The sequence below is a fragment of the Nerophis lumbriciformis genome, linkage group LG02 (genome assembly GCF_033978685.3).
Source record: "Nerophis lumbriciformis linkage group LG02, RoL_Nlum_v2.1, whole genome shotgun sequence".
In the NCBI taxonomy this organism is placed as follows: domain Eukaryota; kingdom Metazoa; phylum Chordata; class Actinopteri; order Syngnathiformes; family Syngnathidae; genus Nerophis; species Nerophis lumbriciformis.
This window is the reverse complement of record NC_084549.2, coordinates 53,691,092-53,915,993: the sequence shown is the minus strand read 5'-3', so window position 1 is coordinate 53,915,993 and position 224,902 is coordinate 53,691,092. Positions and strand designations below refer to the sequence as shown.

Below are 224,902 nucleotides of genomic sequence, written 5' to 3'. Positions count from 1 at the left end.
TTTTGTTGGTATTTTCCTGTTGCAGTTTCATGTCTTCCTTTGAGCGATATTCCCTGCACCAGCTTTGTTTTAGCAATCAAGACTATTTAAATTGTTGCTATCTTTTTTTGTGTGGACATTGCTGATTGTCATGTCATGTTCGGATGTACTTTGTGGACGCCGTCTTTGCTCCACAGTAAGTCTTTGCTTTCGTCCAGCATTCTGTTTTCGTTTACTTTGTAGCCAGTTCAGTTTTAGTTTTGTTCTGCATATCAACCGATATATGCAGTCGTGGAATTAACACATTATTATGCCTAATTTGGACAACCAGGTATGGTGAAGATAAGGTACTTTTTAAAAAAATTAATAAAATAAGATAAATAAATTAAAAACATTTTCTTGAATAAAAAAGAAAGCAAAACAATATAAAAACAGTTACATAGAAACTAGTAATTAATGAAAATGAGTCAAATTAACTGTTAAAAGTTAGTACTATTAGTGAACCAGCAGCACGCACAATCATGTGTGCTTACGGACTGTATCCCTTGCAGACTGTATTGATATATATTGATATATAATGTAGGAACCAGAATATTAATAACAGAAAGAAACAACCCTTTTGTGTGAATGAGTGTAAATGGGGGAGGGAGGTTGTTTGGGTTGATGCACTAATTATAAGTGTATCTTATGTTTTTTATGTTGATTTAATTAAAAAAAAGATAATAATAAAAAACCGATACTGATAATAAAAAAAACGATACCGATAATTTCCGATATTACATTTTAACGCATTTAACGCATTTTATCTCTAATATTTAGAGTATATGCAAATAACAGAACAGGAACAGACTTAATAAACTGATTAAGAGCGCTGTAAACAACGTGATCATGGTCATATTAGGTTGCTTCCTGCTCCCGACATGTGTTCGAAACAATATGTCTACTATTCAGTATCATAGTGAACTAAATGGTAAAAACATGGGCTGTCAGGGCCAGCAAGGCCTTCTCAGCTGGCCTAACATAAATTATGATCATAAATTGATAAAAGTTAATGTAATTTTTTCATTTACTTTCTCTAAGTGGGAGTGGAGCTAGACTCTCTGGTGGTGGTGTCAGAGAGGAGAAGTCTAGCAAAGCTCCTAGCCATTATGGACAACACCTCCCACCCACTATATTCGGACCTGGCGGGGAGAATGAGCACGTTCAGTGGAAGGCTCAGACTCCCAAAATGCAACACGGAACGACACAGGAAGTCCTTTATACCGACAACCATCAGACTGTATAATGCATATGTTCCTTTTTGACTGTACTTAAATGTATAATAGGCTGTATTTATATTATTCACATGTGAATAATGCTGTATAATAGACTGCATTTATATTATTCACAAGTGAATAATGCTGTATAATAGACTGCATTTATATTATTCACAAGTGAATAATGCTGTATAATAGACTGTATTTATATTATTCACATATGAATAATGCTGTATAATAGACTGTATTTATATTATTCACATGTGAATAATGCTGTATAATAGACTGTATTTATATTATTCACATGTGAATAATGCTGTATAATAGACTGTATTTATATTATTCACATGTGAATAATGATGTATAATAGACTGTATTTATATTATTCACATGTGAATAATGCTCTAATATAGAATGTACGGTATTTATATTATTCACAATGCTGTATAATAGACTGTATTTATATTATTCACATGTGAATAATGCTGTATAATAGACTGTATTTATATTATTCACATGTGAATAATGCTGTATAATAAACTGTATCTATATTATTCACATGTGAATAATGCTGTATAATAGACTGTATTTATATTATTCACATGTGAATAATGCTGTATATCCATCCATCCATCCATTTTCTACCGCTCGTCCCTTTTGGGGTCGCGGGGGGTGCTGGAGCCTATCTCAGCTGCATTCGGGCGGAAGGCGGTGTACACCGTGGACAAGTCGCCACCTCATCGCAGGGCCAACACAGATAGACAGACAACATTCACACTCACATTCACACACTAGGGCCAATTTAGTGCCGCCGATCAACCTATCCCCAGGTGCATGTTTTTGGCGGTGGGAGGAAGCCGGAGTACCCGGATGGAACTCACGCAGTCACGGGTAGAACATGCAAACTCCACACAGAAATACCCCGAGCCCGGGATTGAACTCAGGACTACTCAGGACCTTCGTATTGTGAGGCACATGCACTAACCCCTGTGCCACCGTGCTGTATATGTACATATATGCTGTATAATAGACTGCATTTATATTATTCACATGTGAATAATGCTGTATAATAGACTGTATTTATATTATTCACATGTAAAAAATACCTAAGTGTTTATTGTTTATTGTGAGCGAACTGTGGGGCTGAATTTCCCCCAGGGATCAATAAAGTACTTTCTATTATATTATATTCTATTCTATTCCATTCTAAATATCTAAAAGTATTCATCATATTCTCTTCATGTCATATTAGGCTCCAGTGTTGCTGTTTAGGTTAGAGCTTTTAGCTTGTTGCCAGCGCTGGATGAAATCTGTCTTCTGCATCAATGATGCGGCGGTCTGTTCAGCGTAGGTGAACAAGGCACACACAGTTGATAGACAGTTGCGATAGCCAATCAGATCAAGAGTTATTACCAGTAGGCCTTCCAAGGTAGTCACACGTTGAACCCTTGAACGTGACTTTCACACCTCCTGTGATTGGATACTGTTGCGTTTGGACCAGATGTTCCTCCAAGGGAATTTAAGTTACTGGTCAATCCCAAGTTCTTTTGATGACACATAAACTGAGTTTAAATTATCACCAGAACAGAATAGGTATTTTGTAATTTATTTTCAAAGCTTTGAAGATAGAGACCAGCCTAGGACAACACATTCAATTGTGCAGCTAAGTTGGTCTGAAACCCTTACGGAAGTGCTGTGTTCTTCAATATATCCCTCGCCCCCACCCTCCAGAAGTAATACACAAGTCAATTGTTCTACTCTGAGAAGAGACAAGATAAGAAAAAAGGGTATTGCTACTCCCTGCATTCCAAGCTCAAGGTAGTCCACAGTGTACCCTCGGTCATGAGATTGAGAAAAAATAGAAAGAGCACAAAGAGAAAACACTAGTTATTTCAAACCTGACTATAGAAAGAAATAACTCTTAAATATGGATATTTAAGAGTTATCTATCTATCTTCGTCAATACTCACTTGTGACTCACAAGTGAGTATCCAGTCACACGGTGTGAGCTGTGAGAGCAGGAAGTGCCGCACCGGCGCTATACCCAGCTCACAGAAAAATCCGATATCTACTCGCTTTTTTAACCCACGAGAAAGGAGAACAAAACGCTAACCTGTCTGAGCCGGGGAAATGGTTTGTCCGCCACTTCCAATCAAATCCAACAACTATGAGCAAGCACCCCTGGCTTGCAAACTGTGAGTTCAAATGTTTTATTTCTTAATTTTTCACATTTGTTATGTTTTTTTTTTACAATTATTTTAATTCTGACTGTACCACGTAGATACAGTATGTTTTAATTGCTGATGCGGGTTTATTGATTTTTAAATGAGCAGGAAAGTAGCCCGTTTTGTACAAACCCTGTTTCCATATGAGTTGGGAAATCGTGTTAGATGTAAATATAAATGGGATACAATGATTTGCAAATCATTTTCAACCCATATTCAGTTGAATATGCTACAAAGACAACATATTTGATGTTCAAACTGATAAACATTTTTTTTTTTTTTGCAAATAATCATTAACTTTAGAATTTGATGCCATCAACACGTGACAAAGAAGTTGGGAAATGTGGCAATAAATACTGATAAAGTTGAGGAATGCTCATCAAACACTTATTTGGAACATCCCACAGGTGAACAGGTGGGTGCCATGATTGAGTATAAAAGTAGATTCCATGAAATGCTCAGTCATTCACAAACAAGGATGGGGTGAGGGTCACCACTTTGTCAACAAATGTGTGAGCAAATTGTTGAACAGTTTGAGTAAAACCTTTCTCAACCAGCTATTGCAAGGAATTTAGGGATTTCACCATCTACGGTCTGTAATATCATCAAAGGGTTCAGAGAATCTGGAGAAATCACTGCACGTAAGCAGCTAAGCCTGTGACCTTCGATCCCTCAGGCTGTACTGCATCAAGCGACATCAGTGTGTAAAGGATATCACCACATGGGCTCAGGAACACTTCAGAAACCCACTGTCAGTAACTACAGTTGGTCGCTACATCTGTAAGTGCAAGTTAAAACTCTCCTATGCAAGGCAAAAACCGTTTATCAACAACACCCAGAAACGCAGTCGCCTTCGCTGGGCCTGAGCTCATCTAAGATGGACTGATACAAAGTGGAAAAGTGTTCTGTGGTCTGACGAGTCCACATTTCAAATTGTTTTTGGAAACTGTGGACGTTGTGTCCTCCGGACCAAAGAGGAAAAGAACCATCCGGATTGTTATAGGCGCAAAGTGTAAAAGCCAGCATCTGTGATGGTATGGGGGTGTATTAGTGGCCAAGACATGGGTAACTTACACATCTGTGAAGGCGCCATTAATACTGAAAGGTACATACAGGTTTTGGAGCAACATATGTTGCCATCCAAGCAACGTTACCATGGACGCCCCTGCTTATTTCAACAAGACAATGCCAAGCCACGTGTTACATCAACGTGGCTTCATAGTAAAAGAGTGCGGGTACTAGACTGGCCTGCCTGTAGTCCAGACCTGTCTCCCATTGAAAATGTGTGGCGCATTATGAAGCCTAAAATACCACAATGGAGACCCCCGTACTGTTGAACAACTTAAGCTGTACATCAAGCAAGAATGGGAAAGAATTCCACCTGAGAAGCTTAAAAAAATGTGTCTCCTCAGTTCCCAAACGTTTACTGAGTGTTGTTAAAAGGAAAGGCCATGTAACACAGTGGTGAACATGCCCTTTCCCAACTACTCTGGCACATGTTGCAGCCATGAAATTCTAAGTTAATTATTAGTTGCAAAAAAAAATAAAGTTTATGAGTTTGAACATCAAATATCTTGTCTTTGTAGTGCATTCAATTGAATATGGGTTGAAAAGGATTTGCAAATCATTGTATTCCGTTTATATTTACATCTAACACAATTTCTCAACTCTTATGGAAACGGGGTTTGTACACTGTTGAGGTGGTTCAGCGCCCAGTCGTGCACAAATGTGTTTCTGTATAGTATTTTCCCAGCCGTGGTCATGTGGTGACATAAATTATGGTATCTTGAGAGTTTTATGAAAGTCAGACTAAGTAGGACATCACTGCCCAGCAGGCACAAGACATTGATACAACGTTGATTATACATACAGGTCCTTTAAAACTGCCTTTGAAACTTTGCAAAGTAGATGTATTTCTAAATTGAGACAACGTCGATGTCCAATATTGGTGTCACGGCTGTTTACACCAAGCCGTGCCCTTTTGTTGGTCTTCTGCTGTGATTTTGGTTAGTTCCTGTCCTGCGCTTTTATTTTGCTGACTTTTCCTGTTGTGTTGGTGTTTTTTTCATGACCGCTTCACACATCTTTGACTGAGCACTGTTTCCCTTCACCTGCGGCTGATTGGCAGCCAGGCCACACCTGGTGTCCTCAAGTCACTGCTGGAGTATTGTCAGATGTTTGCTGTTCCCTGTCTCCAGTTCTCCTGTATCCTGTTTGCCTATTTCTTGGTTCCTGTTGTCCTGGTCCCTTATTCCTGGTTTCCTGCCTGATTCCTTTGAACATTAAAAGGTCATGTTTTCCTCCATCACGCCTGCCATCTCTGTATCTTGGGGTTCGTCACCACCAGCACTACCTGACAGTTGGATCCACGTTGTTGGTTGGGAAATGAACACATTTCAATGGTCAAATCAGCGTCAGAACCCGACATTGAATGAACGTTGTCAAAAAGTATGTTGTTTTAACGTTGTATTTGTGTTGTAAAATATTGGTTGCAAAATGACCACATTTCAATGGTCAAATCAACTACAGAACCCAACATTGATTAAACGTCATCAAAAAGCATGTTGTTTCAAAGTTGTATTTGAGTTGCTCAATGTCAGGACCTAATTCAACAAGTTCTCAACCTTGTTTTAATGTCTTGTGCCTGCTGGGAAATCCCCCCACTGGATCATAGTGAGTGTGAGTTGAAGTCATCATTACTTCATTTACTTCCATTTCCATTTTCCAAGATGCAGAAGCTCTGTGCTCTTACATATCCTCCTCTTGTGTTCTTGATGTGTTTTTTGCCTTTTGGTTGGGGCCCTTCGGGTCTGCGCAACAAGGGTTTGACACTTTCTGACTTCTGGCTTTTTGGTGCTTTTTTGTGAACTTTTGGATCTACCTCAGGGGAGGCTTTTGGCCATGTCTGCACCGGAGACCAGCTGGAGTCCGAGTGGAGAGATCTGCGGGGCTGGTGCTGAGCGCCAGGACGGACAAGCTTCACAGTGTCATGGCTGAATGAGCGGGTATCGGACACCCGGTCTCCTTAGATGTATCCTCGCTCATCAATGCGGACTGGACACTGGCCGAGAATTAGTGGGCGGCCGAGGGTGGAGTCGGCTCCCTTGGTTGCTTTGTTGGGTCTGCTCCCATCTCTGGCCATGCTACCCCCACCCCAGCAGACAATGGAGTGGAACACCGCAGAGGCCACCACAGTGTATATGTTGTTTATTATTTTTTAGTTTTTGTTTTTACTTTTGTAGCTGTATGTAGAAATGTCTGGTTGCATCAGCTATGCTTTTTTTAATGTCTTTAATGTCCTTTGTGTTCTTTGATGTTTGATGTTTCCCTCTTACACACATGCTTATGTGTGCTATGGCTATGAGGTTTTTTCCCCCTTGGCCTCAGTCTGGATCCCCTCTCCAGGGGCCCAGGGTTGGACTGAATCCCCCCCCCACCAGCGTTTACCTGTTTCGTACCTTTTTTGTAAGGGGCGCCAGAAGTTGGCAGACCCGTCAGCGATCCTGTTCTGTCTCCCTGTTCTGTTTGTCTGCTCTTGAATGGGATTTTGCTGAAAGTCTTAATTTTCCCTCTGGGATTAATAAAGTATTTCTGATTCTGATTCTGAGACGGGGCCCGCAGATGGACCAGTTTACGGAGCTCTGGCCAAATGAGATTGTATTGGACACTTTAATCTCCCTGGACGGATTCTCGCTCGTCCGCTTGGACTGGACATTGCTAGTGGGCAGCCTAGGACAGAGTTGGCTCTCTTGTTTGCTTTGTTGGGTCCGTTTCTGTTTCTGGCCATGCTGCCTCCCACTCCAGCAGACGATGGAGCCCTGCTGAGGCCACCGCAGTGGGTCTTGAAGTGGTGTTTTTGTTTTGTTTTGTTGTTTTTCTATGCATGGTGCAATCATATGTGTGCAATAGGTCTCATTTATTGCTAATTTTTTTGTCAGGAAGTGGTCTATGGAGTGGTTGTTTTCCCGAGATGCATGTGAACTTGGACCGGACATGGCGTGAAGGTAATGACATCTTTTATTTTAAACACTAACAGACTACAAAAAAGGAAGCAAACAAAAGGCGCGCACAATGGCGGAGAACAAACTTGACTAATAAAAACAAAACTTGCACAAAGACAGAAAATATGAACAATAAACAAAAACTTACTTTGCATGGAACTATGGAACAAGCAGCGTGAACTGAGCATGAAACCGTAAACATGGCATGAAGCAGAGTGATGTCGCCAGAAAGACAGTCTGGCAACTGGAAGCTTAAATAATAGTGACATGATTAGTGACAGCAGATGCGTGACTCAAAATGTGAAAACGTGAGACAAGTGCGTGACATGACGATGTGAACCAGGTGAAACTAATGGTTGCTATGGTGACAAAGCAAGGGAGTGAAAACAGGAACTAAAAAGTGTCCAAAAACCAAGCAAAACATAACTAAACAAAACATGATCACAGACATGATGGAGCCTCCCCCCTTACGGACAGATCCCAGATGTCCAAAAACACACAAAAAAACAATGATCTAGAGTCATGGGAGGGCGGGAGGGGGACTTGGCGGTGGGTCGCCAGACCACGTGTCCTCGAATCCACCGGGGCAGAATCAGGTGACGGCGACGCGTACACCACTGCTGTACCTGACGCGGTGGGCGACCCAGGAAGGGCCACATCCATGGCCGACAAGGAGGTCGGCGTACCTGGCGTGGCGGACGCCCATGGAATGGCCACATCCTTGGCCGACGAGGAGGTGGGGGCGTTGTCGTCGTCGTGGCAGGCGGCGAAGCTTGGCGTGATGGTCGTGGCGTGGCGAAGCTTGGCGTGGCGCGTCAGGCGGCGGACCTGGGCCTGGCGGGTCTTGGCATGGCGGGTCTTGGCATGGCGGGTCTCGGCATGGCGGGTCTTGGCATGGAGGGCCTTGGCATGGCGGGTCTTGGCATGGAGGGTCTTGGCATGGAGGGTCTTGGCATGGAAGGTCTTGGCATGGAGGGTCTTGGCGTCGTGGAGCTGCGACTGGCGGCACTTGGCGTCGTGGAGCTGCGACTGGCGGCACTTGGCGTTGTAGAGCTGCGACTGGCGACACTTGGCGTCGTGGAGCTGCGACTGGCGGCACTTGGCGTGGAGCTGCTACTGGAGGAACTTGGCGTGGTGGAGCTTGGCGTGGTGCTGCTAGGCATGTTGCTAGCCTTGGAGCAGGGCGTGGAGCTAGCCATGGCGTAGGTGCTAGCCTTGGTGCTGGTGCTAGCCTTGGCACTGGTGCTAGCCTTGGGCTGGCGGCTTTGGCTTGGCAGGCCGAAGAACTGGTGGTGGCGGCCGTGCTAGAGGCTGTTGCTTGGCATGACACTGAACAGCTCCCAGCCCTAGCCCCCCCCCCCCCCCCCCCCCCCCCCCCCCCCCCCAAGGAGCGGATACCAGACGCGCTCCCCGCGGTCTGGAACTGTCTTTTGGGGTGGGTGGAGGGAGGTCAGGAGGGGGGGCAGAATCTTCCCCTTTAAATTGTCCACAAAGTCTTTTTATTTCTACCTGCGATCGAGTGGGCAAAAAAAAAAAAAAGATTTTTGTGACGTGGGCGGGGCTTGAGTCCTCGGGGGCAGGGCATGAAATTTAGATGGCTGTGACTGACTTGCTATGATTTTTAGAAACATGTCCTGATACTGATGGATCTTGGTCTTAAAGTTTTTTCTTGGGGCCGGGTGATCGAAAGAAAAATTATTCAGAAAAAAAAAATCCTGATCTGTGATGTCATCCTTGAGCTGCGGGGCTGGCAGCAGCCTGCTTCCGCCCGGAGTGGGAGGAGCCTGCGGGAGCGCCGCGTGCTGTCCGCTCGCCTTCCCTGACGTCCTTGGTCTGGAGCGGCCCTTCCGGGACTGCGGTGACGCAGCGTCGTCCTCGGACCAAATGGAGCTAATTGGAATTAGCTTGCCATTTGGCCCCCACGTCAGGTCTCGCTTCGCCATGGTTCCTAGCGACTCCCACTTTCCTTCCTCGTCATGACCGCTACCGCCTACCCACCCCTCAACCTCGACCCCCCCGCCCCCCAACCCCGCCCACTTCAACCTCCTCATGCTCTCTCATGTCCCAAAATTCCAAGCTGCTGTTTTGAGGCATGTTAAAAAAAATAATGCACTTACCGGTACTTGAATTGATTGACCCAACCTGTTTTTTGTGCCTTTAAAAAACAGTTAGAACTTTACTTTAAAGCGCTATCTACAAAATCCAAAACCAGTGAAGTTGCCACATTGTGTAATATGTCATTAAAAAAAGAATACAATTATTTGCAAATCATTTTCAACTCATATTCAATAGAATAGACTGCAAAGACCAGATATCTAATGGTCGAACTGAGAAACTTTTTTGTTGTTGCAAATAATCATTAACTTAGAATTTAATGGCAGCAACAAGTTGCAAAAAAGTGGGCACAGGCGCATTTTTACCACTGTGTTACATGTCCTTTCCTTTTAATAACACTCAGTAAACGTTTGGAAACTGAGGAGACTAATTTTTTTAAGCTTTTCAGGTGGAATTCTTTCCCATTCTTGCTTGATGTACAGCTTAAGTTGTTCAACAGTCCGGGGGTCTCCGTTGTGGTATTTTAGGCTTCATATTGTGCCACATATTTTCAATGGGAAACAGGTCTGGACTACAGGCAGGCCAGTCTAGTACCCGCACTCTTTTACTATGAAGCCACGCTATTGTAACACGTAGCTTGGCATTGTCTTGCTGAAATAAGCAGGGGCGTCCATGATAACGTTGCTTGGATGTTGGATGACAACATATTTTGCTCCAAAAGCTGTATGTACCTTTTAGCATTAATGGCGCCTTCACAGATGTGTAAGTTACCCATGTCTTGGGCACTAATACACCCCCATACCATCACAGATGCTGGCTTTTCAACTTTGCGCCTATAACAATCGGAATGGTTCTTTTCCTCTTTGTTCCGAAGGACACGACATCCACTGTTTCCAAAAACAATTTGAAATGTGGACTCGTCAGACCACAGAACACTTTTCCACTTAGCATCAGTCCATCTTAGATGAGCTCGGGCCAAGCAGGCTGCGTTTCTGGGTGTTGTTGATAAATGGCTTTCTTTGCATAGTAGAGTTTTAACTTGCACTTACTGTTGTAGCGACAAACTGTAGTTTCTGACAGTGGTTTTCTGAAGTGTTCCTGAGCCCAAGTGGTGATATCCTTTACACACTGATGTCACTTTTTGATGCAGTACCGCCTGAGGGATCGAAGGTCCGTAATATCATCGCTTACGTGCAGTGATTTCTCCAGATTCTCTAAAACGTTTGATGAAATTACGGATGGTAGATGGCGAAATCCCTAAATTCCTTGCAATAGCTCGTTGAGAAATGTTGTTCTTAAACTGTTCAACAATTTTCTCATGCATTTGTTCACAAAGTGGTGACCCTCGCCCCATCCTTGTTTGTGAATGACTGAGCATTTCATGCAAGCTGCTTTTATACCCAATCATGGCACCCACCTGTTCCCAATTAGCCTGTTCACCTGTGGGATGTTCCAAATAAGTGTTTGATGAGCACTACTCATTTTTCTCAGTCTTTTTTGCCACTTGTGCCAGCTTTTTAAAAACATTTTGCAGGCATCAAATTCCAAATGAGCTAATATTTGAAAAAAATAACAACATTTTCCAGTTCGAACGTTAAGTATCTCGTCATTACAGTCTATTTTAATTGATTATAGGTTGAAAGGCATTTGCAAATAATTTTATTCTGTCTTTATTTACCATTTACACAACATGCCAACTTCACTGGTTTTGAGTTTTGTACCTCTAACAACCAAAAAGCTGTGAAAACTATGATGCTATTCTCCAAATTTAAACTATTTACAGAACTTGTGTGAGCTTATAACTATACACATTACTACATATATATATTTTACATTCTACTATAATTACTTTATTGAATTGTTGAATTGAGGCTGTATTGTACTGTTTTATACTGTTTTTTTTTATTTGTTTTAATTGTTCATATGTTTGTTTGTAAATGTTGAACTTTATAAATAAAGGTGTATATACCAAAAAAAAGTTACCATGTTGGGATTTTAGATGCAACATCCGGGTACTGACGGTGTACTGCGTGTGATTGTATACTTTTCAATGTGAACCCACTTATGATCGCTAATTGCTGAGTAAGTACGTAAGTGCACCAATGGAGACACGGCCAATCATTTGAACCCACACCACAATGAGTGTGTGTAATTGTCAGGCAAAATATATATTAAATGAGTCAGCATTCTTAATTTTCTTCAGTAAAATAAAAAGTACATATACTATAAAATATTGGTGTTAAATCACTCCAACGGGAAACATGATCCCCCCAATATATATTATTATTGCCTGGTAATAAAAGTGTTTTTTAAATCACACACATCACAAAAAAGCCACACAAAACCACTAAACACGTCAATTGTCCACCTTTACACAGGATAGGATGAAACTTTGTTGATACAAAAGTGGACATTGTTGCCGGGAAATGGCGGAGGATGGGCATTAATAGGTACAAAAACAAATACAATTCTTACATTAAAACTAAAAAACAACAACATTAATAACAAATAATTAGCTCTCATTCGTACGCAGAAGTATCGCGAGAGTACCAATGTGCTAAAATTGCTATTTTCTAACAGACAGCTAAGCCCGCCATTACTTTCTCAATGCGAAATAATCATGACATAAATACAACAATAAGTATAATTCTTAAATAAACTACATCACATTACATTAATTACATAAACTGTGTGACCTCCCCGGTTGGCACGCGGAAAACAACGCAAGTAGTATATACCAGAATTCTTTTTCAATTTTTTTCATTTTTATAAACCTTTATTTATAATATGCAACATTTACATACAAGCAAATAAATAATAATAAACAAAACAAGTACAGAAACAGTACAAAACAGCGCCAAGGGGTTGTAAACTCAATAAAGCAACTAAAATAGAATACAAAATATATATATATATATATATGTAACAAAGTGTAAAGCCACAGGCTCACACAATTTCCGTAAATAATCAAAATTTGGAGCACAGCATCATAGTTTTCACAGCTTTTTGGTTGTTAGAGGTGGAAAGCGTTTTAAAGTAAAGTTCTAATTCTTTTTTTAAGGCACAAAAAGCAGGTCTGGTATTGAGAAACTTACTTTTAAGAATATAAAACTTATAGCCAATAGTATGAGGTTGCAAAGGTAAAATTCCTTTTCAAATTTTCTTTTCATACTGTGTAAATCCAAATAGCACATCTTTAAAACAAAGCACACATTTGTCATGAATATTGTCCAGGATGAAACGACAGATGCCCTGTTTTTTATACCAGAAATGGGAGATCTCAAGTATTGTATTTTCGTTGGCACGCGGAAGTATCGCGAGATTTACCAATAAAAACTTCGTCTGACTGTCATGTAACAGACAGCTAAAGCCGCTAGTACTTTCTCAACGCGGAAGAATCATGACATAGACTTAGACTTAGACTTAGACTTCCTTTTTATTGTCATTCAAATTTGAACTTTACAGCACAGATAAGAACGAAATTTCGTTACATAAGCTCATGCATAGTGCAGGATAAAAAAGCAACAAGGTGCATATATAAATAAATAAATATATATAAATAATATATATATATATATATATATAAAATAAATAAATATATATAAATAAATAAATAGATTACTGTACAGATAAATGTATTGCACTTTTCCACGTTTATGGATGTATGTTTTATTGTCTTTTTTTATTCCAGCGAGTTAATCCATTTTGGGGGGAGTTGAGGGGATGATTTAATTATGATGCGTTGAGTCTAACGGCCTGAGGGAAGAAGCTGTTACAGAACCTAATAAGTATGATTCTTACATAAACTACATCACATTACATTAAGTACATGAACTGTGTGACCTCGGCATTTGACACGCGGAAAACAGCGCAATATTCATAGTTTTTAATACCACAAATGGGAGACTTCATGTCTTGTATTTTCGTTGGCACACGGAAGTATCGCGAGATTTACCAATAAACTTCGTGTGACTGTCATGTAACAGACAGCTAAGGCCGCCAGTACTTTCTCAACGCGGAAGAATCATGACATGAATACAACTATAAGTATGATTCTTACATAAACTACATCACATTACATTAATTATATAAACTGTGTGACCTCGGCATGTGACACGCGGAAAACAACGCTTTATTCATAGTTTTTTATACCACAAATGGGAGACTTAGTATTGTATTTTCGTCGGCACACCGAAGTATCGCGAGATTTACCAACAGGCTACGCTAGCTTCGTGTGACTATCATGTAACTGACAGCTAAGCCGTCAGGACGTTCTCAACGCTGTTGGTGAATAGCCGCTGCTACGCTGACGGGAAGCAGCCACAGAAGGGGTCGGCAGTGGCGGAGGAGTGACAGTGTGGAGTTAGTCCTCTAGATTTACTTCTATTGACAGTGTCAACGCTTCCTAACAAAACCAGGAAGGGACGGGGTAAAGGGGGAGAAATAGGGAAAGATGGCGGCCGCGGCCTCGCCGGGCTCCGGCTCGTCCACCCCCTCGGACTGGATTGTACGGAGAGACGGCTGCCTGCGTTGCGACGAGGAGGGCCTGCGAAGCCTCTCCTACCACCCGACCCTCAACGCTATCCTCGCCGTCACCAGCCAAGGGGGCATCAAAGTCATCGACGGCACCTCCGGGGCCATCCTCCAGGCTTCCACGCCGCACGGTAAGCAGCCGCACAAACCCGCTCGTGATCGTCAACACCGGGGCGAGAGTTGGAGCTAAGCTACCGCTAGCAGTGATTAGCACTTGAGTTTAGGCCTAATTAGATGATTTGGACACAAACGCAGGTATGGCGTGGGCTATGTTTGACACCATGTCGGAAGGTTTCGTTATGCAGTTTCCATTGTTTACAAGTCACTGTTTAGGACACATCCGCCGTGGAAGCTAACATAGAACCGAAGCTAATAGCTTCAGCTTCCCTTAGCACTCTTTTAGGTGCACAGCGCAACCTTCTACCAGCCATGTCTGCTCCCTCAGCAATAACCTATCATCTCCAGGGTTGTTCTAATGCAGGGGTTTTCAACCTTTTTTTTTTTAGTCAAGTCATATTTTTATCATTGAAAAAATCCGAAAGGCACACCACTAGCAGAAAACAAAAAAAAAAAAAAGGAAATTCGGCAGCATTGACAGTAAAAAGTCGTTCTTGCAATTGTTGTATATTAATTTAAACCATAACAAACCATGCATCACTATAGGTCTTGTCTCAAAGTAAGTGTACTGTCACGACCTGTCACATCACGCCGTGACTTATTTGGAGTTTTTTGTGTTTTTTTTATTAGTTTTTGTCTTGCGCTCTTATTTTGGTGGCTTTTCCTGTGGCAGGTTTATGTCTTCCTTTAAGTTAAAGTCCCAATGATTGTCACACACACACACTAGGTGTGGTGAAAAGTGTCCTCTGCATTTGACCCATCCCCATGTTCACCTCCTGGGAGGTGAGGAGAGAAGTGAGCATCAGCGGTGGCCGCGCTCGGGAATCATTTGGTGATTTAACCCCCAATTCCAACCTTTGATGCTGAGTGCCAAGCAGGGAGGCAATGGGTCCCATTTTTATAGTCTTTGGTATGACTCGGGGTTTGAACTCACAACCTCCCAGTCTCAGGGCGGACTCTATAACCACAAGGCCACTGAGCTGGCTATAAAGCGCTATTCCTCGCACCTGTTTTGTTTTAGCATCGACTATTTAAGTTATAACCTTCTACCAGCCATATCTGCTCCCTCAGCAATAACCTATCATCTCCAGGGTTGCTCTAATGCAGGGGTTTTCAACCTTTTTTTTTTAAAACCAAGTCACATTTTTTTCATTGAAAAAATCCGAAAGGCACACCACTAGCAGAAAACAGAAATAAAATGAAATTCGGCAGCATTGACAGTAAAAAGTCGTTCTTGCAATTGTTGTATATTAATTTAAACCATAACAAACCATGCATCATTATAGGTCTTGTCTCAAAGTAGGTGTACTGTCACGACCTGTCACATCACTTTGACTTATTTGGAGTTTTTTTAGTGTTTTCTTGTCTGTAGTGTTTTAGTTTTTGTCTGGCGCTCTTATTTTGGTAGCTTTTCCTGTGGCAGGTTCATGTCTTCCTTTATTGATTATTGATTATTAATGATTGTCACACACACACACACACACACACACACACACACTAGGTGTTGTGAAATTTGTCGTCTGCATTTGATCCATTCCCATGTTCACCCCCTGGGAGGTGAGGGGAGCAGTGATCATCAGCGGTGGCGGCGCTCGGGAATCATTTTGTGATTTAACCCCCAATTCCAACCTTTGATGCTGAGTGCCAAGCAGGGAGGCAATGGGTCCCATTTTTATAATCTTTGGTATGACTCGGCCAGGGTTTGAACTCACAACCTCCCAGTCTCAGGGCGGACACTCTAACCACAAGGCCACTGAGCTGGCTATTAAGCGCTATTCCTCACACCTGTTTTGTTTTAGCAATCACGACTATTTCAGTTATAACCTTCTACTAGCCATATCTGCTCCCTCAGCAATAACCTATCATCTCCATGGTTGCTCTAATGCAAGGGTTTTCAACTTTTTTTTTGAGCCAAGTCACATTTTTTTCATTGAAAAAATCCGAAAGGCACACCACTAGCAGAAAACATAAAAAATAAATGAAACTCGGCAGCATTGACAGTGAAAAGTCGTTCTTGCGATTGTTGTATATTAATTTAAACCATAACAAACCATGCATCACTATAGGTCTTGTCTCAAAGTAGGTGTACAGTCACGACCTGTCACATCACGCCGTGACTTATTTGGAGTTTTTTGGTGTTTTCTTGTGTGTAGTGTATTAGTTTTTGTCTTGCGCTCTTATTTTGGTGGCTTTTCCTGTGGCAGGTTCATGTCTTCCTTTAAGTTAAAATTAACTTAAAAGTCCCAACGATTGTCACACACACTAGGTGTGGTGAAATGTGTCCTCTGCATTTGACCCATCCCCATGTTCACCTCCTGGGAGGTGAGGGGAGCAGTGAGCATCAGCGGTGGCCGCGCTTGGGAATCATTTGGTGATTTAACCCCCAATTCCAACCTTTGATGCTGAGTGCCAAGCAGGGAGGCAGTGGGTCCCATTTTTATAGTCTTTGGTATGACTCGGCCGGGGTTTGAACTCACAACCTCCCAGTCTCAGGGCGGACTCTCTAACCACAAGGCCACTGAGCTGGCTATTAAGCGCTATTCCTCGCACCTGTTTTGTTTTAGCAATCACGACTATTTAAGTTATAACCTTCTACCAGCCATGTCTGCTCCCTCAGCAATAACCTATCATCTCCAGGGTTGCTCTAATGCAGGGGTTTTCAACCTTTTTTTTTTGAGCCAAGTCACATTTTTTTCATTGAAAAAATCCGAAAGGCACACCACTAGCAGAAAACATAAAAAAAAAACAAAAAAAAACTCGGCAGCATTGACAGTAAAAAGTTGTTCTTGCAATTGTTGTATATTAATTTAAACCATAGCAAACCATGCATCACTATAGGTCTTGTCTCAAAGTAGTTGTACTATCACGACCTGTCACATCACGCTGTGACTTATTTTGAGTTTTTTTGTGTTTTGTGTTTTAGTTTTTGTCTGGCGCTCTTATTTTGGTGGCTTTTCCTGTGGCAGGTTCATGTCTTCCTTTAAGTTAAAGTTCAGTTAAAGTCCCAACAATTGTCACACACTCTTGGTGTGGTGAAATGTGCCCTCTGCATTTGACCCATCCCCATGTTCACCTCTTGGGAGGTGAGGGGAGCAGGGAGCATCAGCGGTGGCCGCGCTCGGGAATCATTTGGTGATTTAACCCCCAAATTCAACCTTTGATGCTGAGTGCCAAGCAGGGAGGCAATGGGTCCCATTTTTATAGTCTCTGGTATGACTCGACCGGGTTTGAACTCACAACCTCCCAGTCTCAGGGCGGACACTCTAACCACAAGGCCACTGAGCTGGCTATTAAACGCTATTCCTCGCACCTGTTTTGTTTTAGCAATCACGACTATTTAAGTTGTTGCTATCCTTCTTTGTTGATTGTCATGTCATGTACGGATGTACTTTGTGGACGCCGTCTCAGCTCCACACACTAAGTTTTTGCTGTCGCCCAGCATTCTGATTTTATTTACTTTGCAGCCAGTTCGGTTCTAGTTTCGTTTTGCATAGCCTTCCCTAAGCTTAAATGCCTTTTCTTTTGTGGCATTCCCCTTTTGTTTCCTTTTGGTTTAAGCATTAGATACCTTTTTACCTGAACGCTGCCTCCCGCTGTCGTCTGCATATTGTGATCACGACAACAAACCATGTTCCCGACATCTACAAAACAATTAGCTACCTGCTGCCACCTACTGATATGGAAGAGTATAACATGGTTACTCTGCTGCACTCTAGACAGCGCCGACACTCAACAACGGCACAATATTTGCGGATTATGAAAAAATATTTTTAACCCAATTAGGTGAAATTACTTAATCTCAGACGGCACACCAGGCAGTGGTTGAAAAACACTGGTCTAATGTAACAGGCATGCAATAGTACAAGAATGGAGTTGCTATTGCCAGTTGTAGTTGTTGACGAAACATTGCACATAGCTTAAACAGCGTCGTGTTAATCATGTTTCACTTAGGGTGTGTTCATACTTGTAATTTGTGGTCCATTTTGCTCTGTTAGTCTGGTTTGCTTGGTCAACTGTGAAGGCATTCAGAAGAATCAAGGATCGGACCAAAACCGGCGGACTCGGACCCCCCGAAGGATGGGTCCCGGTCCACTTGCAAGTTAACTCTAGTGCAGTGGGTCCTCAAACTTTTTTCCACCAACACCTGTCTCTCCAAATACCACCATGATGACCAGCATTAAAATACAGCACCTTAGTAGTTAAAGTTAAAGTAAAGTACCACTGATAGTCACACACACACTAGGTGTGGTGAAATTACTCTCTGCATTTGACCCATCCCCTTGTTCCACCCCCTGGGAGGTGAGAGGAGCAGTGAGCAGCAGTGGTGGCCGTGCTCGGGAATCATTTTGGTGATTTAACCCCAAATTCCAACCCTTGATGCTGAGTGCCAAGCAGGGAGGTAAAGAGTCCCATTTTTATAGTCTTTGGTATGACTCGGCCGGGGTTTGAACTCACAACCTACCAATCTCAGGGCGGACACTCTAAAGATAATCATTAAAACAGGGCAAAGGTTTTATTTAACAAGTATATTTTTGGCCACTGTAACATACACACACTGCAATAACGACATCAGCAATGTTTCTCCATTACAGTACATATTTACACTTTGGCATACCACTAGATAGAGCCCATTTATCACCAGTAGCAGCGTTGTGTATAAAGAGAGTATGGCAAACTTAAGAACAGGCGCAATGACTGCTACCAAGTTCGTATGCGGCTGGCTATGCTCGGATGCATGCAATTGTTGTCGTTTTGACATTAGTTTTTCTGATGAAATAAAACAAAATAGTACAAAAATTAAATAGTCTGGAAAACACACAAGACTTTGTAACTCCACATAGAGTTGTAAACATACTCCAGCTCATTAACTTAAAATAAAACACGCCTTTATTTTGTTAAAGTGTAGTGTACTTTTGTAGTTATTTCCCCATATTTCTGCACAATAACTCCGATATGGTAACACTGGTGAGCAGTTGAGAATATGGAGTGAGTTTTTGTTCAGAACATATTTTGCTTTATTCATTATTGATGTATTTCTTGGCACTATATGTTGTATACATTATATGAAAATTCCAGTTAATTTTCTCATCTATTATCACACCCAAAATTTGGTTTATTTTACTCATTCAATGTCCGTTTATTTGTATTTGTGTTTGACTTTCTTTTCGACTGCTACCGAATTGCATTATTTTTACAGAGATTCAAAGATAGTCTGTTTTTGTCAAACCATCTCTTAAATGTATAACTTTTTTTTGTTAATATTTGTATTACCTTCTGCGTGTTCTCTCCTGAACAAAACGCAGACGCTGTGTTGTGTTTACCTGGCACAAGACACCAATGTGTGGCTCTCCAGTGTTGTTCGCAAACCTTCACTTCCCATACTTGTTTTCTTTCCAGGTTGTGGGGAAAGCAATGTAAAATATTTCCACAATTCTCGCAGGTGGAGCAGCCCCATGGTGCATAGGAGGGCATTCATACACGTAAAAAAACTAACGAGGAAGCGCCACAAACACATAGCATCAGCTCAAAGTTGATAGTACTAATGGCGCCCTGTCGTCATGTGAGTGCCTTTTGACCAGGTCATTGAGGAGATTGCCTGAAACCGAGTTGGCCATACTCTCTTTATACACAACTCTGACTATTGGTACGTGTACCACATACTTGCCAACCCTCCCGGATTTTCCGGGAGACTCCCGAAATTCAGCGCCTCTCCCGAAAACCTCCCGGGACAAATTTTCTCCCAAAAATCTCCCGAAATTCAGGCGGAGCTGGAGGCCACGCCCCCTCCAGGTTTATTGTTAGGCAGTTTCATTAACGTCCTCCCAGCGCGGCAACAACACACAACAACAGCAGTCACGTTTACGTCTACCGTAAAGCAGTTCGTCTGCCGTAAACAGCAATGTTGTGACACTCTTAAACAGGACAATACTGCCATCTAGGGCTTTTAGAGAGTGCAGTGCACAACTGCGCACACAACAAGGAGACGAAGCAGAATGCATCATCAGAGAGGGTGTTCAGCATGGTTAGAAAAATAGTGACAGAGAATAGAACAAGGATGGACAATTCAACCCTTAACTCAACAATGAGTAGATGAGTGTTATGTGTGTGTAAATAAATGAACACTGAAATTCAAGTATTTCTTTTATTTATATATATATATATATATATATATATATATATATATATATATATATATATATATATAATAAAATATATATAGCTAGAATTCACTGAAAGTCAAGTATTTCTTATATATATATATATATATATATATATATATATAAAATGTGTGTATATGTATATATATATCTATATATATATATATATATATATATAATAAAATATATATAGCTAGAATTCACTGAAAGTCAAGTATTTCTTATATATATATATATATATATATATATATATAAAATGTGTGTATATGTATATATATATCTATATATATTTATATATAATAAAATAAATAAATATATATATATATATATATATATGTATATATATCCATCCATCCATCCATTTTAGCTAGAATTCACTGAAAGTCAAGTATATATATATACATATATATATATATATAGCTAGAATTCACTGAAAGTCAAGTATTTCTTATATATATATATATATATATATATATATATATTTATATGAAATACTTGACTTGGTGAATTCTAGCTGTGAATATACTCCTCCCCTCTTAACCACGCCCCCAACCACGCCCCCGCCCCCACCCCCCACCTCCCGAAATCGGAGGTCTCAAGATTGGCAAGTATGGTGTACCACAGTTTAAGAATCCCTGCCTTATATATATATATATATATATATATATATATATATATATATATATATATATATATATATAATGTTAACTTGAATGACCACCAAGTATATATATATATATATATATATATATATATATATATATATATATATATATATATATATATATACTTGGTGGTCATTCAAGTTAACATTGACCCTTTTGTTGCTCTATCTATTTCACCCTTTTTTGTCAGCAGACTAAATAATGGCTGAATCCAAATTCTCCCCCTTGGCCCTAGTCTTACCCTTTAAAAATTACGGGGAAAAACGAAATTAATATACTTAAAGGGGAACTGCACTTTTTTTTTTTTTTTTAATTTTGCCTATTGTTCACAATCATTATGAAAGACATGATGACAATTTTTTTTTTAATGCATTCTAAATATTAAATAAACGTAAATACAATTCAGCTTACAATGGAGCCTATGTGAGCTCCACCATTCCGCCCATAAAATCTGATAAAAAAACATTCAAAAAGCGGCAAGGATACTCTATTTACATTTTGTGACTTGAATATTAACAAAGTATTAGTGATATTGGTATTATAAACGCTAACACAGACAAACTATTTAGAGCGGCTCCGTGATCACTTCCGGGTGTGCCTATCATTGGGTGGTCTGCTGTTCCCTCATTTCCTTGCTTCCTGTAAGTTTATTGTAAATAAATAAATGATAAATGGGTTATACTTGTATAGCGCTTTTCTACCTTCAAGGTACTCAAAGCGCTTTGACAGTATTTCCACATTTACCCATTCACACACACATTCACACACTGATGGCGGGAGCTGCCATGCAAGGCGCTAACCAGCAGCCATCAGGAGCAAGGGGTGAAGTGTCTTGCCCAAGGACACAACGGACGTGACTAGGATGGTAGAAGGTGGGGATTGAACCCCAGTATCCAGCAACCCTCCGATTGCTGGCACGGCCACTCTACCAACTTCGCCACTGTAGATCATAAGTCATGCCTCTCTTGAAAAGTAGATGGCTGAAGATATAATCCGACAAGTTGGGACACTTTAACAGCCATATAGGACCTGGAACTGGTGAGGACGACACAAAAAGCGCTTGTTTAAACATACATTTTTCTCATCAAAATATCACTTCCGCGTTTTTTTAATGAAATATCAAACAATAGGATCCAAACAAAATTTATTGAACACTCGCTGTTCCCCTTGCCTAAACGCCACACTGAATTGCAGGACATGGAGACAATCGGGCGCCGAAACAAGCTCACTAGTTAGCATAGTTATAAACATCGAGCTAGCTTACTAGTTGTCGCCTGCGTTCGCTCCCCGAGCCACAACGTTGACGGTTTTCTACTTTGCTGCTAATCATATTTGGATGAGTACTATTGGAACACTGTTAGTTCCGAAACAGTTTTCGTTCCAGAGTATTTGTTAGTAGCCAACAAGAAGGTATATTTTTGACGTGACAGATGCGGTTACAACACCGGAAGTATTTTACCTGGGTGGGTGTGGCTAAAGGATAGAGTTGCATGTTATTTGCATGCATGTTACGGAATTTTACATTACATTGTCAATGATAATAATGTTAGTAAATTATCTACTAAAAAAACTAAAATTATATGGCACATTACATGCAAGTGTCAAAAAGGCAGCCAAAAGAGGTTGGTGAATGAGAATACATCCATCCATCCATCCATTTTCTACCGCTTGTCCCGTTTGGGGTCGCGGGGGGTTGCTGGAGCTCTCAGCTGTAGAAATGCACCCAATTGCAGGAAATGCAGTCTCAATTTTCAAAATGTTATTTCGGGCTTGCGTGGCGGCTAGAAATGTTCCCCCTTTTTTTCGTCAGTTTTCCTCTTTTTTTTTCTTTTTTTTTCAGAGTGTGCTCACATGCTGGTTACTACTTACCATTTCATTACCATAAATAGCAGTCACCAAGCCCGCCATTAAAAGTAGATTTTTTTCAGAAAATCCATCTTTTTGTGAAGATCTGAGGTTGAAGCAGGAATAATCGTTGCACCCTCAAAGTGACTTTCTTACAGTGGAAGGCACACTGCCAAAAATCACAAAAGTTAAAAGTAAGGTACTTTTTACTTCAGATGAGGCTGAAAGTTAGTGTAGTGACTTGTCAAACAACAAAGCATTGTCCTTCATTGGGTTTCATCGTCGACATGATGTTGTAGCAAAGTAAATTGGCTGACTGAGTCATGCAAGGATGTTTGGGTAAATGTCTACCATATATGGATAACCAGCTGACGTTACACTTGAACACAATTCCAATCGGACTGTTTGGAGGAAGTCGGCAGAAAGGCAAAATTGTTTTATAAATATCTCTACAATGCCTTCGCGGTTTGATTTAAATTTTTTGGGACTTATGCAGATCCCAAATACAGATAAGCAGCACATAATTTTTTTCGTAGCAATATGAAATATCTTGAATATCACAATTTTATTATTGACCGTCAAACAAGGTACATGTATACATGTCCGTAACACGAGTGTAGGGCTGAGCGATATTGACCAAAATTCGTATCCCGATATAGTTTGGCCCAAAAACTAACCCATACATGGAAATATCCATTGACGTAACTAAATATTTCCACCATACCTTGATTTAAAATTTTGGGGATCCCAATACACAAAAACAAGTACCAACAAGAAACGTACGTTTTGCATAATGGGATCCCAACTTAAGAGGTGTTTTGAGATAAGAAAAAAGAATAAGCCTTGAAAATAATATAAGAAAAGTCAAATATAATGTCCAATCTTCTTTAAAAAAACATTTAACTTTGTTAAATTCTTCAGATAACAAAAACACAAAAGAACAAAGATAAAGTGCCCTGGTTTAAGAGGACATGTTTAAACGTCTTCAGCAACATGAAAATAATTGACCTTTAACAATGGTGTTTTTATAGGTAAACTTTATTGTGGGACATACACACAAGGATTTTAGCCAGGAACACCAACCTGTCAACTGTTTCAGGATGCTGTGTGACAGGCTGTGTTCTTAAAATTACTTTTAAAAAGTCATCAAGGATAGTTACTCGTTACTTTACCAAAAAAGTGATTTACCTACTAATGGAAATACTCTTTAATAAAGGAAATTAATTACTAGGGAAAGTAATTATTGTGTTACTTAAAAATAACTTATATCTGGCATAAAACAGTTGAAAAAATGTTCATATAAGAGCAGTGTGTATGTTTGTGCGTGTCCCTTTAAAAGATGGTGCCGGTTGCCGAGTGACGTGTGATGCCAGCCAGTTCACGCTCAGTTAGTCTCGCAGGCGTTTTAATTTGAGCTGTTTTTGTTAGCTTAGCAGGCTAGTCGCGGCAGTTTGTCGGCTCTGACAGCAGCGCTTTTGAATCTTTTGTGTTACCTCTGCTTAATAAATAAAGTTAAAGTACCACTGACAGTCACACACACACACTAGATGTGGTGAAATTACCCTCTGTATTTGACCCATCCCCTTTTTCCACCCCCTGGGAGGTGAGGGGAGCAGTGAGCAGCAGCGGTGGCCGCGCTCGGGAATCATTTTGGTGATTTAACCCCCTATTCCAACCCTTGATGCTGAGTGCCAAGCAGGGAGGTAATGGGTCCCATTTTTCTAGTCTTTGGTCTGACTCGGCCGGGGTTTGAACTCACGACCTACCGATCTCAGGTCGTACACTCTAACCACAGGGCCACTGAGCAGGTTAAATAGGGTGAATGTGCTTCCATGGCTGTATGTTCTTGTCAACAAACAGGGTATTGTTTGGGTGCCAAGTTTGTTACTTAGATTTGCTGTTCATTATTCCTTCCGACCTTTGTAGTTACTAGCGCGCAGTGCAGTTTGTGTCAAGTTTTAAGGTGGTGAAAAAAACATTGTCTTTTACTGACCAGTTCCTTCAACTAAGACCTTGTTTCTTACATGTTGGAAGACTGAGTGTGTGTGCTAGAAGGAGCGGGGTTCCCCTCTGCATGGTGCAGTGATCAGTGACACTTCCCAGTCAATCACTTATTCATTATGGTTATGGTTTAGGTTTATTTCAAACATGCTATACAGATGGTTGAACATTTTGCTGTCGTTTGATCAAATTTGGATGGAATTATTTTAAGAGCAAAATGCAATGAAAGGGTTGAAATCCCTATTCGGACACGTGTGACAGTTTTTTTTTCCAAGTCTCATGGTCTATTTTAGGCGCATTTGCGAGTAAATTTGTCGCACCATTCAGTAGTGCTGGACAAATAATCACATTTTAATTTAGATTATGGCTTCTCACAATTACAAAAACATAATCAACAAAAAAGATTAACAGGTCGCGCAACGTGCATGGTAATTCTGAAGCTTGTGATGGTGAAACAGATGGGGAGTGAATGAGTGAAAAAAATAGTTTGTCTAGAAGTTTGGAATGTCACCATGGTTGCTATTTTTTTGACACCGCCTGATCAATAATCACTAAACTTAATAAAAAATAAGGCATACTTACCGTATTTTCCGCACTATAAGGCGCACCGGATTGTAAGTCGCACCTTCAATGAATGGCATATTTCAAAACTTTGTTCATTTATAAGGCGCACCGGATTATAAGGCGCACCTATGCATCCATTAGATGGAGCTCCGCTAAAGGGAATGTCAACAAAACAGTCAGATAGGTCAGTCAAACTTTATTAATAGATTACAAACCAGCGTTCTGACAACTCTGTTCACTCCCAAAATGAATAAACAGCTGATTTACTCATGTTACGGTAAATCAAACGTTAGTGCAATCACAATATAGTAACACTCGAAATAGTGCAGAGCAATAACAATATATCAATAACTCAACGTTGCTCAAACGTTAATGTCACACAACACAACACACAAAATAAACATGTAAAGCTCACTTTATGAAGTTATTCCTCATCCACGAATCGCTCGAATTCTTCTTCTTCAGTGTCCGAATTAAACAGTTGGGCGAATACGGCATCCAACATGCCCGTCTCATCGAAGTCGTCATTAATCGAGTCAGTGTCACTGCTGTTGTCTAGCAGTTCAGTGACAATTCCTGCCTTCCTGAAAGCTCGGGCCACAGTTGAGACTGATATATCAGCCCAGGCATTTACGATCCACTGGCAGATAGTGGCGTATGTCGTCCGGCGCTGTCTCCCTGTCTTGGTGAACGTCGCCTTCTGTCATCCGTGTTCTACTGCGTGACTGATCGCTTTGAGTTTAAACTCTGCGTCGTAAGCGTGTCTCTTAATAGGAGCCATTTTGGGGTCTTTACATAAACACACAAATGGAAATAAAATGTCATATATCCCAGCATGCACCGCGCGCTTCTTCTTCTACGGGGGCGGCTGCTTACCATAGAAGAAGGTCTTCTTCTACGGGGAAAAAGAAGTTGGCGGCTGTTTACCGTAGTTGTGAGACCTAAACTTTATGAAAATGAAGTTTAGGTTTGTTGTGGCTCAATTTGGTCCATATATAAGGCGCACCGGATTATAAGGCGCACTGTCAGCTTTTGACAAAATTGGAGGGTTTTAGGTGCGCGTTACAGTGCGGAAAATACGGTAATTTCCGCGTTGACGTAACTGCGGACTGAGTCACATAATTGGCCAATAATTGGAATCAGCTGTTAAACACAGAATAGCAGGGAAAATGACATACATGTGAGTGAAATGCTGTCATAGTGAGGAGAAGAAACATTTGGTTGGGGAAATAATGTGTCCGATTCATGTGATCCATTCATCCTAGACATACTGCACCTAGTGCTGTACCAAACAATCGGTCACTATAAACAGCGACTAAACTAGGAAGCTAAAGCTAGCAAGAACAATCCATACACCCACAACACATCTCATCTACGTGTGTTGTTCTGAACAACATCATTCATGTAACATCAATTTACAAACCGTAGCCGCAACTTGAGAGGCTCTTTTTTTTAATTTTTTTTTTTATACAGCCTCAAGCCTTATTACTTGTCAAGATCAGAACAACAACAAAGCGCACTTCCCTCCTTCACAATAATAGCACAGTGCGCCATAATCGGTCTGACTGCGCTAACAAAATAAAGGTTTCAAAAAAGTACCTTACACATGCATAATGTACTTAAAGCACTTATTGATACAATTACACAATTATTATGCTTTGACCTAAAACACTGGTCAAAATTGTCCAAAGATGTATTGTACCAATAATTGTGAGGATTTTTTGCATTTAGTTAACAAACATTTTATTATGTTATTTTACACATTAAGCACACACTCTATGGTGGTAAAATACGTGTAAAAGGTAAAAAAAAACTTAATTAAAAACAATTTAAAAGGAAAAACAGAATTTTTTAAATTTTTATATTGCTATTTTATTGTTATTGTTATTATGAATATTTATTTGCTGTGGTTTATTTGTTACTCATTTATATCCAGTTTTTATTTTAACTATATTTAAAGTTCAGTTTTGGTGGTACAATAAATACTCATAATGATTTCAAATTATTGAATAATTGTGTAATTAATCATGATTATTATTTTTGCCATAATCGTCCAGCCCTACCAACATTAAATGAATGAACACGTTGTCTAATTGTTTCCACTTTCTTTAGTTTTTCTCTTACCAAAACGTTTTTGATATGTCCAAGGGCCCCTGCTCAGCTGGTCCTATTGCTGGCCTAGCTATTTGGGGAGCATCTTAATCTGCTGAAGTTTGCTCGCGTTATCACTTCATGCAGATGAGGACAAATTGTGGTGGAAGGAACGCACCGTGGTGTGGACTAAACCATTTTTTAGGAGGGGGCTAAGGGGGTTATTGAGATTGTTGAAATTAGAATATTGTATGACTTAATTGAATGAATTTGTATACATATATTTATTATAGTTCAGTCAGTGTATGTGCAATCATTTTGTCATAGAGGCTACTGGGGACTGTGTGTGGGCCCTTAGAATTGTCATCACCCCCCACTCCCTCCCATACGACGGCCCAGTGTATGTTTGAAAACAAAATCATCGTTTAATGCAGTGGTCCCCAACCACCGGGCCACGGCCCGGTACTGGTCCGCGGACCGATTGGTACCGGGCCGCACAAGAAAAAAAAAAAAAAAAAAAAAAATTTTTTTTTTAATTAAATCAACATAAAAACACAATGTATACTCTATATATCAATGTATATCATCAATACAGTCTGCAGGGATACAGTCCGTAAGCACACATGATGGCGCCGCCCTGATGGCAGCGGCTTGCAGACGCTCTTGGAAGTGTAGAGCGATTTGGCAAAAATACCCGTCAATTCTGTCTATTTCATGGCTGGCTCACAGCGTGGACACTTCGTGATCAGATACGACCGACAGACGATTCTGGATGTGGATAGATCGGGCCGTTATAGGCTGAAAGATGCGGGTACTTTCGACCTCCTCGCTAGCATGGGGATTCTTCGCTGGCTACATCCAGCGGCCTCTGAAGCAGCGGAGTTAAGTGCCAGCGGGGACCGTCAACGGAAGACACGTAAGCGGTGTGAGCGGAAGCAGAAGCGGGGATGCCGAGCGGGGCTAACAACAAAGCGAAAGGCTAATCCTCAAAGAAGCGCTAGTCCGAGTGAGAAGTTTGTTAAAATAGAACTAGCCAGCGCCAGGCTGGATAATACCTGCACACATAGCAACTATTTTAGAACAATACACAACTCAAAAAATGTTTTTTCTGTGTCAGAAGTAGACATGCACTCTACTGAGGTGGCAAGTTATGATGCGTTCGGTTTATCACAACATCAAGCAAACAATCGGAAAATTCCCGTCATATCAATTCCTAGATATGGTCGAAATTATTTAAAGTGCACTACACATAATAAACACAACATTATTAATATTGCTACTACGGATAATTTCAACAAAAACTCCTCAAAACAGCCCACTACCTATAATATGGGCTTCTTAAACATAAGATCATTATCTTCCAAAACGTTATTAGTTAATGAGGTCATTAGAGACAATAATCTTGACGTCATTGGTCTCGCCGAGACCTGGCTCAAACCAGACGATTTCTTTGCGCTGGGTGAGGCGTCTCCTCCTGGCTATGCGGGAGCGCATATTGCCCGTCCCATTAAAAGGGGTGGGGGAGTTGCACTCATACACAATAAAAACTTTAATCTTACCCCGAACCTAAATAATAAATATAACTCGTTTGAGGTGCTTACTATGAGGTTTGTCACACCGCTGCCTCTCCACCTGGCTGTTATCTACCGCCCCCCAGGACCCAATTCGGACTTCATCAGTGAATTTTCAGAGTTCGTTGCTGATTTAGTGACGCACGCCGACAATATAATCATAATGGGGGACTTTAATATCCATATGAATACCCCATCGGACCCTCAGTGCATGGCGCTCCAGACTATAATTGATAGCTGTGGTCTTACACAAATAATAAATGAACCTACGCATCGCAACGGTAATACGATAGATCTAGTGCTGGTCAGGGGTGTCACCACCTCCAAAGTTACGATACTCCCGTATACTAAAGTAATGTCCGATCATTACCTTATAAAATTTGAAGTCCTGACTCATTGTCAACAAACTAATAATAATAACTACTATAGCAGCCGCAACATTAATGCCGCCACAACGATGACTCTTGCTGGCCTACTGCCTTCGGTAATGGCACCATTCCCAAATTATGTCGGCTCCATTGATAACCTCACTAACAACTTTAACGACGCCCTGCGCGACACCATTGATAGTATAGCACCGCTAAAGCTTAAAAGAGCCCCTAAAAGGCGCACCCCATGGTTTACAGAAGAAACTAGAGCCCATAAATTATCATGTAGAAAGTTGGAACGCAAATGGCGCGCTACTAAACTTGAGGTTTTCCATCAAGCATGGAGTGATAGTTTAATAACTTATAAACACATGCTTACCCTAGCTAAAGCTAAATATTACTAAAATCTCATCCACCTCAACAAAAATGAGCCGAAATTTTTGTTTAGTACAGTAGCATCGCTAACCCAACAAGGGACTCCTCCCAGTAGCTCCACCCACTCAGCAGATGATTTTATGAATTTCTTTAATAAGAAAATTGAACTCATTAGAAAGGAGATTAAAGACAATGCATCGCAGCTACAACTGGGTTCTATTAACACAGATACGACTGTATCTACGAAGGATACCGCCCTCCAAAATAGTTTCTCTCTCTTTGAGGAAATAACATTAGAGGAATTGTTAAGATGTGTTAATGGGACAAAACAAACAACATGTTTACTTGACCCATTTCCTGGGAAACTTATTAAGGAGCTTTTTGTATTATTAGGTCCATCAGTGCTAAATATTATAAACTTATCACTTTCCTCTGGCACTGTTCCACTAGCATTCAAAAAAGCGGTTATTCATCCTTTGCTCAAAAGACCTAACCTCGATCCTGACCTCATGGTAAACTACCGGCCGGTGTCCCACCTTCCGTTTATCTCGAAAATCCTCGAAAAAATTGTCGCACAGCAGCTAAATGAACACTTAGTGTCTAACAATCTCTGTGAACCTTTTCAATCCGGTTTCAGGTCAAATCACTCTACGGAGACAGCCCTCGCAAAAATGACTAATGATCTACTGCTAACGATGGATTCTGATGCGTCATCTATGTTGCTACTTCTTGATCTTAGCGCTGCTTTCGATACCGTCGATCATAACATTTTGTTGGAGCGTATCAAAACACGTATTGGTATGTCAGACTTAGCCTTGTCGTGGTTTAACTCTTATCTTACTGACAGGATGCAGTGCGTCTCCCATAACAATGTGACCTCGGACTATGTTAAGGTAACGTGCGGAGTCCCCCAGGGTTCGGTTCTTGGCCCTGCACTCTTTAGTATTTACATGTTGCCGCTAGGCGACATCATACGCAAATACGGTGTTAGCTTTCATTGTTATGCTGATGACACCCAACTCTACATGCCCCTAAAGCTGACCAACACGCCGGATTGTAGTCAGCTGGAGGCGTGTCTTAATGAAATTAAACAATGGATGTCCGCTAACTTCTTGCAACTCAACACTAAGAAAACGGAAATGCTGATTATCGGTCCTGCTAAACACCGACATTTATTTGATAATACCACCTTAACATTTGACAACCAAACAATTACACAAAGCGACTCAGTAAAGAATCTGGGTATTATCTTCGACCCAACTCTCTCCTTCGAGTCACACATTAAGAGTGTTACTAAAACGGCCTTCTTTCATCTCCGTAATATCGCTAAAATTCGTTCCATTTTGTCCACTAGCGACGCTGAGATCATTATTCATGCGTTCGTTACGTCTCGTCTCGATTACTGTAACGTATTATTTTCGGGTCTCCCTATGTCTAGCATTAAAAGATTACAGTTGGTACAAAATGCGGCTGCTAGACTTTTGACAAGAACAAGAAAGTTTGATCATATTACGCCTATACTGGCTCACCTGCACTGGCTTCCTGTGCACTTAAGATGCGACTTTAAGGTTTTACTACTTACGTATAAAATACTACACGGTCTAGCTCCGTCCTATCTTGCCGATTGCATTGTACCATATGTCCCGGCAAGAAATCTGCGTTCAAAGAACTCCGGCTTATTAGTGATTCCCAGAGCCCAAAAAAAGTCTGCGGGCTGTAGAGCGTTTTCTATTCGGGCTCCAGTACTATGGAATGCCCTCCCGGTAACAGTTAGAGATGCTACCTCAGTAGAAACATTTAAGTCCCATCTCAAAACTCATTTGTATACTCTAGCCTTTGAATAGCCCCCTTTTTTTAGACCAGTTGATCTGCCGTTTCTTTTCTTTTTTCCTCTGCTCCCCCCTATCCCTCGTGGAAGGGGAGACACACAGATCCGGTGGCCATGGATGGGGTGCTGGCTGTCCGGGGTCGGGACCCGGGGTGGACCACTCGCCTGTGTATCGGTTGGGAACATCTCTGCGCTGCCGACCCGTCTCCGCTCGGGATGGTTTCCTGCTGACCCCACTGTGGACTGGACTCTTACTGTTATGCTGGATCCACTATGGACTGTACTCTCACAATATTATGTTAGACCCACTCGACATCCATTGCATTCGGTCTCCCTAGAGGGGGGGGGTTACCCACATATGCGGTCCTCTCCAAGGTTTCTCATAGTCATTCACATCGACGTCCCACTGGGGTGAGTTTTTCCTTGCCCTTATGTGGGCTCTGTACCGAGGATGTCGTTGTGGCTTGTGCAGCCCTTTGAGACACTTGTGATTTAGGGCTATATAAATAAACATTGATTGATTGATTGATTGATGATTGTATTTCTTTATATTAAAAACAAAACAAAAAAATCACCTCCCCGGTCCGCGGGACAAATTTTCAAGCGTTGACTGGTTTAATGGATGACATTTAGTTTTTTCATGTATTCATTCATTTGTGGCGGCCAAATCAAGTGATTATTGACTATGTAAAAAAAAAAAAAAAAAAGACTAGTGTAACAAGATTTTTTTTTTTTTAGTTTAACACGTTTTTGTTTTGTTTCTTACTAACTTTTTACAAGTTGGTATTGGCAAATTACACCAAATCGAAGCATACGTTATGTCGTACCCACCACAACATATAGATTGCAATGACATTAGTATGACATTGAGTTATGGTAAATTGGGTTGAATGTAAGGCTGAGCCAATAATCTAGAAAAGTTTGTTTTCTTTGTCTCTTGCTTTTAAAAACGTTATAAGAGGGTTGAGTTTGTGCATCGCCCTCAGCACCTGAGCGCACTATTAGCAGAATTTAGGGCTGGGTGATATGGACCAAAACTGATCCCGCGGTATTTTTAGTCCGAATGGTAGTATAAGGTATATACCGGTATTTAAAAAAAAATCCTGTGCAAAGTGCTTAAGGTTGCTGGAGTGTTTTTTTGCTAGTTAACCAGTGTTTAGCGTACTCACAATATTTTTGTTGTAGGTAGTAATGTAAGATGTTGTTTATTCTTATTAATTAATTTGTTAGCCATTACTATGGCAAAGCAGTTTCATTCATTTTGTTCATTCATGTTAGGTTTATAGCCTCACGCTTGTGCAGGGGATAGTTGGAGCTTCTACTCACCCAATGCGGTGAAGGTCGCTGGCTGTTAAGTTTAAAACGTATTTTCAGCCACTCAGCTGCTTTACTACAGTAGCTTAGTCTGTACGGGCTTCATAGAGAGGCACTTTCAAGCCGAGTAGTAACTAAACTTTGACACACTGAGCGAGCAGCAGAGAGGAGCTATCGTTAGCTTCTGTGCTAAGTCGCTAACACAAGTGAAGAACATAAACAGATGAGATTAGTGATAAAGTCGCTACAAGGAGAGATATAAGTTCTCAAGCAAACTGGTGTATGTGTAAATAAAGCTATGGTCGCATACCAATAGCCAAATTAAGTTGGAGACCAAAGCATCGCATCACTCAGGAGTCAAGAAGTCACTGCGCCGCCATATTTAAAAATAAAAAAATAAAGTTTGATGCGCTGTGTCCTTGTTGCATCAAAAGAGAAGCCTCGTAAACACGCAAGGACCGGGAATGAGCCCAAAAGAATGCCCTATGCCTCTCCCGTCAGGCACAGAGAAGAGCAAACATCCATAACATCACCATCTTTCAGTGCAGAGTGCAATTCTATGAGCCAACCCACGTTACGCATAAATCATAGAGCCTACTACCATGTCAATACACAAAGTAGAAAATCATTACATGTAATGCATTATATTGTGCCAAGCAAATATACCACCCCATATGTGCCTGATGCACATACAGTACCAGAAACCGCAATTAGCCGGGCTAATGGTAAAGCGCATTTTCTCAGCCTATCGGCATGTTGAGAACGAAAATATATTTTGCCGTGTCAGTTAGATGACACATCGACATACAGGCTAACGGGCATATATTTACCCCGTTAGCGTGTATGTCGATGTGTCATTGAGCGGGCTAACATGCTTAGCATTACACGAGGAGCTGAGCACCATCACACTAAGCATTTGTTGCACGGACATACGAGCTTTGTTAGACAAGATCATAGACTGTATTGGACAATATAGTTTGGCGTCAGATGAAAAAAATCATCTCCGCCTTCAATCGTCTCCATCTTTCAAAGGCATCCTTGTTTTGTTCCTGCCTTTGTAATGAATAAGTTAAAAATCGTAACGACACCTTTTAGATTTAATGTCTGACATGTTTAGTAACTTTACCAGTGGCACTAGCTCGACGAAGAGGGCGGTGTGTAACTGGCAACCTGGATGTGACACACTCATTGACTTTTTAATTGATCAAACGGTGGAGGGCGGGGCATCGAAATGAAAACAATAACAATATTTCGGGGCTGTAAATCAAATTTTGAAATGAGCATATCCCGGCTGAACTACCGTTATCAGTTATAAAGGTATTCGAAAGAACAGGATTTATTAATGCCTTTTGATATATCAGGGCCATTTAATGATGACTTGACATTAAATTATTACATATGGCATCCTTTAACTATAATACCAGTATACCGCCCAGCCATAGCATAATTAAATGAATGGAGTAGGGATATAATGACCTTAAAATTTCATATCATGGTGGTAGAAAATGGATGGATGGAATAAGATCTGCACTTTTTGGATTTTCGTCTATCGTTCACAGTCATGGCACACACATGATTTGTACATTATGAAGTGATTTTTTTAATGCATTCTAAGTATTAAAAAATGCAATCAAAGGTTTGCTTACCGTACAATGGAGCCTATTGGAGCCGCTCTATTCCGCCTATGAAGCCCTTAATAAACATCCAAACACCTCCATTAAGGTTTTATGTACATGATGTAAGTATATATGTAATGTAGTAAAAGGCACATTCATAATAACATTTAATATTTACGTATTTTGATCATTTTAAGCATACGCGCCGCGTTAATTTCAAAAACGCATCACGACGTACGCTTCTTTTTTTAATAAAATCACTGACTATTACTCACTGCAGACTTCATGAGAGCCAACAAACATAATAAAACATCACTTACTGTACAATGTTTGCTGTCATTAGGATGCCAACTGCTAGGATGTTCATATATTCCCATTTAGGTAAATAATACCCACAAAGAGACGGGGGTTGGAACCAAGCGTCTTTTCGTGTCGTTCTTGCCATTTCCGGGTTTAATTTGGCCGTCAAAGTGCACCAGCATGTCGGACTATGTCCTCAACCTTCTTCTTTCCAGGTGAGAGGCATGATTAATGATCTACAATATAGTTCCAGGAAGCAAGCAAGCAGCAGACCACTCGATGATGTAAACTTCAGCACACACGGTAGTGATCACGGTGCTGCTATAAATAGATCGTCTGTGTTAGCACTTATAATAACAATATCACTAATATTTGGATTTTTTTTTCGGGTTTTATGTGCCGAATAGAGGACCTCCTAGTGGCTCCACTGTTTACGTTTATTTACTAGTTAGAATGCATTAAAAAAAGATCCATCCGTTGTCATGTCTTTCATAATGATTGTGAACGATAGGCAAAATTCCCCCCAAATGCAGTTCCCCTTTAATGTCTTGACGCGGAAGTCTCTCTGCTCATTCTGTCTGCGCTGGGTGCTGTGTCCCGCCTCCCCAATGCACAGAGTAAGGCAGGGCTCACTTGACACAAACTCCAGTACGAGGATTTTGTGAAGTCCCGTTTTTTGTCGGGAAATCACATATTTTCTCTTGCCGATCCTCCTTTCCCCCCAGATTTTGCTCTAAATTAAAAAAGAATCCTCAGCAGTATTGCCAGCGATCGGGTCCGTTCAAGCCTCGGCAACACTCGTCATCACTCGGAGCAACACACGTTCATGACAGCAGTGTGGTGAGTTGCGAATAACATGATTCTATCAAATCAACTGTGCGAGACAGGTGGATGCACTTGAAACGATGAGGAAGCAATTTCTGCCAAAATACATACCTTGTGTAAATAGCTATGTTCCTAGTTCCAACGGTATGAAAAAACAGATTTAAAATACTGCCAGAAATAATGAATTTGTTAGGAGTTTCCCAGGCACTACTACTTTGCTCAAGAAGCAGTGCCACAACAAATGCAGTTTAAAAGGGAATACACAAAGGGAACGGGAATACATAATGTGATAGGGTGTTTAGCTGCAGAGGCAATATTGTCACCTGCCACACAGCATCCTGCAGTTGACAGCTTGGTGTTGCTGTCTTGCATTTTAAGGCCCCGTTTACACTAAGCTTAAGGTTAAGGTTATCCAGAGTAAGGCCATGTCTACACTAAGTCGTTTAACCCCTTGAACGAATAATTATTTAGCCTAAGCCCCGTTTCAGCCACACTAAACCCCTCCTCGGACAAATTTTTACACGGGTAAGTCAGCCGTGTATTTCTTGAATCCCCGGTACTTAGCTTTGTATGGACTCATTGATCGTTTACAAAGTGAGTTCGGGGAGGAAGTGACGCCAGAAAGACCGCCCCACACAGGAAGTGACGCTAGAAAGTCTGCGCCCCACACAGGCGCGGATATAAAAAAGATGGAGGCGGATTGTACAGACATACCCGTGTTTCTCCTTCATGTACATATACAGGCGCTTTTGGAAATCACAAATCAATACCTTAAAGGCTTACTGAAATGCGATTTTCTTATTTAAACGGGGATAGCAGGTCCATTATATGTGTCATACTTGATCATTTCGCAATATTGCCATATTTTTGCTGAAAGGATTTAGTAAAGAACATCGACGATAAAGGTCGCAACTTTTGGTCGCTGATAAAAAAGCCTTGCCTGTACCGGAAGTAGCAGACGATATGCGCGTGACGTCACAGGTTGTGGAGCTCCTCACATCTGCACATTGTTTACAATCATGGCCACCAGCAGCGAGAGCGATTCGGACCGAGAAAGCAACGATTTCCCCATTAATTTGAGCGAGGATGAAAGATTCGTGGATGAGGAAAGTGAGAGTGAAGGACTAGAGGGCAGTGGGAGCGATTCAGATAGGGAAGATACTGTGAGAGGCGGGTGGGACCTGATATTCAGCTGGGAATGACTAAAACAGTAAATAAACACAAGACATATATATACTCTATTAGCCACAACACAACCAGGCTTATATTTATTATGCCACAAATTAATCCGGCAGAACAAACACCTCCCCCCTCCCGTCCATATAACCCACCAATAAAACTCAAACACCTGCACAACACACTCAATCCCACAGCCCAAAGTACCGTTCACCTCCCCAAAGTTCATACAACACATATATTTCCCCAAAGTCCCCAAAGTTACGTACGTGACATGCACATAGCGGCACGCACGTACGGGCAAGCGTTCAAATGTTTGGAAGCCGCAGCTGCATGCGTACTCACGGTACCGCGTCTGCGTATCCAACTCAAAGTCCTCCTGGTAAGAGTCTCTGTTGTCCCAGTTCTCCACAGGCTAATGGTAAAACTTGACTGTCATCTTTCGGGAATGTAAACAATGAAACACCGGCTGTGTTATCCGGCACAACAGTCAGGGGGTGCATTCTACGGCGGGGGTGCATTATCCGGCACAACACCTGCCGCAATACACCGCTTCCCACCTACAGCTTTCTTCTTTGCTGTCTCCATTGTTCATTGAACAAATTACAAAAGATTCACCAACACAGATGTCCAGAAAACTGTGGAATTTTGCGATGAAAACAGACGACTTAATAGCTGGCCACCATGCTGTCACAAAATGTCCTCTACAATCTGTGACGTCACGCGCAGGCGTCATCACACCGAGACGTTTTCAGCAGGATATTTCGCACAAAATTTAAAATTGCACTTTAGTAAGCTAACCCGGCCGTATTGGCATGTGTTGCAATGTTAAGATTTCATCATTGATATATAAACTATCAGACTGCGTGGTCGGTAGTAGTAGGTTTCAGTAGGCCTTTAAGAGAAAGCAACGGGCGATTGCAGCTATTTCGTATACAGCACTTTTCAGACGGCAAGAGAACTTTCAAATGTACGGGTCAGCTGTGAGTCTATTTACCGAAAAACTTTGTCCCTTTCTCCCGTGGATGTGATACAGCCAGTGTGTGACTACAAATATTGCTTTATGGATGTGACTGTGTAATGGCCAGGCAATGTGCATGATGCCCGCTTCTTCGCTAACTCCGTCATTAGCGCGCAGCTGAAAGATGGAACCATCCCCTCGTGTCCCAAACTGTTTATTGCATTGTCTACTTTCTCATGTCTAATAAAGATTTTATTAATTTATGATGGCTCAGGTGTGATTCACTACAATAGGGCCCCACAGTACACTGGATTCTAGTAATTGAAATACCACAACACTGAATGTTGTTCAAAGGAGATACATTTTAATTTAAAAACTTGCACACAAAACACAGTAAAACTAATTTAAATGCACAACAAACTATTTACAATATAGCTCTTTTAAATAATTCACAGTGAAGTAAAGTAATCTACTAAAGAGCTTGGAGTAGATGGACACTTTTTTTTTTTTTTTGCTTTTATTTCACGCTTGTGTACTCCGGCGGACGGAGGAAGCGGGGGTCTTAAACGGTGGCATTGTTGTGTGTAGACACAGATAAGGTTAGGTGTGATTTACCCTGAATAACCTTATCCGGCTTAGTGTAAACGGGGCCTAAATCACACCTAACCTTATCCGTTTCCACACACAACAATGCCACCGTTCAAGACCCCGCCCTCCTCCGTCCGCCAGCGCAACACGACCTAGTACACACATGCGTGGAAAATGCGCACGTCATAGTCACATCCAGTGTTGCTTTGTGTGCAAGTTCTTAAATTTAACTTATCTGAACAATATCCAGTGTTGTGGTATTTCAATGAACTGGAATCCAGTGTGCTGTGGGGCCCTATTGTAGTGAATCACACCTGAGCCATCATAAATTAATCAAATCTTTATTGGACATGAAAGTAAACAATGTGATAAAGAACATTTTGCAACAATCAATCTAGGGATCTAGATATCTGGTCAGGACACTTCTCACTCTTTTGCCTTCACCTTCATTGTCCATTCGATTTTGGTGAGTTCGTTGAGTCCGCGACATACAGTACATGGCGGACAATAACTGATAGTCTTCTTTGCCAGTCCAAAAGCATTCGCCATTTTCCTCCCTCGTTGGCTAGGTAATACAAAGCACACGCTACCTTTTTTATCACATCCACGGGAGCTCGCATTCTTGTTGACTCTCCTTCGACAAATGGACAAAGTCTTTCGCTAAGTAGACTCACAGCTGACATTGGAAAGTTCTCTTGTCGTCTGAGAAGTGTTGTGTCCAAAATAGCTGCAATCGCTTTCTCTTAAGGTATTCATGTGTGATTTCCACAAGCGTTGTACATGTAGAAGGAGAAACACGGGCATGTCTGGATGACTCGCCTTCATATTTCCAGTGGTTACCTACGAGTTACGAAACCGCTTTGTTATGAAGCTGGCTGTGACGCGTTCTTTCTGTCATCACTTCCTGTGTGGGCGCGGACTTTCTGGCGTCACTTCCTCTCCGAACTCACTTTGTAAATGATCAATGAGTCCATACAAAGCTAAGTGCCGGAGATTCAAGAAATAGACGGCTGACTTGCCCGTGTAAAAATTTGTCCGAAGAGGGGGACCTTAAATGATGGTTTAGTGTGGCTGAAACGGGGCTTTGGCTAAATAATTATTAGTTTAAGGGGTTAAACGACTTAGTGTAGACATGACCTTAGAGGAACAATGATCTTCTAAAAATGTTTAGCTAAAAAATACTATTGTTAATGGTTAATTATTTTAAATTTGCTGCTGATATTTGATACCTCCTCTTAAACCAGGACCTTTATATCGTGTTCTTTTGTGTTTTTGTTTTGAGCTGAGGATTTGAGCATAGCTAAAGGTTTGTTTTAAAAAAGATTGAAGTATATACTTTACTATTCTTATATTATTTTCAAGGCGTTTTAATATTTTCATGTGCATCTATTAGGCCTGCAACTAACAATTATTTTGATAGTCAATTAATCAATGATTATCTTATAGTCGACAAATCAGATAATAAAGCGTACACATCTAATGGCTCTAGTTTTTCCATCGACTTCTAAATGCAGCTTAAGTTAATTTAGGCATGTGCTTGCTAACAACAAAGATGACTAATTAATTCATAAATATGTATTTTTACTGTAACGGCTGCTCATTCAGCTGTTAGAAAAATTGAAATGACTAATAAAATGTTGACCATTTAAAAGAAAGGAAAGACAAAGTGCTACAAAAAAACAATGAACCTTCTTTATATATTAAAAAAAACTGTCAAAATAGCAGCAATGAAAACAAAGAACAAAACACAAAATCTAACTTCCTCAAAAAGAAAAGCATTTTGTGATGTTTATAAAACTGCACACTGATATATAGACTATTAACTCTTGGTAGTTTTAGCACTCTAATATACTCAATGTGTAGAATTTTATCTTTGATTAATTATTAAAATGTTGGCTATTTAATAGATTGTAGGTTTAATTTTATGATACCTCCACATTGGTGACTGTCTTTCTGTCTCTCTCTCGGTGTGTGTGCGCGTGTGTTCACACGCGCGCTTTGCGTTTGTTGAAGTGCCTTTTTTGTATGTTTAATCTTGTGATACCTGCGCATTGGTGCCTGTCTGTCTTTCTCTGCGTGTGTTTGCGTGTGCGCGTGCGCGGTTTGCGTTTGTTAAAGTGCTTTTTTCTTCAACATTGCAAATTGTAGACAAAGTTTAGCTGGCTGACTTTTGCTAAAATGATAGTTATAATTATTTTACACACAACTTCGTCTCACTGTTGTTGGCTAGCTAGCAAGGTAGAAGCCAACACTTTTACCAAGGTTGAGACCGCATCCTCCCTCCAAATGTCCGACATCATGTCTCCGCTTTAAATGCTTGCGTATCACAGATGTACTGCCATAAAAACAAGGTCCGCTTTGCAAACTGAGCAAGTTATTCATGTTTTTAACAAGAATAAGAGGAAATATCCTCAAACTTTACATGTTATCACTGGTGTTGTTTTTCCAGTGACCCACTTCCGGCCGGAAAAACACGATGACATCACGACTATTCTCAACAAATATAATTGTCGGCGAGTCGACTAATTTTTTCTGTCGACAATGTTGACTAATCATTGCAGCCCTAGCATTTACCTGTCTATGCATCAAACTTAAACATTTCCACAAATTTACTCATGTTAAGTATTTGTTTCAATAAAATAACTTGACACACTTATTTGGGTTTGACTTTTTTTTAAATTAACTTTCCGTAAAAAATATTGCTATATATATCGTATTCAGGCAAAATATATTAGGATATAAGTTTTGGTCCATACCAGCCCTACTTGCTAGCAAGTGCGGCGAGTGTCCATACACCGCGTGCGGCCTCTTTTAAGTCACAAATCTTTGCCTCCATGGCAGCAAACAAATATTACTAGGAGAGGATAAGGAATAGCGAAACATACTTCACTAAGAGGATACAAGAAACCATGGTCACCGCTAAGCTAGCGCTCTTCCGTTGATCCAGGGTGAGCGGATCAATAAAAATATCGACAGTAAAGATACTAAGTATAGTATCAGTGCATGGTCGATACTACAGTGATCAGATCTATGTTTTCTACTATCAAAAACATTTTTTTGTTGTTGTTTCTGTTATTGTTTACAAACTCAGGAAATAAGTTCTGGAGACAGGAAGGCATTAAAAGAAAAAAAGGATTGATTTTAATAAGAACCAAAAGCAGTTTTTACTTTTGTTTAGTTATTTGCACTATTTCCTTTATTTTGCTTATAATGTTGTATGTAAAAAAGGGCAATAAAGAAATAATAATAAAACACATTAAACAACGTTGTTACACTGCTATCTAGCTCTAGACCTATTTTTAAATTTTGCTCGACGACAAATTGTCCCACAAATTATTTCCGGTAAACAATATTATTGCCAGCAATATTTTTAGATCAAATTTAGCTCTAATGTAATCATATTCATAATATGATAAGGTGGCAACTTGTCCAGGGTGTACCCCGCCTACCGCCCGAATGCAGCTGAGATCGACTCCAGCGGCCCCCCGCGACTCCGAAAGGGACAAGCGGTAGAAAATGGATGGATATTAAAAATAATGAAAGTATTCCTTTTAAACACAATCTTTGATTTCTCATTAGTTTTTTTTACCATTATATTTGGAAGATCAATAACTTTTAATTATCCTAAATAAGTACCGTATTTTTCGGACTATAAGTCGCACCGGAGTATAAGTCGCACCTGCCGAAAATGCATAATAAAGAAAGAAAAAAACATATGTAAGTCGCAATGGAGCCCGGCCAAACTATGAAAAAAACTGCGACTTATAGTCCGAAAAATACGGTAAACAAACAATGAAAATAAAATTTACTCTTATTACTGTTAGCAAAAATTGCTCTTCAATAAATATGGAACATTAGAGGTGGGAATCTTTGGGCACCTCACGATTTGATATGAGTCAGATACTCGGTAACTGATTTTTGCAATATTTTATTTGGTATATAAATTATAATAACACCTTTTCGTTACAGGTTACAAAAGCTCATCTTGGCTTATGACGTCCGACTTATACGAGCAGTGTCGGCCCTAAAAAATGTAATTTTAAAAAGGTATTTTTAAATTTGTATTTACAAAAATCACAGAATATTAATCAGTCCAATAAAAGAAAACAGAGCAACACCAACCCAATCCCAGATTTACAATATATAGGACAGAATATTTCAAAGCAATTGAGAAGACATACAAATACAATACCTATTAATAACTACGATGCTAAAAATAAAAGTAAAAACAAAAATTTATAAAAATTAATAGTATCCATAATAATGATATTCATAATAATAATAATTATATAAATATTGTTCATGGTCTTAATCCAAAAATTTATTATTTGAAAAAATATGTACCGTATTTTCCAGACTACAGAGCACAGCTGCACCCACAAAATTTTAGAAGTAAAAAATATATTTTTCCATATATTAGCCGCACCGGATGAGAAGCCACAGATATACGTTGTGAAATGGGCTATTTACACTGAAATATTTTGTTAATGTTTATTTACATACCTTAATTGTTTCCAAACGGTGTCTGCAGTAAAACAACAGAAGTCATCATCATGGACCCATTAGTTGCGAAATCTAAGTCTCCAATCAGCTAAACAGACTCAATGGTGTCGTTTTGATGATGAACAATACAAAAATAATGCCATATTAAGCAATAATACTAACACTGACACTCGTAAATATGTTAGCATATTAGCTAATATTAATGATGAATAGCACGTACAAATATGCATGAACACACTCATAGACATCACACATGGGATTGTTTAGTAATTAAGAACGGTTTTAGTTATACTGTACAACTTACAAACTTTACTCGGAGTGATGAATGCAGAATCTTTTCGAGTAGAAATGGACGACTCAGAAGACGGAACAGCAATTGTACTTCCAATTCAAAGATCCAAACAGAAGGGCACTGCAGCACCTGCATTGAACAAACTTGTCCAAAAGATGGCGCCATAGCACAAACAGTAACACCTGTTCAGTGTATCTGTCAGCAAAGAAAAATCCATAAATTAGCCACACCGTTTTATAAGCCTCAGGGTACAAAGCGTAAGAAAAATGTAGCGGCTTATTGTCTGGAATTTGTGGCATATATATTTATGTATTTTTTGAATAAAATCTTGAAAATTATAAATCACTTGGATGTGAATCAACTTTTTTATAGCACCTTGTCCCCTATTGAACATTTGGGAGTGCAGTTTATTCCCTTTATGGAAAAACTGTCATAAAAGGTTAGTTTTTTTTATTTGTTGCCATCGCTCCCCAACAAATTGGGTATACTGGCTCGTTCGTCCCTACTGATGGCCTAATTTTGCTCATTCGTTTGAAGCCAAAATATTACCACACCAGACATTTTGTTTTACAGTCATCTTTTTTCTTGCTAATTTTTTACCCTGCTTCTCACTAGCGAGTGCCGACAAGCGAGGCTTTCTGTTCATGCATTTTTGTAAGTTGGCAGGCCACTGAGACATAGATTGAGGATAACTGACAACAGTGTTCACGTTGTCATTTAATTCTGATTGATTTATTGATGACAGCAAAATTTTCGTGTTTATTTTCTTTAATTTTTTTGATGCATAATTAACCTAATGCCATCCCGTGTTTTTGTCTGAATGTAATGGTGATCAAAAATGTAATCATTCAATGAATTTGAAAATTAGAAGTATCAGTATCAGTATCAGCATAAGTATGGCCATTCCTACTCCTACGTGAATCAATTCCCACATTTTCTATATAGCACTATTCTATTGCAAGGCTTTTCAACTACATAATGAAGAGGGCCGCAGTTTCAAGAGTCCAAGGGCTCAGGGGCTGCACATCGAAATTTGGATGTTTCGTCAGAAAGTTCCTGCGCAGGTTATATTCTTTTGTGACTGCGTTTACTTAATTGCAAAGTAAACACATCGGCTTTTACACTGCACTGTCAATAAATTCACTGCCCTCGCTACTCGATTCCAGCAGGTGCAGTTAGACAGATAGTTAACAGCATGAAGAAATAGAAACTCCAGACGTTTTGTTGAGGATCACTGTTCCTTCTTTTGAAATCTTTGTATTTTACATAAATACAATAAAACAGTTGTTTACCTTTTTATAGGGGCGGCATGGCGTAGTGGGTAGCATGGCGTAGTGGGTAGAGCGGCCGTGCCAGAAACCTCAGGGTTGCAGGTTCGCTCCCCGCCTCTTGACATCCAAATCGCTGCCGTTGTGTCCTTGGGCAGGACACTTCACCCTTGCCCCCGGTGCCGCTCACACTGGTGAATGAATGATGAATAAATGATAGGTGGTGGTCGGAGGGGCCGTAGGCGCAAACTGGCAGCCTCGCTTCCGTCAGTCTACCCCAGGGCATCTGTGGCTACAAATGTAGCTTACCACCACCAGGTGTGAACGAATGATGGGTTCCCACTTCTCTGTGAGCGCTTTGAGTATCTAACAATAGAAAAGCGCGATATAAAATCTAATCCATTATATAGAAATTCAACAACATTAACACATCAAACATTGCACACAATGAATGTGACTCATCACAATTAAACCTAAGGTGTAGCTTTATCGCTCTCCACCTGTCAAATTACCGCTACATGTATTAAACAAGCTTTGCGCTGACAAAATAAACTGAACAACGAATACATAAGACATCACAAAGTCAGACATTTCAGTACAAAACAAACAACATATCTTTATGCACAATATCTACTTACAAAGGCTTGACAAATTTTTCCACCGTTGTTGCTGCTTGTCTGTAACAATGTGTCCGTAGCTTAAAAGGGCCGACAGGAAACAATGACTCGAGCACTTGCTCGATGCAGAAAATTCATACTTTGTCCAGTTGCTGTTAAATTGGACTTTTCACAATGTTTGATTTTCGTAACTTTTTTTTGCTATTTTCAGGGTGAAATGAGTAGTCTTCTTCTACTCACTCCACTGCTGCTTCATTGTGACTCGTTTTTGCGCCCTGCGCGGTGTCAGGAGTACCTGCATACATAAGCAACCCTTGTTTGAAAGGTTTCATCAAGCCTATTTGGGTGAATAAGGCTGTTCTATTGTGTGCAGCCCACGCTGATTGTGTTTAATGTAAAATCATTTTACAATTTTTCTTGTATTGCCTTACCCGAGTTCAGTATGTTACTCTCCAACTGTTGCCACAATTGTTAGATCTGATGTGATTGTGTTTTCTTCACAGTTAAACCCGGTGGCCGTGTCCACTGTCAGTACTTTCCTGCCGTGGATAAGGTGCTTTTTGTTGACGACTATGCAGTGGGATGCAGGAAGGACCTGAATGGCATCCTGCTGTTGGACACAGCCCTCCAACCACCAGTTGCCAAACCTGAGGATCTGGTTCAGATGGAGCTTCCTGTTACTGAGGTAGTAATATGGAGTACACTTGTGATCGAGCTTACAAACACTCATCATGGGCATCAACCATCATCATTATGAAAAGCATTTAATGATTATTATCAACATTTTTTCTTAGCTGGAATGATTATACAGTGTAAAACTTAGTATTGAGTGCACATGTTTTATTAAATGTTTGATTTTCTTTAATCCAAGATTAAAAACACCTATACATACAGACAGTACAGTCTCAAATATATACACTTTTTGTCAGTGATCATGATTGTCTACAGCATAAGGAGAGATGTGTAACCGCAGTTATTTGATTAACCAATACTAAATAAAGTGAAAGAAAATCAGCTTCAGGAACCACCGAGACTCAAGCCACTCATGAACTGCTAACTGCTGGACAACCAGTGTTTGTGTCCACACACCATGGATTGAGAGGATGCAGACGAAGGCTAAGATTATGCTCCTGTGCAGTCACTATGCCATACCCTCCAAAGCTGTCTTTTCACAGGTGTTCGTTTGGCCCCGTAATTTGCAATTCCCTGCCAAATCGCTTGAGGACAGTGGTCAAACTGTTTTCTGGTCAAACTCTTTGGCTTCCCAGCTAGTTGTGGTGATCAATGGCGACCGAAGGGACTTATCAATGTGGCACATTACTCACTTTCATTGTACATGGTGCTCGGGATCTAGAGGAGAACACCTTTGTTTCCAAAATGCTGCTTTCGCAGGCTGGAAAAACAGGAAAGCCTACTATGGCGTCAGAACCGTGCCAAAATTATTGCGCGTAAAAAAACACACCCTGGGTGCCCTCGCACTCATTTTACGCTGGCGCAGCCTTTCTATGCACGCTTGTACTGCCCCTTTTTGCACTCGTTATGCGTCTTTCTCTTTCTCTACACGCATGACGTTCCACCCTTTTGGCACTTAGGGTCAGGCATTGAATACATGGCCTACCAACTCCCCTCTTCTCTGATTGGTCACTTTAAACGCCTACTGTCTCCTGGTCAGAGCCAATCCCAGGCAAAGTAAGGCGGGTCATCATTTCTGGAGGATATGTGTGAGGAAAATGAGTCAAGTTGAGGAACAGACATACTGTATATTTCAATGTTGTCTGATGTCTGTTGCTCAACTCACTTCATTTTCCACTGAGTTGATGATGGGGATTCTCAATTTTCACATAAATCTTCCTGCCACAATGACCCGCCTTACTTCGCCTCGGATTGGCTCTGACCAGGAGACAGTAGGCGTTTAAAATGACCAATCAGAAAGGACAGGAGATTCTGGGCCGGGTATTCAATGCCTGATCAAAAGTGCCAAAAGGGTGCAACGTCGCGCATGTAGAGAAAGAGAAAGACACATCAGGAGCGTAAACGGAGTCTTTTTGTGTGAACGTGGAATAGGGTTGTATGGTATACCGGTACTAATAAAGTACCGCGGTACTAATGAAATAAAAACGGTAATACTGCTTCCGAAAAATACCAGTTTCCTTTTTTTTCTTTTTTTTACGGTCATGATGGCGCACCTTTGTCATGTCGTGAAATTGCTAGTTTTATGAGCAGAGGAGCGTGTTCGGCAATGCACACGCGCAGAGTACTTACAAGCAGACACAGTGTATAGACAGAAGAGGGAGAATGGACGCATATTGGCTTAAAACTAACCATAAAGTTGAAGCTATAAACATTGAAATGCGGCTAAAGTCCATCCGCAGTCTGCAGTGTTTTATCTACTTCTAAACCACTAATCCTCGCCTCCATGGCGACAAATAAAGTACGTTTCTTACTAGTATCATCCCTGCAGGATAAGGAATAGCTAAACATGTTTCAATAAACACCGTAGGAGGATACCATAGCTCAGTGGTTCTCAACCTTTTTTCAGTGATGTACCCCCTGTGAACCTTTTTTTAATTCAAGTACCCCTTAATCAGAGCAAAGCATTTTTGGTTGAAAAAAAGAGATAAAGAAGTAAAATACAGCACTATGTCATCAGTTTCTGATTTATTAAATTGTATAACAGTGCAAAATATTGCTCATTTGTAGTGGTCTTTCTTGAACTATTTGGAAAAAAAGATATAAAAATAACTAAAAACTTGTTGAAAAATAAACAAGTGATTCAATTATAAATGAAGATTTCTACACATAGAAGTAATCATCAACTTAAAGTGCCCTCTTTGGGGATTATAATAGAGATCCATCTGGATTCATGAACTTAATTCTAAACATTTCTTTACAAAAAAAGAAATCTTTAACATCAATATTTATGGAACATGTCCACAAAAAATCTAGCTGTCAACACTGAATATTGCATTGTTGCATTGTTGCATTGTAATTAATGGAATAGCCTACTTGATTTGATGTTCAGTTTATGAACTTACAGTCATATTTTGTTGAAGTATTATTCAATAAATATATTTATAAAGGATTTTTGAATTGTTGCTATTTTTGGAGTATTTAAAAAGAAATCTCACGTACCCCTTGGCATACCTTCAAGTACCCCCAGGGGTACGCGTACCCCCATTTGAGAACCACTGCCATAGCTCACCGCTAACAACAAGATAGCTCTCCTGAATGTAAACAAATGCCAATGGGTGGATCTACACCTGACATCCACTGTTATGATACCAAGTACAAAAGATGATTACATTGACATTTTTTTATTGTCACAAAATATTTTTTTATTTTTTTATTTATATTATGTTTATAAACTCAGGAAATAAGTCTCTGGACACATGAGGACTTTAAATATGACCCTGTAAATACTTGGTATAGGATCGATACCCAAATTTGTGTTATCTTCCAAAACTAATGTCAAGCATCCAAACAACAGAAGAATGAGTGTTCATTACATTTTAAAAGAAGTGTGTTGAAACGGAAAATAAGCAGACATTAACAGTAAATGAACAAGTAGATTAATAATCCATTTTCTACCGCTTATCATTCATAATTTTGACGAAATAATAGAATGAGAAATGACACAATATTTTACTGCATATGTCAGCAGCCAAATTAAAAGCCTTTGTTTGCTTACATACTACTAAAAGACAAGTTGTCTAGTATGTTCACTATTTTATTTAAGGCCAAAACTCTTCGAGCGCAATAAGAAACGTATGTTTAATGTTCCACAAGAGGTTTGTAGCGGCACACACACGTTCGTGCGCTTTATATAGGCACTTAAACATGCAAAAGGGTTCCTACGGTTCGTGTGTGTGCTGATTTTAGAAATAATGTACACTTCACTGTACATGTATTACATCACCATGTTGCGGATTAAACGTGTTATAATTCTATGTGTGTTGGGTTTCAGCAGCGCTTTAAACACTTTAAAAAAAAAAAGGATTCATAATGTTCCCAGAACTCTGTGTACGTGCAGGCTAATAAAGGTGTAATGCCACCAAGTCAGATGCTGCTGCTTTTTTCAGGCTTCTGATTAGACAAAATGTGCATCACAGCAAGTGTATGCGTTTGAGTGTTGACATAGACACTTTTGAAACTACACTTTTTTGGATGGAGATTGTTTAACCCCAAATATGTGTTTTTCAAACTCTCCTTGTTCGTGTGGACATGGCCTTTATTTCCGACCTTTAACTGGAACGCTTGCAAAGCGGGTGTGACGTCATTCCCAGCTCCGACTTCCAACTTCGATGTAAATTGAACGCAGCATTACTTGCATGCAAATAACTTCCTCCTCTTGCCCCTTCCAGTTGGCTCTGACTGCGTCTCTGCCCCGTTAGCCATGTAATAAAATTTGTTCATGATTAATTGTGATTAAATATGTTTGACATCCCTAATCATATCTTGATGTACATTGGATTGATTTGAGCATCCATCCATCCGCTTGTCCCTCTCAGGGTCGCGGGAGGTGCTGGATCCTATCTCAGCTGCATTCAGGCGGAAGGCGGGGTACATCCTGGACAAGTCGCCACCTCATCACAGGGCTGTATTTAAAAGAAACTTGTCCAGGGTGTACACTGCCTTCTGCTCGAGTGCGGTTGGGAAAGACTCATGATACATTATTACATCTGCTAAATGTTGACCAATAAATCTGTTTTCTCAGGCCCAACAGTTGCTGTCAGCCTGTCAGGAGAAGATAGACGTGTCCACCACAAAGGGCTACGAACTCTTTATTGTACAGCTTAAAGAGGGCCTGAAAAATACCTCACATGAGACAGCAGCCAATCACAAAGTGGCCAAGGTCAGTCCGACAGTTTTACTCCGCTTCCAGCTCTGGCATGTTAAAGATGTTTCTTCATGAGCAGTGTTTGCAGCATGTCAGTCAAAGTTTTGCCAATCCAGAGGAGTGGATCATTTATAAATTGAAGCATAGTTGTTTATTCTGTAATGCGTGCAATATGTGTTGAGCACGTTTGTCACTGATGTACAGTATTGTATCGCAGTCTCTCCTAGATGTTGCGATTGTGACATTTCACACAAATTCAACGAATCTCAGCAAATTATGCTCAGCCTGACAACTTTGTCCAAAACATCTTATTGTGTCAACATAACATGTAATGGTGGGTATTTTGTAAAAATTTTGCATAGATGATGATCTACAGACCATCTTCAATCCGCTTTCTGACTGTCTTCATATATTGCGCAGTTTCGTAGACTTTCTTATTTATGTGTTGAAATCCTCCGCGAGGCCAAGCCCCCTTAGACTGCGTCTCCACCCCTGTCAGCCATGTTGTATTTTTTAGTGCTTCTATTTCGAGTCTACTGACAGATAAAAGTTAGATTTATACACTACTTTTTTATTAGAAATGGCAGCGGTAAAAGATGTTATCATGCATATGCATGTACGAGCCAGTCTGCCCCACAACAAAAGGATTGAGGAAAATAAGAAATTTATTGACTAGAGCTTCGGACTACAACTATATAAAAATGGCAGACTCGCGTAGAGCTCTTGGGGTAAACCTCTACCCTATGTGTAGATATCCACTGACAAAACTAAGTCAAAATACATCACTCAAGAAAAAATTTCGAACAGTTTGTTTTAAGCAAGATTGTTTTATAAATATCTCTGCCATGCCTCCATTGTTTGATTTCGCATTTTCGGTAGTTACTGGGATCCCAAATACACAAAAACAGGTACCAGGGAACATGTCAGGTAAAAGGCCATGTTGTAGTAAAAGGTAAGAAAAGTTGGTTTTGCATAATACGGCCCCTTTTAAAAAGACTAAAATCCAATAATTAGAATTTTAAGCCTTAAAATGTCTTAAATTCAATTACAATCTCATTAAATGTCTTAAATATTACTGTTTTAAAATATATTATTGTTATTTTTATTCAAAACAAATACAGTTCTATCTGGCTTTCAAATGTTTCAAATTTTGAGGGTGCTATTCATAACTACAAAACGGAACTAAAGTACCTGTACAGCGTTTGTAAACATTGCCGTGAAAGTGTGTGAAATGATCATGAAAAAGATCCGGGACAACGACAAGTCTTTATTAAAAGATGCCAAACCATGACAAACAACTGTACAAGGATCGAAACCTAGCAAAGTGGCAGTATTTACATAACAAAGATGTTGAAGTGTGATAAAAGGGTTTCACCATGGTCAATATGATGTCATATTATTTTTATATCGGGGCTGATGCATATATTTTCTTTGAAATGGCTAAAAAAAATGTATTCATACATTTAAAAAAAATAAATTCGGTGTTATTAGTAATTGGTAAATATTTTTTTCCTCATCATATATGGTTTTGCTCTTTTTTTCTATTGTTTCTGCTTATTGTACAATGTAACACAGGCTGAACTTTGTTGTGAATTTTTCATGTTTCTAGAGACTTCTCCCAATATTTTGGTGACCTTTTCTTTATAAACAATGACTAGCAACAAATCTAGCATCTTTTTCTGGTGTTATTGGAACTCTCCACTTCTGTCGCTTGACGTTAGCTACGAACAGTGAGAGCTGCAACAACCGTAACAACACTTTCTTTGCGCTGCTGCTTCTCCGGCTTTACTTTCTGTCCTTAAAATAAAGCCACTGTCCTCTTAGTATTTGCACATTGCACATTTTGTAGACCGCGTGTATATCTCCAATATATTTCGTAGACATTCTGCCTCCGCGACAGACAGACAGTAAGAATATAAACACTACAGTATAAGCACATGTATTAACAAGCCATATGCAAATAACTTTAGTCTGGCAGATTCCAAGTGGGAAACAACAACATGACACATTTCTATCAAACGGCAGCATTTTTTGAAATGCGAGTTTTGCAACCGTATTAGAGCGCAGCATTTCTTTGGCGATGTAATGAACCACACTTTGTTCACCAAACGCCTCAGTGAGTGTGGACTGTCGGGACTAAGGCTCTGCATCTTCATGTGCACATCTTTTACCAGTTGGAAATACTAAGTCGGGTGGTTGTGTTTCAAGTGGGCATGCAAGTTTTTCCAATTAATTTTTTTGTTTGCACCATTCTCCCGCAGCTTTTGCAAACTGTCTTCTCAGTCTTGATAGGCTCATCTTGATCCAATCCCAAAGGTTTAAAAATTAAATATTCCCTAACTGGTGCCGTCGCATTTTGTTTTGCTACCATCTGTTTTCTCCATATTTCTACTATCGCTACTGTTGCGTTGGTCCTCACAGGCTTACTTTTTGCTCTGTGTGCATTAAAGCGACAAAGACACTGAATGACTGACAAGAGGCGTCACACCCTTCATTTCATTACGCTATAGTACAAATTAGGGCTGGGCGATATGGCTGAAAACTTTATCAGGATTAAAGTTATTTTATATCGGTTGATATTTATAGTTATTTATGTATTTATGACAAAATAAAGACCAGAAGAAAAACATATTCAGGGTTTCCCCTACATGTAGTTGATCTTGGTGCAATGCCACGGCAAGATAAATGCCGCCACACCTTCAAAATATATTTTTTTTAATTTAATTTTTTTGTTACTTAAAAACAAATTAAAGTGTTGTTATTGTATGAATGGATTTACTGTATATTGTCTGTTATTATTATTATTACTATTATTATAAGTTTGAAAAATATAATAAAAATGTTTCTCATCGCTTTATTTTTTGCGTACGTAGGTAGGTACGTACGTACTTTCCTGAGTGTGCTTATTTTTACAGTGACTTCATTGTGGAGAATATCAACAGAACAACTCGAGTTTTTTTCCCACGGACTGTTGACATTTTTGGCAAAATCAATTGCAACATTCAGAGAGGGCAAAATATAGTGTAGCCTGTGTAACCTTTTTCAATAAGCAGCAAGAATTGGATTTACATTGAACAATGAGCACAGCCTACCAAGTCAAATTCCTTGTGTGTAAAACTTATTGGCCAATAAAGCTGATTGTGATTGTGATAATATAAAAAAAGCATGTTATTATTAATATTCTTAATGGTATTAACTAATAACATTTGTTTTTGAATATACATAACACATTTGTTTAGCCTTTTTAAAGCAAATCAAAATGATCATGACATCATATATATGATGTCATATAGACCACGCCCCCACCATCACATATATATACAGGACTGTCTCAGAAAATTAGAATATTTTGATAAAGTTATTTATTTTCTGTGATGAAATTTAAAAAAAAAAAAAAAAAAAAAAAAAAGTCATACAATCTGGATTCATTACACATCAACTGAAATATTGCAAGCCTTTTATTATTTTAAAATTGCTGATTATGGCATACAGCGTAAGAAAACTCAAAAATCCCATCTCAAAAAAGTAGAATATTTCCTCAGACCAAGTAAAAAAAAATATTTATAATAGCAAAACAAAATCAAACATTTGAAAATGTCAATTAATGCACTCAGTACTTGGTTGGGAATCCTTTTGCACGGATTACTGCATCAATACGGCGTGGCATGGAGGCAATCAGCCTTTGGCATTGCTGAGGTGTTATGGATGCCCAGGATGCTTCAGTAGTGGCCCTTAGCTTATTTGCATTATTGGTTCTGGTGTCTTTCAGCTTCTTCTTCACAATACCCCACACATTCTCTATGGGGTTCAGGTCAGGGGAGTTGGCAGGCCAATCGAGGACAGTAATGCCATGGTCAGTACACCAGTTACTGGTGGTTTTGGCACTGTGGGCAGGTGCCAGATCATGCTAGAAAATGAAATCATCATCTCCATAGAGCTTTTCAACAGATGGAAGCATGTAGTGCGACATGTAGTGTAGACGAAAGCAAGTTTTGTATTTCATTTGGAAGTCAAGGCGCTAGAGTCTGGAGGAAGGCTGGAGAAGAGCAAACTCCAAGTTGCTTGAAATCCAGTGTGAAGTTCCCACAGTCAGCAATGGTTTGGGGAGCCATGTCAGCTGCTGGTGTTGGTCCACTGTGTTTCATCAAGTCCAGAGTCAATGCAGCTGTGTACCAAGAGATTTTAGAGCACTACATGCTTCCATCTGTTGAAAAGCTCTATGGAGATGATGATTTCATTTTCCAGCATGGAAAACAATCAATTTAAACAAAATTCTAAAATCACATTGAACACTTAACAATTACCACTTAAAATGAAGGTGCAAAAATAAGGAACGCTTAATAAAGTGTAACCAAATTAATGCAAAGTGTGAACATGTGAATGTAGAGAAACCGGAGAAGTATTTTCTGTCGAGGTGACTTCCTGTTTTATCGACAATTTCTTTACTCTCTGCAGCACTCATTATTAGTTTATTTTCTGACTCAAGAATCAACTGCAAAACAACAAGATGGCGCAACCAAACATGATAGTTTATACGGTTACCTGATTGGCTGTTAGCGTGTCACTCCACTGATCATTTCCTGTGTTGCTTGTTTACTAGAGTGTCAGTGCCTTTGTTCATGCAACCAACCTTCGCAACTTCCGGTTTCTTCTGACTATGAATACAAGTTAATTATTGAATACTTTTTTTATTGATAAGGATTACATGTCTATTGTGATATATATTGATATCGTTTTATTGCCCAGCTCTAGTACGAATGCCAGCAGCTGCTGAAACTGATGCAAAGAGTGACTGCTCTTGCATCCCGTAAACACGCATGCCATTGTGATTTATTGAGACTGTCAAAGTTATTGAGTTCATTCTCATTTATCGTTCGATTAATCGATTTTTCAGATATCGGCCCAGGTTTAGCAGCCCTAATCTCTCATTTAACAACAAAAATTAGCGCTTAAGATCTCTTTGAACAGTTCACAAATTCTCTTAACGTGCTGGGTTAAATGTGTTGGACAAACACTTTTCAAGTATAAAATAATCATGGAGAATGTCTGCAACTTGGCGCAACCCGAGGGTCCTCTTCCACGGCGTGGCGCAGTGGAAGAGTGGCCGTGCGCAACCCGAGGGTCCCTGGTTCAATCCCCACCTAGTACCAACCTCGTCATGTCCGTTGTGTCCTGAGCAAGACACTTCACCCTTGCTCCTGATGGGTGCTGGTTAGCGCCTTGCATGGCAGCTCCCTCCATCAGTGTGTGAATGTGTGTGTGAATGGGTAAATGTGGAAGTAGTGTCAAAGCGCTTTGAGTACCTTGAAGGTAGAAAAGCGCTATACAAGTAAAACCCATTTATCATTTATCATAACTTGAGGTATGCTCTCGAGACCAAAAGTTGCAGACACCACGAATGGTTAGTTTCTTTCATTTTAATTATTTATTGGTTAAAGCCCTGATAGAAAATTCATTACATCACAAGTTGATTTAATGTTATTGAAAAATATAAACCTCAAAACAACTTTCTCAAAGAGCATTTTAGGCTGCAATGAACAGACTGGTATTTGCTTCAGTGCTTCATAGTAAAATACCAGCAGTGGAACCATTGAACTCTGTATAAGTATTGTATATATGTCATAGCAGATGCAAGTCATTATCTGTTTGCAGTAATCTTTATGGCTGTGTCATTATTGTACACATGCCTTGAAAGGCCTCACTTTGCTGGAATTTAAATGTGAAAGACCGTCCGCTGTTACGTTTCACGCCTGTGTGTAACTTAAGATAAAATTGTGTCTTCTTTTTGCTGATACTCTTCTCAGTGGGCAACGGTAACCTTCCAACTTCCTCACCACATACTGAAGCTGGTTGCTAGTGCCATTGTCAGTGAGCTGAAGAAGATCAACCAGAACATAGCTGCATTGTCTGTGGCCTCATCCATCATGGACAGACTCTCCTACCTCTTGTCAAGCGCCCGACCTGAACTCGGCGTGGGCCCTGGGCGCTCTGTAGATAGGTGAATAATCTGCAAAATAAGTAATTATGTATTATGCACAGTTCAGGTCCAGAAGTTGACTTTCTAATATCGTAGGAATGAATGTCATGTCACTTGTGGGCCCTTAATGGTGATTTATTTGAACCACTGTTTTTCCACAGTGGAATTACTGTAAAGTATCCAATTTCAAGGACTTTCGTAAACAAATTAACAAAATGTATGCAAAAGTTAGATTTATTTTGACTAATTTACCTATGGTGTAAATGATACATTCAGGTTCAGATATATACTGTACATATACACCCTCTAATACTTCTTTCCTCCCTGTATGTTGTTCTCATTCTTTTTGTTGTATTGTTCTCTACAGATCTTTAATGTACAGTGAGGCCAACAGGAGGGAGACGTTTACATCGTGGCCACATGCTGGTTACCGGTGGGCTCAGCCTGATCCAATGGCCCAGGCAGGGTTTTACCACCAGGTACGTTCTCAGAGATCATCACTAAGGAAACAATGTAGCTGTCTGTGTTGCCGTTTGTTACTTAAAGGACTGTTTGTGTTATACAGTGTTCCCTCACTGTTTGTGTTATACAGTGTTCCCTCATTCACAGTAGGGGTTACTACCTTCACAACCAAAGCCCAACTTTCACATGAAATCAAACCCAAAGTAAGACAAACAAGAATGTTTCAGAGATTACAATTCAGTTATAACACCTCCACATAAGTACATACTTGGAGGCAAAAAACTGGGAACTCAATCGGTAATGAATCATACAATAGATGGGTAAATGATTTGTCCAGCAGAAATCTAACCCAACCAGCAAAAGATGTACTGGTTAAAGGGTTGAGCTTTGCCTTGACTAAGCAACAGGATCAAAGCCCTAATCCCCAAACCTCACCTATGAGGAGAAGAAAGCAGTAACATCACTGAGCAAGGATAAAAAGCAGACAAATAGTCTCCCAGCAGACAAAGAGAGATGCACAGTAATTCTCAACACAATTGATTACCAGAACACATTTCTTACACTTTTCAAAGACACTAATACATTTGAAATACTCAAAAGGTACCCGACCAGTGGGTACAAGAGGAAAATCATTGAGTACCTACACACGTTACAGGAGTCAGAAACTATAAGCCATGCACTTTATTACAGATAATACCCACAAAAGACCAACCATCCATGGTATTTATGGTCAGCAACATTAACTCTGTGACATACAATATTACTAAGTATGTGGCCAACATTTTAGCACCTTTGTTTGGCAAAACACCACATCATGTCCAAAACTCCATGGACTTTGTGGCAAAGGTCCGAGACTTAAATTTGGACAACAATGAAACCATGGTTTTATTCGATGTCACCTCCTTGTTAACCTGTATTGCAACCCAGGATGCAGGAGGCAACGTCTATGTGATCACACCTTACAGGATAAATCCACACGAAACCGGGAACAGATATGCCTTTTGCTGTAACATTACCTTAGTACTATGTATTTTTGCTACAATTGTGGCAAACCTTTACATGGAGGACATGGAAAAGAGAGCCCTGAGTTCTTTTAAGGGTACAGCACCAAGTCATTTATACAGATACAGTATGTGAATGACACGTGGGTAAACATCAGCAGCCAAGAAGTACAATGCTTGATCCACCACTTTACCTCAGTGGACAAGTTCTCATTTGAGTGTGTCAAAGCCTTTTTTGGACTGTGATGTCTACATTGGAAAGGACAGGGGCTTCCATGTTGGGGTGTACCGAAAACCCACATATTGATCAATACCTACTTTTTGACTCGCACTACCCACTGGAGCACAAACTGGGTGCTATCAGTACCCTACAAAATAGAACTAATAAAGTTCCCACCAGCCCACAGGCCAAAGAGAAAGAACATAAGCATTTTAGGGAAGCCCTCAAAACCTGTGGTTACCCGAGCTGGTCCTTTATGAAAAGTGCATCCAGTTATAGAAGTAACAAGGACAGAGTGGCTGAGGAAGAAAATTTGAAATATGAAATAACAATGAAATAACTGTTTACCTGCACCTCAAGGAAAACAGCAGTCCTTTTTGAGGAAAAAAATTTACAGATTCTGGACAGAGAGGACAGATGGTTCAAAAGAGGAGTGAGGGAAGCAATCTTCGTCAAGGTTGAAAAACCATCCCAGAACAGAGGAGGTAGTCTGCAACCCACCTATCTCCCATATATAGACCTTGGCCAATAACAAATTTTGCTCGACGATAAATTGACCTCCAAATTATTGCTGATAAACAATATTATTGCCATTATTTTTTTGAGACCAAATTAACCACTGATATAATGATAATACGTAATAATAATGCATGTAGTGTATTTCTCGTATATTTTAATGTTGTAATTTGAATGTAAAAGTTTATATCTTCAAGTTAAATGAAACAAATAACAATAACATATACTTTGTCTGTTAGCAAAATGTTGCCCTTGAATAAAAATCACAACCAAAAGCAATAACTTATGTTTTTGGGGTTGGGGGTGGTTAATATACACAAGCAAAACAATAAATAAAATAGCAACATTATAAGTATTAAAAATAAAGTTGCACTTTACTATTGAATATGAAGGCAGAGGTAATAATAATACATTTCAGGATAAAATCAGAATGTACACATGAAATAATTAAATAATGGGAGCAGAGTGACTGAGTTCTCACTCACTCTGCTCCCTATTGTGATGAGGTGGGTTGATGGCACAGCAAGGTGTATGGAAGAGGAGGATCTGAGGGAGCGTGCTGGAGTAACGATGTGGAGAAGGTCTGACAAATAAGGAGGGGTGAAGTTGTGGATGGCCTTAAAGGTAAAGAGAAGGATTTTGTAGTTAATTCTTTGCCTGACTGGGAGACTGTGAAGTTTTTGTTGGATGGGTGTGATGTGATAGAATGAGGGGGTTTTGGTTATGATCCGGGCAGCAGAGTTATGGACCAGTTGGAGCCTGTAGAGGGACTTCTGGGGGAGGTCAAAGAGAAGGGAGTCACAGTAATCGATGCGGGAGGTGACCAGACAGTGAACAAGGATGGAGGCAGCATGGACAGTAAGAGATGAGACCCAGACTCTTAACCTGTGGACGGGATCACAGGTGAGTTGTCGTTAGTTAGGGAGAAACTGTTGATTTTCGAAAGTGTGGATTTTGTACCGATGAGAATTATTTGGGTTTTATTATTGTTTAATTTGAGGAAGTTTTAGGTGAACTAGGATTTTATTTCAAATAAGCAGGAGGTGAGGGAGGAGGGTGGACGTGTGGCATTGGGCTTGGTGTAGAGGTAGAGCTGGGTGTCATTAGTGTAGCTTTGAAAGTGAATGTTAAATTTATGGAAGTTATGGCCAGAGGGGAGAAGGTAAGTGATGAAGATAAGTGGGCCCAAGACATAATCCTTGTTGAACACCTGTTGTGATTGCAGAAATATCAAGTTTAAAGGATTTGAGCTGTATGAACTGAGTGCGGCCTGTCAGGTATGAGTGGAACCAGTCCAGGGGGGTGTTGATGATGCCAATGGATGAGAGTCTATTGAGGAGGATTGGATGAGAGATGGTGTCAAAGGCTGCACCCAGGTCCAGGAGGATGAGAATGGAGAGAAGTCCAGAATCAACTGCAGTGAGAAGTTTGTTGGTGATTTTTAACAGGGCATTGTTTGTACTGTGACAGGGGCGACGTCCAGACTGGAATGGTTCATAGAGGGGGTGGAATTGGGATGCGACAGTTTTTTTTCAAGGTTTTTGAGATAAAAGGTAGATTGGAAATGGGACGGAGGTTCTTGCAATTGTTGGGATCTGAACCGTGTTTCTTCAAAATTTGAGAGACAGCTGCTATTTTAAAAAGTGTAACAATACCATTGGGAAGTGAAGAGTGAATAATAGCAAAGATGAGGGGAAGCAGAGAAGAGAGGCATCCTTTGACCAGGGTCGAGTGTAGGGGATCTAACTGATATGTGAAGGGCTTGGATTTATTGATTAGGTCAGAAATTTCTCATAGAGTGGGCAGTACACAAATGGAAAATGGTTGACTGTGTGGTGAAGGTTCAGGTGAGCAGAGAGGCACAGAAGTGGAGCAAAGTTGTTTGTGAATATTTATAATTTTTTCAGTACAAAAGACAATTATGGAGTTGCAGGTGTCAGCTGAGTACAGATAGGGGGTAGGGAGTCCTGAAGTTGAAAATTTTTAATAAATATTGACAAGAGCATCTTGGTGTGGCCATCGTTAGCACAGGCTGGACTAATCATGTGATTTGGGTTGGGTGATAGTCATTTTTGTGCATTTACTTGTGGATGGTGAGACCGGTCTTTTATGGATTTGCTCAAGCTTGCAACATTTAGTCTATCATTTCCGGAGCTTGGGGGTGTACCAGGGAGCAGTTGTAGTTAAGGAAAGCGACAGGGATTTTACTGGCGCAAGTGAATTTAAAATGCTACTTAATTCTTTATTGTAGTGTGTTACCAGTTCATCTGGGGAGGAGAGATGGTCCAGGGAAGGAATATTGTCAATATTGTGACGGAGGGTGTTGATGTTGATATCCTTAATACTCTGGAATTTTATCAGGCGCAAAAACGAACCAAAACATTACGTATTGAGGGGAGAATGGAAGGTGCCATGTGTCACATGACCTTGGCAAACAACCTCTTTCCCTCAATGAAATTATTGAAGTTGGGTAATGGCTCAGTTTTGCCAGCATGACACGAACCCGAAACACACAAGGAGGGCAATTGAGGAGCATCTCAAGGCCTTGAAAGTGACTTAGCCAATCTCCAAACCAGAACCCAACACAAAATGTTTGTTGGGAGCTAAAAGTCTGTGTTGCTCCACGACAGCTCCAAAACCTGAAGGATACGGAGAAGATCTGTATGGTGGAGTGGGCCAAAATCCCTGCTGCAGTGTGTGCAAACCTGGTCAACAACTATAGAAAACGCTCAATCTTTGTATTTGCAAACATTGGTTTCTTGCCAATTATTAAGTATTGTTTTTATAATGTATCAAATACTTATTTCACGCAATAAAATGAATATCAATTACTTATAAATCATACAATGTGATAATTTAGATTATTTTTTTTAGATTTTGTTTCACAATTAGTACATCTATGAAACTAATTGCATACCTCTCCATGCAAAATCGGCAGTGTATCAAATAATCGTACCTTATTTTAGCATAACATTGAGGAGATTCAGCATCTCTCAGATCATAAGCAGCTTAATCTGTGGCTTGGGTTCTGTGCTAGAAGCCTTAGAAGGCGCAGAACGTTTGGACAACATTGCAGCGATTCAATAAAATTCAATTGTTACCAGAAAAACAGTGCAACAAAGACACACAGTGACAGTACATAGAACTGAAGGAGAGAAGAGATGCAATGTAGCGGAGCCAATCAGCTGCCAAGACAGGACAAAGGGCTCTGTGATTGGTCCGCCATCAGCCAGTAGTGTGCCATGTACCATGTCACGTGGGCAAGACTTAATTGCTCCATGTGTTAGACTGCTGGTAATATCAAATGCATGTTGTAATACATGTACCGGTATATGAATATTTACAATTTAAAAGTCTGCGATACACTGAGACCATAGTAAGTGAACCACAAGGTGGTGAGGGAACACTGTACCACCTGAATAGAAAATATACTGACATCAGGTACCACTAGTATGTAAAATGCATGATTGATAGTGCAAGTGATTAGAATAATGTTCACCTTTCATCTTCTCCCATAGCCTGCCTCAACAGGGGATGACCGAGCCATGTGTTTCACTTGCAGTGTGTGTCTGGTATGTTGGGAACCTACAGATGAGCCGTGGTGAGTGAAGATGGTTTCCTAGAAAGCTTAGTTAGAAATGTCGTTTTGAAGTGTTGTTTTCGTGCACGCGTGTGTACAAATGTCATCCATATTGATTATTTCTCCACCATCCCCAAGGTCTGAACATGAGCGACATTCCCCCAACTGTCCGTTTGTAAAGGGAGAACATACACAAAATGTTCCTTTGTCAGTGACACTGGCAACTAGTCCTGCCCAGTATCCCAACAGTCCTGACTGTTCGGACAAAATAGCCTGCTACGGTTTTGGCAGCTGCCCGCAGTTTCTGGCTGTCGCAACAAAGAGGGGCAAGCTATGTATTTGGGATGTCTCGAAAATGATGAAGGTGAGATCAAACATTGGTATCACCTGACCTGTTTATCTTTTTTTAAAGCGGTAGAGTCATCAAAGTGATGGGACGTATGAATAAATTGTTATTGTGGGTTTAACAGGTACATCTGAAGTTTGATATTAACCCGTATGACCCAGCCATCCTGAGGCAGCTGATTCTGTGTGGTGGGGAGCACAGCCAGCAGACACTCGCCGAGTCTCGCCCACCAACTCTGGCCTGGCTGGAGGAAGCTTCCTCCTGCTCAGACCTGCCCAAGCTGGAAGGAGACAGGTGAGAACCACATGCTATTTATTAATAGTGAGCCTTATTCAGACAGTGGAACTTCCAAAGTCAACCCCAATCCTCTCAGACAGGCTGAATGACACTTTGTTGTTGGTGTCAAATTAGTTTTCCTGTAACAAATCTGTTTAAGTCAAACTGTTGCACCATTTTGAAGCTTAATTGACTGTGCAAGCAATTGTGTTAACATTGCATTGACGTTGCATTAAATTAACTGCAATTGTAAAAAGAAGTTTGCCGCTGTTTGATCAGACGTTGATACTGTGGGCCATTCAGCTTCCTTTCTTAATGATTTTTTTTTAATTTAAAAAGAGACCTTTAAACTTTTTTGTTTGTTTTTGCTTTCACAAAGATTCATCCGTTTTTCATAGTTAACGCATTTATTATTGAACAAGTGATTACATTTTAAGGGTGATCTGGATCACCAGCTGGATAAAGGATTTTTAAAAGTAATTTTTTACTGTTGCAGATAAGTCCTGGTGAAGGGCTGCACTTCCCGAGTGCTTTTCTAGTTATTTATGCCTGCGTTCATAATTTTTATTATTAGGCCAGCATGTCCGTTTACAAAAAGCAAGAAAAACTGCATAATTTGTAGTTCTATTACCTAATCACACATGCAAGATAACCCAATAAATGTACTGGCTGAAATACTGAGATGGTTTGCAAATTCAAAATGCTGACGTCCGTAGGAGGTTTATGTAAACGGCAAGCAGGCGTCATTATTAATTGCTGTTATTTATTAAATCGTTAAACTAAATGTTATGGAGGAAAGCAATTCATATCATAGCAAGTTTATCTTAACAATTAAATAACGGCAACTGAGATACCATCTAGTATCGTCATGCATTGTTGCAGCAAATTTTGATGTTAGTGGCCACTTTATGTAAAAAAAAAAAAAAAAAAATCATAAATAAAATACATTTAGGATGCAAAATAAGTGGCAGACAATGTTTATAACACTACTTTTCTCTGCGGGGGACGCTAACTGACTGGAGTCACTGTGTAAAGCTACAGAAGGCTCCTCTACACTGTCAGCATTTAAGACTTGTATATATAAAAAAACTAAACATATACAAACTTTTGAAATCTGTGTCAGTCACACTTTTGTATGTGTCTTGTGTCATTATTATTATGGTGTTTTCCTGACTAATGACTAATTTTCTTTTAGTGATGACCAGTTGGAGGACTCCGACAGTGATGAACATTCCCGGTCCGAGTCAATAACTGGTATGACAAACACACATAATGAGTTTATTTGATATCGTCATTTAGTGACTTCAATGGTAACATTTGTTGGCTTCAATCAGGGGCGTCAAACTTATTTTCACCGTGGGCCACATCGCATTTACGGAAGCCCCCAGAGGGCCGCTTCATGATATGTTGCAATTCACGCAAATTCAACCAATCCCCGCAAATTATGTGCAGCCTTGCAACTTGGCCCAATCCATGCGATTCCCCCTGCATGTTTTTATATTGAATTTGTTGTCCCAGCAGCACAACTGTCTAACCATTTAAATGTCACCCAGCTTCACCGGTGGTGATTATGCCACAACTTTTTGAAAATGCTGCAGCGAAATCAGGCATTTTAGGCCGCAATAATAATTAAAAAAACCAGCAAAATTCTGGAAGCACTGATTATTACACAATAGGGATGTAACAATTACCGGTGTAATGACATACCATGGTAAAATTCCTGATGGTTAGTATTACCTTTTCAAATTTTAGTTATTGTAAAATAGGTATTGAGTACAGTACCACACATAAAAAAAACTGTGTGATTCTCCTAATTTTCTAGAGAAGCATCGTCTTTGCTAGCTAGCTTAAATGATATCATAAATACAAGGTAAATAAATAAATGATGAAAAAAATGTAAATTGGTTAAAAGATTTTATTGTGTGTATGACTACTTTTTTTTAGCATATTCAACAATACAGTGATAATGATAACCATGGTATTTTGGTCACAATAACCATTTATATTGTTACGTCCCTATTACACGATTACCCCGTTATTTGGTTATTATTATTGTTCACCAACAAACTGATGGAAAATTTGCTTTGGAATCAGAAGTCAAAAGTGACAAGCAGATTTTATAGTTCGGCCAGTATAGAATTTAATTTGAAAAGGGTTTCAATGACAATAAAAGCTTTGAATAGCTTGTTGCTTAACAAATATCATGTTAAAAAAAAAGCATTTGCATGCATACATTTTTTTGTTGACAAAATTTAAATTCATTGATCAAGAAAGATTGCATTTCTTACTGAACATTATTTCCTGGCTTTTGTGGGCCACATACAATGATGTGACGGGCCAGATTTGGCCCCCAGGCCTTGAGTTTGATACCTGTGGTTTAAACGGTAAGGCGTGTTTGAACTTACGGTACTTTATGTTACCTCTGTTTCAGGCCAAGCGTCTCAGTGGGAGAGCATGGACGTGAGCCTCGGAGTGACAGCGCTCAGTGTACTTCAGCAACCAGAGGCGTTCCAGTGGGCGGTGGTGGCAAGTGTGCTGAAGGACACAGTCAAAGACTTGGAAGAACTGGGTGCCAAACCTTCAGTGAATCGAGCCAAGGCCCACAACCAGGCCAAAGCAAAGGACAAGGTCCCGGAGCACCATAACATTCCTTTCCCCTGCTTGCTGGCTGGAGGCCTGCTCACCTACCGCTCAATATCTGGCAACTCCACGACTGGCCCGAATGCCATTGTCCCGTCTTCAGCTCGCAGGGTATCAAATAGTTCCTGTCGAACTCAGGGTCCTGACCCCTTCCAACACGGGCCTCTTCAGGACCAAGGTCCCATGGAAATAGACACTTGTAATTCACAAACTGCTGCTCCGGAGCAAGGCTTCTCTAATTTGGTAGGTTCTCACCCTCCAAGTTCCTCTTCTCTGTCGCCTGTGCACCGGACTATACCTGTGCTGTTATTGTACAGTATCAGAGAGACTGATGACAAGACATCAGGGCAGGTGTTTGCTCAGATGAACAACCTGATGAGCAAGGGGCTCCATGACGAGGGCTTTACTGTGCCACAGATAATAGAGATGGAGTTTGACTCACATGAGCAGCTTCTTCTCCAAGATCCTCCGATCACGTACATTCAACAGTTTGCTGACGCAGCAACTAATCTGGCAGGTTTTGACGGTCAGATGGACAAATGGAGCACATTAGCTGCGGCAACTTCCTCTTCCCCGCCTCGACCCGGAGCGCTAGTGCAGTGCTTGAAGTTGCCCAAACAACTGGAAGAGGAGAATCTTTGCGTGGACTCGATAACGCAATGCTTGGATGGCGTCCATCTTCTCATCGTGCTGCAACCGTGCAATGCTGAATCTCTGAGTGCGACAAACCAAGTTGAAGCTCTGAACAATCTCAACCGCCTGCACTCTGCCCTCTGCAGCCAGCAGAAAGGTGAGCCCCGACATCCGGTAGCCAATGGAGTTGAAGACAACCACCAAGAGAGTACACCACCTCAATCAACACTCATCCTACCTTCAGGGGATCATCAGCAGCAGCAGCAGCAGCAAACATGCCCGAGCGGAGGAGGCTATCTTGTACTATATGAACTGAACTACTCTACCCGTATTGTAACCTTGTATGAGGAACCTGTTAAAGTGCAGCAGATAAGTCAACCCTGTGACGCAATTACCTCACTAATATTGCTTCCTCCAGATTTGCTTGATAGCCGGGAAGATGATAGTGAGGAGACTCCTGAGGAGACTCCCTCTGGTTCCAAAAATGGCACATCACAGTTTGGAACTGGCCTTACAGGCTCTGACGGTCCTTTGTCACGCAGCGCATGTGCTGCAGCTGCAAGCACTACCGTTGGCTCAGGCCTTAAAGAGTCCAAAACACCAGAGATAGATGGTGTTGGCCACATGGTGGTCACCACACAGGCTGGGAATATTATGATCCTGGACTTGTCCTCGTTGGAAGTTCTAACTAAGGTGGAACCACCAAAAAAAGAAGGTTCATTGGAAGAGGTTGACCCCTTTGTCTCTGTTACTTATTGCTCTGGGACTGACCGCCTTTGTGCCTGCACTAAAGGTTAGTTTTCACATGTGTGCATGTCCTTAAATATATGATATATGTGAGGCCCTCTACTGTGGGACTGTCCATTTGTGTTTAGAAACTATGCTTAAGCCACTCCAGTGCAAGTCAACACTCTTTCAGTTACCTACATGCAAAATAGAGGCCAAAACATTTTAAAAAATTCAATATATGTACCCAAATACTATAAACATAATATATAGGTCAATACTTGATTTCTGGGATTTAGTATTATTTGTGTTTTGGGGGAGACAGTCAAATATGTTTAGACAATATAAGCATTTTATAATCTTTTTATTTATTTAAATACCGGTTAATGCGATGTATTTTACAGTCAGGTAAAAGCAAATATGATTGGAGACAATAGACAGCTAACGTTTTTAATTTTGTTGTTTAATGTGTAATTTATTTGATTATTATTGTTATGTTGATGGGCTTCACGGTGGCAGAGGGGTTAGTGCATCTGCCTCACAATACGAAGGTCCTGAGTAGTCTTGGGTTCAATCCCGGGCTCGGGATCTTTCTGTGTGGAGTTTGCATGTCCTCCCCGTGACTGCGTGGGTTCCCTCCGGGTACTCCGGCTTCCTCCCACCTCCAAAGACATGCACCTGGGGATAAGTTGATTGGCAACACTAAATTGGCCCTAGTGTGTGGATGTGAGTGTGAATGTTGTCTGTCTATCTGCGTTGGCCCTGCGATGAGGTGGCGACTTGTCCAGGGTGTACCCCGCCTTCCGCCCGATTGTAGCTGAGATAGGCTCCAGCGCCCCCCGCGACCCCAAAAGGGAATAAGCGGTAGAAAATGGATGGATGGATGGATGTTATGTTGATTTATTTATTAATGCATCAACACCTTTTTTGAAAACTTGTTAATAGTTTTCATTTCAGTGTGACCCTAATCATCCTTGGTATTGTTTTTATGCAGGCTGTATTTAATGTTATTCTAATGCCACAATCCCAACAAAAAAAATTACTGCGGGCAACAAAATGTCCCTTGGACACCACAGCTGTATTTTGTTGTTTGTTTTAATGTGTATTACTGTTTGTCATCTCATGCAACTAACATTAGCTCATATTCATTGACTTTCTATTGAAGGGTTCAGTACTACTTAACATTTTAATGACTATGGATATGTGGAACTTTATTTTGATTTAGATTAGGGGTGCACCAATACAACTGTTTTTACTGGCGATACAGATAATGCAGCCTTGAGTATTGACTTTTTTAACTCTGCAGGTGGAGAACTTCATTTCCTTCAAATTGGAGGTGCGTGTGATGATCTCGATGATGGCGACATGTTCATTGATGGCCCCATTTCTAAAGGGGCTGAACTGTTGCTGGAGGGGACCAGGCCTTCTTCCAATCCTTCAAGCCCCGGGATAACAGGTAGAAATACTTAATGATTGTTGCTTTGTCACATACAGTGAATGAAATAAGTACTGACTCCTTTACACTTCTTTTATTCTAGGTCAAATACGAATGTAAAACTTTTGTTCGGGTATCGAATTACAGTAATTTAATCACGGTAAATGTTTTGAGGTCATTAATGTATGCACATCATGAGAAGCCACACCTATCTGTTAAAAAACTGATGAAAGCAAGAATGAATATGATGGATTTTATTACAAAAATAATTATGCTACAGTCAAAAAGTTATTTGCAGAAGCTATCATGCCAAAGCTAAATTAATGGTGAGGTGGTTAATCAGATTAATTTGAAAACTGTGATTAATCTGATTCACATTTTAAATAATTTGACAGCCCTTCTTTTTATTTAATATTTATTCTTGAGTTTTGTTGCTGTATTCTCTCTGGTAAAATAAACTTTTATAATCATGAACAGTGTTGGGTTAGTTACTGAAAACCAGTAACTAGTTACAGTTACTAGTTACTTTATTTCAAAAGTAACTCAGTTACTAACTCAGTTACTTACACCCAAAAGTAATGCGTTACTGTGAAAAGTAACGATTTAGTTACTTGTTTTTTTCTTCTTTTTTTAAAGCTCCCATTAATGCCCTTTTAGCCTTCATTTCAGTACTGTTATTGCAGTGGAGAATATTACAATCTGTTGATCAACTTGACATGAATTTGCATCACTGAACTCTGCTAAGCAATGTGGTCTACATACAACACACAAAGACAAAGATATGTTTCAAAGGGCCAAATTATTTCAGGCCAGAACAAATTGACAAAACTATTTTAAATAGCTGCAACATAACATACATAAGTAACAAACAGCATAATAGCAACATAGCTGTAAACCAAGGAAGTACTTTAACTTTAACTTTACATACACAAAGCCTAACCAGGCGTTTTTTCTCTCAAGGAATTCTGAAATAAAATCATGTCTGAAGCCCAGAACACTCTACGCATTTCCCCAGTTTTAGTTTAGAGATAACTTTATAGTCTATATATTTAGAGTGATGTGATAATCAAACACTCTAAAAGTCTAGAATGAAAGAGTATATAAGAGAATTGACAGAGTGTGTATACCTTCAGTGCTGAATGATGAGCAGAGGCAGAGTTTGGAGTGTCTTCTTTAGCTTGCTTTCCATGTTTATGTACTCACTGTCCACTGTGTCCAGGAGCTTGGAAAATGTTTTTGTGCCATTTTCTGTTTGACGCCGGTATCATGCTAATTAGCTGCCTGAAAGCGGATGACTCCACTGTATAAATAGCCTGCATGTCTTCTAGCACATACACTGCAATGGCTCTATCAATGTTGTCCTTTCTAGCAGTGCCTTGTTAAAATCCAGCCGCTGTTGCTTAGGAGGTGAAGTGTGTCTCTCTTTACTAGCTTCGTCAAAGCATGTTGCTTTTGTAGCTGTTTCAGCAGATTTGAATTGACACAACTTACATTTAACTAAAATGTTCTTTTCTTTGTGCTCGACAAAAGAAAAGTAGTCATTATATCTAGGCTGACCATATTGTGAAATCCCAAAAAGAGGAGACATATATGCGTGCCAAGGCGGGCAGCACACCAAGGCCGGGACTAGGTGAAAATTTGCCAATGATACTCGAACTTGCTTTATAAATAATATATTTATTTAAATACAGCATTTTTTCTCCTCTGTTGACAGCAGTGTTGGCGCTAGGAATTTTCAAAATGGGGTCCCAGGGACCCATCAAGTCATAAAATGGGGTACCACAGTACATTTTTGGGGCCCAACTTTTTTGGGCGTTTTGAAAAAAAAAAGATAAATGTATGCTTTATCCTGTTATATATCACATTCTATATGGTGTTTTGGAAAAAGGTTGTCATAAACGTTACTCAATTCATTAAAAAAATAATAAAAAAAGAAAACAAATTTGTGTACATATATAAATGTATTCAGTTCTAAATATTCATTCACTTTCTTCTTTCCTTCATGGATCTGAACTTTGTTTTTTCTATGTTTTTATTTAATAAGTTGTAGGTGTATTTATTTCAGTATAAAAGTGTAAAAAGTGTTTTGCTTCGGTCATGAAATGATGATAATGGTGTGCCAGGGCATACATACATTTTATATTTAACGCTTAAATCTCTGGAGTCTACATCAACTTCAGATCTATCCCTCATTTAAAAATGTTTTAGTTTTTTTTATGTTGTTTTTTTTGTTTGTTTGTTTTCCGCCCTTTTTTGTCAAACAAATTTTTAATGGCAAACACACAAAATATGCAAAATCTTCCACCAAAAATATTTTTCAAAGTGGAATATTTGATGTGAAATAATCGGAACCTTGTATAGGTCAATAATTCATAATAACATTACACTTTTGTTATGTTTTTGTTTATTTTAATAGTATTTTTAGAATGTGCCGTGGGCCTTTAAAACATTAGCTGTGGTCCGTAAATGGCCTGCGGGGCGCACTTTTGACACCCCTGCTATAGATAATTAAAAATGTAATCTGATAAATCTATCGATAAAAAGCCGAGCCTGGCGACGCATGCGCGTTTATCATAACTCTCTCGCTCTCTCTCTCCGCCCCTCCCTCATCAATGCTGCTGCGCGCACACCCCTCCCCTCCTACCTCCCCACACCCAGACACACACACACAGCGCCTCTTCCTTGTGACACAAGAGATTCAGAAGGACGACACCGCTGCGCTGCAATAAAACACACTCAGATCTTCTGTTTTTAGCCGATACTACACAAAAAATAACGTGCAGTAACGCATCATGTAGTAACGGTAACTGAGTTACTGAATAAAAAAAATAACGCGTTAGATTACTAGTTACCGCCGAAACTAACGGCGTTACAGTAACCCGTTACCGCCGAAACTAACGGCGTTACAGTAACCCGTTACTTTGTAATAAAAGTAACGCGTTAGTCCCAACACTGATCATGAACCTTTTCATGTCTGTCAGTTTAAACTTACAAAATCAGCAGAGGATCAAATAATTATGAACTAATTCATTGTTAATTTTCTTCATTATTACATCTAATGTTCCATATGTTGTGCTGGTTGTGCAGGAGTAGACCTCCTGGTGGACCAGCCGTTGACCACAGAAAGCTTGACGTCCCTGGTGGAGTTGACACGCTTTGAAACGTTGACGCCCCGCTTCTCAGCCACGGTCCCGCCATGCTGGGTGGAAGTACAGCAGGAGCAGCAGCAGCGACGCCACCCGCAGCACCTTCACCAGCAGCACCATGGAGATGCAGCCCAGCACACTCGCACCTGGAAGCTTCAGAGTGATAGGTAATAATGTTAACAAGCTATTGCCCCTGCATGGTTAATATTTGCACAGTCCAGTTGCCATCGAGTCAGTGCAATATTGGAGGAATGAGAATTTTAAGTACATTGTAGAGCACAACATAAAACGAGACTGGCACATTCAACTTAAAGTACGAGAGTGGAAAAACAAGTTTCCTCTATATTGAAGCTATTATCATATATATCTGACTTATGACACCGAAGGACTTATGAGCTCTGCGAATTAATAAATATGATCAAAATAGTATCAAATATCGGAGATTCCCGAGCCATTTTGAGAGGTAATCAGGAAGCCAATCACGTGATCGCGTGACGTAGAGGTAGGAACCACAGATCTCTTCATCACCAACAACAATGCAAATCATGCAGAGTTTGTGAGAGCCAACAAGGATTACTTTGTAAAAAATTATGACCCAGAACCTTATATTGTTGATCCTGAATATAGGGAGTTTGATATACAAGTTTTAGAAGCTCTGCTAAACAGATCAGCTTTAGTAAAACACTAAGCATCATGTAGCAGTATTGCTAAGTGCTAAACAAGGAATACAAACTACAAACATAATAAAACAATATCTTACTGTACAATGTCTGCTCTTACTTTGATGACCACTGATAGGATGTCCCTACCTTCCCGTTTTAATCATGAAAGGTTAACAAGGAAAAGTCTCCCTCCAGACACCGTCTTTGTTTGTGTGTGTTTGTCTCCATCTCCGGGTATGAATTGAATGTCACAGAAGAACAACTTCTAGATTCAAGGCTAAATCTTCCTAATATCCAGATGATAGGCATGATTTATAATCTAGAACAGTGGTCACCAACCTTTTCAAGCAAGCCCAAGATCCCTGGTCTTAGCCAATAACCAAAGCAAAATCTACCACAACATTTTATTTTATTTTTATTTTAACAAAAAATCTTACATATATATATCAGGGTTGTCCCGATACCAATATTTTGGTACCGGTACCAAAATGTATTTCGATACTTTTCTAAGTAAAGGGGACCACAAAAAATGGCATTATTGGCTTTATTTTAACCAAAAAAATCTTACGGTACATAAAACATGTTTCTTACTGCAATTTTGTCCTTAAATCAAATAGTGAACATACGAGACAACTTTTCTAAGTAAGCAAACAAAGGCTCCTAATTGAGCTGCTGACGTATGCATGAACATATTGTGTCATTTTCCGTTCTATTTTGTCAAAATTCTACAAGCGGTACAAAATGAATTATTAATCTACTTGTTCATTTACTGTTAATATCTGCTTACCTTCTCTTATAACATGTTCTATCTACACTTCTGTTAAAATGTAATAATCACTTATTCTTCTGTTGTTTGGATGCTTTACATTAGTTTTGGATGCTACCAGAAAGTTGGGTATCGATCTGATACCGAGTAGTTAAAGGATGGTCATAATTTAAGTCCTCATGTGTCCAGGGACGTATTTCCTGAGTTTATAAACATAATATAAATTTTATTTAAACGAAAAAAGATTTTGTGATGCTAAAAAAATATCGATGTAATCATAGTAGTATCGACTAGATACGCTCCTATACTTGGTATCATTACCGTGAATGTCAGGTGTAGATCCACCCATGGCGTTTGTTTACATGTCTGTAGGTGTGTAATGGGTTGTGGGTTGTACTTATATAGCGCTTTTCTACCTTCAAGGTACTCAAAGCGCTTTGACACTACTTCCACATTTACCCATTCACACACACATTCACACACTGATGGAGGGAGCTGCCATGCAAGGCGCTACCAGCACCCATCAGGAGCAAGGGTGAAGTGTCTTGCTCAGGACACAACGGACATGACGAGGTTGGTACTAGGTGGGGATTGAACCAGGGACCCTCGGGTCGCGCACGGCCACTCTTCCACTGCGCCACGCAGTGGCGCAGTGTAGTGAAGAATGTTTAGCTATTCCTCGTCCTGCAGGGATGATACTTGTAAGAAACGTACTTTATTTGATGCCAAGGACGCCAGGATTAGTGATTTAGAAGTAGCTACAACACTGCAGACTGCGGCTGGACGTTAGCTGCTAGCTAGCTAGCCATGTCTTAAAGCACCTCTTCCTGCGGGCGTTTCGGTGTTATAGCTTCAACTTTATCGTTAGTATTTAAGCCAATATGCGCCCATTCTCCCTTTTTTGTCTACACACAATGTCTGCTTGTAAGTACTCTGTGATTGTGCGTTGCCGAACATGCTCCTTTGCTCGTAAAACCAGCAATGTCACGACGTGACGACGACCCGCCGTCATGCTAGGGCTGGGCGATATGGCCTTTTATTAATATCTCGATATTTTTAGGCCATGTCACGATACACGATATATATCTCGATATTTTGCCTTAGCCTTGAATTAACAGTTGATGCATATAATCACAGCAGTATGATGATTCTATGTGTCTACATTAAAACATTATTGTTCATACTGCATTAATATATGCTCATTTTAAACTTTCTTGCAGAGAGGGAAATCACAACTAAGTCAATTTACCAAAACTGTATTTATTAAACAGTTATTAAGCAGTGGCACAAACATTCATGTCATTTCAAAACAAAAAGTGCAAGATTGTCAGAGACATTTTAAAACAAGCTATTAGTGCACTTTTGTGCATGATGTCACTAAAGTACCGATACTTTTTAGAGGCGGTATAGTACCGAATATGATTCATTAGTATTGTGGTACTATACTACTACCGGTATACCGTACAACCATAATATATATAAATGATTTTAGGACAAAGCTTTGTGTCATTGTTATTGGCTGATGTCAACATATTTGGCTTTTTATCATTGTGCTTCTTGCTGTTTTCCCAATTTTTGCTGGTGTTTTTTTTGTTTTTGTTTTTTGTAATGTGCCTAAGGCCAATGACAATTGAGCCACAGATGGCCCCCGCACTTTGGGCACCCCTTCTGTAGAAGCTAACTATTAATGGCCACTATGTTCTTAGTACCGTAGTATATTTTTTCTGGTCACATATGGGACGTGAGTCACATGGTTTTTACGTCATTGCCGGAATTAGTAAGATCGGCTGTTCACCTGGCGGGTTTTTCCTGCGTGATAAAAGAGGGGATAAAGAAGCAAGTCCTTCTTTAACTGCCACCTTGTTTTATCATATATTACTGCCTTTGCACATGTCAATATTTACTTTTGTATTCATAATAAATCAACACAAAATCCGAACTTGGGCGCAATGTTCACGGAGTCTCGTCTGCTTCCCGTTGCAGATGAGCGATGATGGTCATGGACTCGTGGTTGAGGGAAGAGTTGTTTGGTGTTGGATGCTAGACAATGTCTAATTTGTTGCAACAGTCAGACATTCAGTCATTGTTGCATAAATGTGCGCGCAGGGCTGTAACCAAGATTTGACAAATAACGAGGTAAAAAAATGGTGGTCCAAGAGAAGCTTTGAAAGGCTGAAATTGTGGGTATCACAGCCCCATTTAAATATCACCTTCAGCAAAACAATGAACAATGAACTTTTTGTAATTACTATGCTGAAGTTAGGGTGTGAGGCCTATTATAACATCATTAAAACATAAGTTGAAAAACTTTAATTTACCTCAACTGCAACCTGGGTTTGATCTTGCGACTTTTTTCTTTCTAATTCATGTCCTAGTCACGCGCGATACGAGGGACACCAGAAGTCTCAAGGAGAAATTTCTCTTAATATTCTAAATCAGTGACAGAGCATGATGTGTCCAGGAATACGTTTGGGTAAAATTTGAGTGGAAGTGCATTGTCATTCTATAATGTACATTCAACATGCGCTTCTTCACCCAAAACGCCTCCATGTTTCAATGTTAAAGGTTTGAAAAAATAATTTTGAAACGTTCAGCAGGGTGGATCGAAAAGCATAACAGGCCGTGTTTTGCACAGGTATGCTATCACCTATACACGACTGCCATTTAACGTCTTGAAATTGCAACTGCATGCACTTGCAAATGAAACTCAGAAATGTAATAAATAAACAAGATATGAAAACTGGACAACAAAGCTATCATAATCCGCTAATTGCAAAATGTTCCAAAAAATATTAGATTTTACATTTTTCACCACAAACAAAAGTACCAAAAATTGGCACTGTTGAGAACTAGTATAGATTCCTAGGTACCGGTAATTTCAGCCAATCGATACTAAACCTGTGTACAGTATCAAGCCATCTGTTTTTCATGGTAAATGTAATGTTTAATTTACGTAACTAAATGTTTTTGAATAATGATAGTGTTATCATTTTCTCTCTCTTCATTTGTGGCTATTTTTACTAATTGCCCCTTGAAAAGATGGTTTGAACGTGTCAGCATGACTTATTGTGTGTGTGTGTGTTCTCTGTGCAGTTCCAGCTGGGATGAGCATGTCTTTGAACTGGTGCTGCCCAAGGCCTGCATGGTGGGCCATGTGGACTTCAAGTTTGTCCTAAATGCCAACATTGTCAACATTCCTCAGATCCAGATCACTTTATTGAAGAATAAAGCCCCTGGCCTGGGCAAAGTTCATGGTAAAGACGTTAATTTCACATGTGTTTTTATTATCATAAGCTCTATCTCTGTCTCTCTATATGTTAAGAGTTGAATGCACAGTACCTCACTGCAATGGAAAATAAGTGCTCTTTCTAACATTAAGCTAGTGTTTACCAAAACATTAGTTTGTTCCTCCTTCAAAGATGAATCATAGCTCACTAAAACAAAATAAAACACTTCACAATGCTCTTTTTGGCCTTGTTTACACCCATCAGACTTCAACAAATGACATTTGTTTGACAGAAACAGCAGTAGACAGACAGATCACATTCCCCCTGTCCAATGTACTCCATGCCAACGGGGAGAAGAATGGTCGGCCTTCCATGCAGGACTTTGCCGAGGACATCCAATTTATGGATACTGAGGAAGCTTCAGGTCTGCAATAAATTAATGTTGTCACCTGAGCGACAATGCGATTGTTTAACTTCTGTATGAAGCTTATGTCCATCATTCTGTAGTGAGTGGTCAAAGCATTTATTTGTACTTAACAATTATAATATCTTGTTTGATTAGAGGTAACTGCAACAATGTTCAAATACATTGTAATTTCATTTCTCAACATCTATAGAGCGTGTAGACTGATTAATCTCTACCTGTGTCCTATGTCTCTCAGGATAAGTGCACTGCTGTACTGGTGTTATGTTATTAGAACTACTTTGCAAGCATATCTGAAATTAGAAGTGAACTTTGGGCCTTGTACATTTTCCAATGCGTTTTTTGTAGGCTCCATGTTGTGTCTATTTTTGGAAGAGCACAAGGAGGACATCCTGTGTGGACCAGTGTGGCTTGCCAGTGGGCTGGACCTCTCTGGTCATAGAGGCATGCTAAGCCTCACCAGCCCAAAGTTGGTCAAAGGTAGTAAAAGGCATTTTTAGCCATTAAGGAGGTGGGTCTGCGTTCCTTAGTCTTGTTTCTGCCTCTGTCTGTAGGTATGTCGGGTGGAAAGTACCGCTCCTTCCTGGTTCACATCAAGGCAGTGAGTGACAAGAACATGGAAGACAACCCCAGACCCATGGTGAGAATGCCCAGTGCCAAGCCGCAGTGCTCCAAATCTCATTCACTGTCCACTCTGCTGCAAAGGGCTCAGGCCTCCAAGGTACTGATTTGTTCATCCACATTTATATTTTTATATAGAAGCCTCCACAGTGTATATGGGTGTTAAGTAAGTGTTTTTGGTTTTATTATTTATCAATACATAGTGCAATCATTAGTGCGCATTATGTATTATTTAATACTACTTGTTTGTTTTGTGTTACTTTTGTAACTGTACATACAATTCTGCATTGTAACCATATAATTTCCCCTTTTGGCCTTTTTCCACCAAAAGTTATGGAATGTTAAGTACCTGGAACTGAAGGTTCCTGTAGAAGTGTATGGTTTGTGTTTCCACCGCATTTCACAGTTCAGGGTAGTTTATACAAATCAGGCTGATGACAGTATGGATGAGTGGTACAGTATATTTCTACACTTATACCATGTAAATAAACAGACAATAGTAGGTCATATTTATCTGACTAAAGTATATTTAAATGAAATACAAAGCAATAATATACAGAACGATATCAAAGTAGAAGATATAAGATTTAAAACAAAATGTACCTGATTTTACCTAAAAACTCAGGTCTACAATGACCAAAAGTCAGAAAGTCGTTCCCTCAGTAAATGATGAATTCATGATGTTCAGGCGAGTCTTTATGGTCCATTTCAGCTGTAAATAACATATAAAGATGAAATGTCAGTGTTTATCTCACGCCGAAAACATACCTATTCAGTATTAGCGTCAGCCTGTTAGCATTAGCATTCGCTTCACCCGGGTTGATGCTAATAACTACACAAATGTCGTTTCACTGAATACTTTTACAGCATGTAACAACGTAAATAGTAAATATTGGATTTAATTTGCCTTCACTCCACTCATCTTTCATTTCACATTTCTCTTCAACCTACGAGGTCGCAGTCCCAGTGACCAGCTTGCCTCAACGCTTTAAAGTCTGGCTGAATGCTTTTTATTCTTCTGTAAATACAACAAACATAAAATGGCACAGTTGAGTTCAAATCAGTATGAGAGTCCGTTCACTTCTCGTAGCTTTATTGAATTGAAGTTTGTGAAAATTAATAAACTATTAAACTGCATACTTGTTTAAAAAATACAGCTGTGTAAAACAATGTATCAGAGTTGTTCAGCACATAGATGCTGCACTAAAGTTCCTGCAAGTCAAAAGTTCCTTCTTTCCCTCCGTTGTCAAGTATGATGTAATAGAAACACGAGAAATAAGAAATGAACAAGTCTTCCTCACATAGTGTAATGGTGGCTGAAACCTCGATTACGAATCTCGTCTATGAAGGTTCTCATTCATCCAGGTCAGGACTGTCGTTGGCTTTTAGAGTTAGGATTGGTCGTTTGCATCAAAACAGTTGTTTTTCTCACTACGATAGGGCGAAACCATCCTTGCCCAGGCACACCTTCCTGTTTTTTTTTGGTTATAAATATTTGGGGTTTTGGCACCAGCCGCTGGACGAGATCTGACCAATCTTAGTCTATGAGCACAAACTGATGAAGCCTACTCGGATGAGCAACCAAACGTCTTCCAAAACAAACCGAGCAATCCATTTGCGATCGATTAAATGACCTGAATTGACTCAAATTCAAAGTTTTAGAAACGCCCCAACTGTGTTCAAACAATCAGCGTTCGACAGCACACCCCGCCCCTCTAAGGTTCCTGGGGTACATCGAAAGTCCCATTTCATCACTAGGAACTAAAAAATAGTTCCACTGCAACTATAAATCCACTCGGGTAGATTTTGGTTGAACAACAGGGTGGTACTTTATTTAATGGAAAGTTCCTGCAGTGGAACAAGACCTATTGTGGGATAAGTAAAGTCTATCCTGTCCTATATTTATTGTGTACAATATGTATGGATGACAGTTTTTGAAGATGAATGGCGATAACCATTGATTATGTCCACTTTTTGTTGTTTTTGCTTAGGAAAAGGCATCTGTCATTAAAGCAGAAACCCAAGCATCATCCAAAAAAGTTGAAAATCTACATGGCTGCGATCTGCTGCAGGAAGTGTCCGTCACAATCAGGAAGTTCAAGAAGACGTCTGTTCCTAAAGAGAGGTAAAATGGATTTGAGTATGGAATGACAGTTTTTGTGGAGATTTACCACCTACACCACAGTCTGTTTCAAAGTCAGCACTCAACCGGCCTGCATGACAGGCTTCTGTAAATTAGGAAGCTGCACTATCACCCAGCATTACCCACATTTTCTCATACACATGTCAGTTTTGTCACTGCTGAAACTGTCATGGATGGTCACTGCTGAAACTGTCATGGATGTATTCAAGTGTATTATGGGCTGTGTTCAGTACACAACACAGTATAACAAAAATAAGAACACATATAATGATGTGTTATGTTTAATTCAAATATTTGCTTTTACCTCTCTAAGGATATTTTTGAAACTAATTTACCTTGGGGCGATGCAGTGCAGATCAGATCAAACTGTCCAAACAATGGCTATAAACAGACATTGAACTTTTGGATTGTGGTGAGAAACCTGTTAGACTGCAATTCAAAGCAACTGGCAAATAAAAGAACACATTAGGTTAGTCACTGAGCAACAGGTGACACTTGAACAGCTGGGACATTGACTCACTCAGCACACCTGAGCCTGCTACAGACTCTTTTCATCATGTGAACACGTTGTCCCCTCAAAGTGCACTTGACTATTAGCTGGTGTACTGGAGGCCAGTAGATTGTTCACATTATCAATCGTATCAACTGATTCAGAACTGTCGGTTAGCAGCAGCTACACAGTAATGCCTGGTAAAGACAAATCTTCTTACTCGTTCACACACATTTTTTTTTCTCACACAGACACACTTCCTCATTCTTTGTCAACTATCTTTTAGGCACTGCGGGTATGTTTACAAACATGGGAGCTTGGAAAATCAGTAACACATGACCATACACATTACCACCAGCAGGTCAACACAATAGTTATTTAACAGTTTTGTTTAGTATCAGTTTTTTCTTGTCCCATGTCTCGAACAGCCGAGTAGCGTTGCAAATTCGCTTGTTGTCTGCCGTGACCTGTTAGGGGGTGGCACAGTTCAACTTCACAAACATATTTTCCACTGGTGTATGAGTTAAACATCCATTAAATGTAAAGCGCTTATTCTGAATGATTAGTTCCAGTGTCAACAAAGATGACAATGTTGTGATTGTCACCTCTTTTCACAAGAATGTAAACATCCAGTCTACGTCAGCTGCGGTTGCTCTTTCTGGAGACACTGCCCTTTATGCTTTTGGAAGATAATTGCATTTCACAAGTCAGCGCCCAAATTATGCAAACTTTACGATGATGTCATTTTCTTTGTTGCGGTCTTGTTCCCCTCGTAGAGTGGCATTTCCCCTGCTGGGCTGGATGCTTCTGTTTCAGATGCTGGAATAAGTTTGTTGTGCCGCTTCCTTTTTTAAACAAACTTTGCGGCATGCTAGTCACTTGTTTCATGCCTTTTGCCGCAAATCTTAACCACCAACAACTCTATTATTTTCTTGAGAACAATCTTCTTGCTCCGTTAAGGTATTAAGGGGGAGGGCGGAAGCTACGGAAGCTCCTGGGGAAAAAAATCTGTGGAGCTAAAGGACAAAACATAGATTTTTTGTTTTTTAAATCGACTGCAACAAAAAACATGAATTTAGCGATAAAATCGGTTGATTGCCTTGGCCTGGATCAAACCTTTTACAAAATTCCACACTCCAAAAAAAAAGTATGATTCCTGCTGATACTGGATCAATATTGTTATCGGCCAATAGTCAAGGCTCCAACATTGGTATTGCATCGCAAGTAGAAATGTTCTATTGTAACACTCCTACTGCTTATCTGTTGTAATTCCAGTAAGGACCTACAATCATGTATTAACTTGTGTTCACCTCGCTCAAAGTTTTGAACATTTTAAGAAAGTTAATTGTTGAAGCTAGTGCTAACGTAGCCCATCTTGCACTGATGTCATACATGTATGCTGTACTATATTATTTTGCTGTACATTTTATGTAAATTATTACCGATTTAGGGTGAATGAGAATGAAAGGCTATTTTTGTCAAGGAAAAAAGCACAAGTAGGCGGTTTTCTCACAAAAAAAAAAAAAAAGACAATGCTTTTCTAGAATGTAGAATTGCAAATCCAGTGATTCTGTTATACAGTTCAATCCCAATTGTAAAGTTAAACAATGCCTTTAAAGGGGTTTAACTTGTGTGAATACCTCTTGCTTTGTCTTTGATCTCGACTTTTTTCCAACTTGAAACCTGGCTTACATTTGTGTTTAAGGGTGCAGCGTTGTGCAATGCTGCAATTCCCAGACTTCCACGAGAAGCTGCTCGATGCGCTGTGTCAACGGATAGAGGGTGGCCTCTCCTCAGAACACGCTCAAGGCCTCATCCTGGACATTCTGTGCTGGCTGGCAGGTGTTTTTTCTAATGGCCCCTGCAGGTATGACCAAGCTTTTACCGCGATTATTGTGGTGGCGTTTACATGTGATGTTGTCTTCTGTTTCAGCTTACATGAAGGAAAGGAAGGGCTGCTGCTCAAAACCAGGGTGAGGCTGATGGAGATTGTTGCAGTGTGTTTCTTTGAGGCTGGGAGGAGCATAGCACACAAGTGTTCCCGCTTTCTTGCACTTTGCATCAGGTAAGAAACATGGTTGATGTTCATCTTTGCTGATTACTTACAGTATGTATTGGTGGGAAAATAATACTTTCATCTTCTTGCTGAAGCAATGGAAAAGGAGATCTGAGTCAACACGGTTTTGGCACAAGCCTTCTGAAGGCCCTGCTGGAAAATATGTGTGACTTGCCTGCTGCAGCAACGGGGGGTACGTTTCTGAGCAACAGCACATCGCACCACCTCCTCGTCTTAATTGTCATTCTCCTTTTAATGTCTTCTTCCAGGCTCGGTTTACTGGTACTTTGTGTTGCTGAACTATGTTAAGGAAGAGGACCTGGCAGCTTGCAGCACCGCCTGCGCTTCCTTACTCACGGCAGTCTCCAGACAGTTACAAGATCGACTTACACCAATGGAGGCACTGCTGCAGACCAGGTGCGTTTTAGTTCTACCTACGGATGCTAACTTGTTCTGTTAAATTCATGACTATTGGAGGTGTTGGAGTACAGGAATAATTGAAATATGGCATAGGTAAGTTATTCACCAGCTGCTATCAAAACTAATGAAAGCCTCCTGCCTGTGCACCGTGGGACATTTACATCAAATCAATGCCAGTATTTTTTTATTATAAACTTAATTTCTGTCTTTTTTCAACTCTAAATCTGATAATGCACATATTAAACCACTGTTTCTTAAAGGGGAACTGCACTTTTTTTTTTTCTTTTTTTTTCTTTCTTTTTTTTACAATTTTGCCTATTGTTCTTAATCCTTGCAAGAGACAAGAATACATATGTTTTGTCTATTTTATTTAATTCTAATTTGTAATAGTTGTCTTGGTAAAAGTATATCAAACAAACCTTTAACAAAGTGATCACTGCAAACTCATGCATTCTTCGACTCTGCTTCCTTGTACTCAATTGTGAGCTACATGCTTTTGTCGTCATTTTTTCGTAAAATCTTGCACTTTTTCGCCCTTTTGGATTACCTCTCGAGGATCTCTGATGAAACGTTGATCCTTTCCGCGATTTGAACGATCCATACAGCCGATAACAACACAAGCATAGGGCATTTTTTCTTCGATAAAGGCTAAAAGGCGCCTGGCACCCGTTGAAAACAGAGCTAGCTTGAACACCTGGACGTGACGTCAGTAAAATCCAAGCAATTGGCTGGCCACATTAACTGACACAAGAAACCATATAATCACCTTAGTTTAGACAAAAACAGTTTTAACTTATTTTTTCAAGAGACTAAATACAAAACGTAAACACAGTGCAGCAATTATTCAATCAAGAGGACAACTGAAAAGCTTTCAACCTGAAGTCTTGCACATGCTAAGAAAGAATGCCTTAAGTGCCCAACAATGCGTCTCCCTGTGGCAAAAATTTAATTTATAGTGCTCTACTGCATCACTGCATCACTGCATCGTGGATGGGCAGCTGCAGGGTGTGTTCCATACACTCCAAATGTGGTAAGCCAGCGTCTGTCATACCTTTCACCGGGTTACGGGCATGATCTCTCAGAATCACGTGCACCTTGCCTTTTGGAATATGCAATGTTTGGAACATTTTTGTAAATGCTACTGCTAAAGCTATGGCAGCAAACTCCACCGCATATAAAACAGCTTTGTGAAGTTGTAAATTTGAAGCACTCCAGCGATCTGTAACACTTTACAACGACATGAGCTCCATATATCACTCGTGAAACTTAGAGGATGAGACGCCTTTTTTAAGGAGACCTTTAATGTGAGAGTACACTGATGGTAGAGCTCTGGCAGGTCTACGTATGTAAAATATTTACATCCAGGTAGCACATATCGGGGCTTTTAGTGAGAGAGCTGTGTGCGAAACCCGGTGTCTTCCACTACTGAGAAAAGCTGGTCATCTGACCCGATGAATTCCATAATTTTCTGGGAAATTTACTTGGCCTTCTGGCTATCGTTCTCATACGAGCGTTGGCTGAGTTAGCGTTTGTTTAGCATTAGCTGCTCCCGCCGCCGCCTTGTCATTCTCTACCGTGAGCCTCGAGAACTCCCCATACACAAACAAATGTCAGGTTTTCAAATGCCCTATCATATTGGTTGTTTGTTTTTCATGAGCTCCCCACCACAAGATACTTGTTCGTGGCATGTGTTGCAGGATGCAAACTTAACATCTCTCTCACAGATGACAAAAAACTTCTAGACCACAGACATTTTTGTTTTGAATTACTACCTCCGATATGTAAAAAAAACAAAACATTTATTGCCTGATTTAAATTTAGGGATGTTCCGCATAAATAAAAATTTAAGGATGCGGGGGCAACTTTGATACAGTTTGTATTGTACATTAAAGATACTAATACCAATACAATATAGGTCAATCTATTTATGCTGACCTATCTGAACTTAACATCCATACCTTAACCTAGTGTTATTGGTAGCAAATAATATTCTATGTAATTTTGCCCTAAATAAATCATTTACAAGCATAAAAATGGCTACATAAACTAAGAAATACCAATACTACAGTAGTAGTAGCCACTAGACGAGACCAAAACTATGAGACCGCGCTGTTCAGTATTGTGGCCACTGATTGGCTTAGCCTCAGGCAGCATTACTAACATTTGCATGCTAACTTGTTAGGCCAATTTTTGCACGCAACACATCAGAGTCATATATCTGGGTACCTGACACATGCTAACCCTTAATATGCTAACGTGAATGTTCTAGCATACTAACATTAGTGTGCTAACTTTTTTTTTTGACAATTTTACGGCAAACATATCAGAGTCTTATAACTTGGTACTTTACACATGCTGACTGTTAGCATGCTAAGTGTTAGCATGCCAACGTTAGCATTTAAGTTCAGATTTCCGTGGCTTGTATATTTCAGCATTCACAAGCAATGTCTCCCAAATTTGCATATTTTCGTTTGTTTTTGTAATGTACTAATCAAGAACCGTGTTAATTTGTCTTTAGAATGTGTCACGAGCCAATAAAAAAACAAGCTGTGGCCCACGGGCTGCACTTATGCTAAAGTTTAATTTTAAGAAGTGGGCCTAGGCAACAAATGCTATTTTTAATGTGTTCAAGTTACAATTTATATTTTGTTACTTTGATTAATAAAAACAAATTGTGCACCTATACATTTTATTTTGTGAGGACACAAATAACCTTGATTCGGTGGAATGTTCCCCACATAGATATTAAAGTGTTCCTGACCAGAGATGACTTGATTTATAGACTATAGGGTAGATTGGTGACAGTTTAGTTATCATGAAAACACCTCACTCTTGAGTTGAAGTTTTGCTTCCTTATTTACTCCCTTTTGCTTCCCTTACAGGTATGGACTGTACAGCTCCCCTTTTGATCCGGTGCTCTTTGACCTTGAGGTGAGCGGTTCCTCTTGTAAGAACGCCTTCAACAGCAGCATTGGGGTCCAGTCGGATGAGATTGACCTGTCTGACATTCTCTCAGGTAAAGCCAGTCATATGCAGTAAGGGAAGTGAAAACTAACAATTGAACTCCTCTTTGTACTTCCACTTGCTGAAGGTGTGTGGAGCACCTGTTTTAAAGAGTTTGTGTCAAACTAAGAATAATGAAATGTTTTTGCTGTCTCTGGAGTAAGAATGCTATTGGTAATAATGCGCTTGCAGCTGTATGCTTTACTATGTGACTTGACCTATGCCCAAGCTCAAAGAAAAAGACATACATACCCTTCATGACATCACGTGTGGGTGGATTTTGCGCGTTGCTGTGGTAGAATCCAGGCAAATACTGTCATGCTTTTATTATGAAGCATACTTTGTTTGCACTGAACAATAAGTTTGTGTGTGCAAGTATTAATGTTGTGTAATTAGCCAGTATGTATGTTGCTGCTTAGTGATAATGATGAAGTTAACATTACTACAAAATAAGGCTGCATGATTAATCCAAATCGAATCGACATCAAGATTTTAATTGGTGTGGTAAATAACCGCAAGAGGCGAAGTTTTTTTTTTCTCCACAGTTGACCGGCATTTGAGTAACAGACATGTTCGCTAATCAAAATTGTTGAACGTCGCGCTTGTTTGTCTTTTGTATTAAGCAGGAAGAAAGACGCCTTGCTTTATGCATTGCTCTCAGCACCTGACGGCGTTTATTTAACTGTAGAGTTACCTAAACAGAGTGGCCTCTCTTTTCAGTCATTTTGTCTCGGTGGAGACTACAACTGGGCGCCGTAGCCAACACTCGCCAGAAGTGCCGCAAAGTAACACAAATTAGGAGGAAAAACATAAGATTACAAAGCCAAATGTGACAATGTGGGAATATTTCAGCTTCAAATCGGATGGACGATAAGAGCCCATCAATACGGACTAACGAGCAAATATGTCACCGTGATAGCAATAAACAAAAAGACGACTTCCGACCTAATTTTTCCAACTCGAAAAATAAATCCACCTAAAGATGTTGAATATCTAATGACGAAAAATTGTTGCTCGTAGAAAAGAGTCTATTTAATTTTTTGTTTATTTATTTAAGATAACAAAGTTATTTACATTCCAATTACAGTCCAATGATAAAGAATTGTGCAGTAATGACAGATAATTGTATATCCGTTTAAATGGTTACTTACATTATTAATATATATTATAATTACATTACATTATAATCACTGTTTAGTTTTTATCGATTATTCCTTCAGTTAAAGGGCATGATGTAGACAAAAGCTCTAAGTCCAAATATTTTTTCAAGAAGATTATTGCATGTTGTTCTAATGTGTGGCACTTTGAGACAAGAACATGTTGATTGACAGTCTAAAAGTAACATGTCTTCTTTCACTTATTAGTTTCGCATTTTTTTGCATTTTTTAGGCCTACTCAGTGGCCTTGTGGTTAGAGTGTCCGCCCTGAGATCGGTAGGTTGTGAGTTCAAACCCCGGCCGAGTCATACCAAAGACTATAAAAATGGGACCCATTACCTCCCTGCTTGGCACTCCGCATCAAGGGTTGGAATTGGGGGTTAAATCACCAAAAATGATTCCCGGGCGCGGCCACAGCTGCTGCCCACTGCTCCCCTCACCTCCCAGGGGGTGAACAAGGGGATGGGTCAAATGCAGAGGACAAATTTCACCACACCTAGTGTATGTGTGTGACAATTATTGGTACTTTAACTTTAAAATATAAAAATAGCAAATGGAATGGCAATTTTGGAGGGAAAAATCGCCATTAGTTTTTTTTTTTTTCTCTCAAAATTGTTCCGCTCTGCTATACAACATGTGAACATAGAAATGACCCAACAAAAGTGGTCCACCATGTATGTCAACCTCAACTAGGAGTGGTCCACATAGATGGGTTGTCTACATAAACAGGAGCGACTTAAGCTAGTTTCACTGCACATACATGTATGCTAAGACGGTTTAAGCAGTATAGAACTGTTTTTAATTATTTTTAAAGATCATTACAACATTCTCTAAGGTGTTTTTTTTGCGTACAACTGTGTTATTTCTGCAGGGAATGGTAAAGTAAGCAGCTGTGCGGCAGCAGAGGGAAGCTTTACAGCATTAACGGGACTCTTGGAGGTGGAGCCTTTGCACTTTACTTGTATCTCCACTAGTGATGGCACACGAGTGGAGCGCGACGATGCAAGCATGTTCACTGGTAAGCGTGATTGTCGTCATCGTGCTGCAGCCGTACAAGCTGCCGGCTCTAAACTTCCATTCTTCAACCCCCAGTGAGTACCTTCGGTGTACCCCCAGCAGTCGGCGCCCTGTCAACGGGAGCGGTTGGCGAAGCGTCAACAGCTCTCAGTTCTGCAGCCCAAGTGGCACTGCAATCTCTGTCCCACGCTATGGTGTCAGCAGAACAACAGTTGCAGGTCCTCCAGGAGAAGCAGCAACAGCTGCTTAAGCTGCAGCAACAGGTGAGGAAAACCACAAGGAATAAACAAATAACACGAAAAGATGGACACAGCCATAATTGCTACTTTTTCACTGTCCAAAGGAAAAAATACAGAACAAATATTCTATAAACACAGCTCGGTTGCAAATACAATTAATTGGGAGTCATTAATTCAACCTTCATGATTGCACATTTGAATGAGGTATGTTAAGCTGCAGGGTTACTAAACATTCCGCCACTTACTATAAGGAGTTGCAACAACAAGCTCCATTCACAGTCAGTCTCATTATTTTGTGTTTTTGAGCAAGGGTGAACGGTAGGGTTGCGCGATACAAACGATGTAAAGTATAAATGATATAAAATGATATAAATTTGTCCGACGACAGAGTTTTTAATACTATCTTTTTCTGTTGATAATGCATGTTGATGACACATTCTAGCCATGTCATGCAAACTAGGCAACAAAGTATGTTTCTTACAAGTATCGTTCCTGGAGGACGAGAAACGGCTAAACATGCTACTCTACACACCGTAGAATGTTAACCGCCAAGCTAAAGCTCTTGAAGGTTGGCAGATCGATACAACTATGGACAGTAACAATAACAAGTATATTATTATTATTGAGAATTAAATATTTTTTATTATCATAAACTCGTTACTGTCGTTTTTGTTAGTGTTTTCAAACTCAGGAAATGAGTACCTGGGCACAGGAGGACTTTAAGGGAAAAAAATCAAAGGATGTAAATGAGAGCCAATAGTAGAAAATAATTTAAATATTTAATTTATATTGTTAGACCGCAATCCTGTGTTTTTATGAGTATAATTGTGATCAAATATGGCATCATTCAATGATCTTCAAAATGTGAAGTATCAATATGACCAATAATATGACCCCTGGAACTACTTGATATTTGATCAATACCTACATTTGTAGCATGACCCAAAACTAATGTGATGTATCCAAGCAGAAGAATACGTCTTTATTACATTTGAACATAAGTGTAAATAGAACCATGTACAACAGAAATTAACCAGATATGAACAGTAAATTAAAAATTACATAAATACTTGTTTTGAAAAAATAATACAGCGCGAATGATGCTATATTTGTACATACGTCAGCAACTAAATTGGAAACTTTTTGTAGCCGATTTATGAAATTATTTTATTATCATTTATATACCAAGTCAGTGTGACGGGGTGGGTGGGTGTAAGGAACAGTGTAACTCGGCCTGTCGCCATCACCATCACGTCTCCACCTCATCGCTGCCACCACAGCCTGGGGGGGCAATAGACTACAGACTGTGGTGAAGTAGGCCGGCTTCGTCGCGTGAAGATGCCTACAATTTTTGGTTGTATTTTCCGCTCCATTTGCTGAATGGCGATATATATCGATATTTTTTACGTAAAGTAAAAACAAAACACAAAACAGTCCTACTTACCTGAGATACTAAGTTACATTATTATATAAACTGTCAGAGACAGCTTCAGGAAACTCTTCATTTAACATAACGTCGTTTTTTGCTGCTTCAACACAGAAAAAGGTAAAGTGAAATAACTTGGTTGTTACCTGTAGGTCAATAATGCTTGTCTTTCTCTCAGACAAGGCTTTGCTGTCCGTAACACACACGCACGCACCGCACAGTAAGCTAACGTTACGCTAAAAGCTAATTAGCCTTCACCTCAAGGACTGCGAGCGAGCTGAGCTGCCGCTTATGTTTCTAGAACGTCAACGGGCTCATAGTGATGTTACTAGTAGTTGACTGGGAGGTGTTTATTATAATTTGGGGGGAGTCCGCTGCCTTATGTTTACCTGCTAAACTAGGCTGACCATATTCTGAAATCCTAAAAAGAGGAGACATATATACGTGCCAAGGCGGGCAGCACGCCAAGGCCGGGACTAGGTGAACATTTGCCAATGATACTCGAACTTGCTTTATAAATAATATATTTATTTTAAAAAAGCATTTCAGCCTTCCCGGTAAGGTCTATTCAGGTGTACTGGAGAGGAGGCCACGCCGGATAGTCGAACCTAGGATTCAGGAGGAACAGTGTGGTTTTCGTCCTGGTCGTGGAACTGTGGACCAGCTCTATACTCTCGGCAGGGTCCTTGAGGGTGCATGGGAGTTTGCCCAACCAGTCTACATGTGCTTTGTGGACTTGGAGAAGGCATTCGACCGTGTACCCCGGGAAGTCCTGTGGGGAGTGCTCAGAGAGTATGGGGTAACGGACTGTCTGATTGTGGCAGTTCGCTCCCTGTATAATCAGTGCCAGAGCTTGGTCCGCATTGCCGGCAGTAAGTCGGACACGTTTCCAGTGAGGGTTGGACTCCGCCAAGGCTGCCCTTTGTCACCGATTCTGTTCATAACCTTTATGGACAGAATTTCTAGACGCAGTCAGGGCGTTGAGGGGATCTGGTTTGGTGGCTGCAGGATTAGGTCTCTGCTATTTGCAGATGATGTGGTCCTGATGGCTTCCTCTGGCCAAGATCTTCAGCTCTCGCTGGATCGGTTCGCAGCCGAGTGTGAAGCGACTGGGATGGGAATCAGCACCTCCAAGTCCGAGTCCATGGTTCTCTCCCGGAAAAGGGTGGAGTGCCATCTCCGGGTTGGGGAGGAGATCTTGCCCCAAGTGGAGGAGTTCAAGTACCTCGGAGTTTTGTTCACGAGTGAGGGAAGAGTGGATCGTGAGATCGACAGGCGGATCGGTGTGGCGTCTTCAGTAATGCGGACGCTGTATCGATCCGTTGTGGTGAAGAAGGAGCTGAGCCGGAAGGCAAAGCTCTCGATTTACCGGTCGATCTACGTTCCCATCCTCACCTATGGTCATGAGCTTTGATCACGGGTACAAGCGGCCGAAATGAGTTTCCTCCGCCGAGTGGCGGGGCTCTCCCTTAGAGATAGGGTGAGAAGCTCTGTCATTCGGGGGGAGCTCAAAGTAAAGCCGCTGCTCCTCCACATCGAGAGGAGCCAGATGAGGTGGTTCGGGCATCTGGTCAGGATGCCACCCGAACGCCTCCCTAGGAAGGTGTTTCGGGCACGTCCGACCGGTAGGAGGCCACGGGGAAGACCCAGGACACGCTGGGAAGACTATCTCTCCCGGCTGACCTGGGAACGCCTCGGGATCCCCCGGGAGGAGCTGGACGAAGTGGCTGGGGAGAGGGAAGTCTGGGCTTCCCTGCCTAAACTGCTGCCCCCGCGACCCGACCTCGGATAAGCGGAAGAAGATGGATGGATGGATGGATGGATGGATTTTTTCTTCTCTGTTGACAGCAGTCATAAAAATGGGATCCCACAGTAAATTTTTGGGGTCCCACTTTTTTGTCAGCGGTTTGAAAACAAATGATAAATGGATGCATTATCCTGTTATATGTCACATTCTATATTGTGTTTTGGAAAAAGGTTGTCATAAACCTTTTTCATCATTTTAATTTATAAAAAATTATAAAAAAAGAAAACACATTTTAAAAAGTATGTTTTTGGAGTGGAGGAGTCTGGTCGGGTGCTGGTGAGCTTGAAGCTAACAGCTAGCCTGTCTCCATCCTGGAACGATGTGGATACAGCAGGAGATAAAAGTGAAGTTTTCATGGACTCACAAAGACTAAAACAAGTCATTTACTGGAGGCTTTACTGGGACCCATTACCTCTCTGCTTGGCACTCAGCATCAAGGGTTGGAATTGGGGGTTAAATCACCATAAAAATGATTCCCGGGCGCGGCTACCGCTGCTGCTCACTGCTCCCCTCACCTCCCAGGGGGAGATCAAGGGTGATGGGTCAAATGCAGAGAATAATTTCGCCACACCTAGTGTGTGTGTGACAATCATTGGTATTTTACTTTAACATGGCACAGGATGAAGTTAAAAAGGTTGACTTTACACTCACCTTAGTGTTTACCATCAAGTCTTTCTTTTGACAGCCCCTCGCGGTAAACTTGTCCCAGTGCAAACTGAGGCAGTATTTGTCATTGATAAAACTTTGGGCAAATCAAAATTTACGACCAATAAAAACGCAATAAACAGGGACGGAAATTTGACCCGGCAAATATAAACAAAACAAAACACTGACGGAAAGCGATAATCGAGACAATAACAAAACAAGCAAACGGGGCGGTAGGTAGAAAATAAAAAATAATCTGCGTCCTTTCTGATTTCAATGCTTAAAAATACACAAAAAGTGCGTTAACGCCAACACTGGTTGACAATATAATAAAATAAGTCACACTTATATTCTGTAACATTCACAGTTTTGGAAAAAGTGCAGAGGTAGAAGAATTTAAAATAACCTCTTGTTATATAATGTAAACATAAATAATGCCTCAAAGCAGGTTAATTAAATTGAAACAACAAACAGCAGATGATCTCTCGCCCTGCACAGCTGTTTTTGTGCTATGTAGTGTTGATATGGGCTTGCAGATCTTTATTTGCCACAGATATATACTTTCCTGCTTTGCACACAGTGCATTCTGCTTCCCATGTGTCACGGACAGGACGAAAACACGGATACCTTTTCCGCAAATCATCCGTGAAGTTGCATTTAGGTTTCGGCATCTCTCTCTTGTGTCCTGTCTGTCTCTCGACTCTCTCGCTCTCTCGCTCTCAGTCTCTGCCCCTCCCTCACGAATGCTGCTGCGTGTGCTCGCCTCCACAATTTGTTTTGTTTTCAACCCGTTCTTAACACTGAACGAACATTGAAAATACACGCAACCCTACCTCAAAATGCCAGACATTTGAGGCATTTAAGAAACCCCGCCCGGACAGCCCAGCAAAAGAGGACATGTCCGGGGGAAAGAGTACATATGGTCAGTCTAGCTAAACACCTTTCTGCTCACCACACCGCAGGAGCACTGACTCCATGCGCTCTGAATACGCACTGCTGATTGGCTGTTACATGCGCTCTGAATACACACTGCTGATTGGCTGTTACCGCTCTGCGTGTAACCAATCAGATGGTTCTGTGGGTGAGACAATGCTCGGTGCTGCAGAGACGTACTGACAGAGGCAGAGGCCGAACTAAGCTGAGCAGCTTGTTAAGACTTTAGTTTAGGTGGTGGCTCTTTGTTGTTAAGGCAGGCGCCTTAACAACAAAGCGCTGCGGGAAACCCTGCAAGTAATATATTGCGATATACATCGTTATCGCAGGAGGCTGTGATATATATCGCAACATAGATTTTAGGCCATATCCCCCATCCCTAGTAAACAGAGTGGAAAACCAACCAGAGCATGACCTCAATAAATACAAATATATGAACGAATATATGAGCTTTATGTCTTTTGGAGATACCTTCAGGCAGAAGATCAACAATAGCATATCACATATGATCCAGCCGTCGTGCTCAGATGCTAATTTCAGTCAAGTCTTGAAGGTGTTTTTCTGGTTGGTGTCCTCCCAGTCCACGATGATATAAAAATTTCTTCACTGGTGTTGGAGTAGTTTTCACTTCATGGCAACATTGAGTCTTGATGGTTTCTGGGTTGTTCCTGAACTTCCTGACCCATTTTCTTTCGTCAAAAATACAAAGTGCTGACACATTTAAACTATTGTACAATTATTTGAAGTGATGTTTGAATATTAATCTATAGTTAAAAAGCTTTTCAAAAGACTGGCCCAACTGGTGTAAATTTAAAATTGTAATTCTTCCTTAGACGCTCCTATTGTTCTGAGTATTGGTCATTCCTTGACAAGTCAGGCCACAAGAGGGTGTGTATTTCATATTGTACACCATGTTATACAGGATGAATTGACTGAAAGCACGGTAACAAGTACCAGACTTTCTCATCTGTCAATTTGCCATTATGTGCATGTTTTTTTTTTTTACACATACTCACCTAATTGTCTTTACATAAACCAAACCCTAAAACTGTATGGAATGTTCCAATGTGTCATAAACCACACATAATTATTGTCGAACAAACAGCTTTTTTGTTTGTCTGTTTGCAAAGGGAATCATTATGAAGTGTCATGCAGCCTTTTTTCTTTCACTTAGAAACAATTGCAAACTACTGCCACAATAATAATACAAATAAATGTATGTTCTTTTTATTTCTCTCTCAAGGTTATTTTGTTTTTTTGCTTGTCATCACAAACATCCTGCTGTAAACAAAGTATAATTGGTGTAGTGAATACTTTTAGACATTCAAACGGTAAATTGATATTTGTATTCTTTATTACTTGGAAAGATGAGTGGCGGTGGCCCATATTGTGGAGTTTTTAAAACTCACATTTTGTGCAGTTTGAATTTGAGGTACTGTAAAATAATGTACCGGTATACCAACACATAAAACAAGTTTAATGTTTATGTCAGGAACAAAATGTTTTTTTTATCCACAAACAAAAACAACAAAATTATACAAAGCATCGTTGCTTCCCTACTGTTTACTACAGCGGTAACTTCTAACAGACTTTTCCGCCATGTTTGATCAGCGTAATCAAACTCAAAATTAATGGCGATCACGATCATATAGTCGCGTAGCCATTCGAAGACAGTCAGCTATCAGAGCAGACGTCTGGTTGGAGATGAGCAGTTCCACTTCCTGTCGTGATGCTGAGTCTTTCTTGAATACACGTCAATATTTCCCAACTGAAAAACAAATGCATCATTCCTTATGTACAACTTGTTTGGATTGCATGGAACTATTATGTTTAAGTGTTAGGAAATGTCTTTTGTGTCTTTACTGCAAGCAGAAGGCAAAGCTGGAAGCCAAGCTGCATCAGACCACATCTGCAGCTGCTGCTGCCACCTCTGGCGTGGGACCCATCCACAACTCAGTGCCTTCCAACCCGTCCTCTGCGCCGGGTTTCTTCATCCATCCTTCTGACGTCATCCCTCCAACACCTAAAACTACGCCCCTCTTCATGACCCCGCCCCTTACGCCGCCAAATGAAGCTGTATCCGCAGCCTTCAGTGCTGAGCTGGCTCACCTCTTCCCTGGCTCCATGATGGACCCTGGACCTGTTAACCTGGCAGCGCACAAAAACACCCAAAAAGCCAAACTGGTTAGTGAGAACATAATGGATGTATAGCCAATTTGAATACTAAGCAAGCATTTATGTGAGCAGGATTCATGTTGACTTTTTCCCCCAGAGCCCAATGGGCAGCGGTCTGGCTTTAGCCATTTCTCAGGCATCGCACTTCCTGCAGCCTCCCCCACATCAGTCTATCATCATCGAGAGGATGCATTCTGGTAAGTCATTTGGTCGTATCTTCAGTATTTCAGTGTAAAAGTCACATAAAAAGTTATACAGTAGGTACAGTATGACTCTTCCAACAACTCACGATTCGATTCAGGTTTTTGGGGCGACAATTCTTGATTCAACACCATTCTCGATTTAAACTGATACTTGCAATATGTTATCTTGCAGGGGTGTAATGGTATTGTGGATACCGCTGTATTGCGGTTTCAAAATCATCACAATAATGCTGTGATGTCTGACGGTATGAAACGAAAACTTAGTGAGTGTAGTTTTTTTCTGGCGCTTTTGCATAGGCTGGTAGAAAAATAAACCACATCTTCCATAATCATCTGCGCAGGACGGGACCGGGAGGTGGGGGCGTGGAATACCGTAAAGGGGTGGAAAGGAGGAAGCACGCCGGAGAAGTGTGATCGAAGTAGATGAGAGAGGAATTGTTTTTTTGTAAACATTTCCTTAACATTTGATCAGAGTCCACCCATAACATTTTGAGTTATGTTGCTAACATTCAGACAAACAAACCCTGGCGAAAATATAACCTCGTTGGCGGGGTTATGCAAACAGGGCGCGTCACAGTGCACCGCTGCGGAGGTCAAACGTCCAGTCCGACTGCACACCAAAGGAAATATGAGAGGCTCCTTGATTAAACCATCACTCTGAAAATATATTTGAAGCCAGTGAAGCGAAACATCAGTTTTTGAGGAAGTGACATTAAATTTTAAATTGTCAGATATTTGCTTAAAACAGTGGACAATTCCGCACAATTCTCTGCACTTGAAAATACACATTTGTAGAAAAAAATATGATTCGAACATTCGAGCATTATGTTTGTGGTCAATTACAGCAAATTGTGTTTATCCTAAACATTCCTGCAACCTCATTTTACACACTACAGCATTTTTACCAAGTCTTTTTTTGGGGGGGACAATGCCACAAAAATATCGTACCGTGGCCATACCGGGATAATATCGTACGATGAGATTTTAATATCGCTACGTCCCTAATTATTTGGTATAACAAATTATATAAACATTTCAAAACAGGTTACAGGTAACAAATGCTTCTCTTGGCTGCTAATGTACAGTATGTCGTGTACCGTATTTTCCGCACTATAAGGCGCACCTAAAAACCTCCAATTTCCTCAAGCTGACAGTGCGCCTTATAATCCAGTGCGCCTTATATAAATAAATGATAAATGGGTTATACTTGTATAGCGCTTTTCTACCTTCAAGGTACTCAAAGCTCTTTGACAGTATTTCCACATTCACCCATTCACACACACATTCACACACTGATGGTGGGAGCTGCCATGCAAGGCGCTAACCAGCAGCCATCAGGAGCAAGGGGTGAAGTGTCTTGCCCAAGGACACAACGGACGTGACTAGGATGGTAGAAGGTGGGGATTGAACCCCAGTAACCAGCAACCCTTCGATTGCTGGCACGGCCACTCTACCAACTTTGCCACGCCGTATATATGGACCAATATTGAGCCACAACAGGTCTCGCAACTACGATAACTACGCCGACTTCATTTTCCCCCGCGCTGCTTCTTCTACGGGGGAAAATGAAGTTGGCGGCTGCTTACCATAGTTGCGAGACATAAACTTTATGTAAAGACCCCAAAATGGCTCCTATTAAGAGACACACTTACGACGCAGAGTTTAAACTCAAGGCGATCAGTCACGCAGTAGAACACGGGAATAGAGCAGCAGCGAGAGAATTTAACATTAACGAATCAATGGTGCGGAAGTGGAGGAAGAAACATGATGACCTGCGCCAAGTAAAGAAGACTAAACAGAGTTTCCGAGGGAACAAAGCGAGATGGCTACAGTTGGAGGACAAACTCGAACAGTGGGTTGTTGAACAGAGAGAAGCAAGTAGAAGTGTCAGTACAATCACTATTTGTTTTGTTGACATTCCCTTTAGCGCAGCTCCATCTAATGGATGCATAACGTAACCCCAGCCTCTACTGTAGCGTCTATTCTATGCGCCTTATAATGCGGTGCGCCTTATATATGAACAAAGTTTTAAAATAGGCCATTCGTTGAAGGTGCGCCTTATAGTCCGGTGCGCCTTATAGTGCGGAAAATACGGTACATCCTGCAAGTAAGCGCAGAAAAGGCCTAAAAAACCTTCTTTTTAAAACATATTTCTGTATCTAATTTTTGAAAATTATGAATTGATTTTGAATCGGGATAAATTAGAATCGGGATGTGGATGTGAACCAAACATTTTTTTTAGCTACTTTAATATACAGTTCACAGTACCAAGATATGAACGGTCTATTTATTTGAACAGAAAGACACGATATAGTATGAAATTAAACAAACTAAAAAAAAATTAAATTATACATGAAATTTTTCTTGATTATGTGAAATAATAAATTATTCCCTACCTACCAGGACTGCTGGGAGTAAACTGCAGCCTAACCCAGCTGTTTGGGCAAGAGGCAGTATCTTATTTTACTCAATGAAATACTAATTATTTAGATAATAATTTCTAAAATTGGTTTTACATTCCGTATCTCTTTTTTTAATATAAAAATACCATCAAAATATTTTTATATTGGTACATTTTCTAAATAAGCAGGGAATCATGTACAGTGGTACCTTGTTTTCTGTTCATATTTAGTTCCAAGAGGTCAGACAATAGCTAAGACAAATCATAGAAAAAAATTAAGCAATTTTTTTCTATTAGAAATAATTTAAATCTATTAATTTGTTCCAGATAGCCATAAATATGAGCACATGGGGGACGGCGTGGCGAAGTTGGGAGAGTGGCCGTGCCAGCAACCTGAGGGTTCCTGGTTTGATCCCCACCTTCTTCCAACCTTGTCACGACTGTTGTGTCCTTGAGCAAGTCACTTCACCCTTGCTCCTGATGGGTCGTGGTTAGGGCCTTGCATGGCAGCTCCCGCCATCAGTGTGTGAATGTGTGTGTGAATGGGTGAATGTGGAAATAGTGTCAAAGCGCTTTGAGTACCGGTACCTTGAAGGTAGAAAAGGTACCGGTATAACCTTCAAGTATAACCCATTTATAGAGAATAATGATACTTTCAGAAAACAATGTGAAATACAAAATAAATGATCAATTAAATGTATAAATTAATATTTAACGTCACTTTTGACTTTATTGGACACTCTTGTTGGCGATGAGTGGGGAGAGAGAAGGGGAAGGGAAAGCCACACAGAAACTATATTCATACTTCAAGTTCTTTCTCGATTTCAATAGTGTTTCTCAACTTCTTTACCTTCTTTATCAATGGACTAGTAATCACGACTTTCTTTGGTCCCATGGTGAATTATTTTCCAGTCATACTCAATAGAAAAAGTATGGAGACTGAGTTACCAATGGGAGAATTCTTTGTTTGGACACTCTATCCATTGAATGATAATTCAATAATTAAGACAGTATATCAAAACTGAGGTGAACATTATATTAAAAACGGAATCCTATAAAAAGTGGGGTATATAAAACCAAAGGTACCATTGTAATATTACTGGTCACTGTATAATTAGACATGTTCTTGACATAATGTAACGAAGCTTTCCTTTGGTTGTCAAAATCAAATGAAACATTACTTTCTGTTATGTTTCTACTTGAATGAAAAGCATTATTAAATTACAATGAATTTATTAAATTACTATAAATTGTGTCATTAATGTGCTTATGGATGGGAATTTATAAGATTTTTCCAGTTCCGATTGCACTTTCGATTCTGCTTAACAATTCGGTTCCTCAACAGTTCTCTTATAGAGGTGGATTAGCATCAATTTTGTTTAGTTTAGAGGTAACATGACCTTACAAAGCCTACAGTGAGGTCTCAAAAGGCAAATACGTAGTAAAGAAGAAAAAAAAAACTTTTTTGTAAATAAAGAAAAGAAAGTAATATTCTTCTGCAGAATTTAATAATGTGCAAATTACACAAGAATGTAACAAGTGATTTTAACTTATTACATGCAAAGTGAGATAAGTCAAGCCTTTATTGTTTTTTTCATTTTGAATGACTATGGCTTACAGTTTATAAAAACTTGGAATTGAAAATCTCAGAAAATGTAAAGTTTCAAAAACTGTAAGCCATGATGATCAAAATTATAACAAATAAAGGCTTGACATATCTCACTTTGCATGTAATGAGCTAACATCACATATTAATTTCACATTTGAAGTTAAACTGCTGATATGAATGGATTTTTACACCATATTCTAATTTTATGAGTTTCACCTGTATAATATAATGACAGAGAGAAAATCTGGTTGCAGGAAAATATGCAACTTTTCTCTGACTACAATTGAACATTCACCTGCAGAAAATGAAAACTTTTGACCACAAACTGAGTCACTGCTCAGTGACATTTGTCTAGCGGCAGACGTGAACTAGCTGTCCGCCTCGGAGTCAGTCAGACTCTTTTTCCCGTCATGCTCATCTAAATGAGAAGGCATTTGTTTCAGTTTAACAAATAGCGCTAACATGATGGAAGGCATTCGTTAGTACCGTACCTGTTGTATTCAGATGACATGCTCGCATTACTGTGCTGGGATGAGATCGGAGCGGTTCAAAACGCGACTTTCATTTGTAATTATTGCATGCTGTGTGTTGAAATGTTTCAGCATATTGCCCACATTTCCTCCTCTTAATGAACTAGCAGCCTTATAATTATTACAAGCAGCACTGTTGCAATCTTTTCTTGTAAAATATAGTCAACTGAAGAGCGTTTGTTGCACCCGGGCTCTGCCATTTTGTAAACTGATGTCACTATGCCAAGCCATCCCCACCCGGAAGGATCGATAAAAGAAACATTTGAAAGAATGGCAAGCGATTCCAAGGAATTGATACACTGGGAACCAGTTCTGAACAAGAACCAGTTTTCGATTCCCATCCCTAAATGTGCTATTAATCTGCAATATGTAGTCAATAAAGTGTGTAAAGCCAATGAAGGTTTCCTTGGTCGTAATGGTTAAATTTCCTCCCAGGAGCTCGTCGCTTTGTGACGCTGGACTTTGGCCGACCCGTCCTGCTGACTGATGCGCTGATCCCAACCTGCAGCGACCTGGCCTCTCTGTCTATAGATATTTGGACGCTGGATGAGGAGGTGGATGGACGCAGACTGGTGGTGGCCACTGACATCAGCACCCACTCGCTCATTCTGCATGACCTGCTGCCTCCGCCCACCTGCAGGTTCATGAAGGTCTGCTGCTATCCTGCCCTAATAAACATACTAAGTTGAACATATGTATTTGAATGTATGCATTTATCACGTGCATCTTGCTGGCATATTAGTACACAAACTGTTGTTCAGGGGACTTTAACAGTACTTGTTAGAAAGTTCTTAGCAGGTTAAAGAATTTCAAAAACTCTAAAATGTCAACATTGTATATGCCATTGTCATTATGGAGATGCACGTGTGATCACAGACAGCAATAATTATGTTTTGGTGGGGTAGTAAAATATTTATTTATTTGACTTTTCTGTAGATCACTGTGATTGGACGCTATGGCAGTACAAATGCCCGGGCAAAGGTTCCATTGGGCTTTTACTACGGCCATACCTATATTCTACCCTGGGAGAATGAGCTTAAATTGATTCACGATCTCATACGGGGAGATCATGAATCTGCTCGTCAGCCCGATGTGGATCAGCACTTGACCATGATGATTGCATTACAGGAAGACATCCAGTGCAGGTATGACAGAAAATACATTATAACGAGCTTGTTGGCTTGTTCATGTTATGCTTTTTCAATTCAAACTAAAACACGGGTGGATGATTTGTCCTTATGGACAAGACTTGAACTACAAACACTCTTGTGAAAAGTGACGATCTCATAGTTTGTATAAACTTACGAATTGTAAAACTGCTTGTTTCACTTCTTATGAGGTCAGTTTGCAACGTGTGAAGAATGCACTACCGACCTGATAAGTCTGAAAAAGAAAGAGATTACCGGTATATAGTATTATCTGCTCACAGATGGTACCTGGTGGTTGTTTGAGCAGGACTGTATTGGAACACTTACATGTAATCCAATACGTGTGCTGATATCGGACTGGGACACCTCTACATAGCTCATCAAGGGCTTGATTTACTAAGATCCAAATACCATGCGATACACAGCTTATGCAAAAAATAAAATAGTGTGTACTATTAGTGGGTGTGTTGCGTGTGATCGACTAACAATGCGTGTGCAATTGAAAAGTAGTGCAGGCGGCCTTATTTTAATGAGGATTTTGCGTGCAGGACTTTTAACACAGAGATGATAATTTTCATCAGATTCATGTTATCATGCTCCCTCCCTGTGTGCGATGTGTTGAACCAGCAGCAGACATCTATAATCTGTAACACCTTTTCTGATTCGCAATCCTGACAACAGAAACATGTGCACACCGACACTTTTCTTTCACTTTCACATTCGGTGTGCAAGGCTATCACCAGCATTTGTGCGTCGAGTATGACTAAAATGCAAGAAAATGCATATTGAAAGACATATTTTCATTTAAGAGGTATATTAATATATTTCCTAAAAAAAACGAACATTAAAAAAAGCGCCAACAAACACCAAAACGCATCAAAAATTGTAAAATGAAATTGTTGAATAGACGATTTGTCCTATATTTGTATTTCAGAATGTTGACACACACACGTAGGATGCAGGATTCTCGTCTTTCCATCGTCTGTCTGTGCACTGCAAGCACTGATTTTGTGTGTGGATCTGTCAGTTTGCACATCCCTCTGACACATGCTAAATAAAACACCAACTAGTCCTCCTAAAACAGTGATGAGTGTGTTAAATAATATTTTCATTTTCTCTTCCCAGTATTGTTGCCGTTTGGATGACCAGAATATATTTGGCATAATAATGAAGACAGAGATGCAAAATGGATTGCATGTCTTATTCTGCTCAATTAACAGACACAATTCACTTAGCACACGTTTAGTAGATCAGCTTTGCATGTGTTATCAAGTTTGCATGTGTTTTAGTACACACACACACCTTTAATAAATCAGGCCCTAGGAGTCATATATAAAATATAATAGAATTTAAATGTATGGTTGTGCGGAGAGCCACCATATAATTATATGTTTAAAATTATAAACATTTATGATATAGTTATTTGTAGGGATGTAACCATATCAAGATCCCACGGTATAATATCGTCATGGTATTAAGGCCATAGTACGATATTGTTGTGGTATTGTTAACAACAAAAACGCTTGGTAAAAATGACATTGTGTGTGTAAAAAAAAAAAAAAGTGTCAAGAATGTTAAGGATAAACACACTTACTGTAATTGCAGACAAACATAATGCTCAAATCATATTTATCATTGAAAACAGCAATTTTTACATGCAGAGAATAGTCCTGAAACAAAGTGTTTTAAGTAACATTAGTTGAGTATATTTAAGCTGACAATGTAAACATCCAGTTTAACAAGTGTAAAACAATGTACAGTTTAGTGTTTTTAAACTTTTAACTTCCTGAGAAGCATCGTCCTCTGCAGTAGACATTTTTGTATTAGGAGAATGCTGATTCTCGGAAGGTTAACTGACAATTTAACTTTTATTTAATGTAAATACCTCACAAATTGATGTTTGGCCTCATTGGCGTCTTGGCTTCACATCAAGGATATTTTCTTGGTGATGGTTCCTCAAGTGGCTTCTCAATTGATTTGTATTCCTTGTTGTAGATGTCGTGGTGTGCAGTGTTTAATTGCATTTCTGCTGTCCCACATGAGAAGTTACTCAAAAATGAACTAACTGCTTTTCTACTTACTCATCAGACCAACGAGAGACTCCAACATCCTCTGTTGTTTTTGTGTTCATCGTAAAACCAAAATGTGTCCATACTTCTTATTTAAACTTCACAGGAGGTTCTCCACTCTGCTTGTCACGGGAGATTTAGACATGTTCCTATTTAATTGCGCCAGAAAAACACTACTTTAATGATGAGCACTTCAAGTTCTCGTTTGATACCGTCACATACCATGGCATTATTACTAGCATTTGAAACCAAAATATTGCGATATTAACAATACCGTTACACCCCTAGTCATTTGTGTACAGTTGTCCAAGGTTTTTGTCTTCTTGTTATACAGGTACAATCTGGCTTGTCATCGCTTGGAGACACTCCTGCAGAATATCGACCTGCCACCTCTCAATAGCGCCAACAACGCCCAGTACTTCTTACGCAAACCAGACAAGGTGGTAGAGGAGGACCAACGTGTTTTTTCAGCCTACCAAGATTGCACCCAACTTCAGCTGCAGCTCAACCTGGCTCACCATGCCGTCCAGCGACTGCGCGTGTCACTCGGTGCCAGTCGAAAGTCTTTCCCCACCACCAAGTCTCAGGAAGCGCCAGACCTGGTCCACAACTCCTCCACAGAGCAGCTGAGAACCATCATCCGCTACCTTCTGGACACGCTGCTTAGCCTGCTGCACTCTAACAATGGTAAGAAGGGGATTAGACATTTATTGATGCCAGGGTCACAATCTCATGATTGATATGCATACTAATTTAGCCATACGTGTGTGGATACATTATCAGGCCACTCGGTGCCGTCGGTGCTCCAGAACACCTTCCATGCGCAGGCTTGTGAGGAACTCTTCAAACACCTTTGCCTCAGTGGGACACCAAAAATCCGTCTTCATGCTGGCCTGCTGTTGGTGCAGCTGTGTGGGGGCGAACGCTGGTGGGGACAGTTCCTGTCTAATGTACTGCAGGAGCTCTACAACTCTGAACAACTGCTCATCTTCCCCCAGGACAGGTAGGACAATTTGTTTCAACTCTACAGGTACAGGTACTTTATGTCATCATCCCGTTTATTTGGACCATCAAGCCTTTTTTTCTTGTTCAGTATTTTGTTGACGTGAGATCCAAAGGAGTCTTGTCTAGAGCTGGACGATATGGAACAAAACGCATATCCCGATATATTTTGGCTGAATACAGATATATACTCCAATATTCCGTTAAATGAGTTTAGGCAAACTCAAAGCCAAATATAGGTGTCAAGTTGGTTTATTGAAACATGTACTTAACATGAGTAACTTCATTAAAATGTTTAAGTGTAAATGCACATAAAAAAATATATAAAGACAAAATCTATTTTTAAACTAAATATAATCTTGAATTTTCTTTAAAGCAAACATTTAGCTATACTTAACTCCTCAGCTAATAACAAAAACACAAAAGCATACAATATAAAATAAAGTGCTTGGTTTGGAGGATTTATTTTAAATGTTGGCAGCAACTTAAAAATAATTGACCTTTCACAGTAGTAGTTTTTTTAGGTCAACATTTCTACAAAACATATGCACGTCTTTGTTCCCTCCCAAGATTTTGGCCAGGAACACCAACATGTTAACTGCAATAGGGATGTTCTGTGGGAGGTGACAATACCGCCACTGCAGCTCAACAGTTGCAACTGGGAAGTGTAGTCAATTATAGTGTGTCAATTATTTTCCGCAGCTCTGTTTTCTTTTCTACGTTTGCAACTGGGAGCATATCTTCAGCAATGTGATGGGACACCGCTTTTATAATAGCAAACACTTTTGCTTTCTTTTGGAACACAAAAGGAAAAAGAAGCAATTAGTGGGCTCCAAATTCCAATATATATTGATATGAACTATTTTTTTTGTTTTCAATATCCGCTTAAAAGAAATACCAAGATATTGATCATATTTAGGGCTATAACGATTCCTTTTAACAATTTGAGTCGATTCAGAATTTGTTTTTGCCGATACGATTCAGGGACGATATTATTTGTTTAGAACGATACCATACGAAACAAAACAATGAGTCGAAATCGATTCAGTAACTTTTTAGCAAAATTAGTCAACCACTGTGACTTTGAAATAAATACTGGATTCTGGCTGGAAACTGCAGCTGATGTTTCCTATATTCCTGTTATTTCTTGTCACGGAATAGATTATGAAATGGAATATGAAAACAAACGAGATAGTAAACAACAAATAATGGCCAAGGCATTAACATCTTGTTTGAGTAAGTCCTATTTAAATAACCAACATTTAAGGTTGAAGGAACAAGAGGAAACACTTTCTGCTCTCATTTTCAATATAGGTAGAGTAAACCAAAATTGTAATCGGTAGATTTACCTGCTATTATTAATATCAACAATAAAGTGCAACCAACATCTCTTCAGGTTGAATCAACAGTAGGTTTACCTGCTACTTTTACTCTTGTTTTTTTGACATTGAAATAATACAAATACAAATACATCAATATAAAAAATGAAGTAGTCAACGCAGCCCTAATTGAAATCAATGTAATCGGTGCTTGTCCCCCCATCCCCAAAAAAGTCACAATTTTAACATGTAACATGTCTTTAAACACTTTTATATAAATATTGTATGAAATACAATAAAATTGTCGAAACTATTACAGCAGTCTACAGTATCTTCTTACAGCTGTTTTACCACCAAACACACCATCAGCAGCTTTAACATATTTTCATGGATAAATGTTTGCCGTTTAAATATTATTTTAACATTCTTGGCTGGCGTTATCGACTCATTCTGCTTCAGTGTGGTGCAGACGAGCAGTGCTACTCTCCAACTGCTTCACCAAGTTAGCTAGCTACACGCTTTGTCATGATTTTAATTTTGTATTTCTATAATTCACTGAATATCATCCACTTCTTCTCAGCACTGTTCTTCACACTCACTTTCTTCCTTTTTATGCTAATGCTAGTGAGTAAGACCTGATGTTTTGGTTGGATCTTACGTGACTCACCGTGATATTCGCTGGGGATGCTTGTAACTAAATGTTTTGCCCTCAACCAAAAGCACATCAATTAGCCAAGAGACAGCTCATATCCCAAAAAACTCAAAAGCTGAGGTACCACGATTTGCACAAATGTAGGAAAACCAAATATTTTATCCACCATTCTCCTTATGTTCCCGGACAAAGTCACAAGTTAATATGATAGCAATCGATTTTGGTTGTCAGTCTGCCAGTCCGAGTGGCCTCTACTGAGATTTGTTGCACTGCACATGTGCTACATAGGTTGTCGAGGTATATATATAATTAACCGAAAAAATAGGATCATATGTATGAAGAATAGTTTGTAGGGGTGTAACGATTGATCCATTTATCGACAGATACATTTTTCTCTGGCATCATCAACATAAGAATAGTTAATAACTATGGTAGCTGAGAAAGGTCACAACAAGCACAAACGTCACAAGACATTATCATAAATTAAAACACAAACATTTTCAGCTGCAGCGTGATTGCAAAAGCCACAACAAATACAAACGACACAACCCAATTAATTAAAGCAACACCACAACTTTAAGCCACAAAAGACGCGACCACCACACCAAAAGTGACAGCGCAGCAAGTTACAGCGACACACCGACTTCCGCAACACAACAACACGGCAGCCACGGAAACGTCATTTAATCAGAAACAAGGAGGCTATGGAAATTAGAAAGCGAGAGGGGCCAACAACATCAACAGGGATTAGGGGACATAGATCCTTCAGCGCACCTGGGACACTGTCCGTCATTGGCGACGCTAGGGTAGAGAACAGATACTGTATGGTTGGGGAAATGTATTAAGCAGGTAAATCTACTGTTAAAATGTTCGCAACTATACTTTTATTGAAAATTGCTTGAATGTTGAAAATGTGAGCAGAAAAGGTTTCCACTTTATGATTCAACCTAAAGTGTTGGTTGTACTTTATGCAAATAAGATGTGAATGCATTGGCCATTAGTTGTTGTTTAATTGCTTCTATGTATCCATAGTTAATTTATACATAATTCCATTACAAGAAATAACAGGAATATAGGAAACTTCACCTGCAGTGTCTAGTATCCAGTATTTATTCCACAGTCAGACTGGTTGATTTTTTTTTGCTAAAAAGTTACTGAATAGATTTTTATCTCACTGTATCGTTTCGGATCAAATCGTTCTTAAAATGAATTGTTACACCCTGAATAATATGGCGTTTGAAAATGAAAATTCTACGGTATTAATGTTGTTTTTCCATCTGTGTCTATCTCAGAGTGTTCATGCTGCTATCCTGCCTTGGCCAAAGATCACTGAGCAACAGTGGCGTGTTGGAGGGTCTCCTGAACCTCCTGGACAGTCTGTTGTCTCCGCTGCAGCAACCGCAAGCTGCTGCACTACACAGGACTGAAGGTACTTCACCAATCACAGGCAGGCTGACAAGTAGCTAGCAGTAATTCTTACATCTTCAGTTTGTAATTTTTGTGTAACTTGAATTGACTTGTATGTCTTTTGATTTTAAATGCAATTGTTATTAGTTAGTCTGATTGACTGTGTGTGCATGCGTGTGTGTGTTTGCAGGTGTTCTGGATATCCCAATGATCAGCTGGGTGGTAATGCTCGTTTCCAGACTTTTGGACTACGTGACAAGTTCAGAAGATGAAGCTTCAGGTGGGAAGAAACATCTTGGAGGCAAAGAGAGAGAAAGATCTTCTACAGGTACATGAGCATGTATAAATGTCACTATATTATTCATTTTGTTATTTGACATACAGCACACATTTCAGAGTACTTCTTTGTTGAGTCCCAAGAGCTTCCTCAGCCACTGTAGACAAATAGTTGTTTTTTTCCTCTTACCTAGGAATTCAGTGGAGCTTTATAAACAACAGCCTTCAGTCTCAGAACAGCAGCAGGGTAGCTAAAGGCAGTTGCAGCAGCCTTGACAGACTTTACTCCCGCAAGATTCGCAAGCAACTGGTCCACCACAAGCAGGTACATGTGTCTCATTCCTTTACAACTCAATCCCCCTGTGATATCCTATAGTGTACAGGACACATTTCATATACAACACGCCTACACATAAATATTTTGAATTCAAACCATCACAGAGATATTAAACAATTTAGCCGTGTTCCGAACAAGCTGTTTGTGATTTGCCAACAATTGTGACGTCGTTAATATGTTAACATCAGTGGATATCTCCGTACAAGTTTTTCGGAAGACACGTGTGAGTCGAGCATTTTTTTTTCGTGAATCATTGTAGTTCATACTAAAATATGTATTGGTTTTATTGACCAGCACAGATCACTACAGCAACCTCCAGCCTCATTTAAAGAAGTAAGAAGTGCCTATTTAACTTTGTGTATCATGACAATGTACCATTCAGAAGACCGCTCTTTTACCTCCGAGTTAAATTTGAGGGATGGTCAGTTGGCGTCTGCTATTAAAGATAGTTAGTTAACAAGGTGTGTTTATTATTCTTTCACACTTTACGCACCGCTTTTTCACGTGCGTACACAGAGACATTTAGGTGCTTGTTTGAAAGATCTTAAGAAATCGTTTAACCAGAAAAAACATCAAGTTACTAACATTACCCACTGATTTGTAATGATGTAGTAAAGACTGGACATACATTTTTGGGGGTGGCATAATGTCCATCACAGGGATTAATATTAGGACAATTACGTATATAAATGTACTCACCAGAAGCCAAAAATAGTGCAAAATGCCAGCTTGTAGTCTGTTTCCCAACCATGCTGTTACTAACATCAAGACCGGAAATATTTTAAAACTCTTTGCAAATAAAAACAAAAGATGCAAAACATGTTTAAATATTCAAATGACAACAACATGGCTGTTATGGAGCCAGAACAACATCCCTAATTACCTGAAAGGTGGTAGCACAGATTGTTATACGGTCAGTGGTCAGGTGAATGCTTGTCAGTGCAAAGATGAGTGAGGAGACTGACTGCTGTGCTCACTGGCAAAATTCCTTTCAGAATACACCCTGACTGGGCTTTAAATAAAACTAAAGCTTTGAACAAATTGATGATGTTCATTCAAGAGATATGCTGACAATAAAATTGTATTTGTGTCCAAATATTGAGTTATTTTTAAAGTTAATTTAATTTATGGAAACGAGTAATCTATGATTAATCCAAATTCAAAAGTAAGTGTGATTAATCATATTTTAGGAAGTAATTGTTTGACAGCACTAAGATATATATTTTTGACAGCAGCCCCAATTGATCTATATTAAACTGTTATACTTAGAGCTTTATACCAAATATATGTTTGGTGCGCTCTGCAGTTGAGTAAAGACACACTGTATTAGGAAGTGCAGTATATTATGCACTTTTTTGATTTTGTCCTGCAGCAGAGATATTCATGATGCCCTTTTCTCTGTAGCAGTTAAATCTATTGAAAGCCAAACAAAAAGCTTTAGTGGAGCAAATTGAGAAAGAGAAGATCCAAAGCAACAAAGGTTCCTCCTACAAACTACTTGTGGAGCAGGCAAAGCTCAAGCAAGCTACATCCAAGGTAGGAAGCTTGTTACGTTGTAATAAAACCAATGTGATCAATGAATTGAATTGTGGACCTCAGGAAGACCAGTGGGTTGTTGAGGCAACCAGCTAATGGGGATCCTTAATAAAAAATCAAAATCAAATCAAATGCTTTGAGAAAGTTCATGTATTTGACAATTGACAATCCCTTGTTTCTTAAGCACTTTAAAGACCTAATCCGTCTCCGGCGGACGGCTGAATGGCCCCGCTCTACGTTGGACACGGAGTCTGCAACAGCCAAAGAAACACCAGAGGTTGAGCCGCTGCCTTTTACATTGTCCCACGAGCGCTGCATCTCTGTGGTGCAGAAGCTAGCCCTGTTTCTCCTGTCCATGGACTTTACCTGTCACGCAGACCTTTTGCTGTTTGTCTGCAAGGTACTGTCTTACATTAATTGGTTTTCTCTGTTGGCATACAAAAAAATATGATCAATTAGTTGACTAATCCCTGAATCTTTTTATATTTTAATGCGCACACACAACAGGTCCTTGCAAGGATAGCTAACGCCACCAGACCTACAATCCACCTGTCTGAGGTGGTGTCTGAGCAGCAGTTGGAGCGCCTACTTCTCCTGCTAGTAGGAACAGACTTCAATCGGGGAGATATCTCCTGGGGGGGTGCCTGGGCTCAGTATTCCCTCACCTGCATGCTACAGGACATCCTGGCAGGTGTGTTGCTTTTCTCTTTGGTCTTATTCATTTGAAACTTGAGACATGTACTGTCTGTACACACTACATTGTAAACGTTCACATCCACAGCCAGGCTAATATTAACACGTGAGGTTACTTGCTAAATGTTTTGTTTGCAAGAACAAACCCATGATTCACCCAATAGTGTACAAGTTGGACATGTTGTATCGTCAATGTGACCCTCATGCCCACCAGTCAGTTAATGAAACAGTGCAACATGTTTATATTAACAACCTATCTATGTCCTGGTCCAGCTACCGAGTTCTTTTTTGCTAAAAAGTAAAGGTGTCCCAATACAACTTTTTCACTTTCAATACGATACTGTCTTGAGTCTTGAGTATTGGCCGATACAGATATTGATTAGATACTATATCAGCTGGAATTATAGCCTATCCCATCTGCACTCGGGCAGAAGGCAGGGTACACCCTGGACAAGTTGCCACCTCATCGCATGGCCAACACAGATAGACAGACACCATTCACACACATTATACTTCAAAGTTACAAAAAAATATTCCGAAACACTGTATGAAAACATTAATTTAATTTGACTTTTGTTTTCATTACAAACATTCCATAAGGTGGTGCCATACCCTCATGCTTTGACAGTGACATCACTATTTGGAATTTCCCCTTATCTAAAATAGTTAGTGGCACAATAAAAACTACACAGGCTCTGAATAACTTTTAAGTACATTTTTTAACAATACAGAAGCAATATTGAAATTAATAAGTATAAAATGTACATAAAAATATAACTACAATAAAAATAGGGCATATGTGTACCTACATTTGCAATGCAGCTAATTGGTTTTGTGTTTTACAGACACAAAATACAATGAGACAAATGAGCTAAAAATAGCCACTTCTTAACATCTTGTGTCATATATCATGATTGATATACAGACACAATAGTCAGTCATATATCAATTATGATATATGACACAAGATGTTAGGAAGTGGCTATTTTTAGCTCATTTGTCTCATTGTATTTTGTGTTTGTAAAACACAAAACCAATGACTGTAATTCAAAATAACACTAAGTGTTGTTTCAGGTGAACTGCTGACTCCAGGTTCTCTTGACGTTATGGATGAAGTTTCTGTTGCCGAGGAGGCCGGAGCATCGTCCTCGTCGGTCGGTGTCGATACAGATGACCCCTTGCCTCAGCCAACACAGATCCCCTTAGTGGAGAGCATTGACGAGGCCCTGGTGCCCGACATCATTGCAGGTACTTCTGGGACTGTCACAGTGTTTAAAAGTGGACACGTGCCACACACTCCCAATATTATCGTAGTTTCATAGATGTCAACGCTGTCCTAGTTAATGTTAAACACACAGGTTCAAATACAGTATATGTGTTTTTCATACTCTAGAGTGTGACGGTACTGGTATTCATATATAGATTATTTTTGGTACAGAGCCTTCAATTTGGTGAAATTCTATAATTAATATCATCATCATTAATATTATTAGGGGTATCCCGATACAACTGTTGCACTTCTGATGCGATATAGATATTGACAATTGGCCAAGTGTCTTTTGCTTTTTGTTTTGGTTTTGTAGTTAGTTGTGTGTAGAAATGGCTCCCCTGAAGTGGCAGCTGGTTGCATCAGTGCTGTGCTCCTTTAATGTCTTCTATTCCTTCGTGTTCTTTAATTTTCTCCCTCTTGTTTTCATACCAAAATGGCGGCGCGGATGGCTGCCACGTTACTGTGCTTTATCGTAGTTGTCGTGTTTTTTGCTAATATTGGATTGTTGTTAGTATTGTACTTATCTGTTTGATTTATAATGCATCTTAAATTTAGTTTTGATAATCAAATTTGGAGGTGTTTAAATGTTCTGTAAAATTGGTAATACTAATTAGGACGTACAGTATATGGCATATCTAATGTAAATTAGCATTGCGGTTGTTTTTAATGCATTTCTTTTATGTTTGAATGTCACATAGACATTATGTATCCCCTGTAAATTACAGTACATTGACATAGACTTTATATCTTTATGTTCGGTTTTACAGTGTTTATAAGTAAAACTCTTTAAAGACTTTCAAATTAAGACAACCTGTTATCTCTATGGTAAGCTAACAGGAAGAGACTTGTATTGCTGTTTTTGTATCGGATGTTTTAGATGCAGGTTGCTATAATCCAATACCTGGTTTTATTTTTGGCTGATGTCAGACTGATAGCCGATATTGGATCAGGACACCCCTAATTATTATTTACTTGCATTATTGAGCAGAAAAGACACTTTAGTGGCTGAATGTTCTGCGTGATGACCTTATGACTTCGGAATTAGAAGCCCAGGTTTAATGGGCTATAAAACAATATGAAACACACTTGTTTGCATAATTCACTGCTGTGTTAGCACAACCAATATTGAAGCTTGTTCTGTTCTTCCCAGGGCCTCCACCTCTGTCATCTTTGGAAAAAGATAAAGACATAGACTTTGACTTGCTACAAGACCTGATGGATGTTGATATTGATCCTTTAGATATTGATTTGGAAAAGGATCCACTTGCTGCTAAAGTGTTCAAGGTATGTTTTGGTTTTGTGTTTATTGTCTTAGTGGTGATGATATTCAGGCTTTTTGTCATATCGTCACAATATGTGTTCTTACAGCCTATAAGCAGCACCTGGTACGACTACTGGGGTTCTGATTATGGCACATATGGGTACACTCCATATATTGGAGGGGTTGGTATTCCAGTCTCCAAACCACCCGTTGCAGTTGAGAAGCCTGGGTCACAAAGTCTTACAGTTTCAGTTTCCCAAGGTGAGCAGATTAAAGTCTTCTTTTTTTATCTTTTTTTTTTACCTGCTTGGTGGTTATAGTGTCCGCCCTGAGATCGGTAGGTTGTGAGTTCAAACCCCGGCCGAGTCATACCAAAGACTATAAAAATGGGACCCATTACCTCCCTGCTTGGCACTCAGCATCAAGGGTTGGAATTGGGGGTTAAATCACTAAAATGATTCCCGGGCATGGCCATTGCTGCTGCTCACTGCTCCCCTCACCTCCCAGGGGGTGAACAAGGAGAGGACAAATTTCACCACACCTAATGTGTGTGTGACAATCATTGGTACTTTAACTTTAACTTAACTTTAACTTTTCTATTATTAATGTTTATATGTAAGATACCTCGGAATTTGTGTTTGACCCACTCGGTGTCCTCAGCACTGGATGCTCGTCTCGAGGTGGGCTTGGAGCAGCAGGCTGAATTGATGCTGAAAATGATGGCAACATTCCAAGCCGATTCCATCCTACAGGCGCTTACGTCAGGCTCATCCGCAGGTAACCACAGCACCAAATTACATATTAATGACAGGACACAGCTAGACAAACACACATCCACTCTCACACCAGCGCTGAGTGGGACTGAACCAACACTGCCTGAACAGAAGAAGAGGCAACAACTACAATGCTTCTCCTAGCTTTTCGATAGCAAGGAGAAGCATTCGACAGCAACACGCGCAGAACAGAGCCAGCTGTAACACAATGGCTCCTCAAAACATTACATTTCGGATACACACTTGTGTGTCTTTATTGCTAAAATGGCACAATTTTTGTCCTCACGCTTGGCTCAGATCTACTTTCGGTTACTGTCCATGGTGATAAGCCTTTTAGGTAATGTAGTATATAAACATTTAGCAACACACCATCATCCTGACTTCTTAGTTTAGTTTAATATTAATTTATTCAACATGTATTTATTCAGAGAAAGACATTTAACAGCCAAGCAACTTTTTGTGTCGTTCTCACGATTCCTGGATCTAAATTTGATGTCAAAGTGGACCAAATTGTCGGAATACGTAATTATTAGCCTTTTCCTGTCCTGGTGAGAGGCATGATTTATGATCTACAATTAACTTCCAAGGAGTAGGGAAGCGACCTCCCATATGCTATGTTGTAAGCAGGCTTTTATTTACGTTTATTTAAGAGTTATAATGCATGAAAAAAATTATCCATCCGTCGTCTTGTCTGTCATAATGATAGTGAACAATGAGCAGAATTTCCCAAAAAAGTCCAGTTCCCCTTGTTAAAATTATTTGAATCTTATAACACTGATTCTTGGGGCGACGATTCGATTCAGAATCAATTCAACACAATTCCTGATTCCAACAGATTCTCGCAATATATTATTTGGTATATAAATTATAATAAAACATTTAAAAAATGGATTACAGGTTACGAAAACTCTTCTTGGCTGCTGATGTTTACGTACAAGTAAGCTCAAAGATGACCTAAAAAACTTGTTTTAATTGATTCCTAAAAATGTTTACGTAATTTGATTTCATTTCCAAGTAGCGTGACGGTAGCGTTGCTACTTTTTGAACCAGTACTGATTGGTGTAGCTTAGCTATCTTTAGCCCCGTGTAGCGTCCATTAAAGCTACAAGCTACAATAGAGAGATTAAAGCTGCGAGTAGCGTTTGACTGGCCCTCTCTCCCATTGAACCGCGGGGTTTACACGAGTCTGCCGGTGCGCACAACACTTGGGGTCACTTACTTCCCGATGCCCTGATCCACCACCAATAATTTCAGGAAGATGGGAGCATGTGGAAGGAAATTATGACTGATGCAATTTTTCTTCACAAGGTGGCGATAATGGTGCCAAATTTAACATGTAGTTGCGTCTCATCAGTCACCCGACTCCATCCATCCATCCATTTTCTACCGCTTGTCCCATTCGGGGTCGCCGGGAGTGCTGGAGCCTATCTCAGCTGCAATCGGGCGGAAGGCGGGGTACACCCTGGACAAGTCGCCACCTCATCACAGTGCCAACACAGATTGACAGACAACATTCACACTCACATTCACTCACTAGGGACCATTTAGTGTTGCCAATCAACCTATCCCCAGGTGCATGTCTTTGGAGGTGGGAGGAAGCCGGAGTACCTGGAGGGAACCCACGCAGTCACGGGGAGAACATACAAACTCCACACAGAAATACTCATCAAAAAACTTCAGGAAGAACAAAGCATGTCCAAGAAAGTTATGACTATAATTATTTTCCACCACAAGGTGGCGATAATGGTGCCGAAGTTAACATGCAGTTGCATCCTATCAGACACCCCGACTCATCACCAAAAACTTCAGGAAGATTGGAGGATGTGGAAGGAAGTTAGGACTGTTGCAATTTTTCACTACAAGTGGGCGATATTGGCACCAATGCAGTCAAGTTGCATCCCACCCAATACTCCCACTCATCATCAAAAATTTCACAAAGATAGAAATATGTGTAAGGAACTTAGAAGTTTTCACCACAAGCTGGCGATAATGGTGCCGCAGTAGCATAGTCGTTTATAAAGACAGCATGGCCAACTAAGCAGCAGACCCCATGACTGCAACCAAGAATGTGTGCAGCGAGGCCCGGAGGATGCATGCAATTTGCTGTCGTTTTGACGTTAGTTTTTCTGATGATAAAAAGCAAAATAATACATCTCATCTTCCAACTAAACGCAAAAAAGCAAAAAAAACACGCTTTCATTTCGTGAAAGTATAATTTTGCGGCCGTATTTGACGCACTCTGCTACTACCGGTACATCCCTGCAGTGTTTCGTGACCAGTAGGAACTCTTAACACGCACCCGACGGCGCAATAAAAGTAAAAAAAATACGCAGAAAGACCAAAAAAATTACTTATTACCCTCATTTTGCAAAAAGCGTCATTAGCTGCGGATCAACTTCAAAATGTGAAAGACCAGTCCATTGAGAGGCCATTCTCTTGAACGGAGACAAGTCAGCAGCGCAGAGACGTCACCAACTGATGGACAGAGGAGTGGCCCACCCCGGGTCCCGACAGGTTGCGCCTCCCCCGGGTAGGCTGATCCGTGATCACCTGATAACCTCTCCACGCAGGAGAGGGAGGAAGAGCAGAAAAGAGAAACGGCAGATCAACTGGTCTAAAAAGGGGTCTATTTAAAGGTTTGAGTATACAAATGAGTTTTAAGATGGTACTTAAATGCTTGTAACTGATGTATCATCTCTAACTGTTACCGGTAGGGCATTCCAGAGTACCTGCAGACTTTTTTGGGCTCTGGGAATCACTAATAAGCGCAGATTGATCAGTAGCCCGTGAACTGCAGCCAAGTTCCCCCATTACGGCACGGCCCGAGTGTCAAAAAGAACGTGTTCGTGTTAATCGGCCGATAAAGAAAATTTGTGCCGTAATTGAAATTTATAGTTAACTCCTTATTATCGCGTAAATCTTGACAGCCCTAATATATAAGTATATATATATATATATATATATATATATATATATATACACACACACACACACTAAAATGCAATGTTTGATTTTTCTAGGAGTTGGTCTTTAGCAGTCATATTGCATTCTAATAATGAATCTTATGTCCTGCCTTCTTTTCTAGCCTGCCAGACCAACAATGGCACAGACGACTCTCTTTTGAGGGCTCTCCATGGCAGTGCATCTCCTCCTGGCAGCACCCTCATAGTCCAACCCTCTTCCATTCCCATGCTGAGTGCTTGCTTTAACAAACTCTTCTCCATGCTGCAAGTCCACCATGTTCAGGTTAGCACTCCGTTTTCACTCTCCAAATGCTCTTTTTAGAATATTTCAAGAAGTGCAGTTGTGATCACATCCAAACATGTCTTCCATCAGTTGGAGTCCCTCCTGCAGTTGTGGATTACGCTCAGTCTCAACACAAGCTCAAGTGGCAGTGAAGATAATGGATCTGACATCTTCTTGTTTAATTCAAGCCGAGTACCCACCATTCCACTTAACCAAGGTCAGAAATGCACACTATCATGGCCTGTGAAGTTGAGCTGCTTGTAGTGTGTGCACATGATAGTAGAGTAATCTAGTGTTTGTATGTGTGTGTGTGTCCAGCATCCATTAGCAGTTTCCTCTCTGTGCTGGCGTGGTACCCAAACACCTCTCTGAGAACATGGTGCCTGGTGCTTCATTCATTGACCCTTATGACCAACATGCCCTGCCATGGTCAGTATTGTACTCTTACTTCTTTTAGCATCTAGAATGTCGTACTCAGGGCTCAGATTGTCCCTTGGTGAAGCCTTTTCTTTTGCATGGAAATATTTGAGTCCATTATAGGGTTGTATGATAAATTTTAATTCTTTTTTTAAATTTTTAAAATCGAATAAGAATTGTGATTCATTCAAAAAACTTTTTTTTGACACCCCCACTAAACATGCTTCACTACACACTGTAGGAGGATACAATAGCTAACCGCTTACAGCAAGCTAGAGCTCCTCAATGTAAACACAGACATCAGCTATAACGATACCAAATACAAGAGCTGTATATAGTCGATGCTACAATGATTACATCGATATGTTTTAATTGTCTCAAAATCTTTTGTATGACCCTGTAACTACTTGGTATTGGAATAATACTCAAATTTGTAGTATCACCCAAAACGTATGTAAAGTATCCAAACAGACGAATAAGTGCTTATTACATTTTAACAAAAGTGTAGATAGAACATGTTAAAACAGAAAGTAAGCAGATATTAACAGTAAATTCACAAGTAGATAAACAATCAATTTTTTTACAGCTGTTCCCTGATAATTTTGACAAAATAATACATTCAGAAATGACATATGTTAATGCATACATCAGTAGCCATATTAGGGGCTTTTGTTTGCTTACTTAGTACTGAAAGAGATGTTGTCGAATATGTTCACTGTTATTTATTGACAAAAATGTTCTTTGAATGCAATAAGAAACATATGTTTATTATATCATAAGATTTTTTGTTAAAATAAATAATGACATTTTGTTTGTGGTCCCCTTTGTTTTGAAAAGTATTGAAATATATTTTGGTACCGGTACTGGTACCAACATATTTGTATCTACAAAACCCTTGTCCAATATGTTGAAATGTTGACAATTAATCACTGAGAATTATGAAAATAACTACAAACCTACATTTTTTTTACTCCTTCGCTAAAAGCCATTACGATATTTTTCGGACTATAAGGCACACTTAAACTCCTTTTATTTTCTAAAAAATCGACAGTGCGCCTTATAACTCGGTGCACTTAATGTACGGAATAATTTTGGTTGTGCTTACAGACCCCGAAGCTATTTTATTTGGTACACAGTGTGACCAGTAGTAGCAGTCACAAATAAGAGATACGTGTAGACTGTAAGATGACGTCAGTAAACACCACCAAAACTTTAAATGTTCCATTGAGACTATAGGGCATAAGACACGGCACTCAAAAATCTGTCAACATTTTTTAGTACGACCTTGGTAAGCTATGAAGCCGCACCGCTTGATGGATTGTCAGAGCACTACGGCTACCGTAGTCAGACATACGAGTATTATTATGGTGTGGTATGACCACAAAATGGCACCCATTAGCATACATATTATTTGGCGTTTTGTTTCGCAATATTATGCAATACCAACTCTTCTTACCTTTTGGTACATGTGATCTGTATTTGGGATCTGCATAAGTCCTGAAAATTTGCGCGCGTCTGCTTTTGTAGCCTGTTCCGACGGCGTAGTCGATAAGCTTTGTCTTTTTCTCTATCTTTTTGTTATTGGGCATTTATCTTCCGCTGTTGCCATTTCTAATATAAAGTAGCGTAATGTTGTAACTTATATCTGTCAGTAGACTCGCTATGAAAGCGCTAAAAACTACTGGTGTAGTGGGTTTACATAATTCATCCACGGAACTTTAGTTATTTGCGTTCCGGTCAGACGTTTTTTCACGGGACAAATGTACGTGTTGTTGCACGAGTGAGCCACGGATGAGGAGATACTGCTCCTTTATTAATTTAAGTTAAGTCTGAACGTCATTAAAACAGTTAGCTCCTAGTACTTCTTCGACTCCCGCCTTTGCACGCTACACCGGTACAACAAAGATGATAGGAAAAAAACACTGTCGAAGGTGAGCCACGTAAAAAGGGCCGCTTACAAAACGGCACATCCTCAAGCAACTGTCAAAAAGCGACTTGAAGATGATCTGTAAAACATAATCTATGCAACATTTTGACCAAAGAACCACCAATGCATGTAGACCATAAGGAAGTGTTTTAAATAAAATAAAAAAATAAAAATAGGATTTTTTTAATGCGCTTTATAATCCTGTGCACCTTTTGTATGAAAATAGACCTGAAAAAGACCCGCTCATCGGCAGTGCGCCTTATAATCCGGTGCGCCCTATGGTCTGGAAAATATGGTAATTGAAAACATTTCGAAAATAATTTGGAGTTGTCCATCGCCACATTGCACTTTAAAGTTTGCGAAGCATCTTCTTTGTATTTTTGGCTGAAATTTAGCATTTCCAAGCATTATATTGGCTAAATTAACTAAACATTTCAATACTACTTACTGTTGGCCACAGGAGGAGTCAATCCAATCAGACATTGCGCCGTTTAGTATCGTGGCCACTGATTTGCTCAGCTTCAGACAGCATACAGATCTGCATTTACGAGTGTAATGGTGAGAGCTCTAATAATAACACAAAAATGTATTTAGAAGGTTTTTTTAAGCTCTCGCTGTGAAAATGTAATTAATAAATCTCACTTCACAGGATTTAATTTACCCCGGTCATGCCCGGAATGAACTAACAGCAATAAACAAGGGATTACTGTACGATTTATTATTAAGTGTGCTTTCTTTATTGTCCGCATGCATTCTGTGTGTCCACTTGCCACAGCTGGTACATGCTAACATACTATATGCTAGCACGCATACAGCGACTTCCATGTTGCTGTAATTAGAACTTTGTGCTCCAGTCTAAAAGAAGATAAAATGTAACAGCAATATCTCTTGTCAAACCACATATTTATGAACCTTCAGCCTCCAGTAATGGGATGAGTTCACCAGAAAGCACTGCGCAACAGATGGTGTCCGATCTGACGCTGGTCCATGTCCTGGTGCGCTTCCTGTCGGGCAGCAACACCAGTGGAACTAACCAGCACAGCTCTCAGGTGGGACCCACTGCCACTCAAGCTTTGCACGAGTTTCTGAGTCGCTTGCAGGTGCACCTTTCTTCCACCTGTCCACAAATGTTCAGCGAGTTCCTCCTAAAACTTCTGCACATCCTGTCCACTGAAAGGTAAGCAGGATGCTTTGAATTGATGAATACTTGATGAATTCTGCTTGTAATTTTGAGCTAATATGACATATTGATACTTCAGGGGTCCGTTCCAGTCGGGTCAAGGTCCTCTGGATGCACAGGTAAAGCTGTTGGAGTTTACATTGGAGCAGAACTTCGAGGTGGTCTCTGTGGCCACGATCTCCTCAGTCATCGAGTCCATCACGTTCCTGGTTCACCACTACATCACTTGCGCCGACAAAGTGGTCTCACGCAGCGGCTCGGACAGCTCTGTGGGAGCTCGAGCCTGCTTTGGAGGCCTTTTTGCCAACATCATTCGACCTGGAGATGCAAAAGCCGTCTGCGGTGAAACCACACGCGATCAGCTGATGTTCGACCTCCTTAAGTTGGTCAACGTGCTGGTGCAGTTTCCTCTGTCAGGGGACAGAGAATTCAGTGGTCGGCTATCGACGGCTTGCAGCGGAGCAGCCGATAGCAGTGTGTCAGATGAAGAGAAAGTCTGTGGCAGCAAAGAAAGCGTAGCCGGAGGATCATCTTCCAGTCAGGGACCGTCTGCTGGAGTGGCTGATCTGGTCCTCGCTAATCAGCAGATAATGAGTCAGATCTTGTCTGCCCTCGGTCAATGCAACAGCAGTGCCATGGCCATGATTATAGGTAAGAACTACATGCTGACAATATGCAGCATTTCCTTTGACAATCACAGCAACAATTAGCTCATTTGCAGTCTGTACTCGTGAATTTTGACTCCTTACTGTAGATCAGGGTGTCTAAAGTGTCTTTTGTTGGCCCACGTCTTATTCTGAAAATAAAATAAAAAAGGCCCGCATCTGAAGACCACAAGAAAGGTTTAAGGTGACATGAAAAAGTCAGCATACGTGCATGTGGAATGTCCACAAAAACACGGAAAACCGTGTTTTTAAACATTAAATAACAAGCGTCAAAATATCACTTCCACATTTTTTTTTTGTGAAAGATTGTAGCGTGTAAAGACGGGAGTCGAAGGAGAAGTGTCAAAAGATGGGGCTAATTTTTTAATGACATTCAGACTTTGTTTTCTTATCAGCAATCAAGTACAGGGTATCCACGGACTCTGAAATAAGCTTGCTAGTTAGAGTATAGTTAGCATCATCTAGCTAGCTTACGTGTTGCAGCCTGCATTCGCTCTCTGAGCCACAACATTGACGGTTTTCTACTTTGCTGCTAATCATATTTGTGATGTGTGTCCAAACTTTTGGCCTGTACTGTACATCCCTAATTAATAGTGTAACAATAGCAACACAATATTTTAACTTGTTCTTTTTTCTATTGTTACATACATGCCCGGAATGAACTAACAGCAATAAACAAGGGATTACTGTACGATTTGAGCAAAACAAAGTCAGTTGTAAGCAATAACTAAACAAAATCAAGCATACATTTAAATTATTTGGTTTTTGATCTCAAAGTTCTCCTGCGTCCAAGGAATCATTTGAAACATTAACAAAAACGACAACAAAATTACTGAGAAAATAAAAATATCTAACCACTCTTATCGATTTCAATATGGATACTACCTCTGGTATCGAAACCAACAATTCATGGATCGATTTGCATTCCTCTGTCGTGTACACTGACAGTGACAATGCTGATTCACCAACAGTTGTTTTTATATCGTCTCTCTAACTCTTATTAATCTACTTTAATTTCCTGTTAATATCTGCTTACTTTCTGCTCTAACGTGGTTCCAGCTACACTTCTAAAAGTTTACTAACCACTTATTTCTGGGTGTCGTTTCAAACTATTTTAGCATTTAGCTCAACTATTAGCATGCCTGCTTCTGGCTTGCTCTCGGTGTGTAACATGTTCAGCCTCGTCCGCATACTTGATAACGTTACTAAAGAAACCAGTAAAAGCAGTATATCTGTTGTAATGGACGAAATTACTATTTCGGAGAGCGGCTCCACACTATGTATGGAAATACATAATTAGCTGCCGGGGGACCCAAAAATAAATGTCAATCAGACGGGATCAGTGTTTGTGAACGGCATTAAAAGACATAAATTGGCAATGACCGATCAATTTATACAATTAATCAACATTTACTTGTATAGCCCTTAATCACAAATGTCTCAAAGGGCTGCGCAAGCCACAACGACATCCCACATCAGAACAAGAAAAAACTCAACCCTATTGGATCAACGTGAAACCCTTGGGTGTCCAGTACAATGGATGCCGAGTGAATACGGTTAATATTGTGAGAGTCCAGTCCATAGTGGGGCTACCAGGGGATGCTCTTGCATGTAGACAAGTCGGGGCGCCGAACATGAATTTATTATGTGTGGAAAAAAGTACTATTTATTTAGTTGTTTATTTGCCACATAGATAATAACATTTTTAGTTTTCTGATTTTGTCGTTTATATGGTCTAATGAATCCTTATGAACGCTGTACATTGGATTGGTTTGTATATGCGTGTATGTGGCCATCGGTGGCAACGTTTGGACACCTCGCTTTAGATCATTATTCACAATGTATTCTGCCTTTTTAAGACCACACTCTTTGTTCTTTAGGAGCCAGTGGTCTTCACCTAACAAAACATGAAAACTTTCACGGGGGTCTGGATGCCATTTCGGTGGGTGATGGCCTCTTCACCATCCTCACTACCCTTAGCAAGAAAGCCACCTCTGTGCAAGTCATGTTGCAGCCCATCCTCACATACATGGCCTGTGGATACATGGGTCGACAGGTAGACATAACACACTTATTTGGCATACATTTAGTTTTTGAAAATGTTTTATTTTGTTTATTTCCATTCTTAAGGGGTCTCTTTCCACTTGTCAGCTGTCTGAGCCTCTTTTGTGGTTCATTCTCCGGGTGCTGGATACGAGTGAGGCTCTCAAAGCATTCCATGACATGGGTATGCATACACACTGCTACATTATGATCAATTAATACAATTGATGTCATCCTGTTGACATGTATCACTCTTTTTCTAACTAGGTGGTGTGCAGCTGATTTGTAACAACATGGTGACCAGCACTCGGGCAATTGTGAACACAGCGCGCAGCATGGTGTCCACCATCATGAAGTTCTTAGATTCTGGTCCTGGAAAGGCGTCAGACGGCAACCTCAAAGGCCGAATGATGACATCCGAGCCGGACAACGCAGAGGGACTCCACAACTTTGCCCCATTAGGTGCGTAAATGCATTTCAAAGTCTGCCAAAAACACAAATTAGCAGATAGATTAAAAATATGCACGCAGTTAACATTTTCTTACTTTCATCAAAATGAATAACTCCATTCCCATTTAAAAAATTAATACATCACTATCAATAAATCTAAATGATAATTTCATTCAATACTAGGTGTGCCACACTGATCAGATATCCACAAAACAAGTATGGATTTTATAGGCTTGCATGTAAAATATGTGCTATAATCTCCGATACAATCAGTCCTGCAGTGTGTTTATTTGTGCAAAGCTGGACAGCCAGTTAACATCTAACTGTTGTTAGGATCTGTTACATTGCAGCATGCCTTGTTTTGAGTTTGTGTGTTCTTCCTGTTTTGTTGGTGTTTGCCCTGTAACTGCTTTACGCCTGTTCCCTCAGCACTTTTCCCTGTACTTGTTTTCTGTTGGTAATTAGGACTATTTATGTTGACCCTGAAACACTATTCTTTGTTGAGACATTATTCTTTCCATGATGATGTCAAGTCCTAACGTACTTTGTGGACACCATCTGCTCCATGCACATTGTGAGTTTGTTGCTGTTATCCAGCATTCTGGTTTGGTTTACTTTGTAGTCTGTCCAGTTTAATTTTTGTCGTGCATAGCTTTCCCTATGCTTTCAGAGCACTTCCCTGTTGCTCCCGCCTTTTGTTTTAGTCATCAAATATTTTTCATCTGCACGTTGCCTCCTCGGCTGTCTGCATTAAGAAATCACAACAACCTTTGCCCTCTTACACAACGTGTTCTTGACAAATGTCGTCCAATAAGCACACAAGGTTGGTCTTTTCTTGTATTTTAGTCAAGTTATTTATAAAAGGTAAACATTGTGGGCTGTAGGCTATGAGGAGTTAGCAGTTACACAACAGCTAAGCGCACAATAGCACACATGCTAGACATATGTAATAAGTGTCCTTAATTGAAAATATTGCAGTCTAAAATGCACATTTGTCAATATAAACAAGTCGCCACGCCTTACAAATGAGGATTGTTTTTTTACGTGGAAACAAATTAAAGAAATATATTGTATGAATAGATATATATATATAGCCTATATTATTTAGGCACGATTGTCTCGTGATGCGCAGAAAATGTGGCCACTGAAAAACTTTGATCATCCGTAAGCAAGACTCATGCGAGTGTCTGGAGCCTCGGCGGTAAGACGAGGCGCCGGCCGCTTTGCCGCACTTTTGCTCTGGTGGCTTGGGCGATGGGGCGGCTCTCTAGCGGCAGGACGCACACAGCCCAGCTTTGGACTCCAGCCAGACCCATTCAGCCCTTAGTGCCAATCCTTGTCCTGTAGTTATGGGTCTGACTTGCCGACCTCTCTTACCCGCATTGTTCTGACATGTGATGCCAGATATACAGCAGTGATGGTTGCTAAATACTGCAAGGGAAGTTTAGTTTCCCCTAAAATATAAAAAAAAAGTGGTCAAATATGTCCTTTTGTGTTTGCATTTTATTGACAAATGCATTAGAATTGTTTAGAATTGTTTAGAAACAGCTACTTTGGCGACAGCTGGCGTGCCTTCTTTTCATTGATGTGGTAGCGTCACAGTGCTGAAGCCAAACTCGACGATCATTGGATAAATGCTCGACTTTGTCCCGCTCACCAACGGTGAGCCAATGAATAAGAGTAATCGAAAGGGGTTCGCCGGGCTTGCGCATGATGATTGGATGACCTGTCTGGGCTGAATCCCTTTTTGAGCGAATCGGCAATCTTGAAATCCAAAACACTGCCAAAGCATTTTTCAACTTTCATTCCGTTGTTCCTGTTCATATAGAGATATTTATAATGTTTAAAAGTTTTCTTTGTAAAATCTAGCATGTTTATTAGGGATGATGTTCGAAACTGGTTCTCCCGATTGTTCGATAAGAAAAGAACCGATTCCATGGATTCTAATCACTTTTTGAGAACCGGTTCCCGTTATCGAAGCCACTATACCGTATTTTCGCAACCATAGAGCGCACCGTATTAAAAGGCGCCGTATCAGTTACGGGTGCTATTTCTGTATTTAACGCATAAATAAGGCGCAGCGTATTTTTGGGCGCAGGCATGGTTAAACATATGCAAGCTTCAAACATACGCTATCTTAAAACATACGCTAGCATGCATGGACGCTGTTTTAAAAAGGCAGCAGGAGCAAAGCTGAGTTCGGTTGTACTTTATTGAAGTATTTATAAATGTACTCAAATTATTTTTTGATCAATCCTCATCCACAAATCCATCAAAGTCCTCATCCTCTGTGTCCGAAATGAACAGCTGGGCAAGTTCTCCATCAAAAACGCCAGATTCCCTCTCCTCATTTTCAAAGTCAGTCTCGTTGCCCATTAGCATAGCAAGCTAGCACAACAGTAAAAGCCGACTTCTCTTGCACCGTTGTGCGTATCGATTCGCTACCGTGCTGGTCCCCTTCTTCGCCACAGTGTGCTTCACCGGGATGTCGAAAGTGAGCGGCACCTCGTCCATGTTGGTGATGTGTTTGTCGGCATTTTTTTTTATTTACAACGCACATAGCACTATATGCTCACTGGGGGCGTGCCTTTAGCGTCCTCTCTCCCCTGAAACCTTCACCCTTTAACGGCCGCATGCTGTTTTCAGTCACGACCGCATGCTGTCCTCAGTCACGTCTGCATGCTGTCCTCAGTCACGTCCGCATGCTGTCCTCAGTCACGACCGCATGCTGTCCTCAGTCACGACCGCATGCTGTCCTCAGTCACGACCGCATGCTGTCCTCAGTCACGACCGCATGCTGTCCTCAGTCACGACCGCATGCTGTCCTCAGTCACGACTGCATGCTGTCTTCAGTCACGTCCGCATGCTGTCCTCAGTCACGACCGCATGCTGTCCTCAGTCACGACCGCATGCTGTCCTCAGTCACGACCGCATGCTGTCCTCAGTCACGTCCGCATGCTGTCCTCAGTCACGTCCGCATGCTGTCCTCAGTCACGTCCGCATGCTGTCCTCAGTCACGTCCGCATGCTGTCTTCAGTCACGACCGCATGCTGTCCTCAGTCACGACCGCATGCTGTCCTCAGTCACGACCGCATGCTGTCCTCAGTCACGACCGCATGCTGTCCTCAGTCACGACCGCATGCTGTCTTCAGTCACGTCCGCATGCTGTCCTCAGTCACGACCGCATGCTGTCCTCAGTCACGACCGCATGCTGTCCTCAGTCACGACCGCATGCTGTCCTCAGTCACGTCCGCATGCTGTCCTCAGTCACGTCCGCATGCTGTCCTCAGTCACGTCCGCATGCTGTCCTCAGTCACGTCCGCATGCTGTCTTCAGTCACGACCGCATGCTGTCCTCAGTCACGACCGCATGCTGTCCTCAGTCACGACCGCATGCTGTCCTCAGTCACGACCGCATGCTGTCCTCAGTCACGACCGCATGCTGTCCTCAGTCACGACCGCATGCTGTCCTCAGTCACGTCCGCATGCTGTCCTCAGTCACGTCCGCATGCTGTCCTCAGTCACGTCCGCATGCTGTCCTCAGTCACGTCCGCATGCTGTCCTCAGTCACGTCCGCATGCTGTCCTCAGTCACGACCGCATGCTGTCCTCAGTCACGTCCGCATGCTGTCCTCAGTCACGTCCGCATGCTGTCCTCAGTCACGTCCGCATGCTGTCCTCAGTCACGTCCGCTTTTCCTCCATATAAACATTTTGCCGGACCAGTCATAGGTTGGTGCACACACAACAACCTATCTGGATTCGATAAGGGACTCAAGGAATCGGTTCGATAAGAGCACTCGATAATGGCATCGAACTCGATAATTTCTTAACGAACATCATCCCTAAAGTTTATATATTTTATCTGTTATTGGAGACCTACTTAAAAGACCAGCAGTTGCCACTGGTATACAGCCTGTGTTACATTGTACAATAACAACAATTATAAAAACAGAGCAAAAGGATATAACAAAAATATGTTAATACTAATAACACAGACTTATTTTTAAATGTATGTACATTGTTTTTAGCATGAAAATATATATATATGCATCAACAATTAGGGTCAGGAAGAAACTACATGATTTCTGCCTCTTCATAGGTACAATAACATCCAGCAGCCCCACAGCTCAACCAGCAGAAGTCCTCCTTCAAGCGACGCCGCCTCACCGCCGGGCTCGTTCTGCAGCCTGGTCCTACATCTTCCTTCCAGAGGAGGCTTGGTGTGACCTCACCATTCATCTCCCTGCTGCCGTGCTGCTGAAGGAGCTACACATTCAGCCACATCTTGCTTCTCTTGCTAGTAAGTAAATAGGACATATTAGGACTATGGAAGATTCTGATGATATATTCTTTCCACCAACTAGCCTGCCCGTCCTCGGTCTCTGTTGAGATCAGCGCTGACGGAGTTAACATGTTGCCGCTCTCCACACCGGTCATCACCAGCGGCCTTACGTACATCAAGATCCAGCTGGTCAAGGCGGAAGTTGCATCAGCTGTATGTTTGAGGCTTCACCGGCCACGCGATGCCAGCACCCTTGGCCTGTCACAAATCAAACTCTTGGGTCTGACAGCATTTGGCAACACTTCTTCTGCAACAGTCAACAATCCCTTCTTGCCCTCTGAGGACCAAGTCTCTAAAACCAGGTATCAAAACCCCCTCTCTTTGAAAATGGATCCATTTTTGTCTGCTGGTCATTTTGATGCCAACCCTTTTATACTAACTGTACAGCATCGGATGGTTGCGTCTCCTTCATCATTGCCTGACCCACGTCAGTGACCTGGAGCCCATGATGGCCAGTGCAGCCGCACCTACTGCTAACCTGCTTCAGACCTGTGCCGCGCTGCTCATGTCACCTTACTGCGGCATGCACTCACCCAACATCGAAGCCGTTTTAGTCAAGATCGGCCTGCAGTCTACACGTATTGGTCTTAAACTCATCGACATTCTCTTGAGGAACTGTGCTGCCACTGGCACCGACCCTTCCAGTGAGTACACCCTTTTTTATCTACTTGTTCATGTGTCACCGTGTGTAGTTTTGTTTAGCGATGAGCCTTTGAATAATTTCCTTAATTGACTGGAAAATATAAGTGATTATTTTTAATTAATCTGTTTTACAATTTGTATTGTTTCTTTAAAATGTCACTGTACTGTTCAGTACCTACCTTGGTTTTAAAGTAATACTTAAGCTCAAAACTGCTTTGTGTGAGCAGCTAAATAATACTATTCTCAAAAAAAAAATACATACAATTGCTTGTATTCCGTCTTGTGAAGTGAAAACCAGTGGTGGTCAACCAAGCCAAAATGGCTGTTGTACAGCAGGCAGCGCGTGAACTCTCGGAGTACTAAAGAGGCTTAACTCTACAAAGCAAATATGAACAAAACATCTAACTATGCAATGGAATAGATCCCTATACTTTAAAAAAAAAAAAGATTTGTCAAGTGATATCAATAATTATACGTTGGTTGCTTTCCCAGACATATCGGGGGCGGCATGGCGTAGTGGGTAGAGCAACCGTGCCAGAAACCTGAGGGTTGCAGGTTCGCTCCCCGACTCTTACCATTCAAAAATCGCTGCCGTTGTGTCCTTGGGCGGGACACTTCACCCTTTGCCCCCGGTGCCACTCACACCGGTGAATTGAATGATGAATGATAGGTGGTGGTCGGAGGGGCCGTTGGCGCAAATTGCAGCCACGCTTCCGTCAGTCTACCCCAGGGCAGCTGTGGCTATGAAAGTAGCTTACCCCCACCAGATGTGAATGAATTATGGGTTCTACATGTAAAGAGACTTTGGGTACTTAGAAAAGCGCTATATAAATCCCAGGTATTATATCGAACTATGTGGTGCTCCAGACGCCATTCTACACAAAACAGATGAAAACTTATAAAAGACAAATATACTGTACATACAAATTCACATACATACTGACACACATACGTATGTATATTCATTCATTAATACATACATATGCGCACACTTTGGAACTTACCCACATACATACGTAGGTACATACGCTCCCACATACATGAACAAATACAGTACATACATACACATTCATGGTACATACACCCACACACACATTCACTGTGCAAACATACATTTGCATATACAAACACTTACGCATACCTACACTCATGCATATAATCACGTTTCATCAAACATATATTAATGTTGTTCCCACGAGGGGTAGACACGGCAACTGATAAAGCTTTACCTATTGCTACTATAACAATCTACAAGGTTAATATGGTCCGCTTCTCTTTCTTCCCCTCCATTTATCTGCTTTCTTTTGTCATACATGTTGTCAGTACATACATGTATTGTTGCATTGAAAACAATTGTATTGTTTATAATAGAGGTAATTATCTTTACTCATTATCAATAGTGCTATTTCGTTTGCTATTTTTATTGCTCGGCAGCACGGTGGAAGAGGGGTTAGTGCGTCTGCCTCACAATACGAAGGTCCTGAGTAGTCCTGGGTTCAATCCCGGGCTCGGGATCTTTCTGTGTGGAGTTTGCATGTTCTCCCCGTGACTGTGTGGGTTCCCTCCGGGTACTCCGGCTTCCTCCCACTTCCAAAGACATGCACCTGGGGATAAGTTGATTGGCAACACTAAATTGGCCCTAGTGTGTGAATGTGAGTGTGAATGTTGTCTGTCTATCGGTGTTGGCCCTGCGATGAGGTGGCGACTTGTCCAGGGTGTACCCCTCCTTCCGCCCGATTGTAGCTGAGATAGGCTCCAGCGGCCCCAAAGGGAATAAGCGGTAGAAAATGGATGGATGGATGGATGGATTTTTATTGCTCCATTTGAAGTGCAAAAATGTTCATTGTCATTTCTGTGTTTTTAATATTTACTTCACTAACTGCTTCTTTGCTATCACTTTTCGTATCATATTTGTAAATATCATATTTGCTGATGCTGTTCTGTTGTTGTGGTTGTGTCTCTGTCTTATCCCACATCTTATCCCTGCAATTTTCCTCCTCTGTCTTCCTTTTTTTCTCTTTCTATCCCCTCCTGCTACAGTGCGGCTGCGCCAAACATTAATTTGATTCCATTTAATAAAGTCAAATACAAATAAGGCAAATCCCACACTTTTCTTTTGTAAAGTAAATCTGCAAAGCAAATATGGGCATCTACATCAACAATATGATTTGCCTGAGTAGCTGGACAGGACAAAAAAATTATAATAATAATTTCGGGCTTGCCCCCCAGAACAGCACCATTTTAATTGTATGTAACATGCCTTTTAAAAAGCGATACAAATTTTTAGATAATGTTGTATGAAAACCAATACAATAGAATGTAGAACAAACCACTACAGTAGTTGTTTGTAATCATAATTTACCACCTTTACCTTTCAGAGTCAACTAACGGTGTCTCGTTCGGGCTTCTTTTCTGTCACTAAACAATAGGAATTGTTATTGTTCATTTTGCAGATGTCTTTGAATGACGGACTAGAGGTCAGAGTTGACCACAAGCGATATGTGTCTGTGTAGCAAGGGTAGTAATGCTCGATTGTCCAGTGTGTCAGTGCACAGAATGGACTGAAACACGTCAAGTACACCATAGGCATTTTCTCAGCGGAGGCTGGATTCTGCTTGGGCTACCTCGTTGGGTTGACAACATGGTTGGTCATGTTTTTAATGTTTTTTTCCCCTGAGTTTGGTGGATGTCGTCCGCTTCTTGTCCACTGCTCCTTTCACGCTCACTTTCTCAATTCCAGTGGTTGAGGGGCATGATTGTGTCAATCCCTGGCTGTGAACAATCACTCGTTAAAGCAGCAGCCGGGAAGCTTGTACCTCACATTTATGCTTGCCAGTTAAAGTGTAACAAAAAAAAAGAGACAGCTCAGATCTAAAAATAGTTGAGGTATCACTATCTTAGCTACGTGTTAGAGCTGACAAGTGGTTAAATATATACAAATAGATCATATTATAATTCATTGATAAAATGGCTCCCCGGCCACACTTTAAGCAGTCCTGGTTTTCGAGGTTTCTTTTTAGTAAAGTGCAAGGAAAGTTCAAGTGTAAATTTGAAGAGTGTGAATGATTGATTTTGTTTGTAGTAAAGTTTATTGTTAGTTTCAGTTTGTAGTCTTTTTCTCCATCTCTACTGAACAATGGTGACACACTGCTTTTATTTTATCCACTTTGCTAATTTCACTTGTAAGGCCAAGTGTTAAAATGAACACTTCCGGCCCCTCCCCTTTAAATCTGTACTGTGTCGGAACTAGTACACTTCTGCACTGAACCAAATGTTATTAAATATTAATACATTTACTGTGTATTTAATTTATATTCAATTCAATATTTGTGTATAGGATTACAATCGAGAAATGGGAAAGTGTATCTGATAATGTTTACGTCTTGTTTGGATGCCACAGTGGTATTAGAAATAATAATGCTGTATAGAGCAGATGTGTCATGCTGGACGTCATGTTTTTAGACCACTGTGCCTCTGCTTTTTGATATTTAATTCAATTCTTGATCAATTCCACAAAGCGGTCAGAATTCTTAAAAATGAATCAATATTATTAATCCATGATTATGCCCATCCTTAGGAAGAACTGAAGACATCTGCACATTTGATTAATCACGCATATTTTATTTTGTCGTGAGATCAATAAATACAGCGATCTTGTGCTTCTACTTCAAATTGACCACCTGCTGGGCATGTCCATTATTTGCTGATCTTTACCATCATCTTGTTTTTTTGTTTTTTTCTTAGACTTGAACAGTCCTCTGTTGTTTGGTCGACTAAATGGCCTGTCTTCAGACTCCACCATAGACATTCTGTACCAGTTGGGCACCACTCAGGACTCAGGAACCAAGGACAGGTGCATGAATCACTTGGATTGTTGAACTTTACTGTTTGTTCTTACTTGTTCAGATAATGAATGAGACCAAAACATTTTATATTAAGGTGACATTCTCAAGAGGCTTATAAGCTGATCGTAAAACATGTTTTTTATGTTATCCTTGTCATCTTTTACTATCACAATGCTGCGTTCTATGGCAGTGCTGCCAAGACCGAAGTGAAGGACAAGGAATTGGTCTGGTCGTATCGTCCAAACGTGTCATCATGTGCTCTCAATTCTACCCCTCCAGAATCCAGGCTCTCCTGCAGTGGGTCCACGACTCTTCACGGGTTGCAGCTCTGAAAATCCCGATGGGCTACTCCAGCACCAGCCGTGCTTCTTCTTCTGCTTCCTTAAGGGAGTATGGCCTCCTCATGCCCTCACCGTCCCATCTGCACTGCGTTGCAGCCATCTTGTGGCACAGCTACGAGCTGCCTGTTGACTACGACCTTCCTACGCTGCTCGACACAGAACTTTTTGAGTCAGTCATTGCTTTATATTACTTTTTTCATTAGGCACGAAGACATTTCATGTGAGGAAAAGTCCTTGCTTGCAATTAGTCTTGAACAGTTTAACTTTTATAAACAATTGTACTAATTGTACTTAAAAGATGCTAACAATTCTGTGTTGGTAACTTCTTATTGACAACAATGTTAATGTTTACCTTGCCGTTATTTAGGTGGGGGGCCTCAGTGGCACCGTCCACTCACCAATTAGGTCAAGCAATTTTATTATATGTGTAGTAGCATGAGAAATCTAAATGCCTATACATTATTTCATTTAAACAAACTGAATCTTATCTTGTTGACGTCACAGCTATGGATGCGCTAATCAATCAGCCATCGATCGGTATCAGCCAGTTTCCGTGAAAAAGTATGTGACTGGCCAATACAGATTAATACTGATCATAAAAGACGATACCCTCTGTTTGGTACTTCATTTACTTTTGTATCCTGGTTGACAGAGACAGCTAATTGCGTATGGCCTAAAAACTTATTTTAAAAAATAGATTCTTGAACATTTTAAATCAATTCAGAATTGTAATAAAAATTTATATTTGAATGTGAATATATTTTTCCCTACTAATCACTAAGCTAGCTGTTAAGATAGCCGCAAAGATAGCCTGAAACAACAGAAGAAAGAAGTGCTTAGTAAAGCTTAAGAAGTGTAGATGGAAGCGTGTTACAGCAGAAAGTAAGCAGTTATTAACAAGAAGTTATTAAGTAAATTAATAAAGAGTTGTACAGAGGATAATATAACGATGTCTGCTGCTGTGTAGCGACCAGGAGTAAAGGTAAAGGAAAGGATGATCTATATATCCATACATCGGTAGTGTCAATTCAAAGGGTAATATCGGTATATGATCGATACCAGAGTGATTAGATTGATATTGTTAGTTTCACGATAACAGTGTTTTGTTGTTTTTGTTATCATTTACACATTGAGAATAATTCCCTGGACACAGGAGGACGTTGAGGGCCAAAACCAAATAATTGAACCGTAGGAGATAGTAGTTTTAATTTTTGTTTAGTTATTGAGTACTATTGAGTTTATGATCAATTATATGTACTAAAAGACAATTAAGTAGTTTAGTACTAGTCTAGTACACTTTCTAAAACCGTAAATGACGCAATGCTTTACTGTATATGCCAAAGAAGAAGCTTTTGAAACTTTTAACCTGTTTTGAACTGTTTTAATCATAATTCATTTATATACAAAATAAGCAGGTTTAAACATTACACAAGCAGCAAAGCTGTGTGCCGGCATGCTTTCGCCACAGTTTACTAATCGGTAATTTAGTCGACTATTTGAAAAATTGGTCAAAAGATTAATCATTTGGCAGCTGTAGTCTCAACTAAATGGATTTTGTGGTGCTTTTTTAAGATAGAATAGAATACAACTTTATATTCATTGCATTTAAAAAGTAAAACAAAATGTATTTTTGTAAATGTCTTTGATTTCACAACATAAATACATGGGATCAGTATGGGGGGAGCATAACACCCTGATTGAAACATGCTTACCGTATTTTTCGGAGTATAAGTCGCACCGGAGTACAAGTCGCACCGGCCGAAAATGCACAATAAAGAAGGAAAAAACATAAATAAGTCACACTGGAGTATAAGTCGCATTTTTTGGGGAAATTTATTTGATAAAACCCAACACCAAGAATAGACATTTGAAAGGCAATTTAAAATAAATAAAGAATAGTGAACAACAGGTTGAATAAGTGTACGTTATATGACGCATAAATAACCAACTGAGAACGTGCCTGGTATGTTAACGTAACATATTATGGTAAGAGTCATTCAAATAACTATAACATTTAGAGCATGCTATACGTTTACCAAACAATCTGTCACTCCTAATCGCTAAATCCGATGAAATCTTATACGTCTAGTCTCTTACGTGAATGAGCTAAATAATGTTATTTGATATTTTACAGTAATGTGTTAATAATTTCACACATAAGTCACTCCAGAGTATAAGTCGCACCCCCGGCCAAATTATGAAAAAAAACTGCGACTTATAGTCCGAACAATACGGTAATTACAATACAGTTGGCTATACTGCACATGTCTCTGTGCATGCCAATGGTGTTATTGCCACATGCACACACACACACACACACACACACACACACACACACACACACACACACACACACACACACACACACCCTCTCACTCTGACTAATGTAACTGTAAAGGAGTGATCTCATAAGTTAGCCAAGCTGCACAAATGCATGTTGAAAGGCTTAGGGAAAGACTGAAATGATCTCCCAACAGTTTGCTTGTTTTTCTGACTGTTAACTTTGAACTTGGCCACTAGTGCATGCGACTGTAGTTGTATCCGCATTAAAGAGTAACATCATTCATGTTCTTATGATTTATTTCTCTTTTCCACCAGACTGCTGTACAACTGGTCCATGTCTTTGCCGTGCAACATTGTGCTGAAAAAGGCTGTGGATAGCCTCCTGTGTTCCATGTGTCACATCCATCCTCGCTACTTCTCCCTGCTTATGTCCTGGATGGGTATCGTATCGACACCCAGCGCCAGTCACTCTCACGTCCAGCAGCGCCGACTCGCCATGACTGATGATGGCAAAAAGCAGCACAACGCCGCCGCCACCACTAGCGGACTGACAGACGACTCGAAGCATGCGAGGCCGCCAGTTAATTTGTCCGAGTCTCAGTTGACTACATTGGCAGCGGCCTCTCAGTCTCCTGGAGCGATCGAGCAGCTGCTGGACTCGGGCTTGCCTTCGTTGCTGGTTCGCAGCCTCGCCCAGTTCTGTGTTGGCCTCCTAGCCAATGCCGACCTACCCCTTCCCACTGCTGTGTCTGATAGGCGCCATCACCAGTACCAGCCGGGCTCCTCGTCTGCTCATGGCCGCCCAGTGCTTGTCGCAGAGCTTGCAGCTCCAGTGCTGCACTTCCTCACGGAGGTGGGCAACAGTCATGCCATGAAGGACTGGCTAGGAGGACCAGAGGTCAACCCTCTATGGACGGCACTGCTCTTTCTGCTGTGCCACTCCAGTGCTAGCGGAAACTCAGGGTGTCAGCCAATGGGGTCGACCTCTGCCACATCCCCATCCCAACCCTCAGGCTCACGCTTTTCCCTAGCGTCTTCTGGTCTCACTGGAGGACTCTCCACCCAGCAAAGAACAGTTTTGGAGAACTCCACAGTGGCTTTCTTTCTTCAGTGCATCTCTTGTCACCCTAACAACCAGCGACTCATGGCACAGGCAAGTTTTTCCCCCTCGTTAGCGGAATACATTTTATTCTATGCACTTTGACAACATGAATATCGCTCAGCACAGTAGAACCTGTTAAAAGGGGAACTGCACTTTTTGGGGAATTTTGCCTATCGTTAACAATCATTATGAGAGACATGATGTATTATTGTATACATTTTTTTTTTTGCATTCTGAATATTAGATAAATACGATCAAAAGTCTGCTTACGATGGAGCCTATGGGAGCCGCGTATTCCGCCTATACAGCCCATTAAAAAAAACACCTCCATTGAGGTTTTATATACATAATGTAAATATAAATGTAATGTAGTAACGGGCACATTCATAATAACATTTAATGTTTACGTATTTTGATCATTTTTACTTTCATGTTTACTTTTTTATTTTTCTCATCACTGATTATTAATCACTGCAGACTTCATGAGAGCCAGAAAAGGTGTGGGGGTAGAGGGGATTAAGTGTCTTTTCGTGTCATCCTCGCCAGTTTTGGGTCCTAAACGGCTGTCAAAGTGTACCAACTTGTCAGAATACCTACTCAGACTTCTTCTGTCCTGGTGAGATGCATGATTTATAATCTAGAATAAATTTACAGGGTGCAAGGAAACAGCATACCACTAGATTATGTAAACATAGGGACACACGGAAGGGATCACTGTGCCCCTATAAATAGTTTGTCTACTTTAGCACTTTTAATAACAATATCACTAATACTTGGTTAATATTCAAGTCACAAAATGCAAATGGAGATATTGCTGACAGTATTTGAATGGTTATTTATTGGATGTTATGGGCAAAATAGTGGAGCGCCGATTGGCTCCGCTGTAAGCTGACTTTTATTTACGTTTATTTAATATTTAGAATGCATTAAAAAAAATCCATCCGTCATGTCTTTCATAATGATTGTGAGCGATAGGCAAAATTCCCCAAAAAGTGCAGTTCCTCTTTAAGTCGACAGATTGTTTGTCAACAACCTGTATTTGGAGATCACCCAACGTTCTGGTCCAGTCTTTCCTTCCAAGTAGTGATGGTCAAACGATACTGAGGCATTGATGCATTACGAAACTTAAGGAGATATACAGTGTCCCTCAATGCCTTGGTGTGTGTGTGTTGCTTTAAGAGAAAAAAAAACATGACCAGCTGGTGTGTTGTTGAACTGTGAAGCGACAAACTGGATTTATCACGAAGATTGACAGCTCGTACCATAAGGGGCCAAACGAACGGTGTGCTGTCTTTGACATTGCTATTAATTGCCATCATCGATCTAAATGCAACTTCAAAAAGGGAACAATTACCAAGTATGTAATCGTTTTGATTTTATAGTGCCACATAAGATAAATGTTATTTTCATGTTTACTGTTTGGCTCATTGACCAGAGTTGCACCTTTCTTATTCCTTTCTACACAGCTATTCTTTATCAAATATTATTGTCCTTTTTTCAAGTATTAACTGTATTTGCAGGTCAAAGGTTGTGGCATTTTTAATCCAGCACAGCCAATGACTGTGTGGCACACTCATAGCTGAAGCGTCATTTTCCAATCAGTATATTGGTACAAAAAAAGTGCCTGCTTAAGTTGACGTCAACATACATGGTCATGTCAACATAAAATGTGAGAGCCAAAGGGATAATTTCTATTAAAAATGGTCTATTCATGTTGACTTGTGATGTACTATTAACTTCACCAATATCACCAAACATAACTGCCGTCTAACTACAAAACATTAAAATATGTTTAGTGTGATGTATGCTTTAAAATAAAAGCATGAGAGTATTAACCTGGATTCTCCACAGCACGTAACAAAATGTACGTACTTTTTTTCCCTGAAAGCAATCTTTTTTTTAGCATTTAAGCATAATTTCTCAAAACTAACTAATTCAGTTCATCAGCTCTGTTAGATTGTAGTAGTGATGGGTAAATGAGGCTTCAGTGAGTGTGTGGCACACTCACTAGCTGTATTGGCACTGTACTGAGAGTGTTGTTATTTCATAAAAGCACCATCTGCTGATTGAAAAAGTAACATTTTCCTGCAAATAAAATTAATACTGAGCAAATATAATAAATATTTTAAATGAATAGCTTTGCAGAAAGTAAATAAAAGGTGCAACTCTGTTCAGTTAGACAAATAGTAAACAGGAAAAAAATACTATATACTTTTATTTGGTGCTGTAAGATCAACATGATCCCGCACTTTGAAATGTTTCCTTTTTTTAGTTTCTATTTAGATCCTCCGACTTCTTTCAGTATGAGCTTTTTTCACTTTTGAGCTGAAAGTATCTTCCTGATAAACACAGTGTGGTGCTTCACAGTGAACCACACAGCAGCTGTATTGATCGGGTGTTTTTCTTCTTATAGTGATACACACTTTGAGACATCGTGGTACACAGTATAACTCCTGGTATTTCATAATGCATCAATGACTCAGTATAATTTGACCCATTACCAGATAAGAGGATAAAACATTAGGTGAAAAAAATAAAATCTAAATAAAAACATACACAAAGGTGTTATCAGCTATTCTCTTTTTGTCTGTGGACAAAGTCACGAATAAATGTGACAACAACATGTTGTCACAAGATGTCGACATAAACGGGTTCCCTGTTTACTTATTTTGAAAATATTGACCCCTGTCTTTTGTTTTTGCTTCAGGTTCTTTGTGAGCTCTTCCAGTCGGCACCACAGCGAGGTAACGTTCCTATCTCTGGAAACATCTCCGGCTTCATACGAAGGTTGTTCCTGCAGCTCATGCTGGAGGATGAGAAAGTCACGGTGTTCCTGCAGTCTCCTTGCCCGGTATGAAGCTCTGTTTTAAACATTTTGTTTTAAAGCTTTGTGCAGCTTTTTATTTGTACAAGTTTGAAAACATACAACTTTAAAAAAAATCACTTATGCATTTATTAGACCACCTGAGCTAGCTTTGACAGATTTGTGGGAGCTGAACTTTTTATTGTGATCTTGTTCACTTCCATGGTGGTGATTTTCTTTTTCTATGGTCACATAATGAAGTGAACTAAAAAGCAACGTTACTGTGTTCCTCCTTGGTGTAGCTGTCAGGCTTAAAGCAGTGCAGCACACAGTACAGATGCCGATCTCACACACTAACTGTCGCGCACCTTGTAACATCATCTCCAGCAAATCATTCGTAAACAGACAAAAATTATGTTTTTCATTCATTCATAGGAGCCTGTTTATAATCACAAAATGCCATAACTAGGAACCAGAGCTTGGTAGAATAGCTAAAAGCTGTACTCAAGTAAGTACCGTTACTTTAGAGCAGGCCTTCTCAAATAGTGGGGCGGGCCCCCCTTGGCGAGTGTGACCTCGGGGAACATGTTTTTTTTGTTATTGTACCAGAATATGACGACACGTATGTAGCACTTGGCTTCACTGTAACCATGGTGGGAGACAAGGAAAGACTGGTGTGTTGTTTCTTACAATGTTAATAAACTTACAATGTTATGCTTATAGTTATAATAATATTATAAACAAATTATACTATTTATAGTCACTGGTGTGGGGGGGATATTTTCTTCTTCCTGGGGGGGCATAACAGAAAATATTTAAGAAGCTCTGCTTTAGAGTAAAATTGCATTAAAAACACTACTCTGACAAGTACAATGTATCCTAAAAGTTACATAGGTAAATGTAATCGAGTAAATGTAGCACGTTATGGAACTGCAGTGCCGCCGCCACCCCCCTCACCCCCCACTATTATGTCAAGAAACTTTATTTACTATCTCACAATCAGACAAAACACAAGGATTTAGTTGCCGGGGATTTTCATAAAAAAGAACAGTGTAAAGACACTATGCTGTAGTAGCCTGGGCGATAAGGCCTACATAATAAAATCTGTGATTTGTTTTTTCACCAAAAAATCGATTTATGATTGTTTCCATTTGTTTTCCCTACTTTTTAAAGAAACCAATTAATACAAATGACATAGATAATTGAAAACACGTTTTTCTTGTATTTGATCAAAAGTTAGTAATTTGAAATGACACTGCATCTTATTCTTTGCAAAATATTTTTTTTAATAAAGTGTTGTTTTTTTTAGGACATATAGAAATTGGATTTTGTAGAAAATAATTTTCAAAAAACTAAACTGAAACAGATTAATTTTAGCTGTTCTGGCATATTTACTGTGATGCTTTTGTTCATATGTGGATCAATATGCATTGTCCTAATCTAATAACAGTTTTCAATTTAGAGCTTACTACAGAATGCAAAACTTCTGTCTTAATACTTTCGTAAACAAAAGTGTAGCATACCATTGCGTGCAATTAGATAAACTCCAACTTTGAGATTGATAAAGTATGAGCTTAAATCTTCTGTCTTGAATAAAATACTTGTTTCAATAAAAATGTAGCATTGAAATGACTATCGTTTTAATGGTTGAATAAAAACAGGCATCATTGGAACCACATCTTTAGCTACGTGCAAAGCGACCGCTTTAGTGATCGTTTTTCACTGTTCTTCTTTCTTATCTTACATGGTACCTTGTATAAATCATTCCACCATTGTGCTGCTGTCTTTTTTAAACAAACTTTGCAGCGTGCAGTCACGTCTGTTGCTGCAAATCTAAACCACTGACAGTACTAGTCTTTTCTTTGAAACAAACGTCTCACCTTCATTTGGGTTAGCGTTAGCCATGTTTTGATAAGCGTGTGATTCCCCACTAATGAAGTAATGGGAAGGTTGGAAGCTACTGGGGGCAGAAAATGCAGAAGCAAGAGGAGAAAAACATTGATTTGTTATTTTTTTTAAATCGTCCGCAACAAAAAAAACTCAAGATTTATTGATCAAATTGATTATCGTTCAGGCTACACCATGTGTATACGTTTATAAATAAGTCCACATACAAAACATTGTCACCATTCTTGATGATTTGTGTTGTCTGAAAAATGTCAGGAGTTTGACAACTGGGTGTGTTGAAATGTATTTGTTTGTGTAAAGAGAGAAGAGAGGACTGATTTGTGATGGCAGCTGTGTTCAAGAGAGAAGCAGGGAGTTGTCAGAGGTGTAAAAAGCATCTGTGGTGGTGTGCGTGTGTTTGAAGGTTGGCAGTAGTTATTTAGGTCATAAGCCAGGCCCTTGTTGGTGCAGTGCTAGCTTGCTTGCCACGCCACAATAATGCAGCAAAACTTGTCTTTCAGCTATGTAGTAGTTTTAGCGCTTCCATATGGAGTCCACTGACCGATATAAGTTTGAACTATACGTACCTTTAATTAGAAACGGCAACAGCGAAGGATTTTATCATGCATGTGCATGTACGAGCCAGTCTGCGCTACAACAAGAGGATAGAGAAAATAAAGAATTTATTGATTTGAACTTTGGACTACAACCTCTACCATGTACTGTACATGTATGGAGATATCCGCTGACGTAACTAAGGCAAAATACGTCACTAAAGTCTCAAATTCCAAACTGCTTGTTTGGAAGAAGACAATATTGTTTTATAAATATCTCTGCCATGCCTGCATGGTTCAATGTCACATTTCCGGGACTTATGGGAATCCCAAATACAGAGGAACAGGTACCAAAAGGTAAGGAAAGTTGGCATTGCATTCATAAGACCCCTTTAACTTTGCAGAGGCTTGTTGTAGAACGTGCAGAACGTTTAAGTTTTTACACACGTCTTTGCAGAAGCTGATGTATGATGTCACATTGATCTAGATTCCTGTTTTGTATCCCTAATGGAACTGTAGAGGAGCGACCACATGACAGGCAGCTGCAATAAGTGTGTGTTTTGCTGCCCCCACCCGTCAATCATCGATATCTGGTTAGACATCATATCGGTGCACTTTCCTGTACACTTTCATGTCACCTTTCTTTTCTGTAATCTGTGATTGATTGTTTCAAATACAATGCATTATTGTTTAGTGTGACTCTTCTAGTCCAAATAATGTTAATCTCAGACCACAAGGGGGCGGTATAACAGTTTGCTGTTACTTCCAAGGATCCTACTGCTCTTATTCCAGTCATCTAATTTTGACAGAACAGCTTTGTTTAATAAAACACAGCCCAGATTTACCTGCCAAGTTGTAGTTTATAGTGAGCTCATTGTATTCAAATAAAGCATTTATTTTTTAACACCCAGAGGGAATTAGAAAATGACATTTTAAGTCAATATGTGTGTAGCTTGATCATGTTTTTGAGAGATTTGTTGTACCATGAAGTCCAAGTCCTTCCCAGACAGCCAATATACAACCACATTTCATTTCATAAACGCACATCAAAGATAATAATGTTCAAACCACGATCCAATCACCTTATCCCAAGACAGAAAATAATTTATGCTCTTGTTTCAGTTATACAAAGGACGCATCAACGCTACCAGCCACATGATCCAACATCCCATGTATGGAGCAGGCCACAAGTACCGCACGCTCCATTTACCTATCTCCACCACTCTGGCTGAAGTCCTGGACCGTGTGTCTGGTATGTTTCACGCAGGAAATAGTTTCTTTTGGCCTGAGGTGACTGACCGACAACATCATGTTCCATCACTTGACACTGTACCAAGTAAATGTAATATGAGTACTGGCTGATTGTGTGCCAGAAACGAGGGTCTTTTTGATGCTGCCTGCAGTTTACTTACACCACTTCAACCTAGCAGTAAAAGGCACTGTGATTAATTTATTTACAGTACTGTAGTTTTGATTCATGATGTCCTATCCAGACACACCCAGCATTACTGCCAAGCTGATCAGTGAACAGAAGGAGGACAAGGAGAAGAAGAATCATGAGGAGAAGGAGAAGATGAAAGCGGACAGTGGCTTCCAGGACAACTACAGTGTGGTTGTGGCCTCAGGTACTCTATTCAGTTTTATATTTCCTCCACTTAACTTCTTGATCTGAGTTAAGAATGAGACATTGTAAATATTTTCTCTCAGGTTTGAAGTCCCAGTCCAAGCGAGCTCTATCAACCCCTCCTCGACCTCCATCAAGAAGGGGTCGAGTGATGAGCGACAAGTTGACGACTTCATCGGTGGACCCATCTGCCAAAACCATCAGTGTGCCTGTTTTCCACCTCTACCACAAGCTACTTCCAGGTCGTCTATAATGAAGGCTAACATGCTGCCTGACATGTGTTGATATCTAAATTGTTTCTTTCATCCTCCTGTAGGTCAACCCCTGCCCCCTGAGATGACTCTGGCCCAGCTACTAACTCTACTGTATGACCGCAAGATGCCGCAGGGCTATCAGTCAATCAACCTCACAGTTAGACTGGGCTCCAAGCTCATTTCTGACCCTGGCCTTTCCAAAACCGACTCCTTCAAGCGCTTGCGCACAGAAAAAGGTACTAAAATGTGTCTCTAGAGAATGAACAGAGCAATTCTTCTCCATCCCAAACCTTTTCGACGGCAAAAAGTTAAAAGTAAAAGTCTGTGTTAAGGACAGACTATATAGCGAGCTTGAGCTAATAAGGACAAAGAGCCAACAGGGTGTTCCATTGTTGTAGACGACACGAAAAGACGAGCACATGAACGCCGCTGGTAGTAAGTTGCTGCATACACTTGAAAAATACGCTGTACTGCGATTACTGTATTTCAAATGCAAGATTTTTTTTTTACAAAAAGTTCATCTGTATTAAGGCTGTCAAACGATTAAAATATTTAATCATGAATAAATTAACATTTTTCATAGCTAACTCGAAAATAATTGCTAATAATCGCAAATGTAACTTGTAACAATATATATAAAAAAATGGATTAACTCGCTGGAATAAAAAAGACAATATAACATACATCCATAAACGTGGATGCATGTGAAAAAGTGCAATATATTTATCTGTACAGTAACCTATTTATTTATTTATTTATTTATATATGCACCTTATTGCTTTTTTATCCTGCACTACCATGAGCTTATGTAACGAAATTCTGTTCTTATCTGTACTGTAAAGTGCAAATTTGAATGACAATGAAAAAGGAAGTCTAAGTCTAAGTCTAATAAAGATTGAGCAGTGAAATGCAGCGCTGACAAGTAGGTACCAAGCTCAATTAAGCTTGGCACAGACGTGAGCAACCGGTGACTTCATGAAAATTGGGGATGAACAGTAAATCACAATTCAACAGATTCTCTCCTTTTTCTCCTTGTAGTTGATCATTCTGACATGCTGAACAGCTGCACAGAAGACGAGCCCATGTTACCATGTGACGAATGTCTTGATGCCTCAACTGATGAGACGCTACTCGAGACACACCCCATCCAATCACCACTTCAGGTGTTTGCCGGAATGGGCGGCCTGGCTCTGATTGCAGAGAGGCTGCCTATGCTCTATCCTGATGTCATTCAGCAGGTGAGATTTGTCACAAATTCATGACCGTGAACTGTTACTTAAATTAGACAAATATTGGTTGACAGACAATACATAGGGTCAGAGAAAGTTGTTTTATTTTATTTTTCTATGTAGCACCACACCATAAGTGTAATTTAAGAATATTTATTTTGAACATTGTAATACATTATGCCTTTATTCAACAAAGCTTATTTTATTTACGCTGAAGCTTGTCGTTCTGCTCTCTGTCACATGCAGAGGAGCAATCGCATGAATTAGAGCTGCATCTTTCTATTGCTCTATCTCTATTGCAAAATATACCAAACAGTGAACTCCCTTCTTCATTCTCTCCAATGCTTGGCCACAGGTCAGTGCCCCAGTTGTGCCACCTGCAACGCAGGAAAAGCCGAAGGACACGGATCAGTTTGAGTGGGTCACCATTGAGCAGTCTGGAGAGCTAGTGTACGAGGCGCCCGAGTCCATCGCCACTGAGCCGCCACCCATCAACAAGCAGCAGTCGCAAACTTCATCTTCATCGTCCTCCTCGGTGCAAACAATGTCACCGATCCCCGCGCATTCCTTGGCAGCGTTCGGCCTGTTTCTGCGCCTTCCAGGCTACGCCGAAGTGCTGCTGAAGGAGAGGAAACATGCTCAGTGTCTGCTACGCCTGGTACTTGGTGTCACGGATGATGGCGAGGGCAGTAAGTTGGAATCATTTGACATATACTTTGTCACTATCAATTTGTACAACCTCCATATTTTGTATCGTACAACCTTGTCTTTTTGAGATAATTTCTTTCTTATACAAGGATACCCCTTCAAGTCTACAGCCCTCGTACTGGCTGACTCATTTTGACATAAGCTGTTGTCGACATAACAAAAACTATCTATTGCTTACTCAAGTAAAGACAAAGTAAGTAAGTGATCATAAAAGTATTTTCAGCATACGTACCTCGGACATAAAAAAAAGAAAAAGACAGTTTTTTTGTTTACGAAAGGAACCCTTATGAGTATAAGCGGGATAGAGAGTGGAAGGATTTTTACAGAGTTTATAGTAGTAGAAAGGGCGATGAAAGAACGTCTACCGTGAAAGAAGAGCAGGTCCTTGGTTCAATGCCAAGCTCTGAAGACAAGTGACAGTTCCACTTATACATAACCACAAATCTGCTGTTGCAAAATATGGAGCGACGTTGAACACATGTCCTCATAAACTGACCCATTTTTTTATAGCAATCACCCATTTGGCTCTTACATTTTATGACGGCATAAGCGGTCTATGTACATTGACATAAGCGAGCACTTTTTAGTAGAGATGGGATTTATTGCTATTGGTAGGGAGTCGGTTCTTGGGAAGTCATTACTTTCACAGAGACGTTCAAAAGACTGACTCGTTTTTATATTTCTTAATTTTCATTAAGTAACTTGTTCGAAGTGAAGTGAATTATATTTATATAGCGCTTTTCTCTAGTGACTCAAAGCGCTTTACATATTGGAAACCCATTATCTAATTTGCATTTTAACCAGTGTGGGCAGCACTGGGAGCATGTATGTCAAGTACACAACGGCAGTGACTAGGATGGCACAAGCAGGGCTCGAACTTGGAACCCTCAAGTTGCTGGGATGGGCACGCTACCAACTGAGCCACGCCGCCCCTAATCAAAAAAAGCTATTGCTGGTAGCAGTTATAAGATTTGAAGCAGAATAATTTAATTTAACACCATTATATACTGGTACATACTAAATATTAATAATTTCATTTGTGTTTTATTTGTAATTAATCCATAAAGTGGTGCCATATCCCCATGCTTTGATAATTACATCACCATTTGGCATTTCCCCTCATCTAAAAAATATTGGGGAGAACAAGAGCTCAATCAATCAAAGTTTACTTATATAGCCCTAAATCACAAGTGTCTCAAAGGGCTGCACAAGCCACAACGACATCCTCGGCTCAGATCCCACATCAGGGCAAGAAAAAACTCAACCCAATGGGACACAATGAGAAAGAGCTGGTTCACAATACAGAACAAATACAGTATACAACGTATGTAATTAAATGAGAAAAAAAAATTGGGACATGATAAAAATGTGAATGCTAAATTATACTACCCCAGATGATGTGTGTACCAAACTAACGGCTCACACATGGGAATCAGCTCTCACACTTTGTTTAGAGATGCCGTTCAACAGACTTGACTTGTTTGCGAAAGTCTCATCTTTACTTTTCACTCATAACAAACATGGCGGACCAAGACTTGATGACTTGTTCTACATCTGTGATCATTAATTTTTTGATGTCTTTCCCCTCTTGTGGGACAGGAAATGTTTTCACCCCATCCAAAACACCTTCAACTTTAACCCTCCATCAACTTGGTATACCTTTGTTCCTGTGCACTTTCTCTACTAGGCAGCTTGATAGTCAGTGCCACCTCGCTGGAGACTTGTGTATCGCTCAAGCGTGAATAAAGACACATTACTTTAAGTCCATCCATGCCTCTCACATCCTTCCATGGTATTTGCCCCACTAATCGAGAAGCAGTCTGCTGGTCTTGGGGATTTGTACCGAATCTGGTACTTTTTTGGAAATGACCGAATCCCGTTACAAATTTAATGGTGCCATGTTTTAGTATCTGGGACATGGCGCACTTCGGCACTTGACGATCACTCCAGCAGTAATGTTGCAATTTTCAATGGCAACTAAGAAATTGCCTCAAAAAATGCTCAAGTTGAGTAAGGCACCACCTTTCTAAAAATGTGCTGGCTTTATGCTGATATACGTTGGCTTTCCTAATGGCATGCTACTGATTAGCATTGATCTCTGAATTTCTTTAAAACTAAAATAAAGCAATTCGGTAACAGCAAAAGAGAGACAAATAAACTAAGTAGACATTGAAAGAGTAAAACAGACTACATTTTGGGTGTAATAATTGATGATAAATCTAACTGGAAATCTCATATAAAAACATAAAATCATGAATGAAGCAAAATATGTTCTGGACCAAAAAACACTCCATATTCTCTACTGATCACCAGTGTGCCAAAATATGGGGAAATAACTACAAAAGTACATACATTCACTTACCATGTTACAAAAAAGAAAGCTCCAGAATAATACATAATGTTTTCTATCAAGAACATTTAAATAAATAAATAAATGGGTTGTACTTGTATAGCGCTTTTCTACCTTCAAGGTACTCAAAGCGCTTTGACACTACTTGAACCCATTATTTATTGAATCACAATGATAGAAATTCAATGTCCTTGTACATTTGCAAACAGTTAAAATTATATACAAAGCAAAATGAGGGTAAAAGTTTTTTGTTTTTTTAGTCATTCTGTGTATTTTTTTAAGTTTATTATGCCATCGGGTGCGTGTTAGAAAACCTGCTGGTCACTAAACACTGCATGAATGTAGCAGCAGAGTGCGTCAAATACGGCTGCAAAGTTATACTTTGACGAAATAAAAACATGTTTTATTGTAAGTTTATGAGCTGGAGTATGTTTAAAACTATATTTAGACGTATGTTTTGGTTTATTCCCTCAAGAAAACTAAGGTTAAAACGACAGCAATTGCATGGTTCCGGGCACAGTCGCACACGTCTTTGGTAGGTTGCATGGCCCCGTTTTTTTAGTTGGCCATACTCTCTTTATACATGACTCTACCATAAACTATACCATACTGCCATCTAACATCTTGGACTGGTAACTGCAATTGCAATTTAATGTCATACCTGCAAATGAGACTCCGAAATGTGATAATGAAAAAAGATGTAACAACTGAACAGCAGTTATCATAATCAGCTCATTTTTAAATGTTGCAATAAAAAAAATATTTTATCAGAAACAATAAATACTTATCAACACACACACAAAAGTACCGGTACTGAAAATTGCCACTGTTGAGTACGAAAATTGGTAATTTTGAGTACCGGTATCGATTCACAGGTACCATGAATCTGTACCGTATAGATTCAAATTTTGACTTATCAGGATGTTGACTTAGAGGGTTCCACTGTATCTTGAACATTCATTTTAAATAATGTGACTAAACTACTAGAAACCTTGAACCTTGTACTCAACCCAGACATGTACCGGTAACCCATTTAGCTGAGTACATTTAAATGCATGTTTTTATATCCTTCAGGTCATATCCTGCAATCTCCGTCAGCCAATGTGTTGCCTACGCTGCCCTTTCACGTCCTGCGAGCTCTGTTCAGCAGTACTCCTCTGACCACTGATGATGGTGTGCTGCTACGTCGCATGGCTCTGGAGATTGGTGCCATACACCTTATTTTGGCCTGCTTATCAGCTCTCAGCCACCATGCCCCCCGAAACCCCAATGCAAACAGCAATGTCTCCGAGGTACAAACTCTTTGGCTTCCACCACAGAATAACAGCAATCATTTTCAGTGTTTTCACTATCATTATTTTAGGGAGAACATTGAAAATTGTTTCGTAGTCTTTCCTATGTGTTCCATTATAAAAGTTTGCTGAATGCAACTGTGGAGGTTAGATTTTTGATCAATCACTATTAGATTTTTGATATATTCATCTGCAATGTTGGAGTTTTTTATACTCCAAGGTACAAACAATTTTAGGAAGCTGCATGCCGTTTTAGGAAGCTGCATGCCGTTGTAGCCTAGCGCTCTCACCTCTCAGTCAGCAGACTCTGGTTTGATGCCCAGTGTACATGATAAGATGGCTGAGGTAGCTGTTCTAATTAATGCCTGTTGAATTTCAGGATCTAATTTTCTTACAATTTCATGCATCTGTCTTAATAGCCACAGATGTCAAGCTGTCATGGCGGAGGGACAAGCGAGGAGCAGCAGCTGTACTGGGCTAAAGGAACTGGTTTTGGCACTGGATCCACAGCTTCAGGATGGGATGTTGAGCAGGCTCTTACCAAACAGAGGCTTGAAGAAGAGCATGTCACGTGTCTCCTACAAGTGAGTGCACAAGAAATGGCCACATGGTGATCAAGGTTTTGATAGTGCCTTGCTTGATCAAGCAGTGCTCACAATGACACCATACCTTGTTAGGATCATTTTGTTGCATTGTTGACATGTACTGTAACACCTCATCCTTTGTTTTTCTGTGCTCATTTTTGCAGCGTTTTGCTGCAGTACAGCATCAGTTCAATGGTTTCTGTTCAGTTTCCTTGCTTCTGTTTTAGACTCGGATCAACTTTATTGATCCCCAAAGGAAATTGTTTGACACAATAGCTCGTTTACAAGAGGAAAAGATAACTAAAACAATCTCAAGGGCACTAAAAAAGGAAGAAATAATAAACAAAATGTAAAAGACAGTAAAAACAATACAAAATAGATACTATATAATATTAATAGCAGCAATAGAATGGGACAAGTAAAAAATACAATAAATTATAAGTAAATGCAACTTAAATATACACTACAAACAAAGAAAGGTGTGGTAACGTTAAGCATAGTATAGTAATAAACCAGTATTATCTACGACCGTACGTAGAGTGATTGTACAACTGGATGGAGTGCAGAATGAATGCGTTCTTGCAGTGTTAGTGTTAATGGAACTAAGAAACATAACTTAAGAAAAATGTACTTCTGTGTTTTCAGCGCATCATCACCACTTGTAGTCAATACACGCAAGTCAATATTACCTCACAGACTTATCTTTCCAAGAGAGAATACTATAGAGGTGAAGTCGCCAGCGTATTGTTCAGCCTAAAGGCTGAAATATACTCTCGCATCACGTAGCTTGCATAAGTGATGCCGTCTTGCTCCTCCCCCTGTGCACCTTCCCACAGACACTGATGTGCACCCACCAAAAAGTCTAACTTCCCGTCAGTGACGTTGGGACCGCAGAGCTGTCATTGGTCAGCTTTTGTCGAGGATCCCTGAGCAAATTATTGCTAACGCAACAGTGATTAAACATTTGCATGAAAACTGATATTATGTACCCTAATATCTCGCTGCGCTCTAAAAGTAGTTAACTAATGTAGTTTTTCAGATTGTTGTGTTGTTGCGTCCAGAAGAAGCCTTACAAAGTATGACGCTCTTTTTAACTTTTATTGCCAATCTTGTGCTAACAGTTTCAATTCAGACACACATTCTTTCTTGTGCACACGCGTCTTTTTCTCTCTCAAACACTTACCGTATTTTTCGGACTATAAGTCGCAGTTTTTTTTATAGTTTGGCCGGGTGCGACTTATACTCAGGAGCGACTTATGTGTAAAATTATTAACACATCACCTTAAAATATCAAATAATATTATTTAGCTCATTCACGTAAGAGACTAGACGTATAAGATTTCATCGGATTTAGCGATTAGGAGTGACAGATTGTTTGGTAAACGTATAGCATGTTCTATATGTTATAGTTATTTGAATGACTCTTACCATAATATGCTATGTTATTTATGCCTCATATAACGTACACTTATTCAGCCTGTTGTTCACTATTCTTTATTTATTTTAAATTGCCTTTCAAATGTCTATTCTTGGTGTTGGGTTTTATCAAATACATTTCCCCCAAAAATGCGATTTATACTCCGGTGTAGGGCTCCAACTAACGATTAATTTGATAATCGATTAATCTGTCGATTATTACTTCGATTAATAATCGGATAAAAGAGACAAACTACATTTCTATCCTTTCCAGTATTTTATTGAAAAAAAACAGCATACTGGCACCATGTTCTTTCAACTTGCCAAATAAAACAAGGAAAATGTTACAAAAATGCACACTTTTGACACCCCTGCTATAGATAATAAAAAATTAAATCTGATAAATGTATCGATAAAAAGCAGAGCCCGGCGACGCATGCGCATTTATCATAACTCTCGCTCTCTCTGTCTCTCCCCCTCTATGGCGTCACATTAGTGCCAAAAATCCGAGCGCATAAAAACTGTTATCGCGCGCTGATTCTCCACTTCGTGCGCGCGCGGTGCCTTTTTGCGCGAGCGCGGTGCCTTTTTGCGCGCGCGCGGTGTCTTTCTGCGCGCGTGCGACGCCTTTCTGCGCGCGTGCGACGCCTTTCTGCGCGCTCTCTGTTTACTCCTGGCATCTCTCCTCGCGCTGTCATGTTTCTTTTTGGCATTTTGGGGGCGGGTATGCTTGGACGGCCCCTTCTTTCTGATTGGTCAGGCGAAAAATGCTCAGAGCCAATCAGAAGTATAGCAGGGCGGGTCATCGTCAATATGTATCAAGATTTACGGAGGAAGAAGTGGATAAAAAAATGTCGCGCGCTGATGAAGTTTATTTCATACCACATAAACACAATACAGGGTAATACAAAATGTGACCCAAATAAATAATAAGACAACAAACACCATAATCACATCTTTCAGCCAGAACTGGTCCACCAGCAATAACATCCAACCATAACATTATTTTATATTTTCACTTCTTCTTGAACATTTGTTTTCTAATTTATGGAATTTCTTTTGATTCAGCCATAAAATTAATGAAATAATCTTTGAATTTTGTTTTTAAAATGTTAAAAATAGCTTTTAATAATGTATTCTGAAACAGTTTAAAATAATCAGAGAACTGACTAACACTGACCCTACACAACTATGTTGCACAATTAAGTCTTTTTTTTTTTTTAAAGCGAAAGAGGTAATTTCAACAGGTACAGCATCCTATGTCATATCTACATGTAATAAGATTTGTAACAAGGCAAACCGTTTGTAAATTGGTCGAAAATCGAGCAAGTTATGGTAATTTAATTAGTACATGTACCATTGACATCAATGTAATGATTGAGGCTAGATGGCCGAGGTAAGATGGCTACAACGTTGCTACACTGGAGAATGATTGGTCATATGAAAAATGCTCAGAGCCAATCAGAAAGGAGGGGCCGTCTAAGCATACCCACCCCCAAAGTGCCAAAAAGAAACATGACAGCGCGAGGAGAGATGCCAGGAGTACACAGGGAGCGCGCAGAAAGGCGTCGCGCGCGCGCAGAAAGGCGCCGGGCGCACGCAAAAAGGCGCCGCGCGCGCGCAAAAGGGTGTCGCGCGCGCGCGCAAATGGGTGTCGAGCGCGCGCACGAAGTGGAGAATCAGCGCGCGATAACAGTTTTTATGCGCTCGGATTTTTGGCACTAATGTGACGCCATACCCCTCCCTCAGGAATGTTGCTGCACGCACAATTTGTTGTGTTTTTAACCTTCTTAACCCTGAACGTACATTGAAAATACACGCAACCCTAACTCAAAATGCCGGACATTTGAAGCATTTAAGAAACACCGCCCGACAGCCCCGCAAAAGAGGACATGTCCAGTGAAAAGGGGACGTATGGTCAGGACCTAGCCCGGTCGCTGCTAGCATGCTAGCAGCGATTGGTTTCACGTCCGGTGAAACCGATCGCTACTCGTCCTCTTTTGCTAGCATGCTAGCAGCTAACGGGCTAGGGTAGACTGACCATACGTCCTCTTTTCACCGGACATGTCCTCTTTTGCGGGGCTGTCAGGGCGGAGTTTCATAAATGCCTCGAATGTCCGGCATTTTGAGTATTGTTTACACAACGTGTAGTACGCTACTTAACATGTCCGTGTGGAAACTCGTTCAGTACACTTCCGCACCGAAACGAAACCCCCGTACCGAAACGGTTCAATACAAATACATGTACCGTTACACCCCTATTATTTTGATTATTGTTTCTCACCTGTTTGTAAATGTTGCAGTTTATAAATAAAAGTTAAAAAAAAAAAAAAAAAACGTGGATGGATCCAACGAATCGATGACTAAATTAATCGCCAATTATTTTTATAATCGAATTTAATCGATTAGTTGTTGCAGCCCTACTCCAGTGTGACTTATATATGTTTTTTTCCTTCTTTATTATGCATTTTCGGCCGGTGCGAATTGTACTCCGAAAAATGTGGTACTCCTCCGAATATGAGAATTTTGAACATCAGTAACACATGAACATAAACATTAACGCCAACAGTTTGTTACAATAGTTATTCAACAGTTTTATTTATTTTCATTTACAAAGCTCTCGCTAGTCCCATGTCATGAACAGCCGAATAGCATTGCCAATTTGCCTGTCCTCTGTCGCAATATCCTTCAGGGGTTGCACAGTTCATATTCACAAAGGTTGTCATTGCTCTCACAAATGTAAAAAACTAGTCAAAGACAGCTGCATGTGCTCCTTCTGGAGACACTGCCCCTTAGTGTTTTGGAAGAGAATTGCAAGTCACGCACCAGCCCCCACTGAAGAGCTATAAACAAATCAAGATGCAAGAGTATATTTCAGCCTTACCACCTTCGTATTGTTCAGTCTGCCTATCAGAACACATGCACATACCTACGGTAAATTTATTTTTCTACATTTATCATGTGGGAGTGTCATAACACAAGGACCGCCTGTACGAAGGGTGTGCACATTTAAACAATATTATTTCTTATTTTACGTAGCAGGATTAAAGTTTTTTTCTACTTACGTGTAAAGATATAATTTCATCTTTATACATACTATTCTATAAAACTAGGATTTATAGGGGTGTGTAGATTTTACATCATCTTGCATAGTATCTTCTCATTTTGTCTCTGGCGTCTCGTATTACATGGATGTTGTTTTGTTTTCTAGGTCTTGGCCAGCTACATTAATCCAGCAGGTTCCAGTAGCTTCCACAGTTCTGCTGCATCTTCATCAGAGAGCAGAACCCACAACAGCTCAGCACTTCCAGCAGTGCTGCAGGAGTTACTGAGCCAGTCCTGTCTTATCCCTGCTATGTCTTCCTACCTACGTAACGACTCTGGTAAGATTCTTAAAATTTATGGAAGTGTTGTCCAGTTCAATGAAATGCTACACAGTCCACTCTAGCAGCAGTTTGCTACTCGCCTAGTACAGATACTAGATGCTACTCTGTATTCTTCATTTTCACTTGGGTTAATATGGTTGTTTTTGAATTACAAGTCCATGTATTTATGTTGTCATTAGCCAAGTCCAGCTACTTTGTTTGTGGGGAGGATTCGTGGAATTTATGTACCGGTATTCATGGAAGAGAGCTCGTTGTAATGAAAAGCAGAGAGCCCTCCTCCTCCAATGATGTACAAAGAGCTGTTAGAAGGAAATAAATGGTTTTATGAAGGAATTTGAATAACTGTAAGGTTTATGATCTGTGTGCATGACTGGAGGTGAGACCAGACTATTCAGTACTACAGAAAAGGGAAAAGGAGCAAAAACAGATAGCTGAATTAAGATAAGAAATCAACATGCATTTTAGTGAGAAACAGAACAAAGCTTGATGACATAAAAAAGACAGATTCACTAGGGATGCAATGGTATTCGCTAAAATACCGGGCCATACGATCCGCCCTGCACGGGACAATACCCCTTTCTGGACCGAACATTTTGTGTGTACGCGTCACATCACTATGTAATGTCAAATCACTGTTGTGCTTCGGCCCACTCACAATGTTGTGAGCGGAGCAAAGAAGAAAACAAAAAAATATGACCAGCACTAGCAAAGACAACATTTGGAAGAATTCGCAAAATCATTCAAATGGACCTCGCTAGAGAAAAGGTCTCACTGACGGAGCTCACATTGTGTTGCTAGTAGGCCTGGGCGATTATATAATCGTAATCAGTGATCGCGATTTATATTTATCATTATATGAGTTTGATCACGGTGATCAGCTGTTAGCATAATTCCTCGGTAAAACATGGCGGAAATACCTCAGTAGAAGTGGAAGAATATACCGCAGTAGTAAACCGTAGGGAAGCAACAACGCTTCGTATAATTCTGCACGGAACAATCTGCCTTTACTGATTGTGATCCTGTGTATGTTTTATGTGTTGCTACACATTATTTTACACTACCTCAAATTCAAACTGCACTTCGATGTATTTTCATTAAATGTAAGCTACAGTATTTGAGTTAAAAAAAATTATTCAATCTGGGTCTCCACTTGCTGTTTGCAAAACCAAAGGTGAGAAGTAGGGATGTCCGATAATGGCTTTTTGCCGATATTCCGATATTGTCCAACTCTTTAATTACCGATACCGATATCAACCGATACCGATGTATACAGTCGTGGAATTAACACATTATTATGCCTAATTTGGACAACCAGGTATGGTGAAGATAAGGTACTTTTAAAAATTTTTATAAAATAAGATAAATAAATTAAAAACATTTTCTTGAATAAAAAATAAAGTAAAACAATACAAAAACTGTTACATAGAAACTAGTAATTAATGAAAATTAGTAAAATTAACTGTTAAAGGTTAGTACTATTCGTGGACCAGCAGCACGTACAATCATGTGTGCTTACGGACTGTATCCCTTTCAGACTGTATTGATATATATTGATATATAATGTAGGAACCAGAATATTAATAACAGAAAGAAACAACACTTTTGTGTGAATGAGTGTAAATGGGGGAGGGATGTTTTTTGGGTTGGTGCACTAATTGTAAGTGTATCTTGTGTTTTTTATGTTGATTTAATTAAAAAAAAAAAAAAAAAAAAAAAACGATACCGATAATAAAAAAAACCTGATACCGATAATTTCCATTATTACATTTTAACGCATTTATCGGCCGATAATATCGGCAGGCCGATATTGTCGGACATCTCTAGTGAGAAGCACTGATGTATACAATTGATCAAAGAATACGAATACAAATAATAATTTACTATTTGAAAGTGATTAGTAAATGTTAACTTAAAATACAAGTTTTGGGCCCTTTTCTCCCAATTGCTCAGTTTAGACGGAGAATCCAGGTAGTTCCAACTTCCATTTATGGATGGTTGAGGCCACTGTGCTAATAAGGACCTTCAACGAAGCCAATATTTTTTCGTACCCTTTCCCAGATTTGTGCCTCGAGACAATCCTGTCTCGGAGGTCTACAGACCATTCCTTCAACTTCATTCTTGGTTTGTGCTCAGCTTTGCACTGTCAAGTGTACACTTTTCCAAATCATGTCCAAGCAGCTAAATTCAGCACAGGTGGGATCCAATTATACTGTATAGTACATCTCAAGGATGCTTAGTTTAAACAAGATGCCCCTGAGCTCACTTTTGAGCTTAATGGCAAAGGCTGTGAATACTTACATACAGTTGATGTTTTTGTTTGTTTTTAAGAAATTTGCACAGCACGGTGAAACAGAGGTTAGTGCATGTGCCTCACAATACTAAGGTCCTGAGTAGTCCTGAGTTCAATCCCGGGCTCGGGATCTTTCTGTGTGGAGTTTGCATGTTCTCCCCGTGACTGCGTGGGTTACCTCCTGGTACTCCGGCTTCCTCCCTCCTCCAAAGACATGCACCTGGGGATAGGTTGATTGGCAACACTAAATTGGCTCTAGTGTGTGAATGTGAGTGTGAATGTTGTCTGTCTATTTGTGTTGGCCCTGTGATGAGGGGGCGACTTGTCCAGGGTGTACCCTTCCTTCCGCCCGAATGCAGCGGAAATAGGCTCCAGCACCCCCCGCGACCCCAAAAGGGACAAGCGGTAGAAAATGGATGGATGGATGGACGCACACAAAAGTGTCATTTTGTGTACAATTTTGAGGACAAAAATGAACTATTCCATCTTGGAATGATGCTATAACGTGACAAAATGTGGAGAAAAAAAAGCGCTGTGAATACTTTCCGGATGCACTGTATCTACTTGGACCATTAACTGCAGTAGATAAAACCAGGGGAGACAGGGCCTTCTCTGTGGTCGGCCCTAAGCTCTGGAACACTCTGCCCCTCCATGTTCGAACTGCTCCCACAGTGGAGTGTTTTAAGTCTTGTCTTAAGACCCACTTTTATTCTCTGGCTTTTAACACTACGTGAGTTGTGTGGTCCTCTGTTGTCCTCTGTGTTTTTAAAATTTCAATTTACTGTTTTAATTGGTTTTACCCTTTAAAATCGTTTTTAATCATATTTATTTTATATTGTTTTTTTGGGTCCTCTGTTGTCCTCTGTGTTTTTAAAATGTTGATTTCTATTTACTGTTTTAATAGGTTTTACCCTTTGAAATCGTTTTTATTCATGTTTATTTTTTTATTTTTTTTTATATTGGTTTTATATGTATTTATTTTCTGTTTTTTTCAGTCATTGGTGGAGCTAAGGATAATATTTGAATATTGTTTTTAATATTGTTGTGCAGCACTTTGGAAACATTTTGTTGTTTAAATGTGCTATATAAATAAAGTGGATTGGATTGGATTGATACATAAAGTACATCAAGTTCGATTTTCTGCAACAATATAAACATAACTACATGAACAGAAAGAACAAGCAGGGAAGACGAGTGGCAGTGTTAGTGGTAGGGGCGTCCTAACCTTTTCCCTTCTGATACGATACCTTCCATGAGTATTGAGTATTGTCTAAAACCAATATTGATCAGATACGATATCAGCAGGAATCATTCATACTTTGAGGTTTGATAAAGTGAAATGAACCAAATACAAAACAATGTTGGGTATAAAAACACTAACCCATTTACTATTAACCGTGTGGAATAGACTATTGCTGGGGAGGGTTTTTTTTGCAACAATAATTAAGTTAAGCTCATGACACAGTAAGTTGAATTATGTGGACACATTTGTTTACTGTATGCTTTTTAATACACTTCTGCCTTGGAGACTTTGTACATGTAAGTAATATGCAACTTATTTGATACTTGTTATTATTGAAAAATGTGCTGTTTTAGACTGCAATATTTTACATTCAGAAACACTTATTACGTACGTACGTACGTACGTACGTCTAGCTTTTGTGCTATTGTGTGCATACATAGAGTAGCCTTTAGTCCATCATTTTTACCTTTTGTAAATGACTTGACTAAAATACAAGAAAAGACCAACCTTGTGTGCCTTTTGGAGGACATTTAGATGTTAACTGGCTTTGTTAAATGCTCTGCGCAAGTAAACACGCTGCAGGACTGCTTGTATATCAAAGATTATATCAAACATCTTACTTGCAAGCACATATAATCCAAACATGTTTTTTTGCTGATATCAGACACCGCTCATTTTTGGAGAAAGATAAACAAAAAAAGCATAAACAAGGTCAGTATCAATGCTATTAAAATGATCTGAGAGAACAAAATTGGGATCATGTGTACAGTAGAAATTATACTATAGTAAAATACTAGACCAGGGGTTACTAAAGTGGTGCCTGTCGGTAAATGTGGCCCTCTTGAGTTATGTTTGGCCTGCCAAAAGGTGGCTTTCCAAATTAATACTTACTCAAAATCATATGTCTAGAAAACTAGACCAAAGTGTTACTATCTTTCAAACGAGATGTTTGCCACTCCCCAATATATAGCGGTATGGGGCTAAACTCCTTATTCATGGTGCTGCTGTACACCCCTGTACGAGACATTACAATGGCTCATATTAAACATGATCAAGAATGTTGTTTCACAAACAAGATTATTGGCAATATTTTATTGAAAAATTGCAAAAAACACCCATATTGTCAAATATTGAATAACTGTTTTGAAAATAATTTGACCACATCTGGAAGAAAAGATCACCAATCACGTGACATTTGAGGACTGGAATGATACCATAGACCGAAATCGTAGTTGGATGTCCTCACTGAAGTGCCAGAAATGGAAATAATTAATCATATATTCATCCAAAAAAACAATGATAGATCAGCTACATAAAAATTATAAAAAAAAGGTTGAGGAGATTTCAAAACGAATTACATTAATTGGTTTAACAAATTCATTGTAATACTTTAACTAACCAGAATACCTCTAGTTTTTCTCTTTACATCACGCTGGATGAACACCTCTGTCTTGCTCAAGAGCTCCTGAGGCCTTTCGCTCAAGAGCTCCTGAGGCCTGTCAGCCTTGCACCTTGCTATACTTTAGGGCTATTCAACTTAACTTTTCAGAAAGGCTAAGGACCAGGACCCTTCACTATTGTTCTTATTTTGTATATTCCTTAGACCCAGTGTCCTCTGCAGTGGACATTTGTTATAGAATTCGGAAATAAATAGCTGTACCTGTCAATGGCTGTAAAACTGTCAAATTACTGGATTGACAATTAAAATTACAATATAAGAAGAAAAAAACATTAAAATTAAGATAAATAGTTATATTTGTATTTTATTGAGCAGAATAAATATTGAATCCCCAAGTATTTGGTAGAGAAAGCCGTGTTGGCAAGTCTTGTAGTTTCACAAGCGTTTCAGGAGGGATGTTGGTCCACTTCTCTTTCCAGTTACTCTTCAAACTATGAAAGTTTGGAGGTTTGCCAACTCAAAGTTTCAGCTCCCTTCACAGATTTGAACTAGTTTATCAGTTCCTTCTTGAATTCAACAGTGTTTCCCACCTTCTCTATCAAAGTTCTATCACTCACCTTTGTTGGACCCAAAGGTGGATTATTTTGCAGTCGTAGTCAATTTAAAAAAAAAGCAAGTCTGAGTCAGCTGTTTCGATACTACATTCTGCAGAATGATATTTGGGCAAACGGTTTAGTTTGTTACATGTAATGTTTTGGCATTATATCAGGGCTATTTTGGGTGGCACATTTCTTGAAAGTTAAGGACCAGTGTGGGCCTCATATCTTCTTTCATTGTTATTATTTTTCTACATTCCTGAGAACCAGTGTCCTCTGCAGTGGACATTTGATTTTTGTCAGTTACAAAATTCAGAAATAAATAGCCTTGTTTAAACAGCAGCAGCTACCTGCTGGTTTTAAAGGCTGACTGCAAAAAGCTAGTGAAAGGTCCTCTATATGGCAGATCTCTAGTGTTTTAGGCTGCAAAAATATTTTTCCAAATTTTGTCAACTGAACCCGGTCTGGTGTCATACTGGTATGGTCTACAAAAACCTAGTTGCCACTGTATTTGACATGTAAAAACAACTGAATTGATGTCAATGTTTTTTTGAATCCATATTAAATTATAAAACACCGAAAACCAATTTCGATATGTTATTAGGAAATCTCAGCAAATATTAATAAAAGGATTTAGAGTGGCAGTTGATTGGTCCTGGTTGGGTTCTTGCTCATGTTGATCATGGTCCAGCAGTAGATTGTCCATGCTGCTTTACCCAGCCCTTTGTTATCTTTCCAGCTCACTACTGTGATTTATTTTTTTGTTCATATCATCACTTGGACACTTCCTGTCCATATTGTCCCTCCTCTCACTGAGGATGAGGTCCATGTCAAACTTGTCCATCAAGGGTTGATCTCTAATTTCTAGTCCTCCTCCTTGTCTTGCGTGGATGCAGTTGTCGTCTGCTTGTCCACTACAATGTGGTGTAGATATACACAAAAACAATGACAAACAGGTTGAGGAACGTGCCAACAATGCCGAGCATGGCCAAGATAGACTCCTCTTGCTCCTCCTTGAGCTCCAGTGCTCGCACATCATCAAGGGTTACTACTGTGGTGCCCATAATGCTGCAGATCACCTAATCTGTCAAGGTGATTCGTATCTGGGGGAAAAAAAGAAGAAATTAAAATCTCACTATTATAACTATGACAAATTAATTAGGTTGATAGTGAGCAGATCACCCTGATAATTGTACCATATTAAAAACAGTTGTTGGATAGCGATCCTTTCACCAATTTACACACCCGTACTTGGAGACTTACCACAAGTAGTAGCTAAAATCCCTGACAACAGCAGGCTTTATACCAGCCCTTGCTCAGCACCAACCTTGGATTATCTGAGATGAAACTGTTAAATCACCAGTGGTTATGCTTAATAGCAGTCATGCCTGTCAAAAGAAGCATGATTAAATGCTGCCATTAGAGCCTTTCACATCCGCCCACTCATTTTCATGTGCTGTAAATGATTAAACACCTCAGGTGCTCGATGTAGTTGTTGAGCATCCGTCACGTCTTCCTCATGAAAGAAAAGACAAAGATTGTGTCGTATATTTCCTAATAGAGAAATGTTTCCAAAAAAAACGGTGGTGGGTGTATTTGTGAATGAAAAGCTTTCTACAATCCTTTCCTTTTATACCCCAAGCGGTCACTTGTGTATAAAATATGGCATTTGAAGTCAATAAAACATGATTTAAAAGAAGAGTCTTACTTATCTTAAGAGCAGGATGAAAAACATTGTTTACATCCTCTTAAAAACACATTGGCTTTATTACAGGAGAAGGGAGACAGTCTATAGATGTGTAATCCCAGTGATTGGTCAACAATAAGGGGAGGAAAAAATGGCAACATTGTCACTGTACTTCAGGGAAAAGCATGTTGTTTCTTCCAGTTCATAGCGCCACCAGTCTTGTCTAATGTCCCTGCAATCAGACCCTCCCATGTTGGTATTATTCCAAATTATAGTTTTAGTACCAGTAATTCTGCCATGGTTGAAGAAATAAGGATGAACCCATTTTTGTCTCACTGGATCTTCTTCCCTTGTCTCAACTCTTCTACACAATTCTCCAAACTCCCTCCTCATATTGTTGATAGATTTACACACCGCGCTTGTTCTGCCGCTTCCATCTTGCCTGCGTCGGATTCCTGTAGGAAACCTTGCAATTAGGGCTTCTCAATAAAGTCTCCTGCTCAGTCTGGAAGCATCCAACCCCAACTGATGTATCATTATGTCTGCGAGGCGTGTCGATTTCCCTGCACGTGTCTCTATGCCATCGAGCCTCCAAGTATGTCCCTGAATTACGCAGGTCTGATTGACCATATTCCAGAGGAGCACAAAAAGTCAAAATATTCCATGGATTAGATGACTGTGAAGAGGTAGTCACAGAGCCAGATAATCAGTATGGCAGTAGGGATCTTCACCCACCGCCAGTAACGGCAATGTTACGGTGGCTCCTCAACACCAGCGAGACACCGTGGGAAGACTGTGCATTGCATAACCAAGCAGAATGATGGAGAGAGAGAGGGAGAATGGCCCCTGATGGCTGTGGCAATGAAGGCGGATGGGGAGAAGGGGGGTTATGTGCGAAGAAGAAAGGAGGGTGGGGGAAACAACATTGCTCACGATTACGGTTTTCCCCTCCCCTCTCCCTGCTGTGGGGGCTGCTTCTGCACACACAAGCCAAGCTTCCACCTGAACAACATAAATGTAGAAAAAGGAGGTACAATCATCCCTAATGTCTGTTTGTATTCAGTGAAGCCCATCATCAGCTGTTGTTTTTGGGCAGAGGGATTGCACAGCGGTAAAATGAAGGTGCTTGAAGCAAACTGGAAGACAAAGCAGGAGGCGGTGAAAAGACACAGGGGGCATTATCTCCAAAGGGTGCATTCTTTAACAGCACCCATGCCCGCTTTGTTGTCTCTGGTCTTTGTTTGCTGTAAAACTGTAAAATGTGAAACACTAATGAAGTGGTTCGAATTTTACAGTCATCACCATTCATCATGTGCATGCTAACTCAGAGGTCTGCAACCTGCGGCTCCGTCATCCTTTTGCTGTGACTCCAGCTGGTTTATGCTTCTGAGTACTGTTGTCACTATGTTGTCTTTTCATAAATTGTCATGAGCCTTTGAGTTCTGTGTAGGAGTTGAGCGCATGCCGTTCAATTCTCTGAGGAGGCGTTAAGGGCAGTGTTTTTCGGTGACTCAAATTGGTGAGAAACTATGACACTTCGCTCAAGGGTCTTTAAGGTTTTCCAGGCCAAGGACCCCCAAACTGAAGTAGAGTTGGAGTGGTGATTGCCTACTTATTTAATTTGTCTAAAATGTTGGTCGTTGTTGTTGGATGGACAGGTCCTCGGATTATGAATGCGTTCCATTTTAAAGACATTGATGTAAGCCAAGTTTTATAGTGTAAATCAGATCTTTTACTTAAATGTACACACATTAACTCCCAAGTCATTCACACTGTACACAGAACACATGAAATACACTTATAATAGACAAATAGATTAAATACAGGAAAACAATATTAAAAAGAGAACAACTATTTAACAGCTACTTATCTAAAACAATCCTTTTTTTTTTTAAATCAAACTTTGACTCCCACCATCATGTCGTACATTACATTCTAAGAGCTCTCCAAAGCCAATCACACCAACTTCACAATAATACATCCGGCTTGTAAAACATCATGCCTGACTGCATTCAACTAATAAATAATATTTGGGGACGGCGTGGCGCAGTGGAAGAGTGGCCGTGCGCAACCCGAGGGTCCCTGGTTCAATCCCCACCTAGTACCAACCTCGTTGTGTCCTGAGCAAGACACTTCACCCTTGTTCCTGATGGGTGCTGGTTAGCGCCTTGCATGGCAGCTCCCTCCATCAGTGTGTGAATGTGTGTGTGAATGGGTAAATGTGGAAGTAGTGTCAAAGCGCTTTGAGTACCTTGAAGGTAGAAAAGCGCTATACAAGTACAACCCATTTATCATTTATTTATTTATCATTTATATAGATAAGACACACAGATACAATGATGAATACTTACTTTTATTCCTTATTCCTTCCGTACTCAGTCTCCAGCAAATAAATTACATGTACAGTCAAGTAAAAAAACTAATTTAAGTGGGTATGATATTCTGACAGTAAAATTGATTGGTGAAAATTGTGTTTTTTAAAGCTTATGCAAGAAAGTAATAATCTGCGAAATTTTATTTAATCAAATTTTTTGACAGTACTTAATGAAATACGGTATGAACTTATTAATGCCTATTATAAAGGCTTGACATTTGCATACATGATTTTAAAACAGAAAAAAATGGATGCAGTTACTCTTTCTATTGAACAGGAATGCCATTTAAAACACTAGCAGCCTTGTGGGCTAATACATTCGTGAGGGACTAAAAATGATGAGCATGCAAAAAGCTAGCTGCGTCGGCTGAAAACGGACACCCGGCAGGCCTGTGAAAACAAAAGGACTATAAAGAACTAGTCGCGACCCAGAAAGGGACAAGCGGTAGAAAATGGATGCATGGATAGATTAAGACTCAATCCCATTACACCCCCTCACTCACCACTGGCCCTCACCACTACCACTACACCCTCAAAATGAAGCAACAAGGAGTAGAGATTTGTAATCTTCCCTAGAATATGGGACATCACTTGCTACGTCACGTTCGGGTACGTAAGCAACTACATAGTTACGTTTGCACATACGTCCCACCTAGAGTTGTCCCGACACCAATATTTTTGTACCAAAATGTACATTATATATTTCAATACTGTTTGATACTTTTCAAAATAAAGGACCATAAAACATTTCCCTATTGGCTTCATTTTAACAGAACATTTATGATAAAACTAATGATTAAACATGTTTCTTATTGCTCTCAAAGAACAGTTTATTTATTATTAATTGTTTTACATATTAGATAAAGCCTGCCATAATCTAGAATTAGGTTAGATTAAATTAGAAAGCCTCATCGACATTGTATTAAATGCTTCATGATTGCCAACAGGGGCGGTATAGCTCGGTTGGTAGACTGGCCGTGCCAGCAACTTGAGGGTTGCAGGTTCGATCCTCGCTTCCGCCATCCTAGTCACTGCTGTTGTGTCCTTGGGCAAGACACTTTACCCACCTGCTCCCAGTGCCACCCACACTGGTTTAAATGTAACTTAGATATTGGGTTTCACTATGTAAAGCGCTTTGAGTCACTAGAGAAAAGCGCTACACAAATATAATTCACTTCACTTCACTTCACAATCTGTGCTTTAAGACAAATACAATCATTAGTAAATACCGGAAATGATAAGGCTAAAAGTACACAGATAAGACAAGTAGCAGATAAAACACGCAATGTTAAAGATAAAACACAAATAAAATAGTGGGATTTTATTATGAAATTCAGTCAATTCACTTGCATTAGTTTACGCTACGTGGGAGGTTTTGGCTGCGCTAATAATTTTCAAAAACCAGTAGTTGTTTGAACATCTATGTAAAATAATAACCGGTATTTTCCAAAGGCAGTAGTTCATCCATCCATCCATTTTCTACCGCTTGTCCCTTATATAGTAGTTTAGTATCGGTGTAACGTACAACCCTGTAGTCCCACATTACACAACAAGCCCGGCAGCTGTGGAGTTAATGGCTGAGATAGTTTTTGTAATCATTCATCATGGCTTGGTTGAAGAATAAACTACGAACTACACGAAGAAGAAACCGCCATCTACAACTGTTTTTCTTGTGAATTTTTTCAAGGTATGTAGCTTTAAAAGGATTTCACAATCGCAAGCTTTATAGTATAAGTATTTTAGTGTTATTATTTAGTGTTTTAGCCTAACGTTAGCTAGCGTGGTTAGCTGATTAACATTACAAACTAACGTGTAACTTATGCAGAAATTGTGGAATTTTCTCTGCCCCTACCTGAGCGAGTCAGAATCTGAAATGTCTCACCCTGAAGTGCAAGATTCATCCATTCTACCCATCGCAATGCCCACTGCCTCTGGCGACTCGACCATGCAGCCCATTTTTCTTCAAGTGCCTCCTTATTGTGCATCTTGAAACAGCCAAACCACAATTTTTCAGAGAGTCCTGTATTTCAGCTGAAGTTATTTGTGGATATTTATTTGCATCTCGAACAATTTTCCTTGCAGTTGTGGCTGAAATCTTTGCTGGTCTACCTGAATCCCTCTTTTTCCACTTCTTAATCAGCGTTTGAACACTGCTGATTGGCATTCTCAATTCCTTGGATGTCTTTTTATACCCCTTTCCTGTTTTATGCAGTTCAATTACCTTTTCTCGCAGATCCTTTGACAATTATTTTGCCTTCCCCATGACTCAGAATCCAGAAACATCTGTGCAGCACTGGATGAAAGATGCAATGGTCTGTCAGAAGCCCAGAAACTCACTGACCTTTTATACACACACCTTAATTACAAACAAACATGTCACAGTTGAGGTTTGGAACCTTGATTAGCCATTCCAACCTAACGTTTGTGTCAACTTTTGTGCATGTTACCAGATCAAAGTCACTTTTGATCAGGGTCATTTGGGTACTTTTTTTGTCATTTTGATTTGAAAAGAGTAAACACAGTTGTTTGCCAATAAATAGCTACACACAACCATTAAGCATGAGTGGAAGAAAGGTTTTTGTGTTATTCATATTCTCTGAAGACTGGCCAAGAAATCATAAATTCTCCCATGGTATGTAAACTTATGAGCATGACTGTGTGTATATATATATATATATATATATATATATATATATATATATATATATATATATATATATATATATATATATATATATATATATATATATATATACACACACACAGATATGGTGCTTTCCTTGCCAATTTTTTTAGCCCAATGCGGCCCCCCAGTCAAAAAGCTTAGACATCCCTGCCTTTTTTTCCCTCTTTCGCCAAGGGCTCGCTCTCCCCCCTCCAAAAACCATCTTGCGTAGCCTGCATTGCACTTCCAAAAAGTACTTCTCAATCAGTATTGTGGTCTTTGAAAGGGTTTTGCGGCAATTAAGGCCTTAAATGGCATTAAAAAACATTAACAATGTCCAGAAGCATTTAAAAATGTGTACAATTGTAGGCCTGGGTCTATATAAGTCAATAATAAATCAATTAATTGAATGATAAATGAAAATGGAATGAATAAAATAAATCCATAAAGAGTGGATCAAATAGAGCAAGATTTGGGGAAAAGGAACATTGTTGTCAGCATTCATGCTAGCGTTTTATCAACCCGTGCATTTGCTCAGTGCAGACGTGATCATGTGTACAAATCAATCAATCATCGATCAAAGTTTATTTCTATAGCCCTTATCACAAGTGTCTCAAAGGGCCATTGCACCCGGGTGACCGGTGCAATGAATGTCGAGTAGATCTAGTACACAGCATTGCTGCTCTTGCGACATGCTAGTTAAACTGCTAGCAAAACAACGAGCCAGTCACCACGGATTTCATTTGAACAATTAAAGATAGAAACTTGATAGTAAATAAACTCAATGCTCTGCTCAATGTTGTGCTCATTCAGGTCGATTGTGTTTTAACGTTTAGGGGACGTGCTGTAATGAAATAAGTAAACCTACTTCATTGTCAGTATAGCGGTTGGCTACGGGGCTACAATTAGAGACGTGACTTTTGCGAACTTTTGTTGAACGTCTCTTTCAAGTGAACAATGAGAACCAATTAGCAGTTGTAATTTGTTCGTTTGAGAGCCGTTCTTTATGCAAATTGTCCACGCTGCCTTCTCAGAATCAGAACGACAATCAGAATCAAAAGCTTTATTTATTGAAGGTGTAACGACATCACGGCGTTAGTCGTCTCAGAAGGCTCTATCCATGTGAAAGCTATCAGGCCACGCAGGCATTTTACTTTGGGGAGGAGTTTAACACCTGAAATTACTGGAGCCTTTTAGCCACTGTGTTTGGAATTAGAAAGACATATTAGCAACTGGAAAATAAAATAAAATAAAATAAAGTCAAATGAAACGAGCATGTAACGCATAAACATTTGGATGCACTTCCACGCAACTCTCGGGGGGAGTGATGACAAGCAAGATAAAGCGTATATAGTGATTGTCAAAGAAAAGGGAAATGGCCCCATTTTGTGGAATGTTCAAAATGGAAACAAAAGCCAAATTAGATTACCAATATTTCAAAAATAATTCTCACCATTAGTGTCTTTATTGGTGTAAAGTATACATTTTGATTTATCTTATTACTGCCACAAGTGATTGTTTCCTTGATGAAACAAGTTACTTAACAAAACATTTCTGTCCGTGCTTTCATTCCTTTTGTTTTGTTACACTAAGACGGTGTCTGCGAATACATGCTGCTTCTGACGAAAAGGGAAGCAGGGAAAGGAGAACCCAAAAATGCTACCGAAGAAAAAGATAAAAGCTATTGCTGGTCACCAGACTAGTATTGTAGCTGTATTTTCTGCTTTCGCTAATAATGATCAGATGAGCGATAGTACCTCAACATCCCCTGTACCAACTTTGGTCTACATCTTTTGCACTAGTCTTACAAAGAACAAGCACATTGATTGCTGTTAAGAATGTTTTGTTTGTGTAAAATCAGCCCTTCAATTGATATTTTTTGGTACTCATTTTGATTTGAATTCTACTAATTTATTTAGGTGGTATTTATGTTGTTACAAAATGCCATTTTATGTCATGCCTTTGTGACAGTTTTGTTTAATTTCAGATACATTTCCAGCATAAATCAATATGTCTGTTATTATAACCATATCATAGGTTACCACCAGCAAATTCATCCAATACAAACATTTTTGAAAAATAAGAATGTGATTTACAAAGAAATACATATTTTAAAGGGGCTCAGCTATTTGCAACTTGCTCTGTTAAATTTTTTTTGACAAAAAATATAACAAAAACACCACCAGCTATCTTACACTACAAATAGTAGTTACATCATTACGTGCTAAAAGCTGTAAAGGGGAACATTATCACAATTTCAGAATTGTTAAAACCATTAAATATCAGTTCCCAGTGGCTTGTTATATTTTTCGAAGTTTTTTTCAAAATTTTACCCATCACGCAATATCCCTAAAAAAAGCTTCAAAGTGCCTGATTTTAACCACCCGTCTATTTTCCTGTGATGTCACATAGTGAAGCCAACACAAACAAACATGGTGGAAAGAACAGCAAGCTATAGCAACATTAGCTCGGATTCAGACTCGGATTTCAGCGGCTTAAGTGATTCAACAGATTACAAATGTATTGAAACAGATGGTTGTAGTGTGGAGGCAGGTAGCGAAAACGAAATTGAAGAAGAAACTGAAGCTATTGAGCCATATCGGTTTGAACCGTATGCAAGCAAAACCGACGAAAACGACACGACAGCCAGCGACACGGGAGAAAGCGAGGACGACTTCGGCGATCGCCTTCTAACCAACGATTGGTATGTGTTTGTTTGGCATTAAAGGAAACTAACAACTATGAACTAGGTTTACAGCATATGAAATACATTTGGCAACAACATGCACTTTGAGAGTGCAGACAGCCCAATTTTCATCAATTAATATATTCTGTAGACATACCCTCATGTCAGCAGGCCAGGGAAGCTAGGGTCGATATTCTTCTCTTGATCATCTTCGGGACGGTGTGAGCCAAGACATCCAGGGGGGTTTAGCTTGCTCGTCTGCGGGAACAAACTGCCTCCATTGCTTGCCGTGCTACCGAGGTCCTTTGTCCCTGAATTGCTCACACACTCCGGCAGATTCAATGGGGGTCTGGCGGCAGATTTCTTTGACTTTATCGTTGGAAATGCATCTGCTTTGAGTGTCGCAGGATATCCACACATTCTTGCCATCTCTGTCGTAGCATAGCTTTCGTCGGTAAAGTGTGCGGAACAAACGTCCAATTTCTTGCCACTTTCGCATCTTTGGGCCACTGGTGCAACTTGAATCCGTCCCTGTTCGTGTTGTTACACCCTCCGACAACACACCGACGAGGCATGATGTCTCCAAGGTACGGAAAACAGTCGAAAAAACGGAAAATAACAGAGCTGATTTGACTCGGTGTTTGAGAAAATGGCGGATTGCTTCCCGATGCGACGTCACGTTGTGACGTCATCGCTCCGAGCGCGAATATTAGAAAGGCATTTAATTCGCCAAAATTCACCCATTTAGAGTTCGGAAATCGGTTAAAAAAATATATGGTCTTTTTTCTGCAACATCAAGGTATATATTGACGCTTACATAGGTCTGGTGATAATGTTCCCTTAAGTGATCAGAATATAATGCTTAAAATCCTTTGAAAAGTTTGCGCTCCCTAGACATCTGCGTAAAGGTTGCAAACAGCACTTTTTAGTGAAACCCACTGAATTTTGCCACGATCGACTCGAATCACCACCTGTGGGTCCTGGGTACTCACGACATTGAAAACCTATCAACATCACTGCTCATTCTAGCAGTGATCAGTAAAGTAATCGCATGTGATGTCAGTCATGTTATGAAAATTTGTTTGCGTGCGTGTGTGTGTGTGATGACGTAGTATAACTTGACGACAGAAAGCTGTGGAACAGGGACGTTAAATTGAGGGTTGCATTATGGCTTATGATAGCACTGTGATTATATGTATGAGTGTACGTGTGTGTTACTGTGTACATTGTTTGAGAGTTAATAAAACATTTTATATTGTGATACATATTATATTTTTTTTAAATTGCGCTACCAAAAACATTTTATCTGTGATCCAAGTGAAAAATCTAACTGTTCAGCCCTGCCTATTTAGCATAATTAATTATTGACCTTTCCAATCAAAATGGCAAAAAAAAATTACATTATTAAAAATGTTTTATTGCATTTTAAAGGGCCACTTGCACTGTTATTATTATATTATGATTAGTGCCCAATATTGGCCAAAGTTAATGTAAACTTTTCCTCTATTCAATATTCCATCCATCCATCCATTTCCTACCGCTTGTCCCTTTTGGGGTCTCGGGGGTTGCTGGAGGCTATCTCAGCTGCATTCGGCCATAAGGCGGGGTACACCCTGGACAAGTCGCCACCTCATCATAGGGCCAACACAGATAGACAACATTCACACACTAGGGCCAATTTAGTGTTGCCAATCAACCTATCCCCAGGTGCATGCCTAATATTATCATTGTCAAATGCTTTAAATTAATTTTCAAATATACAAGATTCCATGCATCCATCCATATTTTCCCGCTTGTCCCTCTCGGGTTTATCATTGTCAAATGTTTACAATGTTGTCTATACAGACAATTGTATGCTTTTGACTATATACAGTATAATAACCATCTGCAGTAGGGGCATTACATTTGTTTTAAAATGTATTAAAAAGCAATTGATTTTCTGAAACCTGACAATTATGTATTTTAACGTAGGCCTGGGCGAATAATCAATTTCATTGATTAACTCAAGTTTTTTTTGTTGCAGACGATTTAACAAAAAAAAAAGGTGATGTCTCCTCTTGCTCCGAAACGTTCTTTGGAGCTTCTGCCCTCCCCATCATTGTCTTACCGTAGATTCACACACATAGCAACAACATACTACAACGAGAGCGAGATGTTTGGTGTTGAACTTCTGCTGTAGATTCCCATTGTTTGCCAAATAGAGGTTCATTTGAGCCTTGTGAAATATTTTCTGTCTTTGGGTTTATCTTTTCAAAGTCTCTTATTCCATCCCATTGAGTTGAAGACATGCTCATATTGTTAAGGTCATTATATTACATTATAATTATGAGGTCTTTTTCTTTTATCGTATTTTGATTCATGTTGTGTGACAGTATTTGTCATTTATATGATTTTTTTTTTTACCATTTCAAGGCAGTATTGATGTTTATTTTGCCACAAAAAAAGTGTTTTGTTTTCCTGTCAGCAGTCTTTGTCATTGAATGTGATGTTGTGTGTTTGTAGTTCTGGACATGGCACGTCATGTGCCTCTGTACCGGGCGCTGCTGGAGCTGCTGAGGGCCATATCAACCTGCACATCTCTCGTGCCGCTCTTACTGCCGCTGTCTGGTGACCGAGGGCAGGAGGAGGAAGAGGATGACGAAGAGAACTCTGAGGGACAGACTTCGGTTGGGATGCTGCTGGCCAAGATGAAGACATGCGTGGACACATACACAAACCGCCTCAGGTTAGATTGAACACACTTGCTAAATTGATGACTCTGCGAAGTGTGACACAAATGAATGAGTGCATTCTAGGCACTGAAAGACGGTCTGTTATTCAAAATGATTAAAAACAATGTGTTCCTGAGGTCAAATCTTTACAACATTGATTTTACTCGTATAAGTAAGATGTTGTTTTTTGTTGTTTTTTTAATTTTGGGGTCAAATTCCAAGTTGTTCAACCTCCAATGAAGTCAAGAGCTGGCCTTTGTATCTATCTTTTATCTATATCTCAAAAGGGTGAAGAAGCCCATGTAGAATGTCAATTAATGACAGGGTGCTTCCCAGCCCCTTTTGGATATTCATCTTTTAATTCTTGAATTTCATACTTACTATTGAAAAAGATAATTGTCAACAATTTTTTCCCTATTAGTTTTAATACATAATACTTCAAATTAAATTCAAATTAATTCACATAAGAAAATGTAAAAAGAACAAAACAACTTTGTATTAGGGGTATGCCTCCTAAAAAAATTCTGCTCAGGTCGCCAATTTAGCCCTGTGTGTAAATGGTTTCAATGTCACGTCTGTTATAGTTTCCTCCAAATGTGTAAATAATGTATTGATTGTGCAGCCTGTGGTGTACTACGACTGAGTAAAAGTTGCTGTATTCCAGGTCAAAGAAGGATAAGAGCAAAGGTGTTGTAAAGACAGATAGCTCGGATCCAGAGCCTGAGGGCCTGACCCTGCTGGTGCCAGACATCCAGAGGACAGCTGAGATAGTCCATGCCGCTACCACGAGCCTGCGGCAAGCAAACCAAGGTACGCACGTGAGGATTCCTACTTCAATTGTCCAGCAGGAGATTTCACCTTCTGATCAAAAGTGTGGGTTAAATCCTCAGCCAATAAAATCACAACATGAAGCAGGTTACATTTTCCGTTTTGTTTCCTACCTTAAACGGAGTGTAAAGGAGTACTCACACAAGGCCAGTCATCCATGAGAGAAGGGGTACGTGCCTGGGCCCAATTAAAACCTGGAGCACGGCACGTTTGGCTAATGTGAGTGCACTGATCGTGCCAAAGCATGGAACTAGAGGAGCAGCTGCGATACAGTTGATTACGCTGCACTGTAAAGGAGGTATCCCATTACAGGGGCATAAACTGCATGCACGTTTGTGCTTGTACCCCTCAAAGCTGCAAACCAAGGGGAAACACAGTATTGCAATGTCATACTGTGTCCACGTAGCCTGTTTTGGTCAAATTAATTCAAATATATGTTCAGTCAAAACTGTCTATGGCGACCACTCAAGGGACACAGAAAAGTTACCACTCCAGACAAGTGACCATGACGAACTCGCGTTGAACTTTCTGCAGGAAAGCACAAAACAATTCATATTGTTGCAAGTTTGTCCTAAAAACAGTAAACATTTGAATAACATCAACTGACCTCTAAATTCCACCAAGTGCACTTTTATAACAGCTGCGAAGCCGATACTTTAGGTTTCCGCTTTAGTCATTAGTCAACTTCCAGAAGCTTTGCTGCATTGCATGTGTACTTCGTCACATCTCCAACGCTCAGCAGCAAATACGCAAGGATTCCATTTTCACAAGGTTCCACTGCAAAGCCGCAGCTTGGCACTGATGAGGTAGACATGGACAGGAAGTACAACACAAACTAAATAATCATATGGATTTTCAGAATGAAACGCTCAGTATTCAATAGTAGCTTACTCATGTTAACAGCTCGTAAATCAAGAAAAAAAAACAAATCCATGCAAGTCCATCCTCATCCCCTTCTCCAGTTGAAGCTTCTGCCTGTTTGTTTTCAAATTTATTTCACATACCAATCGTCTCGTGCCATTTCACTGGGAGAAGTGAAGTGACAAAGTGAAGTTATGTCGCACTGTGCAGCAGCCGGTGAATGTTAGAGGAGCAAGTAGCAGCACAGCCACAATGCAAATGCCTTCAGTGAAATTTGGGGCTGAGACTCAGTCTATCAACATCATCATTGCATCACATTTTGATAATAGTGGCCACTATATGGCGTAGGAAAAATAACTAATCCAGGTGGAAATATAAGTGACCACTGGCAGCGTGAAAACAGGTGGCCGCTAACAGGTTTGGCTGTAAATAATCCATTGTTCATTAATCACAACAGTTGTGAGTGAAGGTCTTTGTTCTTGTTAACTGTTGAAAGTGGTTCAAATCAATCCAAATTTGAGAAGATGTTTTGTTCTTTGTAGAGTTGTGATTTCAAAAAAATAAAAAGAAGAGTATGCAGTGTTGCAATGGCGTTCGTTTCAACGTACAAGGTGCCTTTTCACTCTCACAATTTTTGTTTTCATCCATCCTGTTGAACAGAGAAGAAACTTGTAGAATCTTCAAGGAAGGTGTCCAGCAGACCCAAGCCCCTTTCTATCCTGCGCTCTCTTGAAGAAAAGTTTGTTGCTGCCATGAAGAAGCTACAATTTGGTGAGATTTTTATTGGATTGTTTATAAAGGTTTACATCTGCAATGTTATGTTTATTTCTATGTGTGTGTGTATATACGTATATAGAAAATTATATAAAGATTACTGTTTCAACAACACATCATCAGTAGGGTCAAACTAACATGTCATACGATGGTCTAATCCCAGCTCATGTTCCCTATTAGTCAGTGAACAATCCAATCTGTGAATTCTGCTTCACAATAATAGGAAGAGCCGACATCGAAGGATCAAAAAGCGACGTCGCTATGAACACTTGGCCGCCACAAGCCAGTTATCCCTGTGATAACTTTTCTGCTTGAAACCCAAAAAGCCAGAAGGATATATATATATATATATATATATATATATATATATATATATATATATATATATATATATATATACCGTATTTTTCGGATTATGAATCGCAGTTTTTTTCAAAGTTTGGCCGTGGGTGCGACATATACTCCGGAGCGACTTATGTGTGAAATTATTAACACATTACTGTAAAATATCAAAAAATATTATTTATCTCATTCGCCTAAGAGACGAAGCAAATGGCAGCAATCGTCACACACACGTCAGCAATCGTCACTCACACGTCAACCAATAAGAATTCGGTGGAGGAGGGTCATGGCAGAAGTGCATTGTGGGTCATGGGATGCTAACTGCTATATGCTACTGCCATAGCTATGAAAATGGATCACATCAACATTGGCGGTAACTTATAAAAACTGAGAAGGGCTGAACTAAAATGGCGAAAAGAAAATCATATACTGCAGATTACAAGCTGGACGTAGTGAAATATGCAACAGAGAACGGCAATCGAGCAGCAGAAAGAAAGGACATACCAGAGGCGAGACCGGGGAGGAAAATTTCATCGGATTTAGCGATCGGGAGTGACAGATTGTTTGGTAAACGTATAGCATGTTCTATATGTTATAGTTATTTGAATGACTCTTGCCATGATGTGTTGCGTTAACAAAGCGGGCACGTTCTCAGTTGGTTATTTGTGCATCATATGGCGTATACTTATTCAGCCTGTTGTTCACTATTCTTTATTTATTTTAAATTGCCTTTCAAATGTCTATTCTTGGTGTTGGATTTTATCAAATAAATTTCCCCCAAAAATGCGACTTATACTCCAGTGCGACGTATATACTGTATGTTTTTCTCCTTCTTTATTGTACATTTTCGGCCGGTGCGCCATATACTCCGGACCGACTCATAGTCCGAAAAATACGGTGTATGTATATATATATATATGTATATATATATGTATGTATATATATATATATATATATATATATATATATATATATATATATATATATATACACATATATATATTGTCACTGAAGGCATCAAATCTACGAATGTGGAGTTATGTACTTAACAAAAAAAGATTAAATAACTGAAAACATGTTTTATATTCTAGTTTCGTCAAAATAGCCACCCTTTGCTTTGATTACTGTTTTGCACACTCTTGGCATTTTCTCGATGAGCTTCAAGAGGTAGTCACCTGAAAGGGTTTTCACTTCACAGGTGTCATAGTTTTGATGCCTTCAGTGACAATCTCTGATGTAAATAGTCATGAAAATAAAGAAAACGCATTGAAATGAGAGGGTGTCAAAGTTAATGCATTCACTATGAATTCCTTAAACGACAAATGTTTTTACGCGTCCGACTTCTTTTTGACCTTTGGGCCATTCCGTAGTGTGGGAAAATGTAATGGCGTCTGGTTACTGTTGAGACACAAGCGAGAAAATAGCGAGCAATAATGCACTAAAAAAAGGGTACAATATGAAACTCCTATATCCAAAGCCACGACAAGTCGTTCTGTCGACAAGACAAGACTATTTTCTCTTCGATCATCGTGAGACTACATCACTTAGCGAATGCGTGCTGGCATGCTTTGCCGGTTGCAAAGAGAAGCGTATTTTTTGTGTTTGGATTCAGTTTACTGTATTGATAACTAGGGATGTAACAATATCAAAATCTCACGGTACAATATTATCACCTTTGCTGCCTCTAAATGGGTTGACATCCCAAATTGTTTGTTTTTCCATTTCCCCCGTTTAATATTGAAATATGTGTCTTTTATCTTTCCATGCAGAGGTAAATGTTTAGTGAGAACATTAAGATTACAGACCGACTGACTGGTTGTATGAAGAATATAATAAACTTAGATACAGGTTGACAATGCAAGCCTGAGAGCCTGCAGGCAGGACAAACATTCCCAAGCACGGAAGTAAAAATTGATGTGTATGTGGGATTTTTTTGCTGACAGTATGTTTGTACTCCAGTTGTAGCAAAACGAGAGTGAAAAAAGCACTGATAACATTCCCACATAATTATTGTAAAGTATAATCTGCACCGTTTTTATATATAGCTTCAGTTTTATGGAATATGTTATCAATCAGATGACATACCATACACCACCTATAGAAATCCCAACTCAACGTTCTTCACGAAAGTGACACAAGAGGAAATAGTTAAAATCGTGAAAAAAATGCAAATCCAAAACTTCAATCGATTGTGATGGAATTGATATGGAAACAATAAAAAAAGGTTATTGAAGAGATCTCAGGACCATTCATGTATATCAGTAACCTATCATTTCAAACAGGCAATTTCCCAAACAAAATGAGAATAGCTAAAGTTGTACCGATTTTTAAGACTTGAGACGAACACCAATTTATTATTTTAGTTTCTTACTTCCAGAATTTTCTAAAATCCTTTAAAAATTGTTCAATTACATTTTGGACAAATGTATAAACAAACATATAATACTTGCTGAGAACAATATGGATACAGTGCTAATATTTAAACATTGATGGAAATAACAGGAAATTTCCAAGATAGGCAGGGTTTATGGATCGAACTAAAGCATTTGATACAGTTAATCACAATATTTTAATCAAACATTTTGAACGGTATGGCATCAGAGGGTTGCTGTTAAACTGGATAAGAGGTTACTCAACCAACATGAAGCAATATGTGAAGCAAGGCAAACATATCTACAAGGCTAAATATATCCTGTGGCATACCTCAGGGATCAATACTGGGACCAAATGTGTTCAATATTTATATAAGTACAAATGATTGTCACAAACACACTAGGTGTGGTAAGATTATCCTCTGCATTTGACCCTGATATTTGTAAAGTTCTAAAATAATTAAAGTTAGTATTATTCGGGGACGATACAACAGAATTTTGTCCAGGAGAGAACAGACAGAAGCTAATACCTATAATAACAGAAGCATGAATAAATTAAAGAGATGGTTTGACAAAAACAGACTATCCTTAAACCTCAGTAAAACTAAAATAATGCTATTCGGTAACAGCAGAAGGGAAAGTGAAAAAACAAATACAAATAGACGAAATTGACATTGAAATAGTAAATTAATGTAATGCTTTATGATAAAAGGAACTGAAAATCTCATAAAAAATTTACGACATAAGGTGGCAAGAAATATGTCAATAATGAATAAAGCATTGGGCCAAAAGTCACTTCATATTCTTTACTCCTTGCTAGTGTTACCATATCTGAGTTACTATTTAGAAATATGGGGGAAATAACGACAAAAGTACATTTCCGTTACTAACCGTGTTACAAAAAAGATCAGTTAGAATAATACATAATGTTGAATACAAAGAACACTCAAAGCTTTCATTTATTGATTTGAAAATATTGGAATTCCACAGTATACTGAATTTGCAAACGGCTAAAATAATAAATAAATGAATAAACCTACTCAGTGGCCTAGTGGTTAGAGTGTCCGCCCTGAGATCGGTAGGTTGTGAGTTCAAACCCCGGCCGAGTCATACCAAAGACTATAAAAATGGGACCCATTACCTCCCTGCTTGGCACTCAGCATCAAGGGTTGGAATTGGGGGTTAAATCACCAAAATTATTCCCGGGCGCGGCACCACTGCTGCCCACTGCTCCCCTCACCTCCCAGGGGGTGATCAAGGGGATGGGTCAAATGCAGAGGACAAATTTCACCACACCTAGTGTGTGTGTGACAATCATTGGTACTTTAACTTTAACTTAATGCACCAAAAAACTATAACCTGCTACCCAAGAACGTACAGCAATTCTTCTCAACAAAAGAGGAGAAATACAACCTCAGAGAACAGTGTAACTTAAAACATTTGTATGCATGTACAACACTTAAACCTTTACAATATCAGCATGTGGAATTAAATTATGGAATGGATTAAGTAAAGAGATCAGTGTACTGATATGATCCAATTTAAGAAACTGTCAGCTCAAAGTTTTTGCGGGGTTCAAGGAAGAAGAAATTTGATAAACGTCTTGAAGCTTACTGAAAATGAAGGAATTAGAACCATGATAAACATTCTGAATTTACTGATAATTGTATTCATCTCACTAAATGAAATACAACTTACTTCACTATTTATTATTAATTTTTTAATGATGATTTATATTGTATATACGGTATATATTACAGTATATTGTGAATACATTGAGAACAGGAACTGAACATAAGTGTTAGCAATTTTTATGTAATGGAAAAGAGGTAGGAATAAATAAGCTATGCTTCTTCCTACTCCTTTTTGAACATGTTGAAAATAGAAACTGGAAATTGTGATGTATCATGTTGAAATTGTATGCATGTTCGAAATAAACTCAAACCATACGCCATACCATACCATACACAATACATTTGATACACATTTTTAAATCAAATACCGGTAGTCATCCTCATAAAGGACCTGTTTGATAGGTGAGTAAAAATATGCTTTATTCTGTCGGAATACTTTATTCACTTTTCTCCAAGTACAAAGTCACCTTTTGTGTTAGGATCAAATACATATTTCACTCAATTTAATTTATTTTGCAAAAAACATAACATTTTGATTTCTTATCTGTCCAGACACGTTTGAAATGGTGTCGGAGGATGAGGACGGGAAGTTGATGTTTAAGGTCAACTACCATTACATGTCTCAGGTGAAGAATGCCAACGATACAAACAGCGCGTCCAGATCTCGCCGTCTTGCCCAGGAGGCCGTCACCCTTTCCACCTCTTTGCCTCTGTCGTCCTCATCGAGCGTTTTTGTCCGCTGTGATGAGGAGAGGTTGGACATCATGAAGGTACAGTTCGCAGGAATCGTTTATGTCCGTGCCCCTGACTGGCTGACGAAAATAACTTAAATCAAAAATGAAATCTACCTTTGCCTGCTCAATTACTTGTAACTTTGTCAGGGGACATTAATAGACTGAATGATGATAATCTTATTAGGATTTGGTAAATGTTTTTTTTACATTAGATGTTTTGTACTACCACATTCACTCACCTGCCAGTCATTTACAGCTGTTTCACAAACATAAAATGCCAAAATGTGTTTTCCCCTTTTGATGTCATAAAGATTAGAGAAAGAGGGAGGATAAGGAAATAAATCATCAGAATTGCTTTTCCTCTGACTTGCCTCTGGGGGCTTCTGTTGGTCCACACAGCAACATCAGCAAAAAGTAGCCTGACTTCAGGGGTCAGTGTGTAACTGCCCCTCGCAGACATTGTTTTAATTCCAGCCAGTGTCTGTTTGTTTTTGTCTTGAAACACCCTCATTCCACAAGAAGTGCAGTACAATTTTACAGTTGGAAATTCTGTGTCAGAATATTCTTCATTTTATACTGAACAAAAATATAGATACAACACTTTTGCTTTTGCTCCCATTTTTCATGAGTTGAACTCAAATATCTAAACCTTTTACTATAGACACAAAAGAGCTATTCCTCCCAAATATTGTTCACAAATCTGTCTAAATCTGTGTTAGTGAGCTTTTTTTTCTTTGCCAAGATAATCATCCTCCCTCACAGGTGTGACATATCAAGATGCTGATTAAACAGCATGATTATTAATGAATTGTAAGTGTATGTATTAATTTCCAATGCTTTCACATTGGAAAACAAAATGGTTTAACTCACTACATACACCAGAAGCCACTCTATTGTAAACTACCGTATTTTTCGGACTATAAGTCGCAGTTTTTTTCATAGTTTGGCCGGGCTCCAGTACGACTTATGTATGTTTTTTTCCTTTTTTATTATGCATTTTCGGCAGGTGCGACTTATACTCCGGAAAATACGGTAATTGAAAAAAATAATAGACTCGATATGAAGCACTCTGCACCTTTTGCAAGAAAACACTTCTATGGAAAATCTAAAAAAATTGCTGTTTTCAATTAGTTTACAGTAGAGTGGCTTCTGGTGTATGTAATTAGATGAATCATTTTGTTTTCTATCCATCCATCCATTTTCTACCGCTTACTCCCTTTTGGGGTCGCGGGGGGCGCTGGAGCCTATGTCAGCTACAATCGGGCGGAAGGCGGCGTACACCCTGGACAAGTCGCCACCTCATCGCAGGGCCAACACAGATAGACGGACAACATTCACACTCACATCCACACACTAGGACCAATTTAGTGTTGCCAATCAACTCATCCCCAGGTGCATGTCTTTGGAGGTGGGAGGAAGCCGGAGTACCCAATTTGAAATAAGATGGTTTCTATTATTTTTTTCAATTAGTTTACAGTAGAGTGGCTTCTGGTGTATGTAATTAGATTAATCATTTTGTTTTCCAATGTGAAAGAGCAGTGAATGAATTCATATACTTACAATTCATTTTGGCCCTCTGATTTTCCTTTGTTTTTGTACTTTTTTGTCCGTATGGAGGGTCTTAAATTATTTTCAATATGGTCTTTAAAAAGTCTTAAATTTGACTTGTTTAAACCTGCAGAGGCCCTAAATTATCATCTTTCAATCTAACATGTATAATATTTGTCATCATTATTAACAATAATGCTTTTTCTTTGTTAAATTAACAAAGTAAGCTTGTTTAAATAAATGCTTATGACAGTAAAAAGGTATCAGTCAACATTTTCCATTAAATTCTGCAGTGTCTATTACTATGTTATCTACACCATTATAAACAACTTTAGTTTTGAATTGTCTTTCGTTTTGTCACTAACAACTTCTTTCCTTGTGATGACTTCATCAGGTTCTCATCACCGGCCCAGCTGATACGCCATACGCCAATGGCTGCTTTGAATTTGATGTATATTTTCCACAAGACTATCCCAATTCTCCTCCATTGGTGAACCTGGAAACGACCGGTGGACACAGCGTTCGCTTTAACCCTAACCTCTACAATGATGGCAAAGTGAGTGGAAATATTATCTTGATTTGGTTTAGGTTTATATTGAACTTGTATGCAGTCACAATATAATACACCATACAATCTTCATATTCTCATTTCTCTTTACAACATGCCCAAAATGGAGTAGTAAGAAGCCAAGCTTATTTAATCCTACCCGTTTTCTAATTTATTGCTATTACTGATACATATGACCACTTCATATTCTGATTTTGTAACACAATTTACATCAAAGAAATACAGTACAACAGTTCTTATGGTAGACACTTAAGTCAATTGTAATTCTCACAATGAGTTATAGCTCATTTTCAGTAAGCTTCAAGACGTTTATCAAATTTCTTCTTCCTTGTACCCCGCAAATACTTCCAGTTTGAACAGCCTCTTAAACTAGATCATATTATTACATTGTTAGATTTATTTGCTTAATAAATTCCATAATGTAATGCCACATACTGATGTACTAAAGGTATTAAGTGTTGTACGTGCATGCAAATGTTTAGGTTACATTTTTCTCTAAGGTTATATTGCTCCTATTTTGTTGAGAAATACTTGTGTACAGTCTTGCGCTGCAGGTTATAGTTTGCTTTGTACATAATTTTAGCTGTTTACAAATGCACCAAGTCATTGAATTTCAATATTTTTGATTCAATAAGTGAAGGGTTTGTATGTTCTCTGCTGTATATCCAACATTATGTACAATTCTGACTGATCTTTTTTGTAACATAATTAGTAAATGTAATGCACTTTTTTAATTATTTCTCCATATTTATGCAAAATAATTTAAATATGGTAACTCTAGCGGGTAGTAAAGAATATAGAGTATTTTGGTCCTAGTATTGATCCCTGGGGAATGCCACAAGATATATCTACTGTGACTCTGTTGATGTTATACTCGCCTAACTTCACGTATTGCTTCCTGTTGGTTAAGTAACTTCTTATCCAGATTAAGACCAATCCCCTGATGCCATACCGTTCTAATTTGTTAATTAAGATTATTATGATCGCGTGTGTCAAATGTTATTGTTAGGTGCATAAACACTACCACTGCACACTATTGTATTGGTCATTTCCTGTTATTTTGATTAATGCCTTGATGTTGAGATGTTAGTTCTGTATCCGGATTGGTTCTGCGCTAATATTCCACTTGGGTTTATGAATTTATCTAATCTGTTAATGAATAGTTTTTCTATGATTTCAAAATTATTGTGGCAGTAAAGAAACAGGTCTATAGATTGTAAATTGGTGTTTGTCACCGGTTATATGATTCGACACAACTTTGACCTTGAACAGGGTTCGTAAATTGAAAAGTTTGTATACTGAAGAAAAATCTCTCCATAAGAAACAATGTATTATGGATGATGGGTTCCAGCCTCGAAAGAAGTCCATATTCCAGTGAAGGTTTTTACAGTTTGAACACAGTATAAAGTGCTATATAGTATTGTATAACAAACATAACAAGGGGGATGGATCAGCTTTCTTTTTATTTTAACAAGCTAAAACAACAAGCTGAACTGTCCTGTATTAGCTGCTCTGCCAACACGTACACACACAGAAAACCCTTCAGTGCCCTTACAAACTATCAGAAATCCTTAACTTTATCAACCATATTGCTACAATAATAAACATTTTAAAAAATTAAGATACATGAACATTAGCAAAGGAGGAGCTGATTAGAAAGGAGCACCAACAGAGGTTGAACGGGGGTTGGGGGAGGGGCTGTGTGTGTAAACGAAAGTAGCTCTTCTCCGCTGTTAAATAAGTCTGCCATGGCATCTCTTTCCAGAAAAGTCCGGTCTCATCACAATTAAATCTTGCTGTGGTACAAAGCCTGCTTCGTCGACTCTTACATACTTGTGAGCGCCAATAATGTACTCCTCACAAATAGTCTTTTTGTAAATTCACAGCGATTCCCTCCCTCTTTTCACTCTAGTCTGTTGTCTTTTTTGGACTCATATTGAGTCAGCAAAATGGACAAAACTTGTCAAAGGCGGAAAAAAGCTGATTTTTTGCGTTGAAAAAATCCGGAGGCACACCACCAGCAGAAATCATTAAAAAATGAAACTCAGTTGACAGTAAAAAGTCGTTGTCGCAATTGTTGGATATGACTTTAAACCATAACCAAGCATGCATCACTATAGCTCTTGTCTCAAAGTAGGTGTACTGTCACCACCTGTCACATCACATCATGACTTATTTGGAGTGTTTTGCTGTTTTCCTGTGTGTAGTGTTTTACCTCTTGTCTTGCGCTCCTATTTTGGTGTCTTTTTCTCTTTTTTTGGTATTTTCCTGTAGCAGTTTCATGTCTTCCTTTGAGCGATATTTCCCGCATCTACTTGGTTTGAGCAATCAAGAATGTTTCAGGTTTTTTTTTAATCCTTCTTTGTGGGCATATTGTTGATTGTCATGTCATGTTCGCATGTACACTGTGGACGCCGTCTTTGCTCCACAGTAAGTCTTTGCTGTCGTCCAGCATTCTATTTTTTTTTTTACTTTGTAGCCAGTTCAGTTTTAGTTTCGTTCTGCATAGCCTTCCCTAAACGTCAATGCCTTTTCTTAGAGGCACTCACCTTTTGTTTATTTTTGGTTTAAGCATTAGACACCTTTTTACCTGCACCCTGCCTACCGCTGCTTCCGGCATCTACAAAGAAATTAGCTACCTGCTGCCATCTACTGATATGGAACAGTATTACACGGTTACTCTGCCGAGCTCTAGACAGCACCGACACTCAATAACAACACATCATTTGCAGACTATAATTACTGGTTTGCAAAAAATATTTGTAACCCAAATAGGTGAAATTAGATAATCTCCCACGGCACACCAGACTGTTTCTCACGGCACACTAGTGTGCCGAGGCACAGTGGTTGAAAAACACTGCTGTAGTGTACTAAGTAGCAAGTGACGTGAAGGATGAAGTGTCCGTACACAGACACACAGTTCACACACTAAGGGGGTCGTAAATCAAGGTTCCACTGTATTTTGTTAAGCAAGATAATGTATAGACCTGTGAAAGTATCCAATAACTTCTGTTGAGAATTGGCTCTATTTCGAAAATAAAATAAAATTAAAGCTGCAAGCAGCGATGGACGGGACTGACTTTGACGGAACATAAAATCCAAACCGGAGCAGTAATTAAAACTCTTTTGTCAACTTTCAATCAGATGGGTTCAATCTCTCTCCTGTGCTAGTTTGAAGCCGACACGACAAACGCGCTCAGAGGAGATAATGTTTGAAAAAAGGTGAGCGGTTTTTACAAAACTTTTGTTTTGAAGGGGGAATTGCAAACTTCCTGTTGATTTTTGCTGGGGGTTGTCAATATATGAAATGTAGGTCTAAATGAGACCTACATAGAGGTTTGTGTTTCATGTCTCTAAGACATTCCTACTGGAAGTTACAGGCAGTTTTGTCTGGGTTTTCTTCCTAGCAGCAGTTGTGTCTGTGTTTTCTTCCTAGGGGGTTTTGGGGTTGTTTTTTGCCAGTCCTGATGTGTGTGTCCAGTTTGGTGAGTTTTGAAGCATGTTAAGGGGGTCAAATTACAGCTCAAAGAGGCAAAAGTGACTGTTTTTAGTAAACTTTTGTACTGAAGGAGGAATTGCCAACTTCTTGTTGATTTTTGCTGAAGGATGTCAATGTATGAAATGTAGGTCTAAATCAGACCTACATAGAGGTTTTTGTTTCATGTCTCTACAACATTCCTACCGGAAGTTACAAGCAGTTTTGTCTGTGTTTTTTTCCTAGGGGGTGTTAGAGCGCAATTTAGAGTTTTGGGGTTTGGTTTTTTATTAGATGGCAATTTTTTTCGCCAGTCCTGATGTGTGTGACAAATATGGTGAGTTTTGAAGCATGTTAAGGGGGTCAAATTACAGCTCAAAGAGGTGGCGGAATAATGATAATAAAACGCACAAAATACAATAGGGTCCTCTGTCCCAGTGAAAAAATAAGTGACAGATACAGCTGCTGTGTTGTTTGACTGTGAAGAGCCAAACTTATTTCGGCTCATGAGTAACAGCTCGTACTGAAAAAAGTCAGGAGTGGCGTTCCGGCCCACGTTTAACATTGTTTTTTGTTGCTATTATCGATCGAAATAGAACTAATTAAACGGTAAAATTCCAAAGAATGAGGATCATTTTGATCTTAGTCCCAAATAATGTAAATGTTGTTCAGTTGTGGTTGTAGTTACAAGTCTTTGGATATATTGGACATTGTCACCATTTATTGTACATTTTTGGAAGACACAGGTTATCATCTCCAGAGTTCAACTTTGGTTAATAAAAAAAAAAGCTGAAAAAGGTAACTTGACTGAATTTTCATAATATAGCAAAACATCTCAAGACTTTTCCAGGTCTGTATCACACGCTCTTTTAAAACTTGACATTTGGAAGTTGACATTCCAATTCTTCGCTGTAGCCTCGGCTGCTTCGCTTTTCCATTTAGGGGGGTCAAGGTGCCGCAGCGCACCATCTGCTGCACCTCATTAGGCAGCTACCGACAGTCCACATGTATTTTCGTAATAGGTCTAGACAGCTGCTAGAAGAATACCCAGGGCTTCCCACATCAATGCCACAGCTTCTGCAAGGCAGGCAGCTAGTTAGCGCATGGGGGAGGGATGGTTGATTAAATGTAAAATGGAGGATGGAGATGCATCATGAGAAGCTTGTTGCTGAAGGTTGTAAAACTTACTTAGACTGTTTTTGTCTTCAACAATATTTATCTTCCTTTACTTCCTTTGGTGGAGCAAAGTTGTTTTGATTTAAAGGAATACATGCTGTGCACAGGACTGGCTTGAAGTGTTTAATAGGTTCTGTGACGGAGCTCATAATCCAAAACACTTGTATGTCAAGTCATTGTTCCCAATTGAAATGACTTAAAATCAATTTAATTTATGCTTTGCCCCCCAAAACATCACAATTTTAACATGTAACTAAACACACATTTAGGTAATAAGTATTGTTTGAAATTAGGGATGTCCGATAATATCTAACTGCCGATATTATCGGCCGATAAATGCTTTAAAATGTAATATCGGAAGGTATCGGTATCGGTTTCATAATGATCAGGATCGGTTTCAAAAAGTAAATTTCATGACTTTTTAAAACGCCGCTGTGTACACGGACGTAGGGAGAAGTACAGAGCGCCAATAAACCGTAATGGCACTGCCTTTGCATGCCAGCCCAGTCACATAGTATCTACGGATTCTCACACACACGAGTTAATGCAAGGCATACTTGTTCAACAGCCATACAGGTCACACTGAGGGTGGCTGTATAAACAACTTTAACACTGTTACAAATATGCGCCACACTGTGAACCCACACCAAACAAGAATGACGAACACATTTTGGGAGAACATCCGCACAGTAACACAACATAAACACAACAGAACAAATACCCAGAATCCCTTGCAGCACTAACTCTTCCGAGACGCTACAATATGCTACCCCCTACCCCCCCACCGCCTCAACCCCGCCTCCCCCAACCCCGCCCACCTCAACCTCCTCATAGTCTCTCTCAGGGAGAGCATGTCCCAAATTCCAAGCTGCTGTTTTGAGGTATGTTAAAAAAAAATTATGCACTTTGTGACTTCAATAATAAATATGGCAGTGCCATGTTGGCATTTTTTTCCATAACTTGAGTTGATTTATTGTGGAAAACCTTGTTACATTGTTTAATGCATCCAGCGGGGCATCACAACAAAATTAGGCATAATAATGTGTTAATTCCACGACTGTATATATCGGTATCGGTTGATATCGGTATCGGTAATTAAGAGTTGGACAATATCGGATAGCGGTAAAAAAGCCATTATCGGACATCTCTATTTGAAATCCAATACATTAAAATGTAGTACAAACAAGTAGAGTAGTTTTATGAAGTAATGTAATAATATACAGCATTGGAGAGTAGACTTCCATGGTGTCTCCTCCATCTGTTTCTCCGTCAAACACACCATCAGCAGCTTCTTCATATTTTCAGCGATTCAGAATCAGAATAGTTTTATTGCCACTGTTTGAGAACGGGTTCACAAACTAGGAAATGTTCTTGGTGCAATCGTGCAACATGAAACACATATAACACATATTTTCCATTTAGATATAATTTTAACGTCATTAGCTGGCGTTTTTGACTCGTTCTTCTCCAGCATGGTGCAGACTAGCAGGGCTACGCTCCAACTGCTTCACCAAGTTAGCTAGCTACACACACTTATGATTCTTTCTTTTTTTAATTCAATGAATACCATGCACGTCTTCTCAGTACTGTCCTTCACACACAATTTCTTTCTTCCCATGCTTGGAAAAACAAAGTTATGTCTATAGCTATAGGCCACTGTTAGCAAGTAAGACCAGATGGTTTTGTTGGAACTTATGAAGCTGAATGTGACATTAACTGCATTTGATGCTCATAACCTGAATTTTTGCTTGGCACCTAAAACATAACAAAACAGCTCGAATTTCAAAAGACTCGGCACTCGTAAGCAGAGTGTACCACTGTACTGCAAATGTTGGTATCAATCCGGGACTAAATAAATGTAACGTACCACATATATGATATATATATATGTATATATATATATATAAGGTACAAAAAATAAATTAGGTATAATACCTAATTAATTTTCTTCTTTGTACAGTATTATTTGTGCAAGTGTGTGGAAACCAAAAAATGTTGAAAGATGGGGAACCACCTGTAGAGTCTCCTAGGATCTGATACTGATACCACCATAGCTTTACTTATTCTATTCCTTTTCAGATATGTTGAAATGTGCAAATGTAACCACATGAGGTTTTTTAATCTACCTTGTTAAACATTGTCTGAAACCAATAAATCATAACCATAACCCTTGGCATTGATACTATTGATATTCGGATTGATCCTTCCAAACCTAACATATGTAAAGGAGACATTTTTGAGTCATTTTCAAAGTTGACCACTGATTTCTGTATAAAATAATGAATCAATCACGTTCATTCGCATCCAAGGTTTTGTATCTTAAATAAGTACTCAAAGAATTGTGTGGCTACAAATATTGTGGTATGATTTGTTAATTGTTTGTCTTTTTTTCTTTCTTTTTTTTATCAGGTATGCTTAAGTATACTCAACACGTGGCATGGAAGACCGGAGGAGAAGTGGAATCCACAAACCTCAAGCTTTCTACAGGTGAGCTGGGCACCCATTATGATCATATGTCTGAATAGATGAACAGGTTAGAATACATCCCCATGCTGTCATTTCATGTATGTAGTCCTCTATTTCAGTCACTGCTGTTGTGCCACTTTGACTCCATTGCAGCCTTCACTGGGGTGCAGTTGAAGGTGTATGTAGATTTGGTGGTGGCCAGTCTGTGCTCTCAGTTCATTTAATTTTGTTGTTGAATAAACTCACTCAGGTGCTGAGAGCAATGCACAGAGTGAAGCGTTGTATATCCTGACTGAAAGTGACAAATGAAAGTTATCGGGTTTGTTTTCATTTATTGTTTGATTAATTGATAACTGAATCGAATGCTTAGGAAGGTGAAACCACTTAACAATTGTTGTTGGGCTGTTACAGTTGTTTTGCACCACAATAAAGTGAAACCATTTTTATTGGCATGCCCTGGTTTAAAGGATAAATACTTTGGATTCAACACCATCCTTCCTGCTGAGCCTGCAGAGGTGAAACAACCTGAACTGTCCAAATGCGACCAATTTAATACCCTGAGAGAGTAAGACCTACAACCTTCAAGGGAAACCGAACTTCTTTTTAGAATGTGGCCTATTGTTCAAAATCCTTATGAGAAACAAGAACACACATGCATTTTGTTTTTTTGCATTCTAATTTGTAATAATTGGATCCTTTTAGGTGGCGAGCAATACAGCTAATGAGAGCAATCCATTCTGCCACTAAGTCACTTTAAAAATGCACCCAAAATCTGCATTTACGTTCCGTAACTTGTATAATAACCAAGCTGTAGCAAAATTGTTTTTGTAAGACCGAACACTGGGTTACTGTTTTTCTAGCGTTGTAACACATCGACTTGCTCACAGGGACACTCAAACAAGCATGACGTGCCACATCTATCATGATCAATTATAGTTACTCCATGGACAGTTGTCCGTTCGGTCAAGCTGGCTGGCGATGTTTCCTGTTGATTTTGGGTAGGTGGAAAAAAGTTTCTACCACTGCAGGGTTTTTTAGAGCTAACAATTTGTCTTTTCGTTTTTATTTGAATAGTGTCCTTGCCAGATACAAGAAGCCTTTCCATCAATAATAATAGTGTGTGCCACTCAGCGCAGCAGAAGCACTCCATTTCTGTTTGTATAGCTTGGCAATCTCCACATTTACAATGCAAATTCATGCCAGTCCTCACTCTCTCGGTTTCCATCTGCGCCAATGTTTGACCCTCTCTTCGTGTCACTTCTATAACCAGCAGTTTATCCTTTGTATATTCAGTTTCAAAAAGATAGGATTGTGAATCCTGATTTGTCCAAAAGTAGTGATCCTCGTCATCTATTACAAAGTCTGCCATGATTAGTATTACTGGTAGAACACACATTTGTTGATGGGAGTAGGTATGGGTACTGAAATCAATGCGCCCAGGAAAAGAGTTCCGGTAATGCTTAAAATGACCAAATATGGTAAATGTACATATTACAAATTGTTATAAATGCGTTTGTTACTACATCGTATGTATACTTAAAGCGTGTTATAAAACGTTGGGCTTTGAAGGCTTCATCGGTGCCCCTGTCAGCTGCAATGTTAGCAGCATCTTGCAGGCTTTTTTTGATCTGTAGATTGCTAAAAAAAAACAAAAAAAAAACGTGTGTTCTCGTCTTAAAAGATTATTGTGAATAATCGGCAGAATTCCCCCCAAAAAGTGTAGTTCCCCTTTAAGGTTATAGTTGTCTTATTTAAGTGGTATACGGTTGTGTATGTTTTCTGCCTTTGAATATCATGTTTATGATCTTTTCCCATCTTTTCTCATTTACTATCGTCCTGCAGGTGCTAGTGTCAGTTCAGTCCCTTATCTTGGTGGCCGAGCCCTACTTCAATGAGCCAGGATATGAGCGCTCACGTGGGACACCCAGTGGCACCCAGAGCTCACGAGAATACGATGGCAACATACGGCAGGCAAGCGTGAAATGGGCCATGCTGGAACAGATGCGCAACCCGTCACCGTGCTTCAAAGAGGTAAGATCACCAAAACTTTTGACAATCAATGTTTTAATTGGAATTGCCCGTAAATTCAAAGTGGTCAGCTATCATGCAAAAGGGCTGCTTTAACCCCAAGCTCCTGGTGTATATTCTGCCACACAATCAACATTATTTTGACAGCCAGCTTAGCTTATAAGAATTAGCATAAACATTAAGAGGTGTAACAAAACGCATTGTTTCTGCCACATTATTTTTAAAATGTGCTTGTTTGTCTCGTAACCCATTCAGCCATTTTTTTTTTTTGAAGAACTAAAAGCCGTAATGGATCAAGCAAATGTATAAATTTGGCCCGTGGGCCAAATTTGGCCCGCCGTGTAATTTCACTTGGCCCTTGAGGCGATATCAAATTAACACTAAAGCTGGCCCGCCGATTATATATTGCGGCGGTGCCGCGGTAACACCGCATTCACCGTTAATTCTAATACTTGCCAACCCTCCCGGGAGTCTTCCAAACTTCAGCGCCCCTCCCGAAAATCGTCAGGTCTGCTTTTCAGCCTGTCCAACGAGTGCTGGCCCAGCGGCTTCGGCACGCACACACGATTGAATGCAACGCATACTTCATCAACAGCGATACAGGTTAGACTGAGGGTAGCCGAATAAAAAACTTTAACACTGTTAGAAATATACGCCACACTGTGAATCCACACCAACACATTTCGGGAGAACGTCCGCACCGAAACACAACATAAACACAACAGAACAAATACCCAGAACCCTTTGTAGCACTAACTCTTCCAGGACGCTACCAGGTCTGTGTGTGTTGGGGGGGGGGGGTTTGGTGGTAGCGGGGGTGTATTTTGTAGCGTCCCGGAAGAGTTAGTGCTGCAAAGGATTCTGGGTATTTGTTCTGTTGTGTTTATGTTGTGTTACGGTGCGGATGTTCTCCCGAAATGTGTTTGTCATGCTTGTTTGGTGTGGATTCACAGTGTGGCGTATATTTCTAACAGTGTTAAAGTTTGTTATACTGGTACCCTCAGTGTAACCTGTATCGCTGTTGATGAAGTATGCGCTGCATTCAAGTGTGTGTGCGTATAGAAGCCGCACATATCTTGTGACTGGGTCTGAACGATGTTATAATGGATGAAAAGCGGACGTGACGATAGCTCGTAGAGTACGTTAAAGGCAGTGCATTTAAGGCACGCCCCCAAGACTGTGGTCCGGGTGGACGAGATCTAATGACTGTTGAACACCTTCGTTCGATAATGAAGGTTGCCTCAGCTCAAAGCCTGAGCCCCGACATTAATGAACTAGCATCCAAGAAAAGATGCCAGGTATCTGGCTTGGGCACATCAGATTAGATCAGTGTGTTGCAAACTGAGCAATTTAAAGTCCTGAATGGTTGGTTTATTCATTGTTATTTTATTTTCAAATTTATTAGCCTGTGGAAAAAGTTAATGTTGATATTTACCTCAGAAGGCTGCAAATAGAAAAGAGGCATTCAATTTTTATTTAGATTGTATTTGATATGCCATTGATATTTTTTAATTATTATTATTATTATTTGAAACTCGATTTTGCATGCCACTATAAAGTTATATAAGCCTTGCTTGTTCAATATTCAATGCAAACCTTGTTTGGATCCCTATCAAAAAGGTTAATTTGTTCAACCTTGGCCCGCAGCTTTGTTCAGTTTTACATTTTGGCCCACTCTGTATTTGAGTTTGACATCCCTGGTATAAATAGTGATACTAATAATTAGGGTTGTCCCAATACATGTTTTTCACTTCTGATACGAGACCATTTTTGGAGCCTTGACTATTGGCCGATACCAATATTGATCCGATACGATATCAGCTGGAGTCATACATACTTTTATTATTTTGTAATGTGGAATGTTAGAAAATGTTTAAGCAGGTGAAATGTGTCAGAACAATGGTAGGTGAGAAAAACACTAACCTATTTATTATTAACCGCTTGGAATGGACTGATGCTGTCGAGTAGTAATTGTTTTTTTGGTGACACCTCGTGACGTTTGTTACTGGATACTTTCTAATACACTTCTGCCTTGAAGACTTTGTATGTGTAAGTAATATGAAACTATAATTATTTGATACTTGTTTATTTTGACAAATGTGCTGTTTTAGACTGCAATATTGTTCAATGAAGAACACTTATGTATGTCTAGCTTGTGTGCTACTGCTAGCTCCTAGTAGCCTTTAACTGACCATGTTTTACCTCTTGTAAATGACTTGACTAAAATACAAGAAAAGACCAACCTTGTGGACATTTAGAGGTTAACTGGCTGTCCAGCTTTGCACAAGTAAACAGGCTGCAGGACGCTTGTATTGGCCCTTATATTACACATTTGACAATACAAGCACATATATACTTATCATATAGCATATATAGCATATCTATACTTATTTTTGGTTGATATTGAACCAATATCAATATCAGATTGCGACACCCTTACTAATAAGTAATATTATTTCACTTTGTCACCTCTAACACAGCTGACACACACGTCCGTCTTTATATACACAATGCCTTTTTTCAACCCTTTGTAGGAATCAAAAATATCAGTATGTCCCTCAAATCATTAGATTTTTCAGTACTTGAATTTCTGTGGAAAAGGTTTTGACATCCCTGCTGTACACTGTTTAAGTTTTTTAAATGGTTGATTTATCTTACTTTCAAAGAGGCCAAGCCGGTACATGTACATGCTAAACACTAATAAAATGTAATGTACCGGTAGTTCTATTTCCATTAGAACAATTATTGACTGACATTATTACAGTTACATTTTGTGGAGATCTCATCCTCAAATGTGGCATTCCTTGCAATCCTCCAAATGGTCCATGAAAAGACTATTGGCAACAATCTTTGAATCTGTTCATCCTGAGCAGCCTCATCAAGAACAAGAGCATGTTAATTAGCAAAATGAGGGCTCTCAAAAGCTATTGTGGGAAAGCAGTATGTTTATAGAGCTCAAGTTTACTTTTTAGAGGTAATATTCCATATCCAAAAAAATACGTATCTTGATTATTACTTTACAATGACACAATATAAAAATATACAAAATGTGAGATTGTTTTGTTTCTACTTCTGTTTAAGTGGTTGCATTTTTCAACACATTTGTTTTTCTAGTTAAATATAAACCAGATTATACTAAGTGGCGATTATTTTTATTACAATATTCAACTCAAAGCACTCACAGCACAGTTCAGAGGTAAGGATGGATGTGTTTTTCTTCCATTGGTGTTTATTTTTAGTGATTGTGTGTGAGAGACTAGTGCTTGACTTAATGTTCGAGCTGAATAACAGCAGGTTGTCAGTTGGAATTAAGGACATTGGGTTGTGTGTTGAAATATGGATGGATTCAAGGTGAAAAAGTCTACACTCGGACCTCACTGTGTATGTTTGCATGCTCCCTGTTTGTGTGTGAGAGAGAGGTGTGTGTGTGTGTGTGTGGGCGCGCGTGTGGGCGCGCATGTGTGTGCGTGCAAGCAACACAGACGCCGTCAAATATGGAACCCCCATGCCGCTTCAATTCCATCTACTAACCATCACTTTCAAGGATATGAGCATGTGATTGATAGCAATAAGGAAACATTATACTAGCTCTACCTTGATGTATTGGTTAATATCCAGATGGAAATAACCACACATTGTTTGTTTTTATTGTATTTGACATATGTGTGGAAACACACACTTTTTTAATCAGACACATTCTCCATCGCTCAGTATTTACTGGTTTTTCACTTTCTGTGTTAGCATGTTCATATTACATGTATGCAACCAGACGTGAAGATATCAAAATATGGTACTGTTTGGTTTTACATAACTCTGTACTCTGTAGTACCAATGGAATTCTCAGACTCCTATGTTTCTCAGCATTGTTATCCTTCCACCATATAACAAACGACATATACAGTACAGTGCTGTCTGTTAAGCTGTTCTATAGTTTTACTACACATCTTGATATGCAAAATGGATTTTAGAGATGTCCGATAATGGCTTTTTTGCCGATATCCGATATTCTTATATTGTCCAACTCTTAATTACCGATTCCGATATCAACCGATACCGATATATACAGTCGTGGAATTAACACATTATTATGCCTAATTTTGTTATGATGCCCCGCTGGATGCATTAAACAATGTAACAAGGTTTTCCAAAATAAATGAACTCAAGTTATGGAAAAAAATGGGGGGGCGGAGTTGAGGTGGGGTGGGGTAGCGGGAGGTGTATATTGTAGCGTCCCGGAAGAGTTAGTGCTGCAAGGGGTTCTGGGTATTTGTTCTGTTGTGTTACGGTGCGGATGTTCTCCCGAAATATGTTTGTCATTCTTGTTTGGTGTGGGTTCACAGTGTGGCGCATATTTGTAACAGTGTTGAAGTTGTTTATACGGCCACCCTCAGTGTGACCTGTATGGCTGTTGACCAAGTATGCATGGCATTCACTTGTGTGTGTGAAAAGCCGTAGATAGTATGTGACTGGACACAAAGGCAGTGCCTTTAAGGTTTATTGGCGCTCTGTACTTCTCCCTACGTCCGTGTACGCAGCGGCGTTTTAAAAAGTCAAAAATTTTACTTTTTGAAACCGATACCGATCATTTTGAAACCGATACCGATCATTTCCGATATTACATTTTAAAGCATTTTTTGGCCGTTAATATCGGCAGTTCGATATTATCAGACATCCCTAATGGTTTTAGTAGTGTGCAGACAAGCAGGAGTTTTAAAGGTGATTCTCCTCTCTTTAGAAAGGAAAAAAAAGAGTACCATAGCTTGTGATCAGGTAGCAGTTGTTAGCATCTGCATACTTTTAGTTGTTTAAAAATGTAGCCGATTGATGAACTTCAGTATTTTCGATTCTATATTATTGGGGTTTAGTCTAGACTGTCCCAACGTCGGTATCATTAATGTACTTTGTCAACACTGAACATTAAATGTATGACTTAATCCATAGCAATGACTTGTAATGTATGCTATAACTGACCAAGTAAAGTCAAGCATTATTTTGCTTGTATTTTTATTTGAGTTGAACGCTGAAATTATTCTGTGGTGTAGCTAACTGGTGGTCTAGCAGACAGAAATGGAAATCAGCATGTGAAGGTTGATAGCCATGGTGTGTTCCTGATTGGAATAAATACATTTCTGAATACCTTTATAATGTGATTCACTCGTGGCCTTGGTGACTCATACAACAGATGGTTCTACTTATCCCTCCCTTGGTTGCCCTGTGGAATAATGAGTGGACAGCATTACCTCAAAGGTCACTGAGTTTATCTTCTATCAATCTTCGTCTGCTAGTAGACCTGATTTTGGCCTGCACATATATTTCATTCATGGATGTAATTTTGTTTGTTTGTGTGTGTGCATGTGTGCATGCGTGCGCGTATGTGAGATCCAGTGTTTGTGCAATGAAATGCACTGTTTACATGGAGAAGTCCGTTGAAACTGTGATTGATGGCCTTGTCCAAATACCAAAAGTCAAATGGCAGTTTGCCAAAGCCACATAAAGCCTGAGGGAAAATAACCTCTTTCCAACCTCTATATTTTTAACATGGCAATGCATATTGTCACCCACGTTTACATACGTTCATCAAAAAAAAAAAAAATTTAAAAAAATTTGGTGCGGGGGGTTTTCTTTTCATTTGCACAATTATACATCTAATATTTATACCTATATCCTGTATTTTAGGAGAGCTGAAGGTTCCATGTCTGGCAAGGCTGGTGATTTTTTTTTTTATGACCTCGTTTTGTTCTCTACTGCTCTCTAGTAGTAACCATATCTGAGGTATTGTGTAGAAATAAATATGTGGAAATATCTACAAAATTACACTTACCGTATTTTTCGGACTATAAGTCGCTCCGGAGTATACGTCGCACCGGCCGAAAATTCACAATAAAGAAGGAAAAAATCATATATACGTTGCACTGGAGTATAAGTCGCATTTTTGGGGGAAATTTATTTGATAAAATCCAACACCAAGAATAGACATTTGAAAGGCAATTTAAAATAAATAAAGAATAGTGAACAACAGGCTGAATAAGTGTACGCCATATGACGCATAAATAACTAACTGAGAACGTGCCTGGTATGTTCACGCAACACATCATGGCAAGAGTCATTCAAATCACTATAACACATAGAACATGCTATACGTTTACCAAACAATCTGTCACTCCCAATCGCTAAATCCGATGAAATCTTCTGCCTCGGTGTCGCCTCTGGTATGTCCTTTCTTTCTGCTGTTCGATTGCCGTTCTCTGCTGCATGTTTCACTACGTCAAGCTTGTAATCTGCAGTATATGATTTCCTTTTCGGTGCCATTTTTGTTCAGTCCTTCTCAGTTTTTATAAGTTACCGCCAATGTTGATGTGATCCATTTTAATAGCTACAGCAGTAGCATATAACATATAGCAGTTAGCATCCCATGACCCACAATGCACTTATGCCATGACCCTTCCCCGCCGAATTCTTATTGGTTGACGTGTGTGACGATTGCTGCCATTTGCTTCGTCTCTTATGCGAATGAGATAAATACTATTATTTGATATTTTACGGTAATGTGTTAATAATTTCACACATAAGTTGCTCCGGAGTATATGTAGCACCCACGGCCAAACTATGAAAAAAACTGCGATTTATAATCCGAAAAATACGGTATTTCACCAACAGTTTTACAAAAGAGGTCATTTCAACTAATACTATATGCTGGACAGAGAAAACACTCAAACATTTTATTTATTGAATCAAAAATATTAAAATTCAAGGATTGTGTGCATTTGCAAACAGCAAAACTTATGTACAAAGCAAACTATAATATGCTACCAATGTACAACAATTCTTCTCAAGAAAAGAGGATAAATATAACCTCAGAGAAAGATCTTAATTTAAAACATTTGTATGCACGTACAACATTTAAGATCTTTAGTATATCAGTATGTGGAATTAAATTATAGAATAGATTAAGCAAAGAAGTTAAACAAAGTACTAATATGATCCAGTTTAAGAAACTGTTGAAACGCAGTGTTCACAAAGTACAAAGAAGAAGAATCCTTGTAAATATCTTCAAGGTTAGAGTACCCGCCCTGAGATTGGTAGGTTGTGAGTTCATACCAAAGACTATAAAAATGGGACCCATTACCTCCCTGCTTGGCACTCAGCATCAAGGGTTGGAATTGGGGGTTAAATCACCAAAAATGATTCCCGGGCGCGGCCACCGCTGCTGCACACTGCTCCCCTCACCTCCCAGGGGGTGATAAAGGGTGATGGGTCAAATACAGAGAATAATTTCGCCACACCTAGTGTGTGTGTGACAATAATTGGTACTTTAACTTTTAACCTTATTAAAAAATTGACAATTTTAGTCATCTTATTTATTCATGAGAAAACTTTATTTATGTATTTAGTTGAATGTATTTTAAATTGATAAACAAAATGTGTTACAAATTGCAATATAATTGAAAAGGTTCTGCTTCTTCCTACTCCTTTTCAAACATGTTGTAATGAGAGACAGGAAATATGTATCATATTGTAACTACCGTATGCATGTTCAGAATTATTCTATACTGTTCTGTATCATATTATGAATACAATTTATTTTTTCAAGAATTAGTTTGGAGCATTCTACCCAAACTTAGAATAATGAAAACACGCACAGAACTTAGTGAAGCTCGAAGAAGAATTGTAGGATTGTTGTTCATGTGTTGTTAATAGGCATGTTTTGTTCATATTTTAATGTATTGTTCACGTGTTGTCAATGTGTGTGTGTTTGCAGGTTATCCACAAACATTTTTTCCTAAAGAGAACAGAGATCATGTCGCAGTGTGAAGAATGGATCGCTGACATTCAGCAGTACAGCAGTGACAAGCGAGTAGGCCGCACCATGTCTCATCATGCTGCAGCACTAAAGGTACCGACTAAACACTTTTGTCAACCACTTTATTGCAATCGCTCCTCCACATTTACATTGCATTACTTTCGTGGGATATGGCCTACAAATAAAGTATTTAATTTTTTTTACAAAAAAAATATACTGTTATGCTACCGTTTTCCCCAACTTTTTTAATGAAACCAAGATTACCAATGACAGACTATTCAAAACAAGTTTTGTTTTTATTTACCGTATTTTTCGGAGTATAAGTCGCACCGGAGTATAAGTCGCCCTGCCGAAAATGCATAATAAAGAAGGAAAAAAACATATAAGTCGCACTGGAGTATAAGTCGAATTTTTTGGGGAAATTTATTTGATAAAACCCAACACCAAGAATAGACATTTGAAAGGCAATTTAAAATAAATAAAGAATAGTGAACAACAGGCTGAATAAGTGTACGTTATATGACGCATAAATAACCAACTGAGAACGTGCCTGGTATGTTAACGTAACATATTATGGTAAGAGTCATTCAAATAACTATAACATATAGAACATGCTATACGTTTACCAAACAATCTGTCACTCCCAATCGCTAAATCCCATGAAATCTTATACGCCTAGTCTCTTATGTGAATGAACTAAATAATATTATTTGATATTTTACGGTGATGTGTTAATAATTTCACACAGTCGCTCCTGAGTATAAGTCGCACCCCCGGCCAAACTATGAAAAAAACTGCGACTTATAGTCCGAAAAATACGGTAACCAAAAACTAGAAGTTTGAAAGAAGATCAACAATATCACACCGTACACGATACATAATGTGAAAAGGATGGCTTATTCCAGTAATTAAACTAATATATGACAATAGGCCCTTTTCACTAAAGGTTCAGGTTCCTGGAACCTTCAGGTGCTGGAACTATAGGTTCCTGTAGAAGTGCGTGGTTTGTGTTTCTACTGCATGTCACAGTTCAGGGTATGGACCAAAATATCCTGGTATTTTTAGGCCGAATGGCGATATACGGTATATTCCGGTATATTCCGGTATCTTAAAACGTGCAAAGTGCTAAGTGTTTTATGGCTAAATAACCAGTGTTGAGAGTACTCAGAATATTTTTGTTGAAAGTAATAACGTATTGTGTTCTTTATTCTTGTAATTAGTTAAAAGTTACTATGTCAAAGCAGTTTTCGTTAATTTTGTTCATTAAAGGTGCCATAATAATGTAGCCAGAAATGGTACTGCAATCACGATCAAAATTCTGTAGTGCCCGCCCACTCTCCATGACTGAGGTTGCCAGATACGCAGCCGAATCCGAATCCTACTCCAAGGAACTTCAAATGGCAATCGACGCGTCCTACGCTGTAGGTTTCTCTTGTTTATGCTTCTTGCAAGATGGTTTACTAAGTAATTATGCCACTTTTTACTAATGTCCATTAGCCAAATGTATTTGTACAGTTACGCAGCAATATTTTAGTCGGGAGTCGGGACAGATTGTTGGCATTACCCTGCTAAAATGTCTAGTTTGACTGCACGGACCACCATCACCGCCTGACGCATTACATTCTCTTCCATTTACGCACATCAAAAGACATTGGGTAAAAGGGCAAAGGGTAAAAGAAACTAGATTTTTGGGTGTAATAATAGATCATACAATTACCTGGAAATCATATAAAACATATGCAACATATGGTGGCAAGAAATATTTTAATAATGAACAAAGCAAAATATGTTTTGGACCAAATATCACTCCATATTCTCTACTGCTCACTAGTGTTACCATATCGGAGTTATTATGCAGAAATATGGGGAAATAACTACAAATGTGCACTTCCATTACTAACCGTGTTACACAAAGGATCAGTTAGACTGATACATAATGTTGGATATAGAGAACATAAAAACATTTTATTTATTGAATCAAAAATAGTGAAATTCAACGATTTGGTAAAATTGCAAACAGCTAAAATGATGTACAAAGCAAACTATAACCTGCTACCCCAAGAATGTACAACAATTCCTCTGAACTAAAGAGGAGAAATATAACCTTAGAGGAAAAACTAATTTAAAACATATGTATGCACGTACAACACTTAAGACCTTCAGTATATCAGTATGTGGAATTAAACTATGGAATGAATTAAGCAAAGAAATTAAACAATGTACTAAATTAATCCAGTTTAAGAGGTTTTTCAAATGAATAGTGCTTACAATGTACAAGGAAGAAGAATTATGAGAAATACCTTCAACCTTATTGAAAACGGGATATTCTTCATCTCAGTATGTTTATCATGACTGACTTAATTATATATTGCAAGAATTTCTGTATTAATCATTCACTGATGTAATTGTGTTACAAAAAGAAGACAGTAAATGAACATATGTACTGTATTTGTAAACGCTCAGAAGTGGGAAAGGGGTAGGATTAAATAAGCTTTGCTTCTTCCTACTCCTTTTCGGACGTGAGTAAAGAGAAACTATATGAAATGATGTGTGATGTATTATACTGTAAGTGTGTTCATGTTCGAAATAAACTAAACTCAATCAAGCAATCACCATCTTTCAGTGCTGAGTGCGATTCTATGAGCCAACCCACGTGATGCATAAATCATATAGCCTACTACCATGTCAATACACAAAGTAGAAAATCATTACATGTAATGCATTATATTGTGCCAAGCAAATACCACCCCATATGTGCCTGAAACACATACTGTACCAGAAACCGCAATTAACCGTGCTAATATTGGAACCCATTTCCTCACACTACCCAAGACTACGGTGGAATAAAAACACTGCAAGATAGTTCCACTGGTCAGCCTTCTTCAGCACAAAGATGCTGCACAAAAGTTCTTGCAAGTCTTGAAAGCTCTTTTTGTTCTTTTTTCTCTACGTTGTCAAGTTTGTTGTAATAGAAATACACAAGAAATAGGAAATAAACAAGATATCTCGCATATTCTAAAGGCGGTCGTGTGTTTGAAAAATACGTTTTAAGAACGCCCCCAACTGTGTTCAACCAATCAGCGTTCGACAGCACGGCCTGCCCCCAAAAAGGTTACTAGAATCTTCCAAAAGTCCCACCTACAGGCATGTGAAATGTCCGTGTTTTTAAACATTGTTTTTCGTCAAAATATCACTCCCTCGCTTTTTTTAATGAAAAGAAAATATTATTTGTAAAAAAAATAAATACAAATAAAAATCAAGTACAATTTCTTTCAACTTCACAATTGTATACCAATTTGTGTTGTTTTTTACATAAATGTCCAATAAATTATATTTATGTTTGTAATGTGACAAAATATGTCAAATATTACATTTATTCATGTCAAATATTATAATATTTATATATGTCAAATATTACATTTATATATGTCAAATATTTTTATAATATTTATATACTGTTGTGCTCGTGGCGTGAAAGCAAGACAACTTTAAGTATAGTTGACACACAAAAACGTGTGCGTCGTTTATTCTTCCAAGCACAAGCAAGAATGAATGATATCACAACAAAAAACTCAAATCTCGCGGGAACAACAAACCCCCACCTTTGCGAGAATCTACTGACGGCCACTTAAAGGGGCCGCGCCGAATTACTCGCTCTTAACTGCACACAAAGAACAACATTGTCATATGCACAATAGAACAGTACAGTGAATGATGACAAACTCAAATAACAGGTGTGGTGAATTATGTCCTTAAATCAACCGCTACACACGTCCCCCCAGAATTCGCCACCACAAAGAAAACAAACCGTCAATGGACAGGGGCACGGACGGGCCGACCAGACCGGGTGCGCCGGACCGGTACCAACGCCGGGGAGTCAGCAGGGGGGACCGGAAGGGCACCTGCACTGTCCAAGGTCCCGGGGGCCTGCGTAGAAGGATGCATAACATTATCATGGGGCCTAGGTAGAGCGGGCGGACGACCCCGGCGCGGGGGTATGGCCGTGGTAACCGGCTGACTAAGATCCAAGTGGGCCGCTTTCAGCCGGTCCACCGTGATCTTTTCAGACCGATCCCCGATGTCCAACAGAAAATGCTTGTCACCGCTCTCTAGGACGCAAAATGGCCCATCGTAAGGAGGCTGAAGGGGGCCGCGGTGGGCGTCGTGTCGGACAAAAACAAACGCTGCTCCCTTTAAGGAAGCGGGAACATGAGGCGGCATAAGGCCGTGTTGAGAAGTGGGGATGGGGGCAAAACTCTTGGCGGCATCGAGGAGAGCAGCTCGCTGCTTACCGGCGGACCAAGGTGTCGTCGTGCTAGGAATAAAGTCGCCTGGCACTCGCAGGGGCTGGCCATACACCAACTCTGCCGAGGAAGATTGCAAGTCTTCCTTGGGGGCAGTCCGAAGCCCCAGCATCACCCAAGGGAGCTTGTCTACCCAAGCGCTGTCCTTCAGGGACGCCCTAAGTGCTGCCTTCATGGACCTGTGAAATCGCTCACACATACCATTGGCCTGCGGGTGATACGCCGTCGTGTGGTGGAGTTTCACACCCAAGCTCTCGGCCACAGCGGCCCAGAGCTCAGAAGTGAACTGAGAGCCCCGGTCGGATGATAGGTCCGATGGGGTACCGAAACGGGCAACCCACGTACCAATGAACGCGCGCGCCACCTCCGCGGAGGTGGCGGACGTCAGAGGTACTGCCTCCGGCCAGCGGGTGGTCCTGTCGACCATCGTGAGGAGGTATGTGCAGCCGCGTGAGGATGGGAGAGGTCCGACCAGGTCCACATTGACATGGTCAAAACGGCGCTCCGGAACCGTAAACGGTGCCAGTGGGGCCCGCGTGTGGCAGTGCACTTTTGAGCGCTGGCATGCCACACATGTGGAAGCCCAGTCTCTAACGTCTTTTTTCAGTCCACGCCAGACAAATTTTGCAGCAACCAGCCGCTGGGAAGGTTTCCTCCCAGGGTGGGAAAGGCCGTGGATGGAGTCGAACACGCGCCGCCTCCAAATGGCGGACACGAGGGGCCGTGGCCGACCGGTAGCGACGTCACAAAGGAGTGTAACCCCGGTGTCCTCAAATGGGACCTCAGACAACCGAAGCCCTGTGGCTGCAGCCTTCAGAGCTTGGATGTCTGGGTCGTCGGCCTGGTCAACTGCCATTTGTGCAAAATCGAGTCCCACATGGACAGCGCTCGCGACGGCTCGGGAAAGGCAATCAGCCACGACATTGCTCTTACCAGCAAGGTGCTGGATGTCCGTCGTGAACTCTGAGACGTAGGAGAGGTGCCTCTGTTGCCGAGCTGACCACGGTTCAGCCGTCTTGGCCATCGCGAAAGTGAGGGGTTTGTGGTCCACAAAAGCCGTGAAAGGCCGGCCTTCAAGCAACGAACGGAAATGGCGTATGGCCAGATAGAGGCCAAGGAGCTCACGGTCAAATGTGCTATATTTCCGCTCGCAGGGACACAACTGCCTGCTAAAGAAAGCCAAAGGCTGCCAAGTGCCACCCGCCCACTGCTCATGCACTGCACCTACAGCATAGTCTGACGCGTCCGTGGTGATTGCAATAGGAGCATCAGGTAATGGGTGTGCCAGCAGGGTAGCGTTAGCGAGAGCAGACTTGACCCCCAAAAAAGCAGTGTGCCGTGCGTCAGACCAGTCCACCATGTGCTTGGGAGCAGCTCCTTTAAGAGCATCATACAGCGGCCGCATGAGGTCAGCTGCTCGGGGAATGAAACGATGGTAAAAATTTACCATGCCAAGGAACTCCTGAAGAGCCTTAACCGTGAGTGGGCGGGGGAAGTTTGCGATGGCAGCAACCTTCGCTGGGAGGGGAACTGCCCCGCACTCAGTGACACGATGTCCGAGGAAGTCGATTACAGACAACCCGAACTGGCACTTAGCTGGGTTAACAATGAGCCCGTGTTGGCTAAGGCGCTGAAAAAGGGACCTGAGGTGGGTCACATGCTCGGCCTGAGAGGTGCTTGCGACCAGGATATCATCCAAATAGACAAATAGAAACGGCAAGTCACGTAAAACAGAGTCCATTAACCGCTGGAAAGTCTGTGCGGCACTCTTAAGGCCAAAAGGCATACGTAAAAATTTAAACAGTCCAAATGGGGTGATGACCGCTGTCTTCGGGATATCAGAGGGGTGGACCGGCACCTGATGATAGCCCCGGACGAGATCTACCTTAGAAAACACAGATTTTCCAGCGAGGTTGGCGGAAAAATCTTGTATGTGGGGGACCGGATAACGGTCCGGGGTAGTCGCCTCGTTGAGTCTGCGGTAATCACCGCATGGCCGCCAACCACCCCCGGGCTTCTCCACCATGTGGAGGGGCGACGACCACGGGCTGTCTGAGCGGCGAATGATCCCGAGGCGTTCCATGGTCTCGAATTCCGCTCTAGCGATGGAGAGCTTAGCAGGGTCCAAGCGCCGGGCTCGTGCATGCACAGGGGGGCCCGCGGTGGCAATGTGGTGTTCCACACCATGCTTGGCGGTAGATGATGAGAACGTGGGCTGCGCCAGGGTGGGGAACTCGGCGAGGAGGCGCAGAAAAACGTCTGCGATGGGTAGCATGCTGGAAAGCCTGATGGAGTCTGTCGCGCTGAGACTGCACTTGTACGAGCAGAACGTAATCGCATCCACCAAACGCCTGTTTTTAACATCCACAAGGAGGCCGAAAGCACAGAGAAAATCTGCACCGATGAGCGGCACCGTCACTTTAGCAGTCACAAAGTCCCAACTGAAACGCTGTCCACCAAAAGACAGTTCCACATACCGTATTCCGTAAGTGCGGATAGGGCTGCCATTGGCCGCTTCCATGGGGGGGCCATGCGACTCAGACAGCATGTCCAACCTTGATGCTGGTAGGACGCTCCTCTGCGCGCCGGTGTCACACAGGAACCGTCGCCCAGAGAGGGAGTCCTGGATGAAGAGCAGCCTGCCCGCACTGCCGACGCTCATGGCCACTGCTGAACGCCGGCCCCGGCGTTTCCCGGCGGCGGTCCACGAAAACTGCACGGGGGACGGCACCGCCTAGCTTTGGTCCCAAACTTTGCGTGGAAAAAACATAGTCCAGAATCCGGTTGCCGCCTGGGGGGCGCAGCAGCAGCAGCGAGAGTGGGAGAATCTGCCATGGGTCTTTCTGTCTCAGCCGGAAGGAAAGCAGCCACAAAGCTAGGTTGGGAAGCTAAAAAGAACTTATCAGCTTCAGCAGCTAGTTCGCGGCAGTCCAAAATGGCGGTGTTGGCTAAAGAAGCCCGCACCTGAGAAGGCAGGAGCCTCAGGAAAAACTGCACGAAGAGGAATCCTGGTCTGTGCTCACCTAAGGGACCCAGCATTTTGTCCATTAGTTCAGAGGGCTTGTAATCGCCAAGCCCCTGCAACGAAAAAAGGCGGCTAGCTCGCTCCGCGTCAGAAAGTTGAAATGTCTGTAAGAGGTGAGCCTTCAACGTGAGGTACTTGTTCCTCTCCGGTGGGTGCGTGAGGATGCCAACCACTCTGTCCGCCGTCGCGCTCCCAAGGGAGGACACGACATAATAAAACTTAGTGTCGTCCTCGGTGATACCACGCAGGGCGAACTGTGCCTCGGCCTGGGCAAACCATGTGGTCGCGGAAGTTTCCCAGAACTCGGGCAGCTTAAGAGAAACCGCATTCGCCGTCATGGTCGCTAATATTCACCGAATCCGTTCAGTGAAGCGTCGGGGTCACCAGTGTTGTGCTCGTGGCGTGAAAGCAAGACAACTTTAAGTATAGTTGACACACAAAAACGTGTGCGTCGTTTATTCTTCCAAGCACAAGCAAGAATGAATGATATCACAACAAAAAACTCAAATCTCGCGGGAACAACAAACCCCCACCTTTGCGAGAATCTACTGACGGCCACTTAAAGGGGCCGCGCCGAATTACTCGCTCTTAACTGCACACAAAGAACAACATTGTCATATGCACAATAGAACAGTACAGTGAATGATGACAAACTCAAATAACAGGTGTGGTGAATTATGTCCTTAAATCAACCGCTACAATACATCAAATATATTTATCTATTTCAAATATATGTATACATGTCAAATATTATAATATTTATATATGTCAAATATTACATTTATATATGTCAAATATTATATTTATATATATATGGAAGCTCGAAGACTTCTATGGAAATACAAGAACCGAGACTCAGATTTCCCTCGCCCGGACGCAGGTCACCGGGGCCCCCCTCTGGAGCCAGGCCCGGAGTTGGGGCACGATGGCGAGCGCCTGGTCCCATGGGGCCCGGCCGGGCACAGCCCGAAGAGGCAACGTGGGTCCCCCCTCCAATGGGCTCACCACCCGTAGCAGGGGCCATAGAGGTCGGGTGCAATGTGTGCTGGGCGGCAGCCGAAGGCAGGGCACTTGGCGGTCCGATCCTCGGCTACAGAAGCTAGCTCTTGGGACGTGGAACGTCACCTCCCTGGGGGGGAAGGAGCCTGAGCTAGTGCGCGAGGTGGAGAAGTTCCGGCTAGATATAGTCGGACTCACTTCGACGCGCAGCAAGGGCTGTGAAACCAGTTCTCTCGAGAGGGGCTGGACTCTTTTCTTCTTGGAGGGAATACTTCGAAGACCTCCTCAATCCCACCAACACGTCTTCCTATGAGGAAGCAGTGCCTGGGGAATATGTGGTGGGCTCTCCTATTTCTGGGGCTGAGGTTGCTGAGGTAGTTAAAAAGCTCCTCGGTGGCAAGGCCCTGGTGATAGATGAGATCCGCCCGGAGTTCCTTAAGGCTCTGGATGCTGTGGGGCTGTCTTGGTTGACAAGACTCTGCAGCATCGCTTGGACATCGGGGGCGGTACCTCTGGATTGGCAGACCGGGGTGGTGGTTCCTCTCTTTAAGAAGGGGAACCGGAGGGTGTGTTCTAGCTATCGTGGGATCACACACCTCAGCCTTCCCGGTATGGTCTATTCAGGTGTACTGGAGAGGAGGCTACGCCGGATAGTCTAACCTCGGATTCAGGAGGAACAGTGTGGTTTTCGTCCTGGTCGTGGAACTGTGGACCAGCTCTATACTCTCGGCAGTGTCCTTGAGGGTGCATGGGAGTTTGCCCAACCAGTCTACATGTGCTTTGTGGACTTGGAGAAGGCATTCGACTGTGTCCCTCAGGAAGTCCTGTGGGGAGTGCTCAGAGAGTATGGGGTATCGGACTGTCTGATTGTGGCGGTCCACTCCCGGTATGATCAGTGTCAGAGCTTGGTCCGCATTGCCGGCAGTAAGTCGGACACGTTTCCAGTGAGGGTTGGACTCCGCCAAGGCAGCCCTTTGTCACCGATTCTGTTCATTACTTTTATGGACAGAATTTCTAGGCGCAGTCAAGGCGTTGAGGGGATCCAGTTTGGTGGCTGCAGGATTAGGTTTCTGCTTTTTGCAGATGATGTGGTCCTGATGGCTTCATCTGGCCAGGATCTTCAGCTCTCACTGGATCGGTTTCGCAGCTGAGTGTGAAGCAACTGGGATGAGAATCAGCACCTCCAAGTCCGAGTCCATGGTTCTCGCCCGGAAAAGGGTGGAGTGCCACCTCCGGGTTGCGGAGGAGACCCTGCCCCAAGTGAAGGAGTTCAAGTACCTAGGAGTCTTGTTCACGAGTGAGGAAAGAGTGGATCGTGTGATCGACAGGCGGATCGGTGCGGCGTCTTCAGTAATGCGGACGCTGTATCGATCCGTTGTGGTGAAGAAGGAGCTGAGCCGGAAGGCAAAGCTCTCAATTTACCGGTCGATCTACGTTCCCATCCTCACCTATGGTCATGAGCTTTGGGTTATGACCGAAAGGACAAGATCACGGGTACAAGCAGCTGAAATTAGTTTCCTCCGCCGGGTGGCGGGGCTCTCCCTTACAGATAGGGTGAGAAGCTCTGTCACGGGAGGAGCTCAAAGTAAAGCCGCTGCTCCTCCACATTGAGAGGAGCCAGATGAGGTGGTTCGGGCATCTGGTCAGGATGCCACCCGAACGCCTCCCTAGGGAGGTGTTTAGGACATGTCCGACCGGTAGGAGGCCACGGGGAAGACCCAGGACACGTTGGGAAGACTATGTCTCCCGGCTGGCCTGGGAACGCCTCGGTGGCTGGGGAGAGGGAAGTCTGGGCTTCCCTGCTTAGGCTGCTGCCCCCGCGACCCGACCTCGGATAAGCGGAAGAAGATGCATGGATATTTATATATGTCAAATATTATTATATTTATATATATCAAATATATTTCTCTATTTCAAATATTATATTTATATATGTCAAATATTATAATATTTATATATGTCAAATATTTCTTAATTTCTTGATTATAGTTTACAAATTCAGTAGCTTTTAAAATGTGAAAATATGTGAAAGTTCAATTTGATAAACTATTTATTCACACTAATTCCAAAATCACCTCTAAAAAACCTAAGTTTTTGTGTTAATTATTGGGACACAAAAAGTTTAATTGAATTAATTATTAATTACCTAATTGAATAATCGTACAAAAAATAGTTGAAATAACTTAAAAGTGTCATGAGTAAGAATATATTTAAAATCCCACTGTGACAATATCATTTGTTATATGTACTGTATATTCATTTTTATTTAATTTTATTGTGAAATTTGTATTATCAAATTGTGTGATCTCAGCATTGTTTTGCCTGCGTGTGTTGAACGTGTGTGTTTTTGCTGCAGCGACACACGGCTCAGCTGAGGGAGGAACTACTGAAGCTGCCTTGCCCGGAGGGCCTGGAAGCAGACGGCGACGAGTTGTCGGAGAAGAGCGCCGCTCTCGTCCTCAAAGACACGCCCAGCCAGGATTTGGAGAAGCCGAGTGGCAGTCAGGACGACCTCGGCACCGAAGGCCCGCTATGAGTCCTCGGTCTTCCTCATCCTCTCACTATAGACTGGAGGCTGCCAGCACAAAGCGGCAGTTTGTCAATATTTGTATGTAAAAATAGTCAAATAGCAGAAAGCCACGAGCGGAACGATGCTATGCCCTTAAGACTTTTATTTACCTTTAAAAAGCTTGTAAACATTTTGTGCTTTTCTTGATGACGTAACCACTGATTGATATCTTATTCAACGTCTTTATGTCTACAGAAAATGAATAAGGGAAGCCTTTAGAATGTTTACCAAATTTTATTTGATTTTTTTTTTGTCCCTTTCTTTATGACTGTTAGCGCGACAGTGTTTCAACTCATTGCAAGTGAAAAATAAGGAAATCAAATTAGCGCTTTCCAGAATCGACCACAAGAAAACAACCAATCACCTTCTGTTGCTTCATTCGATATCTCCGAGATCATATCCACGTCGTCATCGTCTCCTACGCTCTGGGGTGATGTCGGCGACTGTCCGCCCGCGGCACGCAAGGGCTGGTGCATGTTGTACGTGTGTGTGTCTCGTGTGCGTGTGCAACAATCCCCCAGTGAGATACAAAGCTGTGATGTGCCTTTGATTGACAACATACCACCAAATACTCCAGTACACACTTGTACCTTGACTCAATTCTTTGCTGTTTTTACAGGATGATTCTGAATTGTGCGCCGCCTGACATATGAAACTGCTTGGATCTTTTTTCTATTAAGTTGAACTTCAGTGAACAAAAAGATGCACTTTCTATTTTAATCACTCCCTTGAACAGCCGCTTACTCCTTTTGCTAGGACATTAAAATGCTTGAAAATATGTGTTGCTTCTTATTTTCAGCCCTGCACTCTCCTGATGAAAACCAATAAAAAAACAAACCAGACAATTCTTTATTTCTCTATAAAACATTTTTATTCACTTCTAAATTATTGCCATGATTTTGTGCATTCCTCCAATATTAATGACTAAATGAGCAACAATAGACATTAAAGCTGCAAGCAGCGATGGACGGGACCGACTTTGACGGCACATCAAATCCAAACCGGAGCAGTAATTAAAACTCTCATCAACTTTTAATCAGAAGGGTTAAATCTCTCTCCTGTGCTAGTTTGAAGCCGACACGACAAACGCGCTCAGAGGAGATAATGTTAGAAAAAGGTGACTGTTTTTACTAAACTTTTTTGTTTTGAAGGGGGAATTGCAAACTTCCTGTTGATTTTTGCTGGGGGTTGTCAGTGAATGAAATCTAGGTCTAAGTGAGACCTAGATAGAGGTTTTTGTTTCATGTCTGTACGACATTCCTACTGGAAGTTACAGGCAGTTCTGTCTGTGTTTTCTTCCTCGGAGCAGTTTTGTCTGTGTTTTCTTCCTAGGGGGCGCTAGAGCGCAAAACAGGCAGTTTAGTCTGTGTTTTCTTCCTAGGGGGCGCTAGAGCGCAATTTTGAGTTTTGGGGTTTGGTTTTTTGATTAGATCGCAATTTTCGCCAGTCCTGATGTGTGTGTCAAATTTGGTGAGTTTTGAAGCATGTTAAGGGGGTCAAATTACAGCTCAAAGAGGCGGCGGTATAATAATAATAATAAAGAATAATAATAAAACCTTAGAAATACAAGAGGGTCCTCTGTCCCAAAGGGACATTCGGTCCCTAATTAATTTGTCATAAAGTTTGCATGCTTATATAAAATATTTGATTCCCTGTGGTTTGTCTGTTTACTAAGATAAGATGAGCATTACCTCGTTTTTATGGCAGATACACTCTATTGCCAAAAGTATTTGGCCACCCATTCAAATGATCAGAATCAGGTGTGTCCTAATCACTTGGCCTGGCCACAGGTGTATAAAAGTAAGCACTTAGGCATGGAGACTGTTTCTACAAACATTTGTGAAAGAATGGGCCGCGCTTAGGAGCTCAGTGATTTCCAGCGTGGAACTGTCATAGGATGCCACCTGTGCAACAAATCCAGTCGTGAAATTTCCTCGTGCCTAAATATTCCAAAGTCAACTTTCGGCTTTATTATAAGGAAATAGAAGAGTTTGGGAACAACAGCAACTCAGCCACCAAGTGGTAGGCAAAGTAAACTGACAGAGAGTGGTCGGCGGATGCTGAAGCGCATAGTGCAAAGACTTTCTGCACAGTCAGTTGCTACAGAATTCCAAACTTCATGTGACCTTCCAATTAGCCCACGTACAGTACGCAGAGAGCTTCATGGAATGGGTTTCCATGCCCGAGCAGCTGCTTCTAAGCCATACATCACCAAGTCCAAAGAAAAGCGTGGGATGCAGTGGTGTAAAGCATGTCGCCACTGGACTCTAGAGCAGTGGAGATGCCTTCTCTGGAGTGAAGAATCACGCTTTTCCATCTGGCAATCTGATGGACGAGTCTGGGTTTGGAGGTTGCCATGACAACGCTACATTTCGGTCTGCATTGTGCCGAGTGTAAAATTTGTTGGAGGAATTATGGTGTGGGGTTGTTTTTCAGGAGTAGTTCCAGTAAAAGGAACTTTGAATGCTCCAGGATACCAAAACATTTTGGACAATTCCATGCTCCCAACCTTGTGGGAACAGTTTGAAGCGGGCCCCTTCCTCTTCCAACATGACTGTGCACCAGTGCACAAAGCAAAGTCCATAAAGACATGGATGACCGAATCTGGTGTGGATGAACTTAACTGGCCTGCACAGAGTCCTGACCTGAACCCTATAGAACACCTTTGGGATAAATTAGAACGGAGACTGAGAGCCAGGCCTTCTCGACCAACATCAGTGTGTGACCTCACCAATGCGCTTTTGGAAGAATGGTCGAAAATTCCTATAAACACACTCCGCAACCTTGTGGACAGCCTTCCCAGAAGAGTTGAAGCTGTAATAGCTGCAAAAGGTGGACCGACGTCATATTGAACCCTATGGGTTAGGAATGAGATGGCACTTCAAGTTCATATGTGAGTACTTTTGGCAATATAGTGTGTATTTGAACAAAGAGAAAGGCATACTGAAAAAGTAACATGAAATCGGGGTTAAGAATGAGTTGTCATTCGGAGGAAATAAGAATATGATTATCAATTTGCAAGAATTCTGACAGATGTGCCTGAATTACCATAATGTGGTGTGGTCACATCACCGCGACATGGAGGTGTTTGCAGAGAAATGTTGAATATGAACAGAGGTGGGTAGAGTAGCCAGAAATTGTACTCAAGTAAGAGTACTGTTACTTTAGAGATGTATTACTACAAGTAAAAGTAAGGAGTAGTCACCCAAATATTTACTTGAGTAAAAGTAAAAAGTATGTTGTGAAAAAACTACTCAAGTACTGAGTAACTGATGAGTAACCTGTTCGTTTAATGACGGCAACAAATAATGCACAAAAACATAAAAATTGCAATGAGCAAATTCAGAGCCAGGAATATCTCTCAAGCAACTAAAACAATAATACATATTAAATAATAATACATTAACATAAAACAAATTAAGGCACATTGAGCCACAATAACTTAACAGCACCATAGACTCAGTAGGCGGAGATTACAAAGGAAAATAACAAGTTAGCCTTTACGCAAACCGTAAACTGATAGGTGTGGGCTGCATCTGGGAACACACTGTGCACTGGATTGGTGTTTCTATGCATGCGTGTGTGTGTGTGTGTGTGTGTGTGTGTGTGTGTGTGTGTGTGTGTGTGTGTGTGTGTGTGTGTGTGTGTGTGTGTGTGTGTGTGTGTGTGTGTGTGTGTGTGTGTCTTTGTCTGTCTCTCTGAGGCTGCAGTGCGTTAACAAATGTCCCCACACGATGTACATTTGACAGCGATTCATAGCAGGGAAGCTAACATCAGCCTACGGTGACAGCCAAAATATCTACTAACGTTACTTACCGCGATGTGCTTCCTCAAATTTGACGTTGAGTTAATGTAAGCTTAAGCTTGTTGTTTTGCCGCTGAACTTTATGTTTCAGCGGCGGTCACATGACCGCCTGGCTCTGTTTGATTGGTGAAACGGAGTCACACGTCACCAGTGACTGTATTTGATTGGTGAAACGCAGGCATGCGATAGATCCTACTTTGAAGGTCTGTCTGACAAACCAAAACAAACAAAGCGTGCATTAACAGATCGATAAAAATCAGTAGCGAGTAGCGAGCTGAATGTATATAAATGGAGCGGAGTAAAAGTAGCGTTTCTTCTCTATAAATATACTCAAGTCAAAGTAAAAGTATGTTGCATTAAAACTACTCTTAGAAGTACAATTTATCCCAAAAGTTACTCAAGTAGATGTAACGGAGTAAATGTAGCGCATTACTACCCACCCCTGAATATGAATCAACATTTTCCTACTGCCAAGCATTGAGTGTCTGATGAACAGGACGTGTATTGTAGACTCCTCCTGATGCCTAGTGGGGCGTCCTTCCAGAAGGACCAGTTCCATCACCCATTTTCTACCGCTTATCCCTCTCGGGGTGGTGGGGGTGCTGGAGCCTATCCCAGCTGCACTCGGGGGTTCCCACTGGACACGTCGCCAACACAGACAACATTCACACACTAGGGCCAATGGGGGGTGGAACAAGGGGATGGGTCAAATGCAGAGGGTAATTTCACTTGGTGTGTGTGAGACTATCAGTGGTACTTTTAACTTTAACTTTTTAATTTGTTTAGTGATTCCAAGCTAATTAAATATATATTTTCCAAATGAATTATTTTTGTTTTTGTTCACTTTAAAAAGTGAACAAAACAAAGATCTGATCTGCAACTTTTTCCAACTAAAAAAAAAAAAACAGTGAGATTCTCGCTCTGGCACATGACCAAAAGAAGTCTAACTAGACAAAATGTTCCCAATTCTAACCTGCGGAAGGTCGCTACCTTTTGCGCCACTTCTGGGGCGAGGTGGTGCACCCAGGCGGCGCTGTGTTCTGTTCCAGAGAAAATCTGTGGGAGCATCTCAAAATTCAAATTGCCAAAAACGACCATCTCGAAACCTTCAGGATTAGCAGAGTACTTGTCAGGTCCAAACACTGATGACATCTATTAAACGAGACAAGAAGCAAGGAATTAAACAGAGACATAATTAAATTTGGCTCAAATTCAGGAGAAACGTCTGGGCTGCACTCTTGTACGCCACCTCTTTTTATTTAGACTTTCCCTGTTTACATAACAACAGCTGTTTGTAAAGGAATGGGGGCTATGTAAACAACCATTGTTTTCGGTCACATTAACACAAAAGAAAAAGATGCCTCGGACTTGGACTGGTCCTGGATCGAGCTTGGGCAAGTCTTGGATCACAATAAATAACCCCCCCGTCCGTCCGTCTCCTCCCATCGTACACAGCGGAATTTTCCAAGCCTTTGGCTTGGTGCAACAAAGACAGCTTTTGTCTGTTCACTGGGAACTCAGGGAACGGAAAGATTTTTGATAATTTACATACAATTTTTCTGACAGTACTGGTGATTGGTATGTATTGCTACACAACACCATCAGTTCACCAGTCCCACAGCTTCCTGGAACGCCCCTTAGCTCTGTACCATGTCAAGTAAAACCAAAACATTTTGTGTCTGTGTGGATCCTCTGATTGTATTCCCACAATATAAAACCGCGAGTGTGGCCAGTTTTGCTGTCCACACCGTATTAGGGTTAGGGTGGCGATCGGCAAGCCGCGGCTCTTTAGCGCCGCCCTGGAGCTTTTTCAAAAATGTGTGAAAATGGAAAAGATGAGTAAAAATATATTGTTTGTTTTAATATGTTTTTTGTAGGAGGACAAACATGACACAAACCTTCCTAAATGTAAGAAATCCCACTGTTTGAATTAAACACGCTTCACTGATGAGAGGATTTGGCGAGGGCCGTTTTGTCCTACTAATTTCGACGGTCCGTGAACTCGCCGTAGTTTGTTTACATGTACAACTTTCTCCGACGCTGCCACAGAAAGATGTGTTTATGCCACTTTGTCTCTCTGGAAGGAGGTGTGGCCAGCGCTGCCTGCAGGAGCGGAGGTCACTGCCTCTGTCCATGGTGCTGAGGACAGAGCACCATCAGACGGGGGCGTGGCAGTGCCGACGGCGAGACACAGCTGAACAGGTGATTAGGTCTCCCAGGTGGTACGAGTTATCTAATCACCTGTTGTCTTTGACAGTGGCGGCCGGGAACAGTAGAGAAGGAGGATTTGGAGTGACTGAAAAGTCACGACCTGCTGGAAAAACATTTATTAAATTGATGAACATTAAAACTCTGTTAAAAACTGCACGCCTGGCTCCTGTGACGTGTGTAACAGTGGAACTTCTAGGAAGCGACTTCTACAGTCTCATTTTGTCCACCAAACTTTTTACGCTGTGCGTGAATGCACAAAGGTGAGCTTTGTTGATGTTTTTGACTTGTTGGAGTGCTTATCAAGCATATTTGGTCAGTGCATGACTGCAAGCTAATCGATGCTAACATACTACATTTAGGCTAGCTGTATGTACATATTGCATCTTTATGTCTCGTTTGTAGGTTTATTTGAGCTCATTTAATTTCCTTTACTTACGTCCTCTGGGTATTTAATTTATATTTGCATGTCTCACGAGTGACACATTATCTGTATGTAATATTGGCTGCATTTCTCATAGTTGTGTGCCATGTTGTTCCAGACCACAGCAAACGTTACCCAGCTTGCAAAGATTGTAATAAACCCATTAGAAGAAGACAGCCTGATGTTTCCTTTAACTTGGACACACACATCTATACCTTTGGCCATTCTAAGCCAGTCATTTCCAGGAGTTATCTCACCCTCTGAGAAACCTCTGTTTTACTAATGTTTTCCAATGTTTCAAAATTGTGTAGAATAAATATTACATTTCAACATTTCTGTCGAGGAAGATTTGTGTCAGTCTCCGACTCATAGTCATTTTGATAGTAGGCTAATATAGCTAATATAGACACTTACATCATGCGTTGCCTTCATTATAACACTTATAGAAGGCTTTTAATTTTTTGCAAACCCCAGCCGTTTTTTTTTTTGTATTTTTGTTTCAATTTGGCTCTTTCAACATGTTGGGTTGCCGACCCCTGGGTTAGGGTAACCCTGTTTATCACAGACGCCTGAGTCCGCTTGAACCGCACACGAGCGAGGAGACATTGTGACAATGAGTGGCACTAGTGCTACACCAAAGAATCCATCCATCTATCTTCTTCCGCTTATCCGAGGTCAGGTCGCGGGGGCAGCAGCCTAAGCAGGGAAGCCCAGACGTCCCTCTCCCCAGCCACTTCGTCCAGCTCCTCCCGGGGGATCCCGAGGCGTTCCCAGGCCAGCCGGGAGACATAGTCTTCCAAACGTGTCCTGGGTCTTCCCCGTGGCCTCCTGCCGGTCGGATGTGCCCGAAACACCTCCCTTCGGGCATCCTGACCAGATTTATAAATGGTTGATTTATATAGGCTAGTAAGGTCAAGTTTTGTACCTGACAAGTTTCTGCTATCTTGCTTCTGCAGCCTTCATCAGAGGTGTCACGTGATGTTAGCGTGACGTCCTCTATAACGTGTTATATGGATTGTTCCATCCCACCTGAAGTGCTGGGATGGCGGTGTCCCCTGGTGTGCGCCGGGGATAGGGCGGGGCGCCCCCTGTTATCTGTTTAGAGAAAAGTTTAGAGAAAAGTTGTCTTGCGGGACCCTTTGCGTTATATTTTGCTCAAACTAAAAACCAGGAAAACAGAGCCAGCCATGGCATTTTTTCGCCATGCCCGCTTTGCCACTGGCGTGGGAGAGACGCCATTTCAGTTCCACTGCCAGCATGTCTCGCGCCAAGCAAAAGCAGGCAAATATCCCGGACACTCTGGATGACTTTCCCCAGCAGCAAGACGTCACTGCAGACATAAAACAATACATGAATCATTGATACACTTGACAGTTGCAATATCAGCCAGAGACTTCTGTGAAGCTCCTGAAAAAAACATTTTATATTTACTTAATTTCAACTTTTATAACTGTTCATTTTAGTTATTTAATCAGTTTTTTTTGACCCATCCGAATAAAATATTTTCTTGTCCAGTCATAATACTTGTCATAGTAGTTTTTGTTTTTTTTAAAGCAGAGGCCTTGACAGGATTTCTGGAATTATTTTCGTGAATAATGCAGCGAGAGAGCTCAGGATCAACCTAGTGCTCTACATTTCCCGTCTCAAACCAGTCACCAGTCAGCTGAACCCTGTGATCCATGGTCAAGTTTTGGACTCTAGTAGGAGGGATAAGGTGTGCAGTATCTGGTCAACTGGGAGGACTATGAACCTGAGGAACGCTCCTGGATCTCCCGCTCTCTTGTTCATCACGTCCATGCCCACCATCAAGATAAGCCAGGTAGGCCGCTAGGTCACGCCACTGACATTTTGTTTTAACCTGCTCAGTGGCCTAGTGGTTAGAGTGTCCGCCCTGAGATCGGTAAGTTGTGATTTCAAACCCCGGCCGAGTCATACCAAAGACTATAACCTCCCTGCTTGGCACTCAGCATCAAGGGTTGGAATTGGGGGTTAAATCACCAAAAATGATTCCCGGGTGCGGCCACCACCGCTGCCCAATGCTCCCCTCACCTTCCAGGGGGTGAACAAGGGGATGGGTCAAATGCAGATGACTTATTTCACCACACCTAGTGTGTGTGTGACAATCATTGGTACTTTAACTTTTAACTTAACTTAGTTGTCCTTGTTTGGTGTTCCTGGGCGAAGCCGCAGCAGTACACCTGCACTCAATTGTGAATCAGTGGAACTCTTAAGCGCAGCTCTTTGTCATACTGGACCCCAGATTGTTCCTTAGCCCTCGCCTGGTTCTAGCTGCCCCAGCTCTTGTTCCTGTTTTGCCTCTGACTTCTGACCTCTCTAGCTCCTGGTTTGTTTGTGTTTTTCTTTTACTATGCTTTTTGTATTTATCTATCTTCAGCTGTTCCTAAGCCTCTGCAACGTCCTCCCTGTCCTGCTGAGAATACAGTACCTAAAGTAGACTCTTTAAACTCTCTGGAATACCTATTTTAAAGAAATCTTTAAGTATTATTGCGTTTAAGTCTTCATATTTTATCTGTTTTAATGGCTAAGCTTTGATTGTTTTAAATCATATTTTTTTATTGTAGCACTTTGAGATTTATCTCAATGAAAAGTGCGTACAAATAAAATATATAATGTTACCAATAACCAAAATCAAAATAACTATGACAAAACAATACTCAGATAAATTTGTAACATATGCAGAGACAGTGCTTTTAAAAATGTAATTAAATTCATTAAGGCCAGGAGCATGCATAAAAGATTGAAAATATATTCATTGCTAAGACTAAAATGCAAGTTAAAATAGCCAATAGTAAATGTACAATTCAAACAAAACCATGCAGCCCCTAGACTGGAACCAAACAAAATCAGAACATAACCAAACACGGATGGCTTGAGGAGGTAGTCACACCCCAATCAAAACAGAAAGTGCTACCAACAAAATCCCAAGGGCAAAACAGAAATATGGGCACACTCCCCCCACAAGCACAACTAATGGAAACTGTCTAAAGATTAAAAGACCCAGGGACCACAATACCCTACTGGTGCAGAGGTAAAATAGGATTACTAAAAGCTACGAAAGTAAACAGAGTAAACTCAACTTTTAAACAAAATGAAATCCTAACACAAACTCGGTAGCAGGGTAGCAGGATAAAACCTGCAATTAAACAGGACAGATGTTAAAACCCACATATAAACAAAATATTAAAATGCCTGTCCTACCTTAAAGGTGCCATATGTAATAATGTGTCCAGTAATGGTACTGCAATCTCGGTCAAAATTCCCCTCCCTCTCTCCCTGACTGAGGTTGCCAAATACGCAGCCGAATCCAGCTCGAACGACTAGGCTACTCCAAGGAACTGGGGGTTGAGGTGCTGGGACCATAATAGACTTAGACTTAGACTTAGAGTTCCTTTTATTGTCATTCAAATTTTAACTTTGCAGTACAGATAAGAACAACATTTTGTTGCATTAGCTCATGGTAGTGCAAGATAAAAGAGCAATAATGTGCAGATATAAATAAATAGATTACTGTACAGATAAATATATTGCACTTCTGCATATGCATCCATGTTTATGGATGTATGTTATATTGTCTTTATATTCCAGCCAGTTAATCCATTTTGGGGGGGAATTGAGTGGATTATTATGATGAGTCTTACAGCCTGAGGGAAGAAGCTGTTACAGAACCTGGAGGTTCTGCTATGGAGGCTGCGGAACCTCTTTCTAGAGTCCAGCAGTGAAAACAGTCCTTGGTGGGGGTCAGAGGATTCTCTGCAGATTTTCTGAGCCCTGGTCAGGCAGCGGCTTTTTGCGATCTCCTGGATAGGAGGAAGAGGAGTCCTGATGATCTTTTCCGCCGTCCTCACCACTCTCTGGAGAGACTTCCAGTCTGAGGCATTGCAGGCTCCAGTCCAGACAGAGATGATGTTGGTCAGTAGGCTCTCTATAGTGCCTCTGTAGAATGTGGTGAGAACGGGGGGAGGGAGCTGTGCTCTTTTCATCCGACGCAAAAAGTGCACGCCGTCCCCATGTTGTGTGTGTGTGTGTGTGTGTGTGTGTGTGTGTGTGTGTGTGTGTGTGTGTGTGTGTGTGTGTGTGTGTGTGTGTGTGTGTGTGTGCGCAAGTCACCTTTAAGTCACAGCTAAATGTCAAAGCCCCTTTACTGCGTTTAATATTCAAAGAGAGGTGTGTGCAGACGCAGTGTGTGAAAGTGTAGAATACATAGCGTGGTTTTTAAATAGGCCGCATTGTATGAAACCAAAAAAAAAAGCAACCCACAAAACATCAGTAAACCGTGTTTAAGTCAAATATTTAGGATTTTATAACTATATAGATACTATTTATACAGTACTGTAAATACTATTTAAATAGGAAGTTTTGCTGTGGCTTTTCACATGGTACACTTATGAATGTATGTGTGCATGGATAGATGGAAATACAGTATGTACAGTATGCCTGTATGTAACCTGTGAAGGAATGAATTCATTTTTAATGCTAACTACACATATTGTTAGCATAAACATACACCTGATAAAATGTATATATTGTTTTCTCCCATTATATTTCTGAGTACTGACTATTATACCATCACACAGGTGAATCAATCAATCAATCAGTCAAAGATTATTTATATAGCCCTTAATCACAAATGTCTCAAAGGGCTGCACAAACCACAACGACATCCTCTGATCTGATCCCACATCAGGGCAAGAAAGAACTATCCAATGTGAACAAAGTGACAATCCTCCCCCAGCCCCCTAAGTGACCGGTGCAATGGATGCCGAGTGGATACACTTAGTAATGTGAGAGTCCAGTACATCGGGAGGTCAGCAGGGGGGATCCTTTTGCATGTCGAGAAGTCGGCAGCGCAGAGACGTCACCAACTGATGTACAGAGGAGTGGTGCAACACGGGTCCAGACTTGGAACAGCTAGCGCAACCTCCGTGGAAACTGATCAGTGGCCACCCAAAAACCTCTCCACGAGCAGAAAAGAGTCTAAAAAATGGGTCTATTTAAAGTCAAGGGTGAATGAGTTTTAAATTGGGACTTAAATGCTTCTACTGAGGTAGGGTCTTTAAATGTTACCGGTAGGGCATTCCAGAGTACTGGAGCCCGAATAGAAAACGCTCTATAGCCCGCAGACTTTTTTTGGGCTCTGGGAATCACTAATAAACCAGAATTTTTCGGTTTCTGGACGGAACAAAGGGTGCAATACAATCTGGAAGATAGATTGGAGATAGACTGTTAAGTATTTTAAACGTAAGAAATAAAACCTTAAAGTTGCATCGTAAATGCACAGGAAGCCAGTAGAGGCGTAATATGATCACATTTTCTTGTCCTTGTCAAAAGTCTAGCAGCTGCATTGTGTACCAACTGTAATCTTTTAGGCCATGTCTACACTAAGTCGTTTAACCCCTTAAGCAAATAATTATTTAGCCTAAGCCCCGTTTCAGCCACACTAAACCAGCGTTTATGGTCATACTCCTCGGACAGATTTTTACACGGGTAAGTCAGCCGTGTATTTCTTGAATCTCCGGCACTTAGCTTTGTATGGACTCATTGATCGTTTACAAAGTGAGATCGGAGAGGAAGGGGTGCCAGAAAGACCTTGCCCACACAGGAAGTGACGTCAGAAAGAACACGCCACAGCCAGCTTCAGAAGTCTTTCTCTCTGGCACTCATCAAGGGTGGACGCTCCCCTTTCCTCTCCCTTATCTCTCCTGCTTGCTTCTTTGTCTTGTCTTAACTTTCTTATTGAATCTTTTTGCACTGCTCTCCAAATCTAAAGATTGGAACTATTTAACTGGCCTCAACGAAATTGACAAGATCTTGGGTTTGGGGGAACCTGCTGTCGTGACGAAGCAGTTGTTGCTGGACACACGACGGACTCTTGGGAGAAGAAGGAGTGCCGCGTGCCTGGCGACCCTTTTCTGTCAAGGATATGAAGATCTCCACCTATTCGGAATTACGACAACAGGACATCTGCTGATTGGAGTAAGCGTTGCTCTGGTTTGTCGACAAATTGGAAGTTGCTGGCAGTCTTCAAAGTACCCCAAAGCTGCTACAAATGATTGGAGGATGCAGGGAGAACTGTGGACACTCTTGTGATCTTGGATCACATCGGACTGTCTGCCCCGCAGTTTTGAGGACCAGTCATAGACAATTTAGAGTGAAAAGCAAATTTTATTTTCACTCGCATACAAAACATTCTAACTTGAATTGTTTCACTGGCTTCGAGACTCTCCCGAAGGACAGTGCGGCGAAGACACAACAAACTCCCTTCTTGTCTCTCATGGACACACTCCTGTTGTTGTTGACTTTGGACTAGCAACTGCAGAAACATCAAGGCCGCGGAAGAGAGACACACTACGGTCTTACACACAAACTTGCATCCACAAAAATATATGCCACACATACACACCCCACCCCCCCAACCCAATGCCCTCGACACAAGTCCCATAGGGGTGATGAATGGATGGTCAGCGCCTGAGAGCTGCGGCCTACCACCATGACCTCGCACTCCCTTCCCTCTGTTGCTAGATATCTCGAGATGTACGTTGTAATATGTATATGTGCTTTGCTATGGAGGTTTTTTCCCACTCCAGACTGGCCCCCCTTGTATTTTTTTACTCATCCTTCCCCAGCGTTTTACCTTTTTCCCCATCTTTTACGGGGCGCCTTGTGGCGACCCATCAGCGTACCTGTTCTGTAACCCTATACACTGTTTGTTTTGTCTAATCTTGAACGGGTTTGTGCTGAAAACAAAGTTTTGTTGTACTTGTGCAATGACAACAAAGACCTATCTATCTATCTATCTATCTATCTACAAACCCCGTTTCCATATGAGTTTTGAAATTGTGTTAGATGTAAATATAAACGGAATACAATGATTTGCGAATCATTTTCAACCCATATTCAGTTGAATATGCTACAAAGACAACATATTTGATGTTCAAACTGATAAACTTTTTTTTTTTTTGCAAATAATCATTAACTTTAGAATTTGATGCCAGCAACACGTGACAAAGAAGTTGGGAAAGGTGGCAATAAATACTGATAAAGTTGAGGAATGCTAATCAAACACTTATTTGGAACATCCCACAGGTGAACAGGCAAATTGGGAACAGGTGGGTGCCATGATTGGGTATAAAAGTAGATTCCATGAAATGCTCAGTCATTCACAAACAAGGATGGAGCTAGGGTCACCACTTTGTCAACAAATGCGTGAGCAAATTGTTGAACAGTTTAAGAAAAACCTTTCTCAACCAGCTATTGCAAGGAATTTAGGGATTTCACCATCTACGGTCCGTAATATCATCAAAGGGTTCAGAGAATCTGGAGAAATCACTGCACGTAAACAGCTAAGCCTGTGACCTTCAATCCCTCAGGCTGTACTGCATCAACAAGCGACATCAGTGTGTAAAGGGTATCACCACATTGTCAGAGTGTGTTGGTGACGAACCCCAAGATGCAGAGATGGCAGGCTTGTCCAGGAAAACATGATTTAATGTTCATAAAATAAAGGAAAAAACACAAACAAGGAACTATGAATAGCCAAAACTGAAAACAGGAACCAGCAAACAGAAAAAACTGGAAACAGCTAATGGCTAACAAGAAAACACGAAACAAAAGAGCTAGGAGAAAGCAAACTACAAATAGCTAACAGAAATAGCTTACCGCTACGACGACAGGTACAAGGACAAGTAGTAGCACGACAGGTAGTAGCTGTAACGATATCGACAGGTAGGAATGACATTGACAAACAGGTAGAAGCGACAATAATCCAGCACTGACTGGAGGGGAAGGCAAGTTTAATTAGCAGCTGGCTGATTGACACCAGGTGTGGCCAGGTGCCAATCAGCCGCAGCTGAGGGGAAGCAGCACTCAGGGAGACAATCAGGAAATAACCAAAATAAGAGCGTTGACAGGAAATGACAGAGGAAAAACCAAAGCATAACTAAACTGTCAGGGACAAGCCTGACAGTAGCCCCCCTTCTCATAACGGATACCAGACGTTCTAGAAAATCCCCCCAGTTGAACGCCGCTGCAATTGGCGAGACGATGGTGGCGCCCTCTGCTGGCCCACCGGAGACGAGGATGGTGGCGCCCTCTGCTGGCCCACCGGAGACGAGGATGGTGGCGCCCTCTGCTGGCCCACCGGAGACGAGGATGGTGGCGCCCTCTGCTTGCCCACCGGAGACGAGGATGGTGGCGCCCTCTGCAGGCCCACCGGAGACGAGGATGGTGGCGCCGTCTGCTGGCCCACCGGAGAGCATGATGGTGGCGCAGTCTGTTGCAGACCCACCGGAGTTGATGGCGCCGTCGGTTGCAGGCCCACCGGACTGCATGGTGGCGTCTGCCGGCCCACCGGACTGCATGGTGGCGTCTGCTGGTCCACCAGAGAGGATGGCGCCGTCTGTTGCAGACCCACTGGGGTGAGGAGTAGCTGTGCCTCTCCAGCTGCACAGCTACTCATAGCCCCCCCCCCTCAAGGGACGGATCCAAGACGTTCCACGAGAAGCCAACACAGGACAGGGATGGGTGGGAGGGATCACAAAAAGAGGCAAAGCTTTTTTTGGATTCGACCATCAATGATAAAGCTTTGTTAAGTCTCTCTGCCAAAGAAATCTCCGCGGGTTTCGTTTTATGCTGGATTATTCTGTCAGAGTGTGTTGGTGACGAACCCCAAGATGCAGAGATGGCAGGCTTTGTTCAGGAAAACATGATTTAATGTTCATAAAATAAAGGAAGAAACACAAACCTAGGAACTCTGAATAGCCAAAACTGAAAACAGGAACCAGCAAACAGAAAAAACTGGAAACAGCTAATGGCTAACAAAAAAACACGAAACAAAAGAGCTAGGAGAAAGCAAACTACAAATAGCTAACAAAAACAGCTTACCGCTACGACGACAGGTACAAGCACAAGTAGTGGCACGACAGGTAGTAGCTGTAACGATATCGACAGGTAGGAATAACATTGACAAACAGGTAGAAGCGACAATAATCCAGCACTGACTGGAGGGGAAGGCAGGTTTAAATAGCAGCTGGCTGATTGACACCAGGTGTGGCCAGGTGCCAATCAGCCGCAGCTGAGGGGAAACAGCATTCAGGGAGACAATCAGGAAATTACCAAAATAAGAGCGTTGACAGGAAATGACAGAGGAAAAACCAAAACATAACTAAACTGTCAGGGACAAGCCTGACACACATGGGCTCAGGAACACTTCAGAAACCCACTGTCAGTAACTACAGTTGGTCGCTACATCTGTAAGTGCAAGTTAAAACTCTCCTATGCAAGGCGAAAACCGTTTATCAACAACACTCAGAAACGCCGTCGGCTTCGCTGGGCCTGAGCTCATCTAAGATGGACTGATACAAAGTGGAAAAGTGTTCTGTGGTCTGACGAGTCCACATGTCAAATTGTTTTTGGAAACTGTGGACGTTGTGTCCTCCGGACCAAAGAGGAAAAGAACCATCCGGATTGTTATAGGCGCAAAGTTGAAAAGCCAGCATCTGTAATGGTACGGGGGTGTATTAGTGCCCAAGACATGGGTAACTTACACATCTGTGAAGGCGCCATTAACGCTGAAAGGTACATACAGGTTTTGGAGCGACATATGTTGCCATCCAAGCAACGTTACCATGGACGCCCCTGCTTATTTCAGCAAGACAATGCCAAGCCACGTGTTACATCAACATGGCTTCATAGTAAAAGAGTGCGGGTACTAGACTGGCCTGCCTGTAGTCCAGACCTGTCTCCCATTGAAAATGTGTGGCGCATTATGAAGCCTAAAATACAACAACGGAGAAGCTTAAAAAATGTGTCTCCTCAGTTCCCAAACGTTTACTGAGTATTGTTAAAAGGAAAGGCCATGTAACACAGTGGTGAACATGGCCTTTCCCAACTACTTTGGCACGTGTTGCAGCCATGAAATTCTAAGTTAATTATTATTTGCAAAAAAAAAATAGAGTTTATGAGTTTGAACATCAAATATCTAGTCTTTGTAGTGCATTCAATTGAATATGGGTTGAAAAGGATTTGCAAATCATTGTATTCTGTTTATATTTACATCTAACACAATTTCCCAACTCATATGGAAACGGGGTTTGTATAATAAAGCTCGGAGCTAACCACTGGAAATATGAAGGCGAGC

General features: G+C 40.4%; 1 protein-coding gene across 3 annotated transcripts; it reads left to right on the top strand.

Annotated features, from left to right (window-relative positions):
- Window positions 1–13,678: 13,678 nt before the first annotated feature.
- On the top strand, window positions 13,679–209,087 carry birc6 (baculoviral IAP repeat containing 6). Of its 3 annotated transcripts, none has more exons than XM_061964628.2 (73): window positions 13,679–14,180; window positions 45,596–45,777; window positions 49,807–49,944; window positions 55,734–55,927; window positions 56,274–56,385; window positions 61,624–61,706; window positions 61,824–62,049; window positions 62,156–62,325; window positions 63,503–63,561; window positions 64,739–66,373; window positions 67,613–67,762; window positions 70,829–71,054; window positions 75,409–75,569; window positions 75,835–75,966; window positions 76,315–76,446; window positions 76,521–76,687; window positions 78,579–78,712; window positions 80,926–81,087; window positions 81,154–81,285; window positions 81,372–81,469; window positions 81,546–81,693; window positions 84,579–84,712; window positions 86,728–86,874; window positions 86,949–87,136; window positions 93,796–94,107; window positions 94,196–94,295; window positions 99,280–99,491; window positions 99,778–99,986; window positions 102,393–102,745; window positions 102,842–103,061; window positions 106,324–106,460; window positions 106,629–106,766; window positions 106,909–107,039; window positions 108,456–108,587; window positions 108,772–108,987; window positions 109,095–109,278; window positions 110,355–110,528; window positions 111,701–111,834; window positions 111,919–112,072; window positions 112,472–112,588; window positions 115,670–115,830; window positions 115,921–116,047; window positions 116,149–116,259; window positions 119,093–119,351; window positions 119,434–120,005; window positions 121,900–122,075; window positions 122,150–122,246; window positions 122,330–122,524; window positions 126,612–126,812; window positions 126,877–127,156; window positions 127,242–127,498; window positions 131,241–131,349; window positions 131,621–131,851; window positions 134,281–135,118; window positions 137,775–137,918; window positions 141,434–141,563; window positions 141,805–141,936; window positions 142,019–142,177; window positions 142,252–142,425; window positions 143,228–143,427; window positions 143,774–144,107; window positions 147,551–147,768; window positions 148,188–148,352; window positions 152,980–153,151; window positions 170,597–170,819; window positions 171,470–171,615; window positions 173,155–173,265; window positions 178,169–178,386; window positions 180,293–180,454; window positions 187,527–187,604; window positions 189,426–189,614; window positions 197,371–197,505; window positions 208,097–209,087. In XM_061964628.2, exons 1-73 carry the CDS (start codon window positions 13,970–13,972, stop codon window positions 208,274–208,276), a joined length of 14,928 nt encoding a protein of 4,975 aa, XP_061820612.2. In that variant the 5' UTR covers window positions 13,679–13,969; the 3' UTR covers window positions 208,277–209,087. The 3 variants fall into 3 exon arrangements, with proteins under 3 accessions (XP_061820612.2, XP_061820611.2, XP_061820610.2); XM_061964627.2 differs by having other exon boundaries at window positions 99,277–99,491; window positions 108,459–108,587; XM_061964626.2 differs by having other exon boundaries at window positions 99,277–99,491.
- Window positions 209,088–224,902: the final 15,815 nt, after the last annotated feature.

Excerpts from the sequence above, each read along its gene's own strand:
- birc6 (XM_061964626.2), top strand. The coding sequence starts at position 13,970 with ATGGCGGCCGCGGCCTCGCCGGGCTCCGGCTCGTCCACCCCCTCGGAC. Across the intron at positions 66,374-67,612 it reads CCTTTGTGCCTGCACTAAAG|GTGGAGAACTTCATTTCCTT; the intron begins GTTAGTTTTCAC and ends TTAACTCTGCAG. Across the intron at positions 197,506-208,096 it reads ATCATGCTGCAGCACTAAAG|CGACACACGGCTCAGCTGAG; the intron begins GTACCGACTAAA and ends TTTTTGCTGCAG.